General features: G+C 38.2%; 2 protein-coding genes across 6 annotated transcripts; one reads left to right on the plus strand and one right to left on the minus strand.

Moving 5' to 3' along the window:
- Nucleotides 1-103,898: 103,898 nt before the first annotated feature.
- On the plus strand, nt 103,899-122,577 carry CSRP2 (cysteine and glycine rich protein 2). The gene is made up of 6 exons (XM_053895740.1): nt 103,899-104,031; nt 114,418-114,530; nt 117,429-117,597; nt 120,813-120,942; nt 121,633-121,726; nt 122,269-122,577. The coding sequence occupies exons 2-6, from the start codon at nt 114,419-114,421 to the stop codon at nt 122,343-122,345; spliced, it is 582 nt and encodes a 193-aa protein (XP_053751715.1). The 5' UTR covers nt 103,899-104,031; nt 114,418; the 3' UTR covers nt 122,346-122,577.
- ZDHHC17 (zinc finger DHHC-type palmitoyltransferase 17) lies at nt 114,485-218,486 on the minus strand. 5 transcript variants are annotated; one of them, XM_053895738.1, is made up of 18 exons: nt 218,277-218,486; nt 196,026-196,121; nt 192,688-192,791; nt 185,136-185,258; nt 177,102-177,179; nt 176,360-176,504; nt 171,308-171,372; nt 170,505-170,667; nt 162,611-162,736; nt 150,577-150,719; nt 149,133-149,235; nt 140,905-141,027; nt 139,650-139,712; nt 136,651-136,744; nt 135,700-135,783; nt 134,289-134,446; nt 133,487-133,581; nt 114,485-114,599 (listed from the first exon to the last, which is right to left on the minus strand). In XM_053895738.1, the coding sequence occupies exons 1-18, from the start codon at nt 218,367-218,369 to the stop codon at nt 114,596-114,598; spliced, it is 1,860 nt and encodes a 619-aa protein (XP_053751713.1). In that variant the 5' UTR covers nt 218,370-218,486; the 3' UTR covers nt 114,485-114,595. The 5 variants fall into 5 exon arrangements, with proteins under 5 accessions (XP_053751713.1, XP_053751709.1, XP_053751712.1 ...); XM_053895734.1 differs by lacking the exon at nt 114,485-114,599 and adding an exon at nt 127,766-130,670; XM_053895736.1 differs by lacking the exon at nt 114,485-114,599 and adding an exon at nt 130,715-131,020.
- Between the last annotated feature and the right edge of the window lie 24,958 nt (nt 218,487-243,444).

Consider the following 243,444-nt stretch of genomic DNA (forward strand, 5'->3'; position numbering starts at 1 on the left):
CTGGGGCGTCATCATCTTTTCATCATAATCGTCACTTATGCTGACGAACTCACCTTCTTTAAGTGCCTCTAACTGCATATCTGGCATCTCTCGAATGGCAGCAGTGCTGACATCCGTTGGCTATTTCTTCCCAACTACATGGATATCCGATTCGAATTGCAATTCGAGCATTATCACTTTTTGTTTCTTTGCCTCACTTTCATCTTTGCTAATTCCTGTTTTGAGCATTCATTTTATTAATATGTCATAAATTCTTCTCACTGGGAAAAAGACGCACCATGACTGCATGTTTTGCCACGTGCGCGAACAGAGAGACTTTGTGCAACAAACTTTGAAAGGGGTGACATTGGTCCTGGCGGGCAACTGCTTTTTACGTAGTGATTTGTGGGCTGAAGCAGCGATGTTTGAACTTTATGCAATTACTCGTGGTTAATATATCATATCAGAGTAACTGAAATTTGAGCCAGGGTATGGGGGCTGGTGTTATTTAACTAAACCATGGTAACTGGCAAGTGTGCATATCAGAACTGTGCAAAGCAAGGACTGCTTGCATAGGTTCTGGGACCGAAATTAATTTTAGTTTAAGTCTTCATTCTATCTTGTGGCAGAAATTAGTTTCAGTGAATTCAGAATAGTATCAGTCAATTCAGTCCCTTTTCCCCACCACACACTTCCTGCTGGTCTCTAGAGGCAGTACTCTTAGGGGCAAGTATTTAAAAGCATATTTCAGACAGGTTTCAACAACGAGGGGCGTTGGGCTTATGCCACTGGGGGCACAGAGTAGGACTCCAGCTCATTTTTACTCCAATCCCTTTTGTTCTGCCTTATTCCACATGCCAGTTTTATCAAACTGCAGCAATTACAGTTCCACACAAGCCAGGTTCAAAGGAAGAGAGGAAACAAAGCTTTGAAAGTCCTTCCAGAGGAGTAAGGAGGAACTTCCTCAGAGTTGCCCAGAAAATCCCTCCTTGTTACTAGCCCCAAATGTGTAACATGTCCACTTCCAGACCACTTATTAGCAAGAGGTACAGGATTGCCTCTATTCCATTTAGACTTGTCCCTGAAACTGAAACACATGGGCTCGACCGGGGCAGGGTTGACACTTGAACGAAGCTTGGTTCTGTTAGAGTGTAATAAGCGGGATATAGATGCGGGTGGCAATTTCACCAGCATCCGCCCCCTCTCCCTGCAGTCACATGGCATCACTGCCTGGGGAAGGACAAATGGCTTCTCGGTCCTTATCAGTTCAAACAGACATCAGCTGAGAAGTACATTTTTCCTTCTGCTGTGTAGTCCCTTATATTCCTTTTAAATATATATATAATATATTATATATATTATATATATATTTATATATATATAATATATATAATATATATATTAATTATATATTTATATATATATATATTGTTGTTGTTGTTTTTTTGAGAGAGAGCGAGCAAGAGAGCAGGGGAGGAGCAGAGAGAGGGGGAGAGAGAGAATCCCAAGCAGGTTCCACACTGTCAACGCAGAGCTCGCCTCGGGGCTTGATCTCAGGAACATAACCTGAGCAGAAACTGGGAGTTGGACGCTCAACCGACTGAGCTACCCGGGTGCCCTTCCTTGTGTCTTCTGAAACCCTTGGTACCTACCAGTTCTGCCACCTCCCTGGTACCTCCTGCTGGGCCTCATCCAGCCACTGCCTGTGTCAAGTCTGCTGGTTCACAGTCCTACGTTCACCATACGGCTTGCAGCCCCAAGGAAAACTGCTGGTTTTCTAGGGCGCTGGTCTTTCACTGCCTTGTGCATGCATCAGGGGACCAGAAAAGTCTCCTGAGGCTGCCTCTAACTCTCCACCCAGATGGTTTCAGGTAACACTGGGCCCCATTTCCTGTTTAACTCTGCCCTTTGGAGCTGCCATTTATAAAGCTTCAGCTTGGTATGCAAAAGCAATTAGCTTTTTCAACCCTGCAAGGCCATTCCAGTGAAGTGTTTCACTCATTTTGAGGACATAAATCATGGAGAAACCCTTGTCTGTACACAGAAGCACATACAAAGGTGTTTATCTTTCCATTTTTGAAATAACAAAAAGCTGTAAACAAACTAAAGTTCAAACAACATGGATAGTGATCGATTCATATCGCATACTACTATTAAATACTTCCAGTGAAACAACTAGACCTACATGCATCAACATGGATACGTCTAAGATACAGTGTACTAAGTGGAAAAAGTAATAGGTAAAGAGACATGCACATTCTACATTATGTATATTTTTAAAGCACTTTTGTAATAAATAATAAAAAGAATAGACACAAAGAATGTACTCTCGCATCAGGATAGTTACTTCTAGAAATGAAAAGGCTTAAAAGAAGTATAAGATGGGGTTGGTGGAATACTCCCACTGCATCTACAATGTTTTATTTCCTTTTTAACAAAGGAATCTGAAGTCAATGGGGCAAATGTTAACAGTTGGTAATTTTAGGATACAAGCACTCATGTTTTTGTTATATTAACCTCTTCTGGATGTTGGAAATATTTTGTAATTTTTAAACTAAAATAAATATTTTACATATTTGTATAACATATATAAACATTTTATATAAGATATGAGAATATGTAAAAATATTTAATATTTTATACAATAATTTTAGAAAATGATTACTATCTCTCTATGATAAGTCAGTGGCTCCTGCATGGGTGCAGGAGGCTGTAACATCAGTCAGAATAGCTGCTGCCCCATCCTGGAGGAAGTTTGTACAACCTTACCGTGTTGAACTCAGCAGAGGCTATACACTTACCTTTCCAAAGAAATATAGGTGGAAGTGATGAGTGTCCCTTTGGAGCAGGCTTTAAGACAGTGCTCATGGTTTTCCATGTCTGTTTTTCCTTCTGCCAAGAAACCACATGTCCCAAGGGGAAGCTGCTTTGTCACGGTCTTCAGCAAGGAGCAGAGTCATAGCCAACCTGCAATGACCATGCAGCATGAACATGAATAAAACTTGTTCTCAAATCACTGAGAATTGGGGTCATTTACTACCTCACCTTCATTTTGGCTATCTTGTCACAATTTAAAAAGCGTAATAAATGAAGAATCGACATAGCATGGGCTTTCAAAATCACTATTAACATTTCGCAATACTCTCTCCCTCTCTCTTCTTTTTAATGCAGAAACTAAGCATTAAGCATTGCATTTAAGCAAACTAAGGAAGAGTTATTTAAACTCAATAAATTCAACGCTTTGAAAACTCCACCTGACCTCCTATTGCCACAGCCCAATTTGGTATCAGACTTTAGGCAAGTGTCATCACACAGTAGTTTTTGGGGATAAACCAGGGATTTTGAACTGGGATGTATAAATCATTTTCGAGGGGTAGTTATATATCCAAACAATTTTTAAAGGAATCAAATTCCCTTCCATCTTCAAATTCTATTTGTATTCATTTTTAAATCATATCATAACTGATAATAATCTTGGTAATTCCTAAACTTAATAGCCTTGGTGATCTCTGCCCAATTGTTACTCTAGAATGACATGTTATGCTACGTTGTATTCTAGGGTTTGGCTGGGGGGGGGGGTAATTTTTTATTTTTGAGAGAGAAAGAGAGAGAAAGAGCACACGCACAAGCAGGAGAGAGGCAGAAAAAAGGGTACAGAGAATCTGAAGCAGGCTCTGTGGTGACAGCAGAGAACCCGATGCAGGGCTTGAACTCATGAACCATGAGATCATGACCCGGGCTGAAGTCAGATGTTCACCCAGCCACCCAGGTGCCCCATGGTGCGTTTTTATAATACTCTGTTCTCATCTCCCCTCTGTAAGCCCTTCCTCTCATAAGAAGAGTTTATATCCTACCCAAAGATTGCAAAGGTGCACTGTTTGGAGTATAGAAATCTATGGGACGTCCATCACAGAGATGATTTTAAATATTGGTATTGGTGCTGAGAAAGTAAATAATTCTAATGACTGGGTACCAAACCCTTTTGCTGGTCAGAGAGCTTCCAATTCTTTTGCTGTCAACGCCATTGAAGCAAAGCTAAGACAGCCGTCCACTGATTATGAAAATAAATAAATATATAGAGAAATATATATAGAAAGAGTACTAGGTCATTTTTGGCAAGTAACTCAGAAATCATTTAAAGAATTTGGGTTACATTTTCTAATAAAATTTCTTCCAGTCCCATTATGTATTTCTGTGAATGAAGTTTCTTGAGGCTTCCAAATGGAAAAAATATATAATACATATAATATTGATGCTGATCCTTTCCAGATTCTAGCAATAACAAATATCCATCATACGTAAGTGACCTAATGTTTTTAAAGCTTCATCTAAGGTGTAGATCTCCGAATACAGCACTACTTTTTTAATGTTTAATAGTTCTTGATCAACATCTGTAATATACTTGTGTTTTTCAATCAATTGTATACTAAAAAAATATAGATAACTAAAGCCTTATAGTCACAGAAAAATTTTGTAACTTAAATTCTAATTTATATAGTTTTGCTAAGAAAAAAAAATATATGATATATATAACATTATATGTATAACCTTATATATATATATAATATATATATTGTAGATATATTATATATATATATTTAACATATATATGTATAAAACATTAGGACGTTAGTCTATAGGGAAAGTAGAATTCAAATAGAATTTTAAGGGAGAAAAGGAATTATGTGACTATTACTCATTTAAAAGAGCTTGCTCATGAAATTTTAAAATGGTTGATGGTATATATCAGATCCCTATAGCATTTAGAGTCCACGGTATATACATTAAAAGGAGTGACATGGCAGTTTTATTTTTAAATGGCGATATTCATAACCATAGGAGATTATATTCTTAACAACCATTTCAACTTACAATTAAAATTTTTACATACCAACTTAAAAATGCACCAGAAAGCTTCAAAATTGTGCTAAGGGGTACACGAACCAACAGTCTGTAGACCACTCCCACATTCCCCAGAGGTGGGCCCCTCTCGTGCCTGTCCCTCATTCCTTCAGCTCCCCGTAGGCTCCCAGCATTGTCCACGCGGTGGCAGTAGTGTCTATTGAGAAGGACAAATTTCCAAATGTAGCGGATTTCTAAATCATTCCCGTATTTCATTTGTCATCAGCATGCTAAATAAACAGTTTACATATTGCATTAGAACAATAAATGTCCACTGTAACTTACCCACTGCTGCATTTCAAAATATTTCATTAAATTTTCCAGCCAGGTAACAAATAGCTAGAGCTGTAAATACCACAGCTATATACATGTATCTCTTTTCCTCCACCTGGGAATGACCTGTACATTAAAATCACTTTTTTATGCCCCTCTCTGTTTTTCTCCCCCACCGCTTACGTAGCCTCTGCCCAACCCCCAGCTTCAGTTGCTAAGCAACTAAAAGAGCTTTGTTGTTCCTGAACACATTAACTGCCCTCATTTTCTCTAATGAGAACATGGCTGCAGCCCAAATTACCTCCTTTTCCTGAAAAACAGAGCCGGGTGCTTCTGACTTATGCTAATAGTAAGGCAAATCATATCCCAATAGATAAATTCAGGAAAAGGAAACCGGAATGCTCGAGCAAGTCTGAACACAGTGCCAGAAACAGTACTAACAAGGATTCATTTTTGCCTTATGAGAAAGATCGTATAACTGAGCACCTATTACATGCTAGGCACTGTGGTAGGTCTTCACATTTATTATTTCTTTTAATCTTCAAAATGTTATTTAATACTCAACACTATTTTTTCAAGGTTTTTACACCCCAGGACAGAGCTACTTTGTATGATTCAGTTGAGTACAAGGTATGCTGTATTTTTGAGAAAGAGCTATTGATAAAAGGGAAATAGGAACAGAAAATTTTGATAGATAACCACTCATCAGTGATTCTTAGACAAATGATTGTTTGTTTTTTTATTTTAATTTTTACTTTCATTTTCCATATAGGAAAGCTGTGACCCACAGAAATTAAATGTTTTGCTAATGTTAGAGAGTCAGCAAATGGCAGATTTAGATTATGTCAGACTAACACCATTGTGGCACATTGCCTCTCATTCATCTTGAGTTCAGAATGTTGTAGGAATTACTATCTTAGCTCATTAATTCATCAAAGATGTTCTTTGTCCAACATGTAGAAGAAGTATGAAGAGGATTGCTACTGTAGAACTCTGTTAGGCTTTTCTCTATGCATGAACAGACCGTTTGCAGTCTTCTGTGTGAACAGAGTTGGATGAACTGGAGTTTAAACTTTGCTTTGCCACTTGCATTACCCGAGAAAGTTACCTCCTCACTTTGTGCCTCAGGTCCTCTTCTATAAAAATAAAAATGGTCTCCACCTCATAGAGACTATTTGAAATTTAATGTTGTATATTGGCAAGGATACGTTAAACTGTTGCAACAAATGGACTTCCAAATGTACAATGTCTCAAACGTTCAGGGCAAGAGGTTAACAGCAGTTCCGCTGTCTTAGACAAATGACTTTCAAGATCACCGTGAACATGATCTCCATCCAAGCAAGCTGGAAGTGGGAAAGAGTGGGAGAAGTATGTTTGCAAGGCTTTTTTGAAGTCAGAGCTGGAGGCAGAACACATCACTTCCACTCACATCCTGCCGACTGAACTCAGGCACATAGATAGAACCATCTGCAAGAGGCTGGGAGATGTAATCTGGCTGAGGGCCCAAGAAGAAGGCCTAGAATTTGGACAACACCTAGCTGTCTCTGCCAAGGATCATGTGTACATAACTGTATCTTACCACACACCTAGTAAGAGTTCAGTAAGTATTAGTTTCTTCCATTCCTCCTTCCCTCCTCCCTTTCTTTCTTCCTCTGTTATCTCCCCTCTATAGAGAAAGCACTTCTCATATTAGCTATATCCATTGATTATTTGACAGCATGAAAACTTTTCTATTGACACTGAACTATAAAACAAAGGTGAGATGGTTCTTATAGCGAACAGCTTCAAGCAAGAATCTAAGCCTACTCAATAAATATTAGCTATTTTAATTATGATTTTGATTTCCTCTTTTGTAAGAGATCATCGGCTACAGAATACTTGATTTACTAAACCACAAAATAAAGAAGTATTCAAAACAATGCTGGATTCTTCATATCTCACTTTGTAAATATTCTAGAATGTCATAAGTTCTCCCAGTAAGAAGGGCCTCTTAAGGTCAATTTGTCAAATTTCTTCAGTTTAGAAGTGAGAAAAATAAAATGTAAGTGGAGGCTTTACCCAAAATCACACAGCTAGTCAATGGCAGGGCTGAACTCTTGACATCTAGTCAATATGAGGAGAAAAAAAAAAATGTATCCAAAGTCCTTATCAGTGCTCAAGAAATGGTCATAATTACTGAAGAAGCATATGCAAAGTGCTTTGAGAAGCCAGTGCAGCTTAACAGAAGTGTGGAAATAGTCCTGTTCTCCTCAGAAGGCCGATGTTAAAATGGCAATTTTATCTAAAATCAATATCATTTTTGGTTGAAGTCTTTTACCAGTTTCAAGGTAAACAATTTCAAGGCAAGAAAAAGCCATTAGGTGACTTAACTTTAATGGAGGAATAATGTCAGAATTGTGGCGGGTCCAGAACAGGGTGGGAGGGGGGTTTGGAAAGACAAAACTAAGTAGAGCAAACATATTTGCATGGAGTAAGGACAGGGTGGTAGTGGTTGTGGAGAGGCTTCAGAGGCCAAGAACCAGCATAAACATTCTGAATAACTTTTTTTGAGAGAGAGAGAAGAAGAAAGCAAGTGGGGAACAGGGGCAGAGGGAGAAAGAGAAAGAATCTTAAGCAGGCTCAGCACAAAGTCCAATGCAGGGATTGATCCCATGACCCTGGGATCATGACCTGAGCTGAAATCAAGAGTTGGACACTCATCTGACTGAACAACGCAGGTACCCTGAAAGGGTCTCTTTTTAACCTTATTTATTAAACACATGAGAGTTTATACAGTAAAAAACAAAAACCCAGAATGCAGGTGGACCTATGTCATTACACTATTTTTTAAAATGTTTATTTATTTATTTTGAGAGAGAGAAAGAGTGGGGGAGGAGCAGAGAGAGAGAGAGAGAAAGAGAAAGAGAGAGAGAGAATCCCAAGTAGGCTCCATGCTCAGCATAGAGTCCGACCTGGGGCTTGATCTCATGACCTTTGGATCTCATGACCTTTGGATCTCATGATCTGAGCCAAAATCAAGGGTCTGACACTCAACCACTGAGCCACCCAGGCACCCCATCATCATACCAATTTAAAGTTGAACAAATTAACGCTCAGAGACCAGAATGACTTGTGAAAAGAAATAGAACTTCAATCTTTTGACTTCAAATCCACTAAGCTTTCAACTAACATATGCCATAGGAAAGGGACCGGTGAGTTAACCAAAGACAAACTTCTTTCACTTTACAATATTACTGTTAGAGGTTATGGTATATGGATTATAAATACAGCCCTACTTCTCTATTCACCCTTATTTATCCATGCTCATTGCAATGTGACTTTGCAGTTCTTTGTATCATCTGGTAAAGCCCATTTCCCCACCCCTTAAATTTGGCTAGCCTGGGACTTACTCTGGCTAAAAGAATCAAGTAGAAATGGTGACATGTCAAACCATGTCATAAGAGACTTCATATGTGTGATCTTTTTCTACTTTGGACTTCTGCTCCCACCATGAGAAAAAATCTGGGCTACCCAGGTGTAAGATGAGAGACCATCTGGTGAAGAGGTGATTCATGTCAGCAGAGATCTTTCTTCCTTCCTTCCTTTCTTTCTTTTTTAACATTTATTCATTTTTGAGGGACAGAGACTGAGAGTGGGGGAGGGGCAGAGAAAGAGGGAGACACAGAATCCAAAGCAGGCTCCAGGCTCTGAGCTGTCAGCACAGAGCCCAATGCGGGGCTCGAACCCACAAAACGTGAGATCGTTACCTGAGCCAAAGTCAGATGCTTAACCAAATAAGCCACCCAGGCACCCCGTGGCAGCAGAGATCTTTCTAAACCACGCATCTCCCGACCACCCCACCAGTTCATAGAAGACACATACACAAGCCCAGTCAATGTCAGTCAGGCCGAGCCCAGGTCAGTCAATCTACCCAGTGGACCCATAGACTAGTGAGAAATAACAAATGGTTTTTTTAATTTTTTTTTTTTTTCAACGTTTTTTTATTTATTTTTGGGACAGAGAGAGACAGAGCATGAACGGGGGAGGGGCAGAGAGAGAGGGAGACACAGAATCGGAAACAGGCTCCAGGCTCCGAGCCATCAGCCCAGAGCCTGACGCGGGGCTCGAACTCACGGACCGCGAGATCGTGACCTGGCTGAAGTCGGACGCTTAACCGACTGCGCCACCCAGGCGCCCCACAAATGGTTTTTTTAAATCCACCCCCCATTTGGGGATGGTTTGTTACTCAGCAATTGCTAACTGATACAAGGGAAGGTTTGTATTCAGAACAATATTGAGGATCCCGCTAGTCCAACAATCCATAAAGATTCACTGAAACATTATAGGAATCCATCGGAAATATGTGCCAACCTCTAGTTTCACAGCTTTGCTATGTAACCAGCAAAATGTACATTGCAGTGAGAAAACAAAAATTATTTTCTCAGTCACAACCACACCCCATTAAACAAATGCTGGAATAACTAAAAACTATTAATCCAAAAGGCATCAAATAATTAAATTGCCAGGGAGCCCTATATTTTCATTCAACTTTTCCTGCTTTGTATGTAGAACGTGGCATACAAATGCTTTTAGGGTAGTGTCCTAATTGTACTCATTTCCTTGAAAATGTCAGAAGTTAATGATAAGCAGAGTACTTTTTTAGTCCAGAAATAGAAAAGTTTTTAGGGCTCTGAGAGGTAAGATCAGGTCAAAACTTGATAGCTGAAAAAAAAAAAAAAAAGTTTCATTCCCTGTAATCTAGAGGTCTCCCTTCCTTCCTGAACCATCCGTCCTGTATCATAAGCTAGTCTTTGGAATATCAGTTCCAGACACCAACTCGTCTTCCGACTTTGCTGACTTTGGAGTTTGGGGAATCAAGTTTCAAGAAAACCAGGCAAAATCATTTATGAACTATGTGAAAGTGGAAATTCCATATGTTTTCTAACTTGTAAAAAGTAAAATATTTTCTTAAAAACTCTATCTTCTCCATCCAAACTTGTTTTCTTAAAGTATAACCTTTTCTGGTAGTTACTCTCTAAAGGGAAGTATTTTGAAAGGTCTCTTTTGGAAATTAAAAAAAAAACAAAAAAAACATGTTATTCAAGTTCACCTTTGTTCTGTGTCAGCAAGTATTTCCACATGCTGTTCACCGGCAGGCTGTTGATGCCGTACAAGTTACTGAAGGTAGTCAGCCTTTCTTCAGGCCTAGAGTGGATGGAAAAAGGAAAGTGATTTGACGGTGACATTCTAGATCTAGAATAGGTCTAGTGAATCTAGTTAATATTGAAAACATTTAAAAAGAGCATAAGGAACTCAGTTATCTTATGCCAGAGGTCAGTTATTCCCCCATTTATGAGAAAGTATCGTTCCGTCGTTAGGAGCCCGTGTTTTAGATTCCAGTCTCAGCTCTGCCATTTACCTGCTGTGTGACCTCAGTTTCCTCCACCGTAAAATGGGGATAATATCAATGTCACAGAGTGGTTTTTAGGGAAGTATTCCATGCACCTAATAATAAATACTACTTATTGAGCTGAGCACTGCACTAAACATGACATCTCATTTAACCCTCAGATGAGGAACCCGGGCTCAGAGGGTTCATGCTGAGGCTGTCATTTGCAAATGGTGGAGCTCATAATTGCCCTCAAAAGGGTCTGATTCAAAACCTCCTCTCTCTCTTCTTCTCTCCTTCAGCTAGCTTGTTGCAGGTGAGAAGACAACTCTGGGGGCCGGTCAAGACATAAGAGGGAAGGAACTTGAATTACTGGCTCTCCACACGAGACAAGAATTACTTGCTAAGCTTGTTCATTGTTGACTGACAGAGAAATACACTTCTACTGTGCTAGAGCCATTGTGGTTTGGTCTCCCCCAACCAAGACAGTTGACAAGTAACTCAGAAAGATTCTGGTTGTATTTGCCACCTGGGGCAAGGGGATTTAGGTGAGCTTTCCCAGGTCTGGGTATGGGGACCAAGGAGGCCCAAGCCAGAACTCTGGCTTTAAATTCTGCTTCTAAGTAGTCATTTTAGAGGCTGACTCTACTTTTTCTGCCTTGAAGGAGGTTGACTCTCTGCTGTATGAAGAGTGGGATTAAGGTGATTTCCAGATCAAAGACTGAAGTGGGTGGGGTGGGTCAAGGCTGACACAGGCTATGTTACTGCCAAGGCCAGCATCCTTGTAAGCCAGGCCATCCTGGTTGTTAAGCATTTTTACTGTCACATAAAAATAAGCACCCACTAGACCAGGCTCCCTTAAGATATGCACCTGTATGTTCTTTGTCATCAAGTTACTTCCATAATAACCCCTCTGTTTCCAGGTCTCTTTGCCCCACTCCCCATACTTGGGAAGTATGGTCAGTGGACACACAGTAACTGGTGGTGGGAATACAAGAAACAAGACCACTTCTGCTGTCTGTGGCAGAACACAACAGAGCAGGATCCTGGCTGGCCTCTGCTTTAAGGGAAATCTTTATTAATTGCATATGGTTCACAGGTGTTCTTTAAAAAAACTCCGACTTTCTAGGGAAGCACAGTTCTCATGAGTGGCTTAAGCTTTGCATCATGAGTCTTATATTAAAAGAAAACCCAGGGCTGCTCGGGTGGTTCAGGTGGTTGAGCGTGCCATTTCGGTTCAGTTCGTGATCTCACTGCTCCCTGGGTTTGAGTCCCGTGTCAGGGTTCAAGCCCTATAGTGGGCTCTGTGCTGCCAGCTCAGAGCCTGGAGCCTGCTTCAGATTCTGTGTCTGCCCCTCCCCTACTTGTGTGCACGTGCTCTCTCTCCCAAAAATAAATAAATATCAGAAAAAAGAAATAAAGAAAAAACATCGATGTGGTACAATTTGCTTACACTATGATACTTTCTAAATAAATTCTTTTTAAAAACCCAAATATATTGGTTGAATGACGTTAAAGGCCATTGGGATCAATCTGTGGTGGCCCCACCTCAAGGGGGGGGGGGCGGAATATACATGTGTACATGACAAGTAGTAGAGCAGAGAATTAAAAGAGTGAACTTCCAATTCAGACAGTCTGGGCCCGAGTACCAGCTCTGCCGTGAACTCTCTGTGACATAGGAGGTAAATCATTTGGTCTCTCTCAGCCCAGGCATAAGTAGAGGTAATGATAATCACCTAGGGTTTTATCAGGATTGAATGTTACGATATAAAGCACTCAGCACAAGAATAAACTCTATGACAATAATCACACCAATGTAATAGCCGGTTGGGTGGGAACTTTCATATCAGCTGGTCAGAGCATCCTTGCTAAAGGGCAGAGCTGGTGACACATAGATAATTCTTACTCTTCAGGATGTCCTTCTTGTCTTCAGCTTAACTCCTGCATCCTCTTTGTTCCCAGAGTAATCCTTCAGATATAACAGTAACAATTACAGTATCAGTTGCTCTTACATTCCATCTGGATTGGACTGGATTTCCAGTCCTTGCCATTCTTCCTTTTGACCTTTGACATATCTGTGTTTTTCTTAAGGTATTCATCCATCATGTGCTATTTGTGTTACTTTACTAACTTAACTCCAAGAGAGCAATAGCATTTCCCTGTTTCCAAGTTCTAATGCATGTTTTACTATCAGTCCCAAGTACTAACCACAGATAGTAAATTCCAGGCTCATACTGCCCACTCATCAGGGAGAGGAAGCCCAGATACAGAATAAGTATCTCCACAGACCAGCCTGGGTAGTCCACGGAGCGAAAAGAACTTAGATCTTCTCACAACTGACAGGTAGTGTCCATCACTGGGGGATAGCCTCATTTGAGTTACCAATAACAGCCAGGGCAATGATGCCATCTGTGTGGCCCTGAATCACATGAAGTTAACATCTATCCTTGTTTATCCTGATAAGAGGACAGCCTTGGGATTAGCCCAACAACCAGAGAGATCATCTCAAAGGGTTGAGCCTCCTCTGACTGAGGTGGCCGCTGCAGAAGGAGAATGTCCCCAGATCTTGAAGACTTGTCTGGTCCTAAATTCTGCTTTATGCTAGAATCTTGGGGTATAGCTGTAATCTGCCCAATATGCCAGGTGGGTTACATCATTTACTGACCTCCCTTTCCAGTGCCTTCTCCCCCTGCACATATCCCACCAACGACACACCTCTACAGGTCAGCTGTAGTCCTTCTCCAAAAGTAAAAGCCCCTCTTTCTATGTAGCAATCTCACTGGTTAATGTTGTTTAAGTATTTCTACTTTGCTTTCTCTTAATATTTCTTACCAGGGACTAGATAGCACAATAAATAGGAAAGCTGATCGTTCCTAATGCCATCTTGCTCTTTTTCTTCATTTTCAAGTATCCAGGAAAATGCTTTTGGCTTCTCTGGGGTCTAGTCACCATGGTCATAACCAGGCTTCCAAGTTCATGAAAATCTTTCATAATACATTAAATTGCGCTCCAGTGCACCAGTTTTTATTTGACTAAATTGGCTGTATTTGGTTACAGCTGTATGACGGTTACAGTATTTCCTGGAATAACTTCAACATTTACTTTATTGCAAAATACTACAAACCACATTGTGTTCACAGTAACCTTCAGCCAGCACTTTAACTCCAACATGCCTGGCATGCCTAAACTATTTCCTTCTTTTCTCCTATTCCCATGCTCTTCAGTATCTGAGGTCAAAGAAAAGTAGGAGTTATTCAAGTAAGTGGGTATAATTCTTTAGAAATTTTTTTGTCCTCAATCACCATTAAATCAAAGTTACTGGAATATCTACCAAAGTTCATAGGAATTTAGGTAGCTATATATATATTTCTTTCTTTTTTAGCAATTTCTCAATGCTCTAGATCAGGAGTTGGCAAGCTATGGCCCTAGCAAACCTAGCCTGCAGCCTGTTTTTGTAAATAAAGTTTTATTGAAACATAGCCATGCTCATTTGCTTATATATTGTTTACAGCTGCTCTCACATTATAGCAGTAGAGTGATGGCCGGCAAAGCCTAAGATGTTTACTCTCTGGTCCTTTACCGAAAAAAAAATCTAACTGAGTAAGTTAGGATTGGGTTTGAGTAGAGATAAGAAAGTAAGAAAGAATTCTAAAATTAGTGGGGGAGGTTATTAGATAAATAAGAACGTATATGCTCTCATAATGCTCACATTGTTTACCTGAGCAAGCATAAATAGATTTTTACTTCTATAAACTGACTTTTCTTCCTAGTACTTACAGTAATTGATTTATTGTCATCTCCCTCCACTAGAATGCAAGCTCTGTGAGGTCAGGAACTTTGCCCTGCTTTGTTCACTTACGTATCTCCAGTGTATGTTTGTGAAGCAGAAACATGAGGAGATAGGGTTAATGGCCTTGATTCAAATTTTGGAACTAGCATCTATCAGTCATGTATTTTGGGTAAATTATTCTTCTCTCTGAGCCTAATTGGCCTCACACATAATGCAGGAGTCAGAAGACTTGTAACAATATATACCCAACACATTGTAGCTTCTGATACATTATTGTTGGTGTGGAAATATGAAACTCTAGAGTAGAGTAATTCTAGCGCTCATTCTCTAGTTTCTGGAGTGTTTAGGGACAATAGTGGCTTCAAAATTGAGATATATGAAAGTGGCCTTTAAAAATAACTTTTTCCTCCTTTTTCCCAAGCTCCTCATCATCCTTATGCATCTGAAATTTGAGGACCACAGAACTAGAATCTGTGCTCTAATTCTGAATCCTAACAGAGAGAGACTGATCTTCCTGGCTAAATATACATACTGGTCTCTAATCATCTACACCGAGAAGGGGGCAGAGTCACAGATTCTGTGTGGCCATGGGGTCTCATCTCCGGAGTAGGACACCATCCTCACAAATCAGAATAACTTTTGCTAAAGTTGCAACTGCCCCTAAACACCTAGGAAGCTGGAGGATAGACCCTGGAGGGCTGCCATGAGAAAGGTTGACACTTCCTGAATCTTACGTGTCAACAGGAATAGTCAAGAACCACAGGAAGATGGTTTCTACCTTACTTCCAACTTTCAAATCTCTCTTGGGTGCATTAATTGGCAGAACTGAATTGACACTGAGAACCCTAGCTGCAAGGGAGTTTAGGAAATGTAGTTTTAACTTTTTGACCTGTCCAACTGGAAGAATAGAGTTTGTGTGGGCTACTGTATGGCATTAGCTAGCACAAATGTCATTCTTTATCATTTGTATACTTTCATAGCATGAAAAGAATCAATTCAGCATTTTATCTTTAGATTTCTTATTTAGAAGAGGAAAAATAAAACATTTAAAAGGATTCTGATATAAAAGTATACTATTAGGATTCTTCAATTTGGCCAATTTGCTGTAAAGTCATCAGATTAAAGACATGCAATCCAAATGTCATCCAAAAGCCTTCCAACTCCAACACTCTCATAAAATTGGTCCAAATTCCAACTGTAAATACCATTCCCTGTGCAAGCATAGGGCTCACCTCTAAATATCTGTAGATTCCACATAGACTTATGTTTCCAAAGCCAGTGTGATCTGGGGATTCCTACTTCTACATATGTTTTCTCAGTTATGTACCTTTTTGATCCAGGTGAGAGATTTAACCCTAATTTCTAAAAGATTCCATTCACAAAATCTGAATAAGGCTAATACATTGTACTGACAACAGTACAACACTGCAAACAACTTTGAACAGTGGGCATTGTAGCTCTTAAAAGATCCTCTGGTCTCACAGTTCGTGGGTTTGAGCCCCGCATCAGGGTCTGTGCTGACCACTCAGAGCCTGGAGCCTGCTTCAAATTCTGGGTCTCCCTCTCTCTCTGCCCCTCCCCCACTCACACTCCATCTCTTGCTCTCAAAAAGTAAATAAAACATTTTTTAAAAATTTTTAAAAAAGATCCTCTGGATACTCCAGTGAGTTTTAATGATCCCAGTCTGTATTTGGTTTCAAGCATACTCCATCTTGTCCGCTGAATCATCTGTTCTCTAGAGTAGGGGGGAATCCCTCCTTATCTCACCCAGAATAGCTTAGTCTTTATTAACTGAAAGAATGTATTCATCTTCAAGTAAAAGAAAACAAACCACAGAGACTTAAAAAAATAGGGGTTAATTTTTCTTATATAACAAGGTGTACAGAGTAGGCAATCTGGGGCTCATATAATCACTCAATGATTACATAGGTGTCCAGGCTCTTCCAGTCTTTCTGTTTCACTATTATCAGACGTTATCATTTGTTTTCCTGCATGTGGCCTCCTGGTTACAATACGCCTGCTGCAATTTTAAGCATTAGGGTGTTTTCTAAGTAATTTGAAGCCTCCAAAATCAAATAAATATTGATTATGGTATTCACTATATATTTTCAAATATCATGAATCCTATTACACAAAATATTTTAGAAAGCCAAACAGAATTCAAATTTTAATATGAAGTTGCCTGAACATATATAACGAACTGATGTTCCATTACAGAGATAACACAAATTTAAGAAGTTGTAATAAGGGCTTCTGCCTTGAATGTCTTATGTACTAGGCATGTAATGGGCATTTTACATGCATTATTTTATTAAATTTTCATGACTCGTCATTTAACAGATTAAAAAGACTGAGGTTCAGGGGCACCTGGGTGGCTTAGCCGGTTAAGTGTCAGACTTTGGCTCAGGTCATGATCTCATGGTTCATGGGTTGGAGCCCAGCGTCAGGTTCTATGCTGACAGCTCAGAGACTGAAGCTGGCTTCGAATTCTAGGTCTTCTCCTCTCTCTGCCCCTCCCCAGCTTGTGCTCTGTCTCGCTCTCTCTCAGAAACAAAGAAAAGCATTAAACGTTTTTTGGGGTTTTTTTTTGTTTTGTTTTGTTTTTTAAAGACTGAGGTTCAGAGATGTTAAGTGATTTGCAAAAGGTCACACAAATCCCACACAGGTGAGTCTAACTCCAGACTTCATGCTATACGTCCAGGGACTTGGAAACCTCCTTCTGTTTTCCACCAAAATTCAAAGCACCCAAGCCCCAGTCCCTGAGGACTTCCAATATATATTTGTGCTCTGTGATTTTTAACATATATGAAATAAATAGAATACACTTGAGAATGTTCTATTTTAAGATATTTTAGCGGTAGTGCAAAAGTTGTTATATTAGGCTTAAAATGTAGCCACAACATTTTTTTATGATAAGATAGGCTGTGGATCTATTCTTAGACCACATTTCTGTGGCCCCGACATTACTTACTACGCCACCACATAAAGCTGCCTCCATTAGAAAATCCTTTGAAAACAATTGAGTTTAAGTTCATAAATTATGCAAAATTATGCTGGCTGTGTTTGCAGCTGCATGACAAAACTACCCTTCTCTAGGACTCCAAAGGGCACCAGCCCAGCTGACAGAGCAAAGTCAATCAGAGCTAGACAGAGTGTGTAGTTACTATGCCAGCTTCAGTACTCTTTCTGCACCTTATCCTGCTTCTCCCTCCTCATAGATTTCCTTCCATTGTTTTAGGAATGGTAAGAGCTCCAGTTTCCTGCACTACTTTGACCTATCAAAACAAGGAAGGATTTATTAAGTGGGTATGGGCATTTATTAAATGGCTGACTCATGACGCCACTGAAGCACAAACTCAACATTACCTCATCTCGACATTTGCATTTTTCGCATTAAATTGCAGAGTGAAAGATTTTTTTCCAGTAACGAAAACTGGCATGTGCAAGTACATAAGGGAATATGGGGAGAGAATGAGCAGAGGGACCCTCAAAATAGAGTAGGCTTCTTTTGTTAGACCTGGAAGCAAACCTAATTAAATCCTTTTTAAGATTTGGGAATGAGAATGAGAGGAAATGGCAGCTTCCTCCTTCTTCTCCTCCTTATGATACCTTTCCCAGAGCAGAGGGTGCCAGAATCTCTATCACTGTCATGATCAGCTTCGTCATCACTATCATCCTGGCCTTCACGTCCCTTCATCTGCAGTATCTCCTGAGATCTGAGACTCCTCCCATCTCTTCTCACCTAGGTCTGCCTTGGTAACACTGAAATAGATAAAAGCTGCCATTCACATCTACCAACCATGTGCCAGGACTGTGCCCAGTATTTTACAGTCCTGGTCTCTCCTCTCCTGGAAAACAGAATTCAGTATTTCCTAAAGGGTGCCTAAAGACAGATCACATCAGAATTACTTAAGGTGCTTACTTAAAGTTCAGATTCCCGGGGTGCCTGGGTGGCTTAGTCTGTTAAACGTCTGACTCTCGGTTTCAGCCCAGGTCATGATCTCATGGTTCGTGGGTTCGAGCCCCACACTGGGCTCTGTGCTGACAGTGCAGAGCCTCCTTAGGATTCTCTCCCCCCCCCCACCCCCCCCCACCCCCCGCTTCCCTGCTTGTGCTCTCTCTTTATGTCTAAATAAACAAACAACTTAAAAAAATTTTTTTTAAATAAAATAAAATGCAGATTCCTGGACCTTACAGTCTTACTGAATCACAGTCTCCTAGGAATCGTATGCACACTAAATTTGAGGACTAGATGTGATGATTAGCTCAATTCTATATCCCAGAGGAAATAAAAGTAAGCTACCCATGGTCATCCGGCTACTAAGTGATAGGCATCTGGCTCTATAATCTCTTCCCTTAAGTTCTAAGCAGTCCTACACCTAACACTGCATTACTGAAGATTCTGAGCATAAGAGGAGCTATTCTCCCTGGACAGAAATCTTACCATGTCCAGGGGCAAATTACATCATGTTTGAGTATATGAGCACCATTACCCTGTTGCCTGAGTTCAAATCTTGGCCTCACACTTTATCAGCTATGTGATCCTTTACTTAACCTTGCTGTCTCTCAGTTCTACCTACAAAATGGTACCTACGTCATAGGATTGTTATAAGGCTTAAATGGGTTACCACAGGAAAAATGTTTAAAACAATATGTGATATATTGTAAGTTACTCAATGTGTTAGGTATTAGCATTTCCTACTTAAGCTCAACCCTAACCTCATCTAACTAAACCCTGACCAGACAGCACCTCTAAGTCAAGGCACATTTTGTTCTTTTTGGTTTACTTTTTTAGCTTATATTTAACTTTTTAAAAAAATTCTACAACTCTGATATGCTGATTATGAGATAGTGTTCCTCTTATGTTAATTCTACCCTTGTGATTCTGACTAAGGGGATTATTTGATATTTATAAACTTGGATAATGTCACCATTCAAAAATAATTATACCCTCAAAAGCTTGACCTTTCTTCTAGTGAAGCTAGAAATTTGGGAAGAACTTGAAAACATCAAAATGCACAAAAGAGCCCATTTATTATTCCCTATTGACTTGCTCAAACCATGTCCCAAAAGGGAAAAATAAAGTCTTCTGATGGAACATTTGGATGATGAATGTTGTTCTTCTTGATGTCTTCACTTTACTCTTCTACTGGGATGTCAGGCTGAGTAAGTTGATGTAAACAAAATTAAAGAGATTACTAAACTTTGGTTAAAGTTTGAGCTTGTGGAAGTTCTCACTACATTAAGGGTAAGTTGCATTAATGATTTTAGCCAGAAGCATTTGAACTTAAAAGAAAAAAAAAGTTTTGAAGTTAAATTTCAACTGAAGATTATCTTTGCTAGTTCCTAAAGTCATCTGATTTTTCCACAATAGCAAGAGTTTTCCTTGAGTACATAAAGGCTGGATTCTTACTTCAGAATCTAGTCATTTCTTTTTTTTTTTCTTAACATTTTATTTATTTTATTTGAGAGAGAGAGAGAGAGAGAGAGAAAGTGCAAGTGGAGGGTAAGAGGTTGAGGGAGAGAGAAAGAGAATCTCAAGCAGGCTCCATACTCACCATGGAGCCTGACATGAGGCTCGATCCCACAACCCTGGGATCATGACCTGAGCCAAAATCAAGAGTCACATGATCAACCGACTGAGCCACCCAGGCACCCCCAGAGTACAGTCATTTCTGCTACTTTTAAAATTTGCCCATAATTGTTTAGAGAAAAGTGTTAAGATTATACCAACTAAGCAACATCTGGTGGCCTTTCTAATCTTGTGACCAAAATACCATCTTCTCTTCATTACCAACTCATTTTTGTGAAACTTTGCTGTGACCAATTTCAAATAAATTGGGCACGAAGGCAAGCTTTCAAGTTGATTGAGTCTAATTCAATGAATAAACATGAGTTTAATTAAGAGCACAGCCTTCCTGCTGGAGTTATAAACATCACAGGATGGAACTCTACAAGCAACCAAGAATTACCCAAGGAGAGGTTCCATAGCGGAGAGGTGGCCTCCAAGGCCAATCCCTGCACTTCTTTGCTGATCTCTATTATACTTTAAGCTATCACGTCACACTGCTTCACCAGTGACCAAAATGACACTAATTGTTTCATATGAAACGAAATAATATGAACTACCTAACTACTTTAAAGCCTAAGGAGGCTAATCTTTACTTGTTGTCATCACAGCTGTTGACTCTCTAACATCTATTTACCTCATATAATTAGCAACAGCTAGTTGGACAACCCATCTCCCCCTTGGTTTGGTAATAGGCATCTAACTTTAACCAATGAGAAGTGAATAAATATCTGCACTGGGGGGTTGCAGGTGGGCAGTTCTGGTAAAGATTCATCCACTCCTTAAAAAAGAAAATTGGATGAGAAGATTCTTCTACATGTTGTCAAGTCGTGAAAGTCTGAATATAAAGCTAACAGAATCAGGCAGAGCCCAAAGGTCACAGAGAAGTGCTAAGGAATTGATATAATGCACCTGGAGACCATTCTGGCTCTGCACTTTTCATTATATAATGCATTTATTATTGTTTTAGCCAGGTTGAGTAAGAGCTCATCATTGTGTGAAGGTAAAATCCTAATCACAAACTCCTTAGTCCTACAAACCGCTCTAGCTTTGGTTTGCTTATGCTCATTTTCTATCTCTGTGCTATGGCAGGGAAACCTAAAGTATAACTGATCAGTGGCTGGAGCTCAGTGTGAACAAATCTGAGAGATAAAAACTCTAGAGTCATTAGGAAAGCCCCCACGCTTATGTGAGCTTTACTTCCTGGAACTCTACCAGGTTTTCATAACAAATATCAAAGAAAAATCCCTTCATGCTTCTGGGGGGGGGGGGTGGGTAGGAATGATTTTTAAATACACATGAACTATTCTTATTAAAAACATCTGTACTCAGGAGAAACTATGTAATTAGAGCCTAACCGGTTGGAGTTTTGTTAGAGCCTAACTGACCTGGGGGAATGGGAATACATAATTCTAGCTCCCTCTAGCCTTCCACATGGAGGGGTGAAATTTTCAATTCTGGCCATTCTGTCCCACCTAAAGCGGGGGGAGGGTGTTGGGGGTGGGAAACAACTGATAAACACTTGTCAAGTTCACAGTCCTGAGGCATAGGTTCACTAGAAGACCTACCTAATCAGAGCACTACAGAACACCTCCCCTTTCCCCACACTTCACCACCACATTACTAAAACCCTATTTATAGCAGACCCTTTTACCTGATACAATAAATCCAGCTATCAGGAAAAATTTACAAGGCATATTAAAAGGCAAAAATCACAGTTTGAAGAGACAGAAAGAGCATCAAATACAGACTCAGATATGGAAAATATCTTGTAATTTTTGGACTAGGAATTTAAAACAACTGATTAATATTCTAAGGGCTCTAATGGATAAAGTAGACAACATGCAAAACCAGATGAGTAATGGTGAGCAGAGAGATGGAAATCCAAACAAGCAAACAAAACAAAATGCTAGAGATTAAAAAAAACTAACAGAAATGAAGATTGCATTTGATGGACTCATTAGCAGACTAGGCACAGCTGAGGAAAGAAACTTTAACTTTGAGAATACCTCAAAAGAAACCTCCAAAAACTGAAAAGCAAAGGAAAAACAAACGGGGTGGGGGGAGAGGGGGAAAAAAACAGAACAGAAATACAAGATCTGTGGGACATAGCTATAAAAAGTTCAAGCGTGTGTGTAATGGGAATACCACAAGAGAAGAAAAAGAGAAAGGAACAGAAGAAATATTTGAACAATAATGACTGAGACTTTTCCCAAATTAATGTCAGACACCAAACCACCAGAAATCTCAGAAAAGGCAGAATAAAAAGAAAAAAGAAACAAAGAAAGTACATTCAGGCATATCAAACTATAGAAAATCAGTCATAAAAATTAATCCTGAAAGAAGCCAGAGAGACAAAACATTTTACCTATCCAGGAGCAAAGATGAGAATTACATCCAAATCCTCCTCCAAAACCATGCAAACAAGAGTGGAATGAAATACTTAAAGTTTTGAGAGAGAGAGAGAGAAAAAAAACCCATCAATATAGAATTCTGTACCCTGTGAAATTACCCTTCATAAGTGAATGTGTAATAAAGACTTTCTCAGACAAATAAAATTGAGGGAATTTGTTGGCAAGAAATGTTAAAAGAAGTTCTTTATAGAGGAAGAAAATACAGTTCAGAAATTTGAGTCTACATAAAGAAAGGAAGAGCACTGAAGAAGGAATAAGTGAAGCTGAAATAAACAAATTTATTTTTCTTATTCTTAATTGATGTAACAGATAGCAATTAGTTTAAGATAATAATATAAACAATGTACATGTTTGTATGCTACATCAGTAATATATACACATGCTTATGAAATTAATAACAACAATGATACAGTAAAGGAATTATTTTGTTATTAAAGGTACTTACACTACTCAAAATGATATAATTTTACTTGAAAGTGGACTTGGATTAGTTGTAAATACATATTTCAAACTCTAGGGCAACCACTAAAAATAGTAAAAACAGAAGTATACCTGATATGCTAAGAAAGGAGAAAAAAGCAGAATCACAGAAAGTGTTCAACTAAAATCACAAAAGACATAAGTATTGGAAGACAAAATTAGAAACAAAGGCAACAAAAGGAAAACCAGTGACAAATATGGTAGACATTAATGCAATTATATCAGTAATCACTTTGAATGTCAATGATCTAAATTCACTGACTAAAAGACAGAGATTGTCAGGGTAGATAAAAAGACAAGACCCGACTGTATGTTGTCTAAAGAAACACACTTTACATAAAAAGAGACATATAGATTAAAAGTAAAATGATGGGGAGAGAGAAACCATGCTAAGACTAATCAAAAGAGATCAAGAGTAGCTACAATAATTTCTGACAGAGCAGCCTTCAGACCAAGGAAAGTTATCAGGGATAAAAAGGAGCCTTACATAATGATAAAGGGGTCAATTCTTCAAGAAGACATAACAATCCTTAACATGAATGTGCCTAACAGAGCATCAAAATACATGAAGAAAACCTGATAGAAGTGCAAAGGAAAGAGATTAATCTACTATTATAGCTGGGACTCCAACCCCACATTATCGGAAATTGACTGACCCAGCAGGCAGAAAATTAGTAAGGACATAGTTGAACTAAACAACATTAATCAACTTGATTTAATGGACACTTATACCACCTCTTCATCCAACAACAGCAAAATACATCTCTTTGCATATAGAACATCCACCAAGATAAACCACATCCTGGGCTATAAAACACCCTTTAACAAATTTAAAAGAATGTAAATCATATGATGCCTACTCACAGACCACAATGGTGTTAAACCAAAACAGAAATCAGTAACAGAAAAGATAATCAGTAACAGAAAGATAGTTGGAAAATAGCCAAAATACTTGGGAGTTAAACAATTTATTTCTAAATAACATATAGGTCAATGAAGAAGTCTCAAGAGAAATTTAAAAATATTTTCAAGTAAATGAAAATGAGAACACCAAATGCTGCTGAGGATGTGGAGCAACAGGAACTCTCATTCACGGCTGGTGGGAATGCAAAATGGTACAGACACTCTGGAAGGTCGTTTGGCAGTTTCTTATAAGACCAAACATACTCTTATCATACAACCCGGCAGTCAGGCTCTTTGGCAGTTACCCGAAGGAGCTGCAAACTATGTCCACACAAAAACCTGCATGTGGATGTTTATGGCGGCTTTATTCATAATTGCCAAAACCTGGAAGCAACAAATATGTCCTTCAGTAGATGAATGAATAAACAAACTGTGGTACATTCAGACAATGGAATATTATCCAGTGCTAAAATAAGCTATCAAGCTATTAAAAGACATGGAGGAAACCTAAATGCATAACATTAAGTGAAAGAAACCAATCTGAAAAAACTACATACTGTATGATTCTAATTATAGGACATTCTGGAAAAGGCAAAACTATGACAATAGTAAAAAGATCAGCAGTTGCCAAGGGGTGGGGGAGGAGGTGAGATGAAGAGGTGGAGCACAGAGGATTTTTAGCGAAGTGAAAATATTCTGTATGTTGGTGGATACATGTCATTATATATTTATCCAAACCCATTGGATGCACGACACCCAGAAAGAACTATAATGTAAACCATGGACTTTGTGTGATATGATTTATCAATGTAGGTGCATCAGCTGTAACAAATTTTCCATGCTGGTGGGGAATGTTGATAATAGGAAGGCTATGCATGTGTGGGGACAGAAGATATATGGAAAATCTCTGTAGCTTCCACCTAATTTTGTTGTGAATCTAAAACTGCTTTAAAAAATGAAATATAGATTTTTGAAAAAACTAATGATGATAATATAGGTTCACAGTCTCTTATCCATAATTGCAAAGTCAAAAGAGCTCTAAAACCCAAAAGTTTTAAGACAGTTTTTCTGTGGCACAATCTGATCTGAATTAATATGAGGTTGTTTATGAAAACTTTATATGAATGTGTTTCACTGCAGAAATATTAATATAATTTGATTTGGAGGTGCTGGGCATATTAAGACACAGTATATCCACCTTACTTCTGTTTTAAAGTCTAAAGAATTCTGAATTCCAAAATACATCTAACTCCAAGAGTTTCAAAGAAGCAATTATTGGTCTATATCATAATTAGTATTTACTGAAGACTTAAAATATTCTAGGAGCTATTCTAAGCATTTTATATTTGTTAAAACATTCTATCCAGGTAGTACAATTGTGGTGGTTCCAAAATTAGGGCATCTCCAAAAGTATATGCAATCCAAGAATGCTTGAAGGAAAAAGAAAAACATTTTGCAAATACCAGGCCTTTGGAGAACTTGGACACCCTCTCCATGACGCCTAGCAGAACTCAGGTCTCAATGATCCACCTTTAAAAAAGATGTGCTTCAGCTCCCTTGTTGCATGTTTCAAAATCTTTCTTTCATCCAAGATATTCACTGACGGAAGAGGAAGTATCTTTTATGTTAGGTCATATTGTTTTTCACCAACCAGCAAATATGCACTGGGACTATGAAATCACTTATGAAAAATGAAAATTTTATCTGATGAGAGAATTTAATTTTTCCACAGAGTACCAAATAAATATTTATAGGTTTCTAAGGATGAATGACTAAGGAAAGAATCTATAATTAATACTATAATTAATCCCTTTCTTTAGTTATCCACTTCCTGCTGGATAGAACTAAATCAAATCAATGGGAAATTGATTTTCATGCTAGACTTGAATAGTAAAATATCACCAGTCAACTTAATATCCTTTATTACTTTCTATGCCTCCATTATGAAGAAAAGGAAGGCTAAATAAACCCCAATTAGATGACTTATCATCATATTACATCGATTACAAGCTTGACTTCTACAACTCACATATGTTCTCTAATTTCAAGAGCTATGCAAATGAAGATAAATTTAAAAGCAACAAAAAGAAGAGCCACTCCCCCTTGCTAGCATAATAGAAAAGATAAGGCAATTTACCATAACTGAGGGAAGAGGCAGTACTGTCCTCTTCATCTAATTCTTTAGAACTAAAAGAAAGTTCAAGGTGGAATTAATCTTTGTTATCTAGTGGTTTATAGAAAGAAAACATCTTTTGTCTGGGCACATCAGACTAATTTATGCACAGAAATCATAATGAGAGACACAGAATTTTCACTTAATCCATCTAGATGCAATCTCAAATAAAATTACTGACTATTGACCTATGTCTTCCATGTATTCACTGATTTAGCCCACTCGGTATAAACCATATTTCTAGGTTCTATGGGGAATAACTACCGCAATCAACTGTGACTCCTGGCTGCCTTCAAAGAGCAAAGAGCTTTTAGTCTATGCAGAAGATATATCATGTCATTGAATTCAATTCTGGAAAATCATTAAGAGCCTTTGGAAAGCAATGTTTGACCTATTGCCCGAGTTGAGTTTTTTCAGAAGCAGACCCTGAGATGAGAATTTACGTGCAAGGAGGTGATCTTGGCAAAAACTGGAAAAGAAGAGAAAGAAACACAACAAAGAAGAAGAGGCAACCAAGGAGGCTTTGATTTCAGCAAATTCCTGAAAGAGCAGCATCAGCCTGATTCCACAAGAGATCTCTGGAGGGTAAGTTACAGGCTCAAAGCTGTTGTGCCTTAAGACAAGAGACTGGACCCTCATCTCCCAATGAGATCACTCATTAGCTAAGCATCATTCTAGGGGATCATAAACTCCTAGGTCCTTCCAGTGTTCTGTGTCTGTGAACAAAGCAGCTCCAAGAGCCTGAGGATAGCCCTTTGAGGAAGAGTGGCTGCTCAAGAATTGAAAGCAAAATTACATGAAAGCTGGAAGAGGGATGAACAGAAGAAGTAAAAGGAGTCTGAGAGTATCTGTGCAAAAAATGGCAATGTCCACTGACAAGATATGTGGGAAACAATTTGAGAAAGCATTTCCCATGTAGTTACCCTCCCCCCCCCAAAAAAAATACCTGAGTTGAGTGAGGTATGAGTTAGAATTCAATTCTAAATAGCAAAACCACACTAAGTGTTTCTTGCAGAAAGATATCTAATAGAGGGATTTATGTATCTACCCCATCACTGGAAGAACTAGAAGAGCAGGTGCAGGTTGGGCCTCCAGGAACAGTTCCCAGTCAGAAGGACCTGGAGGGAAGAGCTTCTACCCGAGCCAAAGAGCTGATAAATCAAAACCGCAATTGCAGTTGTTCCTCCAGGAACACATCTCAGCTGCCATCTAGGGAAGTGCTGCCTGCTGTTAGTTCCAGAGCTGCTCGGCACCTTCTGGATCTACACCAGCAAAATATGAATGCCTGAATGAATGAATGAATCAATCAATCAATCAAAGTGTTTCCTTTGATTTTTTTTTTTATCACCAAAATGTAATATCATGTAAGATTTCTACGTTTAAACAGGATCAAATACTGGGAAAATAATCTCATGTCAAATACAGAAAAATACTTGGCTCTGTGTAGAAAATAAGTATCTTTGTCATATCAATGTCCTTTTTTTTAATATTATTTTTTTAATTTACATCCAAATTAGTTAGCATTTAGTGCAACAATGATTTCAGGAATAGATTTCTTAATACCCCTTACCCATTTAGCCCATCCCCCCTCCCACAACACCTCCAGTAACTCTGTTCTCTATATTTAAGAGTCTCCTATGTTTTGTCCCCCTCCCTATTTTTATATTATTTTTTCTTCCCTTCCCTTGTGTTCATCTGTTCTGTGTCTTAAAGTCCTCATATTCAATCTCCTATTTTTTTTTACCCTCCTCACCAATTTATCCCACCTCCAGCCCCCACCCCTAGCAATCACCAATCTGTTCTATCTATGAACTTGGTTTAAAAAAACAAAAAACTCTTTTAGATTCCACCTAGAAGAGAGATCATACGGTATTTGCTTTGTCTGACTTATTTCACTTACATAATGCCCTCGAGGTCCATTCATATTATCACAAATGGGAAGATTTTATTCTTTATTATGACTAAATGATATTAATTTTGTGTAAACGTGTGTGTACCACAATTTCCTTATCCATGCATCCATCAATGGACACTTAGGTTTTTTCCATATCTTGGCTATTGTTAAGAATGCTGCAACAAACATAAAGCAATGAATACCTTTCTTGGTGTTATTTTCTTTGGATAAACATCACCCAGAAGTTGAATTGCTGGATCATATTGGTAGTCCTATTTTTAGTTTTTTGAGAACCTCTACACTATTTTCCATAGTGGCTGTGCCAATTTACCTTTCCACTAACAATGCACAAGGGTGCCCTTTTCTCCACATCCTTGACAACACTTGTTATTTCTCGTCTTTCTGATAATGACCATTTTAACAGGTGTGGGGTAATAGCTCATTGTGGTTTTGATTTACATTTTGAGCATCTTTTCAGGTTGTTCAACCAATGTGTCATCTGTAAGTCTTTGGGAAAATATTCAGATCTACTATTTTTTAATTGAATTGTTTGGGGTTTTGCTATTGAGTTGTAAGATTTATATATTTTGGATATTAGCACTTTATCAGATATTTAATCTGCAAATATTTTCTTCCTTTCAGTATGTTGTTTTTTTCATTTTGTTGATGGTTTCCTTTCCTGTGCAAAAGCTTTTTAGTTTGATGTAGTCCCCCTTAATTATTTTTCCTTTTGTTGTTTTTGTTTTTGGTGTCAGATTCTCAAAATCATTGCCAAGACCAATGTCAAACAGCTTGTTGCCTATGTTTTCTTCTAGGACATTTAAGGTTATTAGCTTCTTTGTTTTTTAAGTGCTCTAAAACTCTAACTCTGAATGTATCATGGAATCCATCTTGTAGAATGTGCATGCCTTTCATTGTCTTCATCATTGTATTCGCATAGCTTTCTCAGCTGTGTTTCTCAAACTTCTTACTTCACGAGGACTTTCCTGGGAGCTTGTGTTAAAAGTGTAGTAGAAAGTGTTTCAGTCCTTACCTATAGAAATCAATCAATAAAAATATAATCCATTTCCTTGCATTTAAAACTGTACAGTTTAGGGGTGCCTGGGTGGCTCAGTCAGTTATGCATCTGACTCTTGATTTCAGCTCAGATCATGATCTCATGGTTGTGAGATCAAGCCCCATGTCAGGCTCCATGCTGAGCGTGGAGCCTGCTTGGGATTCTCTCTCTCTCTCTCTCTCTCTCTCTCTCTCTCTCTCTCTCTCCCTCCCTCCCTCTGCCCCTTCCCTTCTCATGGTGTCCCCCTCTCTCTCAAAATAAAGACCTGGACAGTTTAAGAGCTTCCAAATATATAGATAATGAGCATGTGTAACAATCAGTGATGATCAGATTAGAAAGTTTATGATTCAGCTAAACACTGTTCACCACCAGAAAAGGTTTGAATGCTAGGGATTTTTATTGGCCTCAATACCAGAACATCCACATGCTCCAAGGTCTTTTCAGCTTATCACTATGTATCAAATGAACAGACTCTAAAACATCCATATAAAAGGTTACTTTCATGAGAAGTTAATTGAAGTGAAAAGATTTTTTAGAATTCTAGGAATAGTGTTTTAACAAAATCTTTTTCTAGATTGGGTTTAAATGATATACAATGTCATGTTGTTTAGATCATCTTTTAAAATGCTTTCTAAAATTTTGTTCTCATTAAAATGTTCTTTATGTAACATTATTTCCAATTTTCTTCTTACATTAAACAAGCTGGTTCCAAATTGACTACAGTCCTATTTGCTGCTACAAACAGGTCTAAAAAGTTTATTTCCTATTAGATTTTACTTCATTATAAGAAATTTATTTATGAATTTGCATTTTTATTAAAATTATACATACACACAATAGACATTTAAAAAAAATGCCCAGAAAAAAATAAATCACCAAAATCTCATTATCCATAAATAACCACAAATAACATTTCAGTGAATGTCTTTCTAAAGGGAAGGATATAATTTTACATAAATGGAATCATGCTGAGAGCCTTTTTCACTTGTTTTTTTCCACTCAACACTATGTCACAAGCAGCTCTCCATGTCAATAAATATTGAGCTACATCAAGTTTAATGGCTTAAGAATTTTATTGCATTTATGTGCAATAACTTACTTAATCAGTCTCCTATTGATAGATGTCTGGAATGATTCCAATTTTTGTACATTAAAAACAGATTTATTAGAAACATTCATATGCCTATATCTTTTCTTTTCATTCTTACAGCATATCTCCTTAGGGCAAATGCCTAGAGGTGGGAGTACTGGGTCAAAGAGTCTGATATTTTATGAGTTGTTAAGTTGTGTTCCAGAATGGACCATGGATTTACAGCATCCTTCCTCCCATTCGGCACATAACCCTGAATGTAACTTTAAAAAAATAACAACTTCATTCCTTGAGGAACCTAGAGACATTTTTCTTTATTTTCCCAGATGCATTTCTCTTTAAAACATAGGAGTCTCCAAGAACTAAAATAAGTAATTCCCACAAAATTTGCTCTCAACAAGTTTTTATTCTATGATAGTCATAAGATAATATATTTTGGTCTCAAGAAAAATAAAAATTGATTGCTTTTCACACTAGCATTTAAAACTCCTGTTACATAGGAAAGATTTAAAGTATATTCATTCTGAAAAAGTCCTTTTTTTCTGTTATTAAAGAAACTGAAAATGGGTATAAAATACAGCATTATTAATTTTAGAAAAATGTGTAAATCACCAGTTATTACTACTTAAGTAGGACAAAACTACTTTATTAAAAGCAAAGAATAAGGAAGAAATTACCGTTTTTAGTGACAAAATTGAAAGTGATTTCTTTCATCCTGTTCAAGTTTAATTGAGATAGGAAATCTATTGTATTTAAACCAAGACCCTGAAACTTAATAATTCATACAAGTTACAGAGTCTAGTCGCAGAGGGTTCATAATGGGGAAGATTGTATATGTGGGAAGAGTAAGTAAGAAAGCTTTATTTGCCCTCTAGATATGAAAGACCAACTTATCTTCTACTTATAAGACTGACTTAAAGATAAAATTAATGATTGCTCCTCACTCCTGGGCACCTATTAGTCAATATCATCCAGATTTGATATCTGATGTATCTGGGGATCCACATTCTCTTGAAAAACTGATCACAGCCAATACTGGTGAAGTTTGCAATGTTTCCATTCCTTCTGAAAGCCAAGAGTGAACATGCACACTGATTGATTCTCTGAGGTTCATAGGAAGATGGCTGCTTTGGGAGAATAATTTTACAAACAGGCATCAAAACCCTTCATTTACTTTCTTTTATTATAAAAAATTCATAAGCACTATCCCTCTTCCTTTGCCCTTTTGCACATAGTATATGTTACATTTTTACTGTACTTTCCTGTTTAAAATAAATTTCTATTATTATTCATTTACATAATTTTCATATATATATTCCTTGAATACCTATAGTAGGCCAGAAATGGTTCCAAGTACTGAGGATGTAGCAGTCAATATAATACATGCTCTTTCCTTAGGAAGCTTAAGTTCCAGTGGAAAGACAATCATCATTTAAATAAATATGTGGTGCTTTCAGTTTCTATGTAAAAATAAAGAAAGAGGGACAGAAGATAACAAGAAGGGGTGACAGGGAGCGCTATATCAGATACCATGGTCAAGGAGAGCCTCTCTGAAGAGGTGATATTTCAGCAGACTCCCGGAAATGAGCAAGTCATACAGATATATGGAGGAAGACAGTAATGTTCCAGACAAAGTGAACAGGAGGGAAGATAAGAAGCTATAGGTGAGTTTTAAAAGACTTATTCTGACTGCTATGTAGCAGAGCCATTTACTGAAAAGAAGATTCTTGGGTGAGCAGGATTGAAAGAAGAAATCAGGAAATCAAGGGCTTGGGGTTAAATATGTTGAATTTGAGACATCCAAGAAGAGATGTCAAGTAGGCACTTGGATATACCTGTATAAAGCCCAGAAGAGACATCTAAAGAAGTGTATCAGAAAATGAATCATAATGTCTCAGATCAGGATGAATTCTCTTAGTATCCCCCAACATCCACCAGATGCTTGAATCTCCTCTATAATATTCCTGCCCATTGATCATATAGCCTAATTAGACTCTTCCAGTAATGGGGAATATATTACCCTCACCATCATGAAGCAGCCCACTCCATGCCAAGACAATTTTGACCAGTAGAAAGTTCTTCTTGATACTAAAAATTAGTGTATGAATTCTATCCACTGGTCCTAGCTCCATCCCTTGGATGCCTATAAAAGATGTCCAGGCAAACTAGCATCTAACCAAAGATAGAGAAAAGACATTTCAATTTTTTATGAGAAAGAACTATTCAACTTTTAGATCTACCCTAAATATAGACTTGGCATCTCCTAAGGCGATAAAGTTTACAGAGGGAGAAGCTGGATATAGATTCAGAAGATTCGTGCATCAGCTAGATTTCTGAGATCCCTTCGGAGGTTGATGTCTATCTAAATCTGATAGAGCAAATTATTTACAGAATGTTAAGTAAATATATCATAACCTATATTTAATATTGGTTTGGGTGGATGGATCACTCTATATGTAAGTGTTGTGTGCTTGCTCTACAAAGCTCAAGTCCATATGTTGAATGCTATTTTTATCATTAACATATTTTGAAGTCAGAAATAATATCAGCAGTCTGGTCCCCTCCAGAGACATAATCTCTTTAAGAGCTGTGTTCCAGCAACAGACATCTGGAGGGAGGAATAAATTCTGCAGCTTGGCTCATATTTCAAAGTGGTCATTCCTACAGAAAGGGGGAGGAGAGAATTCTACCTCCTGCTGAAGCAACTTAGGGCCCTAAAGGGTTAACCTAAATCAAAAGTACACACATTAAATTGGACAAACGTAAAAAATTATATAGCAAGCTACATATTGCACATTTGCACTAGCCTACTTCAGCTTTATCTCTAAGTTTAAAATTCAAGTTGTTTGTGGCTCATGCCAAAATAATCTGTTGGCTCCTTCACAAATTAAACAGAATCAGTGGGAATACAATTTATGTATGCATCCAGAGTTTTAAAAGGTTGCCAAACTCAGAAAAACAGAATTTTAGTTCAAAAGTTCTGAAATAATGGGCTTTAAATAAGTGCTTCAACCTGATTGTTTTCAGTGGACTGTGAAATGCCTACATTCATTATTTATTCAGCAAACATTCCCAGAGTTTACTATGGCTTGTTACAGGGCCAGGAACCGAGAAATTCATTTTCTACCTCTTTGAGAGAAAAAATAGGCTGCAGAGCAGAATGATAGTGTAAAAAAAAAAAACAAACCGAAGACAGTGGTGGCCCAGTAATTACCTGATATCAACTCAGAACCATAAAAGGATCATACGCAAGACGACCGAACCATGGGAACAGAATACTCTATTATGAGATAATTTTTCTGTTACTACAGATGAAATGTAAGCAAACTTGCTCTGGCTTTCTTATGTTCTGAAATATGCTGAGATTTCTTTTTTCTAATGTTACATTGGATGCAACACTCACACTCACCCGACACCTGTTGGAGCTGGTGATTTTAAAACGTGAATAGGTATTTATACACTTGCATCACTACCTATTGTTCTGGACTCAGCTGGAAAAGTACTTAGCCGGGTGACAAAATAATTCTAATTTGTATCTGCACATAATGTCTCCCTCTTTCACTACAGTTTTTAAACTAAAGTGGGAATGGAAAAGAAGATGATGGGAATCATTAGGTGAGGTTGCTCTCACAGTTTTGAAAGCACAGAAGCTGTGGCAGTGAAATCCCTCCCCACGACCCACCGCCCTAAACCCACAGGTCCTGGCAGAGCTTTACGCTGACTCACAATCCCTTTGGCAAATCAGAATTTCATGCGGCCCCAATAACTGCGTGACTACCCTATGTGGAGATACTTGAGCTTTTGAAACCACCAATATTGGAAAGAGTTACAATTTTTTTTTAATTGTATTTTTATCCACGGAGAAAACAAAAACCATCAAAAACAATAGAAAGAATTTAAAGGAGGGTTTTGTTTATCCCGGTACTTCAAAAGAGAAACCTGAAGAAAACATTTCAAAGGCATCCCGGCCAGGAAGCCAACCTTTGTCCAGAGGGCTGAGGGAAGAGGGCCTCCGTGTTGGTCCTTCTCAAAATATACTATCCTTGATGACAAAATCCCCATGAGGCTACAGCCTGAATTATATCCTCACTGGTCCCTGACCAAAAAAGGAAAAAGGAAGGAACATTAATAATGGCTCTCTGGAGTTGGGATTTCATCTTTTTGTTGTTAAAGCACCACAACCTTCATTCAAAAGAAATCATGCCAGGATGTTCAAAACATAAAACAAATAAAAGGACATATGTAGAGGCGCTTTCCACTTCGAAGATGGTAGTGAGAGGGAGGCCCTAGGTAGCTGATTTGGTACTTGTTACCACCCTCTGAGTTGTCTCTTAAAATAGTCATCCTTGGGGCTCCTGGCTGGCTCAGTCAGTTAAGTGTCTGACTTCAGCTAGGGTCATGATCTCACAGTTTGTGAGTTCCAGCCCCACATCAGGCTCTGGGCTGACAGCTTGGAGTCTGGAGCCTGCTTCGAATTCTGGGTCTCCCTCTTCCCTCTCTCTCTGCCCCTCTCTTGTCCATTCTCTATCTCTCTCTCAAAAAAAAAAAAAAAATAGCCATCCTTGGGATGCCTGGGTAGCTCAGTTGATTAAGTGTCCGACTCTTGGTTTCGGTTCAGGTCGTGATCTCACGGTTCAGTTCAGGGGACCAAGCCCTGTGTCAGGGTCTAAACTGAACGTGGAACCTGCTTGGGATTCTCTGTCTCCCTCTCTTTCTCTCTGAAAATAAACTTTAAAAAAATAATCATCCTCATCGTTATTTCAATTTAGTTCATACAGGCAAGCTTTCCCACATTTTGCTACAGGTGATGCCAAATCTAATCACAATGTCCAAGTTAGTTCTGATTCTGATTTTAGCCTAGAGCAGAACAAATTTGTGCCTTGGTGCAGTGAGTAAAAGTGAAACAAATTACACTTATAGGTCTCGAATGAAAACTACATGAATACATTGTGGGGTTTTTAAATATTAAATTTATTGTCAAATCGGTTTCCATACAACACCCAACAGTGCTCATCCCAACAGGTGCCCTCCTCAATACCCATCACCCACCCTCCCCTTCCCCCCACCCCCCATCAACCCTCAGATTGTTCTCAGTTTTTAAGAGTCTCTTATGTTTTGGCTCCCTCCCTCTCTAACCTTGTTTTTTTTTTTTTTTCTTCCCCTCCCCCATGGTCTTCTGTTAAGTTTCTCAGGATCCACATAAGAGTGAAAGCATATGGTATCTGTCTTTCTCTGTATGACTTATTTCACTTCCAGTTCCATCCATGTTGCTACAAAAGGCCATATTTCATTCTTTCTCATTGCCACATAGTATTCCATTGTGTATATAAACCATAATTTCTTTATCCATTCATCAGTTGATGGACATTCAGGTTCTTTCCATAGTTTGGCTATTGTTGAAAGTGCTGCTATAAACATTGGGATACAAGTGCCCCTATGCATCAGTACTCCTGTATCCCTTGGATAAATTCCTAGCAGTGCTATTGCTGGGTCATAGGGTAGATCTATTTTGAATTTTTTGAGGAACCTCCGCACTGTTTTCCAGAGCAACTGCACCAGTTTGCATTCCCACCAACAGTGCAAGAGGATTCCCGTTTCTCCACATCCTCTCCAACATCTATAGTCTCCTGATTGTTCATTTTTAGCCACTCTGACTGGCGTGAGGTGATATCTGAGTGTGGTTTTGATTTGTATTTCCCTGATGAGGAGCAACATTGAGCATCCTTTCATGTGCCTGTTGGCCATCTGGATGTCTTCTTTAGAGAAGTGTCTATTCATGTTTTCTGCCCACTTCCTCACTGGATTATTTGTTTTTCGGGTGTGGAGTTTGGTGAGTTCTTTATAGATTTTGGATACTAGCCCTTTGTCCAATATGTCATTTGCAAATACCTTTTCCCATTCCGTTGGTTGCCTTTTAGTTTTGTTGATTGTTTCCTTTGCAGTGCAGAAACTTTTTATCTTCATGAGGTCCCAATAGTTCATTTTTGCTTGTAATTCCCTTGCCTTTGGGGATGTGTCAAGTAAGAAATTGCTGTGGCTCAGGTCAGAGAGTTTTTTTCCTGCTTTTTCCTCTAGGGTTTTGATGGTTTCCTGTCTCACATTCAGGTCCTTTATCCATTTTGAGTTTATTTTTGTGAATGGTGTAAGAAAGTGGTCTAGTTTCATTCTTCTTCATGTTGCTGTCCAGTTCTCCCAGCACCATTTGTTAAAGAGGCTGTCTTTTTTTCCGTTGGACATTCTTTCCTGCTTTGTCAAAGATTAGTTGGCCATACATTTGTGGGTCTAATTCTGGAATTTCTATTCTATTCCATTGGTCTATGTGTCTGTTTTTGTGCCAATACCATGCTGTCTTGATGATGACAGCTTTGTAGTAGAGGCTAAAGTCTGGGATTGTGATGCCTCCTGCTTTGGTCTTCTTCTTCAAAATTACTTTGGCTATTTGGGGTCTTTTGTGGTTCCATACAAATTTTAGGATTGCTTGTGTTATACACTAATAATGAAGCAACAGAAAGACAAATAAAGAAACTGATCCCATTCACAATTGCACCAAGAATCAAAAATACCTAGGAATAAACCTAACCAAAGATGTAAAAGATCTGTATGCTGAAAACTATAGAAAGCTTATGAAGGAAATTGAAGAAGATATAAAGAAATGGAAAAACATTCCATGCTCATGGATTGGAAGAATAAATATTGTTAAAATGTCAATACTACCCAAAGCTATCTACACATTCAATGCAATCCCAATCAAAATTGCACCATCATTCTTCTCGAAGCTAATACATTGTGTTTAAAGTGACAAAAAAGGTGGAAGAAAGGGTTCTTTCCCAACTAACCCAACACAGTGAGTTGATTCTGGAGCCATAAGTTCATGACTTCTGGAGTCCTAATGCCTTGGTTGGAATCCAACCTCTATACTTGTTATCCATATAAAATTGTTAACCCTTTCAAAGACAGTTATAACCGTCTATAAAATGTGGACGATAATAGTGCTAATCTCACAAAGCTATTATGAGTATTTAAAAAGTTCTGGGCCCACAGTACCTGCTTAATAAAAGGTCGTGTTGCACTCTGCTCCATGGATATGGCACCAGTGTAAGTAGTGTCTCAGCTTCAGCACAGCAAACTGGTATGGAGATGGCTTTGATGAATAATAGACAACTCTGGCATGGACTCCAGAAACAAAAACTCTGGAAGCCTTCTGGTCTACAGACCACCATCAGACCTTCTGGTTCCTACAGCAGCCAGAAGCAGTGCTTGATGGTGGACTCCAGTTGTAGTCAAGAACTCCTTCACACAGCTTTGAGGGCAGTAGAGACCACTTTACTCAGGGAAAGCAAGGTCTCTGAGATAGTCAAGAGTGGTATGTTCAATGAATAGCAAGATGGCCAGTGTGGCTAGAGTGAACAAAGAAAGCTGGAAGGAGGTGAACCAAAGGAATCAAGAGGAACAGGGGACCAGACTATAGGATCATGGGGTCCTATAGTCTATTGCACAACTTTTGGCTTTTATTCTGAATGAGATGGAAAGCCACTGCCGGAATTTGAGAAGTGAAAAATCATTAGCTTGGCTGAATTAAATATGTCACGTAAGACTCTAAGCCAAGTGGTCCATCAGTTCTATGGACCAGGTATTCATACAAGGCCAAATGAATTAGATACACTTTGATCTTGGTAGTCAAGCAAACTACAAAAAGGTTATTTGCTGTAAGCTCAAAGTAGATTTTACAAGTATTTTATAGTATCCAAATTGATGGTAGGAATCATTAGAATATCTAGATAATTGTCAAACTTCCTTTAGATGTTGTGTTGCTATAATAGAATCTACTGAATTATAGAGTTGTGAAATACAGGTCAGGGGTAATAACCACAAAGTCAGTTTAGATCTGAGGCAACTGGCTGTTGGTGTTTGTATCATCAGTGGGTCATTTAAAGTGCTAATCCACATTGAAATAGTCCAAATTTGATCAAAACCAGAAACAAGGAAAAACTCAGAAATGTTAGGAAGCATTCAGTCACAACCACTCCCAAACCAGAGACTGCGTGTATGTATTTCAAATTTACAACAGGCTTGAGCCCTCTGAAAGATGGTGTGCCTCACCCATGGTAAATATCTGCTGAATAAGTTTAATTTTAACTTTAATGTAATATGTCAGCATTTCCTTCTCTCTGGATCTAACGCCAATCCTCTCAGTCATCATTAAGACTAGCTCTATCATAAACACCCCAATGAGCTGAGGTAATAGTTTCCACGAACAGGCAGTCACATGCCCCTTTACTCTCTCTGTTGTAGGAATCTGTTCCAATATCTGGAGTCACCCCACCCAAGAGATGACCTACAGAGTAAATGCTCAGTCAAGGATTAACATATCTGGAATATTTACAGCACCTCGTGTGTTAAAACATCAAGTGAAACATCTATAAAATTCTTCCTTCAATTAGAACATTGTTATTTCTTCATCATGGTTACTAACCAATAACAACATCAGTCATGGAACTGGGCTTTTAAAACCTGAGCCTTGGGGTGCCTGGGTGGCTCACTTGGTTATGCATCTGACTTCAGCTCAGGTCATGATCTCACAGGTCATGGGTTCAAGTCCTGTGCTGGGCTCAGTGCTGACAGCTCAGAGCCTGGCACCTGCTTCAGATTCTGCATCTCCCTCTCTCTCTGGCCCTCCCTCGCTCATACTCTGTCTCTGTCTCTCAAAAAAAATAAATGTTGGAAAAAAATTTTTTTAATACTCTTAAAAAAATAATAAATGTCTGGGGTGCCTGGGTGGCTCAGTCGGTTAAGCGGCCGACTTCCGCTCAGGTCATGATCTCGCGGTCCATGAGTTCCAGCCCCGCGTCGGGCTCTGTGCTGACAGCTCAGAGCCTGGAGCCTGTTTCAGATTCTGTGTCTCCCTCTCTCTGACCCTCCCCTGTTCATGCTTTGTCTCTCTCTGTCTCAAAAATAAATAAACGTTAAAAAAAAAAATTTAAAAAAAATAATAAATGTTGGAAAAATTTTTTTTAAATACTCTTAAAAAAAAACTGAGGTTATCTGGCCTATCACCCTCATTAATGAGGAAATTAAAGTCCAAAAAGGTTAGGAAATTTCTCCTGGGTCTCCACAAAAGTTAGTTACAAAACAACAACTACAATTCATATTCCTTCTTAGCTCAGGGTTTCTTCCACTTCGTGATGCTTTCTCTCAAGCTGAGAATCAGCGAAGGTTCTATGGTAGCAGGCAATAGAAATCATCTTGGCAGAAATTTTTAAAAAGGGAAGGATTAGTTGAAGGGATTGGTGGGGGGAGGAGGCCTACAAATTGGAAGGAAGAGATGAAAAACCAGTCTTGAAATAGAACCAGGTGACTCCAGGTGACTCTTTTCAGCAGAAACTACTTTCAACCTTGCTCAGATGGTACCATTGCCATTCAGAAGCTCTAATATTTTATTCCAACTTTATATAATTACATGACTATGCAAAGTTGCAGGAGACCCTAATAATATCATGTGCCTACCTCTTGGTGGTCCTTGAGTGATAAGAAAAAAGATCTGATATAAGGAACCCCCAGGAATCATCTTTCAGTCCATAATGGCAGAGCAAGTACCTGGGTTTACCAGCATACTGAGACAGTACAGAATGGAAAGAAATAAGTCTCCTAAATACAATCAGGACGCAAGTAGGAAGGGGTGTTGGTACTGATTGGTCAACCACCAATAAATCTCTACTACAAGATTAAATACATACACGAGAGCTTTCACAACCTAAAATATTTGATAGTTAAGCACTATGTTTTTCTAAGTTGATAAAATTATGTATCAATTCTAAGAGTAACATGAATGGTTTCAGGACTGATTTATTGGCTGATACTACACTGAATTAGAAACATGGCTAAAATGCTTACATTGCTTAATTTTCATAACTCCATGGCATGAATGGAAGAAATATTGATAAATTTATAGCCTCTGTTAACTATTCAATTACTTAAGAGAAATAGTCATTAACATCTCAAGACAGTAATTGTTTTGAAGATTTACTGATAAAACTACTCTCTCAAAGATAAACATTTAAAAAATTTTTAAAAAAAGATTTACTGATAAAATTAGTAATAGATGGTTATCTAGAAGTGAGTAGATGTGCAGTTATACTTGTCTGTGGGATTAATTCGTAAGACAAATGAACCTGATCTCAGCTAGCAAGATATTTGTTTGGTTGCTAAAAATTTCAGTAATGAAATGTTACTATGATTCAATTCAGTAAATTTTTATCAAGTCCTTACTTCTTGGTAGACACGAATACAAGTTTGAATAAAGTCTGATCCTTGCCCTCAAAAACACATTTGTCGTGAAGGGGGAAAAAAAGAAATAAATGATCGAAATTTATTCCACCACTTTCACGGATAAGTGGGAAAGTTCAAGGTTTTACCTACAGCCACCATTGCCCTTTTGGGGGTTAACATTCATAGTCTCCACTGCAGCACTTCCAAAGGTCCTGAGATTTTGAGATGGTGGTTGACCCATTGGATCAATTGACTGGGTACTGAGCAAAGTCTTGCGCAGATGGGTATCACTCCACCAGACGATCAATTAGTGACATGCTAGTTCTGAAGGGACAATCTCTTTCATATTCCTGATGTTTCCTTTAATATTGAAAGCACCACAACTGAAGTAACTCTGTCAGTTTTCCCACTCAATTTTATCAGATGGGTAAGCGTAGTCATTTCCCTATCTGATAAAATTGGGAGAATAAAGTGACCATGCTCATATCATCTCCCTTTTTCCTCTTGGGAGCAAACCTGTTTACCAGGAGGAGTACTGGGAGCTGCAGAAAAACCTCATGGGACATCCCACCATCTCCCAGAGGGAGAACCCACCTTCACCAAACACTGCCTGTGGGGAGAGGAGGTATATCTATCTCATCTTGGGTTCTGTAATCTGTATTCTACCTCTCCAACCCATGATTTATCAGTAAGAAGGGTGATATTGTGGCCCTTGTTTGCTACTTCTTGGGTGTACTTCCGAGTTTGTTAATGTTTATCCCACAACTCCAGATCCCGTCTGTCTTGGTCTCCCACCAGGTCATATTCCCTCCATCTCCACCTCTTCACCACATTAACAGACACCAGTACTAATGAGGGAAATCGCTATGGTGATATACAATCCAAACTGGAGTGGCCCATCTAAGACTGTGAACTCAGCTTTCACAGCTCTCTGGTACTGGTGCCAACTAGGACTCATTCTAGGTAGATGGTCAAGGTGAGCACACTTTCACTGGAGACTAACTCTGGACCTGTGTGTGTGTGTGTGTGTGTGTGTGCACTCCCCAGACCTGGTCCCTCATCCTAGATCCCATGAGGGATCTGTCTCCCACTAGGTTATGCCCTACATCTTGCCTCTGTCCCCCACACTCCAGCTCAGGGAATCCCTGCTACTAGTGACCTCTTGTCTAACTCATCACTTCTATCACATCTCTCATCTCTACGTGGGTACTTCTTATTCCCATGATATGCCAGGGCTTTGGAACTCAAAGGTCAACAATCAACTTCTTTTTCTCTGTATCCACTCCATCATCCCCTTCCCTGAGGCAGCAAGGCATCAATTGCTTAGCTAGCCAAAAGGTAAAAATAAATATGGAAACAAAAAGCTCGTTTGAAAATATTGTCCTACGCCACAGGTGACTAAGGAATTACAATATGGTGTCAAAACAAGAGCAATAAACACAGAGCACTGGGCTGATGCAAATGAAAGCCAAATAATTCAGCACAAAGGCATCAGGCAAAGTTCAGGGGAAGACAGCACTCCGCATCCAACCTTGAAATTGTCAGAATAGAAGTGAGTTCTTACAAAGATCTGTGTTTTTGCATTGTGGGAATTTTTTAATTTGCTTGTTTACTTTTGACTTAGGAAAATTCAAACAAAAATAGAAGAGTACAATAAACCCCCATTACCAAATGCATTAATTACCAACTCATGGACAATCTTGTTTCATTTAAACCACCCATCTAACATTCGCCAAATTGTTTTGAAGCAAATCACAGACATTTTAAAAGGTAAAGACTTCTAAAATATTATTTCCATACCATCACTAACATAAACATTGCTGATAATTTTTAATGTCATCAAATAACCAGTCGACATTCATATTTCCCCATATGTATCCATTAAAAACAAAAAAACAAAACAATTGCTTGTTCAAATAAGACTCCAAACAAGGAGGTGCATACATGGTTTTTGTTTGATATTTATTGTCTCTTTTCATTTATAGTTTCCCCCCCTTTTCCCCCTGCAATTTATATGCCAAGGAAACCAGATTGTTTGTCCTATAGACTTTCTCACATTCTGAATTTTGACGAATAAATCCCCATGCTGCCTTTGTATATATTCCTCTTTCCCTTCTATTCACTATAAATTACTAGGTTCAACCTAAAGCCTGATTTGACAAAACTTTGATATCTTTTTGACAAAAATATTTTATAGGTGGTATTGTAGACTTCTAACAGGAGTCACCTAATTTTTTATTGCCCCCTCCCCCTGCTGTGAGGTTAGCAACCACTGAAGATGTTTGCTCACATTCATTATTTCATTAAGGGTTTGTATTTGTATTCTAGAGGTTTATAACAAAATCCACAAAGAGAATTCCTCTTTCTCACTGACTGTGGAGCTGGATGAATAGTATAGATTATCATACATTCTCTAACACTCAGGCTAGACTCAAAAGAGTAAGGACGAGGAGACCACACAAGCTTCACCAGCTGGTCTCAATAGGGCTTTCCAATGTGTCACGGTACACTAGTAAGTCTCACGTAAGATGGTGACTCCCAAACTTTGATGTCTAAATTGAAAACAGAGGGATTTAAATGCAGGGCCCAAAGGAGTTCCACCATGAAACAGATTTCTAGAATCCTGATAGCATTTCCTTTGTGTTCACTCTTCAAAACATTTCCTTAGTTTCCCTCTTAGAACAAACAATTCATTCCATTTCAATCAACCCTCATTTTCTTCCTTCTATTGCATAGATTCCCCTTCCCTATTTGACATTCTCCTTGTCATAAATAAATAATCAGTTGGATTCATGTATACACAGCCCTGTCAAGAATAAAAAAAAAAAAAAATCACTCAACATGAAAAGCAAAGACGGCACTGTGAAACAAAAAAAAAAAAGGCATCTATTTTCCTACCCAGGGCATCTGCCAGCCATTAAGGTGTTGTAATAATTTTTCTTTGTGCATCAATTGGTAAGCCAACTGTTAAGTTTTCAGTACTACTCACTTCACAATTTACACTAAATGAAGCATTGCTCCCAAGACTAGCTCTTTGTAAAATAAGGCTTTGGCTAGATTCATTTCTTATCTAATAAGCAGTAATGAAAAGCAACATTTAGGGGCACCTGGGTGGCTGAGTCAGTTGCACATCTGACTTTAGCTCAGGTCATGATCTCATGGTTCATGAGTTCAGGCCCTGTGTCAGGCTCTGTGCTGACAGCTCCGAGCCTGGATCCAGCTTTGGATTCTGTGTCTCCCTCTCACTCTGACCCTCCCCTGCTCATGCTCGCTCTCGCGCACTCTCTCTCTCTCTCTCAAGATTAAATAAAAACATTAAAAAAAAGAAAGAAAAGCAACATTTTTATCTCATTTGTTTTATTAAGTCTCATCGAAGTCCTACAAAATGAAAAGATTTCTTATTTTCTTATACAGCAAATTGAAGGCAAAAATTCAAATGAGAGAATAATCATAATTCTTTAATTGCCCAAGCAATGCTAGGGTTAGTATTGGGGGAGGTGGGGTGGCAATTGTAAAAGACAGATTCAACCTTCATAAATATGAACACCATATGAGGTGCTTAAATTCATAGCTTGGCAGTGAACTTACAATGTGTCACACACTTCAAAGAAGCCTGGATATGTTTTCAAGTGCCATCTTTTTTTTTTTTTAAGTTTTAATTTAAATTCCAGTTGGTTGCCATACAGTGTCAAGTGCAATCTTTAACACTCTCAGTTCTGTCTCAAATTTTGTGACTGTTGCTGAACATGCTTATTTAAAAGTGAAAGTCATTACAGCATTTCAGAAATGGGCATAGAAAAGATCGTCACACATGATCACTGCTGCCTATTCATGATGGATTTAAGACAGTTTCTCAAGACACAAAAAACAAGAAATGAGAAAAAAAGAAAGAGAACCTATGTTTATGAAAACATAAAACAAACGTGGGAATGAAGCTAGTCCACGAAAGGTACACCTGTCTACTCCCCAGGAGAGTATTGCCTGTGAATGAAGAGATCTTTCTAAGAGTCAAGGACTTTACTGATAAAGCCAAGTGGGATTGACCTCATGTGGACATTTCTACTGAGGCCTTCACTCTGTTATAACTTTCTACCACCTTTTCATCTGTTCTAGGACTTTAAAACTTTTAGGTTGAAAACAAAGAAGTCTTTAAAAGCAGCTCAAAACAGAAAGCCATAATTTTATTAATTTCTGGTCAATGATACCTCCAGATTTCTTTGGAATCATTTTTCCTCATTCTGCGGCAAGTACAACTACCAAAAAGCATAGTAGGTCCTTTGAATCTTTCCTAGCCCTTTGAAGAGTTTCTAAAAATCAAAGAGCGGATTATCTCAATAACTCTTTCCTCATTTTCAGCATGGAAAATTCTCTGTATCACATTTTGACTGCATAAGTCTTGGAAGGAGTACTGCCTAAGGATTTTTGTGCCCTCAGCAACTGAAAAGTCATTCATTAATCCATTCTTTATTTATTCATACATTTGCCAATTTAACAGATGTCTTGAGTACTATCTATGTTCTAGAAGTGGTGGCCCTCACTGGGCACAGTGAGGAAAGCCTGAACAAGACACCTATTCTGTCTTCAAGGAGTAAGGCAAATTGAAGGCCTAATCTCAATTTTCATCCCTCCCTCAAGTTTGGGGTTGCCTTGGATGGAGTCCATACCAGTGAGATTTAAGGGAAAAACAAATACAAAAAACTGCTCAGATTTCTGGAAAAGCTTTCTTGATGAAATGAAAAGACTTAACTAGAGCAGAGGCTTTGGCTCTACAAAGAGTGAGCTGCTGGACAAATGCCAAAGGCTGGTTTCTTTCATCTTGACATTTCGCGGGTAAGGAAAACAAACCTCTGTTTAAGCACCTTGAGTCAAATTTTCTGTTACTTGTAGCCAAAAGCATTCCTAACTAGATCAAAGAGCTCACAATTTGAAAAATTAGACACAATTCTGGGACACCTGGGTGGCTCAGTCAGTTGGGCATCTGACTTTGCCTCAGGTCCTGCTCTCGTGGTTTGTGAGTTTGAGCCGTGCATGGGACTCTGTGCTGTCAGTGCAGAGCTCACTTCAGATCCTCTGTTCCCCCCCTCTTGGCCCCTCCCCTTCTTGTGCTCTCTCAAAAATAAAAAAATAAATAAGCATTTAAAAAATTAGACACTGGTAACCGTAAAATAGAAGACAAAAAGAAGAAAATGCTATTACCCAGGCTTCAACAAAATATTAGCTTTGAGGAATAAAAATCTCTTTTGTTTAGGAAATAACGAAGGAAGAAGGGATGGATGGAAGAAACAATGGGGAGGAAGGGGGGAAATGTGAAGATTTTTGCTGTTGCATTTATTTGTCCCAGCAAGACTGATTTAGAAATAATTTGAGGCAATATCTCCTTATCAAAGCTCAGACAACAGAACTGTCATCCTGCAGGACCAGGTAATGTGGCCCTGGGGTAGACATTCAGGAGAGAGAACAATAATGAAGAATTAATATTTTTGGACAGAGTTGGGGTAGCTGCACTGTGAATCATAATTTGAGGGAAAAGAGAATCTTTAAGAAGTTTTGATAAATGTTGAATAGATTACTCCTTTCCTTTTCTTTCCTTTCTCTTTTAAACACTTCAGCAGTGATTTATATTATTTCTTAGGATTTTTGAAGTAGATATATGTTCTATTGAATAAAATACCATACAAAGTAGAAGCTTTAGGCAATTTAAGAAGGGCTAGAATAATGAAGTTTCACATGCATTATTGTATTTAATCATTACAGCTACTCTAAGAAAGAGCTATTATTTTTTTAAACATGAGCAACTGAGGCTCAAGAGACTAATGTATTTGCCTCACCTTTTATCTTTAGCAAGTTGTATAATGAAAACTGAATAAACTTTGCCCATTTCCAAAGTCCTTTCTCTTTCTGCTACACTATGTGGCCTGGAAAAAAGGGAAGTGGAGAAAAATAGGAAAGACCCAGATATAAGGAGGGCTGAGACAAAAAAATTCCTTAGACAGGAATTTTTCTGAAATTCCTAATATATAACTAGAAGCCACAAGAAAATTTTAGTGTAAGGCCAAAAACGAACCAACACACAGGATTTTGTTTGTTTGTAACTTAGGTGAAAGGTAGCTGTACTTCTAACTATCTGGGTGACTTTATAGAAGGTACTTACCATGGTCTCTGTTTTCTCATCTGTAAGATGAGTTACTATGAGGATGCATCAGAAGAACAGTCTGAAACATAAATGATCCTGGACCATCACCAAGATCAGCAGGACTTTATTCCATGGCCAATAAATAACATTCACACCACTTTTACATGGAGTAAGGCTTCAGGAGTGCCAGGGCGGCCAGTCTTTTGTGGCGGGAAGGGAAGTTTTCATGCAAAGAGACTTAAAGCAACACCAGAAGGTCACAAATGAAGGGGTCTCCCACTCTCTAAGAAAGATTAAATCAGATCATTGACTCCTTTACTTGATGTTTAAGACACACTCGATCAAAAAAAAAAAAAAAATTAATGTAGGCTTCACGCCCAGTGCAGAACGCAACACAGGGCTTGAACTCACAACCCTGAGATCAAGACCTGAGCTGAGATCAAGGGTTGGATTCTCAACTGACTGAGCCACCCAGGTGCCCCAAAACACGCTCAATATTTTAAAAAGCATATGGACTTGCTGTAACTTTTTTTTTTTTTTTTTTTTTTGCATACTGCTACACCTGAAACATTTCCCTAAAAATATCTAAGCCGGATTTCCTAAGAATGTTTTAAGATACTTTTTCCTTAAAAATGCCTAAACTTGCTTGGGTGCCTGGTTGGCTTAGTCAGGTTAGCGTTTGACTTTGGTTCAGGTCATGATCTCACATGGATTCAAGGCCAGCATTGGGCTCTGTGCTGACAGCTCACAGCCTGAATCCTGCTTCAGATTCTGTGTCTCCCTCTCTCTCTGCCCCTCCCCTGCTCGTGCTTAGTCTCTCTCACTCTCTCTCACAAAAATAAGTGTTAAAAAATTTTTTTTAATGCCTAAACTTGCAACTGTTGTAAATAAAGCCTTTTTTTCTGGGAATCCTAGGAATTCTTACAACATTAATACAGCTGTAAGTTAATGGTTTATAGACTGTTGAATAACTAGACCAAAAAGTCCACTAAGCAAGCACTGGGGCCCAGGAGGGTAAACAGTTGGAGGCACATACACAGCTTCATGAATACCAGGCTGGGCAAAGGGCCCTTATAAGATGACTTGAGCCTGAGAGGAAATCCTCAGTGAGTGAAATATGCAATACAAAGACCCCTGAAAATAAGAACAGGCTGTGTGATTGAGTGCCTCTGGGCCCCAGGTAAGGCTGTGGGGAGCAGACCACCCAGTGACAGAAGTAACAAGCCACTGTTATCCAGGCTTTAGTCTGTTGCATTTCTGACCACTGTCTGGTCTTCCGATTTTCTTTCTTTCCCTTGGTTTCAGTCTTGAGTCTGGCACCTGAACCCCCACATAGTGTGAACATAGCAGTTTATTAATGTAGAAGTACTTCAGCCTTCAGATATAGGATTTCAGAGCTGGGAAGGGTTTGGGGAGGGTTGATTAGATCAACAGTCTGTTCACTTGGAGGCTGAGGCAAAAACCAGGAGTGCCGCCCTCAGGCTGTGGGACAGATGGAGAACTGGGAAAACAGGCTGGAAAGGAAAAGAAGAGAAGGGGAAGGAAGGCAGAGAAAGAACAAGAATAGAAAGCGGAGGGGAGTGGCAGCTATAATTGCTGGTAGACTTTCTCATAGCATCTGTGAGTCAGAGTCTGGTCTACCCCTGAGCTAGACTTTACCCACACCATTCTGTATGTGATTGGACATTAGAGAGACAAAAGAAAAACATTGGTTGGAGGGAATCTTGGTCTACCCTTCTGTGAGTCCTACATCCCTAGTCAAGGCTTTGGCAACAGACAGGGAATCAAGCCCTCCAAGTTTCTCAGCTTAGGCCAGTGAGAGCTTAGGCAACACCCAGGTGCTGAAGTGAAAAAGTGAAAAGCAGAGAAGGAAGAGAAGAAGCATTTGGAGGTCGCGGGGGGCTGTAATTTCAGATAAGGTGACCAGGTAAGGCTTACTAAAGGTGACTTTGAGAAAAGCAGGTGAGGAAAGGAGCTGTGGAGAAAACTGAGGGAAGAGCCTGCAGGAAGAAGAAATAGCCAGCATAAAGGCCCTAGAGGAGGGGAACAGGGAAGGTGCAGGATGCCAGTGGAACTGAGTGGAACCACCAAGAGAAAGGCTGGAATACGGTGAGGTCAGAGACGCAAGCCCATCACAAGGACTTTGTAGAATATGCAGTAGAGTTTGGCTTTTACTCTGGGTAAGATGAGAAGCCACCAGAACGTTTTGTGCAGAGGAGTGAAAGATCGGACTCGAGTTTCAACAGGATCATTTTGCCAGTTGTGACTCAGAATAGGCTGAACACAGAGAAGGATGGAAATAGGGAGACTGCTCAGAAATCTATTGCAATAATTCAGGCAAGAGAGGTAATAGTTTTATTAATCAATATCTCTCTTTTCTTCCTCATCTATAAAACAGGCCAAGTAATGCTCTGTTTTGGAGAGTCAGTGAGAAGGTGCATTAATAGTTATAAAGGCCTTAGGACATGCCTAGCATACAGCAAACACTCAAGTGTTAGTTATTATAGGGTCTTGAATCTGTCCATTAGCCCCATGTTATGGATACAGAAAACGAAGCTGAGAGAACTTAAATGACTTGTCTAAAGCCACAGTATCTTGAATGTGTTAAGAACTTGAACAGCAGACGTAGGCCTGTGTGTTTATGGTGTGACAATTTGCAGCTACTTTCAACGAGTAACGCTCTCTACCTCATTCTAACCACCAGTATTTGCTCTGACTCTGTTCATCAGATTAATCAGATTAACCAGTCACTTAACTTTAGCAAACCCTGGGCTACAAAACAAGTAGGTTTTTTTTTTTTTTAATGTTTATTTATTTTTGAGAGAGATGGAGAATGAGAAGGGGAGAAGCAGAGAGAGAGAGGAAGACACAGAATGTGAAGCAGGCTCCAGGCTCCGAGCCATCAGCACAGAGCCCGACGCAGGGCTCGAACTCACAAACCACAAGATCATGACCTGAGCTGAAGTTGAACACTTAACCAACTGAGCCACCCAGGCATCCTACAAAACAAGTAGGTTTGATGGAAGGAGAGAGATGACAAGAGGTTCAGAGCATAGGTCACTCCTATGTGAGCAGACCTAAGAATTTAGAGAGGATAGCCATGATACTTTAGAAGTAAAAAAAAAAAAAAAAAAGAAAAAAAGAAAAAAGAAATAGTAAAAGAAATGTAGAAAGAAGGTGAAACACATGGGTATGTAGGAAAAGCAAAAGAAGGAAAAAGAAAAGAAAGAAAAGATTAAATCCTAGGAGTAAATTTTACCTTCTTCAAAATTCTGTTCAGGACTGTCCCTGCAGTCTTTTCTACGTCCTATCATTTTCTTGAATGTCTTTGCTTTTGACCTGCTCCAAGCTTTCCTCATCTCTCACCATAGTATCAATACCATGCTGATGGCCAATAATGCTGAGAAACCATGACAGTGGCAGAAGAAACAGAAAGAAGTGTACCTAAAATTAGAGCCAATTGAGGGGCACCTGGGTGGCACAGTCAGCTGAGCATCTGACTCTTGATTTCAGCTCAGGTCAGGATCTCACAGTTGGTGAGATTGAGCCCCATGGCGGGCTCTGCGCTGATAGCCCGGAGCCTGCTTCGGATTCTCTCTCTCTCCCTCTCTCTCTACCCCTCATTGCTCCCTCGCTCTCAAAATAAATAAATAAACTTAAAAAAATAAAAACGTAAAATAAAATGTTGGCCAATTGAAGAGCATGATCATTGTACTCAGCAGTCAGTTAAGAATGCAGACTGATTTCTCCTTAGAATGAGTGATTCATGTTAATATTTTACCAGGAACAGGAGACACTCTTTTCCTTTCAAATCCATCTTCCTTCAAAGGAAAGAGGGCTCTGATTTTTTTTTTTCGTGGTGTTCTGAAAACAAAACAAAACAAACAAAAACAAAGACACTAGACTGACAGGATTATCCTTAATATAAATGAGCCATCCTTGTGCTGCAAGGTACCACAACACAACTTTGCAGTTTCTGCCAGCACCTACACTATGGTGTCTTCACCCGTAAGTGTGCACCCTCCTCTTCATTAGAAAGCTTAACGCGTGCTTATATTCATTAACAAAGGTAATCCTGGCTTAATTGGCATCCAAATTTATATGTCTTCTCTTGTAGAGATAAGCCCTTGGAAATTAATAAAAATGTCTTCTAATTTATGCAAATCACCATAATCAGATTTGTCGTTAATTTTACGTGCATTAAGTTTCTATTTAGAAAATGAAGAGCTTGGCCAAGGCCAGAACACACACCACTCCAAGCCAGACAAAGAAAACCTCATTCCTAATACAAATGTGGGGAGTGGGAGGGCTGCACACAAGACCTTTCATTAATTTGATAGTGTATGAAGCTAACAAGGCCATTTTCAAGTTATTTCATCTCTTCTCCAGTTAAATTAAATCTGAAAGATAGAGTCAGACACCTGGGGATGGTAAAAATGTCAGAGGGTGAGCCAAAAAGCTAAACCAACATTAATAGGGGCAAGATCATTTTAGTTGGGCCAAGAAAATTAAAATAGGAACACCCCCCAAAGAACCTGGACACCTCAAGTACAAAAATCACAGCAACTGACATTTAATCATTTTGCCTTCATCCTTACTGGACTGTTAGATAAGATTTTCCAAATCTTGGCCAATAAAACAGCACCCATGTTTTCAAAAAATGATTTGCTTTGGTAAATGTAATTAGAGAATTTGAGCAGGGAGCCCCAAACATCCAGCCCAATTTTAATTTTGGTAACACAGGCAATGGCTCTCCAAGGACCTCGACTTTTAGCAGTTACAGCTGCTCACCTAATTGACAATGCAGGAGGGATTTGTTGTAATTTGTTTTCTTTGGACTACATCAAAAATCTATAAAACATTCATGGCATGGTGTCAGGCACAGTTACTATATAAATCCATACCAGTTATTCTGGTGAGAACTTAAAATTTCAAGTGAACAACTGTCCTTTTCATGGTACTTACAGTACACTAATATCTGTAAATCTAAAACATATTCCTGCACGTTACTTGTCTAAGTAGGCCTGGAAGATCACATCTGTGCTATAGGGGAGCCCCAAGTGGAGTAAATTAGAATGAGCAGGCAAAAGGAGGAAAATACGTTTTGTTCGTTGAGCCTGATGATGAATATCAACCTTTCTATGTCTTGTTTTCACAGAATATCAAGAATCAAGGAATTACTAAGAACAAAACACTCTCATTTTCTTTTCCACTTGACCAGGAGTTTGTATTAAACTGACAGCCTCTTCTATCGAGTTTGAAAATCAAATTTAGTTAAATAATGTTTAAAATAATTTGCACATATGTTAACTTTTCGATGGTCTGTTACGGTCATCTATTTTATATTTTTAAAACCAGAACAAGGATAACTAAGTGGAGCTTAATTTAAAGCATATAGCTGGAAAATCTTATTTCTCAAAGTTGTAATGAAAGAAATCAAGAAAGTGATTTCAACCAAATCCAATCAATATTCCCCAGGACTGTTTCACTAAATAGCTCCCAAAAGTGTCATTTACATCATTAGCTGTGAAAGTGGCACCCACTTCAATTGTGCAGTGCACAGCCCATACAGTTGTAGATGGTGACTCAGATTTCCCCTAGTCTACTATTGTCTGAATGCAGACCTCATGAACTAACTCCTGAGTCTCCACTCCACATTGTGCAAGGCAAATGTTTCATTCAGAGACTACCTGCCACTATCAACTCAAATTAGTCATTTGTTTCATTTTGCTAGATATTTCATTATCCATCCCAGTTCCCATCTATGAATAGAAATAATAAATGAGGGTAACGTGCCTACCCATTAATGTTTGAGATGCTACTATTTGCTAAGCACTCTGTTATCCTCACAATAAATCTGTGAATATTATCATCATGTCCATGGGATGAGTCAGTTAATAAATTAGAATATGGATTTAAATCCAGATCTATTTAATCCAAAATCACATACCACTTCCCCTACATGATTTTGCCATGCTGCTCTTCTAAGAGCATGCTTTAATAAACGGTTCTGGGAAACTCTCCACAACGTGATGGTCAATTGTCAATGTAAAAAACAGTGTTAAGGTATTGTCCAGATTTCCTAGGGAAAATGGCGATGCAGCGAATGTGAAGAAGTGTATGGAAAATCCCCCAAAGGAGATACTGCACAAAAGATAGAATGAACCGAATGCAGATGACCTGGTGCAGAGAATTAGAGGGGTGAGAGGACTGTGCGAAGCTATGCAGACATGGATAGCATGAGTCCAGAATGAGGAAATACACATCAGACATAATCTGTCACATGACTATGAGCAATGGGAAATGGACCAAGACTAAGGGAATCAATATCAGAGGCTCGGGAACAATAAAAGTACCACTTGATAAGGACATTAAGAACACTGCCTGGCTTAAAGAAAAATGAATGAAAACAGGGTTTTCCCGGGGCTAGGAGGAAAATTCCAGAGAAACAGAGCTAATGGAATCAGAAGAGACTCCTAAACAAAAGTTCTGATTCCTTAACAGGCCTTTGGGGCACTGCTGGAGGTGGGGGAAAGAGGACAGTCTTTCCCAAAGGGTTATGCTGTGTGTTGTTGAAAGATAGACTGAGGTATTAAAATTATTAAGAGTTTATGTGAGCAAAAATCCGTTCCAATGGGGGCAGCACCTAACAGGAAATGATTAGGAGCATTCTTCCAACAGGAGCCAGGAGGAAGGCATACAGAGAAAAGGTGGAAGGAAATTATTTGATTGGCTATAGCAGCTGTCTGTGATTGGTCATCCTTAGTGTTTTGATTTCATAACCTTGAGGAAACTACAGGCTTGGACTTTTGGTTTGCTGATGTAGACCATCATGGCATTACAGCCACCTCAGTCTAATGGCCTCCTTGTTTGATTCATTCAACAGTCTTCCCAAATCCCATTTCCTTTTCTCCTGGCTCACAGCTGGACTACTTCCCCTCCCAGCTCTCTGGCAGTAACATGTAGCCTGGGTGATTTAATTTAGCCAATGGAATGAGACTGGATGGAATGGATGAGAGAGAAGATGATATGGTTAGGAGAACCAAATTTCTAGAGGTAGGGAGAGCCACAGATGGGACAAGCCTAGGTCCCTAAATGAGCACACAGAAGCCAACCAATCAGAAATACACACTGCACTGTGACATGAACAAGAAATAAACTTGTAGGACCATAAGCCACTGAGAATATGGAGTTTCTCTCTTACAGCTGGTAGTGTTACCCTAACACACGCTACTACAATTGGCTTATGGCCTAGAGAAAGGCTGTGTAGACTGACAGAGTGGTATCTCTGAACGTGTTTAATTAAACCATTTAATGCTTTAAAATTGGCCAAGCCCACTGAACAAAGCAAGTTTCAACCCACACAATTCTACCAACTAAACTCTCTGGGGAGTCACTTCTGAGCCAAAAACAAAACATTGAAAAGCAGCCAGTCACGCAGAGTTCAGGGGAAAGCGAACACTGAAAGAACAAAAAGCCCGAGGGGAGAACAAGACTTGCGTGTTCCACAGACGGGAAGAAAGCCACTGTTGATACAGTATGGGGAAGGAGATGAATGGAGGTGGGAGAGGTGAACATGGAGACTCATAGAGGCCCTTGTGGGCCATGCTCTGGAGTTGATGTTTTCTTTTTAAATTTATTCTACATACAATAGGAAGCAATTAGAAGTTTTGCTATTCTGGATTTTATAGTATAATGGAACTTAGTTTAGTTGTATATAATTATATGCACTAAATATCTTTACAGCAAAATTCAGTTGTACTTTGAACTGAATGAATGGGTGAATACAAGGAAATATCCCTGATTTTTAAGAGGCAGAGGGAAGGTCAAGATGGAACACACACACACACACACACACACTCACTCACTCACACAAACTTTTACTCAGGTGGCAGTGATTTTGAACTTGACATCTCCAGGGGATGGCATGATGACCCTACAGCACTACAGCAGCCTTTCAAGATATTTGCCATATTTGTCAATGCCTCTATCGTTCCCAGTGTTATTAAAACAAACAAAAAAAATCACTAGTCAGATATTGAAAAGTATGTACTACGGGGAATTTGTTCCTAGACTTTCTCAAGGTCACCTTACAATTTGTTTCATACCATTATTATTTCCTTTGAAGCATTATTTAAATGTTTTTAATGTTTATTTTTGAGAGAGCGAGAGACAAAGCGCAAGCAGGGGAGGGGCAGAGAGAGAGGGTGACACAGAACACAAAGCAGGCTCCAGGCTTTGAACTGTCAGCACAGAGCCCAACATGGGGCTTGAACCCAGAGACTCCGAGATCATGACCTGAGCTGAAGCCTGATACCCAACCAATTGGGCCACCAGGAGACCCTGCTTGGAGCATTATTTAAAAACATTCATGGTGCCTAGGTGGCTCAATAGGCTGAGTGTTTGACTCTTGATTTCAGCTCAGGTCATGACCTCAGGTCAAGAATTCAAGCCCCAAGTTGGGCTCTGCACTGGGCATGGAGACTACTTAAAAAAACTCAGAAGCCCTGATGTTTATATGTAGGAGAAATACCACAGTGTGTGTGTATTTTTTTTTAAGTTTATGTATTTATTTTGAGATAGCACGTGTACATGAGCATGGGAAGTGGCAGAGAGAAACAGAGAGAGAATCCCAAGCAGACTCCACACACTGCCCACACAGATCCCGACACAGGGCTTGAACTCTTGAACCATGAGGTCATGACCTGAGCCAAAATCAAGAGACGCTTCACCACGGGAGCCACCCAGGAGCCCCCACCACGGCATATTTTAAATTGCAAATAAAAAAAAGCAAGATATCGGAGTCCAACATATCAGAAAAATATGTTAGTGCCACTCTTCCTTCTAACCAGTCTGATGGTCTTGTAACCAAGGAAGCTTCCCTTGGATGGTTCTTAGTGTCAGTTGCCTGCAGCATTCCGTCCTGCAGGAGAGATTTGTGATGCAGACATCTATATGCCAATTTAGGATCCTGAGTTACCCGTGCTCCTGCCAAAATTAGCTTATCAGTTTCTTCACTTGTAATCTGAGCTGGTGACGTCTGGTTCAGTGTTCTTTGCCATTTTTGTCTGAACTGTGGACATAATGCTTGCATCAAAGCTTGAATCAACAGCTATTTCTTCTGTGTAATTAAAACTATGGTGAATAATTGCATTTGTCTCCATAATCTATTATTTGTTTAGCTCCATGAAGTTTGTCATTATGAGGCGATGGGAAACATTTTTCTTGAATTTGTGTGTAAGTATAAATGAGTGTGTGTGCACTCTGTGAAGATACCTTAACATCCAAATATCTTGAAAAACAAAACAAAACAAAACAAAACCGTGACACTAGCTGTCTGATGAACCTCCTATTTCCCAGAGACACCAGACCACAGTGAGTAAGACTCAGCTAACAGGAACATAGAGTCTCCTTGTACACCAGGGACTGTCTCCACAGACTTGGTGGCTTTTCGTCAAGAAGCAAACTCAGCAGCACAGACCATCCACAAAATACACCTCACTGCACAACCTGGACATTTGGCTTACTGCCAGCAGCACTAGACCAAGAAACCAGAGGTGGGCCTCAGACCATCCAGACCATGGAGGATGAGAACGGACATCTGAAGTGGTTTTTTACATGCTAGGATTACACATTTACATATGTGTACATTTATTCAATGTGCTTTGTACATTTACAACTGTGACTTTACTAGCAGCTCTATGATCTGCAGCCCAGCATACAGGAGACAGAATTATCACCAGAATGTCTTTGTTAATAAAATTTCCTAAGACTAACCAAGGTCTGGGAGAGATGGGAATCAACTCCTATCAAGAAAGGGACCCCTTGCCACTCTACACTAATTTTCCATACAGTAGGATGGATCTATCAATGCATGTTGAGGAGAGGCTCTCCCAGGAGGCTCTAAAACATAGGTCTCAAAAGGCAAACTTATAAAACCCTAAGATTCTTCAAAGCATGCCCCAACTAATATCTCACAATACATTTTCCTTTTTGTCCTTTCCCAGTGAGAGTGAAACTCAAACTTCTCACCATTTTTCCTATTCTCTTCAGAATTAAATCACCTCAAAGAAATCCACATTTTAAGTCAATTTCTATAGCAAATTACCCTACCCATCAAAGAGAAGTGCAAAACCATTTGAAAAGACATTATGCTTCCAAGGTATTTATCCTTAATACAATTTATATTCTCTGCAAAAATATATATGGTACCTATTGCTGCCTTTGGAAATGTGAGTAATTTGGTTAATATAAAAGGTTTTGAAGAATGAGTCTGGAAGTCTTGATTATTAATTATACCTATCACAAAGTAAATTCTCATGATTTATTAACCACTGAAGTTAGCCCAAATTGAACTCCTATAGAAATTGGGTAAAATTACATGGGAAATTGTTATTCCATATAAACTAGATAAATTATCCCTAGGTTATGTACATACATGCCCCAATAAATTACACCACGAGAGCAGCAAAGAAAGTAATGTAACTCATCACTTTCAACATGTGACTTTCATATTTTAAAGGAGATGATAAACAAGAAGTCTTTTAAAAATTACACTAGTTTTTCATGCAAATACATCTAATTATTCTGTTGAGGGTTTGTAGTTTCTTGTGTAAGTTTCTAAAAATTATCTCCATTATCTGTCAATAAAATTTTCCAGGATGAAAAACATAACCTTTTATTCAAACATTTTGTTTTTTTTTAATTTTCCAATTAAGAAAATTAAGTCTGATTCCATTTACTAATTTTAAAGAATTGTTTTAAAACACTTAAAATGATGTATAAATTTTTATAGGGAAAATTAAAGATATTTTGAATGATGGTTTTCTTCTTTTTGCAAAAAAAAAAAAAAAAAGAGGTTAGAGTGGGAGAGAGCCAAAGCATAAGAGACTGTTAAAAACTGAGAACAAACTGAGGGTTGATAGGGGGTGGGAGGGAGGGCAGGGTGGGTGATGGGTATTGAGGAGGGCACCTTTTAAATTTTTTTTTTTTCAACATTTTTTATTTATTTTTGGGACAGAGAGAGACAGAGCATGAACGGGGGAGGGGCAGAGAGAGAGGGAGACACAGAATCGGAAACAGGCTCCAGGCTCCGAGCCATCAGCCCAGAGCCTGACGCGGGGCTCGAACTCACGGACCGCGAGATCGTGACCTGGCTGAAGTCGGACGCTTAACCGACTGCGCCACCCAGGCGCCGAGGAGGGCACCTTTTGGGATGAGCACTGGGTGTTGTATGGAAACCAATTTGACAGTAAATTTCATATATTAAAAAATAAAAAATAAAAATAAAAAAATAAAATAAATAAACAAACATTAAAAAAATAAATAAAATGATATATAAATTTTTATAGGGAAAATTAAAGATATTTTGAATGATAGTTTTCTCCTTTTTGCAAAAAAACAAAAAAACAAACAAAAAAAAAACTTTTAGGAATACCTGGGTGGCTCAGTCGGTTAAGCATCTGACTCTTGATCTCAGCTCAGGTCTTGATCTCAGGGTTGTGAGTTCAAGCCTCACATTGGGCTTCATGCTGGATATGAAACCTAGTTAAAAAAAAAAAAAAAGTTTTTATACCACCCTAATGAAGTGCTTTGCCCACACTACTCATGTGCTATAGAATTTCATATTGAAAAAATTGTTCTGGTGACAGAGATAGTACAAAACAGTGCTACAGACATGCTTCCTAACAGACCAAATATCATCAGGATTTACTGTGAAAAATATCTATAAATTTTGCTGGTGTACCCATTCCATGCATGATTAAAAGTGCCTATCATAGAGAAGAAGAAAAGTTTAGATTATGAAGAAGTATGAATGATAAGGTTCTGAGGTAACAGTTAAATTTTAGGCATCCCAAGGCTAAGGTTCACTGTGAAGATAAAATTACATAGAACAAGTGAATTTGTTGTGTCAGTTATAAAGTCTCTAAATGTTGATTATTTTCTGCCCGAGAAAATTTACAGGATTCTTGGGAGGACTAAAATCATCATTAATGTGACCCACCCTTTTCACAGGTGCTAAATTAAACATTAGTTGTCAGGATAGGTATTTAATTTCCTCCCTAAATTATTTTATCCTCCTTAGAGTGGAATTTGCCAGTTAAAGTTTGGTGGCACTGATTGACCATGCAGAAATCCACTTAAACCCCCTCGTAGTCAGTTTCAACCCCGGGCTTAAGAGGAGAACCACTGGCTCTCCCATGCTGACACACTGGACTGTCACTCATCAAACGAGATCATGAAGGGGAGTCCATTTTGAAAAATCAATATTAAAATAGAACTGATTATGAATACATGATGGCTGTATTGGCCCTCTTGGATCAAAATTAATCTGCTGCACAGCCTGATTTGCATGGCCCACAAGCTATGAATGGTCTTCACATTTCTAAAATGAAAGAGGAAAAAAATGCTGCAGAAACTGCATGTGGCTTGTCTAAAATATATACTACCTGGCTCTTAATAGAAAAGGTTTGTAACCTATCATCTAGATAGTCACAATTACAGGCAAAGTTGTTTCATCGATTTAATGAAAGTGCTAAATAAACGTTTGCATTAATAGATATTTGAAAGCTTAATTTTTAAAACTTTACTGGGGTTTACTTCACATGCGGGAAACTGCACATATTTAAAGTACACATACGATACAGGCATTTTCCAATGAGACTATCATCTTAATCAGGATATAAAACATTTCTATCCCCTCCACAGGTTTCTTCTTGCTTCCTTGAAATCCACCCTCCCTCCACCCCTTCCCTCAGACAACTATTGGTCTGCTCTCTGTTATTATAGGTTAATTTGCATTTTGTAGAACTATATATAAATAAAATCCTAGCACATAAACATTTTCATTTGGCTTCTTTCACTCAGCATGATTTCGAGATTCATCTATTCGTGTGTCTGTAGTTTGTTTCATTTTATTGCTGAGTAGGATTCCGCTCTATGGATATACCAGAGTTTGTTTATTCGCTCACTTTTTGATGGACCCCTTTCTCAGGTAAATGTACAGATGCAAAACTTCTCAGTAATATGCTAACTACATGCTTAACCTTACAAGAAAATGCAGAACAGTCTTCTAAAGTATTTGTACCATTTTACATTCCCTACAGCAAACTCTGCCCCCATCCTTAACACTTGCTATCATTTGTTTTATTTTGTTTAGGAATTTGGGATGGTGTTATCTCATTGTAGCGCTAATTTGCATTTTCCTAGGGACTAATGATAAAGACTATCTTTGATCAAGCTCTAGCCAGGCTTCTCTGAGCCCTTCTTCACTGGGCCTCAACCTTGACCTACAAAAACTGCAGACTCTCAGCACAAATAATTTTGTCTGCCCCACCCTAAGAGATGTGACTCAACACTAGCATAATTTCTAACATCTCAAGGCTCATCCGTAGGGTGACCCCAGCCTCCCTTAAAATGGTAATAGACAGGCCCCTGAATCTCCTCTGAGAGCAGTTACCTTAGAAACCTTGCAATTATAAATCTTTTCTCTGCCCTTTGAGATATAAATCTACCATCCAAAACTGTTTCCTCAAGGACCTGAGAGCCATTTCTTTGAAATGCATACAATCTGTCCCATGGGAAGTTAAGGGCCCAGCTTCACGGGGCTCCTTGCTCTAATTACATTACCGTCTTCTGCTACAAAGATACAAGTAGTTTGTTTCTCTTCCAGATAAGCTCTGATGAACAAACCCAGATGGCCTGGTCACATTAACTAACACCCCCTTCCTCCTTTTTATAATTTCTACTCAAGACCTTGCGGCTCTCCCCTCCCCATCACCTCACTCTCCCTTTGAAACACTCACTCACTACAGCACCAATCAATGTTGACTTCGATTCACACTGGACTCTTTTCCCTATTGCAATAGGATTACCAAATAAAATCTGTCCTCACCACTTTAACTAGTGTCTGGCTTTGTTTATTTTGACACTAATAACATTGAGTATCTTTTTATATGCTTATTGGCCATTCACATACTTTTTTATGTGAAGTGCCTATTAAGATCTTGGTCATTTATTATTGCCTTCTTATTAAGCGGTAAGATTCTTCACATATTCTGAATACAAGTCATTTTTCATATGTATATAGGTAGATATAGATATATGTATAAAATATCTGCCTGTCTTTTCTTCATACTTTTTCAGAGCAAAAAATTTTTTTTTATTTTGATTAAGTTTATATACTTTTATGATTTTATACTAGGGTTCTCCAGATAAATAGAACCAACAGGATGTGTGTGTAGAGAGATATAGATATAGATAGATATACATAATCATCAGGATGTGTGTGTGCAGATAAATATATAGAACCAACAAGATGTGTCCTGTTGGTTCTATATATCCATATACACATACATTTTGTTGGTTCTGTATTTTCTGTGTCTATATACCTATATCCCTATCTACATATCTAGATGTATACATAGATCTATATGTGTATATGGAGATATGTGGATATATAGACACAATTTATTTTAAGGACTTGATTCCCCCAATTGTGAGAGCTTGAGAAATTAAAAAATCTATAGGGTAGAAAGTAAGATAGAAAGGATCTTGAAAAACCTAATGGCTATACCAAGTCAGTCAGGTCAAAGTGAATTAATTGGTTGACAACCATAGGTATATATAATCAGTCTAACTCTGTGAAGTTTGTTTTTCCAGGATCTGTGCACACTGAGGTAAATTAGTCTTTGCTCTCTTATCATCTGACCAAACTCACATTTGGCCCAAGACTAACAGCCAAGTAGAGGCATAAGGGAGAAACAGAGAGGGACCTCAGGGTTATGCTATTTAATGGAGATGCTACGTGGTGTTGGATGGAGGCAACGACAAGTGAACAGTGAAGGAATGAGGAGGAAGGAACTTTCTATCCAGTGGCATCCAGATCCCACTTCATCACATAAACACCTCAAGCACATTAAGTACTGGCCCTACATGAAAGCATTAGTTTCGTTTCTTCAAATAATAGGAGAAAAGGAAAAGAAAGTGACTTCTGGGAAGAAATCCAAAAAGGACATTTCATAAGAGGGCGATTTTTCTCACATCATAACCTTAGATATTCCAGAAAAGGAAAATTAATCAAAGACACCCTTTTAAAAACACTTTAAAAGATTTGAGCTGCACGAATGTGGGTAATGTGGAAGGTTTTCCTCAAGAATAGTGGGTGAGTGTTCAACATAGCAGAGTCAGTCTGGTAGAAATACCATTCAGTGTTAACAACAAAATAGAATTCTCTCCAAGTACGTTATTGGCTGTCGGCACATACAGGTCAAGTATCACTGGACTAGGACACTTTACAGCATGGTTTTAGTTCTAGTTGTGCCATAGAGCTGCAGCAAGCTACTGAAGAAGGAACAAACATTTGAATCCCTCTCCAACCCCCCATTCTTAGCAAATCCCTTCATAAGATATTTTCACATTATCTTAATAAATTGAGAGTAAATAAAAAACCTTGCAATAAAGCTTTTTAATAAAGAGTAAAAACAGAAATCCTCGAAAGATAGGTATTAGTGTTTCCACTTTACTGGTAAGAAAGTATCAGATAAGTGGTTTCCCACAGCCACACAGGTTGTAATAAATCCAGGGGTAGAACCCAAGTCTAATTTCCAAGCTGTGTTACCCACGTTATTTTTCTTAACTAATACACTCATCCATTCAGCCATTCGTTAAAACTGTTATATTCCAAGAATTATTCCAGGGGCTAGAGATAGAAGGAGAGATTAGACATAAATCCTTGCTCCATCACCCTTGTCCCTCAGGGAACTTACCATCTAATAAGGAAGAAGTGCGAATGAACTATGTCATTGGTTTTTACCTTACATCCACAATTACAGCAACAAATTTCCTTGCAGAGATTATCCCCCAAGATTATCAAGTATTTCTAAGACTCTCCCAAGTCTTGCAAATATGTCTTATCAGCTCCTGCAGATTTGATAAATACTGACCAATAGCCTACAGTGATAAAACGTACTGTTTCAGGGGTGCCTGGGTGGCTCAGTTGGTTAAGTGTCTGACTGAAGCTCAGGTCATAATTTCACGGTTCCCAAGTTTGAGCCCCACATCAGGTTCTGCGTTGGTATGAGATCCTCTGCCTGCTTCGGGATCCTGTATCCCTCTCTCTCTCTGCCCCTCCTCCACTCACTGACTCTCTCAAATATAATGAACATTAAAAAATGAAAAGGTACTGTTTGACTTGAATGACTTTGAGCTGTATATTTTTAATTTGAATTCATTGCTAACTACTTTTCCCTAAAAATATCGATTTTTAAAAAAATTTTTTTAATGTTTTTATTTATTTTTGAGAGAAAGAGACAGGGCATGAGTGGGGGAGGGGCAGAGAGAGAGAGAGAGAGAGCGCAACAGAATCTGAAACAGGTTCCAGGCTCTGAGCTGTCAACGCAGAGCCCGACGTGGGGCTCGAACTCGGGAACAACGAGATCATGACCTATGCTGAAGTTGGACACTCGACCAGCTGAGCCACCCAGGTGCCCCTCAATTTTAAGCTTTCTTGAAAATGTAGACAATACTGGCTCCACATTCCCGCATGGCAGTAATAGGCTGGAACTGAGTAGTTGTCCATATTGACCAGGTAGTCAGTCTCCAGTTTACCAATGACCTACCTCTCTTGTTTCACTGACTTAACCTACTTTGCTCATTTATATTATTTGCCTGACCATCAGCTGAATTTTCCTCTCCTCTACCCCTGAACTTCTCAACTTGTTAGTGCTATATTAAACCCTAAAACTCTGAGGGATTCCACTGAGTCCTACAAGAGAATTTTTCAGCAGGGGAATCTAGAAAGATTGTGGCCAAATAGAGAGAACATGCTAATTTTTGTGCCACGCTCTCTAGGAGGGGTAAAAAAACAGTACCATTTTTACAGAAAATTTTCTTTCAGTTTTTCACTCACATCTCATAGGATTCATATATATGTCAATGGAGAACCCAGTGAAAATGAGCATCAGTTAGGATCAAACAGGAAAATAGCAGCCACATTAGTGATTCTAACAGAGACAATCTATAATAGAGAATTGTTTAAACAGGTATTGAGGACCAAAAATGCACAAAGGAACACCCAGGTAATACAGTGATAATAACAGCAGGAAGCAACCATTGTCTGTAGCCTGAGGAATGAAGAGGAAAAGTTGGGATTTTTACAACCTAGGTTGGAGGAGGAGACCTCCAAAGCTAAAATTTGACCTTGAGAAGGGGTTCCCCCAGCTGCCACTGCACCTCTGAGGGGGGATTGGTAACCAGCTGTTGTACTCAGGTGAAGTGCAATTACTTAGGCACAAAACAGAGTGCAAACAGAGAGAAGCAAGCCCCTTTTCTTCTGAATTCCCATCTCCCACTAGGGCTTGCTCTCGGCAGAGCAGAGTCCCAGCACGAGGGGCCACAAAGAGTACAGAACACAGATTTGGAGGTGAGGAACAAGAGCCTAACAGTCTTCACACGGATATAAAGTGGTCCTCAAATTGCCCTGCTTTGTAATAGCACAACTTGTTATTCTTGGCTTTTCCTCCCTCAAGTTTTCTCCCAGACTGGTCCTCAGTCCCTTTTACAAACATTTCCAGAAGACCTGCCCGTCCCACATTATGAGACACGTCTGACTCCCAAAGTACAAGCAACCCTATCTCAGGTGGGAGACCTTGCCACATAAGTAATTATAATGTGTAATTAACATTAATCGAGAGTATACACGGCACTCAGCAGTGAAGAATTGAAAGAAGAGGCAGCATTTGAGCAGCATCTTGAAGGACAGTTAGGGGTTTACCAGAGGAAGAGGGGAAGAGTCTTATGGATGAATGAAGCAACCTCATCTCCTACCCCTCCCTTCTACTTTTATCCTCCCAGAAGAGTACATTGCCCTGTTGCTGCCCAGACCCATGGAGCTGTGGTGCACATGTGCCTGGAGTGATCTTCCAGCCTTTCCCATGGTCTGCCTCCTAGTCCTCTTTCAAAACAACCCTGGGAGGTCATCACCTCAAGGAATCTGTCCTGACCCCACGTAGAGCAAACCACCCCTCTCTGGCACTACGTCTATGGCTTCTGCCGTTATAGAATCGTGCAGATCATAATCATTTGCTTTAATTCTATCTTCAACAATGAACTTTGAGGAAAAAGCATTTTCATTTTTAGTATCTTCTATGCTTGATAATTATTGGCTTTCACCGAAGATATTCCCATAGGGAAAAGGAAATTGTTCTTTCTTTCTCTCCCTCCCATCCCTCCTTCCTGTCTCCCCCACCCCACCTCTCTCTTTCCAAATGGGATGATGTACACATAAAAACTTTCAATAAGGAAAAAAAAATTAGTCTAAAATGCAGATAGACTGGCTTTTACAGTCTTTAATAATTTAACACTATCCCTTCTTAAAGGAAAAATCTATGATGCGACTCTTCTGAACTCCTTTGGCAGCCCAGCCTTTATTTCTTTTCCGCATAGCCCTGTCCAATCTCCCCGTTAGTTCCTCCCATCTTCTCTTGAAAGCCTCCAGGTACCGCCTTTTCATCCCTTCCCAAGAAATTTACAGGAACCTCCCAATTCCCCCCTTAAAGTCTCACCCATCCGCAGCTGCAGGGCCTTCCTTGGTTGGCCTTAGTACACAATACTCGCCAGAAGGGACAGGAATGCACAGAAGATACCGGTTCACAGAATTGCTGATGAACAATGCTCTTGTTCTGTCCTGCACCTTCTTAGGGCCTTAGCCCTCCAGGAGCCTAGAGGACTCCTATAGGCTACTATAAGGGGCTACCAGCAGGAAATGGGAAAAAAAGAGGGGGTATTTTTTTAATGGAGGTAAATATGTAAAAAAAAGATCTTTAAAACCTCATTTGTACTTAATGAGTAAGAGTCAGGGGTGCACTCTTGTTAATGGCCTGAATAAATCAGAGGAGTTCATGTAGCACTTTGGAAGAGGCACTAACATTCTCTGGCCTTTTAATGGTATGCATAAAAAGAGAAATTAGGTAGGTAAATGGTGGAGATAATGGGCCTTCACCTCCTTAGGGGCTCATCTACACCAAGAGAAGTCTATAATTTCCATTTTAGCCAGGCATTGATGTATTTCATACTTACATTCATTTGTAGGGTTCCTACTTCCAAAAAGGCTTACAATAAAAAAAGCTCGTTTAAACAGGGCTTTTTCACTATCCCATGTGTCTGCTTAGTTTTGCCTTCTCCCCATATATGTCAGATTGCTATTCATTTTTTTTTTTTAATAACTACAAAGTAATTCATGGGTCCTCTAACAAGTAAAATAAATCACAGGTGTATAAAGAAAAACTTGGGGCACCTGGGTGACTCAGTTGGTTAAGCATCTGACTCTTGACTTCGGCTCAGGTCATGATCTCATGGTTTGTGAGGTTGAGCCCCATATCAGGCTCTGTGCTGATGGCACAGAGCTTGCTTGGGATTCTGTCTCCCTCTCTATCTCTCCCCTACTTGCTCTCTATCTCTCTCTCAAAATAAATACAAATAAATTTTTAAAAAAAACAAAGAAAAACTTCAAGTCTCCCTCTCATTCATTCCAACCCCTGAGGTCACTTGTGTTAACATGTCCTTCAACACCTACAGTTCCTGGAAGTGACACCGGTGGGACCACTTTGGAGGGCAGTTTGGTAATATCCGTAAAATCTGAAATGCACAAACTCTAACTCAGCAATTCTACCTCTCAGAATTTGTCTTGCAGGTGTACTTGAACACACAGGATAGTCCCTATAGTATTGTTTATTACAGCAACAGATTAGAAACAGCTTAAAAATTTAATTATGGTGCATCCGAAGGACAGAATGCTTTATGGCTCTAAAACATGATCAAGTAGACAGATACAAAAAAAAAAAAAAAAAAAAAAAAACAAAGTCCAGAATAATGGGTATGGCATGTTCCTGTCTGTAATTTATTATGTATTTTTTTCCACTGTGTACTTGATATACAGAGAGCATTTCTGGGAAAACACAAAAGTCAGTTTCACAGTGGCTGCCCCTCAAGGTAGAGTATGGCAGACTAGGGATTTGCAAAAAGAGGCAGGCTTGCTTTGTTATATACCTTTTGGTAGCATTTGACTATTTCTTACTGTATGGATTTTGTCATTTCTCAAGAAAAGAAAAATGTAAGAAAAAAATTGCTGATCTGATAAAAATTATACTCATTTTTGGCTTTGAATTTCTCTGACAAAAAGTGAGGTTGACCAGTTGTTTTCTTTTTTTTTCCATTTATGTCCTGGTTATTTGCATTCCCTCTTCTATGAAATGCATATTTATATCCTTTGCCCATTAAAAAAAAAAAAACTTTCTTATTAACTTTAGTAGCTCTTTGAATATAGAATATGTTAATCACTTATCATGCATTTTACAAATATATATCTTAGTCTGTAATTTTCCTTTTATATTGTCCATAATGACTTTGGTTGTTCAGAACTCATATATAATGACTTTGGCTGTTCAGAACTCATATATATGTATATGTCAATAATATTTATCTTTTACATATACATATATATATATATATATATATATATATATATATACACACACACACATACAAATAATTCCATCTTTTTCTTTATAGTTTCTCCTCTTGATTAAGAGGGCCTCCTTCAGGGGCACCTGAGTGGCTCACTTGGTTAAGTGTCTGACTCTTGATTTCGGCTTAGGTCATGATCTTGGGGTTCATGAGTTTAAGCCCCATGTGGGGTTCTTCACTAATAGTGCAGAGCCTGCTTGGGATTCTCTCTCACCTTCTTTCTGTCTCTCCCCAGTTGGTGCATGTACCTTCACTCTCAAAAATAAATAAACATTAAAAAAAAAAAATTTGACTTCAGATGTTGTCACCTCTTCTGTGAAGCCTTCCTAGCTCTTCCAATCCAGGTAAAATTAACCATTTCTACCTACATCCCCATAGCCCTTTGTGTATACCTCTATCACAGCACTCCCTAACTATAATGTAATTATTTGTTTATATGTCTTTACCATTTTTTTTAAATCCTTGTATCCTTTTGTTTCCTTTTTCTCCACATAGACTTAGTGTTCAATCACTTTGTGGTAGTTAACTGAAGAAATGGTTCTAGCAAAAACGGAGACCGAGACAATCACTAAAAATAATCACAAGATTTCTTCCTAAACTTATTGCACATAAGACAGGAAAGGAAAATGTCATTTTATGTAACTAATGAGAGAAAGCTTTCAGTTGTCAGGAAACCAAACATTTTCCTAGCACTAACTCTAGGAGGGATTTATTGTGTGAAACCTTACATGAAACACTGAGCCACACAGTACGTCAGGTCTTTAACGAGGGGTCTGCAGATAAAACAGAAAATTTCCTTATATGGCCATTTCTTACATCAACCAACATGACAAGCAGACAGCGTAACATATAGCTCAGGCGAAAGCAAGTATTTTATAAACTAGAGTAAGATAGTCCAAACTTGATAAGAAGAAAGAATCCAGAGAATACAGTCGGGATTCTTTAATCCACTCCGACAATCTCCATCTTTTAGTTGGAATGTGAATTATAATTAAAAGTATTGATATCATTGGGTTCAAATCTCCTATCATACTTTTTATTTTGTCTTTGTCCTGTTCTTTCTTCCTTTATTCCTTAGTTCTTTTCTTCTTTTGGATTAATCTAGTATTTTTATTATTCCATTTTTCTCCTCTTCTAGCTTTTTGGTTATGCATTATCTCTTTTAATGATTAACCCGTTAGATAAAATTTGTAATTGTTTTAAAATATATGTTGACAAAAATATTTAAACAAACAAAAACTCAGAGAAAAAGAACTGGAAAAGATTTAACAGATACAGAAGAAAACTGGTGAAACTATTTTAATATCCTATTAATGTGATTTTAAGACAAAAATATTACATGACAAAGACACGATTTACCTAAAGATAGAATAATCCTGAGCATATAGTTAACTAACATGACTACAATATGTGCTAAAATATTGACACAATTATAAGAAATTTGCAAATCCACAGTTATAATAGATGATTTTAACATCCTTCTCAGCAATTTATAGATAGAACAAACCTGAATTAGTAAAAATATTAAGGATTTAAACTAATTATGAAGCTTGGTCTAATGGAAATTTGCATATGAATCCTGAAAACAATTTTCCAAATACATGAAATATTTATAAAATCTGACTTTATACAAAGTCATCAAGCAAATATCAATTCTACCCAAAAAATCAGCATGATACTGACTACATTATCTCCTCATAAGTTATTAAAACTAGAACATATTAAGAAAAATATAACTTCGCAAAATATCCGCATTTGAAAATTTTTAAATGCAATTGTAAAGAGTCTATGGATCAAAAATTAAATCAAAATGGAAGTAGGAAAACCTTTTAAAACTGAGTAACATGAAAACATTATATATTAAAACCTGTTGGATACAATTAAAGTAGTACTTAGCTATCTAAACTGTTAAATGCACTTATTAGAAAAGACAAAGGACAAAAAATTAAATAGGAAAAAAAATTTCACATAGGAAGCGAAAGAAAGCACAAAGAATAGAGCCAAAGGATGTACAGAAAAAGAAATAATAAAGATAAGAATGTAACTTGTTAGGATTGGAAACAAAAATACCAAAGAATCACAAGAAACAAAAGCTGGTAATTTTGAAAAGCTGAAAAAACAAACAAATTCCTGTCAAGTTTGATCAGGGGACCAAAAAAAAAAAAGGGGGGGGGCACAAATATATTAGGATTTTAAAATAAGGATTCAGTAGGCTTTTTCTTTTAATCATAGGTATTATTACTTTTAATTCTTTTCATCATAAAGGATCAAAAACCCAGCATAAACTAACTTAAATAAATATTGGAATTTTCAGCTCATATTAGAGAAAAGTCCAGAGATAGGCTGGCTTTAGGTATAGACTCATCAAGGGTTTAAATTATATTATTGTGACCCAGATTTGACCCTATTTCTCTCAGTCTCTCAATTCCCCTCCATGTTAGTTTCATTACTGTCAAATAGACTCGCCCCTCCGAGAGAGCACTCCTAAAGTCAGTATCTCCCTAACTACACTCTGGAGCAAAAGGGAAAGGATCTCCTTCTAGTGTCATAGTAGATGTATTATTGCATTTTATTGGTTCTGATTGGCCCATGGGCCCATCCCTAATCCAATAACTGTGTCCCAGGGAATGGGATGCTCTGGTTGGCTGGGCTTGAATCCCCTACCTCTGCTTTGAGCAGGCAACACCACTGGTAGCACATTAACCACATTAAGATTCAGGTAAAGACAACTGGTGAATGAGTGCTCTAGGGCATAAAAGAACATGTGTACTACACGACAGACTTCAGAAACAGGTTTTATCTTAAATAGGACCTCAACGCCATGAGCTCACCAAGCTGAGTTAATTGCCAAATGTCCCTGTACATAACAAAATAAATTTGATTTGTTACATGGAAAGATTCAGTCCTACCCCATCCACCTGAATGTTACAGGCCATTTGCCAGAAGTGATTATTTGAGGTTGGGCAAATTTAATAGGGATTTGTTCTTCTTGACGGAGGTTAACCAACAGATTCAACAACTTCTCAACATCAATTCCTAAATCATGTTGCTCATTTCAGGTAGGTCTTTCATAAACCAAATACTATAATGCTCTGTATAAAGTTTGTTCTTTGTTCATGTATTCCAGAAATAGGTAAGTGCTATGTTCTAGGCATTTCCTTTACTACTGGGGAAACAAGAGCGATCCACAAAAACCCTGACCCCTGCCCTCAGGGAATGGACAGTCATGAGCCTAAGAGAAGAAAAAATTTTCAACTGCTACACTGAGGTAGAATTGTTCAAGCGTGGGAGTTATTTTTACACCCCTTTTAAGCATCTTGCACTACAGATTTCATAGGTCATTAATCTGGTCAAGTTGAGGAGAACATTTTGTTCTTGTGGAAATATTCTCTGGGCACTGGGAGCAAGTCACTAGCATGGAGACTGGGCTTTTGGTGGAAGAACAAGTGGAGCTGGAACAATTTGCCCCGCCTGCCATCTAGGCCCCCCCTTCCCCGCCGCACTGCAATGTGGTGGACTTTTAAATGTAGATGATTTGGAGGAAGGGAGCAGAGTATAAAAAAGACCAGAAGCATAAAAAGAGAAACAGAAACTGAGGGAAGAGTGGGTGGGGGAAAAATGTAGGTGATACAAGTTGAATTGTGCCTTCTGGTGTATGAATATTGGTCCCTTGCGTTCTGTCAGCATTTAGTTAGAGTTCTGGGAAAGATGCCTCCTCTCAATGATTCATTGGACTTTACTTCAAGTGATCTTCAAAACTTTGAACAAAAACACTATTGACTAAAGACCCAGAAAACTAATTTTATGCCATCGTGACTTAATTATGGCAGAGAATAATTGATTCCATATAAAATGGAATGATATATTCACATCCTACCTCTTAGCTAAAACAGTTCGGTCTAGATTTCACTTACATACTTGGCTAACAAGAAAATGATATTTGATTGCCAAACAAAGGAAGCAAAATCAAAATGCAAATTCAAATGGGTGGAAACTATGCATTTTTAAACAATGAGAATAATTATGTATACAACATCTTAAGCTCCTCTTCAAAGAATGTAGGCAGTGATTGAAGTAAAGTATTTCTACCACTAAACAAAAGGTCTCTTCTGAATAAAGACAATAGAGTATGTAATTTCCACGTCTTTCTGCATAAATATAAATAGGTTTCAAAGCATTTTTAATCAAGAAATCAAAGTGTCTTACCCATGTTAGAAGGAAAGTTTGAACATCTTATCAAATAAAAAATTTTAGAAAGATCTGCTTTAAATTGTCTGAAAGCCAGGACAAAGAACTGGGAAAACTGGTTGAGTCTGCAGCACCCAGTTGGAATGGCTTTCCATATGTAAGGCTCTGTTGCATCTGGAAGCAGATAAAGTCACTCTTTTGCAGGAAGTCTGTGTTTCCCTCGTAAACAGCAACGTCCGGATGGTGTCCTACTACTAGATTTGGCCTTGTTTCTCTACCTCATCTGCTACAATTATGCCCTTGACCACTGCCCTCCAGCCAGATTGGCTCCATGTTACTACCAGACCACAATCAGGCACTCTATCACCTCACCTCACCTTTGCATTTGTCCTTGTCTCCAATTTGATCTCTCTTCTCTCAGGCCTCTACACAGTTCCCTCTATTCTTCGAGTCTGTGCAAGTGAGGCCATTCCGGACGCTTTCTTTAACATTGCAAACCTCTTCCCACAACCTCTTCCCCTGCTTTATCTCTCGCTCAAACATTTCTCATGTGAGCACCATGAAGGCAGAAATTTTTGTGTTTGGTTTCCTATTATTCTTTGCCCGGCACAGAGTCAGCACTCAATGAATACTTGTTGAATGAATGAATGTTGGCATCTGAAATGGGATTGCCAGCATGGTTAGAGGTCTAGTTAATCACTGAGGAAAATTAGCCCCTCAAAGCACATCTCCAAGCACTGTACTAATTGTTAGGACTTGGGGTCTCTTGAAAGCAGAGGCTGAGGCAAAGGCTCGCATGCCAGGTATCAGGACTGAAGGACAGAGAAGTGAAATAAGAGTTAGTGAGATAGCAAGGGAGGAAAGTCAATACACAGGACTAACTGATAAAGGGGGTCAATACAATACTCTCAAAGCAGGCAGTATTAGCGGAGATGCAGGGATAAGTGGTATCTAAGAGTAAGGCCAATAAACCTTGTTGGGACAGGTCTAAAGAGACCTGTTGGGTGGGGTTGATGTCAAACAATGCCACAAAGCCAGGCAGGGCGGTAGAAACAGAGTTCTAATTTTGTTAACTAATCTCTGATTGGGGGGCTGGAGAAATCGCTCAGAAAGGCCTACTTGTCAAGGTGGGCTTCATGGGCGTGCAATCCGTGCCTTTGCATAGGGTCATACTTGGCTTAGTGTTCTGTTCTGCCGTGTTAAAATTGCTACTATTTTATTCTTGAACTTGTGTTTTACAGCGAAGTCTAATGGGACAGTGGAGCAGGGGAATCAGCAGAGAAACACAGGCAGCCATGCGTGCAAGTGGTTGTGGTCCACGCACACGGGGGTTCAGGTCCGTGGGCACGGCTGCCTCAGCCAGCCTGGGGGCTACAGGGCTGAGGGGCGGCCAGGCTAGGAGCTGGGCCTAGATGGGCAATGGCAACAGTAGCAGCAGCAGCAGCAGCCACAGGAAAGTGAAGGGACTTGGGTAAGGCCAGCTTGCTCATCCATCCCCAGGGCCTGTCGCTACCCTATCTGCACAAATATTAACTCTCCCTCTGGCTGAACTGATGTCATCATAATTGCCCGCACTCAGGTGGTAAACTTGGTCGGCAAGATATTACAAAATTCAATATACATACATTGACATGGAAATAAAGCATGTCAGGGAATTATTAGAATTATTCAAAGAGTTTTGAAAACTGCTGCAATACTATAAAGCAGATAGCTACATAATTAAAAATGGAAATAATTTTAAAATTACCACATTCAGTGAAAAAGACCACTATTATTATATGAGCCTTTGGCTGAACCAAATATTAACAAAGAAAACAATTTTCAAACTATTTTTGTTCTTTATTATTATTTTTTTTAAATTTATTTAAGTCATCTCTACACCCAACATGGGACTTGAACTCAGGATCCCTAGATCAAGAGTCACATGCTCTAGTGACTGAGCCACCCAGGCACCCCTAAATTATTTTTGTTCTTGTAATTAAAGATAAAGGATAGAATGATATTTAACAAAATACAGACCTTAAAGTCTTTCAGTTTCTTGTATGAGCCCCTTCCCCCAAATCACAGTAAATTCCAGAGGAAAAATTAAAATGCCATTGTATAAATTTACATTTAAAACTAAATTCAGGGTGTTCCTGGGTGTCTCAGCAGGTTAAGCATCCAACTTCAGCTCAGGTCATGATCTCACAGTTTGTGGGTTAGAGCCCCGTGTCGGGATCTGTGCTGACAGCTCAGAGCCTGGAACTTGCTTCAGATTCTGTGTCTCCCTCTCTCTCTGCCCCTCCCCCTCTTGCACTCTGTCTTTCTCTCTCTCTCTCTCAAAAATAGATAAACATTAAAAAAAAATTTTTAACTAAATTCAGACTTACACAAAGCTGATTTGTATGAAGTTTTAGAAAAATTGTTCCAAGAATCCTCCATTCTAGAGATACTGAAATTTATATCAAACCAATTTATCAGAATTTTATCCCGATGTTGTTACATTCTGTGAAATACTCTTAACAGCTCCCATAACAAGGCCAGCAGCAGAAATGTCTTCTCAAAATCACAAATATGTATCAAAAATTATTTTTTGCTGAGTGACTAACAACCCTTTTAAATCCATTGATGTAAAATTATAAATTCCGATGATCTAATAAACAAATTTATTAGAATTGCAGAAAATTAAGCCAGAAAATTATATGATCAATCAAGATATCACATTAATAAAGTATGATTTTAATATATAAGATTAGGACACCAAAAATATTTTTTGTAATTTATAAAATTACTTATGTAACACGATTACTCCTATTAAGTTTTATAATAAAATAGTTTTAAAGAAAACTTAACATTTCAATGCTTTCAATGGCACTTTTCTCTCTTTTTGAAAAAAAAGGACCCACATTTTCACTTTGCACTGGACCCTACAATTTATGCAGCTGGCCCTGATTGTCATTTGAAGCTTCACCATTTTAATCTGGACATTAATCTGAAACAAAAGGAGATCTTTTCACTAGGAAGAAAATTAAAAGTGTGGCATGTAAGAAGAAACAAGCATCTGGCAGTGGTCCTTTCTGTTTATCTTTCCAGTAGGAGAGGATAACTAACTAACAAGAAGAGGAGAGGAAAAAAATATTTTAATATACATCTTGTGAAGCCAAACTCAAGATACCTTGAGGAAAAAACAAAATAGGCAGTTGAATTCAAGAATGCACCTGGAGGGGTCCCTGGGTGGCTCAGTCGGTTAAGCATCTGACTCCTGATTTCAGCTCAGGTCATGATTTCTCAGTTCGGGAGGTCAGGCCCTGCATCAGGCTCTGTGCTGACAGGGTGGAGCCCTGCTTGGGATTCTTTCTCTCTCTCTCTCTCTGCTCCCCTCCTCACACACTCTCTCTCAAAATAAATAAATGGGAAAAAAACACACACACACACACCTGGAAAAGTGTCAGTCTCTACCTAAAAATAAACTTGTTATATCGGCAAGACGAGGGTTAAACACATAAAACTTTAAAAAAAGAAAAATGGCATACTAGAGAGCTACATTGACTATAAACCAAGTGGCAGAATACATATCACAGATAATGAGGATGTTGACAAAAGAGTAGCCAATATTTCAAATCAAAAAAGGGGTTCCTCTAAGATCCAAGGATTCTTTTATGTGGCCAAAGATAGAAAGGAACTGGTAACTGGCACAGAAGGAGGGGATACAAACTGTTATTTTCCTCAAATATTTAAATGCCAGCTGGTTGGCCAAAATCATTGCTCCCCCGTTATGTCAACACATAAAAAGCAAGGTCAGAAGGCAAACTGGGAGTTGGTTAGGGTTCATGGTCTACCACTAATTGTCTACACAACACTGGGCAAATTTAGCCTTTCTTTTTCCTACTGTGAAAACTGACAGAATGGTACATAATCTTCCCACCCCTAGATTTTATAGAGATCAGATATGTGAAAGTACTTTGGAAAAATGAAAAGTAGTAGTCAGAGCCTTAAATTATACATTCCAGTGCTTATAAGAGCTGTTTTATGTCAAACAAGAACAGTTTCCCATGATTTTAGAAAAGACTAATTTTAGTGGAGTGTTCATCAGTCGGTTAATAGTAAGTATGATCTCAAGTATTCCTCAAAAGCCATCTACCAAATGCTGAATCGCAAAAACACCAATAATTATCGAGTTGTCCCCCTCAAATTTCTCCCAAACTGATTGCGGTCAAGATAAACAGCTAACAACATAGAAGTAGCTGACCACTGGGAAACCTTAGGAGTGAATGAAATCTGGATTAGAGTCCAAAATAAATACTGAATTGTTTAAAAATAGTTGCAGGATTTCGTAAACACTAAAACACAAACACACAAAACTCTTGAAGTTTTTGGGTATACTGTGATAAACAAGACAAAAATATCCTGAATTTTAAAATCAGACATGAACTTTCCCCAAGTTCTAAGTCATTAGCAAAATATCCTTTTAGAGAATCTATAGAATTGAAATGGAACTGTGGGGTTGCCTGGGTGGCTCAGTGGGTTAAGCGTCCAATTCTTGGTTTCAGCTCAGGTCATGATCTCCCTGTGAGTTGGAGCCTCGCATTAGGCTCTGTGCTGACAGTGTGGAGCCTGCTTGGGATGCTGTCTCTCTCCCTCTCTCACTGCAGCCCCCTCAAAATAAATATACTTTTAAAAAATTGAAATGGAACTGTGGAAACTGTTTCTGGGTCACAGTTATGTAACTTTGAACATATTTCTATACCTTCTAAGATTCAGCTTAAGCATTTGTAAAATTGGATAATAATTTCTACCCTGCCTATTGCCTGGTGCTTTAAAAGGATCAAATGTGAAAATGTCTTCAAAACTATGAGTGTCTTTACAATGAGACAGATTCTTTTCAGTTACATTTCAGTTTTCACTATGGTCGTTGGTTTCAGAAGTTGGTCTGGAAAGAGCCAGAGGTGGTGAGCACGAAGGAATCTAAAGAATTCTTTATTTAAGGCCACAATCAATAATAAAAGGACAGAACCCTCTTTGTTAGAAACGAAGAATCAAGAGAGGGATGGAGAATGTAAACGGAAATTTTATTCACTTCTCTGTGAGAGAAGTCCACTGATGATTCATATACTGCATCAAATAATAGGTGCAGAAAGCAAAGGATAATTTGGCCAATCTTTCCTACCTGGCCCCTCCCTCCACAACCAATAACATCTGCTAGTTCCTACCTCTTCTGAGATCTCTGTTCTTTGATAAATGTTCTTAAAGTATTACGCACATGCAGCTTCAAACCAGAGATTCCAGCAATTGCTGCCTTTCTATATAGAAATTATGGGGTTGCCTAAAAAACTCGAAGTTTTAACTGATTTCAGGCAGGTGCTATGGTCTCACCACATCTCTATGCCTGTCTCCCTTTCCTTTCTCCACCAAGGTCAGGGGGTCATTCAAAAGGACAAATTAGCCTTGCCCTCACTGAAGTCTGAAATGTAGACTTTAGATATTTTCTCCAGATGAACTTTGACTTACAGTAATCTTTGGAGGTGGGGGGGTTGTTAGAAGAAATGATTTGTTAAATGTAAACCTTTAAAATAAAGGTGATCTTGTTTGGGAATTTTTAAAGACAATGGGAGTTTCAAGAAATGGAACTAGCTTAGACAATCTCAAACCTCTGAAAGGTCCTGAATATGATGGAGAACTCTGGCTTCTAGTTATTTGACCTTGAAGATAATTCTATACTTTGGAGACCCAGTTTAATCATTTGTAAAATGAAATGGGAATTCCTACCCTGCTCTTGCATGGTGCTGTTATAAGGACCAAATAGGAGAAGGTCTTAGAAATTATGAGCTTTATAGTGAGATCAAAGTCAAAACATATGGCTTAGGTCTGGTGCCTTCACTGGCTAGCTGTGTGACATTGGCCAAGTCACTAACCCACACTGTAAAAACAAGGGCATGCCCAGATAGGTTTTTTTTTTTTTTTTTAACATTTATTTATTATTGAGAGCAGAGAGAGACAGAGCATGAGCAGAGGAGGGGCAGAGAGAGAGGGAGACACAGAATCTGAAGCAGGCCCCAGGCTCTGAGCTGTCAGCACAGAGCTGGACGTGGGGCTCAAAGTCACGGAGTGCAAGATCATGACCTGAGCTGAAGTCGGACCCTTAACCGACTGAGCCACCCAGGCACCCCGATAGGTTTTAATCCCTGCCACATATCAAATTCTGTGATGTTAAAAAAAATACAGAATTATCACCACCACTTCCTTTTCACCTTTGGCAGCTGTTTACAACAAAAGGGGCGAACATCAACTGGCCTTTTTGATTAGTTCTTTTATTATATGGGATTAAGAATTTTTCCATTAACAAACCTCAGGAAACTGAACAGAGGGTGGGGTTGAAAGGAAAGTAGCAGGTTTATCCAGAAATTGCATATTTGTAAGTCAGAAGCTAAGCAAATTAAAAGATTTTTTATGCTTCTAGCCACTGTGGATTGCAGGTGACTAATCTTACCACTCTCCAGAACTAATCAACTGTAGCCAGTCTCCATTACTATATGTAATTCAAAGCATCTGACACAAAGGAAATGAAAGCTGAAAGGACAGAGGGGAAGAAGGTCAGATACAGTGAATTTGGCCTATACATGCTTTGCAAATAATAAGCAACAAAGCAAAAAGAAATCTCTGCTTTGAGTTTGCTAATAACTAGAACAAAGCAAGAGATCAAAGTATTTATAAAAATGGATTTCTGTAATTCTTCCATCCTCATCAAAACCTCTTTTAAGTAAATAATTCTACCAGTTTCCCACAAAGAGATACAAATGCAGTTTCCCTGGGTTCTCATCTTTCTTCATCTTACACCCTGTCCTTCAACGCTTTTTCTATCTCAAAAGCCACTTTTACCACCATTCCATGATCTCTTCCACAGCCATGGATTAGTCTTAATTCTTTACTGATAGATATTATTAAATAATACATATTAGCTGTGCAGAGTACACAAAAAATAGTATTGCAGACAATGCTATTAATACAGAACTGTTCAATTTTGTGATCATTTTTATCTCAATGTCCAATAGTAACTAATGATGACTAACAGTCCAATCAATGGCCAATGATCTTATCTCTAGGGTAAAAAAAAAAATTCAGGATTGCACCATTTGCTATCATTCTAGTCAAGGCTGGATCCCAAGGAGACTCACTGGAGGACACTTGTCCCCATAAATCCACCATAGTCCGTGCTTCAAAGTATCAGAGGCCGGTGTGGCTGAGTCCCAAGCACACACGTTTTGTCTGAATAACACAGTGTTCCAAAATTGTTTGAGCAGACATTAAGAAATATATAGGCACTTAAAAAGACCTGATTTGGCTTCTCTTTAAAAAGAGGAAAATCTGGCAACAATGGATACTGTGTACTCCCTCTGTTCTCCCCCTCTCCATGCCTCCCATTCTCTGTAACAACACTAGTCCATTTTGTTTATTTAGATTTCCTGCCTGGCCCCATTGGGACAGGAGTTTTCTACCACACATCACAAGACTGGTAGTGTCTTTGTTTGGATTTCCTTTATATTACATTTTAAAAGGTTTTCCTGCTTCTGAGTTTTTGTCTTAAAGTCAATACAGTATGACCACCTTAGTAGTCGAAGGCTGGAAAGGTAGACACTCTCTACATATGTATAGTGGTATAAATAGAGAAGCTACAGACAATGAAGGCATTAGAAGAATTGTGAATAGAAAAAATATATGCAAAGTTAGAAAAAAGGAAATTTCATCAATATGCTCAGACACCCAAAATCTATTAAATGAATCTGTGGTTTAAAACAACCTGAATCTCATTAAGCTTCTAACTTTGAGGAACCAAGTTTATGGCGATCCTCTCAAAATACTCATTTAAAAACTTGTGTGCTTGTATAACTGTTGCATACCATAAACCAGTCAATGCTGGGGCTGTAACAACCACAGTGAGGTTCTAGTTTGCAGATCAAGAGTTCCTAAATCTGGGGGGCACCTGGGTGGCTCAGTCAGTTAAGCGTCCGACTCTCAGTTTCGGCTCAGGTCATGATCTAGCAGCTTTGTGGGTTCATGCTCCATGTTGGGATCTGTGCTTATGGTGAGGAGCCTGCTTGGGATTCTCACTCTTCTCCCTCTCTCTGCCCCTCCCCCCCTCATGCTGTCTCTGTCTCTCTCTAAATAAATAAATAAACTTAAAAATATTAAAAATAAATAAATAAAAGAGTTCCTAAACTTGGAATCGCCTTAGAAGCTTTAAACAAAAATATCACTGTCTAAATCCACTCCAAGAGTTTTAGGATGTAATTGGTATGCAGTGTGGCCTGTACAGAGATTTTTTTAAAGTTCCCCAGGTGCTTTAACATATGACACAATTTTAGAAGCACTGCTGTAGACATTACGTCAGCTATACTTACATATTAGGACTATTGTTGTCCTTTTTTTTTTTTTTTTTTAACATTTATTATTCACTTTTTGAGAGACAGAGTGCGAGTGGGGGGAGGGGCAGAGAGAGAGGGAGACAGAATCTGAAGCAGGCTCCAGGTTCCGAGCTGTCAGCACAGAGCCCAATGCGGGGCTCAAACTCACGAACCACGCAAGATGATGACCTGAGATGAAGTTGGACTCTTAACCCACTGAGCCACTCAGGCGCCCTGTAGGACTATTGTTTCTTAAAGCCAATCATACCTCTTAAGAGCAAAGTAAATCATCTGCTTTTCCCCATAGCTGGAAGGAGAGGGTCTGCAAAGGGAAATGTTATCTGATCCATCAAGGGACCCTCTACTCTGTCCTGGACTTGAACTAGTTAATTCCTGGACTGAGCCTTGGTATCCTCATTTGTAAAAGGAGACAACAATCTCTCCCTTTGAAAGTTGTTCTAAAGGTGAAATAAGATGATGTATATGAAGCAATAGTTGGTTCTTCCTAAGTGGTAGGTTTTTTTTAATCCAGTATTCAGTGATTATAGTTTTTCCTCAAAGCCATAGTCAATATTTCTAGCTAACATTAATCTCTCCCCTTCCTTACAGCAATCCAATTTCGAATGCTTTATTTTGTACTGTTCTCTAATTGTTCGATGAATGTGGTCTTGCCGGATGGACAAAAATCATTTGCAAGAAAGGGAAATTAGACCATTTATCAGCAATGTTAAAACTTGCTCGCTTCTCACACAATATCACCTATTAAGTTGAGAGACCTGACTCTCAAGTTGTTAGAAGAAACTGGCCGTGAATTTTAAAGTGAGATCTAAAAAACCAATGGGTCAGCAGTCGGGGAGGGGATTGTGGAACAGCAGTTTCTTTTTTAAAGGTAGAATAGCCCATATTGTCTTACTTTGCCACTGCAGCTGTGACAAATTACCACTAACTTAACAACACAAACTTTTCATCTTACAAGTCTGTAGTTTATGAGAGGTAATGAACTATGCTGCCCCAAAATGTGCGGCTTTGGCATACTGGTTATTTTGATCTATAGGCACTTGAAAAAGAGCAGATGCACAGAGAGGCTTTCTCTGAACTTCCCTTATCTCCCCTTCCTCCAAAAGGAGCTCAATTGTTATAAAACCCCTTCTTTGGCGTTTCATTAACCAAGGAAGCCGACTCTTATCACTGCTGAGGCCAGAGGTAGACACCACACCCAGACAGACTTTGCCTCAGACTATCTTACCTCCCATCTATTCTTCTAGGGGCCCATTCTTCTTTCACATAAGTCATTTAGGAGGTATATATCTACCCTTCCTTTCCCTATTAAGATGGGTTTTAATCCCAAATTAACATCTAGCATATATACATAAAGTATACATGTTAATAAACTGTGTTTTTTTTTACTTCTTGTTAATCCTTTAGTACAGAAGGGCTCATCCATGAACTCAGAAAGGTAAAGGGAATATAATTTTTCCTCCCTACAGTTAGAAATATGACGTGGACCCCCCTGGGCCAAGAGCAAGGTACTGGTAGAGTACCCTGCTTTCTGGGGGCTCAAGAATAGAACCCTTTACCTTGCCTTTTCCAGCTTCTAGAGTCTGTCATCCTTCACTCCCAGCTCCCTTCTCCATTTTCAAAGCTAGCAACCAACCAGAAGCAGAGTCCTTCATGCAACCGCCTCTCCAGTTCTCTTCTCCACAGTCACATCTTCCTCCAACCCTGACTCTTCTGCCTCTCTCTTCCACTTTTTTTTTTTTCTCTTCCACTTTTAAAGACCCTTATGACTAAAATGCAACCATCTGGATAAGCCAGGGTACTCTCCCTATTTTAGGTTAGCCGGCTGGTAATTTATTCCACCTGTTCCCTAATTCCCCTTTGCTATGGGACATAACATATTCACAAAGACAAGCTATGGGAAGAGAAGTCTAACTGGACTGCCAATTATGTTGCAGTCAGTGATCTTTTTATCTCTCAGTTCAGTCAAAACTGTGATCCCGATTCCAGGGATGAGAATGTGGACATCGTTCAGAGTTGTTATTCTGCCTATCACATTTTAAACTCGCCCTAGAGTTTGTAAACAAGTAGGGCCTGGTACAAGACAGATTAAGACAGTCATTGACAAAGGCCTGCACTCACGGGCCATCACACCTGCTCTCTACTCCACCTGATCCATGGCAGACATTGCTAATCAACTAGGCATCATCATTACCTTTTCTGCAGGGTGTACTGGGTCATCTCCAGCACAGTCGATCAGAATTGGATATCTGTTTTCCATCCTAAATCTGAACAATTGTAAAGGCAAAGGACTTTCTCTCAGGGCCTTTTTGGCACAAGGTGATAATCCGGTATTTTTAAATTGATGGATAAAATTAGTCCCAGCTGAGCTAAATAAAGAAATTATAACAAGACAGTAAAATAAGCCAACTAATTAATTCAAAACTTGACAGAAATCTGTGTTTCTGTGATACCTTGTAGAGAATCCGTACAGTAACTAAGAAAATCTGCATTTATTACTGCCCCTGCCTATACAACACAAAGCTTTCTCTTGAGACTTACTATAATGCATCCTTTTTTTTCCAAGAAGATATTTTGCTTATAAAAAGATTTGAATATATGTTTCTATTTAAGTACTTGAAAGCTTTTATTATTCTAAATAGAATGCCATGAACTTTTACAAGTACATTATACAAGTAATCCATGATCATAGTAGAGAATTTAAGAAAAACAAAGAAGAAAATCATACATAATTCTATCTGCCAGAAATAAATTTTGGTGCTCACTCTGTTCAATGCATTTACATTCATTCATCCAACATATTTTTAGGGAGACTCTCTGCTAGGCACTATTCTAGGCTTGGAGGGTACAGCATGAAGAAAGAAAACAGACAAAATCTATGCCCTCAATGAGTTCAGTTATGCACGAAGAAAAAAACAAAAATCAACAAAACCAACAAAAAAAAAACAAACCAAAATGATACTATACTTTTCATATTGCCAGGCTTTTGTAGTTTTCCCAGTAGTCTTGACTACACCAAAAGATAAGATGATCAGAGATTGCTACATGACTGGCAGTCCAGTCTGACTTCTCTTTCCATAGTTTGATGCTAGGTGATCAGAAGGAAAACTTCCAGAAAACAGAGAACGCTGTGAATTCTTCTACCACAAAAGACCACATAGGGAATTGAAGAGAACCTCATTCTATTTGTTCCGGTTATTTATTGTTGCATAATGTATGCCCCTAGAACTTAGTGCCTTAAAAAAACAACATTTTATTATTATTTGACGCTCACAACTGTGAAGGTTTACTTGGCTATAGGGGGCAATTCTTTTTGGGGTTTTTTTTTCTTATGCAGTCTGACAGTTTTTCGTACTGAAGTCATCTTGAAGGTTGCTTCATTCTCATAGCCCATGGATTCTGCTATTGGCAGGAAAGTCAGTCAAGGTAGTAGTCCGAACACCCATACACAGCCTCTGCCTGTGGCCTGGGCTTCTTCACACATGGCCATTGGGATTCAAGATCAAGTGACCCAGAAGCACTAGGCAGAAGCTATCTTGCCTAGAAATCACATAGAGTCACAGCCTCTGGGTGGTTCAGTCGGTTAAGCATCCAACTCTTGATTTCTGCTCAGATCATGATCTCCCAGATTCATGGGATTGAGTCCTGCACGGGGCTCTGTGATGAAAGCATGGATTCTCTTTTTCTCTCCCTCTCTCTCTCATGCCCCTCCCCCACTAGTCCTCTCTCTTTCTCAAAATAAATAAACATAAACATTAAAAAAAAAAATCAGAGTCATTTCTATCATAGTCACAGGCCCATCAGATTCAAGGGGAGGAAAGACAGATGCCACCTCTGAATAGAAGCAGTATCAACATCACATTGTAAGGGGTGGGATATACTGTGGTGACCATCTTTGGAAAATACATTCTGCCTTGTATCTCAAATCCTTACACGATTAATTTGTATGGTTAAAATCAGGGACAGCAAACATCCAGAGGAACTGTAAGGTTAAGAGAACAGTTCTAGCACTATCCAAACTTTCTCAAAAAAATACATCTTGGGTCTCCTGGGTGGCTCAGTCAGTTAGGCATCCAGCTTTGGCTCAGGTCACGATCTCATGGTTTGTGAGTTCGAGCCCCACCTCAGGCTCTGTGCTGACAGTTTAGAGCCTGGAGCCTGCTTCAGATTCTGTGTCTCCCTCTCTGCCCCTTCCCTGCTTGCACTCTGTGTATCTCTCTCTCTTTCTCTCTCTCTCTCTCTCAAAAATAAATAAACATTAAAAAATATATATCTCGAAGATACATTTTAGGGGCACCTGAGTGGCTCAGTCAGTTAAGTGTCCAACTCTTGGTTTCAGCTCAAGTTGTGATCTTATGGTTCATGGGATCGAGCCCTGTGTTGGGCTCTGTGCTGACAACTCAGAGCTTGCTTGGGATTCTCTCTCCCCCTTTCTCTCTCTACTTCTCCACTGCTCACACACACTCTCTTTTTTTAAAGTTTGGGAATTTCTTTTTTTTTTTCTTTTTCTTTTTAATGTTTATTTATTTATCTTTGAGAGAGAGAGAGAGAGAGCACAAGTGGGGGAAGTCCAGAAAGAGAGAGAGAGAGGGAGACACAGAATCGGAAGCAGGTTCCAGGCTCTGAGCTGTCAGTGCAGAGCCCTATGTTGGGCTCAAACTCATGAACTGTGAGATCATGACCTGAGCTGAATTCAGTCTCTTAACTGACTGAGCCACCCAGGCACCCCCCCCCCCCAACCAAAGAAATGAATAAACATTAAATATATATATATATATATATGTATATATACATATATATATATGTATATATATATATATATATACATATATATATATACATATATATACATATATATATATATACACATACACACATTAGCAAAAAAGAACTGATAATTGAATAACCAGCTATTCTTTTTTTTTTAATGGTTATTTACTTTTGAGAGAGAGAGACAGTGGGAGAGGAGCAGAGAGAGAGAGAGAGAGAGAGGGAGACACAGAATCCGAAGCCGGCTCCTTGTTCTGAGCTGTCAGCGCAGAGCCTGACCCAGGGCTCAAACTCACAGACTGCGAGATCATGATCTGAGCCAAAGTTGGATGCTTAACCAACTGAGCCACCCAGGTGCTCCTGAATAACCAGCTCTTCTAATTTCCCCTATATGTATCACATAGATTCACATTTAAAAAATTTTTTTTAATTTATTTTTGAGACAGAGAGAGACAGAGCATGAGCAGGGTAGGGGCAGAGACAGAGAGGGAGACACAGAATCCGAAACAGGCTCCAGGCTCTGAGCTGTCGGCACAGAGCCGGATGCTGGGCTCGAACTCAGGAATGGTGAGATCATGACCTGAGCCGAAGTTGGACGCTTAACCGACTGACCCACCCAGGCACCCCCGACATAGATTCACATTTATGGTATTAGTTGATGATTAAAAAAAAACTTGATCAGATTTTTTCCTCTTTAATTTGCATACCTTGCCTTGAGAATGTGACACATAGAGAAACAATCTTTCCTATGTATGAAGCATGGGAAGAACCACTAATTTGGGCATCCAAGGCTATTAAAATTATCATATGAGCTAAGGAGTGCTTAACTGTAATAATAAGAAGCTATTAAATGATTTCCAGACATCTGTGGGATCTCTATGTACATCATTGGGAAGGTATAAACACATTGAGTCATATCAGGTTACTCTTAACCAAAAACTCCAGATAAGAACTTAGAGAAACTTTAAAATAAATGCTCGCTAAAACAAATCAACATTTTATCCTTTTATTTCAACACTCAATGAGCACCTATGATATATCTGGTACAAACAAATGCTATGTACTCATAGTATACTAGCTACTAAGGATATACATTAGGACTCACATATTTAGGATATAAGTAATATTTAAATGATCGACACTATCACTTTAATAGCACACATGAAATCCTATTATAATAAACACCATTATCAAGAAAGACTACAGTGCAGATCTATAAATGTCATAGCAGAATACCCACAATGTCAGTGTGCTATTGATCTGACCACAACACTCTCTTCCTGTTGTTTGACAAATAGTTTTTCATGTCTCTCTATAAAAAAAGAGTTACTTTATAGTTTCATAATTGTTTCCTGTAGAGGGGGGAGTCAAGCTGAATAGTAGCTAAGGGCACACATTTCTTTTGCCCCAGTGTCAAAGAAGCACCTCACTTCTTCCTATGTTGTATAAATTCTCAAATCCTTGCTCCAGACTTTAACATGAAGAAGGAAACATTTCCCTGTTTGTGAGTTCAATCTTTCAGACCTGTTTTCTAACCATGAGTTCATTGACAGAAAGTTAATGTTTTGAAATTTTTATATTCTCTAGAGCTCATTATACAGCGAGCCAACGCCCACAATTTCCAACAACATCTTGCATTGGTTAATTGATAAAATCAACCTAAGAAATCTGAGATTCCTCTGCATGACAATGCTCAACTCTGTGAACTTAATGGGTCATTTCACCTGAGGAGGGGCAGGGGAAGAGGAACAAATGAGAGAAGACTGTCAGAAACTAGCAAAGGAAGTCTTGTTTTGCTCCCTATTTGCCTTTTGTTTCTCAGGCCTGGGCTTGGCTTGGGTTTGTTCTTGCCGGAGAAAAGGAATGCTTCTGCTCATTCCAGAAGCCTGTTTACCAGCACTGTCCTGACAAAAAAGATGGCCCAGGCAAAAACCACATTTTTCTGGAATCACAGCCTTTCCTTCCTACCACTGAAGATGGTTTAGACAACTCATACCATTCAAGTCTTTTTCAGAAAACTCTGCTTTCTTTGTTGAATCATATACAATACTTAAGCAGGGAGAGGAAATGATGAAAACTTTTCTTCCTGGTCTTGGAATAGACTCATTGGTTGCATGGGTCTATGAGTAGGGATTAGAATCACTTGTGGGCTTTTTAGGATCTTTACCAGATATTCATTTCTTTGCCGTTTATAAGTGACAATTTTAAATAACCTAGAAATATAGCTTATGTGACTTGAACTTCTGCCTTACCTTTTGATACTGTAACTACTATAGAGCCCTACTTCTTTTTCTCTAGATATTGCAAATTCATAAACTATATGATAATGATATGTTAACCACTACTCTAAGTCTTATACACAAGCTTAGGCCTTCTTAGGTCAGAGAAGCATGCATGAAGTAAAAAGATATGATCACTTTTGATAAGTAGAAGAGAAGAGAGGAAAATATAGTAGTGATGATTACCTGATTCATTCCCAGTCTTCTAAATCTGTCATAAAAACCAAGGTTTTGGGGTACCTAGGTGGCTCAGTCGATTAAGTGTCTGACTTTTGGTTTTGACTCAGGTCATGATCTCATGGTTCCTGGGTTTGAGCCCTGCATCAGGCTCTGCACTGCCAGTGCTTGGGACTCTGTCTCCCTCTCCCTCTGTCCCTCCCCTGTTTGAACTCTCTCTCTCTCTCGAAATAGACAAATACATACATACATACATAAACATTTAAAAAAAAACAAAACAAGGAGGTGCCTGTGTGGCTCAATCGGTTAAGTATCTGACTCTTGATTTCAGCTCAGGTCATGATATCACAGTCTGTGAGTTCAAGCCCTGCATTGGGCTCTGTATTGACAGCATGGAGCCTACTTGGGATTCTCTCTCTCTCCCCCCCCCCACCTCTTTGCCCCTCCCCTAGTCATGTGTAATCTCTCTCAAAAATAAGTGAATAAACTTAACTAAAAAATTAAAAAATATGTAAAAAATAAAAAAAAAAAACAAGTTTTCACTTCATATGCATTGCATATCTGGGAAATCAAGTTACAAAGAGTTAATCGGCCTTTTCATGATGGGCACTTAATCCCTTGTTGTGCTTTGGGTTTATATCTTTTTTCCTGTATTTGTTCATTCATTCTACCAACATTTGTGAAGTACCTTATAGATGCCAAGGCTTGTGCATTAGGCTGAAAGCCTAAGATAAACGAGACAAAAAAATATATATACATTATATATATCATATTAAATATACAAAAGCCCTCAGAGAGCTTAAAATCTAGCGGGAAAACAGACAATAACCAGTCACAAAGATGCCCCTAATTATTTATCCAATGAATACTCCAGACACTGTGCAAGGTGATAGGGATACAGTAGAGAACAAAAAAGACACAGACCCTGCCCTTATGAAGTACAGTCATGGAGACAGGCCTTAAACAAATGTAACACAGATATAAGTTGAATGCTGTGTAATTTAGACTTTTATCAGTTCCAAGTGGCCAAAAACTCAACTCACACTACCATAATCAAAAAAAAAAAAAAAAAAAAAGTATTTATTGGTTTATGTAGTTAAAAAGCTGAGGGCTAGCTGAGGCATGGGTTGGTGTAGGAGCTAAAACAATGTTACCAGGACCTCCCGTCTCACTTCAGCCCTGTTCACCTACATTTCCGCTTCATTCCTATCTTAAAACCCAGTAGTAAAGGAAGTATTTCTCTTCCCTCAGCAAATATCCTGGGCATGACTCTCCCTGTTCAAAAGAGAACTTATGCATACTCCCTACATCCATCCTGGCCAGGGGAATGTGGTGCTCTGATTGGCCAGGCCTAAGTCACATGCTCATCCTTGGGCTTGGAGGTGGAGCCAATTCCAGAAGAAGCCCATGAATTGAGACCGGGGAAGAGAGTTGGTGCTCAGAAGAAATTGGGGGTGCCTTACCAAAAGGAGGGGGGGATGGACAATGGCAGCCAAAGAGCACTAGCCACTGTCCACTAATATGCCCCACGTGGTCTAGTCTGTCTGTGCCCTCCTATTCCTGGAGTCAAATATAGCAGCCAAAATTCCACTGAAAGCAATTTCTCTCCTTAACGGTGCCTCTCAATGATTGTCAAGGGGATTCAATTCATAGCCACAGACACACATCTTGATATTCTGTTTTCCTTCTTTCATTCTCAATCTCTCGCACACCCCACAATGTCCCAGCACCTCTCTGCCCAGACTATTAACCAGTCTCCAACAAAACTCTTCCCAGCCCCACTTCACATCCCTGCTGTCCTTCCCTCATTTCTTGTGCCTCGATTGGACAAGGCCCGAGCCTGGAGAGAGGCAGGAACTAAAAAGCAGCAGGTGTAATCAGAGGGAGGGAAGCAGGACACAGATGAGGCAGAGGAGAGGCCCAGGGACTCCTCAAGCAGTGGACTGCAAAAGAGCAGACCCCACTGAGCAAACAAGAGAGTTGGCTCCAAAAGCCTGCAGAGTTTCCTCGAGTCTCAGGGGAACAAAGGAAAGTCCTTTTAATAGCGTTCCTAAGCCCCAGCCTTGTGAGCAATAAATCCCTTTCAAGCCCTCCATGCCTGGATCGTTACCCTATAGCAATCTGAGTTACATAAATCTCTGTGAAGTAAGAAATGAAAAGTGCCTTCAGCAGTGTCTCTTGGCTGAACTTCTTAGACATCTTTCTGTGATATGCTTAAGTTCAGAAAGGAATCACTGCCAAGATCATTTTGCTATTATAACCATGATTAGTTCAACTTTCTAATCTTTCACTGCACAACTTTTTGAGAGAAATTTAATGCTGATGGGAGATAAAACTTGTTTATTTGCCTAAGACTTATAGGCAAAAAAAAAAAAAAAATCTTGTTTATGTGTCCAAGTATTTACTGATATGGTGGGTTTCTAAATCCATCATCTTGCAATTTGATTTTTATTTGGCCCATCTGTTATTCTCTCTTTTTTTTTTTTTATATCTCTTTGCTCTCTTTTGGAATATTTTTATGATTCCATTTTCTTTCCTTTGGTGGCTTGTTGACTGTAACTATTTTATTTTGTTTTAGTGGTTGCTTTAGAGTTTATGGTGTATGTCCTTATTCTATTACCGCCAACTTTCAAGTGGTAATATACCACTTCATATACAGTATAAAAACCTCACAATGGCACCCTTCCTTTTCCCACCTCCAGGCCTTTGTGCTCTCAGTGTCATACATTTGACATTTGATTTCCACATTATAAACCCTACAGTACATTGTATATGTTGTATTTTTTTTCTGTTAAACATACAATTATCTATTAAGCAGATTTTTTTAAAAAGGCAGGGTGGGGGAGTGTTTTATATTTACTTATCTATGTACTGTTTCCAGTGTTCTTCATTCCTTAAGTAGCTCTAGATTTCGTCCTAATATCATTTTCCTTCTGCCTGAAAATTTAAAAATTTCTGCCTTCTTTTAAAAATATGTTTTGTTTCAGTCTGTTGCTGTGATGAATTCTTTTAGCTTTTATATGCCTGGAAGAAATTTTATTTAACCTTCATTTTTGAAAGATTTTTCGATATTGTTCCACTGTCCTGTGGTTTACATTGTTTCCTGCAAGAAATCTGCTGTAATTCTTACCTTTTTATTCACCTCTCCCCCCAACCCCCACCAGCCAGCCCCCACTCCACATATTCTGTGGCATTTTACCCTCTGACAACTTTTAAGATTGTCTCATTATCGCTGATTTTAAGCAATTCAATCATAATACGACTTGGTATAGTTTTCATATTTCTTGTTCCTAGGCTTTGCTGAATTTCTTGGACTTAGACTTGTTTTCATGAAATTTGGAACATGTCTGGTCATCATTTTCTCAAATATTCTCTGTTTCTTTCAGGAACTCTAAGCACATGTATCAGGTCATGTGAAGTTGTTCCACAGTTCACTGATGCTCTACTCACTTTTTTTTCAGTCTTTTTTCCCCTGAGTTTCATTTTGGGTAGTTTTTGCTGCTGTGTCTTTAAGTTATTTAATTTTTTATTCTGTTGCATCTAATAGCAGTTTTCATCTTACACATTGTACCTTTCATCTCTAGAAATTCAACTTAGGCCTTTTTGATATTTTCCATGTCTCCATTTAACATGCTCAAGCATTTCTCTACCTGATCATATGAATGCAGTTATAACCATTTTAATGTCCTTTTTAATGGATTTTATTGTCTGTGTCACTTTTTGATCTGTTCCTATTAATTGATTTTTTTCCTCTTCATTGTTGTTTGTATTAGATACCAGTCATTGTAAGTTTTCCTATCAATATCTTAGAGCTTTGTTCTAGGATGCAGTTATGTTATTTGGAAATAGTTTGATCCTTTCAAGACATTTAAGTCTTATTAGCCAGGACCAGAACAGCCTTTAGTCGAGGGCCAACTTTGCCCCCCTACTAAGGCAATACCCTCTGGGTATTCTACCAGTGCTCGGTGAATTAGAAGGTTCTGCCTCCAGATGGTGGGAACACAACCTATCCCCAGCCCTGTGTGAGCTGTAGGGATTATTTCCTCTGCTCCATTTGGGCAGATCTTTCCCTCAGATAGTTTCCTCAGACTCATGTTCTGATCAGCAATCAGCCAAAGACTTGCGGGGGGGGGGGGGGTGCTTTGCAGCTCTCTAGGTCTTTTTTCTATGTAGCTTTCTCTTATCTGCTATTCTGCCCTGAAAAATCTAGCCACCCAGCTCCATCTCCTTAACTCACAGAGATGGCCAGGCCTTGCCTGAAAACCCTCCCCCTGACTTCAGTCTGGAAACTCTGTCTAGGTAGTAAGCCAGAGCAGTGATAGGGATCATTTCACTTTTTTCCCATTTCTCAAGGATGATTATCCTGAGCTGCCTGATGTCCAATGTCTGAGAACCATTATTTCCTATCTTTTGTTCAGTTTTTCAGTTCTTTCAGATAAGAGGATAAAAGCAGATGTCTTTAAATGGTATTAAACTGATGTTTCTCCAACTTCAGTGGGCTATCAGAATTAACTGGAAAGCTTGTTAAGACACAGATTGCTAGACTTCCCTCAGGGTTTCTAAGTAAGTAGATGTGGGACCTGAAAATTCGAATTTCTAACAAGTTCTCAAATGATACTGAAGCTTCTGGTCTAGAGACCACACTTTGAGAACTACTTTGTTAAGCTATTCAGCCAAGAACATATCAAGTATCAACATATCACAGTGTGAACCACTTTGATAATCAAGGCAAAGCTTGTCAGTCATAGAAACACAATCATCAGTAAATATACTGTTGTTTGAATCCATTCGGAGGCACATATATCAAGAACTAAAACAACTGTTCATGTTCTCTTTTCTGAGAAATCCAGGAAACAAACTCCATAGAAACCACATGGACCAATCTTTCTCAAACAATATTCCTTAGGAAATTAATAATCTGTGACTTGTTATTAGGTTCTTCGTGAAAGGTTTCTATGGTCAAATAGGGTTAGGAACCTGTAATATGTTAATGTATTTTATGAATTATCCAAGAGAAATATAGAACATGAAGAGTTTCCCAAACTTATTTGACCACAAAACTGTATTATTTTGTAAAACATCCATTAGCAACTTGAACTATAATGCTCCTTGGAAGCCAGTTTCGGAAATACTGGAGCAAACTCTTGGCATTTGTAAGATTACCATTTTCAGAGTTAGCTATTTGGCAGAAGACATTCCATTGCTGTAGTAATCTGGGATTCTGCTGGGACAAGATGGAGACTGGGGAGTGAGTCGCCCAGCTAATGAATGAGCTCAGTCCATAGCCCACAGCACATACCCCAATGTGGCTTTCTAGTTTTCTGCTCTTTAGGCAGTAGCTTTCATAGTAATAACAATCTGTTTGACTTGTGAAAATGGCCCTGAGAAAAACGTCAACTGATGGTTTTGGTGATGGAAAGAAATTAGTATGAAAAGAAAAAAAAGAGGTAGAGATGGACGTGATATTAGAAAGGGGGTCTTAGCGAGAAAATAGAAGTTTTGAGATACATTTTAAAGGTGGGCTCCTAAATTTGGCAGGGACTTGGATCTCTATGTAAATGAGCTCATTCTGTAACCTACATAGAAACCACAAAAAGTGATTCATGAACTGTTTTAATGAGAGACAAAACTTAACAAGATAAAATACTACACATGCAACTGCTGACCAAAATGTAACTCGAGGGGCGCCTGGGTGGCTCGGTCGGTTAAGCATCCGACTTCGGCTCAGGTCATGATCTCGCGGTCTGTGAGTTCTAGCCCCGCGTCGGGTTCTGTGCTGACCGCTCAGAGCCTGGAGCCTGTTTCAGATTCTGTGTCTCCCTCTTTCTCTGCCCCTCCCCTGTTCATGCTCTGTCTCTCTCTGTCTCAAAAATAAATAAATGTTAAAAAATAAAAATTAAAAAAAAAAAAAAAATGTAACTCAAGAGAAAGCCAGAAACCCGGGCAGGCGTTTCTGTGAAGCCATCTGAGGTGAAGACACTTACATGGTAAATTAAGTTTGCTTCTAGAATTTAAAGAGAAGTTTGTCTTTCCATATTATGACTTAAAAAAAGGGAGGTGTGGCTTTCACTGACCACATTCCAAGGAAGTGAAATGCATTTCATCCTAAGCTAAAGACCCTACAGAAGAAAATATCTGGGAAATAAATTTCATGTCTCAGGACATGCAGAAAGTTGCAGAGGACAAAAGTGTGGCTAATCACAATGATTCTTTTATAAAACCTAAACTCAATTCTATTACTCTGTTCACACCATGCTTAGGCATATTCTCCCATAATTTGACCATTACCCAGTATCAACTATGGGCCAGATGGAATGAGGGTTACAGAGGTTTTAACTGTAAAGAAGCAGTGCCCCGAATGCCAGGAGCTCATAACAGTCACCGGAGGTCCCTGCCTGCTCTCCCAAGGGTGGAGGCCTTGTGAACTATTGTAGACTGATCTTCTGTAAATGTGTTTCAACAGCGTCCCCTACTAAATTGTCAGCTTCATAAGGGCAGGTGTTTGATCTGTCTTGCTCATCTTCATATTGTAGAATACATACCTACTGATTAAATGAATATTCCTTAGAATGAAGCTTGAAAACAATCTAGATTCAGGCACACCTCATTTCGTTGCACTTTGCATTATCTAGCTTTGTAGATATTACAGTTTTTAGAAATTGGGAGTTTTGTGGCAACCCTGCTTTCAGCAATTCTATCAGCACCAATTTTCCAACAGCCTTTGCTCACTTCATGTCTCGGTGTCACATTTTGGTAATTCTCACAATATTTGAAACTTTTTCATTATTATCATATTTGTCATGGTGATCTGGGATCAGTGATTCTAACTCGCTGCAAGCTCAGACGATGGTTAGCATTTGTTAGCGATAAACAATTTTTAAATTGAGGTACATGCAATTTTTTTAGACATAAAACCCACGAATTAAATCATGTCAAGGGAGAAAAGCAAGTTAAATGGAGTTAAAGCAATTGTATCAACCAGCTAAAGTATCCCAAACTTTGCCTTTCCCAGGTTTAGGCTCTAGCCACTCCCTGTGTTTGGAATGGCTTTTCCCTGCCTCTGTTGACATCTCTTCGAGGCTCAGTTGAAACACTACATCCTCCCTGAAGTATCAAGACTTCTGCATCCCTCTATCCTCAGAATTAACCTCCTAGAAGATACTGCTATTTCTCACCCATATGCCTCTAGCTTTACCTTCAGCGCTCACGGGTGGGCTTCCCACCGCAGGGGCAACACGTCTTTGGTTTAGAATCTCCCGCAAACCTGGAGAAGGCTGTTCTGCCCATGCTTGGCAGTCTGGAAGTGCAAAAGGAGTAACTTCCGCTGGAAATCCCCTGCTCCAAGACTGATGGAAGTTGGCTGTTTGAGTGTGCTCAGCCTGCCATAATGAAACATCATGGACTAGGTGGCTTAAGCGCAGAAATTCATTTCTCCTAGTTCTGGAGGCTGGGAAGTCCAAAATCAAGATGTCAGCTGCTTTGGTTCCTGGTGAGGCTCTCTTCTTGGTTTGAGACAGTAGACTCTTGCTGTGTTCTTACATGAGGAAGAGAGAGAGAGGGCAAGCTCTCTTCCTGGTGTCTCTTCCTGTAAGGGCACTAATCCTGTTGTGACCTCATCTAAACCAAATTACCTCCCAAAGGCCCTATCTCCCAATACCATCACATTGGGGGTTAAGACTTCAACCTGGTGAATAAGCACCTCATCTCCTTTGCTCCTTGGGTGGAATAACTCTGAGGGTCCGTCCATATCATTCCCTGGGTTCCTCAGGGTTTGAAGCTCCCTTTGCCCAGAGTGGTGACTGGCTTGATAATGCATTTTACGTCCATGACTTTCTCTTATCTGCCTCATTTCCCCACTCACTTTCCTTCTTATACCTTCAAAAAAAAGTCCTTGTTCTTGCATCCTTGTGTCAGGGTCTGCTCCCCATCTGGGCTCCGGTGTTCCCATGTTGTAATATGTCTCATGTTATGCTCTTTATTGCAGGGTTTTATAGATGTCTAGACTCTCGTAACTAAACCTTAAACTCTTTGAGAAGAGAAATTTTCTTTAAATGCTGTATCCCCTAAAGCCTAACAAAGTACCTTGCATATAGCAGGTGCTTTAAAAATACTAGATTAAGTAACTACATTAATCACATCAAGGATTTTTATAAGAAAGGCACTATAGCAATCTAACACCTAAATAGTTCTGGCACTATATTTTCTCTGGCACTATATAAATCATATGATTTAAGCAAATTTTATGAATCACATTGATTTAGAAATCTCATAAGCTGTTCCAAGTTCAAAATGGATCTTCAAGTTTAAGCAATAGATTAAATATATTTTAATATTTTCTGGTTGAAACAAAATTCAGCACTCATTGAAGGAGTTAGAGGAGATAAGATTTGAATCAGGTTTTATTTCTTAACCTAGCACTCAAAGACCCAAATAAATAGTGTATCTAGCTCTCACCTCCCTTCCCAGCCAGCTGTATTTCTGTGTGTGCAGTTGATCTGTATTTCAGGTTTATCTTTGTTAAAACTTCATAATACGGCAGATCTCACTTCATAAGAAAATTTATCATTGTTTTAAAATGGACAATCAGATACATGCTATTAGAAAAAAACCAACTCCCCCAGATAATAATGCTTTCTCAGATCCCATTTTGCTTCCCTGTCATTACTATATTGTCTATGAGTCTTCATTAAGAAACTGACTCAAGGGGTGCCTGGGTGGCTCAGTAGGTTGAGCATCTGACTTCAGCTCAGGTCATATCTCATGGTTGGTGGGTTCAAGCCCCTCATTATGTGGAGCCTGCTTAGGATTCTCTCTTCTCCATCTCTCTTTGCCTCTCTCTGGCTTGTGCTTTCTCTCTCTCAAAATAGATACATAAACTTAAAAAAAAAAAAAAGAAAGTGATTCAAGTATCCAGAGATTTGGTAACACTATCTGAATTGGGATAATGATATCATGACCTTCAACCTATTTCCATGGTCTAATTCTGTGAGCCTGTATCTTGAAGACAGATTATCTATAAAACACAAAGAGGCAGTGACAGCATCTCTATTTCGTATAGAATCACAGGAACATAAACAACAAGATCATTCTTTCAAGAAATAATACAAGTAATACTCATTCATGGTAGAAATACCAGTCAGGAGAAGTGAGTAGTTATACTTTTGATCAAAGCAAAACATTACTAACATTTTAAAAATAATATGTATTTATTTTCAGAGAGAGAGAAAGAGAGAGTGTGTGTGAAAGTGGGGGCAGGGCAGAGAGAGAGAGGGAGAGAGAATCCCGAGCAGGTTCCATGCTCCAGTGCAGAGCCCCATTCGGGGTTTGAACTCACAAATCATAAGATCACGACCTGAGCCTAAGAGTCAGATGCTTAATTGAGCCACGCAGGTGTCCCAAGGTTACTAACATTTTAGCGAATACCCTTTCAACATTTTGTGTAGTATTTTAATAGACATCTGTAAGAGGCCCCCTTTCCTCACCCAACAACGTAACACAAAGTGGCAGACACCATAACACCCACTCATACTTCTGACATGGCTTCCTGTACCCAGAGGCTGGAAAGCTAAACATTTCCAAACTCCCTTGCAGCTTGGGTTCCACATGTAACCAAATTCTCACCGAGTCCTAACGGTTGATACATACCCCGAGTGTGTACCTGGAAGGCAAGTGAGTAACATGAGGTGCCGGCCATGGTCAGGGACAGCAGACCTTCCAGTACCTGAAGTAGAAAGCACACTCTCAGGCTCTGGCGTAATATACACTGAGAGGCAGGCCTGGGCAGCAGAGGGGTCCCCTGAAAACTGCACCAGGCTGGGGTCGGGCACTGATGCCAGTTCTATCACATCGTTCGCTTTCCTGCTTCTCCTGGAAATTCTGTTATCTGCAAATAATCTGTTGCCTAACTAATGTGAACACCTTTCCATGTCAAAAAGTATAGGACCATAATATCATTTCGTTGCTGCTAGTAACGAAATCATAGAATCATAGAATTTTAGAGCTAAAGGGTCCATAGTGATCAGCTAGACTTAGAGGAAAATGAAGCTCTAAAAAGTTAAAGAACTCACCGCTTCCTCAGATGGATAGAGGTGGAGGGAAGGCCACATGCCTGGCTCCCACTCTGTGTAAGGAATTCATCCCATCCTTGTGTCCCAAAAAGGGGATGGGACAAAAATGGCTGTGCCCCAATTAAACTTTGGTGTTTCTGAGTTGCCTAGTATGCTCATCCATCATTTGGCAGGCTTTAGCCCAAACCACTCATGTCAGACTGTGATGCCCTTTTATTTATTTATTATTTATTTTTGATTGAGAGAGCACGCAGGAAAGGGGCAGAGAGGGAGAGAGAGAGAGAATTCCAAGCAGGCTCTGCATCATTAGCACATAGTCCAGTGCGGGCTCCAACCTACGAACCGTGAGATCATAACCTGAGCCAGATGCTTAACCAACTGAGCAACCCAGGTGTCCCAGAGTGTATGTCTTTTTAATGTATTTCCTTCCTCTTACATCCACCACCGTTTCTACCCCTCCCAGACCAGCACAGGCCCCATCCCCAGACCTGCCTCACCTGGTTGAGACCAACTAGGCTTATTCCTGGAGCCACTTCTTGTCGTAGCCTTCACACCAGTCAGCTATGGCGTGGAGCGTGTCTGCAGACTGCAAAGGTTTGCTCTTGCTTTGCCTGGCTGAAGACTTGCTCCCAAGGAGCTAGCAGTCCTTGGTGCTGTCAGGCAAAATTACATTTTTGCTCTTCTTGTGTGACAGGGAAGAATCATTGTTGAAAGCGCCATTTGGTAATGGAAAGAGAAAGAGGTTTGGATCCAGGATGGATTTGAGCCCCAGCTCTGCCACTTACTATGTGGCTGTGGGACAAGTTATTCACTTTCCATGAGCCTCACTTATCTGTAAAATGGAAAGAAAGATGATGACCTTCAAAGGCTGGTGTTTGGCCCAGAAGAAATATTCCTATTACGTTTGACATGCAAAGGACATTCGGTAAATGGTTATTGTTATTGGGGTGCAACATATGCAGTCGGGGTGAACAACAGCCAATGGTGTGTACTGTGGCTGTTCCCCATTTATGGTTTTGCAGCTGAATTCGGACAGGAGGCGAAGATCGCTCCAGGGTAGCCCAATGCCCTTTCACAGAGGACTCCAATGGTTTTGCAAGTCCATGTAAACATGCATATTTGAGCTCATACCCAGCCATTCCCAGGCCAATAGAGTTTGGTTCTGCTCAGCACCTCAAGTCTTCTGTCGATGTGAACACAGGGAGAAATAAATCCAAAACTTGAGTCTTTTAACACATGGCATTATTTAAGAATTAGGAATGGGAATTAGGTATTCCCACTATCCTTTTTGGAACAGGGTAGGTCAATAATGTTTAAAATAAAATCTAAGTCAGCGTTCCTTATAAACATATACAGAATTTATAGGAGCTTTTTTTTTTTTTTTAAGTATTAACCTTTTGTCTATAGCTCAACACTTTTCTTATGAGGTGAGAGATGGAGAAACATGACAGTTTTTCTTTTCTTTTACAAGAGAAGTTTCATTTTACAAATGACTTTTAATCCCGTATGTGAGCATTGCACAAAAATCCTGGCAGGCATTTGCTTAAATAATCAAGTGCCTATCAATTATAGCAACTGTGCATTGTTTCCAAACCCTGTTAACCTTCCTTACATCACTTCCCCTAAAGCATTACATATGTGTATATATAAATAGACACATGTATATTTATACATGTATATGTATACACACATGTATATACATAAATGTATGTATATGTATACATATATGTAAATATCTGAATGATGTTTTAAATGGAAATTTTTATGCGACTTTCTCTGTTCAGTGACCAAAATACACATGGAAATCTTATTTAACTACATTTGAAATAAATTATGTACAAATGCTAATTTTTAAATCCTAAATTAGACTAATTTACTTAGACTTTTTCTGAACGGAGGAGGAGGGGGGAATAAAAATTCTTTGATAAGCCCTACTGCAAATTCTAAAAATTTTCCTTGAAATTTGGCGGATAAAATATACATTTATTTTTATGTAATCTGTAGCCCAAAAAAATCTGTTAAAAGTTAGGAAATTTATATTTTATTTTCCTGGAAGTGTCTGGTGCTTCTTGTGACAAGTGAGATAATAAACTATTCAATACGTCCTCCAGTATGCTCTATTCCTCACAGTACAATTTTTGGAGGGAAGAAATAAGTTTCCTAGTGATTGTGACTTTGAGAACTTATTCCCATTTCTCATCAGAATACTATCGTAAGACCGAAGTTAACATGTGTGTGAAACCTCAGAAGTGTGACCTTTCTTTTTTTAAATTTTTTTATTAAAAAAATTTTTTTTAATGTTTATTTATTTTTGAGAGCTAAAGAGAGAGACAGAGTGCGAGCAGGGGAGGGGCAGAAAGAGAGGGAGACAGAATCCGAAGCAGGCTCCAGGCTCCGAGCTGTCAGCACAGAGCCCAACATGGGGCTTGAACCCACAAACCGTGAGATCATAACCTGAGCCAAAGTCGGACGCCCAACTGACAAAGCCACTCAAGCGCCCCGAAGTGTGACCTTTCTTGGAAAATTCCATTCTGTGCATATATATATGATCATATACTTATTCAGTGTTGTCCCATAACCAAGAGGTTAAGTAGGGTAAGAACTGAAAAATGGTCATGGGTTTGGTAGCTAGGGACTTTCTGATGACCACAGTGAGTTGCTCAGGGTCTCTCACAAGGGTGCAAAGTGTCAGCGCTTTCATTTCAAGGCTTAATAAGACTGTAGACTCACCTTTCGATCTCACTTATATTTTTGTTGGCAGATGGCTTCAACTTTCTGGGGCTGTTGGCTGGAGGCCTCTGTTCTTCATCATGTAGGCCCTTCAAGGCCACTCGAGTGTCTTCCTGACATGGCAGCTGGCTTCCCTAGAGCAAGTAATGAGACAGAGAGAGACAGAGACAGAGATAGAAGGGCACTAGAGGGATGAATGAGAAGGCAGTCACAATATCTTTTTTTACTTAATCTTAGAATTGTATACTTCATTCTATTTTCTGGAAGCAAGACACTAAATCTAGCACATGCTCAAGGGGAAAGGAATTAAATTCCACTTGATGAACAGAGAAATATGGACATAGAATTTGTGGACATAGTTTTAAAACACCACAAACGGAAGTCCTGATTGCAAGTAACAGAAAAATCTATCTCAAAATTGAATAAACAACAATGGGAGTTCAAAGATCCCGCAGGTAGATGAACTTCAGGAGCACTTTGTTCAGAGCTCCAGCTCCATTTCTCTAACCTCTCTGTGTTGAATTATCCCCAGGCAGGTTTCCTACCAGCAAAAATGACTGCAGCACCTCTGGGCCTCATGTATGCACACAGAACTTTCCAGAACAGGTAAACATGGCTCTGTCTCAGCATCCCCCAGAGTTCAGAGATTCACTCTGATAGGATGGTTTAGGTCACATGACCCCCACCCCATCCAAACCAGGGTTGGAAGGCCTTAAGTGACTCCAGTACCCTATCCCCGAACCAGGGCTTAGGGAGGCACATCCCCAAAACCACACAGACATCAAACAGAAACCTGGGCCTCTGGGAACAAGGAATAGATGCCGGAGAGGCAATCATGAATGCCTCCTAGGAAAGTCACGGAAGTTTTGCCAGCTTTTTTGAAAACACGGAGTACATGGCATTTTTGTAACATGAAGGCAAAGAAAGCTGTAGAGACTGAGAAATTGAAGAGCAAGAGAATATAACAACTAAGAATGCTGAAAAATTGGATCAAAGGCACCAGCACAGTGGATATTCTAGGTAAGGGGTCAGAGAACCACCTCTCCTTCTGACATAGGGGACAGCACGTGTAAATAAGGGAGAAAACATCGCCAGTTAGAGGAAGTGGGCTGACCGGATGTTGGCTCTGGTTATGAACGCCAATGAAGGAGGAGAGGTGACTAACTAAACATGAGGGAGAAAAGTGTAATTGGGCATTTATGCGGTTAGGTTAAGATGGGTGGAATAGACTGTCTTGAAGATTAAGGTTAACAATATTTTATATGCTTGTTGGGCTAGAAAAATCTGCTGTGATAAGAAAACATAAGCATAGCTAGAAAAGCCAGAAAACTCTGATAGAAAAACAAAAAAAAACATCAATAATATTGTAACAGAAGTGACAGCATGGAAAGAAATAGTATTCATTGGAGAAAGAAAGGTAAGAAATAATGCCAGTTATGAGAAGTGGGAGTTACAAGTCAGTTTAGAAAAAAAGCAACTATGGCAAACATCAAGAATAAGGAACTTTAATCTACCTTTCAAAATTTAAGCATATATGACTTGTATGACTCTTTTCTCTGCCAGAAAATGCATCACAGTCTATTAGGATTGAGTATGAGTATTTTTTAATTCCTACCACTGCTGTTAAATCTTGGCTAAGAAATACGATGGAACAGCTGCTACTTCTTCTTCTTCTTTTTTTATTAAGCATGTAGATTAGCAGAATGAGAATTTATTTTTTCCTTTATTTAACATATACTAAAAAATTCCTCTTCACCATAGCCTAGCTGGCTTCTGGGAAGGAATCCTTGCCCTAAAATAAAACAAAGAGGCCCTATGTTTATATTCACACTCATCTGGTTCAGAGTTTTGTTAAGAAAAAGTAGCATGAAATAAAAATAATAAAAATATTTGAAAAATCTGAACTTGAGCACAAGGTCATGAAGAAAGGCAACCTTGGTTCAACTTGCCTCAGGCCAGTGACCTTGACAAAGAACTTTCATTGGAAATTGTTTAATGGATTCCAGAGAGTGAAGGAACTGTTACAAGTATAACGTGCATTTCTTCGGAAAAAGAAACATCCTGCTGGACACTTTTAACCTTCAATTTTGCCTTTTATAAGATTGAGGGGATCAAACCGACTAGGACCATATGAAATTAAGAAGGGCTTATTCTTCTCCACGAGGGCAAATTTCTCCCACTAGCTCTTCCCCAGACACACAATTTCCTTCTAGTAGAAGGCTCCTGATTGTATTAGAAAACACATAATACCTTCTCACTACCAAACCTTTCATTAGGCAACATAAGATGAATGCTCACCAAAACACAGTTTCTATTTCTTTCTCAAGGCAGAAAAGGACACCAAGATAGCCTTGCTCAACATAACAACCATCATTTATTGAGAATTTACCATGAGCCAGGTGCTCTGCCGGGCATTTTACATACATAACCTGATGTAATCCTCCTAACAATCCTACACACTGCGCAGTATCATCATTTTACAGATAAAGAAAAGGTGTGAAGAAATCAAGTATTAGGCCAAGCTCACAGAGCTACTAGGTGGCAGAACTCTATGTTGAAACCACATCTGTTTGATTCCAAAGCCCATACTCTCTTTTTGCACCATTCTCTCTAATCTCTGAAAGACTGCCTTAACATTTACAACAAAAAAAGCGTCAACAGTTTAAAGAAATGTTTAAAGGCAAATTAAATACTTTTTTAAAAATGTTGATAATTAAATACAAACACAGACTTATCTAAAATCAAATGTTATACATTATCCCCAAACTCGCTGTAAAATACACTGAGACAAATACACAAAGGAACAGATAGTGGAAATACTTTTAGGTTAGAAGTAAGACCAACTTCAAATGATAGGATGAGGCTGTGAAATTTAGGGACCACATGAGCCTGTCAGAAAGCAAACAGGTCAGGTCCCGGAGGCATCAAGAACCCAAGAGTAGAGGAGAAAAAGCAATGGTTTGCTGAAAACCAGTACAGCAGAAAATTTCATAGCGTTTCATTCAGTAGAAACACTTACAGAAACCTATCTATGCAAGACAAAGTATTGTAAGCAACAGAGCTACAGTGAGTGTAGAATCTCAAGGACAGGATTTTCATGTCTGCCTAGGAGTCATGTCACTTTTACATTAGCTGATGCCATGAAAACACAGATTGACCATATTTAGAAAAGCTCACAGCAGGCAGGAATACTTCCAGACTCCGGCCACAGTATCAGGAGATGTCAGTCATCACTAGGTTTCTGCACAGTACTTGGTGGACAGAGACTATAAAGTTGCTATTGTGAGTTTACCTTGGGTTAGCCCCAGCATATGAAATAAAACAATAATAATGTCATATATATACCAGGGTGGTGGTTCTCAACCAATGCCCTCTGCCCTTTCCCCACAGGGCATTTGGCAAAGTCAAATTGTGTTTTTGACTCTTACAAAGTGTAGGGAAGGGTGATATTGGCCTCTAGCGGGTGGAAGCGTCCTACAACGCACAGCACAGGCCCCCAGAGCAAAGAATCAGCCAGCCCCAAATGTCAGGTGTTCAGGTTGAGAAGTTCTGGACCAGAGCAAGCTCTTGCATTTGTGGTTTGAGGGATAGTTTCAGTAACAGCCCTTTTTGAGGTCCCTGTCCCAGATAACAGTTCTCAGGGATCATGGCTTCTGGCACAGAGGTCATCAGCAGGCCTAGGATGTGAACCGCACAGAGCCGACATTATTTTTCATCTACAACAATAAATCATCCTGCAGCTCAACTATGAGGTCCCCTGCGTTGTCACTGGCATCTTTGGGCCCTTAGGTGCCCTGGTTTCTGGCTGGGTTTATGTTTCTTCCCCCCTGTGTGTGCAACCGTGCCCTTGTGGTGGGAAACGCAAAAAACACTTGGGGAATGAGGCGTTTTCGTAACGTCATTTATTTGGTCTAGATGAGATATTTTGCTCTTTAACAACAGGAAGGTTGAAGATTCCCAGTGGTTGGAAATAGGACCAGAGACTATTTGTCCACTGGGGAAGTTAATCACGTTGAGTTTACTTATAAGGATAAGGCAAGGGAGCGGGTGGTGGAAACCCCCGATCTGGCGGATTTTCTACTTGCGGCCTTGGACTGTGGCCTCCTGAAGGAGACCTGGTGCCCCCCGTGGGAAGGGTACCTCACAGGGTGGCGGGGGCTATTTCCCGACGGGACAGTCTCGCGGCCCGGTCCCTCTGTAAGGGTAAGAAAGTCTCCTTTTCCAGCTGCTAATCACTTCTGGAAACTGCCGGATCCCGTTAGGAGGGAGAGGGGTAAGGCCGGCGGAAGGGTCCCGGGACGTGGGAAGATGCCAGGCGAGCGGGAAACAGCAGGAAGAGGCGGGATTCTGCCCTTTGTCTCGCGGCCCCCTGCCTGAAGCCGCTCGGCAAGCAGCCCCCGCGCTAGACTCCCCCGGCCGTCCAGAGCCGGTCCGGGAAGAGGCCGGGTGCGGCGGGGCGGGGCGGGGCGGGGCGGGGCGCGTAGGGCCACGCCCATCACGGAGTCTTTAAAAGGTGGGGGCTGTGGGTTAGCCGCTGTTCGCGGACTCGCGGAGCTTTCCCAGGGGTCTGGCCTTGCCGCGGGTGGTGCGTGGTCCTGCCTCCGACTCGAGTGAGTAACTGCAGTGGGGGCGCCTCCGCCCACCCCGGGGGAGGAAGGTTCCCACAGCCTCTCGGGCTCCTCGGGACGTCCTGCCGGCGCCCCCCCGCCCCCATCTCCGATATCCCCATCTCGATCCCCACTTGCCCTCCCCTCCGCCATTCTCCTCACCCCTGCCCCCCCGGTTCCCCCACCCCCCTTTCACACACACCTGCCCCGCTCCCCGTAGCCGCCCCGGCCCTGTCCTTGGATCCCGGGCCCTTCGGGCAGATAAATAATCGTGCGTGACCTCCCTACCAGTTGCTTCACACCGGTTTCTTTGGGAGAGGCGGGGCCGAGAGTTTCGCGTTGCTGCTATTCCGCCTTTTGGTAGCATTGGGTCCCCTCCTCCAGCAGCCGGTTTTCTTTCCAAGAAGAGGGTGGGGTGGGTTCCGAGTCTCGGGGTCTCCTCTGCCCGGAGGAGGTCTCCTCTGCCTCGCTGCGCTGAGGGCGACCTTACCAGGGGCTGGTTGGGAGTCCTGGGAGTGAGGTGGGGGCTTCCACAGCCCGCCGAGCCCAGGATCCTTCCCCTGCTGCGGTGCAGATTTCTGGCATCCCCATTGTTTAGTGGTCTCTGCCCACTAAGCACTGAACCTTAAATGTTGAAAGAACAGCAGTGAAACATCAGGTCGAGCTTTTTCCGGAACTTTCTACGATTCAGGTATAAACGGGAAAGCAAGAATGCTTGGTTGTGAAATTCTGCAACAGGTCCTGAAATCACATCCTGAGTTCCAAAGCTCCACGTAGGCAGTCCCTGGGGGAGGGGGTTTCTAAGCCGGGAGACACTCACCTTCCACCCCCTCTCTCAAGCCTGGACGTTTGTTGAAGGATATTTGTTTAATGGTTACCCAAAATGTGGTCCCTGTTTTATTTGCCATCAGCAGATTAAGCACATTGTCACCTTTAATATGCTTTCAATATGGATAATCTTTTAATTTGGGGTAGTATTTTTTTTTTTAACTCAGGCAGTAAAAATGGTGTCATTGGTTCTTTTCTAATTAACCTGTTTTAAAGCTCTACTTACGAAATGACAAGAATTCAAATAGGACAATCACAAATTTGTCTCTAATTTGACTCAGATTTTTCAGGAAAGAGATGGGCGATGGATTAAATGAATCACATAACTTCAAAACTGTGTACCAAAACATAAGTGATTTTATGAAGTCCACCCTGGTCTGCCCTCACTATGCTTGGTCATTGCTGTCTCAGGTTGATTGCAGCTGGTACTTGATCAATATTTCTCAATGTTCTTTCTACTCTGGTGTCTAGTTTTCTTTGCTCTTTTAGAGTGAAAATTACAAGAGACAAGATCTGCATCTCATGAGTCTTTGAGACTCACAGTACTTGCCTGCGTGCCTTGAACACAGTTGGACCAGAGCCACTATTGGTTAATTGAATGAAGAAAGGAAGGAGTAAGATTGCAATTGTGGGGGACAAATATTTAATTGAACTCAGGCAGTAGGTAATATTAGCGAATTTGACTTAAGGTTTCGATTGCAAATTTTTAACGGTTGCTCCAAATGTATTCAAATACTGATTGATACAAATACCAATATGCTAAATACTATGATGAAAGCAATACTCATTGGAGATCTGATGAAACTGGCAATAACTTGGGTTTTGGCAAAATTGCATTTTATATCAAAACAGCAAGAATGTTGGCATATAGAATAGAGGGGGTGGCAATAAATGAGCTTTAGAAGCCTCAGTCCAGCCTCAACATTGCCACTAAATGGCCATGGAGATGTGGACATCTAATTGTTCTTCTCTGCCAGAAATAAGGTAAATCAGGAGAGCTGAGGAGAGCAAACCTCCTATGGAGAAGGAGTCCTGGCCTAGTGAAAACGACAGGACTAAAGCCAGCCATGCCCCAAGTCACATGCCAGTACTAGCACCCATTGGTTTGATGACCTTGGGCATCTTTACTGTGTGGTCTCAGTTACTTCATCTAATAAAATGGATGTAACAGCACCTACAACAGGTTTGTCATAAGGCACGTTGATTGTGATCCTTGTACAAAGCCCAGCTCAGCCAGGGAGAGGTTCCTTGTAATTGGACACTATTGTAAATTTTATTGAATATATAGGGAAATGGTCATCAGTGAAAGCCTCTTCCAGGAGGGCACTGATGCAGACTTACCAGTATCTATTAGGCCTTGCCATGAGGACAGGTTTCTTCCCTTTGCTGATATTCATTGGTTTCCTCAAGGTACCGTATTATTTCCTGGGCTGGTATTTGCATGGCATCCTTGGGGTTCTATTGGGTGGGGATCTCTAGACTCCCTTGGGGCCTTGATTACCCACAGTTGTGATACTTAACTGTTTTTGTGTGGTGGACCCTTCTGGCAGTCTGGTGAAGCTTCCGAACTCCTTTTCAAAATGTTTTTAAGTGCATAAAATAAAGTATGTGGTACCAAGTTCATCAGTCCCTGCTATTTCAAGGAATCTGTGGTCCCAGTTTAAGTACCCTGACTTGGAGTTTTCTCAAACTGGATTATGGAAGAACCCGGCACAAGTTCTGATTGTTAAAAATTTTAAGTTTTGGGGGCGCCTGGGTGGCTTAGTCAGTTAAGCGTCCAACTCTTTCAGCTCGGGTCATGATCTCAGGGTTGTGAGATCAAACCCTGAGTTGGGCTCCATGCTGAGTGTGGAGCCTGCTTATGGATCCTCTCTCTCCTTCCCTCTCTCTGCATCTCCCCCGTGCTCACATGTGTGCTTGCCCTCTCTCTCAAAATAAAGTAAAAATTAAAAATTAAAAAAAATTTAAGTTTTTGTGTAAGTCAAGGGAAGAACCAAGTCAGGGGAGCAAGTACATTGTGAATCATTTGCAAAGGGTATCAGTTCTCCTTGCTCTTTTTTATTATCTCATTGTGCCAACAGTAACTACTAATTGTCCTTCACTAATGAAAAGAGGACAGATACCCTATAATACATTAGGGCCAAATACCTTCCCAGTTCACTACAGGAAAGAAGGTTTCATGGTGGCTTCATAGTACTTCTAAAAGAGAAAAGTGAAGAGAGAATTCAGTCTTCACATAGTACAGGAAATGCCCAATTTGAAAAGAACCTGTGCCAGAGCCTAGAAGTCACTTGAATTTTATTGGTGTTCATTTTTCAATTGAAATGGTAATTTTGCTTTGGTTTCACAGTTATGAGTCACTTGATCTCTATACCTCAGCTTCTCCAGCCATAAAATGGGTATAATGATAATGTCTACCTTAGCTGTTAGGAGGATTAACTAAGTTAACATAAGTAAACTACTTAATATAAGTAGCACATGTAGTAAGCGTCGGGGGATTTAATGGTAACGTTTGTGAAATAAACATTGTGCCTGTAATACAGGCAAAGAGCTTGTATTACATGAGTATTTGTGATTATTGTTACCTTTCACGTGGCAAGCGCTATTCTAAATGCTTTCCATATACTCTTTAATCTCAGAACTAGTTTATGATATAAGTAAGCATTATCTCCATTTTTTAAAATCAGAAAAGCAGCAGATCAAATAACCAACCTAAGATCACTTGGCATATAAGTAGTAGTTTTGGCATATAAATCTCGGTCTGACTCCATGTAAAAATCACACCAACATTAAATTATTTGAATAATTAAATATCTTGTGGATCGCACAGATTGTGGATTGAGATGGCAGATGCTGGGGGTCGGTGACCAAATCTATAGCCTAGTTGCATTCTAATTACAGTATGTGATTTGGCAGGTAGTACTGAAATCTGTGTCAAGGATTTTGCTGTACTCCACGTTGAAGACATGAATGGAAACAGGATATGGAATTAGTAATTAATGGTGGCGCTGAGGTGAACAAAGGACAACTTACTGGAGAGAAGGGCGGATTTCTCTGTAGCGAGGATAGACTTAGGGCAGCAGAGAGGAGTGACAGAGAGCTTTCTGGTCGAAAGTAGCAGTTTGGGGGTGAGCCAGGCACAGAGAGGACACTCACTAACCAGTAGCTGGAGGGTTGAAGATTGGTCAGAGAGGAAGGCGTTCCTGTGCACAAGTAATTTGGTAACCAAAGGACTGATAATTCTCAGGTGATCTGAATGGTCTCAACCCTTCAATCAGATATGGGAGTTTGGGGAAGAGATTGTGGTTCTGGAGTTGAACAGGAGTGGGTTGAGCCGGGCTTTGGGTGTTTGGAGGTCACTGACCTCAGCAAGTCACCTAACGGCCGACCTTCTGGTAGCCATATTCAGGCCCAGCAGCGCTGCTGAAGGAAGAGGAAGCCGGCGTCTGTGCAGCGCAGGCTCTTTGCCAGGTACTTCACAAACGGTATCTCGTGAAATCCTCCAACCACCTGACGAGCGTTCTCATCCGTTTCCAAGGTGCAGCTGAGGATGTCGAAGTTAAAGAAGTTGGCCAAGATCACAGAGCCAGTGATCTTTCAGACTTTCAGCCTTCTATCTCCACGCTCTTTCTCTTATACTAGGAACATGTTAGAGGTGGCACATGCAATGCATTTTCCGTGGCAGACGTTATTAATCACAGTCGTCTTTAATGCGGAATCTTGAACGTAGTTCCAGGAGCCCACTGTGAGTAAATCTATGAGATGAAACTGTTTTTGCCATCCCTGAGACCTTGCGGACTTCCCGAATCCCTTTCTACCTGCTTCTGTGTCATGGCTTCTACCGTATTGCCTTTGTTCATGTCATGCTAGCACCAAAGCAGGACCTCCTGAGGAACAGGCACCCTTCCTTAGGACCAGCTATTTTAGCCTCAGTTCCTAACCCAGGATGTGGCTTACAGAGTGCGGAATTAATACATTTAGACGAAATCTCCATGCAGTAAAGCATTGTACAGTGGTTATTAGCTGCCCTTACCCTAGAAGAATTACTTGAGATACAGGAAAGGAATTCGGATTTAGCTGGATGAGGGAGGACAGGAAGTCAGTTGCCCTGATGGGGAGAGGCAGGGGGATTAGGGGTATAATGAAGGAATGGCTATCTGAGATGTGTAGATGAGGATTGATAACAAAACATCATCTCTTGAGTATGCTGAGTATATCATTCTACACAGACTGCCTCCGATAAGCATTTCTTCAACCTATTCTCTTAACTCTGTAACAAAGGCACATTATCCTCCTTTTACATATGAGGGAAATGAGACTGTGTTGACTCCAAAAGCCATGCTTTTAATGGACTCTTAGGCCGAGCTGTCTTGAAGTCGTGGCTTTGGTAGAAGGAGCCAAATGGAACATGTAGCTCATCACTAACATGTAAAGTCTGTGCTTGGCTCAGTGGTATTCACTTAGATAAGGGAAGTAGACTAACCAGATTGTTTGGTAAGCAGAAGGAAAAATTTTTAGAATGGGCACGGAGTGGAGCTCAATTTCCAATTAACTACTACTCTCAAACTCTGGCTCTGTTAAAAAATCATTGTAATTCGGGACAGTGCTACTAATTTACATATTCTTTAACTAGCGACCCCTCTCCATGTGTCTCAAGATGAAACTGGTTTATAATGAATTCTCCCTTTCTGGAAATTGGATTCTAGCCAGATTCCAGTGTCCTAACAAAACCCTGTATGTAATAATAAAATGTCAAAGCTTCTGGAAGTATTTAGAATTCGGGTTTATAGACGGATTCATTCCAAACCTTTGGTATCAGAGCGAGTGACTGAAACTGTGAGTGGCGACATGTAGAGTCTATATTCAGGGATTCAAGACATTCAGAATCTAAAAGAAGATGGCAAATGCAGAACAGGTAGTGTGAGAACGATCTGTGTGGCCACTTTGCGGTTCTTGCCGGTTATCTGGAGAATGAGGTAACTTGACCACAAGTGACTCAGATTTAGACGACAGTAATTTTCTCCTAGGGGTAAGTCTTATGAAATTCTGGGTGGTGTCTTTGCCTGGGGAGAAGCAGCAAAGAGAAATCGCATACAGGTGTTCAGATGTAAACCAAGCCTTTTAATCTAACACAGTGCCCCAGTATTAGAACTCTTTCAGACACTGAAAAACAAAGAGTGGACTGAGAAACCGAGAATAAGCCTGTTTGGCCTCTTTGGCGAGATATGTGTAAAGTGGGATTTCTTTTCTCCTCTCACCATTCTGTAAATTAATGCATAGGGTTGGGGAGAGGCACGTAGCCCAGACTGCGGAGTGCAAATCCAGTCTGCTGTGATTAATGTCAGCTGTTGTGGAGTAGTACGGCCAAAGGCCTGTAGGGAACGTGAAGCTTTAGAATTTTTTTCTGTGCAAAGCAATGCCAAGAGTGACAGAAATGGAAGATCATCACACTTCCTCCTGCCAAATTCAGGGAACGTCCACAGGGGTTCACCCCAAAAGTGTAAATTTGAACTTCATTTCTTAGTCACCATAAATGGAACTATCATTGTCTGCAGTGCGTATTAACATCCCAGAAGAAGGTTTATGAGTGACTAACCAGCTAAGTTTTTTCTTTACCCTGTTTTTTTGCTCTGAGCTCTGTTCTTCCGTAGGCGCCAGCCAGTGGGTTTTCCTACTGGAGTACTCCTGGCAGGATGGACAGTTAGGAGATGCCCCTCCATTTTCAAGCAAACAGTTAACTGGACAGCTGCCACTACATTTGTTTACCCCCTTTTGTCTTCACAGTATCTCCACTGGTTAGAGAGGGCTGCCTTTCCCTATTCTACAGACGAGAAAACTAAGCCCAAGGTTGCACAACCATCTTAAGTAACATCTTAAATACTGGATCTATCCAAACCAACCTTCCTCCTTCCCTCCCTTCTTTCCATTATGAAATATTTCAGACATACAAAGTAGAGAATAATAGAAGGAACGCCCAACTACCCAGTATCCAACATAAAAAAATAAAGATTACTCCAGCTGAAGCTTTGTGAGGATGCTCTTTCTATTACACCATGTGCTTGGACCACAGAGAGGGCTATTCAGAAATCCTTAGGAAAGCCTTGAAACTGGATGGAAATTTTGAAAAGTTGATGACTTGGCAATTTTATGTAGGATCAAAAAATGTGACAAAGGGAAGTAGACCAGTGCTACCTTTGTCTTGATAAGCATAAAATCGAATTGGGAATTGTACAATTTAAAAAAGGAAGAATTCTTTAAAACAACAGACATTATTTTGATAGGTGCCAAGCACTCTGGTACATGGTATGGGGAATAGAGAAATGTGGTCCCCACCCTAGAGGGGAAAAAGCTTTTAACATAGTAAGCTGAATGTTGTAGTACTTTGATGGGTATTTCCTGAAAAGATGACACATTTGGCTGGTGTGGCCTGTGCAGTAGAAATCAGACTTGACTTACAATAAGTGAATTTAAGTAACTGTGAATTACATAAAGAAAGGAAAGACCTTCTTCCCTGTTTAAAAGTCCAAGCTGCTCTTTAATAGGGAATAACAAAGTGATGAGTTAGTTTTTGAAAAAAGTATTTTTAAATGGTATTCAGAGATAACCCAAGATGGCATTAGTCTTCATAGAAATCTGGTTCCTTATTGGTGATAGCTCCAAAGTAAACAGGTGGGAAAATGTAAGCCACTAGGTTGATATTAAATAGTATGGTTTCTAATAGGATGAGAAATGCCTTGACAGTAACAGATTATGTTAGAAGCCAGCTGGGCTGTTGATGCTGGGATCCAATTTTAGGTAGTAATTAATTGTAAGGTCATTACCTACAAGCCAGGGTTGGGTTTTAGGTTTCCTCCAGAATCATAAGGGTACTTCCAGCAGATGTCTGTGGCATCCATGAACATTCCAGAACTCTGGTAACTTTGGAGCCGGGGGACAAAGTCAGAATCACTAATTGCACTTTAGACTCAAGCCAGTGCAGGCTGTTGGAGCCAAGGCTTTGTGTCTGAGGTTTTACAGTCAGGCTCAAATTTCACTGTGGATTTAAACATTGGAGCACCTGTCTCCAGGGAAGGGAATAAAAGATTTATGCAACTACTATAGGAAAGCTTGCAGATTTATCCCGTTGCTGCTAGCTGTTGATCCTCTGTGGATGCCTTCACAGTAGCCTGTTACCTTCATGGACCCTCAGAATCACCTTGATCCTGTCTGAATAAGGAAGTAGGCTTTTTGCAAGTTGAGACCAACAGTTTAGTGATAACTAGTCATATTAGTCAGGTCTGTGTGTTTTTCAAGGAACAGGAGCTCCATCTCAGAATGACTTTGAAAAGGCAATGTACTGGCTCATGTAATGTCTATAGGATAAGACAAGACACAGCTGAAAAGTGTCTAAACCTAGTCTCTCCATCTCTCTTCTTCTGGGCCAGCTTCATTCTTAGGTTCCTTTCTTCCAGTGGCTAGGCAGCTGCTAGCAGCTCCACCCCTACATCCACATAGCCCTGGGTTTAACTTTCACTGAACTGCCTTAGGGTTGTGTGCTCATTCCCACACCAGACACTGTGATGGGTGGCAGGCAGGGGCGGGATGCAGTGACCTCATTGTCATGACCGAGTCACATGCCCAGCCCCGGAGTTGAGGGTACGGTCAACACCCTCTAAACAAGTACTTCTCAAACTATCTGGTAAAGGACCATTTTTGTTTAATTTCCAAGCACAGATTCTCTGCTTCTATGCTATTCAGTAAGGTGAGTCCACTGATCATGCTCTTGATTGTTGTGGCATAAAATTGTATAAAGTTTCTGAACTCTCACCTGCATTTCATCTTGAATTGGTACCAGATGTGGTGGACCATCACAAGGAGACTACATTTTAATAAGTACATCCTAACCCACATGGACTAAGAAAGAGATGGTTACTTGCCTGGAGAACATCTGGGGGAAAGTGTTACAAGAGGGTCAAGAGAATGCTGTATCCCAGAAATGTGCGCAACACAGTGATTAATTCTATAAAACTTGCTTTTAGAAAGACCTCATCTCAGTGTCAAGGAAGTCACTGGGTTCTGGATTGTTTAATGCTGTAGGCTGGGCAGGAGGATGGGAATTGACCGCCTTCCTTTTTATTTTAAGGATTGAAGATTCTTCCATCTATTTGCTTAGCAGCCCTCCTCTTCCCTTACGTAGCTAGCCAAGTCTGAGTTAGCAAGGGGGTCTCCACTTTCTCAACCAGCTATTTTCTAGAGAGGTGTGCATCTCATCTAAGGAGACTGAACAACCAAGGGCTACAAATACCACTCACAGAAGAGAAGTGTGAGAATGAGGCTGGAGAAGAAAGAAATTCTGTGTTTTTAGACACCACTTGGGGCAGGGCAGGGCACCATCCTTGAAGGACAACTTTCTGTACTGCTAAGGCACCTGAGTACGTTGGCCATTCAGAAGTAGGCATTTGAAACCGCGGCCAGGTAGGCCAGTTCATTGAGAAGAGAGGTTAGAACATGTTGGCCCCACATCACAGCAGGATTTAAGCTTGGAGCACTACCCCAGAGTCAGGCCAACTGCAGACGTGCTCAAAAGACAATTCACCTCGCCGGGAAGGGAACTTGGTAGTATATTCTCTATGGACTGACAGGCCTATCGAAGAGGGGAAAAACTACTACTGGCTGGGCTAGAGGACCTGGGGGTTAGTGAAGCACAGAAACCTAAATCGTAGCCATCCCAATGGAAGTTTGTTGTGGTTACAGCCGGGGATCCATGCACACAGTTCTTCCAGTCACAGACACAACTATTTACACTGTCATCTTGCATAACTTCAGCAGACACAGATAAGACTAGTTCTCGCGGGGCAATACAACACTCTGTTCATCCCTCGAAAGTGGCAGAGCTCTTGTAGATTGTGTTAAGAATTCGACGTTGTTAGGGGTGCCTGGGTGGCTCAGTCGGTTAAGCGTCCGACTTCGGCTCAGGTCATGATCTCACGGTCTGTAAGTTTGAGCCCCGCGTCGGGCTCTGTGCTGACAGCTCAGAGCCTGGAGCCTGCTTCGGATTCTGTGTCTCCCTCTCTCTGCCCCTCCCCCGCTCATGCTCTGTCTCTCTGTCAAAAATAAACATTAAAAAAAAAACCGGCGGTGTTACAACAAAGTGAACACATGATAAAGACCTCCACCCGGGTGCATGTTCTTCAGCTGAGTTTTCAGAACCCATCCTTAAGGTGGGGGTGTCGGGGATGGACAGTGTTTGCCTTTCCACTCCCACACTTCTTTCTCAACCTTCATGCTTCTGGTGGCATAGTTTTGTTTTGTGCCTGGCGACCTGTACTGTTCTACTGAATGCAGGTCCTTTGTCCTGTAGGGAAAAAAAACTTGCGCGTGACAAGTCAGAGTTTGCTAAGGAAAGAGCTGCAATTTGGAAGATGAGGCGATTTTGGAGGAACGCAGGGCTTTAAAGACATGGTTAGAGCAGTTCTTAGACAAAATCTGCAGCTGGCCCTGGGGTTTAAACAGCCCTCCCAGGAGCTTGGCAGGCATCTCGTCTCGTGTGGGGACATTCTAATGAGTCCTTTATTCCCGCAGAATGCCCGTGTGGGGAGGTGGAAACAAGTGCGGGGCGTGTGGGAGGACCGTGTACCACGCAGAAGAGGTGCAGTGTGATGGGAGAAGCTTCCACCGCTGCTGCTTTCTGTGCAGTAAGTATCTTCCAGGGCTCGATCTTCGACAATGAATGGGTTGTAATGAATGTAAAAGCTTCAGTTTACCTATTTAAGGAAAAACATTGTGGTTTTGTTAACAAAGATTTTTTTTTTTTTAATGTTTACTTATTTATTTTGAGAGAGAGCATGAGTGGGGCCAGGGGGTGGTGCTGAGAGGGAGAAGGAGAGAATCCCAAGCAGTCTCCATGCTGTTGGCGGGGCTCGATCCAATGCAGTGTGAGATCATGACCTGAGCTGAAATCAAGAGTTGGATGCTCAACCGACTGAGTCACCCAGGCGCCCCACAGAGATGATTCTAGAAGCTTAGGTGGTTTCTGCCTATCTGTCCTTGACATCGTGAACGCTCAGCCTAGCAGCAAGGACGGCAGGGTTGACCTGTGGCATGTGGCCGTACTATGTCCCCGTGGCTTTTAGCCTCCACTGGGCCTTTACTGTACTGTACTTGTTCTCACGTCCATTCCCCTGCTTCACTGAGAGCTCAGTGCTGTTTATAGTCTGGCACTTGGCACAGTTTCTGGTGCGTTGTAAGGGCTGGGCTCTCATTTCTGAATGAACGGTTTGCTCCTCCTCATCCACCCCAGCTTTCTCTTTGGCAGGGGCCTTTCTCTTTGAAACCTATTTGCTTGTTTCTTGGCATACTACTGGTTGAAATCAAATGTCTAGAAGCTACATTTCCATCTTCTCTGGTCATGAAAATTCAGTTATTTCTGGGTTATTGATATCCTAATTGAGGGAAAGGAGCTTAGGATGTGAAAATGCCATCAAGGCAAGTTGAGAATTACTACTGTTTAAAGATGGAAGATTATCAGTGTCTGATATAGACAAGAAAGAGGACATAAAACACACGTCTGTGCTCGAAAGACTGTACACGGTGGACAGTAAGAGAAACAGAACCGGACACAGGGCCCCTCCCCCTGCAGACTGTAGTGATAACTAAGTGTTCAGTTTCAAGCAGTAGAGAAGCCACTTCGGAAAGCCCTTTGTTAATCATCATCTTCTGATTCAAAGGACAAATTTTCTTTGATGAAGGATTTGTTACATGAGGACCACCCCCCCGTACATGCAGATACTTGCTGTATCTATAGTACCATATAGTGAAAATTATTGCTAGAAACTGCATATATTAAATATGTTGGGTTACGTTAAGAAATAATCTCCAGAAAAACCTCTCTCAAATTTTAGTTGCCCTTTTCTCTTTAGGCACCAGCATTCAACCTGTTGGGACCTTTTTATGGTGTAATTGCTTTGCAGGCAACGAGAAACAGACAGCAGAAAGTCGCAGTTAAAGAATAAAAATCCAACATATGTTTACTGTGTATGCCCCCATAATAGCTACCATTTCTTGGAACTGGTTTCACCATTTCTTCTCTTAGAAGTTATTTTTTTTTTTTAAGGAATCTGTTTTTCAGCAGGTTTGAAACCAAGAGTACATGAACAAAAGGGGAAATACAGATACTTTAGACATTGTTCTTAGTTTCATCTAGGTTAAGCCAGGATAGTCTCTCCACCATAATAAACTCACTGTTTCCCCAATGTCAACTTCTTTACTGGCAATTTTACTGTTACTTCCTAGTATCTGTCTTTGCTGACTAAGGTCTTTTAAGGATATAATTCAGAACAGTTTGCAAACTTAGAATTTTACTGTAGAGAATAGAGAATGAAGACGAAGGGAAGGATGGTCATATAGTAAAATTTTCATAAAATTGCTTTAATAACTCTGTGGTCTTTGAAACAGTTTTTGTATTTTGATTTTTTCTCTTAAGGGTGTTTATTCTCCTGTAATGTGTGGTTTTAGGTTACCTGTGTCTTTCAGCAAACACATTTCAGTTCTTGAGCCTCAACAGCAAGGTTCCAGAGCAGATGATGTCATTCTGTTCCACCAGAGAAAGTGTTAGGCTAATAGAAGCTTCCTAATTGTAACTGTTTTACACCAGCCAGTCGCCGTTCCCTGCTGTCCTTCTTTTCTTCCTCCTTTTATTTCCCTCCCCCTACCCTTTTAAGTAGGAGAGAGGAAAAATCCCCCTTTCTACTAACTTCGGATTTCCAGCTGCCCAGTAAGTTCCCTCACAGTTTTGTGTGTGTGTGTTTTCCAAGCTTAACTGAAGTTTTAGAAAGTGAAATAATGTCTGGGTAAAACATGATGACATTTGGCAGTTTTATGAAGTGGGATCCGTGGAAATGTCTTGTGGCGAGAAAACCATCAAGAAAGAATGCATTCTCCTTTGGGACAGAAGGGAAACACAAATGCAGACTTGAAACCACTTTGCGATTTTCAGACCTACTCATCACTGCTGGAGAAGCCGGTGGCGAGATGAAAGAATAATAGGTTATCCCCTCCGGACTCATGAGGAAAACTGGAATTCTGGAGTTAAAGCCGTTTTTATGCCAGGGGGTGCTCTTCAGGGGAGGGCTACAGAGCCAGCCCCCACAGGGCACTCAGCCACTCTTTTGCTCTTTGTTAGGTTGTGCTTTGGCACCACTAGGGTGAAGAGGTGGAAGACTGTGCTGAGGGTTGGAGCAAGCGTTAGTTTTGTTCCTTTTGTTCATGTAATTCTAGCCGTGTAATTCTCTGAAACCCCTCCGTCCTGCCAGAGAGGCCAAGCCTATTGAAAAGTCTGAGGCTTCAGGATGTTAAAATTCTGATACATTTCTGAAACAACACCCTTCCTATCCATGGAGAAAGGCAAATCGTCCTCAGCTGTAGCCGACCCAGTCCAGATGCTGTCCCATGGCTTTTGGGAAACCACAGGGGAAATAGGAACGTGAGAGAGCCTGTGCCTTTCCCATTTGTAGACCATGTGTCAGGGCCACCACTGCTCTTAGGGAAATGGCATCTCTGGCATGTTTCTAAAGGTCTCACTCGTTCCTCCTCAGTGGTTTGCAGGAAGAATTTAGATAGCACCACAGTGGCAATTCACGATGAAGAGATCTACTGCAAATCCTGCTATGGAAAGAAGTATGGGCCCAAAGGCTATGGTTATGGCCAGGGCGCTGGCACGCTCAACATGGACCGGGGTGAGAGGCTGGGCATCAAGCCAGAGAGGTGAGTTAGGACCGCGTTTCTTACCTTCAGAACGGAGTTATAACAATTAATGTTGCTTGGTGAAATAGCAGTCTGGGACAGATTTTAGCTTAAAATAAGCAAACAAAAGGACTCTCGGTTTTCATGTATCAACTAGTGACTATTCTTTAAGCTTGAAATGGACAGTTTGGGACCTAATAGAATTCTTATTGATTATTCCAGTGATTTCTAGTCTTGCTTTTGGGCCACGCTCCAGTGTATCAAGGACTCATGTTCTCAAAAGCACATGGTTTACATTTACTTCCATTTCACAGTGTTTTGGAGACCAGATGTCATGAAATCAAGTGATACAGAAATGTAGTGTCTGAATCATGAGACACATTTCTCATGTGCAGTTAAGCAAGGAAAAATTCTCAGTCACTCCTTCCATGTAAGAATATTTCACCAAGAAATTACTTTTCTCGAACTTACAAAGTCTTCAAATTGAAATTGTGTTTGATTCGCTGAGACATTAGTATTAAAATTTAAAGGTTCCAGTGCCAAAATAGCAAGGTACTAAGTCTGCTAAACTTCATTTAGTATTTTATGTTCAGGCTACATAATTTCTTCATTTGGAATTTCCTCTTAATTCCTGTTTTTGACCGATTAATTCTCTCATTTGAACTTCACATTTTTCACATCCGTTTTATATCAAAGAGGCCAAAATGGGTGTGATACTCCAATAAAGTGGTCTTTTCTTGGACAAGACCGTTAATCATGCCCCGTGAGCTGGACACCCTGCAATATTAACACGTCACCTCACATAATCCTCACGACAGCCCTACAGGGTAGGGTTTCCCATCTTACTCAACAAGTATAGACAATGAAATATTAAGCTATTTCCTAAAGTCGCATTGCTAGCTAATTGCAGAGCCTGGAACTTAACCTAGTGTAACTCCAAAGCTTAGCACGGTGCATTATGGTATGCCTGAAATAATACTTGAGTGCCTGCTGTCTGCTGAACATTTATATTCATTTTACATAATCCTTACAGTAACTCTGGGGGTTTAGATACCTTGTCCCTATTTTATAGACAGGACACTAAGGCTCAGGTCACACAAGTAAGTGACATAGCCAGGATTTGACCGCATGCCCATTTGGCTCCCAAACCTGCGCTCTTTCCACTGCACTGAGGCCCACCTGTCTGTTCTTTGGGTTCTTTCCACAGAGTTTCCGAGCCATGGTGCCTTGCCAACCAGCTGTACAAGGGCTGGCTCGTCCGTTGTTACGCGCCATCACTTGTAGGAGCCCAGCTTACCTTGGTCTTTGTTGAAGTTCATTGTGCTTGTTCTGCTCTCCTTTTCCAGCTTGTTAAAATCCTTTCTCGTTTTCTAAGATTTTCTTTCAAATCTTTCAAAACACACATATCTATATACCTCCCTCCACACCACCCCCCCTCAAGCCAAGTTCATCCATAACCCAAAAGTTAAGTCCGTGATTGCGGCTACAGTTTTAAAGTCACAAAGGGCAGCAGTGGACCCACTTCTTTACCTCCTGCTGCTCCATCTTGTCCAATAGCTGGTCAGCCCTCTGTGCTGGCCTGTTGATCTGTGCCCTTGCCTCTTCTCCTTTTTAGCCTGGCCACCTACTAGGGCCAGATGTAGAGACTTCCTTTTCCAGAAGCCTCTCTGCTCTTAATGACTCACCTCTGGGAGCACCTGTGGTCTGGAGCACCCTGGTGGGATGTGGTAACGATATAACATATGGGGACCATATTATCTTCGCAGGAGTCTCCCGGAGAGGCAGCACTGTGTGGGCAGAACATTTCACTGAGGCAGAACTGTCAGTTCAGACTCACCAATTTTCTAATTCTGTAGCTCTTCATGTTATTTACTGTCTGAGCCCCTATTTCTTCATTTCTCGTGAGGTTAACAACTATACACACCCTACGATGTCATTAGCAGGGAGATGGGAGATAATCTACATTAAGTTCTTGTTAACATAATATTTTGGATATTTTTTTGGGGAAACTCCTAACTCCAAATGTTGGATATCATTGTGAATAGCTATCAAAAATCACTCTCCAAAGGAAGTACCTATAGTAGGTTGTACAGTTTTTTTAAAATATTCGTACATTAGGGGCAACTGGAAACACCAATGCTTGCATCAGTACTGTGAATTGGTATTTGTTGTTTAGAATAAAATTTCCAGCGGCCATAGCAAACATGACTCCAGAAATGCTATATGTTTGCCACCTCATGTGAAAGTACAGAAAACAGATGATAAAACATGGATACACTGGAGATGAAGAAATGGAAGATACCGGGGAGGAGTTTGAATCCTTTGTTTTATGAAAAGGCAGTATTTCTAAACTAACATTTTATTTTCTATAAGTATGTAACTTAAACTAGAGTCAGGAAAGAAAACTTTTTCCAACAGGAAAAATGGGACACTTGTACCATTTGCTGATCTAACTGCTGCTGTCCTCTTATCTGCTTGACTGACTTACAAGGCTTGAGAGGGGCCTTTAAATCTTCTCAGAGCCCAGAATGGTATTCTGCACTGTAGGTACATCTACATATTGAAGGGGAATTAAAGCGAGAAGTTACCCAGTGACTTGAAAATAAGTGACAAAAATTACAATATCCACAGAAAAAGCAAACATCATACAGTAATAGGCAAACCTTCTACAGCATTTTTCCATGAAGCTAAGTAGCTTATTCACACTTTTCCCCACTTAACGTATATTAGGAAATTAATCTGTAAGTAATGCTTAACGTTCTTAATTCTACCTGAGTCCACTGACCTATCTGCAGAAACTTTTAACTGCTTAGGCTAACAGTGATTTTTCAGACTCTGGTAAAGTAAAAAACTCCCTGTGATTCCAGTGGTAATATGAACAATGATATGAATATGGGGTAAAAATATGTCCAGTGTATGTTTTTATAAAGCATAGCATAATTGTTTCATAGAAGCCAGCACCGGGGATTCAAGGAATTCTGTTTAGACTCACAGAGACAGGTTAAGTTTGGGGCTTCGTCTGTTTATGGCAGTAATGAGCCCATAAATAGGTTAAAGTACCAGCCGGCCAGCACCTGAGACACAGTTCTTCTTTCCCCTGGATGTAGTTCAGTGAGGGCCTCTGGCCGTGAGACAAGACAGCAGTTAAGTCCCAGCGTCCGGTTGTGCCTGTCTTGTGGACTTATTAATTAGAATGGGCCCTTCGGTAAATCCTAGTTTTTCCCCCTTTCTTCAAGTGTTCAACCTCATAGGCCTACAACAAATCCAAACACTTCTAAATTTGCTCAGAAGTATGGAGGTGCTGAGAAGTGTTCCCGATGTGGGGATTCCGTGTATGCTGCTGAGAAGATAATCGGAGCTGGAAAGGTAAAGTGCTGTCTTGAGTTAGCAGCAGTGAATGACTCCTCTCTCCTCCCTTTCTCTCCCGTCCCCCTCACATCCCCTTCAGGTGTGCTGTCTTATATAAATACATTAATGCCCTGGATTCAAATTTTTCTTAGATTTCCATCTGAATCATTAACTTGTTGAAGCGATGCCCTTACTTAACAAATCACATCTATGTTTGAAAGAAACTTGTTTTCATAAGGGGCGCTCCTGAAGGATGTTAAAGGCAGACTGTTAACAAATCTGCACTCTGCAGGTTATTCCATGTAGTGGGAAACCAGAGTTGGGACTCCTGATGCTAATCTGAGGTGTACTTCTGAGCAAATTACTTAACCACTTCACCTCTTCCAGCTGCAATGCTCTCAGCCATAAAAGAGGCAGTCTTTAAAGGAGCGCATTGTGTTTGCGGTGAGATCTGAGACGGCTCTTGGGGAGATGGCCCTTGGCTGGTACAGCCCATGTCTTCTGTAAATGAAGTTTGAACCCAGCCCTGGTGTAGGTGGCCAACACCCTGTGTAGACACAGGGAGGTCCAGTTCCAGGCTTTTTGTTGGAGTTGAAGCACAGCAGTCAGGAGTATGCGTTGGGTTGACGTTTGCGAGCCACTTGCCAAAGTGTCTACACTGTACTGCAAGAAACCACCCTCTCAGACTTACTCAGTTGTCTCTTCCAGCCCTGGCACAAAAACTGTTTCCGGTGTGCCAAGTGTGGGAAGAGTCTTGAATCAACAACTCTGACTGAGAAAGAAGGCGAAATCTATTGTAAAGGTAAAATTAATTTCCATTATTGCTGTGCATCTGAATATCCCACCCTGGTTAAGGAAATTTCACCAGCATACAAGAAAAAGAAAGTACTGTGACAGTGGGGAGAGGAATTGGGAAGGAAAGCAAGGGATTGCCACTGGCTATTTGAAAATAAAGGATCTAGAGATGCTCACAGATAACAGAGATAACTTGAGACAATAAAATTGACTGTCATTTAAAATTCCCCCGACAAATAAGATAAAAACCTCACTGAAACACTGTATGTTTCCAGCAAAGCATATGAATGTATGAAGGTAACAACAGACAAACACGTAACTTGCCCGGCCCGATTTGTATGCTTGTAACTCCAGTGGGTCAGAATGTTTGGACTCACCTTTGCAACTCTCAGATACTTGCTACGTGGCTCGTTTTATATCTTAAATAAGTTGAACTGTTTTGGGCATGGCAAACCATTTCTTTTTTAACTTACAGGGGTTTGTCATTTTGTGGGTCTTAATGCTAGCAAAGCTTAATGGACCTTCTGCTAATTCTCTTTCCTTTTTTAGGATGCTACGCAAAGAACTTTGGGCCCAAGGGATTTGGCTATGGTCAAGGAGCAGGAGCCCTTGTTCATGCTCAGTAAAGGCATGGCCCTGAGCTGACATCAAACACGGAAAGTCTCTACATGGCCTAGGCACAGATAATCTAACACTAAACTACTGTGAAATCCTGCCGGCACTTACGTACTGTCTGTTGCCCCGTACACGGATAGGCTGGCTGACTAGTGGGAAGAGAGCACTGTACCCCTTTGCTTTTTATTCCTCGGCATTTTCAAGAAGTGTTTCTTTTACATTTTAAATAAAACTTCAGCTGGATTCAGGTGCTCAGTGTCGTTCACGTTTTGGAGGAGCTGCTGTGATTTCAGTTGGCGGAAAATCACTTGGGTCCCTACCTGTACTTTAGTGGTTAGAGTCCACCCTGTTATGCAGCTGACCGACTAGGCTAATGTTTGCATCACAGCTGTTGGAGAAGATCTCTTTTAACCTGGTCAGGGTTGCTTGGCAACCGATTCCAGCTCTTGAGAGATGGTCGGGCAGCATCCCCCACCCACCTGCCCGCCCCACTCTAGCTGGTGGTTATTCTCCTTAAACAACCTGCATTAGAATCACCAAGGAGTATTAAAAAGCAGATTCCCAGGCCCTACAGAAGCAGACTCTAGAGGTAGGGCCATAGAAGCCATTCTAATAAGCTCCTCAGAAAGGCACAAGGACCCAGGGTGGTGGGCACAGTTAAACAAAACACTGAAATATTTAATTCATCTAAGTCTAAAGATCATTACAAACAGCTACCTACAGACAAGTACAGAACCTGAGGCTTGGTGTGACATTTTTTAGACTCCACTCTGACCTGATACATGGTAACTTACTAAATCCTGGAAACTGAAGTGATTTCCTCAAACATTTCAATCCTGCATAAGTTACAAAGAATGTTGCAGTGTCCTGACACATTCAGCTGGCTCACGTAGAAAAGGAGGCACCAGACTATACACAATATTTTCACTATTTCCCCAGAAACTTTTATCAAAGACTCAATCTAACCTTTAATTTCAGGGGTAAGGTGTGAGATTGGTAAAATAAACCAGCATGATCAATGAACATATCTTAATCTTGTCCAAAGCCTGTTTTAACAGACTGTATTGCTTATTTTGAAAAGCTACAGCGGTTGTGCTATGTATGGCATCAAAAACATAAGCAGAAACTTAGTGGGAAGAAATCAACTGAGGATGTACTAGGTGAAAGAATTCATGCTTATTTACGTCATAGCCTTGAGCACCTCATGTGGTCTTAGAAGACAAGTTCCACTGTGGGAGAGGGGAAGGCCTCTTTGTTAAGCAGGCTGGGGAAGCTAATCAACCATAAATGAAGATAGGCTGAATTGAAGAACAGTTATGGAATAACTTCTAAATCTGTATGTAGTAGTTTTAGAACTTGCCCACAGATTCTTTGACATTCCCAACAAAACACGGAGACTAATTCCCCTCCCTCTGAATAAAGGCCAACCTAGTGACTCATTTTTAGCACAATATGTTGGACAAGGTGAGGTTAGAAAAGGCAATGGTTTTTGCCTGCCTCTTTCCCTTTGGAAGCTTAATCTTGGAACTCAGCTGCCATGTTTTGAGGAAGTCCAAACCACATGGAGGTATTACAGCCATAGCCTCCACTGAGAGATCTCGACCATCAGCCAGTATTAACTGACATGAGTGAGCCTTCAGATTATTCCAGTCCCCAGTTTTGAACATCCCAGCCCACACCAAGTGGAACAAGGTGAGCTATTCCTGTTGAGTCCTGAGCAAACTAGAGATCTGTGAACAAAAACACCATTTTAAGCTACTAAATTTTTGAGAGGTTGGTTAGGTAGCTACAGGTAACCCAAATGTAAATATTAAACCATTCCCCACACAGAACCAACATTTCCCATACCTACTAAGTTTCCCAAATTATATTGGAGATATTAGTAGATATCTGAAAGGAAATTACTCTAAACAAAGCTGCCAGGTGCCTACTAATTTGAGGTTTCTACCCAATAAACAACCTACTCAAAATTATTCTTAAATTGGGAGCCATAACAAACAGCTCCCCCCAAAATGTAAAATTAGCTACCAGTGGTTCTAGGAGTGGAAGAAGAAATTTGGCTTTGTGTAGGCTCTGTTCTGGGAGGAATCACTTTCATCATTTGGAATAAGTCAACAGGGTAGCCCAAAAGTAATCCAAATGTGTTATTAAAGTGCTGAATGGTAAATAAATACTTTTATTTTTAAAGTGACCCAACTGGGATGTTTTCAGTCCTTTGTGGTGGTTTGGTATATTTGAGGAGGGCTGGGAACTCTAGTTCCCAAAAATCTTCAGGATCAGTTAAGTTTAGCAAGTGTTGCTGCTACCAATCTGTATCAATACACACACAGCTGTAGATTCACAGGACACACTAGCGTAATGAAGGCCTTGAGAACATGTGGTTGAGAAGTCTGTTTTAACTCGAGAGCCTTTAGTTGCACATGGAACCACTAACATATTAAAAGAAGCACTGGGAATCTGGTCCACTGGTTCTCAAACTTTTTTTTTTTTTTTAATCTCAGGACCCCTTTACATTCTTACATTGTTGAGGAGCCCAAGGAGCTATTGTTTATGATCAATTACATCTACCAATATTTTCTGTATCAGAAATTAAAACAAAATTTTAAAAAATGTGTTAACTCAGACTTCCACTTAAAGCAAAAATGAAAGTAACAGGCCAGATTTACCCTCTCACTTGAAACACCAAAACCACAAATTACATCAGAAAAAAAAAAAGTTTTCAGGCCTTGGACAACAGGCAACAAAGAACAGTGATGGGGAAACGAGATCAGTCTTAGGCTTAGCAGTTTCACTAGTTTTGAGAGTTTCCAAGCTACAGCTGTAGTGCAAGGAGGGAAAACACAGGTGGGGTTGGGAGGCACCCCAAGTTGAGACTGAGTGGAGTCCAGAGGGGCCAAGGCAGCTAGAGTTCAAAGGACCTGAGAGAGCCGTACAGAAAAATAACTCCACAGACATGAAGAGGACAACCCACCCCCCACTTTGCAAGTCTTCAGTCATGTGCTGATAGCGCCTGTGAGGTAACTGTCCAAGACCAGAGAAAAAAAGCAACTGAAAGACTTAGAACAAAGTCTGGTGCTCACATGGAGCTGGGAATAGTTCCTGTTCATTGCCACCAGTGACACGGGGAAACACAATTCATGGGGCTTTCGATGGAGTACATTGCTCTTGCTCATCTCAACAATGGGGAATAATTAATCCTAAATTGAACACTGCTCGGTCCTGCCTAACCAATCTTGCTAACAACAAAATCTGAAAGAACTGAAGCTTCCAAATAACTGCATCACAGAACAAAGCTCTGCAATTTTTGTAGGAATACAAAAATATCCAGTACTCAATTCATAGTGTCTGTCACCAAATCAAAAATTACTAGTCATCTTAAATAAAAATTTGAAAAGAAAAAAAAATTACTAGTCATGTCAAGAAGCAGGAAAATACAACTTGCAACAATGAGGAAAAATCAAAACCAACCCAACCTGACATAGATGTGAAAATTAGCAGGTAAGGATATTAAAAGTTAATTATGGGGCACCTGGATGGCTCAGTTGGTTGAGCGTGACTCTTGACTTTGGCTCAGATCATGATCTCACAGTTTGTGACACTGAGCCCCGTGCTGGGCTCTATGCTGAGAGCAGAGCCAACTTGGGATTCTCTCTCCCTCTCTCTCTACTCCTCCCCTGCTTACTCACTCTCACTTTTAAAAATATAAAAAAAATAAAAAGTTAATTATCAGTGTACTCCATCCATATCTTCAAAACAGTAGAGACAGAAGATATAAAAAATGGTCTAAATCAAACACTGTAGGTGAAAACTATGTCGGAGATGAAAAATCCCCTAAATGCCTAAATAGTATTGACAATAGACTAAACTAGACAGAAAAAGATTTAAGTGAACTTAAAGACCTGAAGACAACCCAAACTAAATACTGGGGAAAAAGAGAATTTAAAAAGTGAACTGACTGGGGCACCTGGGTGGCTCAGAGTTAAGTGTCCAACTCTTGATTTCAGCTCAGGTCATGATCTCAGATCATGATCTTAGCATTGGGCTCCGCACTGGGCATGGAGTCTAAGATTCTCTCTCCCTCCCCTTCTGCCCTTCCCCGTGCTCTCTCAAAAATAAAAAATGAACTGATCATGAGCTGTAGGACAATCTCAAGTTGCCTAATCAATGTGTACCTAGAGTTTCCTGAGGGTGGGGGAGGGAAAAGGAAAAATATTTGAAGACCTAATAACTGAAAATTTCCAAATTTGATGAAAACTTTAAACCTACAGATGCAAGCCAGCAGCAATGAGGCTTTCTGATGCTTTGAATGGAAACAGTCCCTTTTTTGGAGTGCTAGAAACACTGCTATTAAAACGTATTGTTCAATCGAAGTAAATGTCTGATGACAGATGTTCAGGTAAAATTTATCCAAGCAAAAAATTCATACTCCAAAGGCAAAAAGTTTTCTAAAAGGCACATCTGGTTTCCTGGAGTTTGTGACTTAGCTGACCCCGATGAAGGAACATTCTGAATATCCCACTTGGAATTACAGACTTTCCATTTTGTAAAGTCACATAAAGATATTTAATAAGTAACTCTTAATATGAACAACTTTATGAAACTGAAGATTTACTTTTTGACAAGCTAAGATTTCTTGTCCTGATACATACCACTTGTTTCCAGTTATCTCTATAAACTCTTAGAATCTGGTATCCTTATCTTGGTACAACCTACCAATCTTGGGAAGGGCTGAGAGATCCATGTAAGTCAACAATGAAGGGGAGAAATATACCCGGAATGAAAATTGATGGCTTGTTGCAGAATTTGCTTTATTTTTATACTTGTTCAAAATATTGTTCCTTGAGCTCTACACAGCTCTGGACGCATTACTTTAAACATCATAAAATAATTATGAAATGAGTATTAATTATTCCAGTCTGAAAATACTTAATACCACTGGGTTCTCAACCCATAAACAATCATGTGGACATGCACATGCAGGAAAAGGCACCTTCACAATTTCTCCTTTTTAAATTCCCCAAAAAAGAAGTTATGATGCATAGCTTTTCAAGTAACTGAGATCAATGTTTGGTAGGTTTCCTTTTCCAAAATTTTACCACAGTGTCTCTAGATAATACTTAGATTTAAAACTTGGAGATTCATACAGTCCTTGAGGATCCTAATTACTCTATGGAATCCAAAATTCTTAAAGAAAAATTTCCTTTTACTTACAAAGTATTAATTACATACATATACATAGACATGGGATTAGAGTTTTTTAAAATACTACCACCACCTTTTACTTTTGCTAATTTCTAGTCCTCCCACTTGAATCCTAGTTGTTCCAGATACAAATATACATAATAATCTTTTCAATATAATAGGTTACCACTACCCAGTGTCTCGTCAATTTCTTGAAGTGAACTGAACGAAATAACAAACAAACACACGCTTAAGAGTCAATATTTATTCTGATTAATATTTTACAAAATTTTAACAGATTTAATTTATGTAAGGAGAGCTAATTTATTAAACACTTTACAGGTTTTTCTTTCCACAGAGTAACACGGTAAGTAGCAAAATAATACTTGGCACAGTTATAAATAAAGAAAATATAAAATAAAAATATCCATAGCTTAAGTATAATGATACTGCTTTATGCCTATTAATATTTCAAATAAATTCCTGGGAACAAAAAGGTGAAGGAAAAAAACTCCAAAGAAGTAATTCATGTTCCGGGCTGAGAAGTAAGTTCCTATTTGCTATAAGTATCCAATTAAGCTGATATGAACTATTCCCCAAAGGGTCACCTTCATACACAACTTTAGAACTGGGTTAAGCTGGTTCCACACACACGACTTATAAAGTAAGTAAACGGACGGTACAGTACACTGCTGCATAGCTGGCTCCTGGCTATCTGACCACCTGACCATCTCTAAACTATAGATCTTACCGGCACTGCGAGATGGTTAGTACGAAAGCATTAACATTGCTAGTATTTTCCACGTACTTCTGTATCTAGAGTATCTTTTCTATTGAACTGAAAGACATCTCTTTTGCACTGAAAAGAATATTGTACCACAAAGAAAGAACATGGTAACAACACCCTTATCCAAACTCTTGAGAATACCACCATTATATTCGACTGTTAATAAAAATGTATCCAATAAAAATTGCAACCGAGTCTTCATGTGAAGTGGCTCAAAATACAAAAAATTAAAACAAATTCTAGCCTTTTATAAATAACTTTGAATTTAAAAATTATCTAAAATTTCCCCCAATTAGTAGTCAAAACTAGCAGAGACATTTGTAAAGTTAACCAATTTTTTACATTCTATGACAAAATGGCACAATGCTATTGCCACCCCACACCCATCTTTTCCCTTTTCAAAAATAAAGTACGTATGCCAATTTTCTAATATTAAAACACTCAAATACACTAAAGGTAATCTTTCTGATGTGTGACTTATGGTCAAAGAAACTACTATATAAAAATGGTACTTGGAAATACTGAACATCAACTATATACATTTTCACTGCTCCTCTTACTAAGGCAAGGGGCGGGTATACCACTAGATTGCTTTAATACCTGTAATCTGCATTTTACAGAGAATACTAATTTTACCAAGCTTCAGACATGCAGTGGAACTTGCAGGGTATAATGCCTATTAACAGCAATATTGAACATCACTAGAAGCTCATTAGGTTATCTCCCTTTTCTTTTTGGTTGGATAAAATGAAATGAGCAGCTTTGAATACACTAACACATACAGACACAAAGAGAAAACTATTTGATAAATTATTTATATACAGATACACAATCTTTACACTGGTCTAGGATCTGTCATCAGTCTGACCACCCTTTCCCCACCCTCCCCCAAGCCCATTCCCTCTCACAGGTTTCCCACAGGTTGCTCGAACCACAGTTTGCTACAGCACTTAAGAGGACTAAACCAAGTCTCACTCTGTAAACAATATTTATGGAAGCAGTGACTAATAGTTCACCGTGAGAGTATGGAAATGCTGCAACAAAAATTGATCAGTGCATCACATTTAACAATAAGAAGATCTTTCTGAAATGGTTTCAGACAGCATTAACAAACCTCAAAACATTCAATATTGGGGAAATTGAAATAATCTTGAGGATTAAATTCTTTCTGATAGGTCATTTTTTAAAAACCAGAATATACCATTAGCTTTTCTTTTATTCACATGTGCTATATGTACAGAGATCATGCTCCATTTTTAGCTAAACTCCATTATTTTGTTTACAATTTATTTCGCAGCTCAGAATTCTAGAAGTATATCCATTTATCTCTATTACTGAGAATTTTGCATGAACTTATTTGCTCTGCTTTGAAATTACCTCAACTCTTAAAAATTGGACTGTTTGCACATCAAATTAAATTCTAATTTATGCTTTACTGGATAGTATGTGCTAGTATTCTATGAGGTGTATCATGCACTTAGTAGGGCTTTTAAGTTTGAACAAAATAACATGACTTACTATACTCATGCAAGTGCTTTATTAATCAGACCATAAAACCTCAGAGCAAGGTTACTACAAATTATTTCACTGAACTAGAAATATATCAGCATTGCAACAGCTGATGGCAATAAAATAGTGTTAGCACATATTCTTGTGAACATTATTTTCTCGTGCCCTTGAAGACACATTACAGTAGATCCCTAATAAAACCACATGATTTTGATCACAGTATTTACATGTACATTCTAAAATGTACATAATACTAGTCTGAATCAATTTGAGACCATTCTCCTGGAATTAATTGCAATAGTCATAGTAGAGTGCATCATAAAATTTAGCCATAAATCATAAATTTAGTTTTAGCTAGAATTGAACATTTCTGATCAGTATACCATGTCTATCAACAGAATAAGTTCAGAATAAGTTCACTCTTTCTTCGTGAAAAATGTTATGAGAACAAAACCAAAAAGTTGAGTATGTTGTGAATTCCCACATTACGAACCATTAAAATTCCTTTTTATGATCTTTATTCTTCCCAGAAGTGGCAGTGTGCTCTGTCCATGTTTACTTTTGTTAATAAAGTGTTGAAAAAAAGACTGTAAAATCCACTGTTAGCCCTACATATAGCATGCTATTGTTCAAAAATGTGGATTCGAGTGTGAGAGAGACACGGACAGACACAATTTTCAGGCACCACTCAGCAATATGCTTCATAGGATAAAGATGTTGCTACACGAGCTGGTACCCAGATCCTGATATTTGGTCATATTCTATTGTATACTGCCTGGTCCAGTCCACGATAACAGGACGAAAGAGGCCACAGCATCGAAATTCAAAGAAGTCTATAATGTTCCTTACACATCCATGGCTAAAATATCCCCCCAACAAAAAGAAAAAGAAAAAGCCTATTAGTACAGTAATTTGATATATGAGTTTAATTTAATTTTGGTGTTAAATATATACTTTCCTAAACTTAAAAACTCAGGTTACTTTCCAGAAAGAACCTGTTTGTTTATAACTCTACCAAATATATATGCATTAATGTTTCTTCATAGTTCTGCCAACACTAATTTTTCTTCTCTCTTTTGTTAATTTAATGGGTTACACAATTATATTTTAAAGTTATTCAAATCTGCATTTCTTTCATTCCTGTGTCCTATGTAATTTTTTTTATAAAACTCTTCCTTGATGGGCAGCTCTTTGGCAAGGAGACAAAGTCTATCCAAAATTGAGAAAGTAAAAGGCAAAATGATTACAAACAGCATGAATCTGGCAATGTACCTAAAAGTAACAATTTAAGAAAAGAAATGTCAAGGGTAAGTTCAGGGAATTTTAGGACTTGAAGAATACCTCTGGAAAAGCAGTCACAGTTTTCCATTTTATATAATAATCATGCCTATGGGAGAATTCTCAAAACCACCCAACTCCCTTATTTTTGCTTTCATTTAACGGTTTGTATGCTTTCCAGAAGCATGCAATAATTAATAGCATCACAAAAAATTGAAGGCCAAGTAGCTTGAGTAAAAATCAAAAGTTTTAAATACTTCATATAATTAGGAAACTACTACTTTTCAGCATCAAACTAAATGTAAAATTAAATATATACATATATATTTGAACTATATATTGAGCTATTTGAGCTATATATCTGAACTACTGAACAGCATAGTCTCTTCAATAAATGATGTTGGGAAAACTGGACAGCTACACACAAAAGAATGAAACAGGTCCACTATATCATACCGCACACAAAAATTAATTCAAACTGGATTAAAGGCTTAAATGCAAGATATGAAACCACAGAATTGCTAGAAGAAAACATAGGTGGTCAGCTCCTTGACATGGATCTTGGCAATGAATTTTTTAATATAAACCAAAGCAAAGTAAACAAGTGAGACTACATCAAAGTAGAAAGCTTCTGTACAAGAAAAGAAACCCTCGACAAAATGAGAAGGCAACCTACTGAATGGGAAAAAGTATGTGGAGATCATATACAATAAGGGATTAATATCTAAAATATATAAAGAACTCCTACAACTCAAGAGCAAAGAGAACTCATACAACTCAAAAGAAAAAAACAATTCAATTAGAAAATGGGCAGAAGATCTGAACAGACATTTTTCCAAAAACATAGAGATGACGAACAGATACATGAAAAGATGCTCACTAATCTTCAAAGAAATGCAAATCAAAATCACAATGAGATAGCACTTCACATCTGCCATCTGCTAGGATGGCTAGTATCAAAAAGATAAGAACTAACAAGTTTGGTGAGTATGTGGAGAATAGGGATGTCTTATGCACTATTGGTGGGAAGGTTAAATTGTTGCAGCTACTAGGAAAACAGTAGAGTCCTCAAAAAAACTAAACCTAGAACTACCATATGATCCAGCAATTCCAATTCTGAGTATCTGTCTGGGGAAAAAAAAGCAAAACACCTGAAAAAACAAAAAACAAGAAACTAACAAAAAAAAACCCCACTAATTTGAAAAGATATATGTACCCTCAAGTTCACTGCAGCATTATTTACAACAGTCATGACATAGAAACAACGTAAGTGTTCATCGATGGATGAATGAAGAGAATGTGGTATATGTATGTACATACAACACACACGCGTGCACGCAGTATTATTCAGCCATAAAAAATAAGGAAATCTTGCCATTTGTGACAACATGAATGGACTTTGAGGGCTTCAGACTAAGTGAAATTAATTAGAAAGATAAAGACAAAAACCATATAATCTCACTTATATATGGAATCTAAACAAACAATACCAAGCTCACAAGGAATAGACTGGTGATTCTCAGAGGGCTGCGGGTGTGGTGTCGGCAAAATAAGTGAGAGGAGTCAAAAGGTACACACTTAGTTATAAAATTAATAAGTCATGGGGATATAATGCACAGCATTGTGACTACAGTTAATAGTTCTATGTTCCATATTTGAAAGGTGCCAAGACACATCTTAAAAAGTTCTTATCACAAGAAAAAAAATTCTGTAACTATGTATGGTGACAAATGTTAGCTAGACTTATTGTGTTGGTCATTTTTCAAGATACACAAATATCATTATGTTGTACATTTGAAATGTTATATATTACACCTCAATTAAAAAAAGGAAATATAAAATAAAACTATGTGTACAGAAATTTTTCTGTCATTCAAAGGACAAATAAAATAATTCACACTGAAAAGCAGCTGCCCTAGAGTCTAGAAAATTTCCCTATATACAAATTTCAATTGATTATATTTTAAAAATCATATTTCAATTCTCTGGATACATTCATTTATCAGTGAAAACTTGTAAAAACTTATGGCAATGTTAAAGCTGAATATTAATGTATAAAGACTTCTGTTTATACCAAATGTTAGTAGATCAATAGAGTTAGAACTGTGCAAATAAGAAAAAAAAATGTTACAAATTCACATGCAGTTAATGTGATGAATTCTAAAGTTATGGTAAACTAACCAATGCTATGTCTGGCAGAAATCTTAGAATTCAGTAGGATTTCTAAGCTATTTTACATCTTGCTAAACAAAAGAAAAATTCCCTGTTTCATATCCTATTGACATACCTAAAAAAAAATATTTCTCTTTGATGTATTCACTAGATATTTGCTAAGTTTGGTTAGTAAGGAATTTTATATGCCAAAATAAAATATTAAACTTATAAACATGTACGTACTTGAATGGGCTTTCAATAGATGTTGTTGTGACTTTAAAGTGCTTATATCTTCTGGCATTCATTCTTTCATTTGTAGTGATACCTAAACATGATATCTAGGAGGTAAGAGAAAGCAAACCATTAACTCCCTCTGATGGAAAATAAGTTTTAATGTAAAAGAAGTTAATTCTCAAGGGGGAAAAAGTGGTGAAATCTGTTTCTGTTTTTCCATTAGGAGATTGTCAAGCTTGTTTACATGGTATCACTTTGACTCTGGTGAAAAGTAGCCAGTTAAACAGGAAAAATGTTTAAAGCACAGGTGATTTGGCATTGGGCTTGGGGAGAGATGGACACTATGTACACAGACCACCTCTCCATGAGCCCCTTTAAAAAAGAGCTTTCAAAAAAATCCTTAATTTAAAAAAAGACTCTTGAATAAATACTGACATTTGTAGGTAATAAAACATTATGAATAAACACAAAACTAACGGCATCATCGATCTGAGCTCACACCTATATCCAAATGGATATAGCTGAATCAGGAACAACAGAAATACGTTTTGTCACAAGTAGTATTGAAAATTCATAATATAAAAAGAAAATTCATACTATAAGAAGGAGAGGAGGAGGGAGAGTGGGAGCTAGAAAGGAAAAGTAAAGAGTAAAGGAAGAGGAAGGAAACTAAGTGGAAAATTTTAATCCTTGAAAAGCTGGATTGGTTGGAAACAGAATGCATTATTATCTTTCAACAAGGAATGGAGTTTTAAGAGTTGTCAGCACACTAAAGAACCAGCCATGGAACCAGCCATGTACTTGCACATACCTGGTACATCTGACACATGAGTAATACAGCCACCCACATGAAATGAAAAATACTGTTCAGAAACATCCAAAACATCCAAGGTGAACATGTAGCAATTTGAGTAATATATGTCCAAAATCCATCCTTGGTGTAAGTGGTCTCACAGTGGAGTCCCCAGTCTAAAATGAGAACAGAAGTTTCACATTTACTCAGTAATCATCCAACCACCTCACGAAGACAACTGCAAGAGGCACCACTTAGAAAACATGATCCAAAAGTCTAGATTTAACTGATAACTTTCGATACAAATTGTTTATACTTTTATACTTCTAAATAATCCCTTTCTACATCAGTGAAAAAATCAGAGCAAAGATAGAAATGGACAAAGCAGCAATCTTAAAAAACAAACAAAAAAACTACTGTACTTAAATAGTATAGTTTTTATTTGATTGGCATTGCCTACATATAATGATTAACATCTTTATACAGAGATAAGGTGACATGCATATAAGTAAAAAAAATTTTTTTTGGGGGGGGGAACATATAATAAATACAATGAGATCATCTCCGTGAGAGGGGCTTTTTCCAAAACAAAAGTATCCTCTTTGAGAGTTGCTGCCATAAAAACTACTGCTGCTTTAGGCCGTATTCTCTCTCTGGTGTGTTGGGCCAGAAGTTAGGTCAAGATCTTTTATCAAATATTTCTCTCCATTAATCTCTATTTGAGGAAGTAGCCTCCTTTTTCATCAGGGCAATAACAGACATTATTCTTAATATCTGTGGGAGAAGAGGACTAGGAAATCATCCTTCCAAGTCCTATTTTTAAGCCAGGCTATAATATATATTATGATAAGTACCACCAAGCCCTGAAGTGTAGTAACTAACATCTTCATTTACCCCTTCTCAAACCATGTTCTCAGTGTAAAAAACAAAACAAAACAAAAACATCATTTCCTCTATACCCATATGATCAAGTGAATGGCAATTTATTCTTAAAAGAGTAACTTTTAATATTCTCTAGCAAGCAATAATTACACCTTACTTTTCAAAATATTTCAAGTTCTGTGTGAAGTTCACTATACTTTCCCAACTGTCTGGTAAGGAAGAGCAACTAGCACAGTCACAAAATCTGTAAGCTACTAGAGTAAGGCAAGCACGTGATGTGAAAAATGTTGATGTAGTTTACCCAAAAGCTTTGCAAAGCCTATTAAGCTAACATGTTTTTCAGAATTAACTATAATTCTGTTGCTTATGCTATATGTTGAGTATGTTTATAGTTCTGTATCTATTTTTTCCTTATGCTTCAGTGCAGTAAGGTGTCCAAAGCCATTAATTTTTAGTTAAAAGACTTATCCCCATTATATTTTGCTAACATGGTAATACGCAAAAGTATACAATTGTCTTAAGAAGGTAAAAAGCTAATTGTACTCACAAGAAATACAACCATAGATCATCCAGCAGATCATAAAAAGCAAGAAGAATAGGTAGCCCATAAAGTATCTATGGTTGCCTGCACCTAAAGAACAACACAGAAGCAATTTTTTTCAGCTAAGAAAAAACAACTAGAAATACACCTTTTGGGGATGGGGATAGACAAATGCCATGAAAGGTGTGATACAGTTTGGACAATAAACACATACATTACTTGATTAAATGCTCCTCAGGAAAATAAATGTTTTAATAAAAGTCTTAAGAATGCTTGTAACTACACGCAAAGATATAAGGACTGCAATGACATTCATTCTGAAGTCAAGAGTCCCAATGAACCAAATGAATCTCAATTCTGAGTTTTAATGTACTGTTTTGCTTTGTGAGGTTTAAAATAACTCTATTTTATCTTTATTTGCATAAACCTTATAATCCAACTTTTTAAAGGCTTCTTCTCAACGGTTATGCAATCTCTGTAATGTTTCCCTGCTGTCACCTCATAAAATCCTTAGGGTTATCTCTCAGACCACTTAGTTCACCTCCTTGGACCACACCATTCTTGAGTACTGAGGTATACAGAATTCCATCGGTCATCCCTCTCTGCTTCTGTACACAACATCCTTCCAGGTATTTTTATTGCCTTACTTTCTCCAGTTTAACTAACACACAATACTATTCTGCCTCCTTCTCAATTTCACTATTACCCATTAAAGAAAACAGGAAAGAGGCGGCACCAAAAAGAACTGATAGAGAAATATCAATCATTCCTAGACACTGGTTTTATAACTTTCTCACAGCTGAGTTGCTGTTTTATCAACCAGAAGATAACTGGGAGGAATGGGGCTGTAGTAGGGTGTAGGAATGAAGTTTCTAACATCTAATTTAACTGTAATTCACTAGTTACCTAGAATAACTTAAATGAACAACATACCTAGAAATCATTAATAAAACTTACCTACACAGTTACCCACCCATGGGCAATGATGATCGAATTTTGCTATACAGCGGTTGCATACACCACAGTGTTTGGACCTCACTGGTTTCCGTATCTGTTAACAAGCATGTTAAAAGATTATGAAAGGCATTATACCAAAGAAAGGGAAGCTGAACATTTATTTTCTCAAAATACAATTAAGAAGAAAACAAAACTCTATTTCCAAAGGAACAAAATAAAACAAAAACCACTATTGTTTTCTTCAATGGAATTTCAACTGCAACAACAAAGAAAAGACAGGATAGGGCTAGTGTGGAATATAACTCCTAAGAATGGGCAGAACCATAACTTTACAAAAGTAATTAAGAATCACAGACCTATTTGCTATTGTAATGAATGGTATTATATTTAATTCACATCCCTCACATTTCTGATTAAAAAAAATCACTCTCCAGGCTTCCAAATGAAAATCTATTGTGATTAATGGTCATGATACTGGTTCTTGTTTAATAAAAGGAAATTTTTCCTTACTAAAAGGAAGGTCAAGTTCGAAGTGAATAAAAGAACCTCTTAAAATTCAAAGTCATTAGGGATGCCTGGGTGGCTCAGTCGGTTGGGTGTCGGACTTCAGCTCAGGTCATGATCTCATAATCCATGAGTTCGAGCCCCGCATCCGGCTCTGTGCTGACAGCTCAGAGCCTGGAGCCTGCTTCTAATTCTGTGTCCCTCTTTCTCTGCCCCTCTCCCACTCATGCTCTGTTTCTTTCTCTCAAAAATAAATAAATGTTTAAAAATTTTTTAAAAATAAAATAAAATTCAAAGTCATTAATAAAATGTCTTCCCAAAGTTAACAAATCTAGCAAAAAGCAATAAGTGTACATATCTTTCTCTTTCAGTGGCTCCTGAGATCTCGGAGATTAAGGTACAGCATCTTTTCTGCTGAACTGCATGAGCCATCTGAGAAAGTACACCATGCTTAACAAGTTTAGGTAGTCCCTATTACTTGCAAAAACATAAAATACATTATTCAGCTCTTGACAAGTAATAAAAAAATTCATGTTTATGATGCCATACTATTTTAAGTATTGTGAAAAGTTTCTCTATATTACTCTGAATCAGTCAAGTGACTAAAAGAACTCATTAGTGACCTCCAAAGGGCTACGCAGACCTAATGCTGGATACGTGACAAGAGCTAGTTATCAACCCATGACAGAAACAAAATCTATAATATCCTTTACTGGTGTTTCAAAAAAACCACTGCCATTTCTCTACCAGTTTGCAATAGGTTAGACACCATTCTGAGGTACTAGGAAAAAAGCATAGGTGGACTATGTGGTCCTTACATGTACTAAAATGATCTGTGAACCCTTAAAAACAAGCGCCACTTATTCTTTACCACAGATATGAAATTAAAGCTATTTAGGAGAAAGAAGAAGGATGTATTAAACAAACTCTACCCCCACCTCCAACCCTCAGCTACATTTCCCCTTTGGGCAATACTTGTCAATGAATTCTGAACAAACACTGACACAAGGCTCCTAAACATGATAGGCTCCTCAGTTCACTTACAGAGTAATTAATTCGTTTTTAGGAAATTCTGATTTATATATGTCTTCTTAGGGACTTGTCTATTCATCAAAGTGAAGGACACCGATATTATGACAGCTACCTCTGTCAGTCTGAACTATCTATCCAGAAGTACACAGCTTACAATAACACAACATATAACAAAACATTTATACTATGATAATAAAAATAGTCTTGTTCTTGCCATCAGATATTTATTTAACAATGAAATATACCGAGTGACTCTATAAAGAATCTGTTTGCCATATGGCAAACATATCAGCCAATTCATTCTTGGCTTTGTAGAACAAAATAATATTTCCAAAGAACAGCGGAATATAAAAATGTTCTGAACGTTAAGGTGCCAATTCTGTAAATTAACCATTGTAAAGCATAGAAACAAAAACCTTTTTATAAAGAATGATTGCAAGTGCAAGAGAATCTAGTCAACACCCTAAAGTTGCTACCAAAAGTAAAGCAGTATACATTCTGAATACTGAAAATCATAACTGTTTGGTCAAAGAATGTTAGGTGAAACAAAGGATCTGTAGAGTTACAGCTCCACTTCAAACACCCACTCCATAATCCTGAATTAAGTCAATTCTCTTGTTATTATTCACATGTTAAGACATTAGTTCAGTTGTAGTCTATATCTTAAAAGTATAAAAGAGCATTTAGTTTCAGGTATGATTTAGGGATTATTTCTATTTTTACAAAGGAAAACATGGTTTAACCACTGTGGCAGTCTATAGATTTTTCACAAGAACTAATCATAAATATTAAGAAAATAATTAAAATACAAATAGTATTATGCTATAGAAATCTGGGATGTCTATGAAAATAAACAATGTCAGTACTACTATACCTGATTCCATAAATAAATGCTATTTAGTTTCATTTATATCTTTCTTTATGACCTGGTTTAAGATGACAACTTTTAATATCAATGACAAAACAGTGCTCAAAGCTGCAAAAACACTCTACTACAAAGAGATAACTACTCAAACGGAACCATTTTACAGGCCATGTTGTCTTAAAAGTTATCTAACGGATTTTCCCACTGTGACCTTTAAATAGAATAAATTTTTTCTTAAAAATACCTAGGGAAACAATATTAGAGAATCATAGTAAACCTTGTTAGTACTTTATTGCTTAGTTTCTTTGTTGAGTTACATATTAAGAAAGAAAAAGAGATTAAGGATGAATATGAATGAATGGCACCTCGAATCAGAAGTATAGTCCAGGTCTACCACCAGGGTGGATAAGCAGATTGGGAGGAGACATCTTTTTACCATCTTTCTTCTTGTACTACGGTCTAAAAGGCACTTGTGGGGGAATGTGGAGGGCCTGAAATGTGCTCAGCAGAAGAAACTGTTCTCCTTGTTCCCCACCCCTTCTATGCTATGCCACTGCCATGGGAAGAGAAAGGAAAGAATAAAGAAAAAAAATACTACCAAACAGGTACTGCAGAATATACTGAGGTCCAGACTTCCTGTCTCTGCAAGTTCAACTATGGTCTGTGAATTAAAAAATATATATATTTTATTCAAACTGAACAATGTTCACCAACTATAGTGCCATCAATATGAATCACTAAACATGATGTTCATTTTTAATTAACCAATGTTTTCAGTTCAAAATAATAAAATCTTTCATTCATTTACTTCTGCTATTACATCACTAAACATGATGTTCATTTTTAATTAACCAATGTTTTCAGTTCAAAATAATAAAATCTTTCATTCATTTACTTCTGCTATCTCATTGTAATGTGAACACAGGAATTTTATTTCTTGGATATCTGAAAACAACTCTAAACTTAGGGGGATACTTACTCCTCTGAGAATACAACTAAGTTACCTACACTAAGAACAGGACTATATAGGCTGTGATGACTAAGACATGAAAATAAACTTAAGTTCAATAAAGAACTGAAATCTTCAGAACTGGATTATGACTAAGAAAACCTAGCAAATCAATTAGCAGTAATGTCTGAAGAAAACTAAATATAAGGGTAGCAACCCCTCTGCAGCCTAGAGAAGGGGGGGATTAGTCCTTAGGAACTTGCTAGTGCTCTAGTCTTTCATAGACAGAAATAATTCATTAGGATTTGTTTTGTTTTCAGAGACTGGATAAAATAGCTCTTAAGATAATTTAACTGCCTCCAGTCTAATTCTCTTATGTGACACCTTCAGACTGTCAATTTGGTTTCCTAAGTACCTGAGCTTTAGGTGAGAGGTGCTGTGGATTAGATATAGATATAGATATAGATATACACACACACACATATATACATATATATATGCATATATAATATGTGTGTGTGGTGTATAAAAATATTATTAAAACAAAATATGTGCACTATCAACCACTTTTTTGGTCTTCCAGTTACACATTTAACAAACATTTACTGAATTCATTATTATCTGCTGAGGGTTTACAGAGATGTTTAAAATATTGTACTCATCCCTCAAAGCAATCACAATTCTTATAAAGGACAGAAACATGAAATTTAAAAATGTCATGGAAGTGTAAGGACAGGCATTCAGGAGTACCGAGGGCGAGCAATAATTATGCACAATCTCAGTTTGGTTTGAAACTTTTTTATGTTCTAAAAGACAGTTTCTTTCTTTGTACTCTAATAACTGGTATAAATACTGATAATTTCACAATTAAACACATGTGACTAGTTAGATTCTATCTTGCTACCTTTTTCTTTTGTTCTTCTGTAGCTTTAATAATCCCTGGATCTGATTTCCAAGATTTTCCAAAATTGTAGAAAAGTGCAACACTATTGGCAAGGAATGGAAGATGGATAAATAAAAAATTGAGATGTGACTAAAGTTAAGGAATCTAAAGCAATGATAAATGAATTACTATTATAGGTAAACTTATAATCTGTAAAATTTTACCATACGTGCTCACATGCACGCACACACACACAAAACACCTACCAATAAAAAAAAAAAATACAAGCTGATTTATCTATTATTACATCAAAATAAATATACTTTTAAATTATGTTCATAACTGAATGGAAAAAGTAAAAATGTGATTTCTTTATAAACTTTAAGTCATGTAGGATTGGCTTATCTGACCCTTTAAAAAAGTCAGTGATGCATTAAAAATTCAGTGAATCATTATTTTTAAATGACCATTTCTCCTTTTAGTATATGTGCTGCCAAAGCGAGCACACCATTACTCCTTTTGATCAAAAATGAAGGGAATTCTCATCTTCAAAGTTATATTAGTATATTGCTTTATCTCTTTGCATTAAAACCTTTATATATCTACTAGTTAAGATATCACACCCATGCATTTAAAAGACTGCTTTTAAATTCTTTCCATTGCTTTTTTGAACACAAATTGACCTTAATTTTAGAAAACTATTTAGAAACTTTCTTAAAACAGAAGTTTCCATGTTCACATTTTTCTACCTAATGAAAATGTAAGAAATGTACTAACCTTTATAAATATAAATGAGGAATCAAAAACTATTTTAAATAACACTAAGAAAAATAATGTTGCTAGAGCAACAATTTTCTGAGACACAAATATCTGAAATACTCAAATACCATTTTCAAGATTTTATGTTGGCACAAGTATCAACAGCTAAGAATCTCTTGAGAATAAAGCTGGGTAAATGCATATGCAAAGAATATGAAGTCTGGTACTATTCAGGAGCAGGACCTTTATTCACTATAACAATTTCGAAAGGTGCTAAATGTAACTAAATAGCTCAGCTTCTTACAGCCTGGACTAAATTTGTGAGGGGGCTAAACAGCAGCTCAATAAATGTCTACAGTTTTGAAGGGGATATTCAAGAATTAAATATCAGATGAGCTTAAACAACTTCTTTGCTTGGTCTTTAAAAGTGTGGAGATTAGATATCTTCAAATGGTAGTTTGAACTTAGCTTTAATAATACGTCACACCAGTTAATTTTTAAACTTAAAAACAAAAATTTACAAACTCTCCACAAATGGCCTGGTTGTTCTTTGTAAAGGTTTAAAACAACTTTTTTTTTTCCTGATTAAAAGAAAAAAAAAAAAAACACTAAAAAAGTATAAAGGCAAAAATACCTCCACAATCCAGAGATAATTCCTTTTATATTCGGTATTCTGCATTTTTAATCAAAATTGAGACCATGGTGTTTTATGAACACTAGTAAAACAAATAACACTTATTAATTGACTGTCTGCCATTTAATCTGCATGAAAACTATGATATATACTACAGTTATCCCCACGTTAACATGTGACAAACCTGAGGCAGAGGTTAACTAAACAGTCCAAAGCTGCAGAGTAAATTAGAGGTGGAGGAAATATTAAAATGTGGGCTCTTTTTACCTGTGCTATTCTGATTCTCCAAAGCACTCAGCAGAATATCCTAGGCCCTTAAATATTACGGAGACAATATCTTTGGGTATGAACATATTTAAGGCTTGATGTATATTTTTTATACTGTCAGATTATTTCCAGAAAGATATACCAATTTATAATCCCGCTAACAATACATATTGCTTGACTACCACATTTTCATCAAAGAAAAAAGTTGTCAATTTTAGAAGTAAAAGAAGCTCTATTTGACTTAACTTGTACTTTTGCTTTTACGTTTAGTCTTCTAATTAAATAAAAAAAGAAGTACGTGTCGTCAATATTTTCATTTAAATGTTTATGGAATATTGTTTTACATTTAACTCTTTAATCCACTTGGATGTTACTTTGATGCCTGCTGTGAACTGCAGCTCTGATTTACCATAATACCCAACAAAATAAAATAAAAACAGTAAATCAAATTAATCAACTATCTACAAAACACCAGAGACAGCTTCAAAAAGGGGAAATGCCACACTATACCATAAAGTTCAACCTGAGGTCAAGAAAAGACAACAACTCTGGAGAGGCAAGCTGTTTGGGGTTGTTCTTAATTTGTATTAAGTGGTATGGAACATGCGGATAAGAATAAAAAGGCAGAATTCCCATTAGTCCCACCCTGGCCCTCTGCTATGGACTGAATCATGCCCCCCCCCCCCTCACTCCCCCCACCCCCCAAGTTCATATGAAGCCCTAGCCTCTAATGCAACTGTTTCTGGAAACAGGGTCTCTAGGAGGTAATTAAACAAGTTCCTAAGGGTGCGACCCTAATCTAATAGGACTGCAGCTATGTAAGATTTAAAAGGAAGAAAGAAACCTCACTCTCTCCCCCTGCTCTATGGGACATAGGGAGGAGGTGCCTACTTGTAAGACAGGAAGAGAATCCTCACCTGAATATAATCATGTTGGCATCCTGATACAGAAGTGTGAGGAAATTAATTTCTGTTGTTTAAGCTAGCCAGTCTATGTTACTTTGTAATGGCAAAGGTCTAAACATCAAAAGAATTCACTTTTCTTTAAATTATTCTATAGCTTAAATAGACTTTCAATCAAAATTGCATTAGGCTTTTCACAGAACTTAAACAGCTAATCCTAAAAAATTTAATCAGAAGCACAAAGGGCCAAAAAACTAAAACATTCCTGAGAAACAAAAACACTGCGAAACTTGGCCTAACAGATATCATGATTTAAGAAAAAAGCTTTAGTGGGGAGGTGGTGGGAGGGGGTGAAACAGGAGAAGGGGATCAAGAATACACTTACAATGGTGAGCACTGAGTAATGTATAGAATTGCTTAATCACGATTATTGTACACCTAAAACTGATATAACTGTGTGTACTGGAAGGAAGAAAGGGAAAGGAGGGAAGGAGGGAGGGGGGAAATGAAGGAAGAAAAGGAGAGAAAGAGAGGAAGAACAAAGGAAGGAAGGAAGGAAGGAAGGAAGGAAGGAAAGAAGGAAGGAAGGAAGGAAGGAAGGAAGGAAGGAAGGAAGGAAGGAAGGAAGGAAGGAAGGAAAGATATAGTAGTAAGATAATACAGTACTGGCACAAGAGATCAATAAACTGAACAGAGTAGAGAAAAACTGATAAATATCAAGGTTGATACTGCAACTGAGTGAGGAAAGGGTATGTTGGAGCAATGAGTTCCTGAATAAGCAGAAAGGAAGACACACACACGCTCCCCTCACATCATTCATTATACAGAGTAGTCAAATACACATGAATTAAGAAATAAATTAGAGATTATCTTTAATAACTTCAGAGACACCTGCATGTGTGTGTATATGTACACACACACACACACACACACACACACACAAATGATATACAAGAATATTTATAGTAATATTGTCAGAATTCACCATTGGTGGTGACTGGATACCTGAAGATAAAGCTTAGAGAATATTACAAGTAAACTAGAAAAGATACACACAAAAAAACTAAAGAAGTCCTCTAACAGTAAACTACAGGAAAAAATGCTTAAGAGAAAAATGCATAGGAGAGGATGGTGAAAACAATAATTCTTCAATGTCTTCATTTTTATATATGTAGTCATCCCAGTTCCAGAAGAGCTTCGTAACTATCTTCAGTTTATGCTTAAAATCTGACTGAAAACTAATTTATTTTTAGACATAAAATTTCTAATAACCTATCATCAATATTTCACAAGTGGTGCCAACACAATAAACAACTGATTGTACTGGCTATGAATGAATTTCAGAGTTGTCTGATTATAAGAGAAAAATGGTCAATGAACAACATTTTCAAATAAAAGGACAAGAAACAAAATAAAATCAGTCATGAATCTAACACAGAGATAACAACTGTTAACATTACATGTACCCACTTTTCAACTCTTATCCTTTACACATTTTAAAATTAGAATCACTCTGTAAATATAATTTAATATATTTTTTCACTTATTACATCCTAAGTATAAGCCCACATCAAGTCTTAGAAAAGCATTATTAATGGCGATTTTATCCCATACTACACATAGCTAATTGATAAAAACTATTTCCCATTCAGGATGGATACTCAGGTTGTTTCCATTTTTTTTTCCTATTAGTACTATGATAAACAGCTTTGTAAATACATTTTTGATCTTGTCTCTTATGATTTACTTATGAATGTTTAAGGGTTTTTTGTTTGTTTGGAGAGAGAGAGAGACAGAAAGAGAGGGAGGGAGGGAGGGCAGGAAGGAGAGAGGGAGGGAGAGGGGGGGGGAGAGAGAGAGAGAGAGAGAGAGAGAGAGAGAGAGAGAGCGAGCATGAGCATGCACATGAGGGGGGGGAGGGGGGCAGGCCGGGGGAGGGGGACTGAGGGGGTGGAGAGAGAGAGAGAATCTCAAGCATGCTCCATGCCTAGCACAGAGCCTGACAAGGGCCTTGATCTCAGGACCATGAGATCATAAACTGGGCCGAAATCAAGAGCTGAACACTCAACTAAGCCACCCAGGCACCCCAGTTAAGGATATGTTTAAAGCTCTTTCTACATGTTGCTTTCCAGCAAGGTTTAAAAACTGAAAATTATGTTCACATTTGAAGATACACTGTTATCACATCAAAAAGGTGGGTGCTATACTAGACTCTTGATAACCTATCCATGTGACTTTGAGCAAGACATACAACTTCTCTGAACCTCAAGGGTTCCTTCCAACAGTTGGAAAACAGGATTAGGATTTGTGTGGTTTTTCTAATCTCAAAGAATTGCTCTGAGAACCAGGTCACACAATAGATTTGAAAGAACTATAAACCAAAAAGCGCTGAATAAATATAAGGTATATAGGAGATGATAATTACTATTTTTTTAATGTTTATTTTTGAGAGAGAGACAGAGTGTGAGTGGGGGAGGGGCAGAGAGAAAGGGAGACAGAATCTGAAGCAGGACCCAGGCTCTGAGCTGTCAGCATAGAGACCGACATGGGGCTCGAACTCACGATCTGTGAGATCGTGATCTGAGCTGAAGTCTGATGCTTAATCGACTGAGCCACCCAGGCGACCCTGAGATGATAATTATTTAATGAATAATAGAAAACATTAAGAACTCACTTGTAAGAATAGTTTATATCAATATAAAATTCATTATCACCACAATAACACTTAAGTTGGGTATATTATGAGAAACTAAAGTTTATACAGTTGATCCTCATGCCTACTTCCTATAAAATTTATTTGTAACCCTAAAATCAATATTCACGGTACTTTTTTAGTCATCATGGGTATGTGCAAAGTAGCAAAAAATATGTATCTCCCTATGCACGTAGTGCCAGCTGAGTTGAAAGGTCTATTCTGTGCCACACTTTTGCCTGTTTGTGTTTTTTGTTGGTGATTTTACTGTTTAAAATGGCCTCCTAGTGAAGTGCTGAGGTGTTATCTCACGTTCCTAAACACATGAGGGCTGTGATGTGCCTTACAGAGAAAATATCAGATATAAGCTTTGTTCAGGCATGGGTTATAGTGCAGCTGGCTGTGAGTCCGACGTTAATCAATCAACGATAAATCTTAAATTTGGTACTGAAACAGAAACACACATAAAACCAAGGTTATGTACTGACTGATGGACAAAAATGTGACCAGAGCCTGACATTTTCTTCTTCTCCAGGAGCAATAGGTTTAGTATTTGCTAATTCAGTGTTTGCAGCAACTTTATAGAACATAATTACCACAAATAATAAAAATTGACTGTAACTCTTATTTTCCACAACCAATCAGTTTTAATTACATACGCAGTCATGAGTTGCATGAGGAAAGAGGTACAAGCAACAACAGAGAGGCTGAGGTCAATAAGAGAGGCAGTCCCTGATAACAGCTGCTATTTTAACTCTATATCTTAATCATTATTTTATATCATGAACCTCATGACTCTTTCCTGTCTAACACCCCTTGTGCTTCCATTATAAATTATTCTGGGTTCTTTCTGTTTTCTTCCTATAGGTTTCTTGAGTTCCTATCTCTGGTCTCAGAAGTTTAATACTTAAAAAGAAAAAAATATAGCTCTAATATCATATAAGGTCTAGAGATATGGTTCTTTTATAACATAGATAAGTATAAAACAATTTTTTATAATCAGAATTTAAAGTTATTTGTGATTTCATTCCACATTCTATGAGTAGCATATACACATATACAAACATCTGAATAAAAGAAACCATAAATGCACAGTTAAAACTGATGTAGACAGACACAATGATCCAAAAAGTCATGCAGAAGATAATAACACGTACTTATTTACATTTGTTACATGTCAGGTATCCTAAGCTTTATTACATTCATGCTCAAGACTTCTGTGAGACAGTACTATGATCATCACTCCTGTGCAGACAAGTATGAAACTTGGTATTTTCATACTATAATTTTTATTTGAAAAATATATGCAATTTGTTCAGTGCATCTAAAAAATGAACTATATGCCAATCTGTTCTAAAGACACAATTATTCAAATAGAACAAGTTAAATAGATTTGATTGTGCTGACCTTCCTCTCAAAATCTACCTCTTACATTCTCAACTCCCTAGCTTAGAAACTTGCATAGCTATTTATTGTCTCCAAAAAAGGAACAAAAAACTCAAGTCAGACTACATAAAACTCTCTGGCATGAAGTTTTCAATATTTATAATTTATTAATTTTCCAGCTTTTCTCCACTTATATGCACAACAGATTAAGAGAACAGCAACAGTCTAAAATTATTCTGAAATGTCAATCTGACTTTTTTCGGGATGTAAAATTTACTGTCCAATTTAGGAAACAAAGTTAGAAAGTATGTCTGGAATACTAAAGTCATTTCAGAGGTCAGTGCTTTTTATAAATTTAAAATAGATGAGGTAATGAAAATAAGAAGATCTATTTTACTTATACTAAATATTTCAGTAAGATAATTCTAATGGTTAATAAACCCTTGAATAATGTTTATGTCAAAGTTTAGTACAATGCAGAATGAGCTAGTGAAAACTGTCACATGGCAACATTTCAAAAGATACTTACGCTAAAAAAATATTTAAAAAGCACTCCACTTTCTGAAAGTAATCATATAACGTTGTAAAAACGTTAAGACTGTGCCTCAGTCTCAAAATAAGCATTTTTTTCCAGTATTTTGTTTTTGTTTAAAACACAGACAACAAAAAGAACACAATGTTATAACATGCACGACTGTGAAGTGAAACTATAGTAATTAAAATCGTTCAGAATAGCTATAAGTCACCAAAAACTGCATGTTACTTAAAATCTACTTTATATATTTTTTATAGTAATGTTTTAAAAAATGATTTTAGTACAGACATTTGTGAAACATGTGCCTTTATTTTAATAAAACAGACTGTCTTACTGATTGAGCTTTTTCTATGTAAAAATATCAAAAGGTGACCCTGTCCTTATTTCTTTGATACACACACATGCACCCACACATTTACAATTTCAGATTATATTACTTTTGTAAAAGTATACTACATTGAAATAATTAGCAAATATTTGAAGATACAGCACTGTGTGCTTTTTCATAAAGCAAAAGGAAATTAACTGTTATCCTCCACAACAAAATAAAAAGTTGTGATATTAAGAAAATATTTAGAGTACATAGTCTGGTAATAAAACACGAAAATCACAGTTTAGTAAAGGTTTTGAATAGGTGTTATAGAAGCAGACAAGTATGTGTTTCAATCCCAGCCTTACCAGAGACTAGCTGTGTAGCCTTGGGCAAGGATAACAGCTTAACCTATTTAAGCCTAAATTTTCTCATGTATAAAATGGAGATAACAATATTAACATATAGAATGTGTACTAAACGAGTACAAAGTATTTAAGAAAATACCCTTTAAACACTCAAATACTAAATAGTAGCTACTATTATTATTTCTGATATTGTTATCAAAAGCGGCTGTCAAAAGCAATCTATTAAATATGAAACATTTAAGAGCAATATTTACATTGGTTCACACGTTATTTTTCTAGAAATATTGTTCTACTGCAACAAATCATGGATAGTTCAGTCCCAAATGTTAAATTATTATAAAACACTCGTTTAAATAACAAAATTTGCTTTAGATAAGACCTTTATAACCAAAGGATATCATTCCAAAACCAGAAGAACCATGTTACATACATCCAAAATTTGGTTGCCAAATATATTCCAAGAGGCAATGCACTATGCATTGAATGATCAAAAAAGGATCTGCAAAACACAAGTTTTATAAAATTTGAGCTCTAGATTTCCTTGTAAAAAGGAATTATTTATTTAAATGAAAATTACACATGTTCCACATAGTAAACTCTGGTTTAACCAAAATCCAGACATCCAGAATGCTTAAATAACAAGACCATTTTTCATGGTAATCAATAATAAATGAGTTCACAGCTGAATAAGTGAGCAAGATTCTGAGGATCCTAATTTACCAACAGAATTATATTCTATTCTAGATATTTTTCAGCCTCAGAATTTCAGTCTACTTCTATTCTCTTAAGTCAATAATTCACTTCAGTATAGTTAGTAACTCTATCATTTAGCATATTATTCATCAAAGATGTATTATAATTTTGACAAATGAGTACAAAGCAATCCTCAAGTTTTTCTGTTTCATTATTTCTCCTTACCTGCACACTCCTATTAAGCTTTTAGTACAGCTTTTCAAACAGAATGAACTGGCCAATTTAATGGATTTGAAGGTCATTATTTACAGAATTTAGAATTTGGGAAAAGTATTAATGAATTTTATTAAACATAGGCAGGATCAACTATCCATGTAGGCTATGTGTGAAGTCTTCCTATTTATAGGACCCCTTGGAGCCCCTAGAAACACTAAAATGAGATTAATTACCTAGAATTAAGCCTATTCCTGAGAGTTAACATACTCTATGTGAATTATTTTCAGAACTCTTTTTTTCTTTTTTGTTGGAAATTCAGGTGAAAACAAAGTACTAAAGGAATGGAGATTAGGTAGGAAGTTCTAGATCATAGACAACTGTCTAGGTTTGCTGAATAGGCAATTTTAGAAAATGAGATCTAAGGAGAAAAAAAAGGGAAAGATCACAATGTTTTAAAGAAAAAAGAGGGAGGAGAAAATAAAAAGGCTGAGCGTACTTCATATGCTCAGACTGTACCTTACTACTAAAATCAAACCTCCTTCTTGCATATTGCTTATGACCAAAGAAAATATAACTCCTATGAAAAGGTAAGCTAAAGCTATAATTACCTAGAAATAAGCAATATGTATATTAGTTAGAGGTCAACGAACTCAATCTACTTCTACTGAAATGTTTTTAAATTGTATCTTAGACTTAAAAATTATGTTAGAGTTTGTCATTGAATATACCTCTAGAATTTCAACATTTCAACATTAAAAATTTAAAAGATTTCAGATATAAATCTGCCCAAATTCTTTAACACTAAATTAAGATGAAATATATTACATAAAGGTAGTATTCTAAACATACAAAACATTAATTTTACAAAGCAGCGTCCAAATTATATCTTTTCATGTACAGATAAAAACATAGTTAAAAACAACACACTTACTTTGAAAGAAATTGTACTGTAGCCCAAACGCCACCATACATTAGCCCTTTAATGAGCCAAGAATCAATATTTAGGTCTGCTATAAACCCAACCAGCCAAATAACTAGGAAAGGAGTTCCTAGCATTACTTTCTGCCGAAATTCCTGCACAGAAAAAAAAAAACAAAACAATTAGTCAGAAAGTTTGCATGTTTCAGGTAATCTGAATGTGAATCACTTTTATCTTCGTGGAAACATGCATCAGAAAGTGAAATTCATTCATTCAAATATGTTTACTATGTGCAGGCACTATTCAAGATGCTAGTCTCAGTCTTCTATAGACAATTTAAAAGCAGTTAAAATTGTGGAAAATGAGAGTATAAATTATAGGAGTGGGTCTAGATATCAGATAATAGAAGACAGCAGTATTTGCTGCTTGCCAACACGTGGATAAACTAGAAAACAGTTCTTGATGACACCACCCCATTAACAGGCCACTGATAACTAGAGATAAGACCAACTAGAATAACTTGATGTTCTAAGAGCTACAACAGATAAAGAATCCTGCCGATGCTTAGCCTGAAGAAGATACTTCGAATGACCTTAAAATGAAAAACCTTAAAATGAAATAGAAAACAAAATCAGTCTACAGAGTCCTAGAGTCCATAGAAGGAAGAGTATGTGCCCCTGAACACAGATCAAAGCAGAGCACTTAATACTTTGGAGGTAGTTCCATTTCATTTTTGTACTAGTCTAATTGCTACAAAGTCCCTACTTCTAAGTATAAAACCTATTTCCTTGTAACACATACCACAGTTGATAGGCAGCTATCAAGTCTCTGGAGTAACCTTAAGTGACAAAACAATTTAAGATATTCCAGCTGTGATTTAATAAAAGTCAAAGTATAAACATTACTTTCTTCACTATTTACCTTTTTGAAAGCTAAGATATTACATTTTTTGTAGCACCCTGTTTATACTGTTGGCCTCTAATGAAATAAATACTTTTTCATATAAATAAATGGCCATATCTTTCCCAATTTAGCCACTGTAATTCATTTTCTAAATAGTGTGTGCAATTTTAGCTTGAATAACAAACTTCAGAGTTTTAATTTTATGCTGTAGTAAAATAACCCTTCTGATTTGTTATTTCATCTCTAACACAGATGGATTTTATATCAGGACATTAGAGAAGGGGTGCCTGGGTGGCTTAGTCAGTTGAGTGTCTGACTCTTGATACCGGCTCAGGTCATGATCCCAAGGTCGTGGGATCTAGCCCTGTGTCAGACTCCATGCTGCATGTGGAGCCTGCTTAAGATTCTCTCTCTCCTTCTCTCCCCTTCCCCATTCACACTTTCACTCTCTCTCAAAAAAAAAAAAAAAAAAAAAAAAAAAAGACACTAGGGAATATTTATAACTAGGGAGGACAGGGTGTATGGTTAAGTGTGGGTGGGTGTTGGTGGCAGAGAAAGTAGATGTGTTATTTAAAGAAGTATTTTCTAAAATTATCTGTAACTTGCCTTGATTTAAGGTACTCGTTCTCCCTCAGCAATAGCTACATTTTTTTCATTATTAAAAATAAAGATACAATTTACATACAGTAAAATTCACCCTCTCTTGGGTACTCTGAAGTTAGATTAATATACACAGTTATGTCAGCATGAAAATTAAGACACAGAACAGTTCTATCAAGTCCTGAAATACCTATGCCCCCAGACCCAGCCCGTAACAAACACTAATCTGATTTCTACCCCTATAGTTTTTCCTTTGCAGGAATGTTGTATACATGGAATCATACTGATGCACTCTTTTAAGTCTGGCTTCCTTCACTTCAACAATTCATTTGACACTCCCCCATGTTGTTGTGTGTATCAGCAGTTTGTTCCTTATTAATGCTGAGTAGTATTCCATTATAGGATGTATTACAGTTTACTTATCCATCTCCAGCTCAAGGATAAAGGTTGTTTCCAAATTTGAGGACTGTGAATAAAGCCATTATAAACATTTGCATACAGATTTCTGCATGAATGTAAGTTCATTTCACTTGGATAAATATCCATGTGTGGGGTTTCCAGAGTTGTCTTTTTCTTTTCCAAAATGTTACTTACCATGTTATTTATGATACTGTAAAGATATTTAAAAAAAAAAAAAAAGATGTAATGGTGATGTGCTGCTTTTGTAGATATGAAAAATCTATTTTCTCTTGAATTTTATTATGGAAACTTTCAAATATATAGTAAGTTTGAAAGAATTTTATGGTGAATACCTGTGTATCTACCATCTAGAGTCTGTAATTCAGTAAGCTATTTTTGTATTAAATTTAATTTTGAAACAACTGTAGGTTCACATGCAGTTGTAATAAATAATACAGATCCCAAGTACCCTTTACCCAGGTTCCCCCAAAGACTAACATTTTGCAAAATATAGTACAATATTTTGTACAATATCATAATCATGATGTTGACATTGATGCAGTTAAGATGCAGAATATTTCCATCACTACAAGGACTGCTCATGTTGTCCTTTTAGAGCAACTTCCCTCCTACTCTACCTTCACCTGTATATTAACCTCTGGCAACCATTAATCTATTCTATATTTCTATAATTTTGTCATTTCAAGAATTTTATATAATTGGAATGATACAGTATATAACCTTATAGGATTAGTTTTATTCAACATAATTGTCTAGACATTGATCCATATTATTGCATATATCCTTAGTTCACTTCTTTTTATTATTAAAGAACATTCCATGGTATGAATGTATCACAGTTTAACCATTCATCCACTGAAGGACTCTGGGGTTGTTTCCAGTTTGGGGCTATTATGAACAGAACTGCGATAAACATTTAGGTACAGGATTTTGTGTACATAACGGTACAGCTTCTGGGTTGTACGGTAAATGCATATTAAGTTTTTAAAAAAGAAACTCTCAAACTGTTCTCCAGAGTACCGTATTGTTTTACATTCCCACCAGCAATGTAGGAATCATCTGGAGTGATCTCTCTGTACCCTCACCAGCATTTGGTGTTGCTGCAACTTCTTTAGTTATTCTGATAGGTATATGATAGTAAGTCATTGTGGTTTTAATTTGCATTTCCCTAATGACTAATGATACTGAACATCTTTTCATGTGTTTATCTGCCATTTTTATATCTTCTTTGGTGAAATATCTTTTTGCCTTTAATCCACTTTCTAATTGGATTGTTTGATTTCTTCATTGTTGTGAAAATTCTTTATAGATTGTGCAAACTAGTCCTTTGTTGGATATATGGCTAGCAAATATTTTCTCCTAGTCTGTAGTCTGTCTTTTCATCCTAATTAACAGGGTCTTTCATAGGACAAAAGCTTTTCATTTTAATTAAGTCTAACTGATCAATTTTTACTTTCATGGATCATACTTCTCATGTGAAGTCTAACTCCTTGCATAGCCCTAAAGTTTTATAGTTTTGCATTTTACATTTAAGTCTGTGAACCATTTTGAGTTAACTTGTTTTTTGAAAAAAAAATTTTTTTAATCTTTTTTTTTTTGAGAGAGACAGAGCATGAGCAGGGGAGGGGCAGAGAAAAAGGGAGACACAGAATCTGAAGCAGGCTCCAGGCTCTGAGCTGTCAACACAAAGCCCAACGTGGGGCTCGAACTCATGGACCGTGAGATCATGACCTGAACCGAAAGCGGACGCTTAACTGACTGAGCCACCCAGGAGCCCCTTGAGTTAACTTTTTTATACAGTGTGAGGTCTGAGTAGAGGTTTATTTTATTTTTTTGTTTATACAGGTCCAAATGCTCTAGCATCATTTGTTGGAAAGGTTTTATTTTCTCCACTGAATTGTTTTTGCACTTCTATCAAGTCGATGGGCATATATCTCTGTGGTTCTATTTCTGGGGTCTCTATTCTCTTTCACTGATCTAGGAATTTGTTCCTCTAAGCATACCACACAGTCCTGATTACTATAGATATATAGCAGGTCTTAAAATTGCACAGAATGATTCTTTTTGTTCAAAATTGTCTTAGCTATCCTAGATCTATTGCCTTTCTGTATAGAATAATCTTGGCTATATAGACAAAAAAATCTTGCTGGAATTTTTTAATTACATGAAATTTGTATAACAATTTGGGCACAACTGACATATTTACTATTTAAAAATTTACATTTTTTTTTAAATAGGTTTCCCATCCAGCACAAAGCGCAACACAGGGCTTGAACTCATGACCCCTGAGATCAAGACCTGAGCTGAGGTCAAGAGTCAGACCCTTAACCAACTCAGCTACCCAGACACCCCCCATTTTAAGAACACAGTATATCTCTCCATTTATTTAGATCACCTTTGATTTCTTTCATTGGCATTTAAAAAAACTTTCAGTATATAGTTATTTTATGTGTGTGGTTAGATTTACACTTAAGTACCCAATTGTTTTGTGCAATTCTAAGTAATACTGTATTAATGTTGGTGTCTGCATGTTTATTACAGTATATAGAATAAAATAGGGGGCACGTGGATGGCTCAGTTGGTTAAGCATCCGACTTCAGCTCAGGTCATGATCTCAGTCCGTGAGTTCGAGCCCTGCGTTGGGCTCTGCGCTGACAGCTCAGAGCCTGGAGCCTGCTTCGGATTCTGTGTCCCCCTCTCTCTGACCCTCCCTTGTTCATGCTCTTTCTCTCTCAAAAACAAATAAACATTAAAAAAGTTTTTATTTATTTATTTATTTATTTTTTTTTTTATAAAAATTTTTTTTTTCAACGTTTTTTATTTATTTTTGGGACAGAGAGAGACAGAGCATGAACGGGGGAGGGGCAGAGAGAGAGGGAGACACAGAATCGGAAACAGGCTCCAGGCTCCGAGCCATCAGCCCAGAGCCTGACGCGGGGCTCGAACTCACAGACCGTGAGATCGTGACCTGGCTGAAGTCGGACACTTAACCGACTGCGCCACCCAGGCGCCCCTAAAAAAGTTTTTAGAAATAAAATAGATTATACCCTGTGACTCACTAAATTCATTTATTAGTTCTAGGGGTTTACTTTACAGATTCCTTGGGATTTTCTATACTGACAGTCATGTCAACCACAAATAGGGACAATTTTTTTTTTCCTTTCCGAACTATATGCCTTTTAATTTCCTTTTCTTGCTTTATTTCACTAGCTAGAATTTCCAGCCCTAAGTTGAATAAAAAACAGTAAGAGGGATATCCTTGCCTTGTCCTTGATCTTACTGGGAAATCAGTCTTTCACAAGTAAGTATGATATTAGCTGAAGGTTTTAGAAATGTCCTTTATAAAGTTCAGGAAATTTTCCTCTATTTGTAGTTCTCTTGAGAGTGTTACCATAAACAGACATTGACTTTATCAAATGTTTTTTCTGCATGGATATAATTATGAGATTTTTCTTCTTTGTTAATATGGTAGATTACACTGAATAATTTTGAATATTAAATGAGTCTTGCAGGGACGCCTGGGTGCTTCAGTCAGTTAAGTGTCCGACTTTAGCTTAAATCGTGATCTCGCAGTCCATGAGTTCAAGCCCCACATTGGGCTCTGTGCTGACAGCTCAGAGCCTGGAGCCTGCTTTGGATTCTGTGTCTCCCTCCCTCTCTGCCCCTCCCCTGCTCTCACTCTGTCTGTCTCTCTCTCTCAAAAATAAATAAACATTGAAAAAATTGTTTTAAATAAATAAATGAGCCTTGCATTCCTATAATACACCCAATTTGGTCATGGTACATAAGTCCTCTTATGTAATGATGACTTCTATTTGTCAACATTTTATTAAAAATTTTTGAGTATACTGTTAAACCCTGAATAATGGAGGGGTTAGGGGTACCAAACCCCATGCAATAAAAAATCTGCATACAACATCTGACTCCCCCAAAACTTAACAACAGCCTTTTATTTTGACCAGAAGTCTTACCAAGTAACATAAACAGTTGGCTAAACATATTTTGTATGTTATATGTATTATATATACACTATATTCTTACAGTAAACTAGGGAAAAGGAAATATCACTAAGAAAATCATTAGGGAAGAGAAAATACATTACAGTACTATATAAAAAAAAAAAAATCTAAGTGGACCTACACAGTTAAACCCATGTTGTTCAAGGGTCAACTGTATATTCATCAGGGATATTGGTTTATAGTTTTTTTTTTTTGTTTTTTTTTTTTTTTTTTGTAGTGCCATTGTGTGATTTTGATATCAGGGTAACATATATCATTTCCATTCTGCCTATATAAACAACTTGCCAATATTCTTACATGTGAAGTGAGTTTCTTATAGACAGTACATAGTTGGGTCATGCTTTATAATACAGAAAGCCAATATGTGTCTTTTACTTGGTATATTAGAATATTTTAATGTAATGAGATTACTGATATGCTAGTGTTTGTCTATAATTTTATTTTTTGTTTTCTACTTCTTCTCTATGGTTTCTCTGTTTTCTTTTTCCTGCCTTCTTGTGGGTTACTGGAAAGCTTTTTAGAATTCTATTTTGATTCATCTATAGTGTTTTTCAGTTTATCTCTTTGTATAGCTTTTTTAGTAGTTACTCTAAGTATTATATAAACATAACTTATCCCAGTATATACTGGTGTCATCATTTTACCAGTTCAAGAGAAATGTGGAAACTTTACTTGCCTTTATGCCTCTCTACCCACCCCTGATTATAAGTTGTCTCACATATGTTCTTTACCCACATTTAGATACACATCAAGCAGTATTATAATTTTTGCTCCATCATCAAACATAATTTAGAAGGTATGAGATGAGAAGTCCATGGTATTTACCCATAATTTGGCTTATCATGATCTTATATTGCAAGATCTTTTATCATTTCCTTTTTTTTTTTCTAATTTTTTTTCATTTCCTTTCTGTTTAAAGAACTTCTCTTAGCCATTCTTCTAGGGTAGGTCTGCTGGTAACAAATTTTCTTAGTTTTCCTTTATCTGAGGAAGGTGATGATTTCTCCTTCATTCCTGAAAGATATTTTTACTGGATACTGGATTCTGGGTTGACAGTTCTTTCCATTCAGCACATGAAAAATGTGTGCCAGTTTCTTCTGGCCTCTATGGTTTCTGATAAGAATTCCAGGGTCGTCTGAACTGTTTCACCTCTGCTGGTAAGGGGATTTCAAGAATTTTATTTTTTGGTCTTTTGTTTCCAGAATTTTGACTATGATGTGTTCAGGCAGGATTTGAGTTTATTCTGTTTAGGGTATGTTCCAGTTCTTATTCTGTAGGTCTGTCTTTTGACAAATTTGGGGGTTTTATGGGCCATCATATCTTTTGAGTACTTTTTTAGTTCCACCCTCCTGCTCTTCTTCTTCTGGGACACCAAACATATCAATATCAGATACTCTGTTATAACCACAGGTTCCTTAGGCTCTGTTCATTTTTTTCAATTTATTCCCTTTTGTCATTCAGAATGTATAATTTTTATTGTTCTATCTTCAAGGTCACAGATTCTTTCCTCTCTCCCCTCTATTCTGCTGCTGAGCCCATTCACTGAGTTTTGTACATTTGGTTATTGTAATTTTCAGTTTTAAAATTTCCACTTGGTTCTTCTGTATATTCTATTCCTGTATTTCTATTTCTTTGCTGAGACTATTTTTCCTTTGTTTCAAGCATGTTCATAATTATTCACTGAAGTCTTTTTAATGGCTGTTTTGAAATATTGTGTCAGATAATTCTAACATCTCTGTCATCATGTTGTTGGTACCTACTTGATTCTCTTTTTATCAGTTTCAGATCTTCTTGGTTATTGGTATGATGAGTGATTTTCCTTTGAAACCTGGACATTTTGGATTTTGGGTATTATCAGACACTGGATCTTATTAAACCTTTTCTTTTAGATGGATTCCTCTGATGCAGCATGGCGGAAGGAGGGAGTGATGCACCTTCCCAATACTGCCAGGTGATGTGAATGAAGCTCAGATCTCAACTTGGACTCCACTGACACCCGAGAAGGGGGGGCTCCTAATTACTGTTGGGCAAAGGTGGAACTTCCAACTCTCACTATACCTCTACTTATACCTCCCTGGCTGGGAGGGTTAGAAGTGCCTCATTATTGTTTCCTCTGTGGTCTTCCCTGATAGAGCAGGGGATGGGACCTCATTAACGACCAGTGGGGGTGAAAGTGCCAAATCTTTATTTAGCCTTCTCTGACACCATCCCAGGAGATAAGATGGGACAGCTCATTACAGCCTGGTAAGGGTGGAAGTCTGATGGTCTTTGTTGGTATGATTTGGGATGGAGCCACAGTTTTTTTGCAATATTTAGCTGTGGCAGAAATTTATTTTCTAAAAATCTCTATCTTGTTAAGCTGCCTCTTTTGTGGTTCTTTGGCTAAACAGGAGGATTTTGCTAGAGACTTTTTGTCTGTATTCATTTGTGATTCTAGATTGTTGGCTTTGTCAGCTCCACTTTTGGGATATTTGAGGCAAAAAAAAAAAACCAAAATAAAACAAAACACAGGAAACTAACCACTATGTCATTCTTCAGGTCCTGAGCTCCCTGACCACTCTGCCTTTTTCTCTCCATCTCCCAGAATCTTCCTACATTTAAATATTTTGTACATAATGTCCAGGTTTTGCAGTTATACTTAGTGGAGAAGTACAGAGAAAAGAATATCTACTCCATCTTCCCAGATTTATTTTCATATATATCAATAAACAATATTAAAGAGGACAATATGTGAGATTACCATTGTTAACAAAAGGGATCATGGGTTTTTAAGTGTTGAGAAATAATAGAGATTTCCCTCTAACTTATTGTTAAGCATTTATTTAGCCATAAATCTGCCTAACTAAAACTTTCTAACCTTAAAAATCCAAGAACTCTTGGGGTACCTGGGTGGCTCAGTTGGTTAAATGGCCAACTTTGGCTCAGGTCATGATCTCACAGTCTGTGGGTTCAAGCCCTATGCCAGGCTCTGTGCTGACAGCTCAGAACCTGGAGCTGCTTTGGATTCTATGTCTCCCTCTCTCTCTCTCTCTCTCTCTGCTCCTTCCCCACTCATGCATGCACGCGCTCTTTCTCTCTCAAAAAAAAAATAAACATTAAAAAACATATAAAAAAATCCAACAACTTTTAAAACAGTTTTCTGAAATCAAGATTTTCTCTACATCTATCTAATCTACTAGCACTGTCCAAAAATATTTTTCCCCCTTTGGGATGACTTACTTATTTTTAGAAAAATACTACTGAATCCTACATGCCACTGTTTCTTGTTTAAATACAGAACATACTGTACAGAACAGCAAATCAAGTCATGTTTATGACTTAAATATTTCTAATAGGAGGAAAAGACAACAATCTACATAATTACAAATACTTCGTTTCACAAAGCCCTCAACCATCATATATTTTTATTGAGTAATCTTTTTTAAAAATGTAGTGTATTTACAAATACTAAAGCAAAAAAAAAACCAACAAAAACAAAAACAGGAATATTCAATTTCTGAACTGATCCCAGTAATATACAAACATTAATAAAACTGTGCTAAACTGTTCTCTCTTTTTTGAAAGAAATTAGGGGCGCCTGGGTGGCTCAGAAGGTTAAGTGTCTCACTTCAGCTCAGGTCATGATCTCGCGATCGGTGGGTTCGAGCCCTGCATCATGCTCTGTGCTGACAGCTCAGAGCCTGGAGCCTGCTCCAGATTCTGTGTCTCCCCTCTCTCTGCCCCTTCCCCGCTTGCACTCTGTCTCTCTCTCTCTTAAAAATAAATAAACATTCGGGGCGCCTGGGTGGCTCAGTCAGTTAAGCGTCCGACTTCAGCTCAGGTCACGATCTCGCAGTCCGTGAGTTCGAGCCCCGCGTCGGGCTCTGGGCTGATGGCTCAGAGCCTGGAGCCTGCTTCCGATTCTGTGTCTCCCTCTCTCTCTGCCCCTCCCACGTTCATGCTCTGTCTCTCTCTGTCTCAAAAATAAATAAAACCTTAAAAAAAAAATTTAAAAAAAAAGTAAATAAATAAACATTGAAAAAAATTTACACAAAAATAAACTCAAAATGGATGAAAAACCTAAATGTAAGACAGGAAGCCATCAAAATCCTTGAGGAGAAAGCAGGCAAAAATCTCTTTGACCTTGGCCGCAGTAACTTCTTACTCAACATATCTCCGGAAGCAAGGGAAACAAAAGCAAAAAGGAACTATTGGGAGGGACCTCATCAAAATAAAAAGCTTCTGCACTGGGAAGGAAACAATCAGCAAAACTAAAAGGCAACCGACAGAATGGGAGCAGATATACGCAAACAACATATCAGATAAAGGGTTAGTATCTAAAATCTACAAAAAACTTTTCAAACTCAACACCCAAACACATAACCAGTGAAGAAATGGGCAAAAGACATGAATAGACACTTCTCCAAAGAAGACATCCAGATGCCCAACTGACACATGAGAAAATGCTCAACATCACTCATCATCAAGAAAATACAAATCAAAACTACAATGAGATACCACCTCACACTTGTCAGAATGGCTAACATTAACAACTCAGGCAACGACAGATGTTGGTGAGGATGCAGAGAAAGAGGATCTCTTTTGCATCGCTGGTGGGAATGCAAACTGGTGCAGCCACTCTGGGAAACAGGATGGAGTTTCCTCAAAAAATTAAAAATAGAACTACTCTACAACCCAGCAATTGCACTACTGAGGTATTTATCTAAAGGATACAGGTGTGCTGTTTCGAAGGAGCACATGCACCCCAACGTTTATAACAGCTCTATCAACAATAGCCAAAGTATGGAAAGAGCCCAAATGTCCATCAATGGATGAATGGATAAAGATGTGGTGTGTGCGTATGTATATGTGTGTGCGTATATATACATACGCACACACATATACATACGCACACAATACACACACACACACACACACACACACACAAATGGAGTATTACTTGGCAATCAAAAAAGAAGGAAATTTTGCCATTTGCAACTACATGGATGGAACTAGAGGGTATTATGCCAAGCAAAATTAGAGAAAAACATATATATGACTTCACTCATATGAGGACTTTAAGATACAAAATAGATGAACATAAGGGAAAGGAAGCAAAAATAATATAAAAACAGGGAGGGGGACAAAACATATAAGAGACTCTTAAATATAGAGAAAAAACAGAGAGTTGCTGGAGGGGTTATGGGAGGGGGTATGGGCTATATGGGTAAGGAGCATTAAGGAATCTACTCCTGAAATCATTGTTGCACTATATGCTAACTTGGATGTAAATTAAAAAAATAAATTAAAAATAAATAAATAAGTAAATACATCTTTTTAATAAAATTAAAAAATAAAAGAAATCACATCCAAACACATAAACCTGGCATCTAGTTCATTATTGCTATAATAAGTAACTATATATTAATAAACATCTAGAATTTACAAAGTCATTTTCATCTGACAATGTATTTTTTAAAAATCCTTTATAATATTTACACTAAACAAATGAAAGCATAAAGATTATGGGACTTTCCAAAGTAATATAAGACTCTTTTGTTACAAGCTTAGTTATTATGAGACCTCAGCCTTTGTTTGCTATGTTGAGAAAAACTGCTCTAAATCCTAGAGGACAGAGCAAAATCAAAGAAAATAAAAAAATAACCATTCTCTATATCATATCTAGTAGTAAAATGAAAGAGGTAATACAACATGCAAAAATTGCTCATTATTCTCAACTGTGGGGTTGAAAAAAGGCAAGTTTATAAACTATAAATCTAACTCTTCTCATGTCTAAGTAATGGACCAATGAATTTTTAATGCATTAAGGAAGTCTGAACTATAAATAAATGAGGCATGCTTTTACTTTTCTCTTTGTCCAAAACTTGTCATTCTGTTGTGATAACACATAGATCAACATTAACTTTAAGTAAATAGTATTACCACCAGAACAGCCTACAATAAAATGGTACTCAAGGCTTAATGCTATTCACCTTTGATGATTGACAAATTAGCCACACTGGTCAATGGCAAAATTAAAAACTATAAATGCTCAGGTAAGAAGGTATGCCTATGAATTTTACTTAAAAAGATTATATACTGAAAAACTTCAGTCATGAATTTACCTTATCAGCTTTGAGCTTTCTAAGGAAGGACGGATTGTCATATCCTTTTGCCTGTCTCGCCTCTTGCAAATGGTTGATCATCCACACGTTCTTTCTCTGCTTTGCCAAATCAAGTGCTGATTCACCCTGATAAGTAGAAGAAATTCATATTTAAAAAACTTTTAAACCACTCCCATAAAAATAAACTGACTGAACAATTAGTTCACTAACATTGTTTTGACATCAGGCAAAGTCAAATACTAAAAGAATCTAAACCATTACATATTACTTATGCTCTCCCATTCAAGGTACAATCAGTAAGAGTATTTACTCATCTTATTCTATACATTCTATTTTTGCTTGCGTTTTGGCTTATATTAAAGTACATCAAAAAGTAGGTATTTCAGCACCTGCTGGATCAGAGGCTATCAAGTTTATCGGTTATTTCATATCTTTGTTTTATTAGTAATACTTATTACTACAAAACATCCTACTAGAATACTAAATTGCCAGAAACCTCTCAGTTTAATTTCAATAATGACAAAGGTCTGAAGAGAATAGGGAAGAAGAAGAAAAGTCAACTTCTATTTCTCCTACTGTTGTACTATCATCTTAAATTCATTCACACATCCAGAAATTTCCAAAGAGAATGAGAACAGTAACAAAAAAATAGTGAAACTCAAGTTGTGGACCTGTAGCTTTTAATCTCAAGAAGAAGAATGCCAAAGAGTAGAAGTGAATGAAACTAGTATGTTTTAAAGGAAGAAACAAGATATAAGCGCCCCCAACTCTAGATCTATGCTTCTTTTTGCCCTTGTTAATTTCAAATCTTCTTTCTCATTAGTGAGACACCTACATTTCTATTCTTTTTAATATTCTACACTATTTATCTACTTTAAATATAAAAGTAAAGTGAAAAATTGTGTCTGCCAAAATTTTAAGAATGTATAGATGAATATTCAAAATTACTTAAAAAAGGAAAATACTGAAATTTTGTGAAAAACTAGATAAAAACAAAAGAATAAGGAGCCTTGGAGAGCTTTACTTATGAGGGATGATTATTTATCAAGTATAAAGTACACTCTATGAAACAAAAAAACACTAAAAAATAAAAAGCAAACAAAACACAGCACTACCACCAGTGGCAACAACTGTAACAATACAACAATAACAACAAAATGCCCAACCAATCCTTTAATAAAAGATCAATAGTATTTAATAAGGCACGGGCTTAAGCTAGGTGAGTCTTCCACAAATAGGAATATTTACTGTAAAATACCTCCTTACCTATTCAAAACTTCTATCACCTAAGTTGTAAGAACCAGCTAATTAATCCAAACTATAAAGATTACCTGAATAAAAGCAATCCCTTGGGTAACAATTCCCAGAGAATATCCTGCTGTTGCCTCGGTCCAGCTGAGCATCCCTTCCACTAGAGGGCCATGTGACACCTAAGGATTGCCTAGATAAAAAGATGGAGGGAGCTTTAAGAAATCTTTCAACTATTCCTCTAGTCTTCTGACTGCTTTTGTATAGTTTTTATTCAGCTGGTAAAATAAACAAGCAATTAATTTAAAGAATGATACTAAAACCAGGGTTCTAAGTCAAGTCTATATTTGATTACTCCATGTGTCAGCCCAAACAGTAAATTATAATAACAAGAGCAATAACAACAAGAGTCATGGAGTGTTTATAGACTATGTAACTGGTAATAAAAGAAATATTTCAAAGGTTTTGGTGAGATAAACACTATGGAAGGTGGAAAGGAGAAAATCACTTTTTGCCTGAGGTTGAATTTCATTGTTAAAACTAGGAAAATTCTTGTTTGGAGACCATCTAGGGCAGTTACTTAAGAGGTAATAAAAACTATTTTTAGAAAAAAGTATCTTATCTCATGTCAAGAAACCACATAAGATTTTTTCCATATATATTAACAAAGCTCAGTAATCTTACAGCCCGCACAAGGTAAAAATTATGCTGTTTGATAATTTTAGAAAGAAAAATGATAAATGCTTGGGCAGCACTCGGAGATTAATTGTCCTCCCAAAACTCAATTCATCTAAATTTATCTGTATAACCAAAACACGTGGGAGAGGGTAAAATATTATTTTTTAAAAATTCACAAATGAGATGCTGTAATAAAAAGGGATTACTGCATAGGCCACTTTAAAAAAATCCTTAGTATCCCAAATCATTTTTCCCTTCCTTATTGTTATCATTTAACAAGACTGGATTTATTCCATGTAACTATTATCTGGGGCCACGGTTCTTAAATTCTTTTGAGTCATATTTCATGAAAGCCATTGACCTTCTCCCCAAAAAGCACTGATGCAAGTAATTTTTTGGTAACGATTTCAGGGGTTCATGGGCTCACCCTCTAACCAAAATTCACTAGTAAGTCCCAGATTAAGAATTTCTAATCTAGAGTATATGACCACTCCTGATCCTTCTAAGGATCAAAATAGTCATTTTAAAGTTACCTTATTTTGAAAAAAAAATCATGTATTTACATATTAAAAGAATTGAATTTTTTATTCAAATAACTAATTTATAAGGGTAAATAATATAAAGACAGATTTCTAAGAAACTTAAATTTAATTTTAATTAGAAAAGCTATTTTAGAAGAAAAAGGATCAATATTTTTATAACTATAACACAAAGTATAATTTTTCATATTCTTTGAAAAGTACAACTTTTATTAGCTATTACAGCCAGATTTGCAGACTATATCTTTTTTGTTATAATTCATGATTATCAATTAGTCTCTTTCTTAGCTCTCGAAATGAAAAATGGAAAAATATACAGGTATAAATCAACTTTGTCAAATTCCTGGACAAAGAATCTACGTTGTTTTCAATTAATTAATTTTTCCCCTGTTGACATTCATATCAACTTAAGTTTACTTAATTTGCTTGCTATTCCACATAGCTAAAAGGCACCACACCTCAAATTATAATATTCTTACCACCCTCACCCCAAGAAAGTCTTCCTCCTTCAGTCTTCACAACCTCAATATATCACAAGACAGTTATTCAAACCAAAATCTAAGTCATCAATATTTCTTTTCATCCTCATATCTAATCTACTCTAAACTATCATTTTCATTTCTACTCTAAACTATCATTTCCAAATCCATTCATTGCTCTCCATTGCTATTCCTACAATTGTAGGCTAAACTAACATCACCTGCCTGGTTTATTACAATAGCCTAACTGATCTTTACCCATCCCCTCCATTTTTTTTAATTTTTCAATGCATTCTCCATCAGCAACCAAAGTAGTCTTTTAAAAATATTTAAAACACAAAGATTATAAAGCCAGCCTATGTAAATCCTCCCAAACTGCTTCTCGTGACTGAGAACACAAAGTACCTTATCATGGCCTTGCACGATCTGGCACCTGCCTTCCTCAGTGACTGCACTCCCGTGCTCACTGCACTCAGTCCAGGCTGTCATTTGCTGCACCTCTAACAGGCAAGCTTACTCCTGACCTTGGGACTTGCACTTGCAGGCTCATCTACGTGCAGTTTCTTCCTCACATGTCTTTGCATAATTGATCCCTTTATCAGACAAGTCTGAAAGCAATGTCATCTCCTCAGAGGTATTCACAAGTCATTCTCACCTCATGTGGCCCCTTCATCCCTCATCACTGTACCACATTTGCCTATGAGGATGCATATGCATGTGTTTTTACTTATTGTCTATTTTCTTAATACAATGTAAATTCTGAGAGAATACAGACTTCATCTATCTTACACACCTGGACTCCCGAGCACTGATATTTGTTAAATGAATGAATGAATGAATGAATGAATGGTTTCCATTAGAAGGTGGTGACTAGACTTCAGCATATGGAATCTGGAATGCCAGATTCAAGCAGAAAAAGCATCTGATACTTCACCTTTTTAATTCCACAAAAAGTGCATTTTAAAACAAAAATCTACTTTTCCACCAGTGTGGATAAAAAGATTAGTTTTCCTCTGAAAGTGTAAGTGTTCCCTGAGCAACTGAAGCAACTCCTTAAACTTTATTTCCTTTAAAAATAATGTCACTCCAAATAAGTCACAGAAAGATAAATACTGTATGATCTCACTTATATCTGTAATCTAAAAAATAAAACAAATAAAACGAAACCAAGTTAACTGATACAGAGAACAGACCAGTGGTTCCCAGAAGCAGGGGTTGGGGGTGGGTGAAATAGGTGAAGGGAGCTGAAAGTTAACAATAACTTCCATTTTTAAAATAAGTTAAGTCCTGAGGATGTAATGTACAGCATGGCGGCTACAGTTAATGCTCCTGTATTGTAGGGGCGCCTGGGTGGCTCAGTCGGTTAAGCATCTGACTTGAGCTCAGGTCATGATCTCACAGCTCGTGAGTTCGAGCTCTGCCTCAGGCTCTGCGCTGACAGCTGAGAGCCTGGAGCCTGCTTCAGATTCTGTGTCTCTTTCTCTCTCTCTCCCCCTCCTCCACTCATGCTCTGTCTCTCTCTGTCTCAAAAATAAATACTACTGTATTATATATCTGAAAGTTGCTAAGACTGCAAATCTTCAGAGTTCCAGTCACAAGAGAAAACAAAGTTTTGTGACAGATGCTGATTGGACCTGTTGTGGTCATCTCCTGACAGGTTCAGGTTATACTGTACACCTGAAACTAGTAAAATGCTGCATGCCAACTATACCTTAATTTAGAAAAATTTTAAATAATAATAACAATGATAATGATGATGATGATGATGATGATGATGTAACTCCAGAAGCTATCAGAGAACTACATTTCAAACTAACTTCTTTTTGTCAATAGCCAATCCTGTTTATACAAGTCAGATAAAATTAAAACATTAATAAAAATAAAAAAACCAAACATGAATTTAAATAAAAGTTCTACAGGCACAATAATTATTTTACACTGTACACGCTGGACTGCACTAGTTAAGAAAGCTACATTCAAGCTTTATCCTATCTTGGTACCAAATAATTCACATGCCTGAACCTACAAACCATTAAAATTATAAGGTTCAAATTATTTACATCATTTCAAATATCTCTCTTACCATTACCTTTCTGTTGAAATTCATTACAGATTATTTCTTTTACTAAGTCTAATAAAAGTTTATGCAATGGTTGGGGCGCCTGGGTGGCTTAGTCAGTTAATTGTCTGACTCTTGATTTGGCTCAGGTTACAATCTCACAGTCACAAGATCAAGTCCTGCATGGGGCTCCACGCTGGCAGTGTGGAGCCTGCTTCGAATTCATTCTCTGTCTGTCTGTCTGTCTCTCTCTCTGCCCCTCCCATGCTTGCGCATGCTCTCTTTAAAAAAAAAAAAAAAAGCTTATGGGGCACCTGGGTGGCTCAGTCGGTTAAGCATCTGATTTCAGCTCAGGTCATGATCTCATGGCTTGTGAGTTCAATCAAGTGAGCTTGAGCCCCGCTTCAGGTGAGCTCAAGCCCTGCTTCAGGCTCCACACTCTCCTTCTCTCTCTGCCCCTTGTGGGATTCTCTCTCTCTCTCTCTCTCACTGTCCCTCGCTCACTTACACTTGCTCTCTCAAAAATATACATACATACGTACATACATAATCTCATCTTTATGCAATGGTTAATGCGAAGTGCAAGGGCTCACTATTTATTTGAAAAGACATTAAATTTACAATCTACACTTCAAAGACTTAAAGATCATGATCCAAGTGAAGTTATCCAAAAGTCTATATGTATAAAAAATATACTCTTAAATGGTCTAAAAATACATACTACTAGCTTCAAATTCCAGAACTGTTCAGTCATGTTATCACAATTTTTAGTATTATTGTAATTTCAATTACTGTTAAAATTGGTTCTATCTTTTTAATAATGTAACATGAAATATTTTGAAATATATTCCTGGGGCATGATCACTTTAAGAATGGCTGTCCAGGGGGCGGGCACCTGCCTGGGTGTCTCAGTCGGTTAAGCATCTGAGTTTTGATTTTGGCTCAGGTCATAATCTCGCAGTTCGTGAGCCCCACATCAGGCTCTGCACTGACAGCACGGAGCCTGGCTTGGGATTCTCTCGCCTTTCTTCTCCTTCTGCCCCTCCCCTGTGCCTCTCTCTCTCAAAATAAATAAACATTAAAAAAGAAAGAAAGAAAGAAAGAAAGAATGGCTGTCCAGTACCAAACAGAAGAGAAACAATGCTCTAAAGCAATACAGATATAAACATAAGGTAAACTCACTAATTTTTTCATATGGGGATATTAGCCTTAGTCAAACTCTTCCTTTCCTGTCCTTTAGGCCTTGAGGTTAGCCCAATTTACTAATCATAGTGTTAAAAATGTTTCTGAGCTTCCTATTTAAGAACATTTGGGGGACACCTGGGTAGCTCAGTAGGTTAAGTGTTGACTCTTGGTTTCAGCTCAGGTCTGATATCATGGTTTGTGAGATCAAGCCCCATTTTGGGCTCTGTGCTCACAGCACAGAGACTGCTTGAGATTCTCTCTCATCTCTCTCTCTCTGCCCCTATCCCACTGGTGCTCTCTCTCTTTTACAAAATAAATAAACTTTTTTTAAAAAATTAAATTAAATTAAAAAAAACATTTCAAAAAGCAAACTTTTCTCTCTATAACTTCAGAAGTGGCAGGGAGGTATAATAGCAGAGTGTCAGAAAAACTAGCTTAGAGGTAAAGCTCAAGACTACATAAATCTTCAGTCTGTCAGAAAATATTTAGAGTGCCCATCATGTGTCAGGCCCTATGATATGCTGACTTTCCTCTTTCAATATTTTATTGTCAGATATTCAGCCATTCTGATCACTTTGGGGAAAGACAGAAAGACCTGAAATTTAAAAAAGAAAGAAAGAAACTTTTTCTCAATTTCTTATAGTTTCCAACAAGATATTTGATATCTACTTTTAACTAAGTACTTTTAATTAAACTCATTTTTAAAAATTGGTTAAAATTTTAAGTAAATTAGGCTCCATACAGCTAGTCTAAGCTATATTATTTTAGCAGTTTAACCTCAGAGTAATTGAATACAGAAAGAACTATTCAATGGAACATAATTAGATGCCCTGATCCAGCAGGAGATAACCTACTTTTTGATTGCCATTTCAGAATATTGTGTGGCTCAAATGTCTTTCAAATTTAATTAGTACATCTCCCTTAAAAATTTAAGAGATCTGACTCCAAAAGTATTATGGTTTATAGTCAAAATTAAAGAACACTTGTCAAAGGGCACAACGTTATTTATGAATTCACATTATTGAAAGATGATGTTTCAAAGTTTAAAGTCATTTCACAGAAAGAATGGTGCCAAACAACATGGTGGATCCTGAAGCTTTAAAAATAAAAATGGTTAACCAAAATTTAAGACTACTAACAGAACTGTCTTTCAACTACTCATGAAATGTCTGCAAATTTCTAAATGTTCAGAATGCAAATGTTAATTAATTGTGCTTTGCTCTTAGATACTCTTGTATACTTTTCCTGGATCAGGCCAAACATCCGCGGGAGAGGTATTTACATTTAATAAATCTGTAAAGGTCCTGATCTTTAAAACAAGACAATTACAAGGCAAAGAATCACTGAAAGTTATTATGCATAATGTGGTTTAACTACAAACATGTGATTCTTTGTACTGGTCTTCTTAAAGAAACCAGAAAATTATTCCCTTCACCTATGAAGATATGGGTTATGTAATTTAATTTTCAAAAGAAAGAATTCACAAATGAAAAGGCCATCAAAATCTGGCAATTACTTCAATACTACAAGACAAAAGTAAATAAACAAATCTTTCAAAACAAATTCTTGCATGGAAGCAAAGGGTGTGAGCTTAAATAAGACGTTTCTTCCATCTTTGACAGTCTGTGAAAAAATCTAGTTTTTTATTGAGGAATTGAGATCTTAACAACATTTCACATAACATAATCAATACAGGGTATTTTTACCTTGATATTCTGGGCATCAACATTAGCCCCAGCTTCCAGAAGAAGACTAATGACTGTGGTATTCCCTGCTAGTACTGCCCAATGCAGAGCAGTGTTTTTGTGATACTTGTCACCAAGGTTAACTGAAACATTGAATGTTAAAAGCAATCTAGTTGGATCCACACTGAAAAGGAAAAAAAAAAAAAACAACAACAACAACCCTAATTTCAATTATAGAAATCATTACAGATACTAAACTGATCGTGGTTGCATTTGCATCCCATTTTGGAACACTTCCATTCTAACCTATACTCAACCTTATAATCAGTAATGAGACAATATTCTAATCTGAAGGATTAAATATGTGCAACACCTATACAAAGTTCCAAGAGAGGGCATACGTGGTCCTGACATTTTCTGTTTTTCATTAGGGATTGAGGTCTTAATACCTACATAATTAAACAATTAAATTTTTTAATTAAAATCTGGATTGTTCCAAAAATATTTTCAAGCTACTTACTAATTAATATATCAACCTTGTCAATATACAAATAATGTGAAAAAAATCATTTTTAAAAATAAGATAACATCTTTCATTCTTAAAAACTGCTAAAAGAGGAATAGATTAAGGATACCGTAACTACCAAGGTCAAGGTAAGCACAAAGATTCAAACATTCAAAAAGGTAATTGTCATACACTATGTACTCATAATAAGAATTTTAAATATTAGCAAATAGAACATTAACTGCCTTTTCCCATCATTTATTTTACATTTTATTATGCTGACAATGATCTGAATAAATATTTTATGACGGTTACATACCTATGTGTTCTATAAGCTGCCCACATTAAAGGTGTCATTCCATTCTGATCCATCATATCTACATCCTAATAAATAAAAAGAAAAAAGTAAGACAGTAAAAATTTCTAAGTTCCTACAAAACTTACTTGAAAAATCTAATTTGCATGTCACAGGAAAAGCCAATATAACACTCTTCAATCAAGGGTCATTTATGAAACTTTTTCTAACTTTAAAATAAAACCACCTATTGTCACTAAATATTTTAATTAATGGGCATATAAATATTTAATTGACAAAACATTAAATATGTATTTAATTATCATATATTTATAGATTTCCCTTTTCAGATGCTTTAATCAGCCTTTCAATGTTTTGCATTTAAAGATCCTGACCTACTCTTCATCTTTCATCCACAAATGAGAAGTTAAATGATTTAAGTGTCCAAAAAACTTATTTATACAAATTCGTGATAAGAAGGAATAACGAAACCCTGTTTACTTCTAGTCATTTCAAAACAAAGAATAAAAAGACCTATCTTTTCAATAAACTCAAAAAAAGTCTGCTTCCTTTTTATTTTATTGGTATGCACGTACATTTTTAGAGTCAAATAACTTTGCAAAGTTTGTGGTGATAAAGCTGTTCTCTGCCTTTCTCCCCACTATTTTCACCTCTTTTAGCTCATTACTTTGGTATTTACCCTCCACATCTTAAAGTAAGATGCATGAATTACTACTTTTTGATTTTTCAGTTTTAGGCATTATCTTCTGAGACTCTTCGGTATGCAAAATGAGAATTTTTTACTCTTCCTGCCCCATAACAAATATGCACCTTTCTATTCTTACAAGAGATCTACTGTATTTTTGGTTCTATAAATATTTGATATTTACATTATTACAAATGTATATGAATACTATTCCCAGCAAAATAGTGATTATTTTATTTCTCCTACCCAACTTTGTGCTTTCCTAATGGTACTTCCCCCCCGCCTTTTGCTTAGTTTTTTGACAAATTAGAATTAAAACTATGATTTCTTTAACCAAAACTCTTCCCTAGTTACTTAAATCTCCTTTCAAGACATCCTGATGTATCAGGGATTCTATCAGTTTCACTTCTCTAAAATTATCTCTCCTAACTCCAACCTGGACTAATTATCCTCTATGCCTGAGGTATTTGTCCCATTAGCTAAAGAGAAGTTCTTTGAGGATTAAAATTGTTATAAAATTCATCTTTGTATTCTCAGTGCCCAGCAGAGTGAAACCATTTGTGAAGTGATCACAAACCATTTGTGAAGTGAAAAGACATGTTTCTCTACCTATTTGTTTGGGAAAGGCATAGGCTTTTAGACAGACATGGTTTTGAATTCTTAGCTCTACCACTTACTAGCTAGAAGACTGGCAAAATCACTTTAATTCTCTGAGCTTCAGCTTCCTCATTTAAAAACGTGAATATATAATGGCTTCCTAAGAACCCTGTGATGATTAAATGGAACAATGTGTGTAAAGCACCTACAGCCTAGAATATAACAGGCTATGTGTTATACATATAACACCCATGTGTGTAAAGCACTCTATAGCCTAGAATATAACAGACATTCAACAGATACTAAGTTTCCTCTTCTTCCCTTCCCCATCGCCCAATTCTGGATTATATAAAAGTAGCAGCTGTAATCCAAGTTGTGTTATCTAGTATACCAGTCATGCAGAGAGGACAGAGTCATAGTCGAGTATACTGCAAAACACTTTAAAACTCTATGCAGCAATTCTCTTGAGCCACTGATACCGAGGGAATATGCCTCAAATGTGAACATTTTCAAGGGTATTGAGGCAGAAAAAATGTTGAGGAAATAGTACATTAGACAAACTAGACTCATCCTTGGATATCAGTTTTGTCCCTCGTAGTAAATACTGTAATCAAATGGCATGCCTTATCCATTATAAATCCATTTCTGGATTCATGTTAAATGTGGGTGGGAATGTCCTATGTAACCTCATTCGATACTTCCAATATACACACCGATTTTTTTTTCAATAAAAATCTTTACGAAAATCTTCTCAGAAATGACAAGTTTCCTTGTTTCTTATATGAGTCAAGCACTGTAACTTATTTTACTTCTTTCACTGTCCTAATTTCAAGATAGCTCTACTAAATTTGATGTCCAAGTAAGACAGACATGTAAATTCTTTAGTTTCTTCTTCCTTCTTAGTTGTCTTTTCCTATCCTTTTAAATAAGTGACAGTATTAAAAAATATAAGTGAAATTAAAAATGTAAAATAATGCCACATCTATAGAGTACTAAAAGAAAAATGAAATTCAACCTTTTCTTTCTTTGGATCAGGATTTAAAACTTGGTACTTCTTTTCCAAGTTCAGCCTGGACGTATGGGTATTCTCTATTAGGAAGAATTAACAAGCCCAGATCAAAAGCTTATGGGGATTCCATGATCAACAGGGCTCCATAACTTAGCATTTTCCCTTTTCTCCTGAAAATCATCCAAAAGAATTGGTAGTGAACACTAAATATATTTTAACAATAGAGCTAAAATGAAACAAATGTGAGGAACAGAATGACAAACTAAATGGAAATGTTATGCCCTAAGAATGTAAAACTGATACAATTAACAAAAAAATGGAGAAAAAAATGAAGACAAAAATGGAAAAAGAAGGTTGGAAAGAAAGTGTGAAGAGTGCCTAATCTGTAATAGCTATGAGTCCAAGGATATTACTTATAGTTAAAAAAATCAAGTAATGGAAATGTACTTATATCTACCAGAAAGAAGTTAACACTAAGAAAAACAGTATTATAGACTAAAGTCAGTGAAAGGGAAGAAAAAGAAAAAATAAAAATATAGTAATTTTATTATTACTTATAATTGGGAACTAATCAGAACTAATAAAATTTGAGCAAACATCTGACTGAAATAAAACAGACAGAGAACTGTGTGACTATCTGAGGGAAGGATTTACCAAGCAGAAGGTAAGATCAATCACAAAGGCCCTAAAGCAGCAGTGTAGCAGAGCCGCTCAAGGAACAGGAGGAAGACTGGCGTGTCAAAGCAGAGTGAGTGAGGGGAAATGACAAACGATGGGCTGGAGAACCCATGGTTCTGTAGGCCAAAGAACCCATGGTTCTGTAGGCCAAAGAAGGACTTTGGACCCCAAAGTATGATGTAATGAACACTACAGAAGTTTACTTTTATAATTAGTGTATAGATGGAAAAAAATTCTGGAAAAATATACTAAACAATTAAAAGAAAGTGATCTCAGTCTGAGATGCGGGTAAGGGAAGACGTGGGGTTTCATTTTCTAAGTTATACTGTGCTCTTATGTTTGAATATTTTACAGTAAGTGTGTTACTTTTGCAGCAAAAAAATTACTCATGGAAAAGAAAACAAACTGCCATTTGTTATTATCATGCATTTATTATATACAAAAGGTACTGTAACAGGTAGAAATCCCTGCCCCAAGAATTTTATAGCCAATATCCTATGCCAGAATTAAAAAGATTATTAAAACATCCAAAACCCAAAATCAATATGCTAACAAAAAGACTAAAAAAAATTTATACCACTTTTCTTACCCAGCTAAAAAAACAAAAGGAAAAAAAGCGAATATAAATTTATACCTGCAAAATAAAAAGCCACTAACAACACCATCATGGGTTACAGCACCATTTGTTGGTCCAAACCCCAGCCTAGAAGGAACTCTGGGAGAACAAAAGTAATCTCCTGTGGCAGCTGGTATCCAAAGATGGCCCGCAACAAACTTCACCTGCTGGTATTCACATCCACGTGTCCCCCCAATGAACATGGACTGGACCTGTTACTTGCATTAACTGACAGAATGGAGCACAAATGTTGCTGTGTCAGTTCAAGACTTAAGACTTAAAAGAGGCAGAGCTGCTTCTGTTCTTTTGGGAGCTCCCAACACACAAGAAGTCTAGTTGCCCTGCTAGAAAGACTACGTGGAGGGTGCTATGGAGAAAGAATTCTGAGACTGCATGGAGAAAAAGAGAGAGGACTAGTCATCTCAGCATTCCACCTGGACCCAGCCTTTTAGCCATTCCTATTAAGATACAAGGTATGTGAAGAGCCATCCTCCATCTCAGTTAAGCCCCCAGACGACTGTAGCCCCAGCCATTATCACAAGGCAAAGAACCACCAAGCCAAGACCAGTCAACCCAAGGAATAGCTGACATTGTTCTAAAGCTGTCAGAACCGCTTTTGGGGGTAGTCTGTTAATACCATAACAGAAACCCTTCCCCTACTAGCAAGTAGCCGGTCTACGCCTCTTTCCTTAAGCTATAAGCACAACACACAAGGGTCAGTGCTTGGCACTGCCAACAACAAATATCTTAAAAGAATTCATAAGATAAATGCTATTCAAATTGCGAATCTGCATAAAAATTTTAATCTAAAATAAATGTTAATAGCCTTGAAGTAAAATCATTTGTCTTACTCTTATGATGAGATCCTTAGCTATAAAACTAATATTTAAGTATGACCAGAGAAAACACATGAAACAAAAACTGAGAAACATTAATTTTAATGAAATACATTTATCACAAAAACATGGTATATATAAACTGGTACCTATTTAATGTGATTATAGTCAGTACACACTCAAAAAGTCAGGAAGAATCCCTTAAATCATGAGAAGTTTTCTGACATGTATGAAGCAGCATTATTTTACACAGCAGAAACCAAGAAACTGATCCTAAACAATTTATCCCCTTCTCCAAGAGGTATCTAATAGAGAAAATAACCAGTAAATTATGTTCAAAAAGTTTAAATGAATTCAGAGGATATATTCAAAAGATGTAATTAAGGGAAAAAATAGATACTTAAATTTTCTTACTTTCCAGGATTCATCTCTATCATTCTCAGAAATAAAAAATGCAATTTAATAGATCATTATCTGGTTCTTGATTATCTTTCTTATTTTCAACTTAACTACATTTACTATCTCAATATGAAAGTAACTATATATTTATTCACTGTCATCCATCAGAGAGTACTATTCAAAATAAACCATGAAGAACATCTGATTAAAATCCACACCATTGTAATTTTTTTACCTGTCCTTTTGCTATGAGATAAGCAACAATTGAGGTATGTCCAAACTGAGCAGCCAGATGAATACAGCTACATCCTTCTCCATCAATTAGTGAAGGATCTGCACCATATTTCATTAGTTGCACAACCATAGATAGATGGCCTTGTCTAAAACATAAAAGAATAAACACTTAAATATATAAAGTTATTTCAAACAGGATCTCCGGGAAGATCTTTTTTTAAATAGGATAATGGTGGAAAAGATTATACCAATGTTTTAAAAAGTTTTTTAAAATAGGCATATGTCAAGACATACTTAGGATTTTAAGGTTTTTAAGTCTCGACTGAAAAAAGTCTTTTAAATTTTAGAGATACTTATAACTTCTTTAAATATGTAATAAATAGTTACTATATTCTATTAATCCTATTCAAATATTATCTTAATTATCTCAGAAACTGAGCAACTTCTTTAATTGTAAATATACAGAGACTGCATAATATTACATTTACAAACTCAAAGTTTAACTCAGTCTTAACCTAACTGGATTAACATCAGCATGGTGAATTCCCTAAAGATATTCTGGGACAATAAACTGCTGCCAATGCACGTAACGCTATACGGCAATACGTTAGTACACTGTTGGTATTAACTATTACTTTAAGTTCTCCCATTCATTTTAGCATATCATTAAAAAAATAAAATTGTTTAGTTATAGACTAAAAAAGAAACCAAAGGAAAAAAATAATCCAGAAGCAAATTTAAACCTTGTGGCCCAGTGCAATGGAGTTGAATTTAGGTCTCCTCCAAGTTGATCCACAATAGCACCTTTCGAAATATAGTATCTATAAGACAAAATTTTAAATAATTTAGACAACTTGCATTTTCAATTTTATGAAATTATGTAAAAAATAAAGAAAAAATGTTTTCCATTGTAGATCTCATGCTAGTTTATGTCTCTATGATAAACAATCTTTTGTGATCTTTAAAAAATATACTTAGTAGAATTTATATCAAACACATCACTCTCTTTTGTTCTAGAAGCAAAAGGAAAATAATTTTTTTAAAGTTACAAAAAAGAACAGCAATACCAAATTAACAATTCTATAAAAAAAGAAGGCGGTGAGAGAACCATTAAGACTTGGATCAAAGAGCAACAGCACAGAAAAGTTGTAGAACAGGCCACTTAGTCTACCATTGGTAGAGGCTCAGCTTTTAGAGCTTTACTTTCCTCACAAAATTACTGTAGATTAAATCAAACAATTTACGTGCAAGAATTTTATAAATTGTAAGTATAACATAGAGGTTCTTCAGAATGCCTTGTTATGCCTTTAAAGGTATGTTGCTTTAAAAAAAAAAAAGCAACCTCACTGCTTAATATATTAACATTATAACATCTTGATATCTTCTGAAATGAACAGGACTTAGCTGCTTATCATAATGCTTACTTTGAACTGATCAATATAATGAATCTTGAATATAAGTGATTTCACACCTCTGATGTCAAATACTTGATGTGTGTATATTACTGAGATTCTTAAACTGTTCTAAGTGATTACTGCTTTAGATCACTAACACATTCACTTTTAATGTACACAGTTTTAAACATTTAATATACTCATATGTTTGATTCAGAAATGTATTGCTTTATGTATTTGTTAAACTGGTGTTTTTAAAACATTACACAATAAAGGGCCTAACTCTACCGTATCTTCTTAAATAGTTTAAGTAACTTAACAAAATATTTCCAGACTAAAATATTTCCAGTCCAAAATATCAGACATTAGTCTGAATACAAACATTTAACTATTCCTAAACTGTTTCTTAAGTTTCAACTATATAATAGCTGAAAATGATTTTCTGAGCCCAAAGAGAAATACAGCTTAGCCAAAGAACAACTTTGATAAGAGCTGGGATGTTTTTTAAGGCAATTTTATATTATCTTCTCTATAGTCAATATATTTGTTCATGAGAGTTATTTTTACTCACATTTCAAATCCTTGCTAGGGCTATGGCAATGAGTGATTTCCAGACTGGTTCTAAAGTACAACTTTTTTTTTTTTTTCTGTATGCTAAAGAAGAATAACTTTTATTGCCTTTTCATTGTAAACTACTGGAAGAGAAGTACCAAATTTTTATAACATGTTATTCTTTATAGCTATTAGACCCTAGTTCAAAACTACAAAATTCTGAGAAGATCATTTAATTCTTACTTTTAAACTTAAGCCTCCTGTATACTACAAGAAGGTTACCAAGGAATGTTCCTGCAGGTATTAACTAATGATCCCTAGGTTTTGAGATAGGACCATCAATGAACAAGAGATATTAACAAGTATTTGAAAGATGAAAAGTAAAGAGCTAAAACTCAAATGTCTCCAGAGGGAACACCAATGAGAAGCAATCCAGAGTTTATAAAACCCTGGAAAGACTAAGGGATTAAAGGTAAGTGTTACCTCTGTAGAATGTAAAGAAGCTAGACTATAAACAAAAACACTGGCTGTAAGTTAATAAAAGTTACTGAAAAAATTGTTTTGTAACTTACATTCTTGCCAAAAGTTAAGTATTTAGCACCACAAACAGGCATTTGAGTGACATGGATGGAAACAAGCAGCTGACAGTGCTAGGTAAGTACTTCTTTGTGCACTGTAATGTTGAATTTCAAAATGTGACTCCTCAAAATTTCAAAATTACTGTAATAATACCTCAAACTCTTAAAAGTTCAGATTCATTCTTACATCTCTAAATTTCATTGTATGATGATGACTTCTGGCTTCAGCCTCAGGCTCATACTGATTTTAACACTCAACCACTCAGCATTTGCTGAAAAGTATATTCAGAGCACCTTCATCAGAGAAATTTGAGACTCAGGGAATTAAATCAGAGAACCATATGAGACACTATACTGAAAACGTAGCAATTCAATGAAAGTTTACATGCTAAACAACAACTACAACCCCAAACCCCTTTCCTTGCTCAGTTCAGCTGGCAGACAGAGATAGATACTCAGCTCCTCCTACAAAGAGATTAGAAGATTCTTCTCTAAGAAACACTGAACAATGCCAGAGAAAAACTTCTAGAAGTAGACATTTGAGAGGTTCCTGTTGTGATCTAAGTTCTACAATTTCCAATCAGCTTTGTTATGTCTCTCCTAAATATGATTAGATATTTGAGGAAAGTTGCAAATATGGAAGGAGACCAAATAAACAGAAGAAGCCTAAAATAAACAGATAACATAAAGCAAAACTTAAAAAACAAAAAATTACAATTAACATCCTCCAAAAATAAGAGAAGATGATATACTCATGATATGAAGAACAAAATATTTTTTTAAAAAGGGAGGAGGAGACAGAGATCAAAAAAAAAAAAAAAAAAAAAAACACTTGCAAATTGAAAATGCAATTGGTAAAATTACAAATTCAAAGAAAGGATTAGAAGATAAATTATATAAATTAAGAAAATCTCCCCAAAGTACAATGGCTATACTGGGAGATAAAAAGTATTTGGGATAAATGGTAAGAAAAAGAAATCAATCTGGTTGGTTCCATTATCTGACAATAAAAGTTCCTGGGGTGGGGGGGAAACAGAGAAAACGAAAGGCACTCTTGAGGGCACCATGCAAGAATACCTCCCTAAACCAAAAAGGCAAGTTTCCAGATTAAAAGTGGCCACTTAATGGCCATAAATTAGATATAAAGTGAGTAAGTAAATGCATAAATAAATAAATAAATAAATAAAATGCACAATAATGTGAACTTTCACAAAGCCAAGGATAAAGAAAAAAAGTACATGTTCCCAGGGAAGAAGAATAAGCCACACATACAATGTATTCTCAAAAAATTGTGAACCCTATATTTTTTAATAAAGCCCCATGTTCCTTAATAAAGCTTTGACTTGAATTCAAGTATTACTTACTTGACTATAATAATCAAGTATTATTTACAATTATTATTATTACTCTTAACGAAGACTCTTAAGGTAACAAGAGACTGTTGAACACAAGAGCTTGAGCTAATCCTTTCTATTTTATTACATTAGGGTAAAGCTGAGAAATAAAGACTTTCGCTTGAAAACATTGGAACTATAGACAATCCAGGCTAAGGTGAAGGTCTCCTCCTTTCCACATTATACTTATTTTATTCCTTATTATCATGAAAGTGTCCCGACCACTTTGTAGTTAAATACATGCTAATGAAACATAACTGTTAAGAGAGACATTTCTCCATGGGTCTCTCATGTTTCCATATGCCTTGCTAGGTATAAACGAAGAATACAAGGCCCTGACCACTTCTACATAGGTCATTTCTCAGAGTTGTGTTTGTATCCAGCAACCTTGAGAGATGAGGTAATGTCTCCCTCTGGAACAAAGAGCAAGCCTGCTCTTATTATAAAAGCAATGAATTCCCCAAGATGCAATACAAACCCACTATGTGTGCTGTATACATCTGAACAACCGCAAGCCACTCCCATAAGACCTATGTGTACAAGGACCCTAGGCAAATATGATGCTCATGCTATTTGCTGTGGTAGGAATAGGCTGTAGTTTTTAAGTGGGGGTATAATTCCAGATCGGTAGTAAAAAGTAATCTTGAGGCTATAAATACCAGTTGTTACCGAAAACTGCCTTTACTCACCATGTTTGTTTTAGGAAAGTAACTTGCTAGATTATGCACTATAAAAAATTAAGTTTACCCACCTGAAGATATAATACGCAGATACTAATTATTAACCCACTCTACAACTACTGACTACTCTATAACCTCACTATTCCACAAGTGGCTTGGAACACTTGTAAGGCAGGCACCATCAAGACTTTTTGTCTATTATTTCTCACTTCAGACTTTATTTTTACACATAAGACAACTGTGAATTTTTTGACCAACAGAATCTCAATTGTAACATATGAATTAAGAAAATGATGAAGTAATGCTTCAAAATTCTAAGAAAACTACTTTTAATCTGTAAGTCCATGCTCAGCCGAACAACCAATAAGGTGTAAGGACAGAAATAATTGTAACTTCAAATCATTTACCTCCCAAGTGCTGTCTCTCTCAGAAAGCTATCAGAAATTGTGCTCTACTAAAATCAGGGAGCAACCCAAAAGAGACAAAAAACCGGAGATCCAGGAAACTGAAACCAACATTGGAGCAAAAGGATTTCCCAGAATAATGGCAGAGCAAAGTCTTAAGATAATGGCTGTATGTTAGTTCTAAAGAGCAAATAATCGGGGTTGGAGCAAAAAAGTGGAGAATTCCAGGAATGATTTCTTCCCCCTCCCAACTCCAAAAATGGAACAGATAAATTAGGTGATACTGTTGGCAGATAGAGGGGTTTTACGGTTGTAACAATATGGGATACGGGAAGGATTAGTTACAATATGGAGAAAATTAAACAAATGAAGAAAATAAAATGAAGTAACTGCTGCTTCAGACAAAAATCAAAATTCTGCAAGGAAAGAACAAATAATCATAGAACACTTCTGAGCTTAGCAGTGAGAATTTACATTCTCACAACTTACACTATGCACAGTGACTTAACTAATACTAAAATAGAGGATGGAAGAATGATTAGTGGTGAGGATCTCTAGGACATCTAGTTATCCTAAAATAGAAAGTCAAAATATATAATAATTGATAAATCAAGAAATACCAGCATAAAGGTGGGCAATATTTATTAAAATTCAAAATCTGAGGCACCTGAGTGTCTCAGTCAGTTAAGAGTCTGACCCTTTATTTCAGCTCAGGTCATGATCTCAGGGTCATGAGATCAACCCCCGTGTCAGGCTTTGCACTGACAGTGCACAGCCTACTTGGGATTCTCTCTCTCTCTTTCTTTCTCTCTCTCATTCTCTGCTCCTCCCCTGCATGCAGTCTCTCCCTGTCTCTCTCAAATAAATAAACATAAAAAAAAAAAAAAATCAAAACTCTTTTTTTTCTCCTATAAATATTACAGATATATATAAAAATAAACAAAATGATATATGACCAAGATTAGCAATCAGAACACTGGCTGTAATGGTAGAAACATCAAAATCAATCCAAACATCCATCAACAGGAAAACCATGAAATACATTAAATCCATATAAATGAACACTGTACAGCTGTTTAAAAAGAATGATGCATCTCTATTTGTACTGACAATGAGAAATCTTGAAGATATATATATTAAATGAAAAAGCAGAAAAAGTACTGTCATTTTTGTAAAGAAAATAGATTTCTAGATAAAAGTAGCAACATAAATATATAAAATAAAGAGTATACACTGAAAGAAACAGCTCAAGTACTGAAAATAGTTATTTCTGGGCTATAGGACCCAGGTGGTAGGGAGCGATTGCTATTTCCTACTGTAAGACTTTAAGTACTTTTTGAGTTTTCAAATTGTTTATACACTACTTTGACTTAAATAACATTAACCAAAAAAACAAACAGAGGTTTAGAAGGCAAGATAATTTGAATCAAACCTCCCATTAAACTAAAAAAGTTCAATGAAATATAAGAAACATTTCCTAAAGAGTAAAACCTAACAAGATTAAGAGCATTAACCAGGCCAAAAGTCAGGAGACGTTAAAATTCGGAGAAGTTAGAAAACTACTTGGGCACCATCTGCCCTGGAGACAATTTGCTGATGCAGAAAAGCTGGCCAAGAAGCAAGCTAAGCAGACAAAAGCAAAACAAAACAAGGGCTGGGACCCCAAAAAGCTGCACTGTAGCAGTAATTATGAACCAGAAATAAACCTGGCTCTAGCCTGTGTTTAGCCACGTGGGTGATCCAGAAAATCTAAAGCCTTGAAATTAAAGGTGTGCCTAGCAGAAACAAATGGAAATCTCATTTTAGGCCTCAAATTATTCAACAAATAATTTTTCAAACACATTGTGTGGTACATATTTAAAGACAATCAGCACATGAAGAAACAACATTAACAGATACAGACCCACACAAACTACAAATGCTATCTTCTCACAGATTATAAAATAATTATTTACTATGTCCAAGTATACAAGATTGAATATTTCAGCCACAAATGATTTCAGTAATACAGGCTTAAAAAATAAAATGACGAAAATGCTAGAACTGAAAAATAAAATTAAGAACACACTCAATAGATTTAACAGCAAATTACACATAGAGAATAAATGAACTGGAAGGTAAGTAAGAAGTTTCCAGAATGAAGCACACCGGAGGACAGTACACACATAAAAGAGGATAAAAGACACAGAACATACAATGAAAAGGTCACACATATGTTTAACTGGAGTTCCAGAAGGAGAGCAAAAAAAGAATGGGATGGAAGCAATATCTGAAGATATAATAGCTGGGATTTTTCTAGAACTGATGAAAACGTCAATCTGAAGTATCAAGAATTCATTGCAATTTCATTCAGGGTAAATAAAAAGAAATCCACACTTAGTTAGATCATCATGAAACTGCAGAATACCAGAAACAAAGAGAAAAAACTTAAAAGCAGCCAAGGGAAGAAAAGGAAAAAAAAAAAAAGCCCACAAAAGCACAATAGTTAGCCTGATTCCTCAATAGTAACAGAAGCCAGAAAATAGTGGAATGATATTTTCAATGAGTAAAACACAAAAATAAAACAAAAACTGCCAACCTAGATTTCTATACATATGGAAAATTTCCTTCACAAATAAAGATGCAATAAAAACATTTTCTGACAAACAAAAACAGAATTAGATATCAGGAGACCCATATCGAAGGCAGAGGGAAGATGAGATATACAAGAATACAAAAGGAACAAATAGAATAGAGCTATGCTCTCTGGAAGAAAGTGATTCAAGTTCAATGCTTTCGTTATTACTTGCTTATCCTTTCTTTCATACTCAAAATGGAAAATTTTTTTACCTGGCATTAATATCCTATTTGTCTCTGGACTCTGTGTGCTGTACATAACTGCACATCTGCAACTGGTTTACTTCAGATTCATATCTTTATCTAAAGAACTTATGTCCAAATTGTCAGAGACTACTAAACTAGATTCACTAAAAAGACTTTCTATTAACCTCTTGCTTATCTAACTGCCTCTTATTAAAACTAAAAAAGCAGATTAGCAGTAAGTAATAAAAATCATTTATACTTAGTAAATATTCATTACTTACGCTGGCATGAATAGTTAAATTAGATTATTATTACCTACTATCTTTGTGACTGCTCCCTTTTCTTTTGTAGCTTTTTCCCAAAGAATTCACATTTAGAACGTGAGCTGCCAGTTAGATTGTTGATTTCCTGATTCCAACTTATTAGCTGCATGTCACTGGTAACCTATTTAACCTATTTATATGCTCCAGTTTCCACATCAAGACAACAGTGAAAGTTGTTAGTTTTGTTATTTCAAGAATTAAGATTAAAGGAAATATACATGGAAGAGCACTCAGCACAGCACCTTGTACAAATAAGTGTTTGATGTATGTTAAAAACTATTTTTTTTCAGGAAAAAAAGGTACATAGAATCTACATTTTAAAAACAAGGCGGGGGGGGGGGCGCCTGGGTGGCTCAGTTGATTAAACATCCGACTCTTGATTTCGGCTCAGGTCATGATCTCACAATTCAGGAGTTCGAGCCCTGTGCCGGGCTCCACGCTGACATCAGAGGAGCCTGCTTGGGATTCTCTCTCTGTCCCTCTCTCTCACTGCCCCTCCCACGCTTGCACTCACACTCTCTCTCTCTCTCAAAATAAATAAGCATTAAAAAAATAAAAAGTAAAAGCAATGAATTTTAGAAATTACTAATTTTTATAATTTAGAATAATTTTATAATAAATAATTACTTTAAAATACAAACAATACATACTTGACTAAATCTATTCTGTTATTGATGGCAGCCCAATGGAGGAGTGTAACGTTTTCTTTGTCTGGTTGCCGTACATCATAACCTGCTTCCACCAATTCTCGGCAGCGTTCATATATTCCGTATCTTGAAAAGAAAAAAATATAAGATTGTTATTACTATTTCACAACAAATGTAAAGCTGAAAGTAACATTTCCAGAAGAAAATAATGCTCCATTATGATACCTGGAAATTAAAATGGATTTCTCAATGTAAAATGTTACTTTAAAAATATCAATATTCCAACAGTTTTTCCTAATCCAGTTAGCAACATTTTCTGTTTTAAATGTCTCATCTATAAAAAATGCAATATCTCATCAATTGGAAGAGAAAAGGATACCAGAAATAAAATGTTTAGTGATTGCTTGTTTTTTATCAATATCACCTCTTAGTCCATAAAACACTTAAGGCTGCTTATAAAAATACAGACAATTATATTAAAAAATACAGGGGCGCCTGGGTGGCTCAGTCGGTTAAGCATTCGACTTTGGCTCAGGTCATGATCTCACGGTCCATGAGCTCGAGCTCCGTGTCGGGCTCTGTGCTGACCGCTCAGAGCCTGGAGCCTGCTTCGGATTCTGTGTCTCCCTCTCTCTCTGACCCTCCCCTGTTCATGCTCTGTCTCTCCCTGTCTCAAAAATAAATAAACGTTAAAAAAAAATTTTTTTTAAATAAAAAAATATTAAATCACAAAAAAGCAGTAACAAAAAGCATCAATGATTTAAAAGAACAAAAAGAAGAAAGGATATTTCACAAGCCTCAGGATTCTTTGTTTACAAATTTAGCTTTGATATTCCTTAGGGCAAATAAAAGAGGACAGAGGACATGTGGGGACAGGAAGTAGGGTGGGTAGGGAAAGAGTCCTGCGAGTTCAAGCCACTGAGACATAAGACAAAGTACACTGGGAGAGATCTAGGAAAGATGTTTTTATTTGATAAAGAAGATAGGCACTTGCAGAGAGCCTGATCCTACCCCACCTTTCAGCTTTTGAATACTGTTTGGCTACATAGTTTTTAAACTTTTTATTATGGAAAATTTTAAGCATAAGCAAAAATGGAGAGCACAGTACAATAAACTACCAAGAATCCACCATGGAGCCTCAAGAACCACCAGCTTTATTCTAAACAAAATATCACGTCCTTGGAAATATGAGACACAAAAACAAATTTAAACGAGCTTTGACTACAGTTGTATTTCTTAGAGTGGTCTCCAAAATGGGCAAGGCACACCACAGGGTGAGGTTGGGGGAGGGGTAGCGCAATAATGGGGCACTAGAAACAAACACTAAAATGTCTAACTATATTAATGCCATAGGTAATTAATCAAGCTTCACTAATATTTAACAGAGCCTTCACATTGCTGCCCTCACTGGCTCTGTACCGTATATGTACATGTGCACACACACGTGCACAACGTAATCAACCAAAGGGAAGAGCAAGAGTTTCACAATTCAGAGATGATAGTGGTATCTTAAGCTCTTTGTTCTTTTTCAGAAAACTGCCTACAAGTGCTTCGTTAAGTAAACTAGACACATTACCTTGAAGAGCAGAATCTACCTCACATTTTAAATGAGATAAGTGACCACGAAAATCTTTGTTTTTCTAGTGTATGCATGTATGTAAGTAATTGCTACACCCAATGTGGGGCTCAAACTCATGACTCGGAGATCATGAGTCGCACATTTCTCCAACTGAGCCAACCAGATGACCCGAAAATCTTCTTAACCATACAAAGAAGTGAACTGCATTTTCCCTCTAACAAAAAAGAAAAGTATTTCAAATGTACTGGCTTGGGGGGGGGGGGGGGGCTGAGAGGGGTAGTGACAGCAAATGAATGCACAGTATACTATCAACCATATATGCTTAAAATGGATAAAGATATTTAGTCTGTTCCTCTTCAAGGCAAAAGGGTATTTTAGACACAGTGAGAAAATAACTACTTCTACTTTAGAAGAAAACTTGCTATAAAGAGAACAGTTTTTAAAAACCGTATAGTTGAAAATGTTTGCATCATTACATAATATAGTTTCTGAAAGATCTAAATATATCACCTATGAAAACTTCCTCATGTGGATATGCTAAAATTTTTGACACAATTCTCTAACATATACGTATAAACCCATTTATTGTCATTGTAAAAATGCCAGAACCTGAGTAGGTTGCAAGAACTGTCATTAAAAATGGGTATTTCAGGTTAAAAGTCAGTAAAATATTTGCTTAGTGAATAATACTGAAAAAGTAATTACTGTGACTTAGTCAATGTAGCATAGACTATAATTCTTCCATCAGGAAATTATGTATCTTTGTGAGGTTATCTTTTTTCAGAAAAAAAAAATTCATTAAAACAAAGTATCCGAGTAAAATATATTTAGGATCAAATTCCAATATCATTATAATATGAAATGTTAAATCATCTAAAATAATGAGAAAGCACATTTAATTACACTGCTCTCACTATAAATAACACTTATGACAAATATATACACCAATTTCCCCCATATTAATCTACAAATTCAATGAAATTCTAATTAAAATCCCAAATGAGTATCTCATGAATTTCTCAAGTAGAACCTAAATTTCATTTGTGGGGGTGCCTGGGTGGCTCAGTCAGTTAAGTGTCTAACTTCAGCTCAGGTCATGATCTCGCGGTGAGTTCAGGCCCCACATTGGGCTCTGTGCTGGACAGCTCAGAGTTTAGAGCCTGCTTCAGATTGTGTCTCCCCCTCTCTCTGCCCCTTCCCCACTTGCACTCTATGTCTGTTTGCTTGTCTCTCTCTCTCAAAAATAAACATTAAAATAAATAAAATTCATTTGTGAGAGTAAAAGGCCAAAATAGCTAGGTCAATTGTGAAGACTAAGAAATGATTAAAACAATATATATTATACAAGATGAAATGGACCAGACTGATGTCAGCATCAGGGTAGTATAAGACATCCATCATTTTGTCCCCCTTCCAACAATAATTTGGCATCTACTCATGGACAAAAGTGCCTCTGTGGCAGTTATGGGATCCAGTACCACACTAAAAGGGAGATGAGAAGTCTCATCCATCCATGTGCTGGGTAATAGGCATACAGACCTCAGTGCCCCAGCCACAGATCCTGCAGTGGCCCATGACCTGGTTACAGTTCTTCTTGGCAATGGTCTGGGAACCCTGGACAACACTGTCTTAGACAACCTCCTACAGATGAGAGAGCCTTGTGGAAATCCAGGTTTCCAGAGGAGAACTTCTACCACATTGTTGCAGAAAAAAAACTGAAGTTTGTACACACTGGAGAGGAGTACTGAATGGTGAGCTGCATGTCTGGGAGGTGTGAAGGGGCTAGCACAGCAGCAAAATAGGACTCTGAAGGGCACTAAGGGGACACATATCCCACTAACTTCTTGTGGACTCCCATCAAAATACATACAAAACTTTTACAAATCAATTACAAAAAAGACATAAGAACTCAAAATGGGTAAAAGATTTAACATGTCAGTTTGCACAGGAAGAAATCCAAACGGCTAATAAACATAGGAAATATATTCAACACTATTTGTTATCAGAGAAAGGCCAATCAAAACAGAAAACCAGGGCACCTAGGTGGCTCAGTCAGTTGAGCATCTGACTTCGGCTCAGGTCATGATCTCACAGCTCGTGAGTTTGAGCCCTGTCAGGCTCTGTGCTGACAGCTCGGAGCCTGCTTCGGATTCTGTGCCTCCCTCTCTCTCTGCCCCAACCCACTGGCATTCTGCCTCTCTCTCTCTCTCAAAAATAAATAAACATTAAAAAAAAATTTTTTTGTTTAAATAAAAAAAAAAAAAACCCAGAAAACCATTTCACAACCATTAAACTGACAACAATTATTAGTGTGACAAAACTAGGATTTGGCAAGAAGTAGTCAAAGAAGAACGCATTTGCTGCAGGTTAAAGTACAAATTGGCACAGCCACTTTGGAAACCAATTTGGCAATAGTTGGTAAGGTTGAAGAAACATTCTGAAGAAGCCAGAAATTCCACTTGATTTTTCTACCCTAGAACTCTTATTTATGTATTCAGGAAAACAGGAAGAAGGATATTCATTGATGCAATCTTTGTAATACTAACAAAGTACTATAGAAGCAGTTGTAAGTATCCTTCAGTAAGTAGAATGATAGAATAAGACAAAGCAGTTAAACAATAAATTAGGTCCTTGGGGCACCTGGGTGGCTCAGTTGGTTAAGCGGCCATCTCTTGATTTCAGCTCAGGTCATGATCTCATGGCCAGCAGATCGAGACCCAGACCAGGTTCTGCACTCAGCACAGAGCCTTGCTTAAGATTCCCTCTCTCCCTCTGTCCCTCTCTTGCTCTCTCTCTCTCAAAAAACAACAAAGCAAAATAAATTAGGTCTTTATCAATACTGATAAATCGCTAAAGGTATACAGTTTTTTTTAATTTAAAAAAAAGCTGCAAAATGATATGTAAAATAGAATACAATTAGGGGCACCTGGGTGGCTCAGTCGGTTAAGCAACTGACTCTTGGTTTTGGCTCAGGTCATGATCTCACGGTTCGTGGGTTTGAGCCCTCCATCAGCCTCTGTGCCAACAGCATGGAGCCTGTTTGGGTTTCTCTCTCTCCCTCTCTCTCTGCCCCTCCCCTCCCAAAATACATAAATAAGCTTAAAAAAAAAAAAAAGAATAGCATACAACTTATATAAATTTTAGGTATATATTACAATAGCATATTTTTTATAGATGTTTGTAGAAATAAATGTACAAGAATGTTCGTGAGAATAATTCACAGCACTTTCAAGAGAGGTTCCCTTGAGGAGAAGGAAGAGAGTAGTACACTGAGCAACCTGTAGCAATTACAGCAAAATGTTAGTAGCATCTGCTTAATCTGACAGTTATATTCTTCTCTACACTTTACACTGTAGGATTGAAATGTTTCACAATTTAAACGTTTTTAAAGATAGAAATTACAGACAGATACTTTTCAAGAAATTGAATAGTTAGAAGAGTATGTAAGGGATAAAAAAGGGTGGTTGTTTTCTTCTTAAGATCAAAGATACTGGAGTGTATTTGCTGATGGAAATGATGCATTTAGGTGAGACAGATTAATCACGAATGAGAGAAAGGAGATATCAAAAGAAGCAGTCTCAAAAGGAAAGATGAATGTAAAACAGTGTAATCGGTTTGCTAAATACAGGGGGCACAATGTGCTTTGATATTTGACTATATATAACATTCAAGAAGGCAGAGTGACATCAGTGAACTAAGGACCTTTGAAAGTTTGTCTCTCCACAAAAAAAATGAAAAAATGGCAAAAACTGTCAAAATTAACGCTTTCAGAACTATGGAAATTAACAAAAGGCTTTCAACAATCCAAAGAGCATTCAGTCAAAAAAACAGCTGAATTTCGGTAAGAACAGAGAACTTTGTGGTATTTTAACATATCATAGTCCCAGACTCTCTGCTCCCCAGCAGCCTTGAAAAATGTTTGTATTCCTGGTACCAACATCACCAGCTAGACTCCAAGACCTGACCTTTATTGCTTGAACTCACCAACCTTCATCCCACATTTTTCCTTAAGCTCTTCTTTCCAGCTTATCTCTTAACTCAGAAATGGAAACTAAAACCACCCCTCAAGCAATAGCAACTGCCCAGACAGGACCTCCAGCCAGTCCAGACCATCCAGACCAGTTTGAGCATAACCTCTGAATCGCACCTGCACAGACTGTGGCATAACCTCTAGAGTGACTGACAGCTACCTTTACTCATTATAAGACCAAAATCTCCGCCCAAGGAGGAGCACATGACTTTTTTTTTTAACGTTTATTTATTTTTGAGAGAGAGACAGAGACAGAGTGGGGAAGGGGCAGAGAGAGAGGGAGACACAGAATCCAAAGCAGGCTCCAGGCTCTGAGCTGTCAGCACAGAGCCCTACGTGGGGCTCGAACTCACGAGCCGTGAGATCATGACGTGAGCGGAAGTCGGACGCCTAACCAACTGAGCCACCCAGGCACCCCAAGCACATGCCTCTTTTACATAACATACAATGTGTATACAGGCAGGTTTCCTTTTCCTTAAGGTGTGTGTGCAACCGTATGCCCATCTCTACATATGATGACAAGGATCTCCTTTTTAAATATTCATCTTAACACTAAATAAAAGGAATCCATCCACCCTTGGTCAGGGAGTCACAGCTTTGCAAGTTATTTCCCATGATCTCCTCATTTGCTGCAAATAAAGTTTAACTAATGTGACAGCTCCACCTGGTGTATCTGTGACTCACCAAGGAGCAAACTCACACTGGTTCCCTTACACTAGTACCAGAGTAAGCAGAACAGGGATGGAGTTCTTGCAAAGCCTTCTTCCAAAAGAGAGGTCATTGTTTGACCTGTTTGGTGGTTCCCTAGAAGAGTCCACTTGAAAGGCTTATCTACTGAACCTAACTTAAACTGATTAAAAGCTTCTGTCTGGGGACTGCCAATGTTTTAACATCACAGTTGCTTGAGAGAATGTGTAACAGCTGGGGCAAAAAAAAAATCTGAGGAAAGAAACAAAGGCTGAGGAATGAGATATCCATAGGGGCTTTGAAAAGCTCAGACATATTCCTGGGAATCTAGAAAGCCATGCACAAGCATAAGGTTATGTGCACATATTCAACAAAAACCTAAGAAAACCCTAAGCTCTCACATCAGATTGACTTTGAGGCTCCAGGCAAGCAAACAATGAAGGCTAAGGCATTGGAAAACTGTCTGGAAGAGTACTGAGTGTCCAAACCATACAGAAAGTCCCTCAACAAAGACCAGGATTTACTGGTTCTAGGGATTTAAGAAGTTTCTGGGGCACCTGGGTGGCTCACTCGGTTGAGCAGCCAACTCTCAGTTTCGACTCAGGTCATGATCTCACAATTTTGTGAGTTTGAGCCCCACATGGGGCTCTGTACTGACAGTGAGGAGCCTACTTGGGACTCTCTCTCTCTCCTGCTCTCTCTCTCTCTCTGCACCTCCCCCATTCACACTGTCTCTGTCTCTCAAAATAAATACATAAAGGTGAAAGAAAAAAAGAAAAGAAAGAAAAAAAGAAAAAAAAGAAAAAAAGTTTCTGTCCAATCATTTACTTACCACTAACTGAGCTGACACTTCAGTGGCCACACATGACAAAGATAGTTTACAGAATTAATTTAGAAATGGCACAAATAACAACAACAAACCCCAGGAGAATCTGATATTAGAACTGTGACCTCATATAATTTTAACAGTCTAGTTTTCAACAAAAAAAATTAAAAGACATGCAAAGGAACAAGAAAGTATAATCCATTGAGGGGAACAGAGAACAATTAACAGAAACTGTCACTGAGGAATCCCAGACATTGGACTGACTAGACAAAATCTTTAAATCAGCCATGGTAAATCTGTACAAAGAGCTAAAGTATGAAAACAATATCACACCAAATAGGATATTATCAATAAGGAGAGAGAAATACAGGTGCTCATATTTTACTTAAAACATAGATATCAAAGAAGAAAACAACTATAATAAAAAACTTACTGTGTAGCCTTCACTATGTCCCATGTGCTGTAATCATCAATATGAGTTTTCCGTCCAAGAGATTCACCATATCCATGGTTATAATGGCTTTGGGATTTGATTTCCTGTTAAAGAGTAAATTACACAAAGGCAAAAGTTCAGAAAAGAGATACAGAGAACATTTCAATATTTTACTACCAGTTTTGCACTGTTTGAAGAAGGTTCATTATTGAAATGGTTGTTACCTTATTCTGAAATATGTCCTCTTCAGAGAAAAAGCATGTCAAGTAGATCTACCCCTGCACATACTCTCAAAACACAAAAGCTGCCAGACTAGAGATAGAGATGAGTGACAAATTTGTAACTGAAATTCATCTTTAGCTCCACAGAACCCTGAACTTCAACTCTCATTCTCTCAGACCAATTTGTCTTTTATTCCAGCAAAACCTCTACCTTGAGCATTCTATTTTTTATTTCTGAATTTGGTTGAGTATAGTGAACATGCAGTATTACGGTACCTTCAGGTGTACAACATAGTGATTCAACAAGTTTGTACATATCTAACACTCTAAAACCCTCATCACATGCCACAGGACACCTGGGTGGCTCAGTTAAGCGTCCAACTTGTGATTTCCGCTCAGGTCATGATTTCACTGTTCCATGAATTCGAGCCCCGCATTGGGCTCTGTGCGGAGCCTGCTTGAGATTCTCCCTCTTTCTCCGCCCCTTCCCTGCTCACACTTTCTCACTCTCAAAATAAATAAACTTAAAAAAAAAATTTAGGGGTGGCTGGGTGGCACAGTCGGTGGCTCAGTCAGTTGAGCATCTGACTTTAGCTCAGGTCATGATCTCGCAATTTGTGCATTCGAGCCCCCGATGGGGTTCTGTGCTGACAGTTCAGAGCCTGGAGCCTGCTTTGGATTGTGTCTCCCTCTCTCTCTCTGCCCCTCCCCCACTTGTGCTCCCCGCGAGAGCGCACACGTGCACGCTCTCTCTCTCTCAAAAACAAACATTTAAATTTTTGTTTTAATTTTCAAACTTTCATCACATGCCAAATAAACTCTAAGGTGGTAAAGAAACAAACCAACAGAAATTACTCTTCTATTATTTTCAGATATTATCTTTTCTTACACTCCTTCATGCTGAGGGCTTGTTAAGCATCTATGTTGAGATGAGTAAGGAACAATGGGGCAGCTCTGATAAAATGTAAATCTACTTAAATAGTTCTAAAAAGGTCAACACTCCTAATTTTAAACAGTTTTACAGAATATTACATCCCATTCAAAGCTAGTATGTTGTAATTTTGTATTTAACAAAACTTGTTATGCATAGTCAGCTTCCTCAATATAACACAGCACCAAGATACAATTATGTTTATTTTATATGACAACAAAACACAGAGCATGTTTGGCCTGCTGTACATAAAGCACTATACAATGTACTGCAACCTCAGGCCAGAACATGGTAAGGGCAGTGCAAAGTTTAAGAGGGTGCCAAAAAATTCAGTCACCAAGAATAAAAGTGCCCAAGTGTCCACTGACAGATGAATAAAGATGTGGTATATATGTACAGTGGAATATTAGCCATAAAAAAGAATGAAATCTTCCCATTTGCAGCAACATGGATGGAGACAGGGTATAATGCTAAGTGAAATAAGTCAGAGAAAGAGAAATATCACGTGATTTCACTCATATGTAGTATTTAAGAAGCAAAGAAAGAGACAAACCAAAAAACAGGCTCTTAAGAACAAACTGATGGTTACGGAGGGGAGGTGGGTGAGGGGATGGGTGAAATGGGTCAAGGGGATTAAGAATACAATTATCATGAGCACTGAGAAATGCAGTAATTCCATTAGCAACAGCTTGGTGTAACAGAAAAAGTCCTTAACTGAGAGGCTACTGAATCCAAAGTCTGCCATTTTCTTATCTAGGCTACACCCAGTGAGGCAATTCACTACTGTAGGATTCAGGTCCCTTATTTGTAAAAAGAGAAGGATGAATACTCACTCTTCCTCTCCAGCTCTCCTACCTGAGCGCTTTCTCTCTCACTCTTTCTCAAAACAAAACAAACAAACAACAACAACAACAAACTTAAAAAAAAAAAGAGAAGGATGAATAAAATCAGGTCAGAGTTTCTCTGAGGTGCCTCAAGGACCAACAACAAGGTGTTAAAGAGCTTCATTACTCTCAATTCTTTAAACACAGCATTTTGTTATCTACCCTGCCTTTTAGATACTGAGGTTTTATATAAGATTTCTTTAATTGAAAAAACATTAGCAGCTTTTTAAAAAAAGTTTAAAAACTACTAGATTACAAGTCCTCCAGGATCCCTTCTAAGGCTAACACAGTGATTTTCTGTATTGGAGTAAAGAAATTATGCCATATGAAGATCCTTAAAGTACCTAGTTCGCAGCCAAAGGTTTTTACAACCCTGGTGTTGTTGAAGAGAACTGGAATGAGAAAGCACCTCCCCAATCTAATGCTGACGCAGTAGACAAGAATGAGAGGAGCTGGGAGAGCTCAGCTGCTGCACACTGCTGCAGAGAGAAATCAACATGACAGAACTGAAACTTACACAGCAGGTACAGGCAAATGCTGGCTTGTGTATCAAGATGATAGATGCCACAATACACGTTTATTCACATGTCCAGATGGAATATAACCAACTAACTAGTTACCAACTATCTGTGTGCAATCTAGTTAACTTTTTTTAAATGCCAGACTTATTAAACCTTTAGGTGACATTCATTTTTAAAAGCGGCAGTGGGAGGGGGGACATCTGTGGGGGACATGAGGGTTTGTGAGATCGAGCCCCACGCCTGGCTCCATGCTGAAAGTGCGGAGCCTGCTTGAGATTCTCTCACCTCCTCTCTCTCTGCCCCTTCCCTGCACATGTGCGCATGCACACTCTCTCAAAATAATCTTTTTTTCTTAAAAAAAAAAAAAAACCAACTTAAAAAAATTAGCAGTCTCCAACATAAAGGCTAATATGCTTGATATAAAGATGCTAACAAATACAGCTAAGGATATAGTTTCCTTAATGGCAGACTCTCTCAAAACTCTCAAAACACTCTCTCAAACACTCAACACTCTCTCAAAACAATCTTTTTTTCTTAAAAAAAAAAAAAAAAACTTAAAAAAAATTAGCAGTCTCCAACATAAAGGCTAATATGCTTGATATAAAGATGCTAACAAATACAGCCAAGGATATAGTTTCCTTAATGGCAGATGATACTGAAATGTGTCTGAAAATAACAGGGCCACACAGAGAATTCAGGGCAGCATGAATGAAAGCTTCCCAGGTCAGCCACACTCCCCATAAAAACATACAGATACCAATGTGAAAGAATGATGGTTCACCTGGTGAGAGAAGGATGCATCTTCCTGTTCTTGGGGAGTGTGTGCACTCCCTGGACTCTTCTGACTGTTCTGGACTCTCTGGCCATATACCAAGCTCTGAGAAAAGCATGAATAACATCACATTTGACAAAATAGGCAAAGGATATGAAGAGAATTCAAAGGGGGCAAAATACAATTGCTGGAGAGAGAGAAAGGGAGCAAGAGAGATGAAAAGATGCCATAATTCCAACCCCCACCCCCCTCCAAAAAGGGAGAAATCAATTTAACAGCATTCTAGGGTGTATACATGTTACCTACAAGGCACATGTTACCTGCCTGTCTTTGGTGCACAGCCCACATACACAGTGAATTAGCAAGCCAGCAGGGATTAAGTATATGCCTGTGACTTGCACTGTGTAAATGTCTGCTGTCAGGTATCATTCTAATAGGATAGACTCTGAATCAAGAAGTGAAATGTACTTAACTATATAATTTTGAGTCGCTCACATTTAATCCCATTAAATGTAGAGAGATAAAATTAGAGCACTATAAAGGGTTTCTGACAAGAACAAATAAAAGGAAAAAAGGTCTACGCACACTTGACTAACTTTTAAGTTCCAGCTAAAATTGACAAGCCAAACATGAGAACTTCTTAAAACCTGAGGTAGTGATGAATTAAATTCTATGGATACCATAAGGATTTTTTAAAAAGGAGTATCGGTTATATATAACAAAAAGACAGCACAAGAACAAAACAAATATAACCAAGGGAATAATGAATAAGGAAAACCAGTAGACATTACAAGATTGTAAAATGATTTTTAAATGTATTTAGGTAATAGTGCCAGCAGATGGCACTACACTCAAGACAACTCTTCCTAACTTTTTTTGCTGCACTCTTAACAGATTAGACAAAAATGATTTGATTATACAATGGAAAGATTTCGAATCAAGTTTTTTCAGTAAGCAACAGGTCCCATTTATTACATATTCTACTGTGGTCCTGGATCCCTGGCTAACACTACATGATAGTTGATTCTTTCTCTTTCTTTTCTTTTTTTTTTTTTTTTTTTTTTTTTAACAATTGTTGCTTCTAATAAAGAATCCAATTTGACCCACAGGTTCTCTCATACTGTAGTAGTACCACCATCACCTCAATCCAAACTATCAAATTAATCTTGCTTGCTTCCAACAAACTTTAGAGTGGGAAACTGTTCCTCACCTAGCTTCTTTAAAAACTGGTTTTCAGGGGCAGCGAGGTGGCTCAGTCAGTTGAAGCGTCCAACTTCAGCTCAAGGTCATGATCTCACAGATTGTGGGTTCGAGCCCCTCATTGGGCTCAGGCTCTGTGCTGACAGCTCAGAGCCTGGAGCCTGCTTTGGATTCTGTGTCTCCCTCTCTCTCTGCCCCTTCCCCCCTCATGCGCTCGCTCTCTCTCTCTCTCTCTCTCTCTCAATAATAAAACTAAATAAATAAACAAACAACTGGTTTTCACTTTATTTCCCTCTGGAATCCATATGTATACAAATATTTGTAACTATATACATATGTATATGGCATACTGTTTTTTTCTATCCACAGGCATTTGATGAATAGATGCCTGCATGTGTATTTTTCTCCCTTTCCTACCTTCTTAGAAATAAACTTTATTTTTAGGATTTTTATTCAGAAGTTTCAGATTTACAAATAATGCAAAGTTCTCATATTCTACACACCCAGTTTCCTCTAATATGAATACCTAGCATTAGTATGCCATATTTGTTACAATTAATGAACCAATATTAATATATTATTATTATTATTATTAACTGAAGTCTATATTTTAGTCAGATTTCCTTAGTTTTTACATAATATCCTTTTTCTCTTCCAGGATCCCATCTAAGATATCACATTACATTTAAGTTGTCATGGCTCCCTAGGCTTCTCTTGGCTTTAATAATTTCTCAGACTTTCCTTGTTTTTGATGATCTTGACAGTTTTGAGTAGTCAGGTATTTTACAGAATGACCCTCAACTGGGATTTGTCTGGATTTTTTTTCATTGTCAGACTAGAGTTATGTGTTTTTAGGAGAAAATGTTTTCTAATTTAACCTAATTTTTAAATTTTCTTTCAACACTACTGTACAATCCTTATTTGTCCAAATACTTTTATGTAGTCTGTAATTATAGTATTCATATTTTATATTCTTCCATTTTACATTTCTTCATACCATTACAGGTAGTTTTTATAAGTAATGCTTTTTACCACTACAAAATACTTAAACTGATATACTGAAACATTTCCTTGTCACTTGAACATTCAGGTTAATCTTACATTTCCTAACTAAACTCAGATGTTTTTTTCTTAGGCATTCCCTTCTTAGTCCTCCCCTAACATTCTCTTGACCATTGGACTGTAAACTATAACAAGTCAAATTTCATATTTCACTAGAGATTCTCAATTTTATCTTCCAACTACAGGATTCGGACCAGCATTCTTTTAATATATCTCCTAGTTGGCCTGAAAATCTTATGGAAGTCACCTTCTCTCCTTCCTGCCTTTCACACCCACAGCCAACTCTTCTCACCAGTAGTCCAAGCTCAAGTGCTGGTCACACTTCCAATTTGGCTCCAGAAAACTATAGGGCAAACACAAAATGTCCTGTCTGTGGCAAATTCTGAGGAAGTACCTCTTAAGCACTGTAAGCTGTTTTGTTTGTTTTTTAAATGTGTGAGTCAAGTGCACGTGTACATTAGGTTTCAAATTTAATTACCAAATTGCAAATATCATGGCAAAGAAACACTGAAAAGCCTAAAAGAAGAAATTCACAAATCACATCTTCAATTGCGAACAAACAAAGGCACTCAGGTACCTAGCTCAGTAGTTAACAATCAGGAAGTTCTGAGCAAAATTACAGATTACACGTACAATTTATTTTTTAATTTTATTTTTTTAATTTACATCCAAATAAGTTAGCATATAGTGCAACAATGATTTCAGGAGTAGATTCCTTAATGTCCCGTACCCATTTAGCCCATCCCTCCTCTCACAACCCCTCCAGTAACCATCTGTTTGTTCTCCATATTTAAGAGTCTTTTATGGTTTGTCCCCCTCCCTGTTTTTATATTATTTTTGCTTCCTTCCCTTATGTTCATCTGTTCTGTGTCTTAAAGTCCTAATATGAGTGAAGTCATATATTTTTCCTTCTCTGACTCACTAATTTTGCTTAGCATAATACCCTCTAGTTCCATCCATGTAGTTGCAAATGGCAAGATTTCATTCTTTTTGATTGCCGAGTAATACTCCATTGTATAAATATACCACATCTTCTTTATCCATTCATCCATTGATGGATATTTGGGCTCTTTCCATACATTGGCTACTGTTAATAATGTGCTATAAACATGGGGGTGCATGTGTCCCTTTGAAACAGCATACTCGTATCCCTTGTATAAATACCTAGTAGTGCAATTGCTAGGTTGTAGGGCAGTTCTATTTTTAATTTTTTGAGGAACTTCCATACTGTTTTCCAGAGTGGCTGCACCAGTTTGCATTCCCAACAGCAGCGCAAAAGGGTTCTTCTTTCTCCACATCCTCGCCAACATTTGTTGTTGCCTGTATTGTTAATGTTAGCCATTCTGACAGGTGTAAGGTGGTATCTCATTGTGGTTTTGATTTGTATTTTCCTGATGATGAGTGATGTTGAGCATTTTTTCATGTGTCAGTTGGCCATCTGGATGTCTTCTTTGGAGAAGTGTCTATTCGTGTCTTTTGCCCATTTCTTCACTGGATTCTTTGTTTTTTGGGTGTTGAGTTTGATAAGTTTATAGATTTTAGATACTAACCCTTTATCTGATATGTCATTTGCAAATATCTTCTGCCATTCTGTCAGTTGCCTTTTAGTTTTGCTGACTGTTTCCTTCATTGTGCAGAAGATTTTTATTTTGATGAGGTCCCAATAGTTCATTTTTGCTTGTTTCCCTTGCCTCCGGAGATGTGTTGAATAAGAAGTTGCTGTGGCCAAGATCAAAGAGGTTTTTGCCTGCTTTCTCCTCACGGATTTTGATGGCTTCCTGTCTTACACTTAGGTCTTTCATCCATTTTGAGTTTATTTTCGTGTATGGTGTAAGAAAGTGGTCCAGGTTCATTCTTCTGCAGGTCGCTGTCCAGTTTTCCCAGCACCACTTGCTGAAGAGACTGTCTTTATTCCATTGGATATTCTTTCCTGCTTTGTCAAAGATTAGTTGGCCATACGTTTGTGGGTTCATTTCTGGGTTCTCTATTCTGTTACGTTGATCTGAGTGTCTGTTTTCATGCCAATCAGATGTACAATTTTAAATTTTTTTTTTCAACGTTTTTTATTTATTTTTGGGACAGAGAGAGACAGAGCATGAACGGGGGAGGGTCAGAGAGAGAGGGAGACACAGAATCGGAAGCAGGCTCCAGGCTCCGAGCCATCAGCCCAGAGCCCGACGCGGGGCTCGAACTCCCGGACAGTGAGATGGTGACCTGGCTGAAGTCAGACGCTTAACCGACTGCGCCACCCAGGCGCCCCAGATGTACAATTTTAAAAGATCATCTAGGGGCACCTGGGTGGCTCAGTCGGCTAAGCATCCGACTTCGGCTCAGGTCACGATCTCGCGGTCCGTGAGTTCGAGCCCCGCATCGGGCTCTGGGCTGATGGCTCGGAGCCTGGAGCCTGCTTCCGATTCTGTGTCTCCCTCTCTCTCTGACCCTCCCCCGTTCATGCTCTGTCTCTCTCTGTCTCAAAAATAAATAAACTTAAAAAAAAAAATTAAAAAAAATAAAAGATCATCTAATCATTTTTTTTTCCTCCTCACCACCTCCACAATACGTTTTTCCTCCTTCCTGTATGATTTACTAAAAGGCATTTCCAACTACCAAAATGTTCATACTAAACCTCATTCAATCTGGATTTAGTCTCCCAAAATTTCAGGTGTAATTACTATTTTTTTTAATGTTTATTTATTTTTGAGAGAGAGAGAGAGAGAGAGACAGAATGTGAGCAGGGGAGGGGCAGAGAGAAAGGGAGACACAGAATCTGAAGCAGGCTCCAGGCTCTGAGCTGTCAGCACAGAGCCTGATGCAGGGTTCAAACTCACAAACTGTAAGATCATGACCTGAGCCAAAGTCAGACGCTTAACCAACTGAGCCACCCAGGTGCACTTCAGGTGTAATTAATTAGCTACCAAGTCTTACTATTTTTCTCCAAACAAATTCATCAGTTCTTTTCTGTTATTGCCTCTATAATACCTTCTCAAATAGTCTGTCTACCTTGCTGTTCCAATCACTCCCCTGTTTAAAATCTATAATCATGTATATAGGGGTAAAACGGTAACATTTCAGTAATCATGCAAAATTGCATGAATTGGCCCCAACTTCTTCCAGCTTTGGTATCCACCATTTCCTTCCAAGCATCCTACATGTTTTTGTTTGTTTAAATGTTTATTTATTTTTGAGAGAGAGAGAGAGCAGAGCAGGAGAGGGGCAGAGACAGGGAGACACAGGATCCCAAGCGGGCTCTGAGCTGACAGCAGAGAGCCTGTGAGATCATGACCTGAGCAGAAGTCTGATACTCAACCAACTGAGCCACCCAGGCACACCAGCATCCTGTATGTTTAACAGCCATTCCAAGGTTTTGTATATTGAAAACCTCAGTGTCCTTTTGCTCATGTTAGCTATTCCACTTAGAAGGCACACCCCATCTCAGGTCTAGCAAACTTTTACAAATCCTTCAATTCACAATTCAAATGTCATTACAACATTCCTTGTTTCCCTGAGGCAGAGTTAGTGATCCAGTTTTCTGTGTTCTGCAAACAATAATTACAGTACTGTGTGATGGTGTGTTAGTTTCCCATTGCAGATGTAATAGGTTACCACAAACTTAGTGGCTTAAACCAACACAAATATATGATCTTATAGTTCTGGAGATCAGAAGTCCAAAATCAAACATCAGTATCACAGGTGTCAACAGAGCCATGCTCCCTGAAGAGGTACTAAGGTAGAAGCTATTCTTTGCCTCTTCCAGCTCTGGTGACTTCTGGCACTCCCTGGGTTGTAGCAATATCACTCCAATTTCAGGCCAGCATCTCCGAATCTCTCCAGTCTGCTTCATATAGCCTTCTGCATGCGTGTGTGTTCAAATCTCCTTCTGCCTCCCTTTTATAAGGATACATGTGACTATAATCAGAGCCTGCCTGGATATCTAAGATAACTTCCCCATCTAAAGACCCTTTATTTAATTATCCCTAGAAGCTCTTTTCCCTTCATAAAGTAACAGAGGTTCCAGGGATTAAGACTTGATATCTTTGGAGGGCCATCATTCTGCTTACCATAGGACAGAGGCAAGTTCATATTACATAAACTGGTGCTATCTGTAGTTTTCTCTTGGCTATCAAATACCCTCAATCATCGGTGATAATGTGTCTCTCTCCTGTGGAGCATTTTGAGATTTCTGAAATTCACCCCATGAGGACAAACAGTAACTCTTAACCAAACTTTGGTCAGGGTCCTCTGAGCCCTCTTCTCAACTAGGTCTCGCCCTTATTCCCCATAACTTTACTAGGACTGCACAGTTTAGCTTTCAGAAAGAATTCTGTTAAGTTAGTTTAGCAAGAATCCCCCTACCCTTGATGTCTCCTTTTAGTATTCCCATCCACTGAGCCCCTCATTCTGTTATAAATCCCCAATTGTCCCTGCTGTATTCAGAACTGAGCCCAGTTCTATACTGAGGGGCTTCTTTCCTCCCTATTGTAAGAGTTCCCGAATGAAATTCATTTTTCCCATTCTAACTATTGTCCAGCTCTGGTTTTCTCTGACAGAACCTCCCTCTGTAACATTTTCTGGTATAAAATAGGCATTCTCTAGCTCATTTCTAAAACTCCTCCTCAGCTCTTATGCTAGTGGTATAACCCTGGGGTTGCTTATGCCAAGCAGAAAACTTTCTTTTGGTAAGTTTATTTCATGATGGCTCTAGCCTATCTAGCCTCTAAAGTGTTTGCCTGGTCCAAAGGAAATACTCTTAACATCACTGCACACACAGAGGAAGCCCTGTCTCTGGCTCTTCCACTGCAAGGCTATTTTATGTATCCCTTACCTTTATACTTCACCAGGAAAGCAGCGGCAGCCCCCCATCTCTGGGCCTTCAAAAACTCCAGGGGACCCAAATCACACTTTTCCATGAATTCTTTAACAAGACAGCATCCCAAGAGAAGCCTAACTATTTTTTGCAACCCAGCAGACATCCAGCTATAGACACATTTTCCCTCCTGAAAAGTGCCCGTCTTTCAAAGAAATTGTTTGCAACCTACAAAGGACAATAAAAACACTACATCACTCCATTTTGCCTTGATAACTCTTCAAAGAGCCCTTCTTCCCAGTAAAGTCTCTATTTTGTATAAGCTGGAGGTAATAGAGTTCCAGGACAAATCATGGCCACTTCCCATCAAGTTCAGCATCTCTGTTTACACTACAGGGATCTTTTGTCAGCTATTGTCCTCAGCTTTGAGCTCCAGGAAACATGCTTAGATGACAAGAAGAGTTTCACTTAATATCTTATTATATACAAATACATCATAAAGCATTTATCCTTTCATACCTAGTACTTTTCACTTAACATCACGTTTCTTAGATTTTTCTGTGCTGATAGATGTTGTTCTAGTTTATTCAATGCAACTGCTACATGGTACTTGATTAGATGAATAAATAACATACATTTCCCTGAGACTTTTTGCCGTTATAAACCATGAACAATCTTACACAGAGCTTACCTGTAAAAGTTTCTCTGTGGTAAATACCTAGTAGTACAACTTCTGGATAAAAGGACTTTGAGTATCTTCAACTTCATTAAATTACTTTCTAAGGTGGTAGTACCAGTTTATACTCTCACTAGCAATGCAGTTTTCCTTTCACTATACTTGGATTTACCAAACTTAATTTTTAGGAAATCCGATGGGTACCAAACTTATACCTTGTTTTGATCTGCATTTCCCTGAATCAAAGTGAAGAAAGTTTATCCAGGAGAAATCAACTGTATCAATGGAAATGAGAAGTCAAGAAGGATAAGGGCCTCATGCTGACCAGTGGATTTAGCAACATAGATGCTGCTTTACTTTGACAAGGTAGAGCATATGCCAGGCTGGACTGATTAAAGATAAGATGGGAAGGAAAGGAACTGGGAACAGCAAATATAAGCAACTTTTCTGAGGAGTTCTGCTATAAATAAAAGCAAAGAAATAGGGCAGAAGACAGAAGGTAAGTGGGATAAAAAGAAAATATGGTTTTGGTTTGGGGATTTTTTTAGGATGGGAGAAATTATCACTAGTACATATAATCTGATAAAGCTAAAAACTGATGAAGTAGGAGTATGAGAACTGCTGGAGAGACGCCATAAGTCAGCCTGAGAGGATAGAAATCAGTGTAACTGAACATATACAGTACTTTTATGCTGAAAACCACAAAACACTGATGAAAGAAATCAAAGATCTAAATAAACAGACATACCATATTCATGGATTGGAAGACTTAACATGGTAAAGATGCCAATTCTCCCCACATTGATACATGGGTTTAATGCAATTCCTATCAAAATCCTAGCAAAAATTTTTGTAGATGTAGACAAGGTTATTCTAAAATTTATATAGGAAGGCAAAATAGCTAAAATAATTCTGAAAAAAGATTAACAAAGTAAGAAAGCAGTGACTCAATTTCAAGACCTATTATATAGCTACAGTAATCAAGATGGTATAGTGCTGGCTGAGGGATAGATATATAGATCAATAAAGCTGAACACAGAACCCAGAAATAAACACACACAAATACGTTCAACTGATTTCTGACAACAATGTAAAAGTAATTCAGTGGAAGAAAGGTAAGCTTTTCAACAACGGGTATTGAAGCAGCTGGACCTTTACAGGCAAAAAAAAAAAAAAAAAAAACACAAAAACAAACAAAAACAAAAACAAAAACCCTCAACCTAATTCTCACACTTTATGCAAAAAAAAAAAAAAAAAAAAAAACAAACCAAACTCAAAACTGATCCTGAACTTCAATATTTCAATGAAACTATAAACTGTAAACAAGAAAAAGAAAGTCTTTGAGATCTATGGCTAGGCAAGGAGAATCTTAGACTTGACAGAAAAAAATACAGCCCATAAAAGTAAAAATGTATAAACTGGATCTCATCAAAATTTGAACTTATCCTCGAGGGGTGCCTGGGTGGCTCAGTCGGTTAAGCGGCCAACTTCAGCCTAGGTCACGATCTCGCGGTCCGTGAGTTCGAGCCCTGCGTCGGGCTCTGTGCTAACAGCTTGGAGCCTGGAGCCTGTTTCAGATTCTGTGTCTCCCTCTCTCTCTGCTCCTCCCCTGTTCATGCTCTGTCTCTCTCTGTCTCAAAAATAAATAAACGTTAAAAAAAAAAAAATTAAAAAAAAAAAATTTGAACTTATCCTCTAATAAAGACCCTGTTGAGGTTGAAAAGACAAGTTATTGACTGGGAGAAAATATCTGCAAACTAAGACAAAGAACTAGTGTCTAATATACATACTAAAAACTCTCAAAACTCACCAGTAAAATAAAGAATCAATTAAAAAAAAACTGGCACAAGACATTGTTATGGGCTGAACTGTGTCACCCCAAAATCAATTTGTTGAAGCCTAGCTGCCAGTACCTCAGAATGTTACTGTATTTGGAGCAGGCCCTTTAAAGAAGGAATTAAGTTTAAATGAGGTCATGAGGGTGGGCCCTAATCCAATCTAACTGGTGTCCTTAAAGGAAGAGGATATCTGGACACAGACACCAGGGGCACTGTGAGCACAGAGGAAAAACCATGTGAGGACACAGCAAGAGAGCAGCCATCTATAAGCTAAAGAGTGGGACCTCAGAAAAAAACAAACCTACTAACACCTTGATGTTGGACTTCCAGTCTCAAGAACTATGAGAAAATAAATTTCCATTATTTAAGCTACCTTGTGTGTGGTGTTTGTATGCCCTAGCAAACAAAGAGGATATGAAGATTTCACCCAAGAGGATATAAAGACATATTTCACCCAAGAGGATATAAAGATGGCAAATAAGCACATGTAAACATAGTTGGCATCATGTGCCATTAGGGAAATGCAAATTAACACCACAATGACTTATAATCATATACGTATTAAAATGGGCTACAATCATTAAGTGTCAACACCAAATGCTGGTGAGGATACAGAGATCAGATCACTCACACACTGCTGGTTGTGTACAGTCACTATGGAAACCAGCTTGACAGTTTCCTAAAAACACTGACATAAAACTACCATATAACCCAGTAATTGCACTTCCGGGCATTTATCCCAGAGAAATGAAAACTTATGTTTACACAGGACCTGCACACAAATGGTTAACGTAGCTTCATTTATAATAACCAAAACCTGTAAACAACCCAGATATCTTTCAATAGGTAAATGATTAAACAAACTGTAGTATATCCATATACTACCCAGTAATAACAAGGAACAAACTGATGATGGCCGCTACAACCAGATCAATCTCCAGAGTATTATGCTGATTGAAAAAAGCCACGCCCAAAAGGTTACAAACAATTATGATTCCATTTAAATAACATTCTTAAAATTACAAAAACTACAGAAATGGATACTAGATTAGCATGATATACAAAGGCAATACAAAGGATCTTTCTGGTGATGGAAATGTTCTATATCTTCAGTGATTCAATATCAATCTCCCAGTTGTGATATTACTCTATAATTCTACAAGGTGTTACCATTGGGAGAACCTGGGTAATGGGTACACAAGATCTCTCTGCACTTTTTCTTACAACTGCATGTGAATCTAAATGATCTCAAAATAAAAAGTTTAAGTTAAAGAAAAATTATCAACTTAAAATTTTTTAATTTATGCAATTTATCATATATAAAATATACCTCAACAAAAATGGCTCTGCAGTAAAAAAATATATTTTTAAAAAACATACACATGGTTAAAAAATCATCCAGGGGCACCCAGGTGGCTCAGTCGGTTAACTGTTTGACTCTTGATTTCAGCTCAGGTCACGGTTCATGGGTTCAAACCCCGCATCAGGCTCTGCACTGACAGTATAGAGCCTGCTCAGGATTCTCTTTCTCTCCCTGTCTCTCTGCCCCTCCCTTGCTCTCTCTCCCTCTCTCTCTCTCTCTCTCTCAAAATAAATAAATAAACTTTTAAAAAATTTTAAAGAAAGAAGATTTTCAGGGCACCTGGGTGGCTCAGTCAGTTTAGCCTCCGACTCTGGCTCAGGTCACAATCTCGCAGTTTGTGGGTTTGAGCCCCTGTCCAGCTCTATCCTGACAACTCAGAGCCTGGAGCCTGCTTCGGATGCTATGTCTCCCTCTCTGTCTGCCCCTCTTCCACTCATGCTTGTCTCTCTCTCTCTCTCTCAAAAATGAATATAAAAAAAATTTTTTAATTGAAAATGATTCTCTCTCCCTCGCTTTTTGCCCCTCCCCCACTTGTGCACCCGTCTCTCTCAAAAAAACAAAAAGCAAACAAACAAAAAACCCATCCAGACCAGTGTTGTGCAATAGAGCTTTCTGCAATTATGGACGTATTCTACATTTCTGTGCTGTCTCAAACAGTAGCTGCTGACCACACATAGCTAATAAACACTTGGAACTTGACTAATGTGACTGAAAAGCTGAACTTTTTATTATTTTCATTCTAATTAGTTTAAATTTAAATTGCCACATGTCATTGGTGGTAGCTACCACATTAACAAGGCAGGTCTAGGAGAAACCAAGATGACAGAACAGCATGGAAGTTTTTTTGTGTGTATCACATCCATGAAATACAGCCAGATCAACACTAAACCATCCTGCACACCTAGAAAACTGATTTGAGGATTAACATAATAATCTGCACAACCTGAACCACAGAACTCAGCAGGCTGTGTCTGTGTTTATAATATACACTTTAACTTCCCTGTTTATAGTCAAATAATATTATAAAACTGCATTAAATATAAGAACTTTAAAAAAAAAAGGCAGGTCTAGATATTACAAAGAATGGTAAAAATAATTATATGCTAAGATGGAACTATGTCCTAAGTGTATTAAGAAAAAATGCATCGGTTATATACTTTACCTTCTACTGTACACCTTCTATACTCCTTAAATTTTTAACAACAATCATGTGCCATGTTTCTTAAAAGCCAAAAACCCATACTGGAATTTAAATTTCTGATACCTTGAAAATTCACACATATTATTCAACAATATAGAATAAATCAGATGTTAGGATGACAGTTCAGAAAGGTTTAAGTTTTTATTTGGTCTGCTATCTTATAGTGCTAGATTCTAGTTTGTCAATTTTTTCCCCCCAAGTGTGACTTTTTTTTGGATTTGGTTATATTCAACTATCCACAGAAAAAAAGAAGACAAGGAAAAAACAAGTTTAGAAAATGGAAACTTATGAAATCAACTTAATTAACTTCTTACACAAAGAGTTGAAAGATCTTGGATATTCGTATTGAGTGTTCAATCAGAAAGGAAAATTCCCTTAGAAAGAATGTCTACAGTTTATTCATGACCATAGTCACAGAATTGCAAATGGAGAGTAGTGAATATTTATAATTACAATGAAGGGTGATAACACAAATGATAGTGTGACTCTTCAAAAAGTTTTACACCGGAGGTGCCTAGACTCAAGCCAGCACTTGTCCTCTCATCAGCTACTACCACAGATTTAATGCTAAGAATACTTATCTCCAACCCCTCCAAAGCCTCCCCTGATCCATACCTAGGGTTATTTCATTTCCTTTCAAGGGATTTTATTAATGAAAACATATGTTCCCTTATGAGTTTAGACTAAGCAGAAGAAAGAAAAAAATAAATTGAGTTAACAAAAATTTTGAAGCAGTGTTTTTACAAAAATCTAGTTTTAGGATTTCAAGTCAATTATTCAAAAAAGTAACCTTACAGCAACTGCCAAAACGGAGTCCTCCCCTAACTTCTTTAATAACAAAAGCTGATAGTAACTCTGATAGTTTTTCTATTATATAATCAAAACTAATTTGTGTTTTGGCCTATTAAATTATATGGCAGAGTATATACGAGGATTATGAATTTGGAGTCAGAGTTTAGATTCTAATATAAACTCTGCCAACTGCTAATGATGTGAACTTGAATAAATTACGTCACCTCTCTGACTCTGCTTCCTAATCTATAAACAGTTCAATAATACCTACTTTTCAGAACTGTAAAAAGTAAATGAGCAGTACACAGAAATAACCAAAATGTCCTTCGGTAGGTGAATAAACAAACTATGGTATATCCAGAAAATGAAACAGTATTCAGCATTAAAAAAGAAATGAGTTGTCAAGTCATGAAAAAACATGGAGGAAACTAAAATGCTATTACTAAGTAAAGAAGCCAGCCTGAAAAGGCTACATACTGCATGATTCCAACTACGTGGCTTTACAGTAACAGCAAAACTATGAAAACAGTTAAAATATCAGTGATTGCCAGTTAGCAGGAAGGGAGGGATGAACAGGTGGAGCACAGAGGATTTTTAGGGCAGTGCAGCTATTCCATATACTACTGTAATAGTGGATGCATTATACATTTGTCAAAACCCATAGAATTTATGCCAAAAGTGAACCCTAAGGTAAACTATGGCCTTTCGGTGATGATGATGTATCAATGTAGGCTCATAAATGTAACAAATGTAACTCTGATGCAGGATATTGATGGGGAGGGTGGTACAGGTGTGTGGGCAGCCAGTATATGGGAAATCTCTGTACTTCCTGCTCAATTATGCTGTGAACTCAAAACTAGTCTAAAAAATAAAGTCTATTAAAAAAAACTTTTAAGAATTTTTGAAAAGTAAATGAGGGCATCTGTAATCCCGGGGCATTGCTAACCAGTGCCTTGGCAAATAATAATATTCAATCAACGCTATGACTGTATTATCACTATCACACTGTGCTGCACTTTTAAAAAGGAGCAACTAAATTCAAACAGTAAGCCTGGATTCAAATTCAGTACTGCCACTTACCAGCAAGTTACTTACCCTCTCTCTGCCTCTATTTCCTCATTTATAAAATAGGTATGAAAAAATGTACGAATTAAATGAATGAATATATATGCAGAACTGTTTCAGGATAGTGACTAGTTCATGGTTATAATTTGATAAATGTTAGCAATTACCATTATTGTGATCTATCAAACCAAAGAGATAACATGAATAGCAATAAGTACAATGCCTCATATATTAAATGTCAAGGTACCCTCCTTCCTCCTCCTGGAGTAAAAGTTTTCCCACATATCAAGTATGTATCACTGAACGGGGAACAAAATATGAGAGTTTATAAGATAAGAATCATCTCTGGAACTTTTTCAAAATATGCATACCACAAACCCACATACTAAATTGGAAACTGTGAGAGGTGTGCATGGAAATAAGTGTATTCTAACAAAATTCTCAGTAAGATTCTAATACACACACACACACACACACACACACACACACACACACACACTCATATTCTTACTTCACCTAACGCATCTCCCACACAAATCCAGTTGTGATAAAGTTACTGAATACCAGTGATTAATGGGATTCAATGCACTGAAATCTGTATTTTAATATAAGTTTCTTGGAGTACCTATGTATTGCCCAGATAAGGGACAAATATAGCCCTGGCAAATTTAGCCCACAGGTCAAATCTGGCCCATCACCTGATTTTACATATAAAGTTTTATTGGAACACAGCACATCCAATCATTTCCATATTGTCTTTGGCTGCTCTCATATGACCACCACAGAACTGAGTAGTTGCCAAAGAGACTCATATGGCCCACAAACTTGAAAACATTTACTATCTGGAAACTTTATAGAAAGTTTCCCAACCCCTGGTCTAGGTTATTTGTTATTCAGTAACCCAACTAGAACATTTGGCATTAAGAATGAGTTCAATGTTATTACAACATCTCTTAAAGCATAACAACAACAACAACAACAACAACAACAACAACAACAACAACAAAACTGGATGGCTGGAAACAAAGCAAACAAAAAGTTCTTTAAATTAAAAGTATAGAGGACAGAAATAATTTCACATGCTAGCATTCCTTAAGGAAACTGTTCTTCCCCCAGATCCAACCAAAAGATCTTAGCAAATAACAGGCCCTATCTCATGGCTATAAGAATGGAAAAAAAACCTAAATCAGGAAAACCCAATTCCAATGTGGAAAAGGGAAAACATGCAGTCCCCCTCTAATGGTTGGCTGATATTTGAGACATATGGCAAAAAAAAAAAAAAAAAAAAAAAAGTCCACATCCATATCACCACTACAGAGAAGAAGCTGTCCTACATTAGGAGAAAATAGAGCTGAAAGGCAGAGATGAGGATAGAGGAAAAACAGTCTTGTTGACATTCTTGGCTCAGATTCCAGGGATCCTTGAGTCTCTTGCTATCCTAAGTTAGAATTATAGGAATCAGTAACTTCCTTTTTGCCCAAGTAAGTTTTAAAAGGATTGGAGACATGGGGCTCCTGGATGGCTCAGTCGGTTAAGCTTCTAACATCAGCCAGGTCACGATCTCATGGTTTATGAGTTCGATGGTTTATGAGTTCGAGCCCCACGTTGGGCTCTGTGCTGACAGCTCCGAGCCTAGAGCCTACTTCAGATTCTGTGTCTCCCTCTCTCTCTCTACCCCTCCCCCACTCACACTTGCTCTCTCTCAAAAAATGAATAAACGTTTTTAAAAAGAATTTTTAAAGGGTTGGAGACATTTGCAACTCAAGGATCCTTACACAACAAATAACTTCTCTTTTCAGTGAAGGACTTATTTATTTGTTTATCAATCATAAGAACAGGGATAGGTTTGTTCATCCCTCATTAAATCCTTCATAAATTAACAAATGTTGGTAATCCAAAAAGTCATTTTTAAAAATTCACAATGGTAAGGGTGCCTGGGTGGCTCAGTCGGTTGAGCGTCCAACTTTGGCTCAGGTCATGACCTCACAGCTCTTGAGTTTGAGCCCCACGTCAGGCTCTGTGCTGACAGCTCAGAGCCTGGAGCCTGCTTTGGATTCTGTGTGTGTCTCTTTCTCTGCCCCTAACCCACTGACATTCTGTCTCTGTCTCTCTCAAAACTAAATAAATGTTAAAAAAAAAAATTTTTTTTTAATTCACAAGGGTACAGTACAGTAAATTCTCAATCAGTGGTTACTATTTTTTCACTTGATTTTTCCTAGTATTAAATAACCAATTGAAAAACACAAGCTATTTAGGGGCACCCAGGTAGCTCAGTCAGTTAAGTGTCTGACTCTTTCAGTTCAGGTCATAATCTCACAGGCTCGTGAATTCAAGCCCCATGTCACACTCTGCACTTACAGCACTAAGCCTACTTGGGATTCTCTCTCTCCCTCTCTCCCACTGGTGTGTGCACACAGGCTCTCTCTCACTCTCTCAAAATAAAATAAGCATTAAAAAAAGATACAAACTATCTAACATATATACAAAAAAAAAAAAAAAACCCTTCAGATACATTTAACCCCCTCATCTCCATCTCCTCAATAATCATTGATAATCACAAAGACAAGCTTAAGACACTATAATATTGCAATTTATCTGGGATTCTATCATATTTAGAATGTATCAACCCTAGAAAATGGAGTAATATGGCAAATTTTCACCGATTAAAACAGAACACAAAAATATTCTGTTTATCCCTCTATAATTCAGGAAATTAAGTTCTTTGCAATATTTCCTTCACAGAAAGCTAAATTTCACTGTACTTTCAAATTAGTTGCCTGTAGCTCTATTCTAAGGATATTTTAATAGAAAATATTATCCTACAATTAGAAAATTATTACATGGGTGAGAATTTTACTTTCATTTTCTATAAATACAATATTGCCTTGAATCAATTCTTCTAATTCCAAAGTTTAAAGTATTTGATATTTGGGGCGCCTAGGTGGCTCAGTCAGTTAAGCATCTGACTTCAGCTCAGGTCATGATGTTGCTGTTCCCGAGTTCGAGCCCCTCGTCGGGCTCTGTGCTGACAGCTCGGAGCCTGGAGCCTGCTTTGGATTCTGTGTCTCCCTCTCTCTGCCTCTCCCCCTCAAAAATAAACATTAAAAAAAAAATTTAAGTATTTGATATTTTATTCTTAAATTACCTATCGGTGACAGAATCTAATTACAAAATAATATTAGAGTTAGATGATGCTGTGAAAGAGAATTTCATGTAACCTTGTATTGAAATAATGTTTTTTGGATTGGGTGATTATAGGAGGTTCCATTAAAAAAGTACACTATATCAAGATGCCTTAACTAACTAATCCTAATTACCCTAACATAACCTTAGGATACTTTCTAGAGGAAAAGAGGTTTGCCATGGATTTTTAACTTTTAACAAAATTTTAACATGCTCACTTTCATCTAGTGTGAGGGATCTGGAGGCCTACAGTTAATCTTTTGTTATTCTGCAATGTCTTATTTTATATTCCCCATTACTCTGTGGACTATCAAAGCATCAAGATCATACTTAGATGCTCAACAAACACTCCTCATATCAAAGCACACATTTAAAAATAAATAAATAATATAAAAAAGGCTTAAAATAGAGTCCTCTGCCTATCTTCTCCTCAATCCCCAATTTTAATTTTCTTACCTACTTAGTTGCCTCCATACCTAATAATAATGTATACTACTGTTGCTTGAGAATTACTAATTTCTTACCACAACATTAACAGCTAACATGTATCGTGTTATTAAGCACCAGACTCAGAACTTTACATATATTATCTCATTTAACTTTCACAACAACTTCATGAGGTAGGTGCTATTATACTCTCATTTAAATCTGGAAAATTAGGACACAATTCAATAACTTGCCCAGGGTCACATAGCTAGTAAGTGGCAACACTAGAATTTAAACTCAAGCAGCCATACACTAGTACTCACACTTTTAACCTCTATCTTACATCTATCCACTCCACAGTCCGTTCTTAAATATTTTTAGAATGATTCTCTCAAACTAAATAAAAATAATGAGCAAAATAATACAAAGAAGTCAAAACTGTAAAATGGCATTTCTCACAGCTAAATTTAATTTGGTTTATAGGTCAGTAGTTTGCAACTTTGGCTTTGCCACAATCTATGAGGTCACCAATCAGTTGCATTTGTATTTTATATACATTGATTCAGTGATTACTACGCTTGAGGTACAGTGTTTTTAAATCTAAATTACAACTACATGACCTATAGCGTTCCTCCCGAGTAAAAAAAGGCATCAGATTCTAAAGACGGCCAGAAAGACATACTTTAAAGGGAAAGAGTGTGCCGGTAACCCAACAGAAGAAGAAAAGCAATTTTCAAAGAAATTTTCTATCTACTTTCTGAAAGCAAATGAATTAATTTACTTATGTGTACACATGTATCTCTAACTACATGATAGGGCAAAAAAATAGTAACGGAAAAAGGCAAAATCGCTTTCACTAAAGAAAAACTTCAAAAAAGAGATTTTTTTTTTTAAATCTGAAGGCAGGAGACAGTAATATTTTGCCTTAAAATTTTAAACAAAAAAATGAGACATGAATATGGACAAAATTAATGTAAAGCAAAAAAAACCCCCATATATATACCATTTAAAAAAGAGAAACTAAAGAAAAAGCAGTGACAGAAGTTCTTAAATTGAGAAAAAAAGAAAACAAGAGATGAAAGCCCTCGATAATCTAGGCAATCCAGTTCAAAGCTCTGAGTCAGATCTTGCTGAAACAGAGAGTCCCTATAATAATACTCTGGCAAAGGGGGGTATTGTGGCCTCATTCTATGAAAGAGTTAGGAAGGCTTACTGAGGATATACTAGCGGGTGAAACGGAAGAGTGATGATAGCAAGTCAGCTGGATTGTAGACCAACATATGGTCTCTATGTCCCTGCTAAAGTCTTTCTTCTAACCATTCTAGATGACAGAAATCTGACACTGCTTGCAGGCTACACTACTCAATTCAGCACTTATTTGCCTTCTGTTAAGTGTTTCACACTTAACAGCGTATATATTCCCAATTAGATCATTAACTCTGGAGAGCAGGAGCTATCCTATTTATTTTCACCCATATAACCTAGCACAGTGCTATGCACGTAGTAGATAGATGCTCAAACCTACTGATTCTGAAAACTCACAACATACAATCACAACATTAGAGTTTGAAGAAATCTTAAGAGATCATCTAGTCTACCTCTTTTATCTTCAAAGCAAAAAAACTAAGAGTAGTTAAAGGTACAACAGCCTAAAGTCAAGAGTTAGGATTAGCACCCTAATCCCATGATAATCAGTTCATCTTTTCCCAAATAACCTCTAATTTCTTCCATTATGATAAAATGAATAATCACCTATTTCATCAGAAAACAAAGTAATAGCACCAGTATTCACTACATGCCAGGACTCTCAGAAGGTTAGATTTGTTTGGCAGCCTCAGTCTGGGATGACTGCTTTATAAACATTATATAAACACTTAAAAACATTATTATACTACTTAATACTCACAATAAATACTCTAAGAGATACTGACCCAATTTTACAAATGTAAATGGACCACGATAATAGCAAGTGGCAAAACCCAAATTCTGCTTATCACCAGTGGCTCTTAACCCTATCCTGTCTCTCACTGAATTTAACACAAAAACCCCAAAGTCTTAAGAGTCCAGCACAGTACCTGACCCAAACAAAATAAACAAATGTTTAAAAGACTGACTAAATGAATGGATCACTTAATTAAAAAGGTTCTCTCACAGGAAATATCTCTAAAAAGGTTTCACTGTTTATCCAATTACGTAATCCCTTGAGAACGGTTTTAATAGTGCACAGTTTGCATACTAACAGAAGGTTTATGAAATGGCTTATTTCTTTATCCTACAAATAATAATTCGTCTGTTCAACAAATATTAAGTGAGAAACTATTTTTGTGACACAGTGTTAAATTAAGATAAAAAGTAAAATAAAACTTGTTCCTACAAGATTCTATTCCATAAATTAAAGTCCACACAAGTCTCTAAACCATTTAACAAAACCAAAATGTGTAACATCTCCCTCCTTCTTCTGGTAGAGGAAAAAGAAGTAACATTAACTGAGCACCTACAATGTGCCAATTCTTAATCCTCAACACGTACAGCTTCACCTAATCCCTTACAGCTAAGTGAACTAGCCCACATCTCCATTTCTGATGAACAAATTGGGACCTTAAAGAGATTAAGTGCTTGTCTCAGGTCCCTCGGCTAATTACTACAAATACAGATTGGAACCTAAGTCTGTCTGACCAAAGGTCTATGTTCTCTTCTAAAAGAAGTTAAAAGCATTTTTATTTGCTTACCAAGGCAAAGAATGGGTTTCTTTACAAAAGAAGGTGAAAACACTGCTTATTTTAACAACAAAAAAAGAATACATCGTCTCAATCCTCACAATAGCCTATCAGTTATTATTCCAAACCAGTATTATAAACGATGAAGCTAGAACTCAGAAGTAGCTTGCCCAAGCACATACTGCAAGGAAGCAGAACTTTACCAGGTATGCAGGCAACACTAACCACAGGAAAAATGCAGAAAGACCTTAGCTCTTGTAATTCTAAGCTTAAGACTCATAACATCTAATCAGACTTTGTGTTTGCTAGGTGAAAAGGAATGGCAGATATCGATATCAACTTCCACTTTCAATCGATTTTCTAATAACATCCTATTACATGCCACCGGGAAGACTGGTCTGTAAATTTCAAGCCTACAGGCCATTTCATTATACCAAGCAATCTCTGGATTGTTACCAAAGTACCAAACAATGTACTATTTTACAAGGCAAAGGTTTACCAAGAGAACAGTATGTTAAAATACATAAAATCAATATTTAAGTATTTGAAACTTTCACAGGAATAGACGAATAATAAATATTCCTTAGTACTATTTTCAATAAATCATCTGAAAACTACTTTGTTTCTTGGTATATTTTTCAGGCCTAAGCTCCAATGACAGTTCTAAAAACCTTACTACCTTGGTCACAAAAATATTTAGTTTTACTGGACAGCTCTGTTTCTCAGAAATCCAGAGAAGCCTTTTCTATGGACAGTGGCTCAGGCATATTCCTAAGGAACGGTCCCATCTGTTTGTGGTAAAGCAAAGTGATGAGTAAGAGGGTGATTGAGTAGTAATACAGAACATGTTTAAGTGTGTATCTTTATTTACATTTTACTAAATAATAAAAGCATGCAATATAGCCCAAAGTTCAGAAACAAGTAGAATCATTCTACTGTAAAGTAACCAGATAGAGACTTCCATGTTGGTTCCCCTCACTACAACACAAAGGTTGTCTTCATCCTTAACCTCATAAAAACTACAGTTCTTCAGTAAGCTTTGCCGCTACCTGACCCACACCTAACTGTGAATCATTGAAAACTGGAATGCATCACGAATTGCTTCCAGGACTGAACTAGCACTAGCTCAGCTATAAACTAAGAAGTAAACAAGTACAGAATATGACAGATCCTGGAGCGGGACACTGTTTACTTACATGGGAAGATACTCCTGCTGTGATGGGAAACGTGTTGCACTGTCTTCCCCTGGCTCCAAAAAAACAAACAAAACCAAAAAAAAACAAAACAAAACAACCCATACTTTGACAAGCTAGTGTAAGCGTGGCTCTATTCTCAAAACTTTTGACCTCTCTCGTTAATCGCATAAGGACAAACGCTCATATAAGGACATCCGACACAAGGTGCCCGAGGTGCTGCCTATGGTATAACCTGGAAGGACATCACTTTATACAGAAACTGTGTTCTTACCCTGCACTACCCACAGTGATGAGCTAAATGGGAGGAAGAGCTACCACCATTCACCACAGCGAAGCAAAGGAGAAGAAATCAAAACCAGATGCGCTCCGTCCTCGCCCCCGAGAAGCTTGGAGCAGGACTAGGGGCGTAAGCTGCGGTTCCAAACCAGCACTAGGCCCCCGTCACCTGTGCACCCGCGAGCAGCGTGGCGACAGAGCAGAACCATCAACATCTCCACCTCTGTCCTCTAGGCACAGCCAGGGACTGCGTCCCAGAGCCCGCCCCGACCAGGCCCGCCCCGCTATCTCCACCCCGTTATCCGCTCGCAGCCGCGCTCGGGCCTGGATTTGCCTCCCCGCCCTCCCCAACTTCGGCACGTTCCACTACCCCCACACGGTTAGGCCATAGCCCTCCGCAAGTTCGGGGGAGAACGGTCGGGGCCCGAAGGGCGAGGAATGCGCTCGGCGCGGTTCCTCACCTCTGGATGGAGAAGGGGCACACAGCCCGCTTCGGTATCGTACTCATCCGGGCCGTCCGCCATCTTGGTGTTAAATCCCTCCTCCCGCTGCATGCCGGGAGAAAGCGTTTCACCCTCGCGGGGCTCGGGCGAGGCGGAGGGCACGCGCGAGGGCGAGCTCGAGCCCCGCCGGAGGCGATGCGGCCGCCGCCTCCTCCTTCTCCTTCCCCTCCCCCGTTACCGCCCCTCTGCCCCCACTCCCCTCAGAGGGCGGGGGTCCCAGCGCGCGTGCGCGCGAGCCGGGCCGGCCCCGAGCGGGAGCGCGCTCTGCTGCACTGCGCCGGACCAGACGGGAGGAAGGCTCTGGGCGTGGGCAGCATAGCCCGGGGGCGGGCCCCCGGCACGAGGCAGATGTGCGCCACAGTCCGCTCGAGGGAGGCTGCCAAGGGGGGACTGAGTCAATAACGCGGGAAACCTGGAGGCGGCGCGGGAGCAAGACACAGCTCCCGCGCCGCGCAGCGGAGAACTGGAGGCTCGGGCAGCCGAGGCGGCCCACGCCCAAGAGCACCCTGTCCAGAGACCCCCGGGACTCCTTCCCCAGAGACCGGGGTGGAACCATCACCCGGCTCCAGGTACAAGGTTTTGGGCTGTCACGCTTGAATCCAAATGTGCATCGTTCCCGAAGAAGACAGACGCACCCCTTTCCTCTACATTCAAAAAGGTCATCCGGCAATTTGTGCCTCCGGGGTCGTCCGGAAAAACACGGGTGAAGCTTGGGGCTTCCTCTTCCAGAAGCCTTTTTTAAATGATCCAGCCCGTCCTCATTGAGCTAACAGTAACTACATAAAAAATTTACACCCTCAAAGCCCAACAACCCCCATCTGCTACCTTTTAATGTAACCCAGGAATTCAGAACCGAAGTCACTTAAACGGAAATCGCCGAAATTTGAACCGGATAAAATGACTAAAGCCATTTTTAAACAGATATTAGAGGACTGTATGATGGGGATAGGGGAAATTCCTTCCTAGAAATGTGCTTATGGAACCATTAGAGAAAGCATGTATCTTTGTTTGTAGCTATTAAAAACTATAAACCTTAACTGCTGAGATGAAAATTTAGCAGAAATCATGAAACATGATCCTGATACTAACTTGCTTCCTGTTAAAGCCAAATCAGCCAAAGAACCACCGGGAAGAAGACTGCCATCTGATTAACATCAGATTTATTTGTAAATCAGGAGGAAGGGCACTCCAGAGAAAGCGTGGAAACCAGGAAATTGGAGGATGAAGTGTCTTTTGTAAGTTTTAGGTTCCCGCCAAAGGGAGTCAGGAGGGTCTGGGGAGAGCGGGAATCAGTTCTGGATTGGACGCTATTTGTGAGGTGGGATTTGGAAAAGTGGGGATTAACCAGGGATTGGATGCTGTCATGAGGAGAGGGCTGTTCACTAATTGGGTGCGCCCAGTAATAAATAAAATAAAAATAGCTAATAATAGCTATTAAATAGCTAAGATAGCCTGGGCATCATTGGTAAAAGAGAAGTATGAGAGGTGGACAGAGCATTTTACAGCTGCTGAATGGCTGTGGGAAGAACAAGGTTCTCTGTTAATTTTGCAGCTGGCTTGTCTGTCCTCCAGGCACTGCCTGCTGCTTTTTCTCATTTCAGTCTGAGCTGATTTTTATTCTTTTTGGTCCTAGCCCAAACCAAGATTTTTAGTTTGATCATTTTACCCAGCATGCTTAACTAGACAGAATTAGGATTCTCCCTTTGGACCTCCAAACTGCTTTTAGATGCATTTTAACATGGACAGAAGTAATTTTTACTTCAGCAATTCAGTTTTCATCTTGCTCCTCCTTTTCCTGGATTTACTGGAAATAGAAGATAGGAGTAAAAAGAAATCGTGAAAAAGTTGGAAGATGGAATAAAGAAGATATTGAATTGGGGACAGTGACATAGAGACAAGGCATAGATAACAGGAAAGAATGTGTCATGGGTGCCCAGCTATGTGGAATGTTGGGGCATATGAGTTTTTAAAAAAATGAAGATATTTAGCCTTGCTAGTGATCTTAGGCTCACAGAGATCCTAAATGGAAAGATCAATGGCCAAATTCAGCCAGCAAAAATGTTTCATTTGGCCCACGTGGTAGTTTTCCAAATGTCTTTTAAGTAGATCCCAAAATTCAATAAAGCAGGAGATTTACTTTAAAATCTAGATTTCAGGGTGCCTGGGTGGTTCAGTTGGTTAAGTGTCCAACTCTGGATTTTGGCACAGGTCATGATCTCATGGTTTGTGAGATCAAGCCCCGCATGTGGCTCCGTGCTGCCAGTGTGGAACCTGCTTGAGATTGTTTCTCTCCTCTCTCTCTGCTTTTTCCCTGCTCGTGCTCTCTCTCTCTCTCCAAGTAAATACATTAAAACTTAAAATAAAATCTAGATTTCTAATTTATCTGGAAAACATGAGAGATCTGGGCCTCTTTGTTTGGTCTCTCCTGGACTAATGGCTCTCCTGCCTCACTCATTTTCATTGCCTGGCTGCTGTAGACACTTTTATTTGTGACTTCTGGGAATTCTACAACTTTTTTTTTTTTAATGTTTTATTTATTTTTGTGAGAGAGAGTGCAAGCAGGGGAGGGGCAGAGAGAGAGTGGGGGACAGAGGATCCAAGTCAGGCTCTGTGCTGACAGCAACGAGTCAGATGTGGGGCTTAAATTCACAAATGGTGAGATCATGACCTGAGCCAAAGTCGGATGCTCAACCAACTGAGCCACCCAGGTGCCCCACGGGAATTCTACAACTTAAACATAGACAGAATACTAAAAGTGGGTGAAAAGAAGTTGAAACTACACAACCGGACTCCATGTTTGCCTTGCTCATTGCTGTATGACTGAGAACAATAGTTACTGAAATAAAAAAGAAATCAGGATTAAGAGCAGCCATTCTTAGGAAAATATATTGAATATGCTTGGGTGAGGTTCAATATGGACCAAAATGAACCCTATAGATAAAAATCAGAGTCCATCGTTGTAATTGCAGAGTTCTTATCTACATGCAGTTTTGAGACAATATATTCAGGGTGCTACTAAGGACAGCCAAGAAAGTAGACATGTCAATGGATAAACTGGCAAAGGATAGCGTAGGATTATGGAGGAATGCAGAATAATTGCTGGAAGAATAAAATACAAAGAGAAAATGGACCTTGTTAGAGAAGAACTGTGAAATGGATTTAGAAGCAGAGAAGAATGGGGAATAATTACATAGATGTGGCTTCATAGGTAATTTCAGAGACTACTGGAGCTAAAGTCGTAATTAGAGATCATCCAGTTCTAGTCTAACTCCAGAATTTCACAAATAGGGAAATTTAAGAAACCTGCTTAAAGTAACAAAACTAGGTAGTAGCAGGACTACATCTAAAAAACCTCCTGACTCTTCCCCATCTACTCTTCTTGGTTCTACCCCACATTTTTTCTGTTGTAATTATCCTCAGTGAATTATTATTTGTTCCATTTAATACTGTATTAAACATTTGTTCAGTGAAATGCTATAATTAGTAACCACAACAAAGAGATAACTTAAAATAACCATACAGATTATGTGACTTAGCTAAATGAGGTTCAGTAGTTCTAGTCCTTTGAATTCTAGTGAGATCATTGATTGTCAGATTTTCCTATAAGCCATTTCATAAATTTCTATATCTCACTAGAATTGTGGACTCTAGAACCAAATAAGATACCACCTACTTAAAACTGGGATGGGATGGGGTGCCTGGGTGGCTCAGTGGTTAAGCATCTGACTTCGGCTCAGGTCATGATCTCATGGTTCCTGAGTTTGAGCAGCTGTCAGCACAGAGCCTGCTTTTGATCTTGTGTTCTCCCCCTCCCCGTCCTCCAAAGGAGCACATACCCTCTCACTCTCAAAAATAATAAAACATTAAAAAAAAAAAACTAGGATGGGGCGAGATACAGCTTTTTTAACACAGAAAAGCAAGCACATATAGCAATACTCTATAATCTTATTTTAAATGAAATGAGACTAATATTTTTGCACTCATTCTGTATGAATCATTGATGTAGATAAAATGAAATTGGGAAATTAAAGGAAATATGTAGAATTTGACATATGCAACAGTCAACTTCTAAGCCAACAATTCTCATCTTCTGGTGTTCACACTTTTGGTTAGTGCCCTCCCACACTAAATAGGCTGATATGCATAACCAGTAAGATAGTACAGAAAAACTATGTATGACTTTTGAGGCTGCATCCTGAAAGGCATTGTGGAATCTGCCTTATTCTCTCTTGGATTACCATTTCTGGAGGATCCAGCTGCCGTGTCATGAAGACACTCATGCAGCCCTGTAGAAAGATCCACATGGCAAGGAAGTGAAGCCTCCTGCCAACAGCCAGCATTGACTTGCCAGGCACATGAATAAGCCACCTTAATAGCAAATCGTCAAGCCTTCAGATGATTGCAACTCCAGCTGACATCTTCACTACAAGCTCATGAAAGACCCTGAGCCAGAACCACCCACCTAAACTGCACCTGGACTCCTGAACCACTAAAATTATGTGAAATATAAGTGTGTATTTTTCTGAGCTAAGTTTGGGGATAATTTATTATATGGCAATAGTTAATACAGTGTGTAAAGCCTGAAACCCCTGAAATCATTTACAAAGCTATGTGTTTACAAGAATACAACAGGATCAAAACATCCAGTTTGGTTTAATAGAACAGTTTTTTTTCCCCTAAGTTTTACTCCCTTAAAAGGAATGTGTAACAAACCCCCCAATGTTTGTTATTGGGGGGAAGGAGGGAGGTGTGGTGTGCAAATTCTTCCTTTCCAGGGAATGTTTAAAAACTGAGCTGGTCACATCCCTAAAGAGAAGGGAATCAGTACTAGTCACTTGGGTCGGCCCTCAAGAGCCATCAACGAGAAAGACAATGGAACTTTGTGTTTAAAAATAACGAGGATTTGAAACAACAATGTGTATAATGAAGGGGGGCGGGGGAGAGAAGGAGAAAGGATTGTCCAGGGAGCAAGAGTATAGATTGCTGGATCTGAACTTAGAAAGTGTCCTGCTGCCAGGAAATGGGAGATTGTGGGGAGTGAGTGCACTCATTGAAGACAAGATTCCCTTGTGAAGGCGCGTTGAGTACCCAGGAGCCTCACAGATCAGAGCCCTTGCAATACCCAGGGTCTCTCATTCAGTACCTGGAAAAAAATTTTTCTTGTTAGGCACCAAGACTCCCATCATTTTACTATTCCTCTGGAAATAACAAGGTATGACCATGCAAGGCAGTGCCACTAAGTTTTACTCTTTGTCTTTTGACCCTCCACCCTCTGCAATGTTCTAGGGCCCCTCTAAGCCCAAAAAGATCCCATAAGCACCTGCAAATGGGGAGACAGGAAGAGTATCTGAGAAAGGCTCAAGTGAACAAACTTGAGACTAAGACAGTGATCAATAAAAGCCTTTTTTATATGCATATGAACTTTTTTTTTCTGGAGAGAGAATCTATAGCTTTCATCAGATTTTCAAATGGGTATATAACCCAAAAAATGTTGCTCAAATCTAGGAACATTTAAAATATAAAATCTATTTCTTTAGAAGTATTTCTCCCTTTTACATAAATGAAAAGTTATAATGGGGATTTTTACTGTATTATTGTATTATTTACATGATATTAAATTATTTGACTTGCAAATGACAATCTCCATAAGGACAAGAATACCAATCCTATACATAATACTTAGCATATTGCTTTCTCAAGGTACTTATTCCATAATTATTTGTTAAATGAATAAATAACAAATGAAGAAGATAAGAAAAAAGGAAAGCATATATGAACCTTTATATGAACAAAATTTCACATAATTTATTTCTCATAGTAGGGAAAAGATGCAGTTATACCAACTTGGTTAGGATTCAGATAGTTTGTTTTGGTTTAAAATAGAAAATGAATCAGAGTACATTGGTTAATCTGCATTCCCCCTTCTCCCCATTACCTCACCCCCCAAATCCATTATTTGCTCTTTTCTGCCTTATGCTCTAGCAAACTGATCACCAAGGACTGCATGTCCTGCGCTATCTGGCCAAGTTGGCTGCTGTTTAAGTTTGGCTGATGGGAGGCACTGGCACAAGAAATAGGTCAGAGTATTTCTTCCCAATCCCCCTCTGCTTTGACAAAGCATCTCTGTCAGCAGTTTCATCCCTCTTAGATTACAATGCCTACCGGGTGGTCCCTCTTCTACAGTTCCAGCTAACAGCTGGCTCTCTTTCCTGTGTCCCCTCAGCCTGAGGAGTATTGCTTGTCTCCAGGTGCCTACCAGCCCTTGCTTGTTCCCTTCCCCCTACCCTCATGTATGCAGTACTTTCACTAACACTTACTCCTTTGGGTCATACGGAGAGAATTCTACTTCCTGGAAGGGCCCCTGACTTATGATACACATTCTAGGTACCAAGCACTATTCTAAATCCTTCATGCACATGTCCCATTTAATCCTCATATGATGCCTAAGAATTAAGTACTGTAAATATCTCCCTTTTACAGGTAAGTTTACCCTTTACAGTGAGTTAATATGATGGCTACATGGGCTTCTCTAGGACATTTACATACTAGGCAGTTTGCAAACAACTAAGGGATGCAGCAACAGGCCCTGAAATCAAATACGTAGACAAGAGCTAATAAGCCATTAGGTTGATATATGCTAGTTGATTATGTTATCATGACTAGATAGAAAAGTACACTTCTGTTGCCATAAAATTACCTCTTTGATCCAATGTCAAATACACTATTAGCTTTTCTATGAGAATTCAACAGTCCCAGACGATTTTTTGTTATTGACTATCTACATAGTACTTACAATTAGTCACAACTTGAAGAGGAGATGAAGTTAATTCTTATTGGAAATACATCTTTTACATTGCTACCGTAAGGCAATGAAAGCAGTTGAGAGAAGCTTTGTGCCACAGCCCTCTGTCTAAATTAGGGGAAATATGGAAAAGTCAATACATGGTTTCAGTAATCTTCCACATCTTTTCTACATCGCTACCTACCCTCTGCTTGCCCCCTGTATGCTGCCATTATGTTCATGTCATTTATGTTTTTCAGAATGACTGCTGGACTACAAGACTAGAGATCAAACCCATGCTAGGAACAGATTGGGTGCTCTTTACACTTTGTCTTAAAAAAAGAATAGGGCTTTTGTTGTTGTGGTGCATGAAGGAAATGGTCCCAACTATGACATCTACTCTCTTGTCACCCAGATTCTAGGACAGGATTCTCATATTTTAGGCATGTTTAACTTAGTAATGGAAAGGGCAACAGTTGTGCTAATGGTGTCTTGACTCACTATGCTGGACCCCTGCAAAGGTTCCTGTTCAAGAAGATATTAAAAGAAGTAATCTTTTACAGCAGGACTTCATTAGGACAGTATGCATGTATGGTAGCTATTGTAGGACTAGACTGTGACCAGGCCGTGTCAATAATGTTCCTCAGCACTGCTATCCCTGGCTCTTCCCCAAGCTCTGGTCCATCATTGTAGAAGAGATCCTCATTGATTCATGTCCCCTAAGGTTATGAGATCAGACGTAGGGGCTTTTCTCTCATTGGCTTATTTACACCGAAGAATCAGAGTTGGAAATCTAACTACAGCTGGCTCAATGGCTTTATCTCATTTAGGAAAACGGTTTAGTAAATCAAACATTCTTCTATCCAGATTTTTCCAGGCTAGTCAGACCACCTGGGTTTGAATTCCAATTCTACAATGTTAATTCTGTGACCTGATGAAAGTTACATACTATAACATGCTTACGTGGTAGCCATGCCATTTCTTTTCATTTTTCTTTTTATCTTGATTAAAAAAAAACTATTGCTAAAAAATGCTAACTATCATCCGAGCTTTCAAGCAGACATAATCTTTTGTTTTGGTGGAGGGTCTTGCTTTGATTCTGATGGCTGCTGAATGATCTTGGGTGGTGGCTGCTAGAGGCTGGGGTGGCTGTGGCAACTTCTTAAAATAAGACAACAGTGAAGTTTGCTGCATTGACTCTTCATGAATGATTTCTCTGTCACACACAATGCTGTTTGATACCATTTTACACACAGAACTCCTTTCCTTCCCCCATTTTTAATTTTTTTTTCTTTTCCTAAATGTAATTTATTGTCAAGTTAGCTAACATACAGTGTATACAGTGTGCTCTTGGTTTTGGGAGTAGATTCCCATGATTCATCACTTACATACAACACCCAGTGCTCATCCCAACAAGTGCCCTCCTCAATGCCCATCACCCATTTTCCCCATCAATCCTCAGTCTGTTCTCTACTTAAGAGTCTCTTATGATTTGCATGCCATTTCTTTTCATCTCACTCAGGCTTGGATAGCTCTGACAGACCTTCTATTTGCTGTGATACAGTGTGGATGACGTTTTTACTTCCTTTCCTCCATATCTGAATCCAGTTTGGTTTCCAGTCAGTTTCTGTTTGAGAGCAGAGTGTTTCATCTTCTGTTCACTTTTCTGTACCTTGAGGAAATGGCAGGAAGGAGAGAGAAGCTCTGGTGAGGAAAGGTAGAACTTGTGTTGCAGGATTTTCTTTTACCTCAATACCCAGGATTCCTTGTCTTGCCACATCAAAGAATGAAGAGATGGACACAAAATGAGCAGCAGGAAAAAGTTATTAAAGTATAAGATTAGAAAGGAAGAATAGTATGAAATCTCTCTTTACAGAGAGGTGACATTCGTAAGTGAATGCCGGAGGACTATAGGCAAGGGTCCTTGTTTTGTAAGGTTCTGGTCACCCCTCCCCCTCCCCTTCCCTTCCCCTTTGTTCCTTCTCAGGTTCTAACCTTATTTATTGGCTATATAACTCTGGATGCTGAGTTGTCCATTCCTGGTTGGTTCATTTTCATTGTATGAGGGGTGGTCTATGGCCATAACATTCCTTGTGGGTCATAGGTTTTATGGTCTACTTATTTTTAGTGAGGTCTTTTGTCAACTTCCTAAGGGAAACTGAGGGGAAGTAGGTGGTGTCTGTTACACTCTTAGGAAATTTTAGGGAGAGAGAGAGAGAATCCCAAGCAGGCTCTGAACTGTCAGCACAAAGCCCGATACAGGGCTTGAACCCACAAAACCACGAGATCATGACCTGAGTTGAAACCAAGAGTTGGACACTTAACCCAGTGGGCCACCCAGGTGCCTCGATAGTCTCCCCATTTTACTGAGTAGCCCTGGAGCTCTCTCTTTAGAGTTAGGTCCATAGTTCACTTTCCCCATTTCACCAGCCTTTCTTGCAGCTCTTTCTAGAAATGTACAGTGTGAAAATGAGAAATGTAAGGAGGTGCATTAGGTTTATTTCTATACAAATTTGGGGATATTTGTGTTAATTTCATAATTTGGCATTTGTTTCAGAATTGTTACATTTCTTTGTGCGTCTGCAACTTTTTTATTTTCTTTTTACAACTTTAGGGTATGCCCCTTTCATTTTCTGTTTGCCGAACTGGTAAATTTTCTAGACCTTTTGTGGGGGAGGGGGCAGGCATTAAGGAGAAAAAGTCTGTTGTACATTTTTAGTTAGTCACCTGGACTTTCAAAAATTCCCAGCACATGAAAGTTTTTCTCCATAACCCAGTCAGCTTTTGATATGCTAATATAGTCAGATGCTCTTGAGAATATTCCCCCATCACTGAACCTGGAGGGTCCCCTTAACTTCTCCACCTCTTGCTTCTGAGGTTGGATTCGAACTGGTTACCTCATTGATTGCATGATTTTTTCCACTTTCATTCTTTGAAATTAATCCCAAATTCAGCTTTGGGGAAACTTACTATTAGATTAATCCATCATAAAGAGGCACTGGAAACTACAGCTTTCCAAGCATACATAGACATAATTTTGCATAAATATCAAAGGGTTCATGACTCCCCGAGCAAGGACCCAAGGTGGAAAAAAAAATTCCCTGGTTGTGATAAATCATAGCTTTCGTTCTTGAGTAATGTTTTTAAGCTATAAAGGACTTTTAGAAGTCATCCAGTTATTCTACTGCCTTCAGACAAAATAATTCTCAGGAAATGTGGTATAGAAGAGTCTATTTTAAGAAACTAAACACTGGTCTGGCTTTATAGCTAATTAAGTGTATGATCTTTGTCAGTTTAATTTCTCAGCCTCAGTTTTGTCATCTGTAAAATGAAAGGGCTTGGAATAGGTGATCTCCAAAGTCTCTTTCATCTTTATGGTTCTAATGATAATACCATCCTACACAGCTGATAATTTCCTTTTATACTATCATAGTGAAAAGTCTACAATGTGTGTAACTAACCTCATTCTCTTCTGTTTGCAATAGTTTTTACTATCAGGCATGTCTTCTTGATTGCTATCCTAAATCCCTCATGCTTCTCTTTATTTTATCTTCTTCTCAGTCTTCTTAACATTCTCTTTTGGGGCACCTGGGTGGTTCAGTAGGTTAAGCCTCTGACTTGGGCTCAGGTCATGGTCTCATGGTTCCTGAGTTTGAGCCCCTCATCGAGCTCTGTGCTGACAGCTCAGAGCCTGGAGCCCACTTCGAATTCTGTGTCTCCCTCTCTCTCTTCCCCTTCCCCGCTCACACTCTGTTTCTCTCTCTCAAAAATAAATAAACATTAAAAATTTTAAAACAAAACAAAACACATTCTCTTTTATCTCCCTCACCCAAATCATTCCCACACAGTTAAGTCTCACTAGTGAAATGTAAGGAAGGACTTCCATTACTAAATGCCCTTTTTCCCACTTCTAAATCATTAACGCACGTGGTAATTGAGACAAGACACAGTCCTAACACCCAAGGGCAATGCATTCGATATTCTGTCTATCAGAAAGATAAGAAGAGCTAAACAGTTGTAGTTGCAGTATCTGGTATTCTCTGCTCTTCTCTTCTAGATTATACTTTTCTAAGCTCCACCCAGAGAGAAGGTGGCATAGATGAAGATACCACATTAAGAGAATAAAATAGAACTGAAATCGTGTATCTGAATCTAAGCTTTACTACATTTTAGGCATTAGCATTGAGTTGCTACATCCCCAGACTCCTGCAGAATCCTATTCACAATACTTGCCTATCCAGGCATTAACAATTTTCTTTTCATTTTTTTTTTAACCAGGTTTTTCAATCTTAAAAGTAATAATTGCACATCCTTTAAAATTTATAAATAATAAAGTAATAGCTACAATTAGAATTAAGTCTCTTTTCCTCCCCATTCATTCCAATAACACTTCCCAGAGTTAATCATAATTAATCAAAGTCTTCCCCCAATTTTAAGATATATACCTATATATCCTTAAGATTACATTCTAACTGTGAAAACTGTTCCACACCCTGTTGTTGTTTTTTTCCACTTAAAAATTTGTCTTGGATATCCTTCCACTGCAGCATATATAGTTTTAGTTTGTTCTATTTCATGGCTTAAGTAGTATTTTCCTGGGTCCTTGAATATCAGAATATTTTTGGCTTCCAGAAAACTTGACTAAAAACGGCTTATATCATAAGAACCTTTATTGTTTCTTACAACAAGGAGTCTAGAGTCAAGTTAACTCAACACTTTAGTAATTTCATGAAGATTCAAGTATTTTCCAGATTAATTCCACAGCTCATTAATATGATGAAGATTCAATCAGATTCTTTCTACTCTTCCTTTTTCAGTAAAAAAGCAAGAAGCCTCTTGGTCACCACATTGTTGTAGCAACTATAGGCATTATTCATCACATAGCAGTATCCACAGGAAATAAAATGACTGTTCTTTCTCATGAGCCTCTTTTTTAAATCAAGGAAAGCTTGCAGAATACCATCCTTCATGTTGCATTGGTCAAGGTTCAACTACCTGTCCACAGTGAATCCAATCTTTGGCAAAGGAAATTAGACCAACCTGATTAGCTTACACAAGGGGTTAGCAAACTATGGCTTATAAGCAAATCTGGCTCATTGCCTGTTTTTGTATAGTCCATGAACTATGGGTTTTATATTCTTAAATAGTTGCAAAAAATCAAAAGAAAATCATATATTGTGATACAGAAAAATTAGGTGACTTCTGGGGAAGATGGCAGAGTAGGAAGATCCTAGGCTCACATTGTCCTATGGATACAGCTAGATAGTATCCACATCAGCATAAATAACCCAGAAAATGACCTGAAGACTAGCAGAACAGACTCTCCACAGCTAAACATAGAGAAGAGGCCACATCAAAGAGGATAGGAAGGGCAGAGACATGATCGGCAGCCAAACAGATTCACAGGACTGCCCACAGGAGCGAGGGATGCTGAAGGCATGGAGAAGGGAGAGGAAGAGATCTCACACCAGGCACCCCAGCCATGGGGGACCCACCCTGGGAAGATAAATTGAATTCCCATAATATTTGGCATTGAAAACCAGAGGGTCTAACTTTGCATGCTCTTATAATCAGTGGGGCTTAACACCTGAAACTTTAAAACTCAGCCTTCTCAGCTCAGGGAGAGATGAGAGGGTGGTAGAAAACTGAGTCCCTGCCCTTAAAGGGACAACACAACAATACAACAAACTGCACCATAAAAATAGAGCATAGAAGCAGCAGTTTGAAAAATGCCTGGGGTATATGGGAGGGAGCTACATTTACTAATCTCAGAGCATGTGCTGGAGGGGCAGGGATATTTGGGAGACTTCTCCAAGAACAAAAGAGCCAGTAGGTGCTATACACCTCCTATACTCCTCAGCCTAGATGCACAGATACTTGTGGGAAATAGCACAGCTCAAACACTCTCCACCTAGCTTGCTAACAGTGTGCCTTGCTCCCACACTCTTATCCAGGTCTGCCCCCTCCAGCCTTGGCAGTTTTCCTAGACCATTACAGGTCCCCTCCAGCACTGGACCAGCACACTCCACCCCTGAGTTTTCCTGCAGACCCATCCCTTTCAACACACATGGCAGGTGTCCATCCAAAGCAGCACCCCAAGCATGGCAGTGTGTAAGCAGCCACAACAGGGGCCAGCACCACCCCAAAGTGACTCCAGTCCCAGGGAGAGTGGAAAAAAAAACATACACAGTAGTTCAACCGGGGCCTTAACAGTGGGCAGTGGGCAGTGGACAGACATCTAGTCTGACTCCAATTCTATCCACCAACAAAAGCTTCTTGGGGACAACATAGGGAAAGCACTATGCAGATTGATTCTATCATAGCTTTGGCAAATCCCTGATCTGATTCAGCCCAAGGTGGCCCCAGACTGGCCCACTAACACTATAGGGAACAAATCCTGCCCAAGACAGGCAAAAAGAGCCATTGCAGATGACTGAACTAAAGGCAAACGTGGCTCAGCTACAATACAGTGCACACAACACACAGAGGAGACGCTCCCGAAATGCCACGTTCTGGTGAACAGAGGACATTGCACTGCAAGACACCACAGGACCTCTTCTTCATAAGGCCACTACTTTCAAAATCAGGAGACGTAGCTGATATTCCTAACACATAAAAAACAGACACAGAGAGTTAGACAAAATGAGGACACAGAGGAATATGTCCCAAATGAAAGAACAAGACAAAAATAACAGCAAGAAAGCCAAATGAAAAAAAGATAAATAATATGCCTGATAGAGAATTTAAAGTAATGGTTGTAAAGATACTCACAGGCCTGGAGAAAAGAATGGAGAACCTCAGTGAGACCCTCTACAAAGAGACAGAAAACATAAAAAAGAACCAATCAGAGATGAAGAACTCAATAACTGAAATTAAAAATACACTAGAGGAATCAAGAGTAGACTAGAGGAAGCAGAAGAATGGATCACCAAACTGGAGGACAGAGTAATGGAAAGCAATCAAGCTGAAGAGGAGTAAAAAAAAAAAAAAAAATACAAAATTAAAATAGACTTAGGGAACTCAGTGACACCAGCAAGCATAATAACATTCGTGTCCTAGAGATCCCAGAAGGACAAGAAAGAGAAAATGGGTCAGAAAATTTATTTAAAGAAGCAAGAGCTGTAAACTTTCCAAATCTGGGGAAGGAAACAGAAATCCAGATCAAGGAGGCACAGAGAACCCCCCCCCCACACACACACAAAACATCAACCCAAGGAGGTCCACACTAAGATAAATAGCAATTAAAATGGCAGAAAAGTGATAGAGATTTTTTTAAAGCAGCAAGAGAAAACAGTTACACACAAGGAAAACCCTGGGTCTATCAGCTGATTTTTCAGCAGGCACTTTGCAGACCAGAAAGGAGTGGCATGATATATTGAAAGTGTTGAAAGAAGATAACCTGAAACCAAGAATACTCTATCCTGCAAGGCTACCATTCAAATATAAAAAGAAATAGTTTCCCAAACAAACAAAAGTTAAAGGAATTTATCAACACTAAACCAGCCTCACAAGAAATGTTACAGGGGACTCTTTCAATGGAAAGGATAGAACAGAAGTAGGAGTAAAAAAGTAGGAAGCACAAAACCAGTAAACATCTGCCAAGGGATTCACAAAATAAAAAGATGTGAAGTATGACACCATATACCTAAAACGTGCAGGGGAAGAGGAGTAAAAATTTAGTGTTTTTAGAATGGGTTCAAACTTGTGACCATAAACTTAATACAGACTGCTACATCTTCAGATGTTATACATAAACCTACTGGTAACCACAAATAAGAAACTTTTTTTTTATGAAAATGCAAAAAATAAAGGGAGAGGACTCCAAGTACATCACCACAAAAAGTCAGAAAACCATGAGATAAGAGAAAAAAGGAAAGGAGCAGAAAAGAACTACAAAAACAACCAAACAAAATGGCAACAAGTACATACTTATCAATAATTACTTTGAATGTAAATGGACTAAATGCTCTAATCAAAAGGCATAGGGTGATGGAATAGATAAAAAAGCAAGACCCATCTATATACTGCCTACAGGAGACTCATTTCAGACCTAAAAACACATGCAGATTGAAAGTGAAGGGATGGAGAAGCATGAATCATGCAAATGGAAGTGAAATGAAAGCCAAAGTAGCAGACAAAATAGACTTTAAAACAAAGTCTATAACAAGAGACAAAGAAGGATACTACATAATCACAAAAGGAACAATTCAGCAAGAAGATACAACAATTATAAATATTTATGCATCCAATATAGGAACACCCAAATACATAAAGCAGCTTATAACCAACATAAAGGAAATAACTGATAGTAATACAATAATAGTAGGTAACTTTAACACTCCAGTCACTACAATGGGTGGACCTTCCATACAGAAAATCAACAAGGAAACAATGGCTTGGAATGACACACTGGACCACATGGATCTAACAGATATATTCAGAACATTCTATACTAAAACAGCAGAATACACATTCTTTTCAAGTGTAAATGGAATATTCTACAGAAGAGATCACATGTTAGGCCACAGAGCAAGTCTCAACAAATTCAGAGATCGAAATCATACCATGCATCTTTTCCGACCACAAAACTATGAAACTAAAAATCAACCACAAGAAAAAATCTGGGAAGAACACAAATACATAGAGATTAGATAACATGCTACTAAACAATGAATGGGTCAACCAAGAAATCAAAGAGGAAATTAAAAAATATATGGACACAAATGAAAATGAAAACACAACAGTCCAAAATCTTTGAGATGCAGCAAAAGCTGTTCTAAGAGGGAAGTTTATAGCAATTCAGGACTACCTTCAGAAGCAAGAAAAATCTCAAATAAACAACCTAACCTTATGCCTAATGGAGCAGAAAAAGAAGAACAAACAAAACCCAAGGAGAAGGAAGGAAATAATAAAGATTAGAGCAGAAATAAATGAAATAGAAACTATAAAAACAATAGAACAGATAATGAAATCAGAGCTGGTTCATTGAAAGAATCAGAAAATTCATAACCTTTAGTCACACTCATCAAAAAGAGAAAAAAGAGAGAAAGGACTCACATAAACAAAGTCAGAAATAAAAGAGGAGAAATAACAACTGACACCATAGAAATACAAAGGATGACAAGAGAATGTTATGAAAATTTATATGGCAAAAAATTGGACAACCTAGAAGAAATAAATTCCTAGAAACACCTCCCAAACACCTAGAAATAACCTCCCAAAACTGAATTAGGAAGAAATAGAAAATGTGAACAGACTCCCAACAAACAGAAGTCCAGGACCAGATGGCTTCACAAGTGAAATCTGCCAAACATTTAAAGAAGAGTTAATACCTATTCTTCTCGAACTGTTCCAAAAATGGAGAATAAAAGCTTCTAAATTCATTCTGAGACCAGCATTACCCTGATACCCAAACCAGATAAAGACCCTACAAAAAAGAGAGAGACAGAGAGAGAGAATGAGCTACAGGCCAATACCTCTGATGAACATAGAGGCAAAAATCCTTAACATATTATTAGGAAACCAAATCCAACAACACACTAAAAAAAATCATTCACCACGATCAAGTGGGTTCCAAAGGTGGTTCAATATTGGCAAATCAATCAATGTGACATATCACATCAGCAAGAGAAAAGATAAAAACCATATCATCATTTCAATAGATGCAGAAAAAGTATTTGACAAAGTACAAAATCCATTCATGATAAAACACCCCAAAGAACAAGATTTAGAGGGAACATACCTCAATACAATAAAGGCCATATCTGAAAAACCCACAGCTACCATCATACTCAATGGTGAAAAACTGAGAAATTTTCCCTTAAGGTTAAGAACAATACAAGGATGTCCACTTTCACCACTTTTATTCAACATAGTGCTGGAACTCCTAGCCACAGAAATCAGACAGGAAAAAGAAAAAAAAGACATCCAATTTGGTAAGGAGGAAGTAAAACTTTCATTATTTGCAGATGACATGATACTATATATAGAAAACCTAAAAGACTCTGCCAAAAAATGACTAGAACTGATAAATGAATTCGGTAAGGTCACAGGAATACAAAATCAATATACAGAAATCTACTGCGGTTCTATACACTGATAATGAAGCAACATAAAGAGAAATTAAGAAAACAGTCTCATTTACAATTGCATCAAAAATAATAAAATACCTAGGAATAAACTTAACCAAGAAGATAAGAGACCTATACTCTGAAAACTATAAAATGCTGATGAAAGAAATTGAAGATGACACAAAGAAATAGAAAAATAATCCATTCTCATGGATTGGGAGAATAATATTGTTAAAATGCTCATACTGCCCAAAACATTGATATAATCTGTATCAAAATACCACAGCATTTTTCACAGAACTGGAACAAATAATCCTAAAATCTGTATGGAACCACAAAAGACCCTGAATAGCCTAAGCAATCTTGAAAAAGAAGAACAAAGGGTGCCTGGGTGGTCAGTCGGCTAAGCATCGGACTTCAGCTCAGGTCATGATTTTATGGTTTGTGAGTTTGAGGCCCATGTCAGGCTCTGTGCTGACAGCTCATAGCCTGGAGCCTGCTTTGGATTTTGTGTCTCCTTCTCTCTCTGCCCCTCCCTGACTCACATGATCTTGCTCTCTCTCTCTCTCTCAAAAATAAATAAACATTAAAAAAAATAGAGAAGAACAAAACTGGAGGTATCACAATTCCGGATTTCAAGATCTACTACAAAGCTGAAGTAATTAAAACAGTACGGTACTGGCACAAAAATAGACACATAGATCAGTTCAACAGAACAGAAGAACCAGAAATAAACTCACATTTATATGGTCAATTAATCTACAACAAAAGAGGCAAAACTATGCAATGGGAAAAAGACAGTCTCTTCAACAAATGGTGTTGGGAAAACCAGACAGTTACATGTAAAAGAATGAAACTGGACCACTTTCTTACACCATACATAAAAATAAATCCAAAATGGATTAAAGAATTAAATGTAAGACCTGAAACCATAAAAATCCTAGAAGAGAGCACAGGCAGTAATTTCTCTGACATCGGCCATAGTAGCTTTTTCTAGATATGTCTCCTGAGGCAAGAGAAATAAAAGCAAAAATAAGCTATTAGGACTACATCAAAATAAAAAGCTCTGCACCATAAAGGAAACAGTCAACAAAACAAAAAGACAACCTACTTATGGGAGAAAATGTTTGAAAATTACATATCAGATAAAGGATTAGTATACAAAGTATATAAGAATTTATACAACTCGACTCAAAAAAAACCCAATAATCCAATTAAGAAATGGGCAGAAGACATGAACCCACATTTCTCCAAAGAAGACATGCAAATAGTTAACAGACACAGGGAAAGATGCTCAACATCACTAATAATCAAGGAAATGCAAATCAAAACCACAATGAGCTATCATCTCACACTTGTCAGAATGGCTAAAATCAAAAACACAAGAAGTAGCAAGCACTGTGAGGATGTGGGGAAAAAGGAACCCTCATGGACGGTTGGCGAGAATGCAAAGTGACGTAGCCACTGTGAAAAACAGTATGGAAGTTCCTTAAAAAATTAAAAATAGAATTACCAGATGGTTTGGTAACTCCACTACTTAGTATTTACCCAAAGAATATGAAAACACCAATTTGGAAAGATATATTCACCCCTATGTTTATTGCAGCATTATTTACTATAGCCAAATTATGGAAGGAGCCCAAGTACCCGTCGATAGATGAATGAATAAAAAAGTGGTATACATAGGGGTGCCTGGGTGGCTCAGTTGGTTAAGAATCTGACTGTTGATTTCAGCTCAGGTCATGATCTCATGGTTGTGGGATCGAGCCCCAGGTTAGGCTCCACACGGCACAGAGCCTGCTTTAGATTTTCTCTCTTCCTCCCTGTCTTCCTCTGGTGCTCTCCTGCTCGTACTCACTCAAATATATAAATACATAAACACATAAATACATAAATAAATTAGAATTGTTGAATCACTATATTGTATACCTGAAACTAATATACCACTATATGTTAATTTTACTGGAATTACAATTTTTAAAAATTGTTTTTAATTAGGTGAATTCAAGGTTCAATATCATAAATAAAGTTTAGTATTCTTTTTTTCAATTTTTATTTTAGAGAGAGAACACATGAGTGGGGGCAAGGGGCAGAGGGAGAGAGAGAGAATCTTAAGCAGGCTCCACACTCAGAAAGAAGCCCTACGCAGGGCTCAATCTCATGACTCTGGGATCATGACCCCAACTGAAATCAAGAGTCAGACACTCTGACTGAGCCACCCAGGCACCCCTGAAGTTCAGTATTCTTAAAGACTGCCCTTCACACTTCAAAAGAATTGTTGAACAGTTGGAATAAAGTCCATGTTGCTCATAAGACCTAAAATATTTACTATTTGGTCCTTTTTAGGAAAAGTTTGCTAACTTCTAGCTTAGACTATCACCTGGAGTTAGGAAGCCTTTCTCTTGTTCAGACTATACAGTCAGAATGCACAGACAAAATTGGGGATCTTTTGTTTGGGAGGGAGAGGGGGGAAAAATGAATTTGGATAGGTAGTCAACAGTGTCTGTTTTATGTTACCACATATTTTCTCTGGAATTTTCAATGAGCTTTCTCAGAAGAGCTTCATCTTTAAATATTCATAGGTAATGGCAACTCATGTTTCAGCTGAAAATTGAAAAGTAAGCTGGTTTTCACAATCCTTCAGGCTAGGCAGAAAGTTTGGTATGAGTTAACGTAATTGTTTCTTCATTGTTTGCAAAAGGAAGTCCCAACGAGAATGGCACATAAAATCTTCTGTATCAGAGTCCTGTTCCCTCTCCAGCATCCCCTGCCACCTCAAGCACATGACTCCATTGCTCCTACCATCGTGAAACACTTAAAATTTCCTGAATTTACGAACCCCTTTCCTACCTCTTTGCTTTTGTCCATGCTTTTACCTCTATCTGGAATATTCTTTTCCTCTTATCCACATGGAAAATTTTTAAGGTGAGACTTTAGGGCATAACTCAGTTTTAATTTTCTCTGAAAAACCTTACAGCACCACATCTGGGGCTCTATCTTATTTTGGTGTCTTTGCTGTGGTTTTCTAAAAAGAAGAACCTCAGACAAGGTTCACATTCACATTCACTTAGTTTGGGACATGATCCCAGGGAACAAAAATTGGGGGTAGAGAACTAGGAGTAAAACAGGATAACAAAAAATTAGTATAGAGGTACATTATTGATCTGATTACCTTTATAGGCAGTAGGGGTTCTGCCTTGCTGGAGAACTTCTGAGGGGGCAGAATTAGGAATTGTTTGCTGAGACACAGATAGAAGGAAGCATCTTGTCCCCTACTGATATAGTTGCCTTAAGGAGTGTTCACTCTCTCATGTTTGCAGAGCAGAGAAGCCCCAGAGTAGAAAGTACGAGATTGCAGCTATCAGCTATCAGGTGTCACCTTGGCTCAACTGGATAGGAAATGGGCATAAGAGATGTCTGATATACTCCACAATGTGTATTACTCAGATTTGCTAGTACCCTGCTTTTTATGTGGTCTATCATACAGGCGGTAGCTGACAGCAATGCCCACAAAAGATTTGATGCAGGAGTGTTACAGAGACAAGCAACATTCCCTTACAAGCTGTAATTGGACTCAAGGCCATAATTAATATCCATCCTCTCTCTTTTCCTCCACCCTGGTTTAACTAGGTTGTTGGCCTGGTGAGCTACCCATTTCTTCATCTTGGAGGGGCTGAAGCCCTTATTGCTTCAGCCTGATTGGGTAAGGGCTGTTGCATTTATCCATTTATGGTTATCATTGGGTGTGGAAGCACCTTGCTACTCACCTTATCAGTGTAGCATGATAGTCTATAGAGTATCCATTTGATCAACATCCTTGTGGACATTGTGATCAATGTCCTTGTGACAAGAGAGCAAGAAAGTTAACATAGCTCTGGGGCAAGACAGTGAATGTGTGTGTACTCCTCTCTTTTCTACATAAATGGTGACTGCTTTTGCTCTTTTTCACTGACAGGGATTGAGAAGAACCTACTTACTGGAGTGATAACCATGTACCAGATGTCAAAGGCTGCATGGTAATATTCTATCAAATATACCATACCTGGCACAGCAGCTGTATTGGGGCTATTCTTAGGTTAACTGAACAGGGATATGATGGGCACCGAAACCTATGCATCTCTCTCTCTCTCTTTTTTTTAATGTTTATTTATTTTTGACAGACAAAGTGTGAGTGGGGGAGGGGCAGAGAGAGAGAGAAGGACACAGAATCCAAAGACGCTCCAGGCTCTGAGCTGTCAACACAGAGCCTGACACGGGGCTCGAACTCACAGACTGAGAGATCATGACCTGAGCTGAAGTCGGACGCTTAACTGACTGAGCCACCCAGGCGCCCCAAAACCTATGCATCTCTTAAGTCTTCAATGGTGACACTGGTCTCTATATTTCCTCTCAGGATGCTATATTCCTTCTGAATCACTATCTTAGCCAGTGAGAATGTTCAGTTTCAGGGGCTTCCACTGGTCCTTCCTCTTATAATAATTTTTACTGCATAGAACAAGAAACCAAAGTAAGATTCTGCTGGTTTCTGAGTGCATCCATTCCAATCATTCACTTGGAAACCAGGGATATAAGCAAAACTGGGTCTGTGACTCCAGGGGACCACCGTAAGAGGAACCTGAGCCATCTGGTTTCCATGAACTACCACTTTACGCGGAAGCTATGATAGTGCTTCTAGCTTTATGGTATTAGTGTCAGCTCAGAACCTGTATCCAACAAGCCTTGAAATGCTTTTACACTTCTCCTTTCTCAATGTGCAATTTCCCCTTGAATGGGCATATGCCCTTCTGGAGAATAATTGGGAGAATATGTAGTATACATACTTATTCTAGTATTGCTGGGTCGTTACTCAACCCCCCCTTCAAATAATGGACTTCAGGTTTGAGAACTTGCTTAATCTGTAAAGTGGTTAAGAGGCTGCATTTTTTCATTGAGACAGCTGGCATCAGCCTTCTGCTCACCAGCTGCTGACTGTTTCTGGTTATATGTATAGGTTAAGTAACACCCTAGTGGATGCTCATTTAACTTGCCCTGAGGAACACCACGGTCTATTAATCATTATCACAGAGCCCTATGGGTGAAGACATTCTGGTTGCCACTCTGGCCTTGCAGCCCATTATCATAATTATGTACACTTTCCTTCTGTCAGTCAAGTGCTCCATCTGGCCTCTTCTATTTTAGGTTTTTATCAGTCCAATTGATACTGGGGAGTCCAGTTCTACAGTACCATCTCTTAATGTCAACTAGAGTGAATAGTTGTAACTGAGCTTTTCAAAGATGTCAATGGTGCCCTCATAACTGTATTTCTTAGGGTACGTCTTCTGGGCCCTTACAAGGAGCATAGTCAGATGGTAGGTTTTCAGGTCTCATATTTTAAATTTATTCTAACCTCCCTGAGCCTTCTGACACCTTCCTTAAGGCAGTCAAGGCTCTTCTAGAATCCCTCCTTCATTCCTTATAGGACTTCATCCTATCTAAAATTTAGAGAGCCATCCCAGCAATATATTAGGACTGCCTCCATGTATTCTGGCTATGTCATGAAACTCCAAGTATTTTTAAGTGTCAATAAATACTCTCCTGTCCACCTTTATATTCAGCCTTCCCCAGCCCAACACTTTAAAAATTCATTCCTATACCTGTATCCTCAGTCCTTTTAGGTAAAATATTAACCAAATCTTAACATTCTTTGTTTCATTACATGCTATTGCCTCATCTGAGGCTTTTGTAGGGTCTCCAGAAAATGGGAGTCTATTCTTCTCAAGTAAAGTAGAGGGAGGCACCTATGCCAACATAGAGGTCAAAAGAATCTGGGGGTTCAAATTTCTCAGGCTTGTCCACCTACACGATACAGTTGCAAGTCTCAGGGTTCCTTTCTTTCCCTACCAGGACCCTGCCTTTGGCACAGAGGACTTGTCAAGGCAGTATATTCAGTATCCTTGTAGCTATACTACCTTATTGGTCAGTCCTGGATCTGATTATCAGCACAGTTGGCTCTATGGGTGCAAAAGATAAGCATGTCTTTGAATACTGCTTTGGATGATTTCTAATTTTCACAGCTGTCTTGAATTGAGAGTTGGTAACTTGAGCCTATTTTTTTCTTTTTAAAAAAAGTCTTCAAAAGCCCTTAACAAAAGTGAGCCAATCCACAGGTCTTATACATATCATCGTCTTTTGAAAAGATGCTCAACATCACTAATCATCAAAGATGCTCAACATCACTAATCATCAGGGAAATACTGCAATGAGATCTCACCTCACACCTGTCAGAATGGCCAAAATCTGCAATGAGATCTCACCTCACACCTGTCAGAGTGGCCAAAATCAAAAACAGAAGAAATAGCAAGTGTGGACAAAGATGTAGAGAAAATGGAATCCTCATGCACTATTGGTGGGAATGCAAATTGGCGTGGCCACTATGGAAGACAGTATAGGGGTTCCTCAAAAAATTAAAAACAGAATTACCATGTGATCCAGTAATTCCACTGCTAAGTATTTACCTCCCAAAAATGAAAACACCAATTTGAAGAGATATATACAACATGGATGGACCTAGAAGGTATAATATTAAATGAAATTAGTCAGTCAAAGAAAGACAAATACCATATGATTTCACTCATATGTGGAATTTGAGAAACAAAACAAACAAAAAAAGAAACAAAAAAAACCAGATTCTTAAATATAGAAAACAAATGGGTGGTTGTCAGAAGGGAGGTGGAAAGGGGGTTGAGAAAGGCAGATAAAGGGGATTAAGAGTACAGGTACCGTGATGAGTACTGAGAAATGTATACAATTGTTGAACCATTATATTGTATACCTGAAACTAATACAACACTGTTCATTAATTATACTTGAATGAAAAAAAGTACTATCATCTTTCAATTGTTCAAGGCCCTTCCCAGTCCATAAGCAAATGCTTGACTTTCCATCTATACCTCATTCCAAACATCCACCAGTGAAAGTCTTAGTGATGTTGACTCAGGCTAGAAAGTGATCCACACTTTCTACCAGCAGAGGAGGCATCTGACCAGCAAGGGGTTCAATTCCAGAATCCCCTCTTGGTGGCCTGCTTTCTAGGTCTACTCCCGATATCAAATGTCTTGTCTTGAATTCTCTCAAAAGGCAGAGTCTGAGACAAGGACTTGGATGTAGTTGGTTTACTTTGAGAAGTCATTCCAGAGGGCAGGAGCGGGGTGTGTGTGTGGTGGTGGGGGGAGAGGGGGAGTGTTCTGGAGAAGATAATAAATGGAAGGAAAGAAAACCAATCCAAGGATACATTATTGAGCTGCTCACCATTGTGGGCACCTGGAGCTTGGTCTTGCTGAGAGGCCTTTGAGAGCTGTGAGAATTGTGTCTCAGAATAATCAGAATTTTCTGACACAAAAGAGAAGACGATGGATTCACTGGCTCTACTCCTCAGTGGTAGTGCCACTCCCTCACGCTCCTCAGTCTGTGCCTACGCCAAAACACCTGGATGGGCTTCTGCAGGGATTCCACATGGTGGTAGCAAAGAAGCCCTTACTGCAAAAAAGGGAGAGATGATCCATGCATTTGAGGCAAGGCCATAGCAGAGTATAGTTGGCTGCGGCAGCAATGACTGGAGCAAAAAGGGAAGCCAAGTGAATGTAAGGAAGGAATAAAAAATGTCTGACACATACACATGAATGCCTCTCTTATTGTGCTAATCAGACTATATCACAGTTATTTCTCTGTTTGCCTGTCACCAATCCTAGATGCCAAATACTTTTAAAAGAGGGACATGGGATAAATTGGTAATCTATGCCTCTTGAAGTCACACATTGAAAAGAAATATCACTTCTGTGATACTCAGACCAAATGTCAAATCCTAAATCTAATCATTAAGAAACATCTGATAAACCTAAATTGAGGGATATTCTGCAAAATTTATTGCCTGTATTCAAAAAAAAGTCAATGTTATGGAAGACATACTGTGGAATTATTTCAAATTAAATAAAAACTGACTGCAACATATCACCCAGACTTTTGTTTTGCTATAGCAGACATTAAGACAAATGGCACATTTTGAATATGATCCATATATCAGACAACACTTTTGCATCAGTGTTAATTTCCTGATTTTAATCATTGTACTCTGGTTATATAAAAGAATGTTCCTGTTTTTAGGAAATATATGCTGAAGTATTTAAGAATAATGGAAGATAATGTCTGAAAGTCTCACAGAGAAATTGATAATAAAATATTAATTTATTTTATATCTAGGAATCTAGGTGAAGGATATGTAGAAATTTTCTGTACAGTT

The sequence above is a fragment of the Panthera pardus genome, unplaced genomic scaffold (assembly GCF_024362965.1).
Source record: "Panthera pardus isolate Hobbes unplaced genomic scaffold, ASM2436296v1 HiC_scaffold_6, whole genome shotgun sequence".
NCBI classification, from domain to species: domain Eukaryota; kingdom Metazoa; phylum Chordata; class Mammalia; order Carnivora; family Felidae; genus Panthera; species Panthera pardus.

Bases quoted from the DNA above. Each gene is read 5' to 3' on its own strand.
- CSRP2 (XM_053895740.1), top strand. From the start codon at position 114,419: ATGCCCGTGTGGGGAGGTGGAAACAAGTGCGGGGCGTGTGGGAGGACC. The intron at 114,531-117,428 runs GTAAGTATCTTC...GTTCCTCCTCAG, and splicing joins CCGCTGCTGCTTTCTGTGCA to TGGTTTGCAGGAAGAATTTA. The intron at 117,598-120,812 runs GTGAGTTAGGAC...CCTTTCTTCAAG, and splicing joins CTGGGCATCAAGCCAGAGAG to TGTTCAACCTCATAGGCCTA.
- ZDHHC17 (XM_053895734.1), bottom strand. From the start codon at position 218,369: ATGCAGCGGGAGGAGGGATTTAACACCAAGATGGCGGACGGCCCGGAT. The intron at 192,792-196,025 runs GTGAACCATCAT...ACTCTTTAACAG, and splicing joins ATGCATCCTTCTCTCACCAG to GAAATCAAATCCCAAAGCCA. The intron at 171,373-176,359 runs GTAAAAAAATTA...TTTATTTATTAG, and splicing joins ATCTCATAGCAAAAGGACAG to GATGTAGATATGATGGATCA.